This window comes from Myotis nattereri, assembly GCF_964212035.1.
Source record: "Myotis nattereri genome assembly, chromosome: 4".
NCBI lineage: Eukaryota > Metazoa > Chordata > Mammalia > Chiroptera > Vespertilionidae > Myotis > Myotis nattereri.
Window position 1 is genome coordinate 98,817,783 of NC_138079.1, and position 244,252 is coordinate 99,062,034.

The 244,252-nt window shown below is 49.0% G+C and overlaps 6 protein-coding genes and 2 pseudogenes across 11 annotated transcripts; 5 read left to right on the forward strand and 3 right to left on the reverse strand.

Moving 5' to 3' along the window:
- Positions 1-9,671: 9,671 nt before the first annotated feature.
- SEC14L5 (SEC14 like lipid binding 5) lies at positions 9,672-51,027 on the reverse strand (the record flags this gene model as incomplete). Its single annotated transcript, XM_081090441.1, has 16 exons — positions 50,808-51,027; positions 50,030-50,144; positions 32,733-32,882; positions 32,276-32,407; positions 30,567-30,695; positions 29,731-29,923; positions 24,358-24,470; positions 22,337-22,526; positions 19,744-19,832; positions 19,581-19,651; positions 18,058-18,229; positions 15,394-15,522; positions 14,395-14,529; positions 13,803-14,030; positions 12,555-12,715; positions 9,672-9,783 (listed from the first exon to the last, which is right to left on the reverse strand). The coding sequence occupies exons 2-16, from the start codon at positions 50,090-50,092 to the stop codon at positions 9,672-9,674; spliced, it is 2,067 nt and encodes a 688-aa protein (XP_080946567.1). The 5' UTR covers positions 50,093-50,144; positions 50,808-51,027.
- A 6,168-nt stretch (positions 51,028-57,195) lies between these two features.
- Positions 57,196-68,346, reverse strand: LOC308518554 (phosducin-like protein 3; annotated as a pseudogene). The gene is made up of 2 exons: positions 68,211-68,346; positions 57,196-57,746 (listed from the first exon to the last, which is right to left on the reverse strand). The product of its transcript is annotated as a phosducin-like protein 3 (transcript).
- PPL (periplakin) lies at positions 68,339-115,506 on the forward strand. The gene is made up of 22 exons (XM_081090443.1): positions 68,339-68,406; positions 91,853-91,952; positions 97,001-97,155; positions 97,825-97,945; positions 98,482-98,607; positions 98,694-98,735; positions 99,831-99,992; positions 100,086-100,193; positions 101,087-101,182; positions 102,404-102,526; positions 102,671-102,817; positions 103,386-103,537; positions 104,390-104,487; positions 104,696-104,853; positions 105,611-105,789; positions 105,874-106,012; positions 106,745-106,938; positions 108,587-108,737; positions 109,495-109,578; positions 110,258-110,374; positions 110,856-110,948; positions 111,985-115,506. The coding sequence occupies exons 1-22, from the start codon at positions 68,345-68,347 to the stop codon at positions 114,646-114,648; spliced, it is 5,271 nt and encodes a 1,756-aa protein (XP_080946569.1). The 5' UTR covers positions 68,339-68,344; the 3' UTR covers positions 114,649-115,506.
- Positions 115,507-115,686: 180 nt separating this feature from the next.
- On the reverse strand, positions 115,687-155,286 carry UBN1 (ubinuclein 1). Its single transcript, XM_081090442.1, has 19 exons — positions 154,620-155,286; positions 153,373-153,475; positions 150,432-150,719; positions 147,009-147,095; positions 146,376-146,471; positions 145,908-146,042; positions 144,886-144,989; positions 143,752-144,190; positions 137,264-137,334; positions 135,875-136,004; positions 135,581-135,699; positions 135,301-135,429; positions 134,970-135,116; positions 124,156-124,206; positions 124,017-124,059; positions 121,385-122,602; positions 120,127-120,370; positions 119,757-119,846; positions 115,687-117,816 (listed from the first exon to the last, which is right to left on the reverse strand). The coding sequence occupies exons 3-19, from the start codon at positions 150,678-150,680 to the stop codon at positions 117,767-117,769; spliced, it is 3,402 nt and encodes a 1,133-aa protein (XP_080946568.1). The 5' UTR covers positions 150,681-150,719; positions 153,373-153,475; positions 154,620-155,286; the 3' UTR covers positions 115,687-117,766.
- Positions 125,920-126,860, forward strand: LOC308518699 (Y-box-binding protein 1-like; annotated as a pseudogene). Its single transcript has one exon. The product of its transcript is annotated as a Y-box-binding protein 1-like (transcript).
- A 216-nt stretch (positions 155,287-155,502) lies between the features above and the next one.
- GLYR1 (glyoxylate reductase 1 homolog) lies at positions 155,503-204,950 on the forward strand. 2 transcript variants are annotated; one of them, XM_081089786.1, is made up of 16 exons: positions 155,503-155,558; positions 156,570-156,606; positions 157,518-157,597; positions 167,007-167,145; positions 167,695-167,937; positions 178,124-178,210; positions 179,133-179,189; positions 180,844-180,894; positions 180,986-181,059; positions 186,929-187,028; positions 192,907-193,017; positions 193,688-193,789; positions 194,730-194,892; positions 195,182-195,361; positions 195,671-195,795; positions 202,815-204,950. In XM_081089786.1, exons 1-16 carry the CDS (start codon positions 155,521-155,523, stop codon positions 202,887-202,889), a joined length of 1,662 nt encoding a protein of 553 aa, XP_080945912.1. In that variant the 5' UTR covers positions 155,503-155,520; the 3' UTR covers positions 202,890-204,950. The 2 variants fall into 2 exon arrangements, with proteins under 2 accessions (XP_080945912.1, XP_080945913.1); XM_081089787.1 differs by having other exon boundaries at positions 155,507-155,558; positions 192,925-193,017.
- A 275-nt stretch (positions 204,951-205,225) lies between these two features.
- Positions 205,226-211,834, forward strand: ROGDI (rogdi atypical leucine zipper). Of its 3 annotated transcripts, none has more exons than XM_081089205.1 (11): positions 205,226-205,550; positions 205,628-205,699; positions 206,477-206,559; positions 206,721-206,775; positions 207,475-207,555; positions 208,709-208,804; positions 210,022-210,120; positions 210,471-210,584; positions 210,689-210,738; positions 210,826-210,952; positions 211,271-211,834. In XM_081089205.1, exons 1-11 carry the CDS (start codon positions 205,506-205,508, stop codon positions 211,310-211,312), a joined length of 864 nt encoding a protein of 287 aa, XP_080945331.1. In that variant the 5' UTR covers positions 205,226-205,505; the 3' UTR covers positions 211,313-211,834. The 3 variants fall into 3 exon arrangements, with proteins under 3 accessions (XP_080945331.1, XP_080945330.1, XP_080945332.1); XM_081089206.1 differs by having other exon boundaries at positions 205,438-205,550; positions 205,628-205,910; XM_081089204.1 differs by lacking the exon at positions 210,826-210,952 and having other exon boundaries at positions 205,414-205,550; positions 211,271-211,827.
- A 6,976-nt stretch (positions 211,835-218,810) lies between these two features.
- On the forward strand, positions 218,811-230,750 carry SEPTIN12 (septin 12; the record flags this gene model as incomplete). Its single annotated transcript, XM_081090281.1, has 9 exons — positions 218,811-218,958; positions 222,882-223,010; positions 223,093-223,174; positions 224,901-225,038; positions 225,184-225,301; positions 225,390-225,485; positions 228,817-228,913; positions 230,415-230,466; positions 230,549-230,750. 9 exons carry the CDS (start codon positions 218,811-218,813, stop codon positions 230,748-230,750), a joined length of 1,062 nt encoding a protein of 353 aa, XP_080946407.1.
- Between the last annotated feature and the right edge of the window lie 13,502 nt (positions 230,751-244,252).

The following is a 244,252-nucleotide window of genomic DNA, read 5'->3' on the forward strand; positions in this document are numbered from 1 at the left end:
CCATGCACGTGATAGACTGCGTGTTTGTGTCATCATCCCCCAATTTCTATGTTGAAGGCCTAACCCCAGTGTGGTGGCATCAGGAGGTGGGGCCTTTGGTTTAGGTGGGCTGGTGAGGGTGGTGCCCTCCTGATGGTGAAATGGGAAAATTGAACTGGAACTCATGGTGTTCCTCTGGGCAAGATGGTTCCTGGAATCTTGTCCGGTCCATGGACGAAAGGTGGTATAGTAAAAGGTGGAAATTTATTGAGAAACAAGCACAGACTTCTACGTGGAGAGAGGGAAAGAGTACAACTAATTGCCTTTCTTTCCAACGCTTTATAAAGGCTGCAGTTTTTTTGTGCCTTAATATCCCTTCTGATTAGGTCCCTATAGCAACTTCAGAGCTCAAACCTCATGTGAGGTACCCGAGGTTCCCTCCTCCTCCTTTATTGTTTTCCTGTTCCCTTTGGGCTTTCCTCTTCCCTCTCTGAATGAGGGGCTTCCTTCCCTTTATTCTGTAAATGTACACTTTCTGCAGCTCCCAGCTCCCCTATTCTATGGAAATGTACACTTTGCAGCTCTGTAGCCCTGTGCTTTTTTCATGGACCCTTAATTCCTAGAATTTTCTAAACCTGCCTATTTCACCCCTAAAACCTCTTTTCAATGGGAGTGGCACCCATGACAAAAGGAAGAGACCAGAGAGCACCCTCCCCACCTGCTCACACAAGTGAGATGGCAGCGTCTACAAGCCAGCCTGCCAGGAACCAAATGTGCCAGCACCTTGATCCTGGACTGCCAGCCTCAGAACTGTGAGAAATAAGTGTCTGTGCTTTGTAAGCCACCCAGTCTGTGGTACTTATCCTAGCAGCCCTGAGACATGGTGTAACTAGTAGTTCTCTAGTGCAGCCTAACCAGTCCAACAACCAGTTACTGCTTATCGTGAAAAATAATCATCTCTCATGATCCTGGGTCAACTGGGTGCTTCTGTTGATCTGGGCCAGGGGCAGTGACTTACCCAGGGCTCACCTGTGAGAGCGGGGGCTGGGCTGGGAGGCCGGAGCTGAGGGAGTCATGTTCCAGGTGGCGTCTCGCCCTCCAGGAGGCTGGCCTCGGCTGGGGAATGTGGAGGGTGACAGGGATTGCAGAAGAGAAGCATGGGAGGCCTTTTGAAACCTCGGCTCAGAAGTGGTGTGGCCTCGTTTCCACCAAATTCTATCAGATAAAGTCCCCAGGCCTGGATTTCAGGGGAAAGAAGACGGACTCCACCCCTTAATGAGAGGAGCTGCTAAGAGATGGGAAAGGAGCCCATTACTGTGATCCAGTTACTATAAAGCGGGTCTGTTTCACTTTCAAAAGGAGGAATTCAGAATGGCTGGTGTGGCTCAGTGGTTGAGCTACCACCATGAACCCAGGAGATCACAGTTGATTCCTAGTCAGGGCGCATGCCCGGGCTGTGGGCTCAATCCCCAGTAGGGGGAGTGCAGCCTATCAATGATTATCTCTCATCATTGATGTTTCTCTCTCCCTCTCCCTCTCCTTTCCTCTCTCTGAAATCAATAAAAGCATTTAAAAAGAGAGAGAGAGAGAACTGTCATAGGCCAGTTCTCAGCCTCTGAGTCCCTGGAAGGATGTCTGTGGGTCAGTGGGTCTGTCTGGCCCCTAAAGATGGGGCTAGATGAGTGGGAGCCACTGTGCCAGCCTGGGACGTTCCCCTCGGTGCTGCTGCGTTTGGTCCTCTGGCCAGAGCCACAGAACCATTGACCTTCGGCATGTCAGTCAGGCACCCAGTGGACCTGCAGCCCACAGCTCTCCAAGCCACTGGAGTGCCACCTCCTCACGGCCCCTCGCCCAGTCTGTGCCCCAGGTTGGAGTGAAGAAAGGGAAGGCGGCAGGGCGTTCTCAGCATGTCCGGGAACTTAGGGACAGCCACTTGTTCAAGGAACCAGGTGATGCTGGTTTTCATTCCTCCTGGGAATGTAAGCAAAGCTGCATTCCTCCAGGGAGCTTGTGTTCCAACACCTGGAAGGTTCATTTTGTATTTTGCTTTCTTTATGGACGAAGCAGCCCTGCGCTGCTTTGATGATCAAGAGTAGGACACAGTGGCACGACCTCAAGCCAGTTTCCGGGCACCTTAGGATCATTTCGGCATATTCCTCAGGCCAGTTCCCAAGCCTGGCTGCAGTCAGAATGTATCCCCAGGAATGTTCTAGGATTGCAGACTTCTGGGCCCCACCCCAGACCCCTGAGTCAGGAGCAGAGGGCTCCGGGAATCTACAGGGAGCACCGCCAAGGCTCTGAGGCAACGGGCTGTGCAAGGCCTTGTCCTCCAAGCGCCAGCCTCTGCAGGGGCTTCTCTGCCTGTCCTTGGCTGAGTTGGCAATGCCAGTTCTGTGCACGGGCTTGCTGGGCTTTGGGCTTGAGGCAGAACCTGAAGAGGGCTTGTGGCGTGCCAGAAGGGTCCCTTGTTCAGTACCTGGCCCCAAGGATTTTTTTTTTTAGTGTGTCATGGGGGTATCTGTTATCTTTGCCCGACATCCAGCCCCTCTTTTAATATCTGCCCCATCTGAGGCTGGGTCCTCCCAGCAGCAGAACCTGAGACAAGGATGTGTGGGCTAGTAGAGTATTTGGGAGGTGACCCCAGGAATCCCTGGATGAGGGGAGAAGGGAAGGCAGCCTGTACGTGGTACGTTAGTGAGCAGTTCCCTACCTTGGACAGCCAGGCTCACGGCTGGGGCCTCTAGGAAAGGGGAAGCTGGTGTGTTTACGAGCCAATACTAATTTATCATGGGTTGAAGGCTGCTCCTGGGGGTTAACTGGAATTTCCTTCCTGCTCTACGAGGGCCACAAGCCTCCAAGTTGCTTTGGGGCACTACCTCTTCCCCATTTTCCATCCTTGTGGCTTGGCTGGCACCCCCCCACCCCCCCACCCCGCCAAGTCCAGGTGGCATCAGCGAATGGTTCAGAGACAGGTCTATGTCCCAGTTGACCAGAGCTCAGAGCTCACCCTGGAACTTCTGCAGGGACCTGGGGGGAAAAATCTCCATTGGGATTATCCAGCTTCCAGGGCATGGGCCACATGGAGGAGGAGAGTGAAGCCAACATGGAGAATCGAACCAAGAGAGAAGGGGGATATTTGAGCCCCTAGATCCAGCTATACCTGAAGCCAGTGTCATTCTTGGAGTTCCCGATTATCTGGACCAATAAATCCCCATTTTTGCCTGAAGCAGATTGTGTTAGATTTTGGGGTCTCTGGCAACCCAAAGAATCTGACAGTCATAATGTGCCATTCCAGGAGAGGCACGTTTTGGCTGGGGCATTTGTAGAGCTTACATATGACATGGAGCAAGAGGCAGAAAAGTGTCTGAGATTCCAATACCTACCTTTGGTGGTGCAGGGACATGTGTGACATAAACATACAAAGAGCTGAAGTCATGAAGCTCCAGGATTGTGAGCTGGGGATTAACATGGTCTAGTTAGGGCAGTGCAAGGCTCCTCCCCACCTCATGGTGGTGGTGGTCCAACTTGGAACGCTGGGAGTCCTGTGCTGGGCAGTTAGTTACCAAGGTGGCACATAGCTCAGCTGCTGGAATTCTCTTTATAAAACTCCAGCATCAGGAAAGACTCCAGAAAAAATTTCAATTCCAGAACCAAAGGGTGGGCAATGGAAACAGAATTCAAGTGCAATGCCACAGCTTTGAACAGATTCTCAAAGGGGTCTGTCTCAGAAAAATCTGGGCTCCAGAAAACTCTTAAGTCAGAGGTTTCAAATTGTGCCTTCTGGGGACCCCCATTCCTCAGAAATGCCTTGTGTGTGAGGAGACACTGAAGGGAGGGGAGGGAAAGGGTCTGGGAGAACTGCCTCTGCCATCCATGAGGACCACCCAGCACCTTTCCTTCTGGCTCTTTCCAGCTCCTTCCAGGCCCTGCCCAATCTCCCACACCAGTGCCCTGAGACCCCTCCACAGAGGCCCCGGAGGTCTGGCCTCGGAGGAAGATTTGGCCCCAGAGGCTGTCTCTGGGCCACAGGAAGCAGTCCTTGGCTTCCTGCTCTGTTCTCTCCACACCCAAAGCCCAGGGGGGCTTCTGGAGGCGATCCTGTTGTGGACAAAAGGGGCCACATGTGAACCTGACAAGCTCAGGGAAGGCCTGCTAGACTCAGACCTAAAGTAACCACAAAGGATGGTCTGAAATAAAACTTGAACTAAAAGCAGTTATGGTGGGTAGTTACATCCTAGGCCAGTATCTTCACTGACAAGGTCAACCTTTACCTTAACTGAGCCTATCTGTCTCTTTTCATCTATAATAACATACTCTTGAAATGTCTGGGTCACTTGTAACTTCCCTTTTTCTGGACCCCTTGGGGCACAACCTAATGTGCCAGGGCAGACACCACAAACTCCTTCATAATCATGTTAATTGTTCCTGCACCCACCTAAGTATGTGTCTATCCAATCCCAGGGATCCCCCCTCCCACCCCCACTTTGCTTTCTCCTGCATCTCTAGTCTATCACCAATGGATTTCATGTAACGCAGCTATTCCCCATTCCTTTGATTGCATTGTATAAATACAGATGTAACCTGCCATCTTCCGGAGCATTATCTCAATTTGTTGAGGTTCTGCTTCCCAGCATAAGTCAACAGTTTGGCTCAAATAAATTCACAAAAATTCTTTACAGGTTTCAAAGGTTTTTCACGTTAACACTGTGGAGACAGAGGTCAGGGGTGATGGGCTCCCCTGCTCCAGGGACCTCTGTCTTTCTCAACCCCGGCCACACCCGAGTCAGCTGGCTGTTCCTTTGAGAGTCCTCACACACAGCTCCAGCGAAACCAAGGAAAGGCCACAGGGAATGAGTGCATACACGGCACCAGGGCAGGCAAGGGCGGCTCCTCTCCCTCAGTCAGATGTGTTGGGCAGGGCTGGGTAACAAGCTGGTGGAGACAGGTCGCCCTCACGCTGTCACAAAGGAACCCCACCTCCTCTGCTCCCTAAGTGGCAGTGTTTGGCTTCCTGCTTCAAAGCAAGGAGCCTTTTCAGAATCCCATGGTGTGGCCGCCAGCACCCTGCTGACCCCAAGCGAGCTCCTGGGAAGGACGGGTGTTGCCCTGGAAGGACCCTCCCCCTCCTGGCATCAGGCCTGAGGCCCCTCGGTCAACCCCAGGGGGCAGGGCAGAGTGGCCCAGGAAGATGGATGGCAGGGTCTCATGTTCACCTGGCAAGTAGAATCCAGGAACCTACCCCCACGATTCCAAGTCAGCAGCACCGAGTGGGCCCCGGGGACCTGCATTTAATTCCAGGGATAACCGGCACTGTGTCTGTTCCTGTGCCGTACGCATATGCAGTGGGTTGACTAGTGTCCCCAGAATTCACATCCATCCAGAAGCTCCTAATGTGGCCTTATTTGGAAGTAGGATCTTTGCAGATGTGATGGATTGAGATGAGATCATACTGTATCAGTGTGGGCCCTACATTCAATGGCTGGTGTTCTAACAAAAAGGAGACGGGAGAGGGCCATGGGAAGGTGGAGGCAGTGATAGGAGTGGTGTGGCCACCAGCCCAGGAAGAATGGAGCCACTAGAAGCTGGAAGAGGCAGCGGGACCCTCCCCTAGAGCCTGCAGACATTTTGATCTCTGACATCTGGCCTCCAGAACTGGGAGAGAATCCACTTCTGTTTTTAAGTCACCTAGTTCATGATCATTTGTTATGGCATCCCCAGCAAACTAAGACATCCATGCTTTACATATAAAAACTGTTTCCCCTTCCCCAAGAACCAATTTGCAACCCCTGAGGCTGACACAGCCCCTGCTGGGAGGCTCTAGAGCAGCGGTTCTCAACCTTCCTAATGCCGAGACCCTTTAATACAGTTTCTCATGTCGTGGTGACCCCCAACCATAAAATTATTTTCATTGCTACTTCATAACGGTAATTTTGCTACTGTTATGAATTGTAATGTAAGTATCTGATATGCAGGATGTATTTTCATTGTTACAAATTGAACATAATGAAAGCATAGTGATTAATCACAAAAACAATATGTAATTATATATGTGTTTCCCGATGGTCTTAGGTGACCCCTGTGAAAGGGTCGTTCGACCCCCAAAGGGGTCGCGACCCACAGGTTGAGAACCGCTGCTCTAGAGTCTTAGGAACAACAGCTGGGTAATTCTTGAGCAAACCCAGGGAAACATCCAGTTAGGAAGTAGACAGCAGAGGTATTTCCAAATCTAAAACATTTAATGCTTCTGGTTGGAGCAAATATCAGGCCCACAAGAAACCCCTTGTTTCACTGGCTGAAACAGACTGTGAGGGAAAGAATTACACTACTCTCATTGAACATTCATATCACAGGGGGAGAAATCCCAGGGGGCCCCACACGACCCTTATATCAACCTGTGGAGAGAACAGTCTCCAGCTGGTTGCGGGAGACACCATTCCGAATGGTGCTGTTCTAGGTGAGTGGATTTGCCCCCCAACACACAAGCAATTTCTGAAAGGGAAAGAGGAAGGGAAATAATGTCCCGACACCTACTTTTCTCCGGATGTACCCGGTGCTGAGCCTTCTGTCCATGAAAAGCAGTGGCAGGCATCCTCAGGAAGGAGTCTGCAGTCTTTGGATGAGAAGCATTAAATAACCAGAATAACTGCTGACTTTTCTGTGAGCCGGGTGCTGGGCTGTGAACTTCAAAATGACCCAGTGAACGAGGTAGGCACTGCTGTCCCCATTTCACAGATGAGGGAACTGAGGCACAGAGAGGTTAAGTCACCTGCTGGAGGTCACACAGCTGGGTCTGAACCCCACCTTGTCTAAATTTTAAGACCCAGGCTCCTAAACCCAGGGCCTGGGCAGGTTCTGTTGTGAGTGGATTGTTTCTGTCCTGGTCACAACAGGTTAATGAACTAGCTGGAGAAAAAAGCCAAGCCAAGGAGCTTCCAGCCCTGGCGGCCGGGGATATTTAGAAGCCAAGAGCTTGGCAGCCCTTCCTTGGATTTTTAATTCCAAGCCTCTCAAGGTAAAAAGATGGCGTATTGATTGATGATGTTCCAGCGTGGGCCCCAGAGACCTTCAGCACAGAACCGTAGCAAACACCACTATGGCCATCTGTTGCTTCTCTGGCCCAGCTCCCTTTGTCCTTGGGTGACTGGTCCTCCCCCATCCCACTATTGCTTTTGGAGAGCCTGTCAATCACAGATTTCCCACCCCCTTGGTCAGGACATCCACAGGAGTGAGCATGCAACTCGTGCAGGGCCAATCTGAGCCCTCTGTGGCACTGAAATGATAAGTGTCCCTCCCCGCCTTAGAGACGGTGAGCCCTGTGGTTGTAGTCTAGGGGATGCTGGCAGCCAGCCACTTCGCATCAGAGAGAGGAGAGGACGAGGCTGGTTTGCAAAGAGATGCAGAGCCAAGAGGCCTGGGTGAAGCAGAGAGGGAGAGAGGGGGTAGCTCTGAAGGGGAGAACTGAGTGGGTCTGAGGCCCCTCGCTCTTCCTATGAAAGCTGGGCCCTGATGGCAGGCGCTCGTCTCTGGAATCAGCAGATCCAGGTTCCAGTTATCAAAATCCATTTCTAACCCCAAGCCAAGGAAAGGCCTCTCCCTCCTTCACTGGGTGCTAGTCTTACCCGATAGGTGTGCAGGGCGTGCTAGGGCAGCCTACCCCAAAATGCTTCCAGGATAACACGTAGACTTTAGGGGCAAGCTCAAAATTCATCTAAAGATAGTAAGACCGTTCGCAAATTGCTCTCAGCGATAAGTGCCTGGTCACAGGGCAGCGACTCGCTTTGAGAATGTCTCCAGTCTCCCTCCCTGCCCCTCTCCCTCACACATGGGCACACACGCCTTGATGCAGGATGCAGTTTTGGATTTTGTTCCTATACCTGAGAAGCAGACGGAAAACTACAGAGGTGGAGGAGCCCCCTTCGTGTAGAACAAAGTTTGTCTCCTCCCCTTGGCTCCAGGTTTGGGGTTGAGGTTGAGGTGGTATGGGAGTAAGCTTGCTCTTCTTGCCCCATCATGCCAAGTCTGCAGGAAGGCTACGATCCCCGAGGTTATAAATCCACCCCTTGGGCAAGGCCCAGTGACCCTGGGTGTTGGCCAGAGATCACCCCAACTGTAAGCAAGGTTACCAGAGAAAAGTAACGCTGGGCCTCTAGGCCCCAGGCTGGAGCCCAGCTGCCTGCCAAGCCATGTCAGTGAGGTCTCTCCCAGGCAGGCCAGGCAAGTGCGTGACGTGGGCTAGGGGAGGTGGGGATCGGTGTGGCCCAGCCAGGGTAACAACTGTGTTTGTGGCCTTTATGTGTCAATAGTGGGCCTGTTTTGCCAACACTCCCAAATGCCTAAGGGAAACCAGAAATCCTGATTTCTGGGTGAAATGCCCCAATTTTTTAAATCACTCTGTAGGCAAAAACCAAAAACACTAAAGGCAGGCCAGATCAGACTGCAGACTGCCGCCTGGTGGCCTCTGACCTGTGTCTTTTTGGAGGCCCAGAAAAGGAAAAGAGAAATGGCCTCAGGCCCCAAGGATATACAAAACTCTCCCACGCAGGAACTCGGGGAGTTTGCCAATATTGGGGCTGGTCCCAGGAGTCAGATCTGACCCAGGGCAGACACAACAGTCACAGCCTCCATCCCACAGGGGGCCTGGTGCCAGGTTGAGAACCTGGATCCAGCCATACGTGCAGCAAGCCCTCCTGATGGGCCCGTTGCATGTGCCCGTGAATGGTTCCCCTTTTCTGTGAGTCTCCATAACTTACAACCAAAGGAGTCCTAATTAAAGAGCTCCCAGGAGAGAATTCAACAGCCTGAAACTTAGCAGAAACCCCGCACCTTCCCATGCTCCTCAAGTTAGGGCTGGTCAGGGGGAGGCCCTCCCAGCCAAGTGCTAGGAAAATGGATTTCAAGTCCAGAGTGGGCTGCTCCCCACCGAAAGCAAAGCCTGTAACTCATATAACTGCCCTCTGTACCTGTCTTGGGACACAGGGCCTCGCTATGCAATCAGATGCTATGATGAACACACGTCATTTCTGCCTGCCCAGTATTTTTCCCCCCTTCTTCTTGGGGGACCCCAATATTCTTAGAGGCCCTTTGTGCTTTTTAGGCCGGGCGGTTGGCTCCAGGCACAAGCAGGTGGCCCAGATGGCCAATCACTGTACCCCCTCCCCACGCAGTGATTAGTCCAGAGTGGACATAGAACCCTGCTGGCCAATTAGGGTTCTCCATTTCCCTGGCAACAGTGATCGGTTCAGGGACCAGCAGGGCCCCCGGCAGGCTGATTAGAGGAACTTTGGGAGAAGGAAGTTCTCTTCTGGAGCTGAGCTGGGAGGAAAGAGGGAAGGAGCCTCATGGCCGTGGGGAAGGCACCTGAGAAGGAGGCCATCCCAGGGCAAGCAGAGGCAGAAGTAAAGGGCGGGCTGAGCCTCATGACATCCCTGAGCCGCCAGAACAGGCAGACTTAAGGTGTTCCCCCCACTCCTTGGCTTTTCGTTACACAAAGCGCAAAGGAGATGGTTCTGACTTAGAGGCTCCCACCACACTCAGGCCACAAGCTGAATCATTGCTGTCAGCTCGACATGCCAACTTTGGCAGCGTCCAGACCCGGGCTGCAGACCACGTGGTCCCAGGTCGCACGGCAAGCTGGCTTCTGGTGGTAGACACTTGAGGACGCGTGTGGGCTGGCCCGCGGGGCTCAGTCCTGGCTATCTGGAGACCAGGGAGCTGCTGTGAGACTGGCTGGAGGAGGAGGAGGAGGTGGTGGCGCTGAGCTGGGAGAAACGGCTGGTGCAGGATTCCAGGCTGGACATGGAGCCCCTGGGAGGAAAGGCATAGATAGCAAAGTATTACCTCCTGGTGGGGACACAGGCCTGGGGCTCACAGCGGAGGAAAAGCTGGTGATGCTGCAAATGAGGCCCCAGGCCTCTTCCCACAGGTGCAGAGGGAAAGCAAGTGAGGCCAAGATGAGAAATGAAGTTCCACCGGTACCCGCTGCAGAGCCCAACCTGCCACAAACCATTCGGGGGTTTCCCTGAACAGGGGACCTAGCATAGCCCAGAAGGCGTCCCACAGCCTGAGTACCCAGCCCATCTCCAGCCTCACCCCCCACCTCCTTTCATCTCCTCTGACACCCACCTCCCCTGACTTGGGACATTTGCATGTCTGTGCCTCCTGCCAAAAGCCTTTCTCTCCTGCCCACTTTGTCTAATTAACTCCCACTCCAAACTTCAGAGTAGAGTAGAACCGTCCAGAACTTTCTGTGGTGGTGGACATATATATACTCTGTTCATCACAGCAACCATTGGGCACTGAGGAACTGATTTTTTAAAAAGTATGTTTTTATTGCTTTGGCCGGTTTGGCTCAGTGGATAGAGCGTCTACCTGCAGACTGAAGGGTGCCGGGTTCGATTCCAGTCAAGGGCACATGCCCGGGTTGCAGGCTCAATCCCTAGTAGAGGGCATGCAAGAGGCAGCTGATCAATGATTCTCTCTCATCATTGATGTTTCTTTCTCTCTGAAATCAATAAAAATGTATATTAAAATATTACAATTGGTATTATATTAAAATAATAATAATAATAAATATATATGTTTTTATTGATTTTAGAGAGATAAAAAACATCATCAGCTGCCCCAGGCATGTCCCCTACTGGGGATCGAGCCTGCAGACCTGGCATGTGCCCTGACTGGGAATTGAACCAGTGACCTCTTGGTGCAGGGTCAATGCTCAATCACTGAGGAATACTGGCTGGGCCGGAATTTTTAATTTCATTCCATTCTAATTGCCAGGTTTAAAGTGCTACCTGTGGCTAGTAGCTATTTGGTTGGACAATGCAGTGTTAGGGCCTGGCTACTCAAAGTGTGGTCCAGGGACCAGCAGCACCACCATTTTCTGGAGCTTGTTCGAGCGTACACTCTTGGGCTGCATTTTGACAAGACCCACAGGTCATCTGCGGGCACACCACCTAGATCTCAACTCCAAGGTCACTGCCCAGACACCTCCCCCACACCCCGCCCACGCTGTGCCAGGCCCCTTGCTCTGTGCTCTGACGGCGTCCTGTGTTAGGACCTGGGGCACCTCTTGGTTGTGTGACCTCGGATAAGGACCCCAGGTTGGAATACCTTCGTGGCATCCATCGCCCCACATAATGACACACAGTTGTGATGATGTGGTCTCCTGCTCCATGACAGCAGACTCTATCTGTCCCCGATCCCTCAGGGCCCAACCTGGCACCTGCCCACTGAGGGTGGCCAGGAAACAGCCCTTGAAACTGGTTCTCTCATGAGGCTAATGAGGGGCAGGGCATCCTGATCCCCCATGTTGACCAGACAGGCTAGTGAACAGTGTCCAGCCCACTCCTCCTTCCCCACCTACCCTCCTAGAGGCAGCAGCCCCCAAATGCCTGTGTCTACATTTCTGAGCCCCTCTGGCTCCAGGAGGAGTGGCCTGGTGTGTGTGTGTGTGGCAGTGCCATGTGGATCTGGTTATGCACATGTGCCACACACAGCACCTTGTTGGTCCCACGGAGGGAGCTCCAGAGCAGGGTAGCGGGAAAGGCATGCCCTGGCCTTGCAGGTCGGCTGGAACTCCTGGAGAGAGCGCCCCCGGTGCCATCTAGTGGAGGGGGGTGTAAACAATGGCGCTCACCAGCACCTCCAGTCCGAAAGAGTTCCCTCAGATCTCGGAGAGCTCTTGGGGTTCCCCAGCCTCTATGCGTCTCTCGTCCTCTCTTTCATTGCCCAGAAGCTGCTCAATCAGCCCTCAGTGTCTCTCAGGAGGATTTGCTCTAAGTGTAGGTGACTTTCCAATGTGCTCCTAGGAGGTGGCGGAGGTGGCGGAGGTGGCGAGTCCTGCGTCCTCTACACCATCATCTCAGACCCGCCTCAAAAGCATTATTTTTAGACAGAAACTAACAGGCACTTCATGAAGCAGAATGCAAAATCACATGCATTTTTAAAAGATACAATGCAAGGCCTAAAGAAGCCATCTGCTGCACCTCCTCACCCTCTGCTTTTTTTTTTTTTTTCTGTTATCCAGTGCTTACTGAATGGCAGGCTCCCTCCACCATTTCATCTCATGACAACCCACAACGTTGGGGGTCCAGTTCGAGGCTGAGAGAGGTGAAGTGACTCCCCCAAGGTCACACAGCAACCAGGAAGTGCTGGGGGTCTTAGCCATTGTATTTCCCTGTCTCTTTGAGGAACCACTTGATAAGAGTTGTCTGTGAGGCACTGTTGCAGACTGTTCTAGAACAGTCCGAACGCTGTTTTAGGAAACTCTAGACGTGAGGGGAGGTCCAAATAGCAGGACCTCAGGCTCCCCCCACTAGTCCACTAGTCCACTAGTCAATCTGGTATGTTGGGCTTCTGTCCAGGGTTTCAAGGGGAAGGTTCTGCCGCTGAGGCAGTTTAGAAGTAGTGTCCGATTTCTCACACTAAGGTGCTGAACCACGGGAATGTTTAACAATACCATTGCCCCACCCTGGAGAGGCTGGGAGGCAAACAGGAGGTGAATGCAATGCCCCAGCCTGGCCTAGAGGGGAGTTGGGGCCCCTCCCGCCCAGGAGCTGAATCCCAGCCCCTCCTACCTGAAGTCCTCAGACGCCAGCACCTCATAGTAGTAGAGGAGTTTGCACCTGGGGCCAGGGCTGTGCAGGGCCGTCAGGACGTCCTCCTCCACACTGCCAGGGGGGCCATGCACTTGCCACAGGAGCAGATAGATGCCGGGCCACCGGGTCACGTGGGAGCCCTGAAACAGCAGCCACGCCTGAGGCTCTGGTCCTCCTGGGGACAGCCCCCTTCTCAACCTGCCCACCAGCACGTCCTTCCTCTAAGCGCTTCCTGGAGCCATCATTTCTCCCCTCCACTGTTACCCCAGATCCCTGGTACCTGAGAGTCTCCTCTGAATCTGGGGGAGGGGGCCCAGGACTGGGAGTGGGGCTGCAGGACAGCAGAGGTGTAGCCAGGTTAACTGCCTGGATTTTGTTGGGCTTTTGTTCTATTGAGTGAGCTTTGCACACTGAGGAGTTCTGGAGAGGGACTTGGGAGGGAGCTGCACAGGTGGTTAGAGCTTATTGAGAACCAAGAGAGGTCAAGAAAGAGAGGTGTTAGCTGTTACGAGAAGAGCAACTTCTTCAGGGAAGGGCATGGATGTTCAGTGGAACCCTGGGGGTGCTGGTGTGGTAGACTCCCCATGGAACCTTCAGAAGTTCTGCATTGGTCGAAGGTGCTTGTGTGTGTGTGTGTATGTGTGTGTGTGTGCATGTATGTGTGAGTGCTTATGTGAGCACTGTGTGAGAGCATGTGTGAGTGTGTGTATGTGTGTGTGAGTGCATGTGTATGTGAGTGAGTGCATGTATGTGTGGGTGGGTGAGTGTGTGTTTGGGGGCCTGTGATGTTCGACCTGCAAGCACTGGCCTCGTGGAGGATGTGAGGTCAGCAGGGTGGCTCATGTTTGGTGCCAGATCTGCGTTCTGTTTGCAGACCTCCAGCTTCTGTGCTGTGCCGGTTCTGGAACTGACTGTGAGTCAGCGATCACCCGGAGAGAAGGAGGAGTGCAGATCGCAAACCCCACACCCACAGGCTGTGAGTCACCCCACCCGGCTTGGAGCCTGGAGACCTGTATCTTTGGCACGAATGGTAGGGGATTCTGGGCTGGGGTCCTGAGGTCTGGGTCCTGGGTCTGCCAGGATCTGTCTTTCTCCCCCACTGTCCCTCAGGGTCCCTGAGGCCGAGGACCAGGTCCTGTTTGTCCACTGCTGTGCCCCCAAACCCTGACACACAGTGAACACTCTGTCCTGCGTAATGAATGAATAAATGAACCAAGGAATTCGAACCTGAATGCTCTCCCCTTCCCGGCAGATGAGGGGGGCCTCCACAGGGCTGTAATCTGCACCCAGGGTCCCCCCTTTGTCCAACAGCTGCCCACTGGCCCTGGCCCCAGGCTCCCGGGGGCCCGGCTGGGGGGCCTGCTTAGCGTAGCACAGGCTGAACACCACATCCCCTCGTAGGATGTCAAAGTCCCAGGTGATGACTGATTCCCCCTCCAGAATCTCCACCGCAACCTGCATGGGGACAGGCGAGGTCTGAGAATGGATCCCCCTCTAAATGCCTGGGAGGTCCACCCTGCCTTGGGTGCTGAGCCACAGCCACTGACTGACAGACAAGAGGGTACAGGTGGTTAGAGCTTACTGCCAGGCCCTGCACGTCCAGCCCTCCCCACAGGTCGGGCTGGGATAGACTGTGGCTGAAACAGGCTCTTACCTTCAATTCTTGCCCACATCCATCGTGCCCACACCTCTCCTTACAGGGTTCTCCTACGAGCTTGCCCTCAGCAAATCGCTAGCATGAGAACCCTCTACTCTGGGAGACCCTGACCTATATTGACACCCCAGCCCAGGGGGTCCTCCCGGGCCAGGGCCCCAGCACCTCATGGGGAGCCCCACGGAGCACACTGGCCGGCTGGTAGGTCTCTCGCCACTCGTGCAGCTGCTCTGCATGCTCCTGGTCCTCTTCCATCAGATAGAGGGACTTGGGGACCAGCCCTCCTTCGGGGACATTACACTGGGGTACAAAGACAAAGGTGGTAGGTTAGGGCCCAGTCAGGCTCTGTGTCCCCTGAAACCACACTTATAACAGGAATCTCTTCGTGAGCTGGGCACTGGGCTTCCTTGACCCCATTTACCGGTAACCACCTGACCCACAACAAAGCAGTAGGAACTATTATTCTTCCCATTTCACAGAGGAGGGAAACAGAGGCTCAGAGAAGTAAGGCAGCAGAAAGTGGCTGAGCCAGGGCACAAGGCCATATCAGGCTCCCAGGTGCGCGCTGCTTCCCACTCTGCTGGTCTTGCAGGCCCGTTCGCTAAATATAAGTCATGCAGACAGATCAGGACAAGTGGAGAAAACAGGCAAGTTTGGCAAAATTCCTAGGAAATCTGCTTTTGATCCCCAAATCATGCAAACGTGCTGCTTGGTATTTCTGTTAGAGAAGGGAGAGGGGCCTGCCCTCCCACAGCCAGATGAGATAAGACAGCGGTGAGCAGGGTCATGCCTAGTATCTCACCCCTGTGGTTGTGAGTTGGGGATAAATTCCTTTGGGTACACTGGCTGTGGGGTCCAGGCCTCTGGGCCATTTGAGTCACATCCCCCTATAGCAAACGGTAAGTCTGACTGCATCCTAGCAACCTAGCTTGGATGGGGAATGCAGGTGGGTAAGCCTTTGCCTGGCCTGGTCTCTGGACTTCTGGAAACTCCCTCACTGCGTTTGAAAGAAGCAAGGGAAGGCTGCCCTCCTCCAGGGAGGAGTCGCCTCTCTTTGGGGCAGCTTCTAGAACAAGCCCTGCCCCAGCACGCCCAGGTCCTCGAGGCCACACACTGCCCCTCCTCCAGTCCCGTCCCCCCCCCCCCCCCCCCCCGCAGCCTCACCAGGCACTCCCCCCCAAGGAAGTCGGGGATCACGTCTTTATCCAGGTAGTCGACAAGGCCTCCGGGGTAATTGCTGCCACTGTAGATGAGGAACTTCTGCCGGGTGTTCTCATTGATGAAGGGGCTGATCTGAAATGGGGGAGATGGAGCAAGATGAAAAGTTGTTTTTTAATTGAGAAGTAATTTGCACACCACAGAATTAAGCACATTAAAGGGAATGATTCAGTGGCTTTTAGCTCATTCAGTATGTCATGCACCTGTCACCTCTATCTAATTCCAAGACATTTTCTAATTCCCCGCAGAAGGACACTCCCACCCCCATGAGCAGTCACTCCCTGTCCTAACCCCCTACCCCCCAGCCCCTGGAAACCACTTTCTGCTTCCTGTCTCTGCAGTTTTGGCTGTTCTGGGCATTTTGTATAAACGGATACGGTATGAGGCCTTTTATGTCTGGCTTCTTTCATTTAGCATGATGTGTTCGTGGTGCCTCCATGAGTTATAAAAAGAAAGCATTATCTGTGCTTCCTTTTTATGGCTGAATACTATTCCACCGTATGGATGCCCATGTTTTGTTTATCCCAGATGGAATCTCAACACTGCACTCTAAGCTGCATGTCAATCAGGCTTTTCACGACATCCTCAGTGCTGGTGTGGTATCGGGTTCAGTAAATAGGTGGGGAAGGAGGGATGGAGGGAGGAAGGAGGAAGGAAGGAAGGAAAGAAGGAGATGGGGGGGTCTTCTTCTCCTACCCCTCCCCCACCTCAGGGCCCCTGGAAGCCACAGCTCCTCTGGAAGCCCCCAGCCTCACCCTGTTCCAGCTCTCAGGGGCTCTGATGACAAGGCTATCCCCTCCCCTTGTCCCTGCAGCCCTGGGTGGTCAGGGCTTGCTACAGCGGCTCCCTAGGGGCCTCTCCGTCTCACTCACACCACTGCAAGGGGCTCCTTCCTGTCCCCCCAACCCCTGCATTTGCGCCATCCATCGGGTGAATCTGCTTTTCAGCCAGGATGCCAACTGCTGGCTTCCACCCCCACCCACTATACATCCTCTTAGGAAATCTCCAACAGCAAAAAGAATGCAGTTTTTACAAAGATCAGGACATTTGGGGATAAAAAGCTTTAGTAGCAGGTCCTGCCTGTCCCTCCCACAGCTCCTGCTCCCCAGCCCAGCTTTGACTTAGTCCCAGAAGCCAGAGAAGTTTTTGCCCCAGAAGTCTGCTCATCCTCTCTGGCTGACAAGCCTCCAGGGCTCCCTACTGCCCCAGGACAAGGTCCCCTCGTCGCCACAGCCTGGACCCGGCAGCACTGGTCCCTGAGCATCTGTCTTCCCAGCTCCTCGGGGCAGCCGGCCTCTTTGCTCCGTTTGGCTCCAGCCCCCAGCACGGTTTTTCAGTTCTTCTAAAGCGCATCGGCCTTTGGGCCCTAGCCCATGCTGTGCAGGTCACCTGCCATGCCCTTCCCTCTGCCCTGCCCTCCCGGACTCCTGCTCCCTCCTCAGGTCTCAGCACAAGTTCCCTTCTCAGTGGGACCGTCCTCATTCCCCCAATCGAAACTATCCCCCTGAGCCAACCCCTGCCTGGCTTAGTCTCCCCAAGAACCCTGACTGTCCTCACGCCCATGTCACCGGGAGCCATGAAGCGTTACTTACTTGTGTGGGATTATCTGACTTAACTCTCCCCACCCCCACAATGTTGAGAGGGAAACACAGTGGCTCATACATTCAGAATCCTCAGGGCCTGGAGACGTGCCTGGCACATAGTAGGTGCTTAGTAAAACATTGAGTCTGTTTAACTTTAAACTCTTGAATCCCTATTCTGGTCAAACCTCTACTTACAGCAGTGCTTCTCAGGCTTTCGTGGGCACTGAATGTGGGGACGTGCGTGTGTGCGCACGCACACACACACACACACACACACTGGCACTGGGTAAGATGCTAACTCTGAGTCTGTAGGATCTGGAGGGACCTCAGGACAGTGGTTTTCAACTGCAAGTGACAACCTGTCAGTGATTGTGAAATCAATTTAGTACATGGTGACTAGACTGTGTGTGGTGTGTGTGTACACGCATGCATATGCAGGGTTGCAGCATAAAGTGTATTTCTTACTATGGGTCGTGGGCAAAACGTTTTAATATCCCTGTAGCATAGGATCCCCAGAACCTTTCCACAGGAGTCCCGGGAAACCTGTCCAATTCTGAGTGTCCACGAAGCAGGACAAAGGTTACACAAAATGTGCTCTATCCGTACAGAGGAATATTTCAAACATAAAAAGAAATGAAGTCCTGAGAAACACTGCCCCGTGGATGAGCCTGAAAACATTATGCCGAGTGAGGAATCAGGCGCAAATAACCTCATCCAGTTGGATTCCATTGATATGAAATATCTCGAATATGTAAACCCATAGAGACACAAAGTAGGTTCGTGGTTGTCAGGAGCCGGGGGAGGAGGGTGGCAGTGACCGCTGACGGTTTCCTTCAGGGGAGATGAAAACGGCCTAGAATTAGGTAGTGGTGCTGGCTGCACAGCTCTGTGAAGACACTAAAAATCACGGAATGGTGCACTTTGCAGTGGTGAACTTGATGGTGTCTGGGTTAGAAGAAAAGACACCGGACAAGCAGGCAGGGCCGCTCACAGAGGGACCCCTCCCATCTCCGGCCCCTGCTCTTACCAGCGTCCAGAGCACAGGGAAGACGCGGGGGGCGCGCACGATGAGCAGCCGGCCCAGCGTCTCGGGGTAGTGGTCCTCCACCACCTCAATCATCCGCAGGAGGGCCTTCACCCCCGGCCGCCACAGGTGCCGCATGTTGAGCCCTTCCAGGTCCACCAGGCAGGTCCAGGAGCTGCAAGACACGAGCCCTCACCTTGCCCTGCCACCTCTCAAGGTCCCCAGGCCCCCTGCAGGGACCCAGGGGCTGACAGGCTCAGTGAGGCAGGGCTGGGAACAGAAGGGGCGGGGCCCACAGGACACGCCTGGATCCTGCCGCCATGGTGAGGCCACGTGGCAAAGAGGCTCAGAGTGTGGGCTCGGAGGCTGAGCCCCCAAATTCCAGTGTCACCTTCACCCTTGAAAGCTGTGTGACCTGGGCAACTTCCTCCTCCTCGGGACAATGGCTATGACAGTAACAGTCTCCAGCTCAAGCAGCTGTTGTTAGGGCTAAATGAGACGCATATGTAAAGGGCAGGCACATAGCACCCACTCAGTGAAAGCTACTTATTACTACTGATTGCTGCAAAGATGCTGATAACAAAATAGAGCTCAAGCACTCCTGGGTTGCCACCTGCTGTGTGGCCTTGACAGGTTACCTAACCTCTCTGTGCCTCCATTGCATTAGTACTAATTCATCAGGAAAATGACAGTTTTACCGCTGCACTCGTCCCTGGAAGCCTCTCCACCCTAGCTTCGTTCCCTTCACCCTGCCAGACCACCGTCACACCCTGCGACCCTGTCATCTGAGCCACCCCAGATGAACTCTGCCTCGGCCAGGACCCTGAGTGATCCATTCCCCAGCCCACCCCAGGAGATGATCCCTTAGGAAAGCACCCAGTGGCAACGGAAGGTAATTTTCATCAAGGTCCGGACTTGGGATAAAGCTTCAGTCTGCCTGCTCAAGGAGGTCCTGCCTGCTCCTCCCTCCTGGGGCTGGGATAAGGATGCCAGGAATCAAGGTGCTGAGGAGGGCACCTGCTACACAGTAAGTTCTAGATGCATCTCCTAACAGTTACTGTTTCTGACACGCCATGAAGAAGCCCTAGAGCTGGTGATACTGGTCCCGCTCTACAGAGGGGAGAGGTCCAGTGCCTTTGGGGGCGACGGTGCTGTGAGTGCTGGTGTGGGAAGCTGGGCTCAGGCATGGAAGTTGGTGGGGGGGTGGGGGGGTGGCCAGAGGGGAACAGCTGCGAGTCTGCATGCCTGGGAGATAGAGTCAGGGTGGCACTTGGGGGAGGGGTGTGTCCCAAAAGGCAAAGGCCAGGAGGACGCATGGCATGAGCTCTGCCACTTACCCGCTTAGCAACCTGGGGAGGGCATCACTACTCTGAGCCTCAGTTTCCCCTATAAAGGACGGGACGGCACGGTCCCTGCCTCACAGGATCGCTGTGAGGATCAAGCGAGGACACTTCTGTGAAGGGCCATGCTTAGTGAGCCTGGGCTGTCTGTACTGTTCAGGGGAATGTTCCCTGGCGGGTCCTTGCCTGATGGGACGGCCAAACTGCCTGGTGTTCCCTTCACATCTCTTCTGTCCTTCCTCATTGACGGAGAGAACCTGGAGGGTAGACAAGGCGCTGGCGAGCCTGCACTGGGCTGCTCACCGCAGGCAGCCCCGGGGGCTCCAGGGAATGGGGGACCCCGACTCACGTGCTGCAGCAGCGCCTCCTCCCCGACGGCCTTCATCAGGCCCTTGGTGTCCATGTGGCCCAGGCGCAGGATGTACAGGGGGCGGCCGTCTGTGCAAAGAGGGGGGACGCAGTGTAGGGAATGCTGGGGAGAGGGCGGGTCAAAGCCGTGATGAGACCTCACCCTCCTCAGAGAAGCAGGGCCAGGCTGTGCCTCACCACGCCCATCCCTCCATCATTTACTAACAGCTTGCCTGGTCCTGCGAGGGGCTGACACTGGTCATGGGAAAGAAACAGCATGTGCTAGAAACTGAGTGAGGTGCATACGGCAACTCTCTGTATGTCCCTTGCTACTATTCTGAAAACCCCCAACTGTCCTAACATTAAAAGGTTAGCTTAAAAACTTTAAAAAGAGGAGATGAGCCATGTACAGTGGGGCCTTGACTTACGAGTGTCCCGACTAACGAGTTTTTCGAGATACGAGCCGTCTCTGGGCCGATTTTTTGCTTTGAGTTAAGAGCTAAAATTCGGGTTACGAGCCAGCTTCAGATACCCCACCGCTAGTTGGCGCAGCAAGTCACAGTGAACACCACAACATCAGCACAGCATCACGTGTCTCACTCGTTCACAATGGATTTGACATATGAGTAATTTGAGTTACGAGCTCCAGCACGGAACGAATTAAACTCGTAAGCCAAGGCCCCACAGTAATGAAGGAGCATGGCGAGAGTAGATAAAAGTCGGCTGTTAGCTTTCTGTCAGCCAAAGCAAAAAGGAAAAATAAGGAATTAGAGACCAATGCAGTCGATTCTTGTTATTCTCGTTAGCTGTTCTACAATCACCTTGAGCACTGACCTATCGAATACAGACCCACTGCTTGGAGGAAAAACACAGGGTTAGGTTCCTGCCAGCCTCTAGTCATAATGTTTTTGTCAACTGATCAATACATAACCTTGTTTTCTGTGTTTCTATGTAAGGACACCTTATTCAGTTATACTTTGTTGATTCAGTAACATTGAACTCACGGCCAGCAGCACTGTGATGCAGGTCTGATCTAACTCACACCTTTTCTCCGTAAGGCACATCAGAGCCATCGTGCACTTGGGAACACGAGACGGCACTTCTGCACTATGCTCGGAGGCCGTTGTCAACAGCAAAATCACAACCCAACGCACAAAAATAAAATAAAAATAAAGAAAGTGGCACTAAGTAGACTGCAAAAAGGATGCTGTTTCCAGTCTGAGCGCTGGCGCAGGAAGGCAGAAAGACGCCCAGTTCGACCTCCGCCGGGGGCGTGCAGCGCGGGCTCTCTGCACACGTCCGCGAGTGACCACCAGCGCTTCCTGAGTATTGATTTGGGGGCGATAAATGCAGTAGGTGGATAATGAGGACCGACTCCCTGAAGGACAATGTCTCAGCCCGTTCTTCAGGAGAGTCAAGCATTTGCTCTGTTCAACATACAGATGACCCTTAAACAACATGGGTTTGGCTCAATTTATATGCGGATTTTTTTTTTCAATAAATATGCTGTCAGCCCTCCAAATTCCTGGGTTTTACATCCAGGGATTCCACCACCAGCAGATCAATGCATTGTTCTACACCATTTTATATAAGGAACTTGAGCATCTGTGGACTTCGATATCCTCAAGGGGTCCTAGACCCAATCCCCTGCATAAACCAAAGGACGACTGTAGTTAAGTTTTGGGGAGTCAAAAATTATACATGGATTTTTCAGCTGCACAAGAGTGGGCCAGTGCCTATAATCCCCGCAATGTTCAAGGGTCAACTGTGTATGAATTTTTGTATAAAGGGCAGTGAAAATCATGCGAGGCACTGGCTTCAATGGCAGTTTAATTTTAAAAACCTCAAAAAATTTATAGTAGGTTGAATAATATCTCCCCAACATTCACGACCACCCATAAGTTCAGAATGTGGCCTTATTTGGAAGTAGGGTCTCAAGAGGAGATCACAGTGGATCGTTGTTGGCCTTACATCCAATGACTGGGGGTCTTTATAAGAAGAAGAGAGGCCTGGCCAGTGTGGCTCAGCGATTGAGTCAAGGGGTCGCTGGTTCGATTCCTGGTCAGGGCATATGCCTGGGTTGCGGGCTTGATCCCCAGTAAGGGGTGTGCAAGAGGCAGCCAATCGATGATGTTCCTCTCTCATCGATGTTTCTATCTCTTCCTCTCCCTTCCTCTCTCTCTAAAAATCAATAAAAACATATTTTGGAAAAGAAGAGAGGACACAGAGGATACACAGAGAGGAAAGCCATGTGAAGACAGACACAGAGACTGGAGTGAGGCTGGGCCACCAGAGTTCTGAGAGATAAGGAAGGATGCCACTCTAGGGCCTGCAGAGGGTCACGGCCTGCTGACATCTGGGTTTCAGACTTCTGCCTCCAGAACTGGGAGAGAATAAACTTCTGTTGTCTTAAGCCGCCCAGTTTGAGGTCGTTTGCTGTGGCAGCCCTAAGGCACTATTTGCCTCAAGCCCAGCTCTGTCATCTTTATGGCTGGGCAGTCATCTCCAGATGCCCAGAAGAGTCCAAGTGGTATTCACAGTGCATTCAGCAGTGACCAGGGATGCACTGATGTTAGATAGGTCAAGGAACGCACCTATGTCCTGGTAGTGCCAGCCCCCCGCATAGAACTCCTCCAGGAGGGCAGGGGGGTGCCAGGTCTGAAGGAGGAGGTCCACCTGGTGCTGCTTTCGCCAGCTCAGGGACTGGCACAGCATCTCTCGGGCCTTGTCCAGGTGGAAGTCACGAGCCCGCAGGAACCGAAGGATGTGCTGGTCTTTGGGAATCTGCGAGAAGAAGGAGGAGCGACCCAGGGAATGGTAGTCCCTAAGCCAGTAGATAGGATTATGGGAAATGAATCCCCTGTCTCCTCTGAAAATATTTAACTGGGGAAGGATCGTACGCATCCACAAGCCAAGGGGTGCTAGCAGCTCCCAGAAGCCAGGAGAGACACAGAGCAGGTTCTCCTCCAGGGCTCCTGAAGGAACCCACCCTGCCCTCACCTCGATCTCAGACGTGTGGCTGAGAACTGGGAGCGAATACATTCCTGTTGTTGTAAGCCACCCAACCTATGGCATTTTGTTTCAGCAGTCCCAGAAAATAAACACACTCCTCTTAACAGTGTGTTATATGAGCTTATAAATAATACCTCCCCCCCGCGCGCTTTTTTTTTTTTAATTTTTTTTGCCTTGTTCAGGCTGCATTCCTGCCACATATAACCCAAAGAGTCTAACGAATAGCTGAGAGGACATGTTAAGACCCCACCAGCTCTCCTTCCTTCCTTCCCTCTGACAAATATCAACCATCAAGGGGCGCCAACCAAAAGCACCCTTCAGCGGGTTCTCGTTCTGAACCAGACTTGGCTCTAAGCACTTTACGTGGATTCCCTTTCACTCACCATGGGAGGCGAATACTAACCTTACCCCAATGTTACCTATGAGGAGACGGGTAGACAGGTTACATCACAGCCCAGTGCTCACTCCCTTGTCTGCCTCCCAAAGTGGGGCGGAAAGGCCATCAACTTATGACTAAGCAGGAAGTTCCAGTTCAACAGAGTTGAAGGTCAGGTCCGTGCTTGGGACCCAAATGCATATTGGACCTTCTTGTGATGGGGCTTAGAGTCTACAGACAAAACCCGCATGCAGTCAAAAATCAACCCTCAAAGTCAGTAAGTCTCTTTTAAAAAGAATAGCGTGCTTGGTTTTGTGAACAGCAGTGGTTGTCAATTGGGGGTGACTGTGCCCTCAGGGGACATGGGTGATGTCTGGAGCCATTTTTGGTTGTGACAACGTGGGGAGAAGAGCTCATGGCATCTAATGGGTGGGGGTCAAGGGTGCTGCTCAAAACCCTGCCGTGCAGAGCACAGCCCCCACCATGGAGAATTGTCTGGTCTTGCCCTGGCCGGTTTGGCTCAGTGGATAGAGCGTCGGCCTGTGGACTGAAGGGTCCCGGGTTTGATTGCAGTCAAGGGCACATACCTTGGTTGCAGGCTCCTCCCCACCTAGGGCCCTGGTCGGGGGTACGTAGGAAGCAACCAATCGATGTGTTTCTCTCACATCGATATTTCTCTCTGTCTGTCCTTCTCACTTCCACTCTCTCTAAAATATCAATGGAAAATATCCTCGGGTGAGGATTAAAAAAAAAAAAAAAAAAAAAGGACTGTCTGGCCTTAATGTCAGCAGTGCCTAGGCCAGTGATGGCGAACCTTTTGAGCTCGGCGTGTCAGCATTTTGAAAAACCCTAACTTAACTCTGGTGCCGTGTCACATATAGAAATTTTTTGATATTTGCAACCATAGTAAAACAAAGACTTATATTTTTGATATTTATTTTATATATTTAAATGCCATTTAACAAAGAAAAATCAACCAAAAAAATGAGTTCGCGTGTCACCTCTGACACGCGTGTCATAGGTTCGCCATCACTGGCCTAGTCAGTGATAATGGGAGCATGTGTTACAGACACATGAAACCATATGTAATGAAAAGAAGGCAAAGTCTAAGTACCCAGCATTACCAATGACACAAACTGGTCTCCCTGGCCCTTGCTCCCCAGTGCCCAGGCTGGGCAGCTAATGCTGAACCTGCGTCTGCTCCAGCAGGCCCAGCCCCGCACTTGCCTTGCCTTTGTGTGTCTCCTGCAGCCAGTGCCGCAGCTGAATCAGGCAGCTCTCCTGCATGGGCGTGAGATGGCCCAGGCACCTCTCAATGTAGTCTGCGTCCAGCTTGTCCCCTGCCAGAGAAGAAGGGGCTTCAGGATGAGAGGGAGATGCTGTCTCTCTTCCCCACCCTGTCTGCCCTTTCTGGAGCCCATGCCTGACTGGCCACCTTGGATCTGAAATGTAGTTCCAAGCCTCACAGTAGCCCTTTCACCAGATGACAGCCACCTGAGCCCCAATCCTCTAGTCTTTCCAATCCATCTCCAGGGTGGTTCTGAAAACTCACGCTGGGCCAAGCCTGGATCTCACAGTCACAAGTGATATGTCCGCTTTGACCTTCAGAAGTGGAACGAATCCCTGTCTTCTAGAGCTGTCCCGCCCTCTGAATATTTTTTTCCATTGCCCCCCATCCCCTTCCCTTTGGCAAGCATCAGCTTGTTCTCTATATCTATGGGTCTGTTTATGTTTTATTCTCTCTCTTTTTTTTAGATTCCACATATAAGTGAAATCACATTTGTCTTTTTCTGTCGGACTTATTTCACTTGGTGGTAATACCCTCTACTTCTAGCCATGTTGTCACAATTGGCAAGATTTCATTCTTTTTTTTTTTTTTATTGCTGAATAATACTCCATTGTATACATGTACCAATCTTCTTTATCTACTTGTCTATGAATAGACACTTAGTTTGCTTCCATATCTTGGCTAGTCATGCTGCAAGGAACATGGGGGTGCATATATCTTTTAGGGTTAGTGGGGTTTTTTCCTTCAGATAAATACCCAGAAGTGGAATTGCTGGATCATACGGCTGCTCTATTTTTAACTTTTTCAGGAACCTCCATACTGCTTTCCACAGCGGCTGCAGCAATCTGCATTCCCACCAGCAGCGCACAAGGAAAGGTTCCCTTTTCTCCACATCCTCACCAACACTAGTTGTTTATTGACTGATTGATGATAGCCATTCTGACAGGTGTGAGGTGATATCTCATTGTGGTTTTAATTTGCATTTCCCTCATGATTAGTGATGTTGAGCATCTTTTCATATGTCTATTGGCCATCTGTATGTCTTCTTTGGAGAATTATCTATTCAGGTCCTCGGTCAATTTTGTAATTGGATTGTTTTGTTGTTGTTGTTAATTTGTATGAGTTCCTTATATATTTTGGATATTAACCCCTTATCGATGTATGATTTGTGAATATGTCCTCCCATTCCGTAGGTTGTTTTGCTGATGGTTTTGTTTTGTTGATGGTTTCCTTTGCTGTGCAAAAACTTTTTAGTCTGATGCAAGTCCTATTTGTTTATTTTTTTGTTGTTGTTGCCCTTGCCCAAGGAAATATATCCAAAAACAGATTATTAAGAGTGATGTCAAAGAGTTTCTTGCCTAGGTTTTCTTCTATTTTTATGGTTTCAAGTCTTACATTCAACGTATTTATATATTTTTAGTTTATTCTTGTAAATGGTATAAGAAAGTGGTCCAATTTCATTTTTTGCATATATCTGTACAGTTTTCTCAACACAACTTATTGAAGAGACTTTCTTTACCCCATTGTATATGTTTCCCTCCTTTGTTGTAGATTAATTGACCATCTCAGCGAGGATTTACTTCTGGGCTCTCTATTCTATTCCATTGATCTATGTGTCTGTTTTTATGAAAGTATCATACTGTTCTGATTATTGTAGCTTTATAGTATAGTTTGATATCAGGGAGCATGATACCTCCCACTTTGTTCATTCTCAAAATTTATTTGGCTATTTTTGGTCTTTTGTGGTTCAGTATACATGTTAGGATTAGTTGTTCTAATTCTGAGAAGAATGCCATTGATATTTTAATAGGGATTGCATTGGATCCGTATATTGCTTTAGATAGTAAGGACATTTTAACAATATTAATCCTTCCACCCCATGAGCAAGGTGTAGCCTTCATTTATCTGTATCTTCTTTCTTCAGTGTCTTATAGTTTTCTTAGAAATAACAGGTCTTTCACCTGTTTAAATTTATTCCTAGGTATTTCATGCTTTTTGATGCAATTGTGAATGGGATTGTTTTCTTAATTTCTCCTCTGACTGTCCGTTATTGGAGTAACAATTATTAGCAATATGCATCGCCTCTGTGAATTCTCCTTACACCCCTGTGGGGCAGGCATCACTATTTTCCCACTTCAGAGAAGACAAAACTGAGCCTGAGAGAGGCTCACTACACTCAAATGAGTGAATGCATGCAGAGTGGCCAGCATAACAGGCGGCTGATAAATGCCAGTTCCTTTGCTTCTCCACCGCCCCAGGCCCTGTGGGGTGCAAGGCTTTTCTTAAACTGATCTCAGAATACAGTCCATAACTGCACAGATCGTTTCCACTGTTCAGTCCCGTCTCACACAATTGGGCTGTTCAGGGTCAGCGTGTGCTGGCATCTAGAGGCCTGGCTATAAGCTGAGGTCCTATGGCCCACTCTCAACTGTTGAGGTGGCAGATGCCGGCATGGTGAGGCATCTCAGTGTGTGAGCCTCTCCGCAGTGGGTGAGACGCTCTGCAAAGAGCAGCCCCGTGGGCATAGCTCTTTTTGTGTGCAGATGGCACAGTGTCTGCACATCCAGCAGCAGGACCCAGCGGTTCCTTCCAAAACAAAGCCCAGGCCTGGGGGTCAGGCCATCTGCCCTAGGAGGCGTCTGGGTAACTAGAGGCAGGAGAGAAGCTGTGGGGGGTACTGTCCAGACCCACAGAGGGATCAGAGGCAGAGATGTTGGAGGCAGGTGGGGGGCTCTAAGCGGGGGGGTGGGGGGGGCAAGGAAGGGCTGAGGGAGAAAACACAAGAAGGCAGGAGATGCCAGCGCCCTTCCAGCCCCCGGCAGCTGTGGAGGCCCCTTTCCCCCAACACAAAGGCGCAGTGATCCAGAGCAGGGGGAAGGAGCACGCCGTGCCTTCCACCGCCATCCTGAGTGCCAGCCCCGCTGCGGACAGACCAGACGGAGAAGGAAGGAAAGGGCTGTGTGAAACAGGAGGGCACAGGGCACAGCCTGCACAGTGTCTGCACAGAAAGGGGAAGAAATGCAGCGTTGTAAAAAAAATTTTTTAATATTATTAAAATGTGTGTATGCCCTGGCCAGTTTCTCGGTGGTTGGAGTGGCAGCCCATGCATCAAAGGGTTGTGGGTTTGATCCCCAGACCCAGTCAGGGTGCATGCAGGAGGCAACCAGTCGATGTGTCTCTCTCACATCAATGTTTCTCTCTCTCTCTGTCTCCCAGTTCCACTCTCTAAAAATCAATGGAAAAAGTGTCCTCAGGTGAGGATTGACCAAAGAATATAAATACACACACACACACACACACACACACACACAATGGCATCCAGCTAGTACAGTTGGTGCAGAATAAATACTGTTAAATAGGTGAATTTTGTTCTTCCTGAACACAACCCCGGATGTGTTTTTGGTTACATAGAGTTTCTCTAAGTCAGGCAAGCTCTACCCTTCCATGTGCCTAGGAGACACTGACAGGTCGAGAGGACAAGTACACATGTTAAAACTGGATTCAGGGGGGATGTGCGGTTTTGTATCCTAGGTGTTCTTCCTTTAACATCATATTGTGAACATTTCCCATGTCAATACAAGTCTGAAATGTGACAAAAGGCTGATTGCCTTAACATGCAAAGAGCTCTCACAGAGTAGTAAGAAATTAATGGACAAATAGGAAAATGGACAAAGAACAAGAACAGGGATTCACAAAAAAAGTTAAATAGAGTCACTAAACATGAAAAAATAATACTTGGCCTCACTCATGGGGAAGAGGTGATCACTAATCAACTGGTGGTCACTTTTTGCCTTTAAATTTAAAATCTATCCTTTATATTAAAAGCCTAATATGCTAAGTGTCAGGTCGTCCGGTTGTTCGTTCAACCAATCAAAGCGTAATATGTTAATGATATGCTAAGGCCGCTCAACTGCTTGCTATGACGTGCACTGACCACCAGGGGGTAGATGCTCTTACCTTTAGGTTAGCTTGCTGCTGGGGTCTGACTGGGGCTGAGCGAGACAGGCCAGACACACACTGGAGTCCTCCTGCGGTCCCTCCCTGGCTGGCCAACCTCCTGTGTCCCTCTGCAGCCCCTATCGTGCACCAGTGGGGTCTCTTGGCCTGGCCTGCGCCCTTTCACAATCCAGGAGCCCTCCGGGGATGTCGGAGAGCCAATTTCTGCTCAATCCCACAGGTCAGGCTGAGGAACCACAGTGGTGCATGAATTCATGCACCGGGCCTCTACTATATATATAAAAACCTAAGTGACCAAATGACCGATTGGGGGGGGGGCCAGCCGGCCAACCTCCCATGGTCCTTCCCCCTGGCTGGCCGGCCCCCCGCCCCCAATCAACCTTGATCTCCAGCCAGGCCAAGGGACCCCACCTGTGCACAAATTCGTGCACCGGGCCTTTAATAATTGTCCTGTAGGGAGCCATAGTGAAGCCAGGAGTAAACACAGCTACACACTTTTGGTGGAACATTGCCTAATACCTCTTTGCAGGCCTAATTGGTAAATCAACGAAAATTTTAGTTGCACATAACCTCAACTCATCAATTCAACCTTTTGAATTATATGCTATGTAGATACTCATGCAAATATTTTAAAAACATTTTTGTAATTTGAAAAGAACCAGAAACAACCTAAATATCCATCAGTAGGCCACTAGCTAAATAAACTAAAAATAATCAATAAATGTTTATTTTTAAGTAAGTTGTGGTGTAACCACACCATGAAATACTGCAAAGTGCTAAGACACCTGCACTGATAAGGAAAGTTGTTCAAGAAACATTGGTAAGTGAAGAAAACAAAGTATCAAATGGAATGTATAATATGCTCTCCTCTGTTCAGCATAGGTTACATATGTATGTATATATGTATGTATGTACATATTATGCATGTATAGGTGCCTAGATAGTTTCACAAACACAAAACTATTGTTGCCTCCAAGGAGAGCAGAGGAGTCCTACGTCCTAGTTGGATTTTTTCCCGCCATGATTATGCATTACTCATATAATCTAAAATAGTAATCAAACCAGTCTACGGCCATACCACCCTGAACGCGCCCAATCTCGTCTAAAATAGTAATCAAACCAGAGAAAAGGGGAGCCCAAAGGCGCCAGATCAAGTCAACTCCTGATCTAGAAATAAACCAGTTCTGGCTCTTGGGCTGGAAGAGAGAGAGGGCAAAGCAGCCGTGAGAGGGAGGAGGCTGTCATTCCGGGACCCAGGCCCATCCCCAAGGGGACCCATGCAATTCTCCCCCCACAGAATGAGCAAACCCCACGCAGACGTCCTAGGACTTCGGGCCTCAGCCACAGTCACCTACCTTCCGTACCAACCATCTCTTCAGCGGGGTCCTGGGTGCTTCTGGGCCCATGGACCTCCAGCGAGCCCGGATCTCCCAGCCCAGCCTGGGAGCGGGTGTCCTCCTCTCGGACCGGGGCAGGTGTCCACCGGGGAATGTGAGAGATGCCCTGGGAGATGAGTTCGTTCAGGTAATGTTCAATCACCTCCTTCCCCTGCGAGCCAGAGAGAACCAAGGCACATCAGCGCTGGGGCAGGACAGCAGGGCAACCAACATCAGCCTGGGAGTCACCCCCACCTGGCTCTGGTCCCAGCCCTGACACGTGGCTATTAAGCAATTGGAATGTGGCCAAGCCAGATGGAAATGTTTTGTGAATGTTAAATACACACCGGATTTGCGAGATTTGGTACCAAAGAACGTAAAATAGCTCCCAAGTAAGTTTTATATTGATAACCCATTGGACAAAATATATTATTAAAATGGATGCATCTGTTTCATGACACTAAAGGCCTCTACTCAGTGATGTGTCTCAGATCTTTAAACCAAGCGGGGACAATTTTAACCAGGAAAAAGCATCATACAATGTCCCTTCTGGGTCCACAGAGTTTACACGCAAGCCTGGGAGCAATCAGGACAGTGGTTATGGTGTGCCCCCATTACGGGCTTGCTGTCCATCCATCATCTCCTGTAATATGGCCATTGTTAGAATACCCATTCTACAGATGAGGAAGGTTAAGGGTCTTGCGTGATGTCACAGGAGTTGTCAAGTAGCAGAGCGGGTTTTGAACCAGGACTGGCAGCCCCCAAGGTCTGTGCACGTTTCTCCCTGTGACGGACGGACGGAGCCTCTCTCTTACCCTCTTGACGTTGGCTGTGTACTGCTTCATGGCGATCTTCTCCAAGGCACTTTCAAAACCAAAAAAGGACCGGATATCGAGCGAGGCAGATTGCTCAAAGCAAGTCCACTCTTCATTCTCAGGGTGGACCTGAAAGCAAGGCAGGGGCGATGACAGTCTCAGGGAGGGGGACACCAGGGCTCTCTTGGGGGCCTGCGCCAGCCAGAGCATTCAGTGGACAGCACTGTCACAGCTTGCAACAGCCGAGGGGGCCAGCAGTCCCAAGAGCCTCTGCCCAGAACACAAGGTCTAAAGTGTTAGAGAATAGGCCCTGGCCAGGTAGCTCGACTGGTTAGGCATCATCCAGATACACCAAGGTTGTGGGTTCAATCCCCAGTCAGGGCACATACAAGAGTCAACCAATGGATGCATAAATAAGTGGAACAACAAATTGATGTTTTTCTCTCTCTCTTCCTCTCCCTTCCTCTCTCCCTTCCTCTCTCTCTCTAAAAATCAATAAAAAATCTTAAAAAACAAACAAACAAAAAAACACCTGTAAAATGCCATGGCTGCCACAGAAATGCCGTTTGGGATCTAGCACAGCTACATTATCTCATTTGCTCCTCTAGCACCGCTGAGGCAGGCTATGCCGAGGTCCCCTCTTACACACATGGAAGGGTGGCTCAGGAAAGGGAAAGCATCTTGCCCAATGTCACTCAGCAAGAAAGTGGCAGCGCTGGCTTTCAAATGCCCCCCAGAGGCCTCACTCCAGGCCTGAGGCCAGCAGGGACACCTCCCCCCACCCCCTCCTGCAGGTGCAGCCCTCATTCTGACCGCCCTCATCCACCAAAGGGTCACACCTGCTGTTCCCTCCCCCAGGACTCACTTCCCAGCCTTCTCACCCTTCAGATCCCAGCTTCAATGGCACCTCCTCAGGGAAGCCTCAGGGACAGTTACCAAGACAGCTCTTATTTTCCGTAATTCTAGCTGGTGGATCCCTTCTGAGTATGTGTAACAGTTGTAAGTCTATACTGATTTTTTTTGGGGGGGAGGGGGGGGTTCTGGTCTGTGTCTCCCACTGGAATGGAAGTTCCAAGAGGGCAATGGTCAGGCCCATTTGTCCACAGTGCCCAGCACCTTTCAGGGTGCCTGACATAGAAGGTGCTCAATCAGTATGCACTGGAGAATAATAAGTATCCTTAACTATATTAAAAGAGACCACATATGCAGGACTTAGTATATGCCAGGCACTGGTCTAAGGGGTTTGAATATTTTACTTCCTTTAATCCTCACCACAACCTATGTGGCAGGCACCATCATTAACCCCATTTTACAGGTAGAGAAATAAGGCGCAGTTTCATGAGGCAGGAGAGGAACGAGAAGAATGGAGGGCAGAGAAAAGTTGCCAGGTTTAGCCAATTAAAAGCGGGATGCCCAGTCACATCTGAATTTAAGATAAACAACAAGTACTATTTTAGTAAGTATGTCTCAAACAGTATTTTCAACTACTTAAACTTAAAAACAAAAACAAAAAAAAAGGTATGGGCTGTGTATCTGAACTGCAGACGTAGGGAGCGGCCTGCATCCTATCTGACAAGGCCCTGAGGGGGGTGGGGGGGGCCGGGAAGGAGGGAGGGAGGGAAGGAGGGAGAGAAGGAGGGAGAGGTTGGCGGGGAGGCGGGCGCCCCAGCCGGCGGGCGGGCGGGCGGGGTCGCCCTGCGCGCGCTCACCGTGTAGCTGCAGTTCTCGCGGACCACCACGCGGCTGGCGAAGGTCTCGTTGTGCGCGTCGATGCGGAGCGTCCTCTCCTTCCAGTTCAAGACGTTCCTCTGCACGAAGACCACGTGCTCCACCCCTGCGATCTGCCAGGGACCGGGCACCGGGCGCGCACGGGGTGAGGGATGGGGGCACGAACCCGAGGGCTGGCCCTGTCACCCCGAAACCCGCCATCCCCAGCCCCGCCCCACGCCTGCCCACCGCCTGGGTCGGGGTCCCCGCCTTCATCTCCCCAGCCCTCCATTCCCGGACCCTGCTCCCCGCCCAGTCCCAGCCCAGCCTCCGACCCAGACCCCACCGCGTAACCCCTCTTTGCGGCCCAACACTGGCCCCGCCGCGTGGCCCTGCCCCTGGGCCCCAGCTGACACCCACCACCCTGTCCGACCTCCTCCTCTGCCCCCGGGCTCCCACCTTCCGCAGCAGCCGCGGGGCCTCCACGCGCAGCCGGCAGCTCCGCTCCACCACGTGCACCGCGCCATCGGCGCTGCGGGACTCGAACACGACCTCGCTGCCCAGGAAGACAGGGATCTGCGGGCAGGTGGGGAAGCGCTTCTCGTAGGCCTGGGGGTAGAGGGCGGTGAGTGCGAGGGGGTGGCCCAGGTCCGCGGGGCACAGCCCTCCTCCTGCCCTGGCTGGAATGGCTCTCATTGCTCATTGAACAGAGGGCTCTGGGGAGTGAGAACATTCCTGGCCCCTGGGAAGCGTGGCCACTGCTGTTTTACCAACACCCCTGTCCACACAGCGACCTGGCAGATCACTCTTTGGATTTACAGTTGAGCTTTTGCCCTTAGAAGAAAGAGTGGACTTTAAAAGAAAGCATCTTTCAGAGGGGAAAATGCACCTACAGAAACCACCGCGGACCTCACACTCAATGGTGACAGACTGAACCCTTCCGCCTCGGGGCAGGAGCAAGGCAAGGCTGCCTGCTCCGGCTGCTTCTATTCAACCTCCTGGAGGTTGGAGCCAGAGCAGGTAGCTAGGCAACTAAAAGAAAGAAAAGGCATCCGGATTGGAAGGGGAGACTCTGCCAGTTTGGGAAGTTCCAGAGCCCGAGCCAGTCAGAGCCACTGGGGGGCGTGTGAGCACTCGTGGCTGGCGGCTTTCAAGCAGGGTCTGCTCCAGGCGCCTGTCACAGCCCACATGCCCTGGAATCAGAATCAAAGCGAGCTCCAAATATAGTGCCGGCATCTGAGGACACACTTCCACCCCCATCCCTCCCAGCGGAAAGGCGCACCCACACAGCTCAGATTGACAGAGACAGGAGGAGGGGGGATGGACGCGTGCCTGGTGCCCTTGGTGTTATCCCAGCCCCACAGCCCAGCCCAGCCCAGCCGTCCTCCGCCAGGGTCAGGAGGATGGGGCTGCCTCCTGCCATCTGTCAAGTCTGGTTGCTTTGTACAAACACACCAGCCACCAGCGTTAGAATAGGCATGCTGATGGGGGGGGGGGGAGGGGGGGAAGGGGCAGAGTGCACCATGGGGCTCCCAGACAGGGGTCCGGACTCTGAGGGCTGGCAAGGGAGGACCCTGAACGCTCTTGCAAAGGAAGGCATTTCCCCACTGAGGAGGGAGCCTTGCTCTCTCTAAGTCTGTGTTATCATCTGGAAAATGTGTACCAAGCTTGTCTCCCAGAAGACAAAACCAGGTTGATTAGCTCATGCGGAGCCTGGCACATCACAGGCACCCAGCGTTTTCCTTCTCCAGATAAGACTCGAATGGTGGCACGGTACAGGTTTGCCAGAACAGAGCACAGCTCCTTCCCAGCCCTTTCAGGGGGCTCTGCTGGCACAGATGCAGGAGGGAGGCAGGGCGGCCAGCCGCACCCCACCTCTGTAATGGGCAGACAGATGCTGGCATGTATTGGAAAGTATGAGGAGGAAAAGGGGTACATGTTTCAGAATTGGTCAGGCTCAGTTGAGTCTCTTCTACTTTCTCACTGGGTGACCTTGGACAAGTCACTTGCCCTCTCTGAGACTCTGTTTCCTCATCTGTAATGTGAGGATGTTACCAGATTGTGTCTCAGAGTCGTTGGCACTCATTGAGCCCTGACTCTGCTCTCCCAGCTGTGTGTATTCTTCCATTTAATCCTCTGCATGGCATCCTCATTTGACAATGAGGAAACTGGGGCCCAGAGAGGCTAAGTAACTTACCCAAGGTCACACAGTGCAAAATGGTGAACCCGGATTTGAATCCCAGGCTGGCTCGGCTTTCAATCCCTCAGGAGCCCCTTGCTCAGCAGCAGGGCGTGTTCTCCCAGGAAACTTGGAAACAGAGCCAGGCTTTGCCTGCGGGGCATATACTCCTTTCCCTCCTTATACTCCTAAAACATGCCAGCATCTGTCTACCCGTTATAGATGTGAGGCCTCGCCGGCTGCTCTGGCTCCCTCCTGCATTTGTGCCAGCAGAGCACTTCGAATGGGCTGGGAAGGAGCTGTGTTCTGGTCTCCCAAACCTGTACTGTGGTCATAATTTCTTTCTCCACTCTCAGTCATTCAACTCTCACCAGGCAGTGGCCACACTGCCCCTGAGCTTTTCCACTTCCACTGATGGCTCATCAGTCTCTCTCCTGTTCCCCAGATGAAAGGACATCCTTAGAACAGGCCTGGAAGCCCAGACCACATCCCACACTCCGTACTGTGGCCTGCCAGGCCCTGGGAGATCTGTCCCACCAGCCCACCTCCCGCCCCAGTCTCCTTCACTCTGCCCTAGTCACGCCAGCCAGCCTCGCTGTTTCTAGAACACACTGTTATGGGTTGAATTGTGCACCCACATCGAACAAAACTCATGTGTGGAAGTCCTAACCCCCAGGACCTCTGAATGTGACTTTATCTGGAAACAGCGTTGTTGCAGGTGTAATTGGATAAGATGAGGTCATACTGGAGTAGGGTGGGCGCTAATCCAATATGACTGGTGTCCTTATAAAAGGGGAATGTGAACACACACACACACACACACACACACACAGGGACGCCACGTGAAGATGAAGGCACTGATCGGGGTGATTCCTCTACAAGCCAGAAATACCAGGGATTACCAGCAACACGAGAAGCCAGGAGAGAGGCCTGGAACAGCCTGTCCTTCAGAGCCCTCTGAAGGAACCAACTCTGCCGACACCTTGATCCTAGACTTCTAGCCCCCCGACTGAGAGATAACAAGTTTCTGCTGTTTAAGCCCCCAGTTTGTGGAATTTCGCTGTGTCAGCCACAGGAAGCAGCTTGTTCCTGCCCAGGGCCTTTGCACTAGCTGTTTCCCCTGCTTGGAACACTGGTCAGTTCACTTGGCAGTGAACGTGGAGGGGGAGGAGCCACTGGGGCTCCCAGGTGGTAGGAGACCAGGATAAGGAGTGAGGAGATGCCAGGCTTCAGGACTTGTCTGTCTCTGCTGGTCCCTCTTCCTGGGACGTCCCCCCTCCATCCCCCTCCTCCCCCCACAAGGCTGCCTCCTTCCCTGTTCATTTACTGGATAGCCCTTATGGCACCTTTAACCACACATACTACTCACTTGCATATACATGACAAAGGCCTGGCTGCATGCTTTTCAGCACACGGACCTCACACCCGCATCATCTCAGTTCTTGGCACACACTAGGGGCTCAAAGAAATGCCAACGAGCAAAGAAAGAAATAACATAAACTTCTTACCGAAGTCCCCAATTGCCCGAGAGAGATGTTGGTGGGGAACGATAGGCCCCCAGCTCAGCGCAGGCAGCCAGCGTCACTGGCTAACTTCCTGTCCTAACAAGCCTCTTGTTAGAAGAGCCCCATCTGGAGCCCCAGATAACAGTGGGGAGGCATGGCGGCTGATCAGCAGTGGACAGGCGCTTGGGCACAGCTTACCCTGCCTGTGCAAGGGAAGGCGCTGCCTTCTTCAAATAAGCAGTGGCTGCTCCAACGACAGAGCCGCCGCCATAGGCCTTGGGGGCTCCCAGCGCTCAGGCTCCGTCTGGAAGGCAGGGACCCCGAAATAAGGAGTCAGTCCATCCTCGGGCCAGTGCTCCAGTATCAGAGGGCTGTCAGCTGGTCCAGTGTCTGACACTGTTGCGACTGACATTTACAAAATGCCAACTGCATCATTTCGTCCTCACAATGCCCTGATGAGATGGGAGCCCTTGTTTCCCCATTTTACAGCTGAGCAAGTTGAGGCTTGGGAGGACATTGCACTGTCGCTGGAAGTGGCAGGATTGGAGCCAGGGCCGGCTGACCCAGACCCCAGCCCTGAACCACCCTGCCCTGCCTCTAGGCCATCACAAGTGGGGGTGGTTTGGAGATGCTGAGTCCCACTGACCTAAACCCACAAATCAAGGGCCCTTTGCCTTGGGCACATCACAGGGTCGTAGAGAATCACAGGGTCTACAGAATCGAAGCGTTCACAGGCCCCAACCTGTGTTGGAAACCAGCTCACTCGGCGAGTGTTATCCCTGCCCAAGAGCCTCAGATGCTGACTGCTGTCCCCACAAATCAGGCCCGGGCTTCTCCCTGATGGACAAACACATGGTCTAGGCCCCTATGGGACACAAGGCAGCAGAGGATTGAGTTACAGCCCCTCTGCCAGGCGGTTGGGAAGGGACACCCACGCCTGCCAGCTGAGAAAGGAAGCTGATCCAAGGCCGAGAACCCACTCCTGGGGCCTCAGCTGGGCCAGGCAGAAACTGATGAAAACTTCCACTGAATGTCTCCCATATGCCCCCGCTCCACATGGACACACTTAGCATGTGGAGATGGGGGCTGAGTTAGACAGCCCTGGACTCCTAGCTGAGCTGGATGACCTGGAGCACAGCAGGTCCCTTCTCCCAGCGGGACCATCTGTAAAGCGGACCCTCCCATGAGCGCTCACCGTACCTGTTTCCTTCCTCTGAGAGTCACAGCTGCTGAAGTGAGAAGTATTCAGACCCCGGCAGTGGGCTTGCTCACCTCTGAATCCCTGGCGCTTTTTTTGTTTGTTGCTTGTTTTGTTTTTTGTTGTTAATCCTCACCCGAGGATATTTTTCCATTGATTTTTAGGGAGAGTGGAAAAGAGAGGAAAAGACAGAGAGAAACAGCTATGTGAGAGAAACACATCCATTGGTTGCCTCCTGCACACGCCTCAACCAGGGTCTTGGCTGGGGAGGAGCCTGCAAGCAAGGAACGTGCCCTTGACCAGAATTGAACCCAGGACCCTTTGGTCTGCAGGCCAATGCTCTATCCACTGAGCCAAACTGGCTCAGCTGCTAGGGCAATCCCTGGTGCTTTGAAAAACACCTAGCTCATAGTTGACACTCAATAGACATTTACATGATGAATGAGTGAATGAGTCGGTAAGGCCTTGGACTCTGGGGTTTGGGTTCAAATCTCTGCTCAGCCTCTGACCAGCTCTGTGGCCACACAAACAAGTCATCAAGCTCTCAGTTCCTCAGTTCCTCAGTTTGTTAAAAGGAGATTAAGAAAAGCGTCGACCTTGCTGAGCTGTCCAGGCAAATAAAGGAGTCCGTTTTGGTAAGGGGCTGAGAACAGAGTCTGGCACATGGTTCATTCTACATAAGCATTTGTTAAATAAATTTAAATTTTTAAAAAGAGCGAGAGTCTATAAAGTACAGGAAAGCTATTTCTGCTAATCACTTGACAGCTGCTCCCTCCCCCTCCCTCCTTCCTTCCTGCTCTTCCTCATGCAAATTCAAATGAAGCTGGAAGCAATAACCCAAACCTTTCACGGAAAATGTGGAAAAATACCCAAATTCTACCCAATACGCCACCTTCCTCTGGTGCTACAGGCTGGATTCGGGGCACTGACCACCCTGTGGCCACCTCGAGAGCCTTCCTTGTCCACCCGCCAGCTTTCCCTGCAAGCCTGGGAGGCCCCAGGGCAGAGAGGCATCAATCCTTTGGTGCCCCCAACTCTTCTTTTTTAATTGAGATGTGATTCTCATACCATAAAATGCCCCCTTTTAAAGTGTACAATACAGTGGGTTTTTTTAAATTTTTTTCTTTATTGATTAAGGTATTACATATGTGTCCTTATCGCCCCATTGTATTGTACAGTGAGTTTTAGTACATTCACAAAGTTATGCAACAATCACTACTGTCTAATTCCAGAACATTTGATCACCCTAAAAAGAAACTCCATACCCATGGGCGGTCACTCCCCAACCCCCTCACGCCAACCCTCAGCAACCACTAATCTACTTTCTATCTCTGCAGATTTACTTTCTCTAGACATTTCATATAATTGGAATCATACAACATGCGGTCTTCCGTGGCAGGCTTCTTTCACTGAGCTTATGTTTTTGAGGTTCGTCCATGCTATAGCAGGTTTGAGCGCTTCATTATTCTTCATGACTGAGTAATCTGCCATTGTCTGGATCCCCAGCTTTGGCCAAGTTGCTTAGTCAGGGCTTGGTGAATGAGCCATCAGCACCCACCCGGTGGCAGCAGTGTCATCCCAGCTGATGAAGGGAAGTAGGCCTTCATTATTCTGGAAGCCTTCTGCAATCACTGCCATATGCGTCTATACCAGCGGTTCTCAACCTGTGGGTCGCGACCCCTTTGGGGGTCGAACGACCCTTTCACAGGGGTCGCCTAAGACCATCCTGCATATCAGATATTTACATTACGATTCATAACAGTAGCAACATTACAGTTATGAAGTAGCAACGAAAATAATTTTATGGTTGAGTCACAACATGAGGAACTGTATTTAAAGGGCTAGAAGGTTGAGAACCACTGGTCTATATAAAAAGCTATACCCAGATGGCCCTGTAGCTGAAAAACCTGCTGCTGTCCTGGTCAAAGCCAGCTCAGGAGACAGAAAAGACCCAGACAGAGGGTCAGAAGGACCCTGTAGCCAGGGCATCCAGACACGGTGAGGGGGAACGTCTGGGGCGCGGTGGAGCGGCCAAGACAAAGCACAGGGCTCAGACGCCACCTCTGACACTTGCCAGCTGGGTGACCCCAACTGAACCCCTCTGAGACTCAGATTCCTCAGAAAAAGGGTATTGAGGATGATGACACTTCATAAGGGTTGCTCTAAAGATGAAAGGGAGATAATATGTGTAAGGCGTTTGGTACAGAGTAGATATTTTAGGGCTATCAATCAACAGGGACTTAAATAGGTATTTGTACACCCATGTGCATAGCAGCATTATCCACACTAGCCAAAAAGTAGAAACAAACCAAATGTCCATTGATGGATGAAGGGATAAACAAAAGGTGGCCTATCCATACAGTGGAATATTATGCAGCCATCAAATGAAATGTAGTTCTGTTCCATGCTGCAACATGGATGAACCTCAAACATGATGCTAAGTGAAAGAGCCCAGACACAAAAGGACAAATATTGTATAACTAGAGGCCCAGTGCACAAAATTTGTGCACGGGGAAGGGTATCCCTTAGCCCTGCCTGCACCCTCTCACAATCCAGGATCCCTCTCGCAATCTGGGACCACTGGCTCCTAACTGCTCGCCTTGCCTGCCTGCCTGACCACTCCTAACCACTCTGCCTGCCTGCCTCATTGACCCTAACCACTCGCCTGCCTGCCTGATCACCCCTAACTGCTCACCTACCTGCCTGATTGCCCCTAACTGCCTCTGCTTTGCCCCCGCCGCTGTGGCTTCATCCTGAAGGATATCTGGAATGACATCCAGAAGGTTGTTCGGCTGTCCGGTCTAATTAGCATATTATGCTTTTATTATTATAGATTCCACTTATATAAGGTACCTGGAGTAGTCAGGTTTACAGAGACAGAGAGCAGAATGGTGGTTACCAGGGGTTAGGGGGGAGGAACAGGGAAGTTAGTGGTTAGTGGGTACCGAATTTCATTATGGGAAGATGAAAAATTTGTGGAGATGGTTAGTGGTGATGGTCGCACAACATTGTGAATGTATTTAATGCCACTGAACTTTAAAATGGTTAAAATAGGAAGATGTTGGGTTATGTATATTTTGCCACAATTTTTTCAAAAAAAGAGTAAACCATCTCCTAGGTGGTTTACAGCCCTACTAGAAGCATTGTTCATGATGGGTTAGGATAGCATGCCTGTGTTTATTTGTTTATAGTCAACACCTCTGTCTCTATGTCTGTTTTCTACACCACCGGATTCCCCAGCGCCTCCTACAACCTGGGACACTGGAGACACCCAGCCAATATTTGTGGATCAATGCCAGGAAGGAAGGAAGAAAAGAAGGAAGGAAGGAAGGAAGGATGGGAGAGAGGGAGGGAAGGAGGGAGGGAGGGAGGGAGGGAGGGAGGGAGGGAGGAAGGAAGGAAAGAAAGAAAGAAAGAAAGAAAGAAAGAAAGAAAGAAAGAAAGAAAGGAAGGAAGGAAGGAAGGAAGAAGGAAGGAAAGAAGGGAGGGAGGGAGGGGGGAAGAAAGGAAAGAAGGAAAGAAAGAAAGAAAGAAAGAAAGAAAGAAAGAAAGAAAGAAAGAAAGAGAGAGAGGGAGGGAGGGAGGGAGGGAGGGAGGGAGGGAGGGAGGGAGGAAGGGGCAGGTGCTGGGTGGTGGTGGGGGGGCAGGAAGCTGGAACGCTCGTCACATGTATACCTAGAAGAGCAGATGGAGCAGAACAGGTCCCACATGTCAGCAGGCGTGGGCTTCTGTCTAACCCGCTGGCGCACTGCAGCCCAGAGGTAACCTGTGCCTTGTGTTCACTGCGCACCGTGGAGAGCTAAGTTCCGGAAGGTGCTTCATGCACAGGTGCATAATGGCTGATAGCTCCCCCCTGGTCACGATAGCAGTTTCTCTGCAGCGATTGGCCAGTGAATTTTCCTGAACAAGGTGCAGATGAACAGTTCTGCCTGTTTTTCGCAGGTTCCCGGTCCCAGGGCTGCAGCATGGGGCACAGTTAGCACACTCCTCCCTTTGCCTGGCTGGGGCCGTGCCCCCTCATGAGGTCATGCCATCAGAATGCCTGGCCTCTCGGGCACTGGGGGAGTACACAGCCTGGCTGCCCAGCCCAGCAACTCACACTATCCTGCTGTGGCTCTCACCCGGGGTGGGGGGCGGGGCAGGGGAGCCCTCCTCCTCTGAACACTCTCCCTGCCCACAGACTTCCAAGATCAGCTGGTACCCCGGAAGGTTCCTGGAGGGGTGAGGCAGCAGCAAGGCAAGCCCGGGGAGTCTTGACATTTAGCTGTATGTCAGGATCATAATGAGAGGGAAACGCTATTTTAGAACTTTCCAAGTGTCTCCGGAATGCACCCGACCTCCACCCACACTCTGGGATAGAAACCCCCACTGATCCACTTTTTGGCAGCCAGGGGATCCTCCTAAGCCCCAAATCTGATCATGTCACTCCCCTGCTTCAAACCTTCCAAACTCCCAAAGTCCTTGGAGAGATCAAATGACCCACCGGTCACTTTCTGACTCTCACTGGGGCCCAACCTCACCGCATCCATTTCTTCAGAGACAAGGTCTGTCCCTGTGCGTCTCCTCCCCTCAGCTAGGCTCTGCCCCGCTGCCTTCAAGACCCTCGGCTGGCGACTAGTTCTTCCCCCATTACAAAGCATCCTTCATGCCGCTTGCCTGGTCTCTCTCTCTCTCTCTCTCTCTCTCTCTCTCTCTCTCTCTCACACACACACACACACACACACACACACACACACACACACACCCTGCAGTGCCAGCTCTATGTGGACAAAAAGGATCATGTTAAGAAAATCAGGTCAAGACAGAACTGGAAGGTCTCCGCCTTCCTGAAACTTACTTTAATGAAAAAGACCCATTTAAAGGAGTAAACAAGCAAATTCCATATAAAACGAACAGAATAATGATGCATTCAAAAAAGTACTAGGAATCAGCTCTTTCATAGCCCCTGCACCTAGCCCCGTGCTTGGCACACAGTGGAAACTCAGTGTTTGTGGGAGGCACACGCACATGCGTGCATGAACCAATGCATGTGTAAACTAACGAAGGAGGACCTAGTTTGTTCATTTCAGGGCCCCCTGAAATCAGAAGACCACCTTTCTGGGCTGTGGATCGCCTCTGCTCTCCCAGCCCAAATCAGAGCGCCCCAGAGCCCTGTAAGCAATCCAGGGTGGAAAATATTGCTTCTCTTAATCTGTTAGCAACGGATCAGATGACAGGCCTCGGGGAACTAATTTAAACTCATTTAAATAAGGCCCCTGCTGCTTTATTAAAACTACACCCATAACAACAATTTCTACTGTGCCTGCCCTTGGCCTGGACTGCAAGGATTTACCTTCAGAGGCTGCGCTTTAGTAATCACCCATTTGCTAAATTACACGCTGCTCATCAATACAAAAGCCAGGGCTTTAAATATTTTAACACTTCATTGCTGACGGCAGCCCTCACCTCCCAGCCCTTCCCCCCGCACGGAGAGCGTATTGCTTAGGAAATTCTACTCCGCGCCATCGTCCTTTAGGTTTGCAGAATCTGAGATGACTTGACGCCATAGGGGTTTTGAGTCCCACAGGGACCCCGGGGCCGGAAAAAAGGCGGCCAGGTCATTCCTGAAGCCGCAGAGGTCACTGGTGCACAGATGTCCACTGAGCATCAAGCCAGAATCCAGCATGTCTGGCTGTGAGCTCAGTCTATGGGGTCAGATTCCCTAATCAGTGGTTCTCAGCCTTCCTAATGCCCCGACCCTTTAATACAGTTCCTCATGTTGTGGTGACCCCCAACCATAAAATTATTTTCGATGCTACTTCATAACTGTAATTTTGCTACTGTTATGAATCGTAATGTAAATATCTGATATGCACGATGTATTTAAGCGACCCCTGTGAAAGGGTCGTTCAATCCCCAAAGGGGTCGCGACCCACAGGTTGAGAACCGCTGCCCTAAGTTCAAATCTCTGCCATTTACTAAGCGTTATGGGCTGAATTGTGGCCCCCCCCCCCCAAAAGAAGTCCCCCCCCCCAAGTACCTCAGAATGTGACCTTATTTGGAAATAGAGTCTTTAAAAGAGGTAATCGAGTTAAAATGAGGTCTTTTCTTATAGATCCAATATGACTTATAAACGGGGAAATTTGGACACAGAGGTGCACACAACCACAGGGAATACGCCACGTGAAGATGGGAGTTATGCTGCCACGGCCAAGAAACTACCAGAAGCTAGGAGAGAAGCCTTCCTGGCACCTTCAGAGGGAGCATGGCCCTGCTGGCACCTCGAGCTTAGACTTCTGGCCTCTAGGACTATGAGACACTAACTTCCTGTTGTTCTGCGCTATCCAGTTGTAGCACTTTGCTACCCAGCTCTAGCAAAGGACACTGCCTAAGGGACAGGCTCCTTAGCCTCCCTAAGCCTCAGCCTCCTCTGCTGCTGCTGCCAAGGCTGCTGTATATTACCTGCCTCTCAGCTGCTTAAAGGGCTGGGGCCCAGAGGGCCCAGTAAACGCTCTCAGGCTATGTAGGCATCAGCTGCCCCCCAGAGGCCAGGGTCTACGGGAAGTGGGGTAGCTGTACTCCCCTTTGCAGGGTCCTGATAGGGTGCAGGCATTCTGGACACAGTCTTGATGGTAACTGCTCCCTCACAGAGGTGATCCAGAGAGTAAGAGAGAGAAACGTCGATGTGATATCAAAACATAACTTCAGATCCTCAGCTTTGAGAAATGGCAGAGCTCATGGTTAGGAATATAAATTTGTCTGGTCACTCGGATGTGGTAAAAACAGCTGAGTTCATCCAAAACTTTCCTGGTACCTGGCCCAAACTGAGGGCAAGTGTTTAAATCCCCTCATGTTTCCTTTGTGACTTTGGGTAATTCATTCATCCCTTCTGTGCCTCAGTTTCCTCATCTGTAGCATGGGCTACCCACCAAACCTATCTGATGGGGTGGTTATGAGAAGTACATGAAAAGTACATGAATTAATATGTGAAGGGGCTCAGAACAGTTCCTGGGACCTAGGAAGCACTGTGTACGGGTCTGTTAAAAAAAAAAATTTTAAGTTGAATCTTCCCAAACCCACCAAATCACCACCACCATTCACACCAGGTATTTCTTTGGGAGATTTATGTTCACACAAAAACTTGTACATAAATGTTCATAGCAATGTTATTCATAGTAGCCCCAAATTGGAAACAATCTAAAGTCCATCAAATGATAGCTCTGACTGGTTTGGCCCAGCGGATGCAGTGTTGTCCTGCAGACTGAAGGGTCCCAGGTTCAATTCCAGTCAAGGGCATGTATCTTGGTTGTGGGCACATGCCCAGTAGGGAGTGTGCAGGAAGCAGCTGAATCGATGTTTCTAACTCTCTCTCCCTCTCCCTTCCTCTCTGTAAAAAATCAATAAAATATATTTTAAAAAAAAAAGTTCATCAACTGATGAATGGATAAACAAATGTATCCATCCATACAATGGAATATTATTCAGCCATAAAAAGGAATAAAGTTCTCAGTCACACTGCAATACGGATGAACCTTGAAAATAGTGTGCCAGTCACAAAAGACCACATATTTTATTATTCCATTTATATGAAATGTCCAAAAAGGCAAATTTATAGAGACAGAAAGTGGATTAGTGGTTATCTAAGGCTAGGCAGAATGGAGGAGATTATGGGATGATGACTAAAGAGTACAGGTTTCCGCCCAACTGGTGTGGCTCAGTGGATTGAGCATTGTCCCATGCACCAAGAGGTCACCAGTTCAATTCCCAGTCAGGACACTTGTCCCAGTTGCAGTCTTAATCCCCAGTGGGGGGCATGCAAGAGGCAGCCAATCTCTCTTCAATGTTTCTATCTCTCTCTCTCCCTTCCTCTAAAATAAATGAAAACATTTTTAAAAAAAGAGTACAGGGGTGTTTTTTGGGGAGGGAGGGATGATGAAAATGTTCTAAAATTGACAGTGGTGCCCTAGCCGATTTGGCTCAGTGGATAGAGCATCAGCCTGAGGACTGAAGGGTCCCGAGTTCAATTTCAGTCAAGGGCACATACCTGGGTTGCAGGCTTGATCCCCAATAGGGGGTGTGAAGGAGGCAGCCAATCAATGATTCTTTCTCATCATTGATGTTTCTATCTCTCTCTCCCTGTCCCTTCCTCTTTGAAATCAATATAAATATGTTTAAAAAAATTGACAGTGGTGATGGTTGTACAACTCTATGAATACTAAAAACCACTAACTTTTTACCCTTTAAATCGGTGAATGGTACAATATGTGAGTTATAGCTTAATAAAGCTGTTGCAACAATAAATAATAATAATAAATCTGCCCTGCCAGTGTGGCTCAGTGTTTGAGCATCAACCTATGAACCAGGAGGTCACAGTTTGATTCCTGGCCAGGGCACATGCCTGGGTTGCAGGCTCAATCCCCAGGGGGAGAGGGTATGCTGGAGGCAGCTAATCAATGATTCTCATATTGCTGTTTCTCTCTCTCTCCCCCTCTCTCTTCCTCTCTGAAATGAATAAAAATATATTTTTAAAAAGTAATAAATCTAAATAATATTTCATAAGCATTAACAATGTACTAGGCCCTGTCCAGGCACCCACATTTCTTTATCTTTTTAAAAAATTGATTCTAGAGAGAAAGAGGAAGGGAGAGTAAGAGAGAGAAACATTGATGTGCTATCGAAACATCGATTGGCTACCTCCTACAGGCCCCCTGCTGGGGATCGAATGTGCCCCAACCTTTTGGTGCATGGGATGATGCTCAACCAACTGAGCCACACCAGCCACAGCCCACATTTCTTCATTGAATCGTCACTTCAACTCTCTGAAGAGCTAGGCCTTTAGTATCTCTATTTTCCAGGTGAGAAACTGGAGCGAGGACCCAACTGGCAGAGAGACGTTTGGGTAGAGAGCCCAGAAATCCAAATCCATCCACGACAGGCTGTGGGCTGACCAGAGTGGCCTTCAGGACTTAAGTGACCACTATCCACAGCCCAAGACAAGGCCTTCATGTTCTATGACAGGGATCTCCACAAAGACCCACAGGCACACACCTCCTGGTACCCACATTCAAAGGGAGCAAGGACCCTCTCCAACCTTGGATCAGGCAGCTGCCTCCATTGCCTTCATTACTTTCCTCTGCTTACCAATACAACCCAAGCTCATTTTTTTTTTTTTTTGCTGTTGTTGTTTTGTTTTTCAATATATTTTTATTGATTTCAGAGAGGATGAGAGAGATAGAAACATCACTGATGAGAGAGAATCATTGATTGGCTGCCTCCCACACACCCCACATTGGGAATCGAGCCATGCCCACAACCCGGGCTCATGCCCTTAGCCAGAATTGAACCCAGGACCCTTCAGTCTGCAGGCTGACGCTCTATCTGCTGAGCCAAACTGGCCAGGGCCAAGCTCATTGTTTTGAACCAAACAATAGAGAGAGCTATCAAGAAAGAAGAAAGGAAAGAAAGAGGAGGAGGAGGAGGAGGAGGAGGAGGAGGAGGAGGAGGAGGAGGAGAAGGAGGAGAAGGAGGAGAAGGAGGAGGAGGAGGAGAAGGAGGAGGAGGAGGAGGAGGAGGAGGAGGAGAAGGAGGAGGAGGAGGAGGAGGAGGAAGAGAAGGAGGAGGAGGAGGAGAAGGAGGAGGAGGAGGAGGAGGAGGAGGAGGAGGAGGAGAAGGAGGAGGAGGAGGAGGAGGAGGAAGAGAAGGAGGAGGAGGAGGAGGAGGAAGAGGAGGAGGAGGAGGAGGAGAAGGAGGAAGAGGAGGAGAAGGAGGAGGAGGAGGAGGAGGAGGAGGAGGAGGAGGAGAAGGAGGAAGAGGAGGAGAAGGAGGAGGAGGAGGAGGAGGAGGAGGAGGAGGAGGAGGAGGAGGAGAAGAAGGAGAATAAAGCAAAATTCCCCCCTGGAATCCCACCCATCAGAAACAGAATTGAGTTAAATTTTTGAAATCAAAGAAAAAAATTTTTTTAAAAAATAAAATTTTAATCTAGGGGTTGACAGGTTGCTTCAGTGCTATTTTTTAAATCCTCACCTAAGACATGCTAATTTATTTTAGAGAGATGGGAAAGGAAAGAGAAAGAGAGAGAAACATCAATCAGTTGCCTTCCCCAGCCAGGGACCAAACCCTCAACCTGGGTCGCTCCAACCCACTGAACCACACCGGCCAGGGCTGCCTCAATGCTATGTTGTAACCAGTTCCACAGGCCCAATTTTAGGTTTTTTTTGTGTGTCATCACTTGGAGACTTTGGAAGAAGTGAGGGAGGCTTTGATTCTCGAGTCAGTTTTGTTAAACAGAGAAACCAAAAGGCCAGTTGGTCTGGTCACTCGGATGTGGTGAAAACAGCTGAGTTCACCCAAAACTTCCCTGGCATCTGACCCAAACTGAGGGCAAGTGTTTAGCTGAGAAACAAAGACGGACATTAAGTGCAGAAAACCCCTTTTGTGCCTACACAGCGGACAAGTTATGTTGAGTTATGCAGCTATTTGGGGGACAATGATGTTTTGTAAACAGTTGGCAAAGTGGCTTTGTCAGGGATTTACAGCGGTTTGGAGTCTTTTCACTGACAAAAACTATATGGAAGATAAGGTGATGTGGCATTAGAAAAATATGTATAACTTAAATTAGAGCAATAGATAACAAATATCTGAAAACCTTTGTTTCCTACTGCGCCCACAAGCGTCTGTACATCAACACCTAGAGACTGTTGGACGCTAGGGAGTTAACTAAAACCTGTCTTCATCTATGGACCACAAAGCCTGCAAAATAGGCTTACTGTAGTCCAGAAGAGGTGCCATGGGTACATTACTTGTCTTGTTAATACGGTCTTAAGTGCTACAGACATGCTTTGTTTTAAAATGCCGTGATTGTAAATATTTTTGAGACTCCTAAACATGCTAAGTTAAATTTACAATTACTAAGCCCATGCAATAAAAAATTATTCGTTTCCCGTGCTATTGTGATTTGTCTCTGCTCTATGGCAGAGGACCACCGGCCACTGCATTGTCCCAGGAGGGTGGGGACAGTGTCTCTTTTCTATTGAGTAAATGAATGAATGAACAAATGAGTCCTAGAGTCTTAGAATATGTGAGCTGCCAGGCGCCTCAGAGGACAATTGTTTTCATTTAGCCGTCATTTATTGTCTGCTTAGTATGGGCCAGGCCCTGCACTGGGTCGGACACACACATTAATCATCTTTAATCCTCATGACAGTCTTATGAGGTCCATATAACCATTCCTGTTTCACAAATGAAGAAACCAAGGCTCAGAGAAATGCAGTGACTTCCTGAAGACACAGCCAGAGCACTGCGGAGCTGTGATAGGGACCAGGGCTTCTGACGGCATGTCCCCAAATCTCTCCATCACCCGCTGGTGTCCCACCCCCCCTTACAAATGAAGAAAAGTCACACAGCCATGGGCAACAAAAATAACTCTAACAAAAACAACAATAGCATTTGATCTGTGCCAGATCCTGCATGAAAAGCTTTACATCTATTGACTCATTTGCTCCTCAACAGGATGCCCAGATTTGGAAACTATGTAATTCTCATTTTAGTGATGGGGAGTGGAGGCTCAGAGAGGCTAAGTAACTTGCCCAAGGTCACCAGCTAGTCAGTATGCCCCCTGCTTCTTTCCTGACGTGGAACTATCTACACGTAACAGCACAACATGTATGGAAGATTTTTTTTACCCTTTATGCGACTATAAATACATCTGTAGGTAGGATCACAGACTAAGATCAGGCAGGACACATACAGAGGGTGTGCGAATGGAAGGAGGACCCTGGGGAGTGTTGTGGTTAAAATTATGGCTCTGGAGTCCTCCCTGCTCTACCTCTTCCTAGCCACAGAACTTGGGGCCGTCCTGTCACATGTCCAAGCTTCCGTTTAGTGGAGATTAAATGAGAATAATGTGAGCTATTGGGAATTAAATGTATGTTTTTACACATATTCTTTTTTAATGTTTTTTATTAATTTTTAGAGAGAGAGAGGAAGGGAGAGAGAGCGAGAAACATAAATGACAAAAAGCACCATCTATTAGCTACCTCCTACACCAGCCGTTCTCAACCTGTGGGTCGCGACCCCTTTGGGGGTCGAACCACCCTTTCACAGGGGTTGCCTAAGACCATCGGAAAACACATATATAATTACATATTGTTTTTGTGATTAATCACTATGCTTTCATTATGTTCAATTTGTAACCATGAAAATACATCCTGCATATCAGATATTTACATTACGATTCATAACAGTAGCAACATTACAGTTATGAAGTAGCAACGAAAATAATTTTATGGTTGGGGTTCACCACGACATGAGGAACTGTATTAAAGGGTCGCGGCATTAGGAAGGTTGAGAACCGCTGTCCTGCACACTCCCTACTGGGGACAGAGTCTGCAACCAGGGCAGGTGCCCTGACCAGGAATCAAACTGGCAACGGGTACTTGGGTTGACACTCAACCACTAAGCCACACCAGCTGATCTTAACATCTATTCTTTGTACTTACTGTACATACTGTACACCCTCAGGGAATGGCTGCCATCATCATCATCCTCATTAGTGCACTTATTATTATTACTATTATTATCATTACACAAAATGACAGCAGTGACTTAGCTGATTTCCTTGTTTTATGTCAGAGAATCTTAAGACAAGAGGACACGTAAGCTTCAACAAGGAAAAGAAAGAAAGACCTTGTGTTTTGTCAGTGGGCAAGGATTCCAGAAGTTGTAGGAAAGGTAGGATGGGCAGGCTGAGGGGTCACTGGTTAGAAACTGAACCAACCAGGTTAACCAATAATTCCCTCTGATCCAGGGACTGAGGGGTTTTCTTTCCTTCCATCATAGCTGAACTCCTGCACCCTCCAACCACCACACAGGACCCAGAGAATCAGGAGTCACTCACCGCCATGACCAGCTCGAACGGGTACTTGTAGATGCGGATAGGAGACTGGTACTTCTGCACCATGTTCACACGGAAGCGCCAACAGAAGCCACTCAGGTAGAAGTGAGCACCGAGCCTGGGAGACAGGTGACTGCTGAGCGGCAGCTCCCTCCACATGAAGCAAGAACCTACCCGCTGCTCCACCATGTAAGGAGTAGGGCCACCCCCTCTAGCCCCACCCCCAAATCTCCCAGCCCTCAAAGCAAAGGACGCAATGTAATCCCCAAGGTATCCTCAGCCAGGCCCCAGCACTCACCCTCCAAGAGCAATCAGTACCCCAAAACTTTCTTTGGTCTCTACCCCTTCGCGTGGAGGCCCCCAGAAGCACCCTCACTGGCACTCACATGGAAACACACACATTCGCCATTCTTACACTCCCAGAATTCACCGCACATACCCCATAGCTCGCCACAGACATCCTCCAAGAATCACTGTATCTTCCCTCCCATTTCCTCCAAGATACCTCGACACACACAATCGTTACCAAATTTCGCACACCCTGTCTCTGTCTCACACACATACACACACGTGCAGGACTCTCCTCCCACGTGGGATCACCCTTGCACATGCACGTAACTTTCACACGCACTCAGTTCCCTGGAGCATGCACCTACCCAACTCTACCCACACACACAATTCCTCTTCTGCACACAGACGTCCACACACACACACACTGGTGCGCACACGCAGGAGACAAACACAAGCATGCACACTCGCATGCACGCAAGGGCCGGCTCACCCTTGCTGTCAGTCTGTGGGGACACAGCCCGGGGCAGCGAGGAACTCAGCCCTCCAGGGACCCCGTAGCCGCCTGGCTCCGAGCGCAGTGCCTGGGGCGAGGCCGGACCACAGTCGCGGAGCCTGGAGAGTCCAGCCCTACGCACCCTGGGGCCGAGATGGCCCGACAGCGCCTGCGGGTCGGGAGTGAGACCTGCCAGGCGGGAGCGAGACCTGCCGCGGGGGGAGAGCTCCAGGACCCGGGACAGCAGAGATCCTGGCCCGGCCCCGCCTCTGGACTGGCCCCGCCCATTGGTGGTCCTGCCCACGTCCCCTCCCAGATTCACCCGGATCCCTGATTGGTCCAGCCGCTTCCTGGCCCCGCCCCCGTCTTAGCCCCTCCTTTCATTTATTTCTCTTGTTTGACCACGCCTCCAGTCCGGCTCTTCCTCCAGATTGGCCATACCTCGCTTGGGCCCCGCCCCCATACCGGTTTCTCCCTTAAAGCACACAACCTCGGGAAAGGCCCCACCCCAGGAAGAGCGCCCCAAGGCTCCACTCCCAGCCTAGCTTTGCCTCGAGGGACCCTTGCCCCGCCCAATGCCTCCCCTCCTAGTACAGTTTACACTTGGCCTCTTCTGTAACTCGATCAACCTGCTGCTTGGACTCTGAGCTCCACTCCTCCCACTGGTCTCCCCTCAGTGCCCTCATGGTCCTGCTCCCAAGTCCCACCCATGCATCATTCACTCACTCTGCAAACATTTACAGAGCACCTACTAAGTGTCAGGCACTTCCAGGCACCGGAGAGTCATCAGTGAACAAAATAGACAGAATCCTTGCCATCGGAGAGTTTACCTTCCGGGACTGGGGGTGCGGTGGGAGACAAATGTTAAATAAATAAGGCAAATACATAGTATGTGAGTTGGTGAAAAATGCCAAAGTGAAAAATATAAGCAAGGGAGGGGCTCAAGAAACAAGTGGAATGAGGGTACAATTTAAAACAGGGTGGACTGGCGTCTCCGTGGGAGGGTGACAGTTGTCCATCATCCTCACCCAAACCCTTACAGCCATCCCAGGACCCCCAGGGACCCAGCTTCTCTTCCATAAGCCCCTCTTTCTCTCCCCATCTGTTTGGCCTGAAGGAGCCAAGAAGCTGGCTGAGAACAGCGCTGCCATCGTGTATTTATTAGACATTTACTGAGCACCTACTATGTGCCAACACTGGGTGACTTTACCCATTCACAGTGGGGAGTCCGACAGATGCACATGCCCTTGTGTGGCTCACAGCTCTGGGCAGGGAGTGGGTGTGTAGGGAGGCAGACACTCGGTTTCACTCTGATACTCAGCCCCTGCTTTGTTCCTAGGTTGTATCACATTCTATAATATTTTTATTTATTAATTCACTTTACTTACTTGTGGATTATTGATTGTCTCTTCTAGGAGGCTGTGAGCTTCACAAGGTTGGGACCATGTCTGTCTTGTTATCTGCCCCCAGGCACATAGGATCTTCTTTTAATTACAGTTGACATTCAATATTGCTTTATATTAGTTTCAGGTGTACAGCATAGTGGTTAGACCAGTGGTTCTCAACCTTGGCTGCACATTAGAATCACCTGGGAATCTTTTTAAAATCCTGATTTCTGGCCGAAACCGGTTTGGCTCAGTGGATAGAGCGTCGGCTTGCGGACTGAAAGGTCCCAGGTTCGATTCTGGTCAAGGGCATGTACCTGGGTTGCGGGCACATCCCCCAGTGGGAGATGTGCAGGAGGCAGCTGATCGATGTTCCTCTCTCATCGATGTTTCTAACTCTCTATCTCTCTCCCTTCCTCTCTGTGAAAAATCAATAAAATATATTTTTTTAAAAAAATCCTGATTTCTGGGCCTCATCCTCCGGAAATTCTGTTTCTTTGTTACTAATGTTGTGGCCTCACCCCATAACAAAGAAACAGAATTTCCGGAGGATGAGGCCCAGAATCAGGATTTTAAAAAGATTCCCAGGTGATTCTAATGTGCAGCCAAGGTTGAGAACCACTGGGTTAGACAATTATGTAATTTAAGAAGTGATTCCCCGGATAATTCTAGTACCCACCTGACAATGCATAGTTATTACAATATTATTGACTATGTTCCCTAAGCTGTACTTTACATCCCGTGACTATTTTGTAACTACTAATTTGTACTTCTTATTCCTTTCACCTTTTTCACCCAACCCCCTGAGTCCCGCCCCCATCTGGCAGCCCTCAGTTTGTTCTCTGTATCTATGAGTCTGTGTCTGTTTCGTTCATTCATTTTTTTCTTTAGATTCCATACATGAGTGAAATCATATGGTATTTATCTTCCTCTGTCTGACTCAGGCACGCAGGATCTTACTGGTGACCTGTGGCCAGTACGTTTTTCTTGATTACGGCTACAAAGTGTTGAAATGGAGCGCAAAGTTCCCCTGCCTGTCACAAGATGGCAGCAAATGACAGTTCATGGCTCCTAGGTGACTTGGGGGAGCCGGGTCCTGGGATGTTTTGCTGTACCTGGACTCATCAAGGAAACTCGCATGCTTTTCCTGAGTGTCCATGCATGTACGTAGTGAGCATTAACACAAAGCTATAATGATGGCACGACAGGCGTTAAATTGCACAAAGTAACCACAGAACGGATGTTTGCACCTGGAAGGATGGGGCGGCAGTAGTCTGGCCCAAACTTTCCGGCTCCCTGCAGCAGGGTGCATGTTAATATAGATTCCCGGGGATCTGCTGGATGCCGGGGGTCTCAGGATGCTCGGAGTAAAAGCCGACCCTGGGGAAGAAGGTGGTGCGCTCCTACGTGAGGGCGGTCTGCTCATAAGAGCTCCTCCCAGATGTGGGCGTGTTGCCACGCCCATTCATTCTCTTTTCGCTCTGCCTGAATCTTCCCCGACGCCCCAACCCACACGTGTCTCCTTTGCCACAGAAGGTGACAGCTTGGGGGAGCAGCAGCGGAGGGGGCCAAGCAGAGCCAAAAGGCGCTGAGGAGGGGCCCTGAGACTGCGGAAGAGGGCCTGGGTTTCCTGGCTCCATCAGCCCAACCGGTGAGGGCATGACCCTGGATGGGGGGAGGGGTGCAACAGTGGGTGGGTATAGAGAACTCAAGGTGGAAAATGGGGCCCAGAGGCGAGAGAGAACCTAACTTCTTCCTTAATCCCACCACCCACCTCTGGTTACCTGTTATGACCACTGTTCTACTAATCATCCTGCCATTTATGGATCACTCATTGGCACTTGCTGTGCCAGGCATTATTCTAAGGCTGTAATGATGGGATTCTAAGGCTGCGATGATGAAAATGTTTTGGGACTCCATAGAGGTGCTGGTTGCACAGCATTGTGAATGCACTAAATGCCACCAAATTGTACACATCGAAATGGTTAATTTTACGTTATATGACTATCACCTAATTTAAAAAAAAAAACAAACAACTTTTTCAGGTCACAACTATTTTTAATCTTCATTTTAAAGAAAAGGAAACTAAGCACTGAGAGGCTGAGTAACTTCCTCAAAGTCACACAGCTAGTAAGGAACCCAAACCCAGGACTCTGGTTCTCCAAAGCCTTCCCTCAGGGCTGGAGCTGAAGTACCTAAGATCTGATTTCCCAGCCTGAGCTGAAAAGATAGCCAGGCATCCTTGGCCCTGAACGGAGGAGGTGCCAGAAGGATGGGGTGAGTTGAAGTCAGTCCCAGGGACAGGCCCTCCAAGCTCTTCCTACTTTCTGTTTACTACTTGTCCTGTGGGAATGACCAAGCCAAAGCTGCCTCATAGTGAGTTGTGTTTTGAAAACTCCAGAAACACCCCATGTCTTTGAATACCTCCCCTGCAGGAAATTTAACCATTGGTGATGCATTTATTTGACTAAAACTCTAGGCCCAATACTAACACAGCGGCTCCTGAAAGGTGTCCTGAAGGGAAATGGTCTCAGCTGATATCAAGAGCAGGTGGCATGGAGAAGGGGTGGAGTGAGAGGGTCCAGAGTCCAGACCAGTGATGGCGAACCTATGACACGCGTGTCAGAGGTGACACGCAAACTCATTTTTTTGGTTGATTTTTCTTTGTTAAATGGCATTTAAATATATAAAATAAATATCAAAAATATAAGTCTTTGTTTTACTATGGTTGCAAATATCAAAAAATTTCTATATGTGACACGGCACCAGAGTTAAGTTAGGGTTTTTCAAAATGCTGACACGCTGAGCTCAAAAGGTTCACCATCACTGGTCCAGACCCTTGTGGGACACAAGTGGTCCTAGATCTGGTTCCTGTAATACGGACAGGCCCTGGGATAGTGCTGAAGCTAAAGAAAGTTGGGTATTTTTTATTGTGTTAAAATACACATAACATAAAATTTACCATTTTTTAAGTATACAATTAGTGGCTTTTAATACATTCACAAGGTTGTGCAACCAGCACCACTATCTATTTCCAGAACATTTTCATCACCCCAAAAGGAAACACAGCCCCTTTATGCAGTCACGTCTTCTTCCACCAGCCCCTGGGACACCCCCTCTGCGCCTGCCCCCCAATCTGCTTTCTGCACCAATTTCATTTGTCCCAGGCTGCCTCTGCGTTCCTTCGCCAGACCCCTCCCCACACACACACATACCCATACACACACCCCCCTCCCCACCTCAGAGCAGAGCTCAGAGGCCTCTTGGATTTGGGAACCTGGGGGGTCTTAAGAGTCAATGGCAGGGCAGGCAGCTGTGTACAGGTGTGCAGGCTGTAGCTTGAACAACTCAATGCAGAGGTCCTCATCATTAGGTGGCTTAGCTTGAGCAAGAGGCAGAGTCTGGGGGAGCCTGACCAAGGGAGTTGCACAGCCAGGCCCCACCCACTTTGACCCCCAACCCACCTCCAAGTCAAGTCACTTCCACAAATGCTGCTTCGCTGCTCTGGACTCCACCTTGAGCTGCATGTGCGGTCAGCGTCCAAAGGTGAGCAAAAGTCTCTCTAAGCCCCTAGGTCAGTGGTTCTCAACCTTCTGGCCCTTTAAATACAGTTCCTCATGTTGTGACCCAACCATAAAATTATTTTCGTGGCTACTTCATAACTGTAATGTTGCTACTGTTATGAATCGTAATGTAAATATCTGATATGCAAGATGGTCTTAGGCGACCCCTGTGAAAGGGTCGTTCGACCGCCAAAGGGGCCGCGACCCACAGGTTGAGAACCGCTGCCCTAGGATCTCCCAATGAGGAGGGAGGGGGGCAGGAAGAAGAGTAAGGTGGTGCAGGGGAGTCCCGTGTGCTTGGGAAGGGGCTGGGTTGCAGAGTGGTGCGTGGTGGGTGCTGGAGTCAGGTGACCTGGGTGTGCATTCTGGCCCTGCCACGTCCAGTGTCTCTGCAGTGAAGGTGGCTATAGTGGCTTCTCCTTTAAAATTCGGGGAACATGGAAATTGTTCAGCCTTTAAAAGGAAGGACATCTGACAGATGCTACAACACAGATGAAGCGTGAAGACATGCTACGTGAAAGAAGCCAGGCACAAAAGCGCAATTATCATATGGCAATTTTGTCATTTACATGAGGCCCCTAGAGCTGTCGAATTCATAGAGACAGAAAGTAGAATGGTGGTTGCCAGGAGCAGGAAGAAGGGGGAGTGGGGAGTTAATATTTAACGGGTGTGGAGTTTCAGTTTTGCAAGATAAGAAAGTTGTGGAGATGGATGATGGTGATGGTTGCACAACAATGTGAAATACTAAATGCACTGAACTATGCACTTGAAATGGTAAGTTTTATGTTATGTATACTTTTCCACAATAATAAAAAAAATAGGGGTAAATAGTGCCAGCTTGGAAGGGGGGACCATCTCCCATGGGACTTTGTTGAGGGGCTGGCATTTGAGATGGTGCAGTGTAGGAAAGTGATAACTCTGTTTTATTGAAACATAATTCTCACACCATACAATCCATTCATTTATGGGCTACAAGTCCATGGTTTCTAGATAATCACAGGATGCTGCAGTCATTCCCTGGCAATGGCCTCCTGCATCCTGAATTCGCATCACTCCGAACTCTGCCTCAGTCAGTGCTCAGTGATTGCACAGCCTTGTTCGCTTCTCCATGTGTCTGTGTGTCTCAGATCTCACTCTGTCCCCCCCCCCCCCGCCCGCCTCTCGTCATGCCAACAGCTGGTTTTTATTTTTAAGAAAATGTTATTAATTTAAAAAGAGTTCTAAGAAATTCGAGAAGATTCCCAGCAGCGATTATTCCTGAGAACTATGAGATTTGAAACATGATTATAAAAACCAAAAGGATTCATTTCTACTTTTTCCTTAAAAAAAAAAAAATCCAGATGATCTGTCACATCAAGAAAGCTCAGCACGTTACCTGGGCACAGCCTAGGAATCGCCGCCCCTGCTCATGGGCACGGAGCTGCACCCCGAGGACAGTCAGGCGTTTTTAACTGGCTTCTTTGGGTTTTCCTCCAGGTCTGTCTTGATTGGTCCAGACTCAATGTCCACTCCAATTCATCTATTGTCAGGTTCATGTTGCCAAACACTAGAGATCCCATAAACTGAGCCTTGGTAGCACCTTCAACGTGACAAATACCGTGGACAGATTCCTGTCAGGATAATTGGGTGGGTGTGCAGGTTGTTGAAATGGCCATGATAAACTTGACATCAGGGAACTTCCTGAACATAATCCTCTCCTGGGATCTCCGAACCTTCTCCACATTTATTCCTCAGCTGGGTGGCTCTCCCGTCCGCCAGCCTCTGCTGCCTCTACATGTCAGTAGCTTGTCCATCTTCCTCGTTCAGTTCGTCATCATTATCCTCCAATGATTCCAGAGTCATATCTTCATATGTTTTCACAACTGACGGCTGAAGGACTCGCTGCTCCTCCTCTTCTGCCTCCTTTTCCAGTTCGTTCAAACCTTCCTTCGAGGGTAAGATGCCCTTTTCTCATGAGATGTCATTCCTCTCGGCGTCTGCATTGGGTCCTGCGTCTTGTCTCAGATACCTCAAGCCAGGCCGGGTCCCTCCGTTCCTTTCTGCTCTGTCTTTCTCTTATAAGGACACTTGTCATTAGATGCAGGGCCCACCCTAGATCCAGGACGATCTCATCTTGAGATCCTTAACTTAAGGATCCTTAAAGACCCTTTTTCCAAATAAGGGTACATTCCCAGCTTGCAGGGGGTTAGGACTTGCACTTACCTTTTGGGGGCCACCATCAGCCCACTGCAGGGCCCAGCTTGCCACTGAACCCTGGGTTGATTAGCCTCCTAACCTCTCACCGCCCCCCTCTATTTATGCCCCTCTCCCCCCCAGCTCTTCTTCATGCCCTGATCCTGTGCCCTGGGGTTACTTCAAAAGCAAAGTCTTTGTACCCAAGCTCATTAGGGGGAACTGGGCCAGGGCAGCTGTAGACTCTGAGTCCCCCTGGTTGGAAGGGGGATGTGTCACTGATGCCTTTTAGCAGATTAGATGTGACAACAACCCGCCATCCTGGGTCAAGCCCTCTGGAAGCTGCTTGGAGTGGGAACAGAGATGGGAACCAGCAGAGGAGGGGCAGGGCTGTGATGTAATAGTCAGAGGTCTGGGAGAGTGAAGGAGGTTGGACACAGTGCTGGAGCCGGGCTCTAACAGGAAGAGGTCAGCTCACATCACGACGCTGCCCATCCAGCCGGAGTCAGACCAAGGGTTAGGCAGGTGGAGGGGTGGCCACAGGCACCCAAAGCTATATTCAGCTCCATCAATAGAGCAGATCCCAAGGGACACCCCCAGTCAGTCCCTGAGGCCCCAGCTATCCAACCAGCCCCCCAGGCTGACTCTACCTGGGGCAGAGGCCAGGGTCCCAGGATGTCCACTTCTTCAGGCCTGGACCCAGGCTGACTCTCTGGATCCTCCCAGTGAAATAGCAACCAGTCACATGTGGCCATTTAAATTACTTAAATGAATATGAATGCATCATATATTTATATAAATAATAGCAAATACAACATAAACAGTAACATTAAAAATTTAGTTGCACCAGCCACACTTCAAGGGCTCAGTAGCCACAGGCAGCTAATGCCTCCCAGGTATGGGTGGAATATTCCGGTCACGGCAGGAAGTCCCAGGGGACAGGGCTGCTCAGGAGTCGCCCAGACCAGCAGAGGATGGGTCCTTCCTGGGGAACAGGATGGACTGGGCCGGGCGGGGGTGGAAGAGGGACCCCGGGCCAGGAAGAGGGGGTGTTTGTTCAGAGCTGGCTTGTGTTGACTCATCAGTCCTGGAGGTCTAGGCCCGGGCGAGGGATTAAGCCTTGAGCCAGTGACCTGCAAGTGGCCTGGGAAGGCAGCGCATGGAGGCTTGGCTCCCTGGGTCCTGGGCAGGAATGTTTCATCTCAGCAGATAGAGCGGACAAGGGGCCAGGCAGACCCAGACCGAGGCAGGCAGACGGGAGGGCAAAGTCATCGAGATATGGAGGCAGCTCTATTTTAATCACAGTTGGCAACAATACAACACCCAGTGGTGGCGACTTCCTTTTTTCACTTATATACCCAGGCTTCCTTCCTTGAGACGCCTATACACCCGTCACATTCCTGACCCCTGTCTACCCTTCCAGACTATGACAGGTGCATTATGTATCAGCCACTCCCCCATTGATGGACACGTAGGTTATGTCATTTGTGAAAAATGTGGTTGTCTGCTTGCATTTTTCTCCCTTTCCCTTCCCAGACTGGGCTGTATCTTGTTAGCGGCTGTATCCCCAGGGCTGGGCATACAGTAGGTGTTCCATAAATGGATAAGTAAATGTATAGAAGGCACTGTGAGGACACGAGGTGGAGATCCTGCCCTAATTCCCATGGAAATGTCAGTGATGTGCAGGAGGGAGGATGGTGAGGGAAGTGGGGGTCCCTCTTTCCTAACCAGGGCTCCAAACGCCCTCAGCCTGTAGTCTGGGGGCTTTCCTCACAGGGTCCCGGGGACCCTGCTCCATGACTTTGTCTGCCTGGGGTGCTCTGTAACTGGGGACCTGGCGACAGGTGTCATCTTCCACCCACAAGTGGCCTCAAACTTATACTGTCTCCCCATCCCTCCCCCAGGCCTGGTCCCCTGCGGCCAGCTCTCCGAGGGCAGGAGCCTGTGTCTGCTGTGCTGGACCTGTATCCTGAGTGCCTAGCACAGGACTTGTCACATAGCAGGTGCTCAATACATTTTTAATGAATGAACCCTTTCTCTTCTACCTTAGTTCTGACTCGGGATCTACTAACCCTTGGTTTGTTCTCCTCTGGGGACCGTCCCTGTAACCGCCCCTGTACACCGACCCTCTCGTTCATTTATTTAGCAATGACATTGAGTACCTACTCTGTGCCAAGCACCCTGCTGAATGGCGGTGAAGGTGGGGACAGGGTGCCGGCTCAGACTGTAGGGTTTAAATTCCAAGTCTCCTCGTGGCCACCTTGGGCAGGCAGGGAATGTCTTGGAGCGTCAGTTTCCATGTCTGAAAAATGGGAGAGGAAGAGGCCAGTTCATCATCTCCGTGGTGGTGATGGCTTCACTGTTGGGTGTTCATGTCAAACCTCATCAGTCGGCACACTTGACGTGCACTTTGTTGTATGTCCTTCATACCTCAGTACAGCTGGAAAACAATACCAACCCCCAGACCAGCACTTAGCACAGGGCCTGGCACATAGTAAACGTTCGACAAAAGTGGTTGAAGTCACTGAATCCTTTTAAGATCCCACGGAGCAGGCTCCACTGCCCCCATCTTACAGATGGAGAAACCGAGGTTCAGGGAGGTAAAGACATTTCCCCAGGGGGACACAGCTAGGAAATAGAGGGGCTGGGGCTTGACCTCTAAGCTCCTTGGTTCTTCTTCATGTGACAGAAGGAGAAACTGAATTTTTGAGCAGTTAAGCCAGCTGCCTAAGGTCACACAGTTGGATGCATGGCAGAGCCAGGATTCAAACCCAGGTTGGCTTAAAGTTAAAACCCGATTTTATTCTGTTTTGCCCCTTGGCACCTGGTCTGTCCATCACTCAGGCCCCCAGCCTCACAGAGGAATGGAACCCTAACCTCCTGACCTGGGATCCCCAGGGGCTGTCACGTCCAGGACACTGGCCCCAGAAATGCAGCCCTACCGGTCTGGCAGACGTGAGCCCTGGCAGGGCCCTGTGAGGCAAGCGGGTGGGAGGAAGTAGGCTTGGGAGGAAGTAGGCTTAGGCGTTGAGGGGAGGACGGGAGTTTTGGGGTTGGGCAGCCTGTCCTGCGGGGATCCCAGGCCTGGCAGAGCCAGTCTGGCCCCACCCAGCTCCATCCACTCTCTGCCCTGACTGCGTGACCTCTTTGCTGGGCGGCACTCCCAGCCTGGTCCGAGAGGCCCAGGGCCGGGCTGGAAACGAGGTGTCCGGAGATGTGGGACAGATTGTTCCGGAAAGCGGCCCAGGGTGCACACTGGGGCCCAGACCTGCGAGATGGCCGGGTGGGGTAGTATGGCTGGGTCTGAGTGGGTGCTGCCCTGTGGGTGAGGCCGGGCTGGAGAGGCCCCCTGCTGAGATGAGAGCTAATCGGGGGCTGGGTCCTGCGGGAAGGGCCAGGGTGGCCCGGAGCATCCGAGGCTCAAAGCAGTTGCTATTTAACCACCGGTGGGGAGCTGTTTCAATATTCTGATAACAGACGCAGCTGACAGGTGCACGTCTGCACCCAGGGAGGGCTGGCAGGAGGTCATTGAGCAGCGGCTCCCTGTGGGGGCAGCAGGGTGTGGCTGCCTGGCTGGGCCCCCCGCCGAGGGGGGCCATTCTTGGGGAATGACTCAGGGGCAGGCAGAGGGTGACTCATCGTGGACCCTCTCCTGCCCCGGTTGCCAGGGCCCAGCCTCCCTCTGGCCCAGCCTGGGCTGTGGGGAGCTCAATAGGCCCTCAGGACCGAGTGTGACTCAGCCCATCTTGCTGACGGGCCAGCATGATTTTCCATCCCTTGCATTGTTCTGCTGGAAAAGTAAATATGTGTTACAAAACAGGAGTGAAGCTAGGCCAGCCCCCTTCTGTCCCTTTGGTAGGTGGGGGAAGAGAGAGGAAGAGGGGGGCCTCAGTGCCAGGCGCACTGGCTCTTCCCCATTTTAGAGATAGGGACACCACGGCTCAGAGAGGTTCAGCCACCTACCCGAGGCCACACAGTTTGATGAGTGGAAGCCAGGATTCAAACCCAGGTTGGCTTCAAGCTGTAGCCTGTGAGCTCTTCTCAGGGGGTGTGCACCAGGCCTGAGCTTGTGCTGCCTCTCTTCCTGTTCACAGCTGTGCCTCTCAGGGCGGCCCAGAAACCGCCTGCGTGAGCGTGGGGGTGGGCGTAGGTGCTTGTTAATATGCAGATCCCTGGGACCTACCTAAACCCACCATAATCTCAGAGGGGGCCCTAGAATCTGCATCTGTAAATGCTCCTCAGTTGTGTGTTGGGGGTGGGGAGGGTGGGGGGGGCGGCCTGAACAGTTGGAGATGGGAGAATGACTATCCGCTGGAGGCTGGGCTGGGCCTCGCCCTGGGAGGAGAAGGCTCACAGGGTAAGGAACAGGCTGCTGGGTCCTACACACGCCCCTCTCTCTGGGGCCGGGGGAATGCTGCCCTTCTTGTTTCAAACTGGTTCATAGAAACACCCCAAGCCAGCAAGTGAACAAGCAGCTCTCCAGCTGCTGGGGAAGCAGCGACAGCAAACAATGAGAGTGTTTCCTGACCTTTCAGGAAAGTGTGGCCTCCTGGGAGCCACAGCCTGGCCCAGCTACAGAGAGGGGACGGGGTTAAGGGGCTGAGGGCGGCCTGGTTACCAGGGAAACCAATGGCCCTGCAGGTGCCACCTCTGTGGGGTTAACCATCAAGCAAATGCCAGGAAAGCAAACACCCTCCCTGAACCCCCATCCCACATGGCAGAGGGATGAGTCACTTGGCATAAGAGGAGAACCAAACAAATCCCATCTGCCCAGAGGAGGATGCACAGGGCCAGAACGCAACTCCCACCCCATCCTCCTGCCCGAGACCAGTGGTGTGCACACGTGTACACACATGTGCATGCACATGTAGCCACGCCAGCTCTCGGAGCCCAGCTTGTAGAGGATGAGGGAGGAGGGACCGTGAGGCACAACACAAATTCCTCCCTAAACCTGCTAACTCTCCTGAAGCTCCTGGGTGGGGACCCAGCTGCGTCAGCTGGGGCCTGGGAGGGTAGAGGGGGTGGGGGTCCAGGACTCCAGCAGGCTGACCTGGGAACCAGCCCATCGGGCACAGACCTCCCAGGACCTCAGTGCCTTTCCCTGGAACATAAGAGCTTCCTCCCAGCTGGCTGGTCTGCTTCACCACAGGGTATGGGGGTGGTCCTTGGGGACAATCAATCAGCTGAGGCATGTCAGGCACACACCCTATTGCTTGGCACAGAATCACCCTCAATCAATGAGAAGTGGCATTAACATCGTCAAGGCCATGGCTGTTACTCAGCAGCTGAGCTGCAAGCCTGCTCACCTGGAGGCTCCTAGCCTGGTTCCCTCCCCTAAGTGGACCTAGGGGGTGGGGGAAAGGAGATTTGGAAGCTGGGAGAAGTCCAGGGTTTGGAGACAGTTTAGAGTTCTTGCTTATACCCCTCAGTCCCATTAGCATTGAGCCTCCAGCTACAGATGTGCACACGCCGCTCCCCTCCATTTGTTGAGCCCTCCCTAACTGCCAGGGGGCAAGCGCTTAATACACGGGAGCTCACCCTCTGAGGGGGATGCTACAGTTGCGCCCATTTCCCAGATGAGGGAAACGGAGGCTCAAGAGGGAAAAGGATTTTCCCACGTTCACACAGCTGAAAGGGACTGAGCGAGGACTCCAACCCAGGTCTCCCCAGGCTGCTCCCCTCCTCCCCATCTCCGGACCCTGGCGCAGCTCTTCTTTCCAGACTCATCACGGTGGGCTTTGTACTTGTTTGTATCTTTACGGCTGTGAGACTCTCAGCAACTGAACGGTAGACTGGCTACCTTCGTCAGCATGGTTCTCTTCCCCCCAAATTTCACATCTTCCGTAATCCTTGTCCGCCAGAATCCCCCCGTCCTCTTCCAACGAGGAAGGAGGTTAGAACCATAGAGTGTGGTGGGGCAAGAAATTGGGGGTCAGGGAAGGCTCTGGAAGGGAATGACAGACTTTGGTCATTTTTTTTTTTAAAATATATTTTATTGATTTTTTACAGAGAGGAAGGTAGAGGGATAGAGAGCTAGAAACATCGATGAGAGAGAAACATCGATCAGCTGCCTCCTGCACATCCCCTACTGGGGATGTGCCCGCAACCCAGGTACATGCCCTTGACCGGAATCGAACCTGGGACCCTTCAGTCCACAGGCCGACGCTCTATCCACTGAGCCAAACCGGTTTTGGCGACTTTGGTCATTTTTAAATGAGTTATTAATAGTAACTGGGAAAAGACATTGAAAAAGCAATTCAAGGACATACAAAAAAAATATTTTTTAAGTCCAAATGCTAGATTTTTCTCTTGTCCCTCCTGAGGGGACGCATGGCTAAGTTTCTCGTGGATCCTTCCAGAAGTTTTCTGTGCACATACACATGCATGTTCATTCTCTCCCTCACCCTTGCACTCGGCACCTGACCCTATGTGTGTCTCAGCAGCACCCCGCATCCCTTCCCATTCTTCTCGGGGCGGGGCCTTTCCCGGTGTGGATTAACCCTGGGTTATTTAAACACCCCCTCCCAGTGGCCATCTGATGACTTCCTTCCCCACAACAGTGCCGCCCAGAACACCCCTGAGTCTGGCTCAGCCCCCACATAAGGGCCCCCTGCAGGGAAAGGTAATGAGGGGGTGAGTAAGGAAAGGATTTCCAGGTGGAGTTGTGAAGTGGGCAAAAAAGCAAGGGGACTAACAAGATCCCTCATGAGCCCCTGTCTATGGCCCACTTGGGGTGTGGGGAAGGGGTCCTAGGTGACAGCTCTGTGCTGAGCTGAGGCTTCTGCAGGTCCTGGGTGGGCCCCCACCTATATTCTTTTCTTAAAAGATATAATGTGTTCATTCTTTTCCTTTAAAAAATATATATACATTTTATTTCAGAGAGGAAGGGAGAGGGAGAGAGAGATAGAAACATCAATGATCAGAGAGAATCATTGATCGGCTGCCTTCTGCACGTGCCATACGTGGACTGAGCCCGCAACCCAGGCATGTGCCCAGACCAGGAATCAAACCGTGACCTCCTGGTTCATAGGTTGACGCTCAACCACTGAGCCATGCCAGCAGGTCCCACTTATGTTCTGTAGCTTTGACTCCTCCCTGACACCTGCTCCACACCATCACACCATCGGCTTGCTGGAGGCAAGTTCCTTGGTGCCCTCCAGGCCCTGTCCTATCCTCAGACCCTGGAAGGAATTCACTGCAGGGCCAAGGGAATTGCTCAAGCCCTTAGCTGCCCAGTGAGAAACTCCTTGCCTAAGGGGGGTTGGGGGGGCGGGGTTTGAGAGAGGAGCCAGGCAGAGCCAAGTTCACAGGGGCAATGACAGGGTTAGATTTGGCAAGATCTGTTAAAGGCTCCCCACCTGAGAAGATTGGGACAGGGGAGGAGCTTCAGGCAAGATCCCTGGCTCCTGGCTTCTCACAGAGGGACTTGCCAAAAGTTCAGATTCCTGGGCCCCTCCCCACACTCCCCTGTCAGGAGCTCAAAGCCCTGGAATCTGCATTTTTACAAACTGCCCTGAGGATCCTGATGCACACCTTCAGAGCCATTGCATCTTGCAGGGCCTTTATCCCTTTTAGGTTCTCAGACCTTTCTGAAAAGTTAACTTAAGGGTCGTCAATTAAAAAAAAAATTATTAGTATGTATCTTCTCCCCACCCCCAAGAGAAAGGCCCTTTGCTGTTTTTTGGTTTTTCCCTTTTCTCATCAATGCAGCAGAACCAGGCAGCCAAGGCTGGAGAGTGTTAGTCTGTTGAATGAGTGAATTAATGAACCTATTGAGAGTGATAGACTCTCCCCCAGGAAAATGCACATATGGACACACATTTTAAAATCAAGTGTAGGGGGACTCAGAGACCCCCTTAAGCCCACCCAGAGATGCCCCCTTAAGAATAAGGTTTTTGCCCCTGGCTGGGTAATTCAGTTGGTTAGAGTGCTATCTCCAACACCAAGGTTTCAGGTTCAATCCCAGGTCAGGGCACATACAACAATCAATCAATGAATGCGTAAATAAGTGGAACAATAAAATTGATGTTTCTCTCCTCCGTCCACTGTATATATAAAAGCCTAAGTGACTGAATGACCAAATGACCGGTTGCTATGACATGCACTGACCACCAGGGGGGGCAGACAACCAACACAGGAGCTGCCCCCTGGTGGTGAGTGCACTCCCACACCAGGAGCGCCGCTCAGGGAGCTTATGAGCAGCACAGGCTCCTCCCCAGCCGCCTGCTGCTTCTCTTACTACTACATCCCTCTTGTTGGACTGCCAGTTTCGTGGGGATCGGGCTGAAACCAGCAATTTGACATCCCCCAAAGGGTCCCAGATTATGAGAGGGCACAGGCCAGCCTGAGGGACCCCACATGCATCAGGCCTCTAGTCAAGAAATAACATAAAATAAAAAGAATAAGATTTCATAGATCTCTGTAACACTGAAAGCTCAGTTCTTCGGTGGCAGAAACAAGAGAAGGCCCAAAGGACAGTAAGTTTTCAAAAGCTGCTGGGTCTGGGCCAGGGTAAGCCCTTGGAATCCACTTTCCCACCAACCTCCTTATCTATATATATAAAAGCCTAAGCAACCAATCAACAGATCGCTATGATGTGCACTGACCACCAGGGGGAAGACGCTCAATGCAGGAGCTGCCCCCTGACGGTCAGTGTGCTCCCACAGCCAACCTCCCACAGCCCCTCCCCGCACCCAACTGGCTGGCCCAATGACCTCAATAAGGATGGCCAACCTCCTGTGGCCCCTCCTCCTGCTGGCCAACCTCCTGTGGCCCCAATCGCCCTGATCACTGTCCAGGCCGAGGGCCCCCCACTGGTGCACAAATCTGTGCACCGGGCTTCTAGTTTTATCAATAAAAACACATGGGGAGCCTGGCTGGTGTGGCTCAGTGCTTGAGTGTTGACCTATGATCCAGGAGGTCATGGTTCAATTCTGGTCAGGGCATATGCCTGGGTTTCGGGCTTGATCCCCAGTGTGGGGCATACAGTAGGCAGTCCATCAATGATTCTCTCTCATCATGGATGTTTCTGTGTGTCTCTCTCCCTTCCTCTCTGAAATATATATATATATATATATATATATATATATATATATATATATATATATATATATATATATATAAACAGGTGAGGAAGGGACTGGTCTGAGGACTCTGGATACCCAGTGTGGGTTCCTGCCTCTTTCCCCTGCAGACCTCTTTGCTCCATCTAAGCCCTAATGGCCCTTTGGCCAAAATTTATTTTGCTGCCTTTTGGAATCTCCCCTGGAGACTATGCGCTCCTCCTTCCCAGCTGGGGTCAGAGCCCCCCAGTGCCCTCTAGAGCGGCCCTGAACCCTCCCAGCTGTCCGGCTCCTTCGGGTTCATGGCTGAAATGGGTTTACTATCCGTCCAGTTGCCGCCTGCAGTGCACAGTGTAACCGGGCACTTGCTGCAGCATTGTGCAATGTGGCTATTCTGAACCAGAATCCAGCAGCTTTTATGACCAGCTATGAAGTAGTCTGTCCTGCCAGGGCCTGGAGTTATCAAGTTTCAAAGGATTTTTTGTCCGCCGGAGATGGCACGGTGATAATGACGGCAGCGCTTCCTGCCCGCTCGGGCCAGGCACTGTGCTAAGTGCTTTGTGTGAATTATCTACAAGAATCTCTTCAAAACCCGTTGGGAGGGGGTGGTTATCACTGTTCGACAAATGAGGAAACTGAGGCTGGGAGCGCTAAGAAGCCTCCCCGAGGAGTCAGCTGACCATCTGTGGCTGCAGGATCTGAACGCCGGCGGCGCACTTTAGAGCCCCTTTTTCTCAATTTCCACCGACACTGCTACCACCTGCGTGTAATTCACTAGCTATCGAGGGCACAGGGCCCAGACTGGTCTTCACCACACCTGCCTGGAGGACCCACCTAGGTGTTAGCCAACAAGAGAGGCAGCCGAGAGCCAGGTGAAGGCCCTCAGCCAGGGGCCACGCCAGGCCCGGGAGTGAGGGTGGGGCTGAGAATGTTTAGGAAAGCGGTCCGAGCGCCCCCGCCCGCCTGCTTAGCGTGGGGGGCAGGGGGGACGGTGTCCGGAAAAGACCCCGTGTCCCCACCCCCAGCCCAGGCCGGGAGCCCCACTCCCTCCTGCCCGGCCCAGAGCGCGCGCCCGGCGCGTCGGGAAGTCCCGCCCGTCCGATGGCCCCTCCTTCGGGAAGGTAAGCACCACCTTCCCGGGAGCGGCCGGGAGAGCCCTGGGTCTGCGGGCGCCCCGCCCCTCGCGAGTAGTGACCCGGCGCCCCAGCAGCGCCTCACTCGGGCTCCCGCGCAGTCGCCAGTTCACCTGCGCCCGCTGCCGCCCCTCGGTGCGCGCAGGGTCCCCCCGCCGCCCAGTACTCAGGCCCGCGCCGCCGCCCGCTGCCCGCCCGCCCGCGCACCCCAGCGCCACCATGCATTCGCTCTTCAAGAAGAGAAACAAAGGCAAATACAGCCCCAAGGTGCAGACCCGGAGGTGAGGAGGCGCCCGCACACCGCTCCCACACGCCCTCGCGGAGCCGCGCGCTGCGGGGCGGCGGGCTGAGGCTGCAGGGAGCCCAGGAAGCACGGTCCTGGGAGGCCGGAGGGCGGGGACTGAGCCCGGAGTGCGCGACTCTCTGGAACGTGCGGCCCGCGGGCCACCCTAGAGCTGGGAATTCCGGCGGCGGTGAGGGATGGGCTGCGCGTCCTGGGGAAAACACTGGAGCTGGCACCGGAGAGTTCCAGGAGCCCAGAGAACACTGACTTAGCGCCTGGAGGGCGGGAGCTGAGCCGGAGGTGTAGGCGACCTCCGTCTCCCAGGGTCGCCCTGGCGCCGGAAGCACCGCCCGGGTGCGGAGTGGTGTGTCCAGAGACGCTACACCCCAGGCCGGGTGGAGGGGACCTAGGAAACGCTGTCTAGGGGCGCACGGGGGCGGGTAAACTGAGCTAGGGTGTGGGAGGGGGCGTTCCCCTCCCTTGGACAGCGCGCAGGTGCTCCTGGCGTGGGGAAGCCTAGAGGTGGGGGTGCCACCCTGCGCTCGGTGTGTGTGGGGTCTATGGGGGGTGGGCACAGGCTGAAACACCTCCTGTTCCCGCTCCCCGGCGGCAGCCTAGCTGGGGTCTGCGCTGCGGCTGGGCGGTGTCCGGACCTCCTTCTGGCCGCACCCTCCCCCCCCCCCCCCCCCCACAGCCCCGAAACTGGCGGCGTCTCTGAGCCCCGGGTTCCCAGGGCGGGTTGGGAAGGGAATGACATGTCTTGATGTGTTTGCGTTGAGACGGCAGCCCACGTCCGTTTTGATAAGCCTAATGTATTCACTTAATAACCGGTTTAAGGGAGCCTCGTGGAGATGCTGAGATTGAGGGAGGGGGGCGGGACTTCGGTCTGTCTAGTCCCCGCTGAAGGGAAAATGGGGGTGGGGTTCCCATTTAGGAGAAATTACTAAATTTCTCCCACAAGGGGCTCCAGGCAGGTGGGGCACTCAGGATTGCACAGCCCACCTGCCTGGGTATCCTCCCCAAGGTGCACTCACCGTGAGCCCGGCACCCCTCCTTGACCCTGAGCTGCTCCTAACTCCCTCCCAGGCCCCAGATGAAGGCGAGAAAACGCTGGCCAGGGCCCCCACCCTGCCCCTGTGGTCCAGCCCAGGCAGACCTGTTTGACAAGTGCTATGGGGCCTGGGTGCTGGCGCAGGGCGTGTGGGCACAGCCCTTTCAGAAACTGCACTGCCCAGTGATCCCACCCACCCCCACCTCTCCCTTGGTCTGTTTCAAGCTCAGACGCATTTCTTTCCCTCCCCTCGGAGGCTCCCCCCAACCCGGCCCCTTGGTCTTTCACAATCCCAGAGATGGGGCAGGGCCCTGCACACTGTTCCTCTGTGCCTGGGTCCAGCTGGCTCTCCAACTCAGCTGGGGTCCTGTCCAGTCCCTGAGCTGTTCTCCCGAACATTGCACAATTGCATGCTCTGTGCCAGCCACAGAGGACTGTGCTGTTCTCCCTCCATGAAGACTCAGGCCCCTCCAGTCCTTCACACCAGGAGATGGGCCAGGCCTCGCCCGGCATCCAGTCCCCCGAGGCCTGGGCTTGGACCTAACAAACGGTTATAATAAATCCAGACAAACTGAGAGGGACATGACCTTTCCGGCAGACGTAGGAAGAAAGCATTCCCATCCTTTATAGCTGTGGGGACTCTGAGGGCCTGGGGTGGCAAGGACACTGGGTGCTGCCCCTCTCCAGACTCCTAGCCCAAGGCAGCCACCCTCTGCCCTTGGCTGACTGACCTGACTGATCTGAGATCTCAGCTTAGAGGTGTCTTTCTCCTCTTGGTTCTCTCCCCAGGAGGGAGTGAAAGACTTCTTTTGAGCTCCCATGGCCTTGCACAGTCGCAGCCCTGAGGAGGTGCCAGGTGCTTCTCCAAGTGGTCTCACCAGCCCAGTGCGCCCCTCTGCCCTTTCCTCTCCATGGGATCAAGTTCATGGGCTGGATTATGGGGTGGGGGGCAGCCTCTTGCCCCATTCTCTCAACAAGAATCTTTTGAGCATTAACCAGTGCTTAAGCCTGTACTTGTAGCTCTAAGATGTGGTCATAAGTCATGGGGCACAGGTCCCCAAGTTATTCTTTCACCCTGAGTTTCTGGGGGTCTTCTCCATTGCCAGTGAGATTCAGCATGGCATGGTGGGTAGGAGCTTTGGCCCTGGGCAGGATGTCTCGCTTCTGATTATGGCTTTGCCACTTCTGCTGTGGGCAAGTGAGGGAACCTCTCTGAGCCTCAAATGTCTCGTCTGCAAAGCAGGAATGGTGCTAATATCTCCTACATGGGGTTCCTGCGAGGAGCAAACGTGACAACAAAGAGAATGCCTCTAGCCAGTGGTCAGCAAACTCATTAGTCAACAGAGCCAAATATCAACAGTACAACGATTGAAATTTCTTTTGAGAGCCAAAGTTTTTAAACTTAAACTATATAGGTAGGTACATTGTTATTAACTTAATTAGGGTACTCCTAAGGCTTAGGAAGAGCCATACTCAAGGGGCCAAGGAGCTGCATGTGGCTCGCGAGCCGCAGTTTGCCGACCACGGCTCTAGCACATCAGAGATGCCCAGACAGTGGGTCAGCATCACTGCCCCAGCTGAGGGGACCCAGGAGCCGGGAGTTGTGACCTTCACATCCAGGCAGTCACAGCTTTGAGCTGCACAAGTGCGAACTAGCGAGCAGAGTGCCTCCACGGAGAAAACTGCACCTCCCTGTTTGTCAGCCTTTCAGCAGCTGAAACTGGGGAGGGCTGGGACAGGGTGTGAACAGCTCTGCTGCTCCTGTCACCCTGGTTCCTAATGACAGGTGTGGGACCTGATGTTCACACCTGAGCTAATGACAGGGTCAGGGCTGACGGTGCAGGTCACCAAGGACTAGGAGGGTCAGGAGGGGATCTGCTCTCATCTTCCTGCTCTGTGGCTGAGTTCAGCCCTGAGCAGCCCTTACTTCCTGGCTGTACAATCTGGGGCGAGCTGCTTGGCCTCTCTGTGTCGCTGTGTTCACCTACAGAATGGGCACAAGCAGAGTGCCTTCCTGGTGATACGGCTAGCACGAGGATCAAATGAAATGGTTTAGGAAAGAGTTAAGAATTATAGGAGGCCTCGATCCATGGCGGCTATAATGAGCATAATTATTGAACAAATGCACTTACTGTGTGCCTGAACTGGTCAGGATACGCACTGCACAGCTCCAGGGGTGCCGTTCCTGGGATGGGGCGTGGGGGGATGTGAAGGAAACATTCACAATCTCCCTGCACTTGATTGATGGAGCTATGCTAATTACAAGTATGGTTACAGGACTGGGTTTCAGTGGGAGGGGAGGGGGCAAGCAAGGGCTTTTGTCCCCAGCAGGACATAGAACTGGGCAGATGTTTTAGCCTAGTGGCTGTAGTGCTCCCTAACTGGTCTGAAGTGAGCACTGTTAGAGACCTCAGAGATCATGGAGGGCTTTCTGGGGAAGGTGTCTAACCTTTTGTGGGGAAGAGTGGAGGGGTGAAGATCCAGCTCCAGAGTTAGACTGAATTCTGCCTGTTTGATTTTGGCAAAGACATTTGACCTTGCTGAGCCTCCATTTTCCCATCTGTAAAATGGGACTAATCTTGCTCTTCCACCCAGACCTGGGTCCCAGCAAGCACCCTGCAGCCTGGCCTGATCTCCTGACATCACAGGTTGCTGCGAGAATGGCTCAGTCCTAATGCTAATGGCGGGAAGGGGGGCGGGGGGGGGGGGGCGGACCTGTGTGGGAGGCAGGGCCCAAGGCTTTGTAGGCTGGTGAAAAGGACATGTAACCTCCCAGAAGCCGGCTGGGGTATCCTGAGCCTCTTGGTGGTTAAGAGCAGATAATTTGATGGCCGGGTGTGAGTTCAAGCCGCTCCTGAGCTGTGTGAGCTTGGGCAGGACACTTAACATCTCTGAGTCTCAGTTTTCTCATCTGTGAAATGGGAGTGATGATAGCAACTCTTTAGCTGGTGAAGTCAAATGTGCGTGATAGGCCCAGCCCCAGGCCTGGCTCAGTGAATGCTCAGTAAACCATAGCAGCCGATGTTAGTAATCACACACGGCTGTTAAGAGTAAGGATCGGACCTAACCGGTTTGGCTCAGTGGATAGAGCGTCGGCCTGCGGACTGAAGGGTCCCGGGTTCGATTCCGGTCAAGGGCATGTACCTTGGTTGCAGGCACGTCCCCAGTGGGAAGTGTGCAGGAGGCAACTGATCGCTGTTTCTCTCTCATCGATGTTTCTGACTCTATTCATCTCCCTTCCTCTCTGTAAAAAATCAATAAAATAAAAACTAAAAAAAAGAGGGGTGGCCTTTGTGCCCAAATGAAATCTGCTAGTTTAAAAAAAAAAAAAAAAAAGGGGGTAAGGATCGGGCTAAGCCCACAGTTACAAGGCAGCTGGTCTCCTTCCAACTGTGGAGGCTGCAGCCTGGGTGGGGCACGGGGTCAGCTGACTCTCATCCCTCCACCCAAACATTCACATGGACCCTCACACCCCCCTTAAGCAGACACATGGAGAGACACACATGCACACACTTATTAGGAACAGCTGGAAAGCCTGAACAATTTGACAGGGAGGCTTTCCCTGTCAGTAAAGCCTGCCTCAGGCCATTTGGGTAATTGGACTGCAGTGATCCGACCAGCCATCTCTCAAGCGCCTACTGTGCGCCTGGCATGGCCGTGGATGTTATTGCATCCCGTCCTAACACTGTGCCTGCCATTAGTGCTGGTGTCCCATTTCACAGAGGGTGACACTGAGGCCAAGAGTAAAGGCATTCACCTTGGGTTCACAGCTGACAATCGCTGATGCTGGGGATTCAGGGGCCCCTGAGTAAGGAAACTAGGTCTCCCCACCAGGACCTGGGGCTGGTGGCAGCTGACCAGGCACTGCCCTGGGCCTGTCATTTGGCTTTTGTATTCGCTGACTCCGCCCAGCAATCTTTTCCTTCTCTGGTCTTTCTCTGGCTTTGCCCTCACTTGCCCAGTCCTTCTCTTGGCAGAGGGAATGAGACCTGATAAATTAGATTAAACCTATAAGGATGGCTGCTACTGATGGCATTTCAGGCATTGTCGGGGGCAATTATCTGGGGACAGGGAGTTTTGGGGGAGGGAGAGGCTTAGCTCAAGTCCTATCACTGAGGCCACGCCCTGAGGAGGGGGAGGGGCATCAGGAGGGCCCTGAGGGTTTGGGGAGAAGCTGCCTTAGAGCATTTCCAAGGTTCCTTGTCAAGAGAGGAGGATCCAGGATTCCCATCTTGCCACTGGCACCTGCATCCTCCCAACCTGCCTGCCCCGGCCTGTCCCAGAGATAGAGCTGGAAGAGGGAAATCGCCTCTGGGCTTTGCTCTCTGCTTTTGGTTGGTCTTCTGTGTGACGGCCTCTGGGCCTGGGCAGGGAGGCCCCTGGTGCTGCTCTCTGTCTGTGCAGCCTGGAGCTGTCTGCAGCGTGAGCCCTGACCTTTCCCCCCACTTCTCCCTGCCTCCAGCGGTAGCAGCCCAGGCTGGGTCACCAGCCCCTCTTGCCTGGGCACTGTAGTAGCCTTTTCATAGTTCCTGCTTCCATCCCAGCACCCTGTCCCTTCTCCCCCTGGCACCCAGGGAGCTCCAGGGAGCTCTTTGTGAGACGCAAGTCTGATCCTGTCCCCCTGTAGCTCTAACCCCTGCCCCAGGCTTCCCTTTGCCCTCAGGCCCTGGGAGCTGCCCTGCACAACATGAACGCGGACCATTTCACCCTCACCTTTCCACACTGTGTCCAGCCAGTGGGCCTTTGCCTTCGCTGTCCCCCTGCCCGGAATGCTCCTCCCACCCATCTTCACTGCCTTGCTTGTCTTCCTCTTCCATGGCTCTTCGCTGTTTCTCGGGAAAGCCCTGCCTAACCTCTCTGCGGGGGCAGACTCGCCTTCTCTATTGCCTCACCGTCTCCTGTGTGACTCTCATCTCAGCAGCCACTGGACTCTGTGGTAGCCAAATGGGGATGAATGTGTGTCTCCCCAGAGGCTGGCTGGTGCAGTCCCTGTGTTGAGCGAATGAATGAGGGTGAGCTAAGATTCTCTCCCGCCTAAAACATCTCACAGGAACAAACACACTGGTTCATGTACACACACACACACACACACACACACACACGAAGAAGATGGGGCTGGGTTTTATCTGTAGACAGAAATTTGAGGGCCAGAGCAGAGTGCCCACTGCCCCCTGCCCCCATCCAGTCACCTCTGTGAGTTTAGCAAACCGATGGCAGCAACAATACAGGGTGAGAAGTTAAGATAGTGGTGGCAAAAGGGCCCTGAGCCAGCTGGTGAGCTTCTGGAGGAGGGGGCATCTCGGAAGAGAAAGCACTGCCTAAACCTGCGATGGCAGTGTGTTGCAAAACTAAAGCAGGTGGTGGAGGCTGCAAAGAGTATGTTGTGTACATTTAAAAAATATATTTTTTTATTGATTTCAGAAAGGAAGTGAGAGATAGAAACATCAATGATGAGAGAGAATCATTGATTGGCTGCCTCCTGCACGCTCCCCACGGGGGATCGAGCCCACAACCCAGGCATATGCCCTTGACCAGAATTGTCCCAGGACCCTTAAGTCCGCAGGCCGACGCTCTATCCACTGAGCCAAACCAGCCAGGGCTGTTGTGTACATTTTAAAAAACATACATGCAGCACAATTCCATACAATGTTTCAAGATGCAGACATAGATATGTATTGAAAATGTGAAACAGGCTTAGGAAGAAAGCAGCAGCTCCAAAATTACCGCCACCCTCAAGGAGGGGCCTAAGGGAGCATGAACAATAGCATTTTCTTTCTTTTTAAACAAAATCTGAAGCACATCTGGAACATCAGCTACATTGTGGTAGGATTCTTTTCAGGACTTTCTGCATGTTCGAGTTAGGTCATGGGTTTTCAAGTTTTTTCAAGTAAGGGGTGGGACGGTCAGGGAGAGCTGGCAGAGGGCACAGCGTGGGCGAGAGCCAGGAGGGGAGCCCAGCATCCTGCATCTCAGTGTCCAGTCAATAGGAAGAGGAAGGATCTGGGGCAGGAGGAGGAAGTGGCCTCAGGATGGTAAGGCGCCCAGGCATGGGGAGCAAGAATGGAGGTCAAGCAGGGAGGTTCTGGATGCGGCGTCCGGGGATGGGGGGGTGAATTTGGAAAGGTGTGAACATACAAGAGTCTCTGAGGTTGAGTCCTAGCTTGGGACAACTGTCCTAACTTATAATTGTTGTCTTTCCTAGACAATGCTACCCTCATCTCTTTTCCAGGCGAGGCTCAGAGTTCCAGTATTCTGCCCAAGGACTCTCAGCTGCGCTGACCTGGGCATTCTGAGCTGGGAGCAGGCAAGCCAGCTGGCAGGGGCCACAGCTGGCCGCTGGTCCTGCCTTTCCTGGACGGAGGGATTTTGTCAGGTCTTGTGAGATAAACGCACACAGTGCAGTGGCTGACCCTGGAAGGCTGCAGAGCTGCAGGAAACAGTCGTGTGCAGAATTCTTTGTTGTCCCAGATGCCTGGGCTCAGATTTCAGACTCGTACCTTTTAAGGTTTTCTCTATCCAGGGTAGGGGGTCTTTGGTTCCAATTGAAGGTTGAGGAAGGATTCTGAGTCTGTGCCACCAAGAGCAGAGAGGGCTCCAGTCCTGTTGTTCCAGAAGAAGAGCTTGACTCTTCCCAACTATGAAATGGGCAACTAACTCCCCATGTTACTGAGGGGGAAGCTGAGGCTGATGGGCAGGGATGGGGGGCAAGGTGGGTAGAGTAGGAAAAACCTGGGTTTGGGAGCCAAGAACCCACCTTCCAGGTCCAGCTGTGTCACTTGTCAGCTGTGCCATGACCCTATTCCTACCCCTCTCTGGGCTTTGTTCTTTTTTTAAAAAAATCCTCATCTGAAGATATGTGTTTTTTAAAATATATATTTTTTATTGATTTCAGAGAGGAAGGGAGAGGGAGAGAGAGATAGAAACATCAATGATGAGAGAGAATCATTGATTGGCTGCCTTCTGCATGCGCCTACTGGGGATCGAGCCCGCAAGCTGGGCATGTGCCCTTGACAGGGAATCGAACCCAGGACCCTTCAGTCCAAAGGCCAACGCTCTTCCACTGAGCCAAACTGGCCAGGGCTGAAGATATGTTTTTATTGATTTTAGAGAGAGGAAAGGAAAGAGAGAAACATCAATAAGTTGCCTCCTGTACACACCCCAACAGGGGCTCAAACCCATGGGCTAGGTATGTGCCCTGATTGGGAATCAAACCCGCAACCTTTTGGTGTACAGGATGATGCCCCAACCCGCTGAGCCACTGGCCAGGGATGGCTTTTGTTCTTCATCACTGGAGTACATGCTTCATGAAGGCAGGGACTTTGCATGCTGTGTAGTACGTAGCACATGGTAGGTGCTCAGTGAACAGTGGTGGAAGGTCTGTTTTGAATTGGGGAATTGGTGGTATGTGGGATTGTGGGGAGGACTGGAGATGATGTGTGTAAAGCGTCAAGCACACAGTAGCTGCTTAATAAATGGAGACCCGTACTCCTTGTCCAGTGGTCTTAAATCAGGAATGCTATCCAGGGGGTGCCGAGATCAGCTTGAGCTCTATTTAAACCTTGCAAAAATCTTCAAGACGTGCCCTGGTGTTACAAAGAACAGCTTGAATTTCTGTGTGTGTCTGTAACAAGAGTCCAAAACATATGCCTGTCACAGCCAGAGGTGGTGAGGCCTTCCCTACGCAGAAGCAGACTAGGCCATGAAGCAGCCATAGTTACTACACCAACAACCCTCTCAACCTTACTTCCCCAGGACTAATAGCTGGGTGTGGAGAAATGGCTGCCTCATTACCATAGAAGTTTCTGGTATAAGGAGAGTATCAGTCAGTTGACCAATCAATCTGGTACAAGACTTTCTTCCTGTAGAGATCGAGGACTCTTCCTCAGTCTGCTCCCTCTAGTCCTGTAACACATTGCTGTGGGTTGTTTTCTCATTCCCACCCTGGTTGCACATTAGAATCATCTGAGGAGCTTTAAAAAGCAATGGCCAGGCCCTGTTGAAGACCAATTGAGTCAGAACCTCTATGGTCACACCCAGACTTCAGTCTTGAAAAAAAAAAAAAAAGATTACAGAGAGGAAGGAAGAGGTAGAGGGAGGTAGAAGCATCAATAATGAGAGAAAATGATTGAGCTGCTGCCTCCTGCACACTGCACACTGGGGATGGAGCCCAAAACCCAGGCATATGCCCTGGGAATTGAACTGTGACCTGTTGATTCACAGGTCGATGCTTAGCCACTGAGCCACACCAGCCAGGCAAGATTTCAGTCTTTTGATGTGCAGCCAGAGGTGTGAACCACATATTTACATTCATTGCCTTGCTCCATCTTGTATTAGAGTTATGTACACTTTGCTTTCTCCTTTCAGTAGCAGTTTCCCAGTCTGTCTCACACTGTTCTTGTATTCTCAATCATCCCGTAACATTTTGTTTCAGGTATATGTCATAAAATGGCCCAGAGCTGGCTTTTGTTTTATTTCTATATTCTCATCTGAGAGTCTTTATCTTTTAACTGACAAGTTTAACTCATTTATGTTTATTGTAATGACTGATGTGTTTGGAACTACTCCTGCCATATTGATTTGTATTCCTTCTTATTGTTTTCTCTGTGTTTTTCCCCTGTATTTTAGTGGATTGAGTTATATTTTCACAATTAAAATTAGGATATAAGGCCTGAATGGACAGAACAAATGAAAATACCCCGGCCCAGGGGATCTGAATCTTTGTAATTATAGTTATTGAGGTGCTTTTCTTAATCCTACCTATGAGCTATAAACCTTTGGACAATAAGGACTTACTCATTTTTTAGGGAGCCCTTCTGTAACCCTTAATTCCAGGCCTTGCCTATGCATGGGACTCGATAAAAAGGTGTTAAATTGAGCATTTTATAGCATGTCTTCAATAACTCCCGTCTGCAGGGGCTTGGTAATGCAGATGGGCCTGTCCCAGGGCCTGTAAGAAGGGCAGAGGTATGAGAGAGAGTTGGCAGGTGAGGGTGAAAATTTATTCAGCAAAAATTGAGTATTTAAAAATATTGTCTATGTAAAACCAGCTGGGGTGGCAGCAGTTACCAGCATAGAAACGAACTCTGTGGCCCCAGGCAAGCCGCCCCTCCTTCCTAAGCTCAGATTCTTCATCTGCAGTAAGAGCAATAACAGTACCGTTGGGCTGTTATGAGGATCAAAGCGTGAACCTGTGTCAAGCACCAGGTAGGGTGTGGCCCGGGGAGGTGTTCCTTTCGTGCTTTCCGCCCCCCTCCCCAGCCAAAAGGCCTGCTTGGAGGGACAGGCTGAGAGCCCCTCGTGGTGTCTTCTTAGGAAAGTGACTCATCTCCTAAAGTCATCCAACTACTGGTGTTAATTGTACTGATGAAGATGTCAACAAGATGGGAATCACCGTGTCTCCCCTGGGTGGTGAACACCTTGCTGCATCGTCCTATCGCCTCTCTCCCCGATGTCTCCCTCTTTGTTTGTGGATCTGTATTGATGTTCCCGTGTTCTGAGGAGGTGAATCTGGGGCTTGTAAAAATTCTGGCACCATTACTTCCCAGCTCTGTGACCTTGGGCAAGTTTCTTAACCCCTCCGAGCCTCAGTTATCTTCATCTGGGAAATGGGGAGACAGGAGTTGTTAACTGCTATAAAATGTCTGCTCAATTCAACACCTATTTATTGAGCCCCAAGCCTATTCAGGGCTTTGAATTAAGGGCTACAGAAGCCCCCCCAAAGATGAATAAGTCCTATTGTCCAGAAGTTATAGTCTAACTAGAGGCCAGGTGCACAACATTTGTGCACTGTGTGTGTGTGTGTGTGTGTGTGTGTATGTGTAGGTGGGGGGGGGGGGGGTCCCTTACACAACCGGCACCCTCTCACAGTCCAGGCCCCTGGTGGGGGATGCCCGCCTGCCAGCTTAGGCCCGCTTGGACATTACCATCCCTCCCACCCCCCAGGGGTCTGAGCCTCTCCCGCCACCGCTGCTGCACTTGCCAGCTGTGAGTAGGCTTTTGGCTGAGCTGTGCTCCCCCTGTGGGAGTGCACTGACCACCAGGGGGCAGCTCCTGCATCGAGCGTCTGCCCCCTGGTGGTCAGTGCACATCATAGCGACTGGTCATTCCACCATTCAGTTGATTTGCATATTACCCTTTTATTATATAGGCTAGGCAGGATTAAGAGGATTAAGAAAGTGCCTCAGTGACTATGAGGATGCCTACCTCCTCGGGCTGTAATTTCAATGGGCAATGCATGAAAGGGCTGAGCAGGCGATAGGCACCTAGTAGGTGCTCTTATTGTTTAGTTATTCATACTCACCAGTCGTTTCCTGAGTGCCTGCTGTGTGGGCCTTTGTGTCAGGGACAGGACAATGTCCAGGAGTGACAAGCCTTCGCTCTCTCAGCCAGGTAGTGTTTAAAGAAGGTGGAGACTGGGGCCACCCAGCACCCTAGGTGAGCTCCCACCAGTTCTGGAGGTTTCTAGGGAGGCGCTCAGGCCTTGACTGGCCCTGGGGGCAAGCAGGACCCACCCAGAAGAAGGTGACAGCAGCAGGAGGCCAGGACCCTTCTATGGCTCTGGGAGGAGCAAGGTTGGTTCCCGGGAGAGGTGTGCACCCCTTTACATTCCAGACATTCCATGGCGGGTGCCTCCTGCTCCTGCCTGCTCCTGCGCACACCCACTGAGGCACAATTAACCTGGACAGGGAGGAGCTGGAGACGTGTTCACGGGCTGGAACATGGGGACTGACTCAGGCCTGGAAGTTGAGGTGGCTTTGGCCAGGGAGGGAGAGCTGTCCCCCTGAAACATGCCCTTTCCCCTCCAGTGTCACCCCTACACACGGAAAGCTGAGTTGTGACCCGATGGGGTACAGAACATTCTGGGCAGGAAGGAACAGCTGGAGTGGTCACGGGGTGTGACCTGTTCCCTGGAGTGGCGGTTCAGGAAAGGGGCCGTTCTCCCAGCTGGAGGAGGGATGGCTGGGCAGCCAGCCAGGTGCCCCAGTTCTGCCCATGGCCTGTGGGTAAGGATACGACAGCTCTGGGGGCCTGGAAAAGGGTGTTGGGCTGCGTTCTGCATGCCCAGGCACACCACACCCAGGCACCATGCTCTGTTGGGCAAAGTGGGAGCCTTGCAGCTTGTTTTGAAGCCAGGCAGCCAGGGATACATGTCTGGCCCTGGGCAGGTGTCTGGCCAGCCTGTGTGGGTCTGGTGGGAGAGTGGCAGGGAGCAAAGGGAATGGCTATTTATTCTGCATCTCTAGGTACCAGGCACCAAGCGAGGCAGAGAGGTGCTCTGACCATCTGTCAGCCTCTTTAGGGCAAGACAGACAGTCGCTGTGGGCTTAGAGAAAAGTGGTCCAGAGGCCTCAGAATTACCCAAGCCGTGCCATCTGTACAGTATAACCGCTAGCCGCGTGAGATGTGCTTAGAACATAGTAGATGGGCTGCACATGGGAACTACATGCCAGGCTTGAAGGACTTAGTGTGAAAAGAGCAGTCTAAACTCTCTCAATAATAGTGTCCTATTGGCTACCCGTCAATATAATATTTAGATATGTTAGGTTGAATGAAATATCTTTACAAAAGGTAAGTGTCTCTGTTTCTTTTGACTTTTCCATGTGGCTGCTGGAAAGCTATGCTACAAATGTGGCTCATTCAGTTCCTTTGGACAGTGGTGGCCTTGAACTCAAAGTGACATAGTAACCCCCCCCCCCCCCCCCCATATGTTTCCCACCTATTGAATGTGTCTTCCTGTTTGCTACTTGGCCAGCTGATGCCATAATCCCATTGTATGGATGAGGAAACGAAGGCCAATGAAACCACACACATTGTTACTCCAAACGCCGGCAGAAGTTCATTTGACTGTTGCTGGGACAAGCTCTGTACTGGACCCTGTGGACATGGCAGTGAACAAAATAGACAAAAGCCCCAGCAACTAGCCTTTGTGATGTAGCAGCCATGTCCTCAGTGCTTTACACGGACCAGCTCCTTGAATTATCTCAACCCTCTGCAGTGGGATCGATTCTTTTTAAAAAACTTTTTTTAAAAACATATCTTATTGATTTTAGAGAGGAAAGGAATGAGGGAGAGAGAAACATCAATGATGAGAGAGAATCATTGATTGGCTGCCTCCTGCACGCCCCCCACTGGGGATCGAGCCCGCAACCCAGGCATGTGCCCTTGGCCGGAATCAAACCCGGGACCCCTCAGTCCACAGGCCGACAGTCTATCCATTGAGCCAAACCAGCTAGGGCATGGGATCGATTCTTATTCCTGGTTCACAGATGATTAAACTGAGGCACAGAGAGGCTAAGGAACCTGCTCGAGCCCACACCCCGGTTGGAGTGGCACCACAGTCTGCATTCCTTCCCCATGCCAGCTGACTCAGCCCTCCTCCCTGCAGGCAGGACAGAGAGAACGGGCCAGTTGGTTCAGCGAGAGCTGAAGGCAGCCAGCAAGGGGGGCTCTGCTGTGGATTGGAGGGTTGGCCATTCATGGTGTTCTTGGAGGGCCGGGGTCTCTCCTGGGGGCAGGTGACTGGAAAGCAGGTCCTTCTGGGAGCTGTAGGGTCCAGGGAGGAGGTGGAAAGACCAAGTGGGGCAGTTGGACTTGCGGTCAGGAGACTCTCGGCCGGGGTGGTCCTGGAGGTAACCCATGAACAGAGACCCACAGAGGGCATGGCAAGTGAGGCCAGGCACAGGGACAAGGGCCGGGGCAAGAGCGGCTGGTTCTGGGGCCTTGGGGGCCTGGGCAGGGGTGTAAGCTCTATTCTGAGAGCGCTGAGGAGCACTGGCCAGTCTGAAGCCGGACAGCGGTGCGTGCCTGGTTGCATTGTTGAAAGATCTCTCTGGCAAATGTGCTGAAGTTGGCTCCGGGAGGCAAGAGTCGGGGTGCAGGGAGGTGGTTGGGGTGGCCGTTGGGTCCAGCTGAGAGGCGGCGACCTTGATCAGGCGGAAGCCATGGGGCAGAGGGAGGACAGAAGCACTGAAGGCTGTTACCAGGTGGAGCCAGCGGAGGAAGAAATGGGGATCAGGGCGGTTCTTGGGGTTCTGCCTGAACAACTGGGTAGACGGGCCTTCCCCACCCTCCCTTCTGTGGTTCCCTCCTGCAGACAGGGGAGTGTTCTCAGAGCTGCAGAAACACCCTGCACCCCTCTAGTCTCCGAACCTGTAGAGGCGATCCTTAGCCCAAACTCAAGACGGGTCAGCCAGGCCAGGCCTGGGATCTGCGTCCTCCCAGCAGCCTCATCACCCACATTTGTGCACCAGCCTCTCCTTGCAGAGCTTGGAGGAGGAGACGTTTCCAAATGTTGAGGTTCCTTGTGAATTCTCCACGCCCGGGTGAGGCAGCATTGATGAGCCAGAACCAGAGCGTGTCTGGGCTTGCATGCACACCGGTGTGAATGGCGTGGGTAGCCTGGGGTCTTTCGCTCCTCGCTGCCAGTGGGTTCTGGGATTGGCCTCGACTGCTGGCTTTTATCAGCTCCTTAAAAGGAGCCCAAATCCCTGGTGGAAGCAGAGAGCCTGGGCTCCCTCCACGGTAGCACTTTATATCTATTCTCTCAATTAACCCCCACCCCAGCTCTGTGGTGTGCGTACTGCCATGAGCCCCATCGACAAATAGGGAACCTGAGGTTCAGAGAGGCCAGGTAATTTACAGCTTAAAAGGACTGAGCCAGGATGTAAATCCAGGATATCTGCCTTCACCCCCAGGTTGTAACTATCTACAGCTGTACTGCAGGAAAGGGTGAGGGCGTCGCACGGAACCAAGGCAAGGGGCGACTAGGGTCCCTCGAGACACCTCGGTTCTTTCTTTGCCCGTGTGAAGCATCCACAGCGACCTCGGGTGCCACCTCTTTCCCCGTATTCTTTTATTAAAATATATTTTTGTTGATTTCAGAGAGGAAGAGAGAGGGGGAGAGAGATAGAAACGTCAATGATGAGGGAGAATCATTGATCGGCTGCCTCCTGCACGCCCCCAACTGGGGATTGAGCCTGCAACCTGGGCATGTGCCCCTGACCGGAATCGAATCCGGGACTCTTCAGTCCGCAGGCCCGCACTCTATCCACTGAGCCACACCAGCCAGGGCCCCGTGTACTCGATGGCTCAATGACTGGACCATGGGCCATCCTGGGCCACAGCGGGTATCACATGGCCCTGGGTTCTAATCCCAGCTCCCCACTTTGCAACTGACCTCTTCGGCTGTGAGTGGCCACCTGCAAAGCAGGTCGGACTGTGGTTATTGAATTTCTAACTCGCAAGAACGGAGCCGGCGTACCTGATGCCTGTGAGGCTCCGGGCCCTCTCCCCACAGCCCCAGTACATCCTGGGACACAAAGAGGTACCTGTTCTGGGCTGATGCCTGTGGGCTCAGGCCCAACAACCTTGTTTGTGCCTGAGTGTGTCCTCAAACCCATCCCTGACCGGCCTGCACCCCGTTTCTCCCTTCTTGTGCCTGGAGTCTCATATGCAGACCAGGCCTAAGAAACAGGGCTGCTTGCCACACCTCGGACAAGACCTGGGCCTGGACTCACACCAGACTCCGGCTTCCTCAGCCTGGGAGAGGAGAACCAGGGCTGATTCCCTGGAGAAACGGCCCCAGTCTGCTCTGTGAGGACCTCACCTGGTTGTGAACCCACCTGCAGCCCTTGACCGCAGCCTGGGCCGGGCTGAGGGGGCCATTTCTGGCGACAACTGAGTTCTGGGTCCCATCAGATTTTATCAGGTGGCGTCTCAGGCCACAGCACCCCACTTCTTCCTGCCTGTCCACAGGTGGGCATCCCAGCTGCCTCATCACCCAGAAGCGTCTGCTCCTATGGGGTTTGCTGGGAAAGCCAGAAATCTAGAAGGAGCCTTTTTAAAAACACAGAAAACAACTAAAATATAAACTTTTTTCTAACCCCCCAGTCCCCCACCAGTGTCCCTTTTCTGTCCCAGGATCCCATGTCCCATTTAGTTGTCATGTCGCTTCGGCTGCCTCCTGTCTGACAGTTCCCCAGTCTTGTCTTTTGTGACCTGGACATTTCAGAGATGTGTTTTGTAGATCTGTCCTCAGTTTGGGTTTGTCTGCTGGCTACTGGCAATGAGATGGAGGCTGTGCCTGACTGTGGCAACGAGATGGAGGCTGTGTATAACTGTGGCAATGAGATGGAGGCTGTTCATGACTGTGCAATGAGGTGGAAGCTGTGTGTGACTGTGACAACGAGATGGAGGCTGTGTGTGATTGTGGCAATGAGATGGAGGCTGTGTGTGACTGTGCAACGAGATGGAGGCTGTGTATAACTGTGGCAATGAGATGGAGGCTGTGTGTGACTGTGCAGTGAGATGGAGGCTGTGTGTGACTGTGACAACGAGATGGAGGCTGTGTGTGATTGTGGCAATGAGATGGAGGCTGTGTGTGACTGTGCAACGAGATGGAGGCTGTGTATAACTGTGGCAATGAGATGGAGGCTGTGTGTGACTGTGCAGTGAGATGGAGGCTGTGTGTGACTGTGGCAGTGAGATGGAGGCTGTGTGTGACTGTGGCAGTGAGATGGAGGCTGTGTGTGACTGTGGCAGTGAGATGGAGGCTGTGTGTGACTGTGCAATGAGATGGAGGCTGTGTGTGACTGTGCAAAGAGATGGAGGTTGTGTGTGACTGTGCAAAGAGATGGAGGCTGTGTGTGACTGTGCAAAGAGATGGAGGCTGTGTGTGACTGTGCAAAGAGATGGAGGCTGTGTGTGACTGTGGCAATGAGGTGGAGGCTGTGTGTGACTGTGCAATGAGGTGGAGGCTGTGTGTGACTGTGCAATGAGGTGGAGGCTGTGTGTGACTGTGCAATGAGATGGAGACTGTGTGTGACTGTGCAATGAGATGGAGGCTGTGTGTGACTGTGCAAAGAGATGGAGGCTGTGTGTGACTGTGGCAATGAGATGGAAGCTGTGTGTGACTGTGCAAAGAGATGGAGGCTGTGTGTGACTGTGCAAAGAGATGGAGGCTGTGTGTGACTGTGCAAAGAGATGGAGGCTGTGTGTGACTGTGGCAATGAGGTGGAGGCTGTGTTTGACTGTGCAATGAGGTGGAGGCTGTGTGTGACTGTGCAATGAGGTGGAGGCTGTGTGTGACTGTGCAATGAGATGGAGGCTGTGTGTTATTGGGAATGAGATGGAGGCTGTGTGTGACTGTGCAGTGAGATGGAGGCTGTGTGTTATTGGGAATGAGATGGAGGCTGTGTGTTATTGGGAAGGATCCGCGGATGTGACCCTGCGTCGCCCTCAGTGCCTGGTGTCAGGAGTCCCACCCTGGTGATGCACCCTCTCCCTGGTGATCGTAACCTTGCTGGCTTCACTGTGAAGTTACTGTTTTCCAGAAAGAAGCAAGTGGGGATCCCCAGGAGAGAAACAGGCTCCCTGGGGAAGAACTCCATGCAGTTCAGGGAGCAATGGAAGGGCTTCCGTCTCTGGCGGATGCAACCCTGCGGGGAACGGAAGTGCAACCAATGTGTTGCATGCACAAATGCCATTGTCACCATTGTGGAGCCCCTACAATGTGCCAGGCGATTTGCATGCCTTCATTTGGCACCTTCTGTCTACCGGCCACTGCTTAGGTGCTGATGAAACAGCAGTGACACCTCACTTGTGAGTCTGAATCCCAAATCTGCCTTGGTACCCCTAGAACCTCCAGCTCGACCCTCGAACCCCAAAGTGATCTTTGAAACCCAATTCTCATGTTTCCAGAAGTGACCCTGACCCTCCCCACCCACCTCACTTAACTAGGTGGGACGTACCACCCCCATTTTACAGATGAAAATGAAACCGAGGCTCAGAAATATCAACAGCCCCTCCAAGGCCACACCCATGGTTGGTGCGGTCCGGATTTGCACCTGTCTGGTTCCAGATACCAACTGCCCTCTGTGTGACCTTGGGCAGGTGCCTTCGCTTGTGAGGGCCTCAGTTAGCTCATCTGTGTAATGAGCAGGTGGGGCTGGATGACTTCCGAGGCAGCTTCCAGTGCCCAGGGCACTGCCCGCAGCTCTGGCGTCCATGTAAAACTTTTAAGTGGAGGGAGGGCTAGGCATGCCGTCTCCCAGCATGTCACTCAGATCCGATTCCCTTCCCTTGCCAGGTGGGTGGAGGTGCCAGGTGAGTGTGTGGGTGGGACAGGACTGGGACAAGGATCACGGGAAGGGCTGTATCTTGGCCTCCATCAGCCCAGCTGATAGCCTCCAGGGTGCCACGTCTGGCTGCCCCTTGTGGCTTATTAACGAGATGAAAAGCTGGACCTGCCCAGCCAGTTCCCAGCCCTCCTGGGATCTGCGCCGCATTCCTGCGCTCCTGGCACGGGGCTGGAGCTGTCATGGGGACACGCTGGCTCCTGTGGCCACTGGGTGGCAGGAGGAATGAGGACCCTTCGGTCAGGACCCTAAACCCAAAGGGTGAAGGAGTTGGAGCCATGCTCGGCTCTGCCCTGCTTTCTGGCAGTGGGACTGTGGCCAAGTGACCTGATCGCTCTTGTGCCTCATTTTTCCTAAATGGGAGAACAGTGCTACTTCGGGGGGCGGGGGCGGGGGCGGGGGGCGGGGAGGATTAAATGAGCTCATCTATATGTGACTTGCTTAGCGCCAGCCAGGGACGTGGTCAAGCCCCTGTTGAATATTCACTAGCATCCTCCAGGCAGCCGGGCGTAACCTGGGGCAGGCCCGGCCTCCATGCAACGCAGGAGGAAGGACTGACTCGAGAGGCCGAGGGAAGAAGAAAGTAAAACCCTACCACAGCCTTATTGAAGTATAACTCATATACCATACCGTTCGCGCATTTAAAATAGGCAATTCCATGGTTTTTAGTGTATTCAGCAAATTATACAATCATCACCCTAATCAATTTTAGAACGTTTTCATCACCTCAGAGAGAAACCCTCCCCCTTAGCAGTCACTCCCCTCTCCTCAGCCCCTGCCAACCGCTCACCCATTTGTTTGCTTCTATGGATTTGCCTGGTCTGGATATTTCAGATAAATGGAATCATACAGTGTGTGACGCCCGGCAGGATGGTTTCGGGTTTCTCCGTGTTGTAGCGTGTATCTCCGTGTTGTAGCGTGTATCTCCGTGTTGTGGCGTGTATCTCCGTGTTGTAGCATGTATCTCCGTGTTGTAGCGTGTATCTCCGTGTTGTAGCGTGTATCGGCACGTCACTCCTCCTCTGGCTGGATTGTGTTCCCTGTGTGGTTAGACCACACTTAGTCACCCATCGGTTGCTGACCACTTGGGTTGTTGCCACTTGTTTGGCTGTTGTGATAGTGCTCTGTGATCTCTGAACGTTTGTGTACACGCTTTCCTCTGGACTGTGTCTTCATTTGTCTTGGGCGGATGGAATTGCTGGGTCATACGGCAACTTTATATTTCACTTTTTGAGGAACTTCCATGCTGTTTTCTAAAGTAGCTGCACCACTTTTCTCCCCACCGGCAGCGTGTGAGGGTTCTGATTTCTGCGCATCCTTGTCAACAATTGTTAGTGTCTGCCTTTTTTATTATTTCCATCCTCGTGGGTGAGTAGTGGTATCCCATTGTGGTCTGGGGCGCTTGGCATTTTGTTGTTGTTAATCCTTACCCGAGAATTTTTTTCCCCCATTCATTTTTAGAGAGCGTGGAAAGGAGGGAGATGGGGGGAGAGAGGGAGAGAGAAACATTGATGTGAGAGAGACACATCGATGGGTTGGCTCCTGCACATGCCCCAACCAGGGCTGGGGATCGAACCTACAACCCAGATACATGCCCTTGACCAGGAATCAAACCCACAGTGCCTGGCCAAAGCTCTTGACCACTGAGCAACACCAGCCAGGGCTGGGGCACTTGGCATTTTAAGTTAGTATGTTAAGTGCCTATTGTGTGCGGGAGCCCTTACAGGATAGTCACATGGGTTTGCTAATGGCCTGCACAAGGGACTTGCCTGGGTTGGGATTCTAGCTCTGGCATTTAATTATTGTGTGACTTTGGGAAAGCTACTGACCCTCTCTGGTCCTCAGTTTCCTCATCTGTAAAGTGGGGATGATGAATAGTGATTACCCACTGGGCCAACACCTACCTCACCGGGTTGTAATGAAGATTAAAGAAGTGGGTGGGAGCCTGATGTGTAGAAAGTAAATATGAGCTCCTATCAGAATGGTGGTGTTGCTAGATATGTTGGCTCATGTGATTTTTCCCATGAGTAGCTGTTGCCTAGTTTTGATCGTGTGGCCTCTAGAGCAGCGGTCGCCAACCTTTCGGACCTCACGGACCACCAGTGGTCCACCGGTTGGCCACTGCTGCTCTAGAGCAAGACTTCCCTAGGAGAGAATCCCGGCTCCACAATCACAAGCTGTGTGACCCTGGGCAAGTGCCTTGACATCTCTGAACCTTGGTTTCCTCATCTGTAAAGGGGCATACAAACCTCCCCAGGGAATTAGGGTGTGGGTGCTGTTGGGGTGGTGCCTTCTAACCTGTCTGATGTCTGTAAGTGTCAAATTACCATGATGCCTGTGTGGTTACCCCCGTCCACGGATAGAGGAACAGGCATGTTAGGGTAAGATGGTCCAAACAATAAACAGCCCAACAGGACCTGGAGCCCACGCCTCTGTGGCCCAAAGCTCCCGCTGAACCCTCCTTTGTTCTCCAGTGGGAGCCCAGGTCCCTGGGGCCGGCTGTCTCCATCCCCCTCTCTGCCCCATGTCCCCTTCCGGTTGGGCCTTAACTAGAATAATGGGCAGCCAGGGTGGGTCCTTTAACTAGAATAATGGGCAGCCAGGGTGGGTCCTTTCCTCACACCTGCCCCAACCAGTGGAGGGGCTGGATTGGGAACTGGCCCCACACCCAGAGGTGCAGCTGGGCTGGGCCCGAGAGAGATGAAGGCCCCACCTAACCCACACTGCAGGTTCCTGATGGTGGCCAGCACCGTCATGGGTTAAATATTTGGGTTGAAACTCCCCACGGTCTCACAGGCCAGGCTAAGGACCAGCAGCTAAGGTGGGGCTGAGGGACCCGGAAGTGCTCACATTCCCCAGGTGGTCTGCCCATCGGGGGGTGGGAGCATTGGGGCCCATGACCCAGCAGCCCCGCCCTTACCCCTCCTTACCCAGATCCTCCATCCACAGTCCCCTCTACTGAGCCTTCCCGGCCACTCCACTGAATACCAGCTTTCTGTTGCAGGACTTCTCAGAGCCTTTACTGAGCCATAAACTTATAGAGGGGTTGGTTTTTCCCAACTGCCTTGACTGGCAAAGACTTCATTCTGAGAGTGACTTAGAAGCCTGGGATTCCTGGGACCCCACTTTGGGAAAGGTTGCCTCCTTGGTTGACTTTGCAGAGGGTATGGCCTGGATCTTGTCATTCTCTCTGTCCCCCCTCCCACCCCACCCCAACCCCATCCCCCAGAGCAGGCCCTCAGGCAAGGTTTGGGACATGGATAGATAGGCTTCTGTTTGTTGCACCCACATCTGCTTCCCGACTTCTCCCCATACCAGCAGTTCCTGCAGTGTTGGACCTCAAACTCAAGAGGGTATTAGGGTCCCCTGGGGAACATGTAGAAACAACAGCAACAATAATACAGCTTTCTGGGCCCAGCTCTTCAGATCTGGGTTCAGAAAGTCTGGGTTGTGCCTGAGAATCTGAGGTTTTCATGCCACTGCAGATGGGTCCCAGGCCTTGATGTGAGGAATTCCACTCTGAAAGGGGGCAGCCCCCTTGGCTTGAGGGTCAAGAGCTCTGCCCTGGCCCAACCAAAGAGACACTCCCAGGACCTGTCTCTTTCATGGCCTTTCCTCATGGGAGCCCTCTGCCCATGAACCCACGTCTTCCTTGTCCTTTAGAACCCAGCTACCACCACCTCCTCCAGGAAGCCCTCCCTGATCACCCCTCTCCACCCAGCCTGTTAGGAGGCTCCTCTGGGCATCCCCAGCTGCCATGCCTGCCTCATTCTCGTGACTCTTTCTGTAAATGCTGATTTTCTTCCTGTCTAAGGGGTGAATTCTCAGAGGGCGAGGCTGTGTCTGCGTGTGGTGCTGGGCCTGGCACACAGTAGGTGCTAATGAGTGCAGGTGGAATGAAACTGCTGGCTGCTTGGCTGCTCAGGCCCCACCGTGGCGTGAGGGCTTTTTTTATGGAGATTGGGGTACATGGAGTCAGTATAAAAGGGTTTTTTTATGGAGATTGGGAGAACTAGCACTAATCTTGACCATCTGGCTGGCTGGGCGACATTGGCCCAGTTGCTTTTCCTTTCTAGTCTGTTTCTTCCTTTGTTTAAAGACAACAACAGCAAAAGTGGCGCTGAACAACGATCAGTAAAGCTCTTTAACAACAATCACAAACCTTTGTGAGACTTGCTGGAGGTCCAGCTCTTTGCCTGTATAACTCACTCCCACTCCTAACACCCCACCGTGAAAGGCGCCGTTATTCCATCTGACGCGGAAGCAGAGGCACAGAGGGGTACAGCAGCTTGGTCAAGCCACACAGCCAGAGCCCACGTTCGATTCCAGGGCTGAGGGCTTCCCTACCACAGTAGTGTTTGCCAGAGGGGTATGTGATGAGCTTTCGGGGTTCCTGTAACGGGAGAGAGCACCGAAGTGCAGCTTAGGAAAGCCGTTCTGATTTCAGAACAGCTCTGAGAACCCCCAAGAGAAAGTCTCCGCTCGGTGTAACACAGCTCTGGCTGGGCCGTGATGCATGCCAACCTCTGCTGTGAAGCCAGACGGGGCAGGGCTGGGGCTTGAGCAGGCCACCACACAGCCAGCCAGAACCTCATGCTGCCATTGTATCTCCATGGAATTCGTTCTGGCGGTTCCTTCCATTATGGCAAGGGCTTCTGGTTTTCTGTGTACAGTGGGGAGCTCAAGTTCACCTTTTAAGTAAATTTATTTAAATATAAAGACTATGTAGGTTAAAAGAAAAGTATCAGGTACTTACTAGTAACAATAAGGGTGCTTGCACAAAAACTAGCACCCGAATGGTTACAGTAGCATGGTTTATAATGCCCAAATGCCCATCGACAGATGAATGGATAAACATGTGGGCTGTCCATGCAGTGGAATATTATTCAGCCATAAAAAGGATACGGGGTTTCTTTTCTGGGTGATGAAAATGTTGTGGAATTAGATAGTGATGATGTTGTGTAACCTTGTGAGTATATGAGAAAGCACTGAGTTATACTTTAAAAGGGTGAATTTTATAGTGTGTGAATTACATCTCAATAAAAAATATGGAAAAACGAATAAGAGTGTTCTGCCAACATGGCAAATAGAAGCGGCCGAGTGAACGGCCAGCGTGGGGGCTGATTTCCCCGCCAGGTGCTGTCTTGTTTCCATGGCTTTAGTGACTTCACCCTGGGGACGGCCCCAAGTGGCAGGGCCCTGTGGGGACGTGGCCCCTGCCCCTTTCCCCTGCTCACCTCCTCCTCTCCTGCCCGCAGCATCTCCAACAAGGAGCTGTCAGAGCTGATCGATCAGCTGCAGAAGAATGCCGACCAGGTGGAGAAGAACATCGTGGACACGGAGGCCAAGATGCAAAGCGTGAGTGCCCGCACCTCCTCCCCGGTACCCCCTCAGCCTGTGCCCCCTGAGCCTCAGCCCCACTCCGGACCAGGGTCTTGTCTTACGCAGAGGTTCCCACCTAGGGTCATTCTGCCCCCTGGGGGACATGTGGCCACACTGGAGACATTTTAAGCTGTCACAACCTAGGGGGTGCAGCGGATGGGTAGCTAGTCAGATGCTATTAAACACCCTTTAGGGCACAGGACCACCGCCCCCCAAGGATTCAGCATTAGATGTCAGCAGTACCGAAGTGGAAAAACCAAGGAGGAACCTTGTTATGGCTGCTAACACCAGTCCCCCACCCCGGGAACTAAGTTCCTGCCGCTTATGGGCCCCTGGAAGAGAACCACAGGTTCAGGAGGATCCCATGGTTAGGACCCTCTTTGCCGCTTACTGTGTGACCTTGGGCAAGTCACCTTACCTCTCTGTGGCTGTGATTCCCTCTGAAGGGGTAAGAGTGATGGTCCCTATTGCCCAAGCTGCTGTAAAGAGTCGATGAGATTATTGAGTCAGTGAGATTATTATGCAGGTGCTCATACTAGTGTGTGAATTCCATCTCAATGAAAAATATGGAAAAACGAATAAGAGTGTTCTGCCAACATAGATCTATTAACTAGCAGGGCTCAATATTATCATCAGTATCATCACTCTTACTTCTCACGCAACCACTGCCATTACTCAGACGCACATGATCCTCCTCCTTTTTGAGAGAAGAGAGAGACGGTAGCTGGGGAAATCACTTCCCCTCTCTGTGCCTCAGTTTCCTTCTCCTCTCTGTCCACGGGGATAACTACAGTCCTGAGCTGTAGTTTCTCCTAAGGATGCTGTACCACGCAGGACACTGGAGCTGCCCTCGGACTGTGAGCTGCTAAGATGAAAACTCCACTGGCCCAGTGCAGTTGAGTTTATACCCATTTTGTAGCTGGAGAAACTGCGGTTCAGAGAAGGCCAGGGTAATTAGTCAGTGACAGAGCTGGCCCCAGAATCATCCCAGAGGTGGGGGAGTCAGATGTAGCAAATAGATTACAGGACACCAGTTAAATTTGCATTTCAGAACACAAATAACCATGTTTTCTATTATAAGTATGTCCCTTGTGCTATTTGGGAAGTACTTACAGTACGAAAGTAGCCATTGTTTATCTGAAATTATAACGTAACTGGACGATCTGTATTTCATCTGCCTTCCCACCCAGGGGGTGGCTAAGAGGAGTGGGGGACTGCAGGGAGACAGGTCACGGGGGAGTAGGTCTGGCTGGTCCCAGTGCGTCCCCAGGGCCAGCCGAGGGCCGGTCCCAGGCAGCCCAGAGACCTGAGGGACCAGGTGGGCTGGGGGTGGCACAGCCGTCAGTGAGAAACGGGGACAGGAAAGGCAAGTGGAGACTCTGCTCCCTGCCAGCTACCCTTCCCTGCCCTCCTTCCTTGCCCTCACCTGCCGGGCCACCTCCCGCTTCCTTGCCTCAGTGCCCACCCGCCAGCCCCTTTCCTTCCGCCGCACGCTCCTACCCGGCTCCCCCGTGACTCCTCACTCCGTCACACTCCGTCCTTTCTTAAGTGAAAACAGCTTTTGGGGTGTGGCCTTTCTTTCTCCTAATAAAAGTAATGTGTTCATCATGGCCGCTTCAGGACTGGTAAACACGTATACGGGAGCAAGTTAAAATCATGCGTAATTCCACCCCCAGCGAGATCTCTCCGCTATTAACATTTTGATGTATCTGACCTTTCCTTGCGTGCTGTGTGTGTGTGTGAATAGGGTCTCTGTTTATTTGCTTAGAGTAATGACTCAAAACTAACAAGGATGTATTTGGGAGATCATTTTGAACTTTTTTTTATAATATATTTTTATTGATTTCGGAGAGGAAGGTAGGGGGAAGAGAGAGAGAGAAACATCAGTGATGAGAGAGAATCATCGATCGCCTGCCTCCTGCACGTCCCACACTGGGAATCGAGCCCGCAAGCTAGGCATGTGCCCTGACTGAGAATCGAACCGTGACCTCCTGGTTCGTAGGTCAATGCTCAGCCACCGAGATACGCTGACCAGGCGGAACTGTTCTTTAACTTTGAATGAGCAAACTCAAAAAAAGAGACCACACTTTGAAGACTGTATGAACACTAGTCTTCTTTTTCTTTCTTTTCTCTTCCTGTTTTTTTTTTCCAGAAGAAAACATCATTATTGATTTAATTACCCCAAAGTTCTGTAGAATTTTCCTAATTTTTAAAAAGATTTTTTTAAAATTGCTTTTTAGAGAGAGAGGAGGGGAAAGGGAGAGAGAGAGAGAGAAACATTGATGTGAGAGAAACATCAATTGGCTGCCTCCTGCACGTCCCCTAACAGGATCGAGCCCACAGTCTGGACATGCGCCCTGACTAGGAATCGAACTGGGGACCTTTAAGTGCATGGATGGCACCCAACCAACTGAGCCACACTGGCCAGGGCAAATTTCCCTATTTTTTTAAATTGAAGCGAGATTAGCATTACATAAAATAATCCCTTAAAGTGAATAACTCAGTGGCATTTTGTACATTTGCAGTGTTGTGCAGCCACCACCTCTATCTAGCTCCAAGGCATTTTGTCACCCAAAGGGAAACCCCATATGCACTAGCAGTCACTCCTCCTCCCAGCCCCGCAGTCATTAATCTGCTGTACTCATTGTGGGTATTTCATCTAAACAGACTCATACAATATGTGAACTTTTGTGTTTGCCAAAATTTTAAACGTGCAAAGTTGGAAGATGGCATAGGGTACAGCCAGATCCCTGCCGCCCAGATCCCCCCAGTGACGCCTGCTGGCTACTGTCCGTCACTATACGTGTGATGCATTAGATATGTCGCTCCCTGTGATATTTTTAGTTTTAAAAACCCTTTTTATTGAGGTGTAACTTACATAGGAATGTAGAAAGCATCCAAATGTAAAGCGTTCAGCCGCATGAGTGTTTCTACCAGCAGGCGCCCGCGTCACCGCCGCTAGGTCCAGATAGAGAACATTTCCCAGAAGCTCCCATGACCGTCCCAGTCCATCTCCCCCGGGGAACCCCCGTGCCGACTCTCTCTGTGGTTGGGTCTGCCTGACTCGGGACTCGAACACCTCACCTTCAGGGCATTGAGCTAGATGTTCCTTTCCCGGCTTGGCTAGCATGCTTGGAAAGGCTTGCATGAATTAGGTAATGACTAATTTACTTCCTCCTTTTGCAGAATGAGTCTTTGACACTCTACCTGCCCAGGAGAGCTTCAGATCAGCTGATGATGAGGGAGATAAAATTCCACCCAAGCCAAGAACCATGATGTTTTGTTGTAGTTTTGTTTTGTTTTTTTAATATATTTTATTGATTTTTCACAGTGAGGAAGGGAGAGGGATACAGAGTTAGAAACATCGATGAGAGAGGAACAGCAATCAGCTGCCTCCTGCACACCCCGCACTGGGGATGTGCCCACAACCAAGGCACATGCCCTTGACTGGAATCGAACCCAGGATCCTTTGGTCCACAGGCTGATGCTCTATCCACTGAGCCAAACAGGTCAGGGCTGTTGTAGTTTTTTCACTGGCCAGACTCACCCCGGGGAGAGAGGCCAGCCCCTTGGCCTTCTGACACCTCCAAGCCCCGCCTGCCCTGGCCCGCTGGGGGTGGCCGGGAGAGGAAGTGATGTCTTGACTCTACTTCCACTCACTCCTTTTTTTCTTTAGTCATTTCTTCCTTCCTTTCTTGGCCTTTCTTGATAGCTTTATCGAGGCTTATTTTAGACACCAGAAAAGCTCCCACTCGGTGTACGATGCAACGACTGTGAGTAACTTCACTGAGGGGCACGGCCGTTCCCATCAATTGGTCCCTGACCGTTCTCGTCCCCCAGTAAGGTCTCCTGTGCCGGTTTGTTTACCACCGATTCCCATTTCCATGCAGCCCTGCAGCCGCTCACCGTGTTTCTGTCGCCACGGGTTTCACGTACACGGACTCCTACGTGACGTGGCCTTTTGTGTCTGGCTGTTCTCACTCCCTTCGTTTCTGAGGCCCTTCCACGTGCGACAGTGGCTCCCTCTGTCCACTGCGGTGGGCACCTCAGTGCCCCCTCTGAAGCAGCTGTTTCTTATTCCCACGGCAGAGGGAGACACCGAGACCCAGGCTGGGGAGGGCACTGGCCCCTCCAGGACCCCCTGTGACACCTGGTCTGTCCTCAGCCCAGTCACTGACTTATCACCACGTCCCCTGTCGGCCTGGTGTCCCCAGGGCCTGGCACAGTGCTCGGCCAGTCTTCACGAGTGTTAAGGGCTTAGAAACCTGCCACCCTGACCGTCTGTTCATTGTTCTTCCCTAAACAAGCAAGACCCCGGACTCAGTGACTTATTGCTGGTTCCCCCGAGATGTCCACCCACTGTGCTCATTCTCGCCACATCCCAGCTCGGGCCACCTCAGCGCTCACCTGGGCTGTCGCAGTGGCTGCCTGCCCTCTCAGCCTGTACCTCCTCCCTGCAGAGCCAGGAGGCATGGCTTTTAAAGATACGTGGGGCCATGTCACTTCCCTCCACAGAGCCACTCCGTGCTCTGGCCCCCGCCCCACCGCCCACAGGTCCCTTGTGCTCTGGCCTGGCCTGGCCTGCCCTCTTCTCAGCTTCAGCCATGGTGGCTTCATTCACAGCTTGCCTTTTCCTGCCTCAGGGCCTTTGCACAGGCGGTTCCCTCTGCCTTGACCCCTCTTCCCTTCCGGCCTTTATTCTTACCTGTGTCCCCCCCTCAGAGGGGCCCCACTGACCACCGGAGCTCACGCAGGTCCCCCTCACTCCACCTCTGTGCGCTTTCTGGGTAAACACTGACCTGCATGAGCTTGCCGCCACCTTGGTGAGGTTTACCTGTTGACATGCCTTCCTGGTGGCCTCCCCACTGGGCTGGGCTGCCTCCCAGAGCCCCACACAAGCCGGCATTTGGGCTCTGTTTGCTGAGGGGCTGGAGGAGAGGACAGGCCTGGCTGGGGAGCCCTCCCGTCCCTGCAGACCCACGGAGCCCCTGTCTAATGTCCCCCCTCTCTTGTGCCTCTCACAGGACCTGGCCCGGCTGCAGGAGGGCCGGCAGCCCGAGCACCGGGACGGGGCCCTGCAGAAGGTGTCGGACTCGGAGAAGCTGCTGTACATGCTGGAGGCGGACGCGGCCATCGCCAAGCACATGAAGCACCCCCAGGGCGACATGATCGCCGAGGAGTAGGTCCCTCCGCTTCGGCTCTGAGGGAGCCGCCTGGCCGGGCAGGAGGGCCGCAGCCCACCCACACTCAGGAGCCGCGTCAGGGCCTCTCGAGGGCTAGCTAGATGCCAGGCACATGCCACTCACTCTGTTATTCTCATGACAACCCACTTGCTGTCGGGGAGACGGCTCGGAGCACTGGTGTTCCCTGCTCTGCTCATAGTGTGACCCCAGCTTCCTGACCATGCAGTCCGACCTCCCGGCTTTTGAGCACGCTGTCCCACCCGGACGCCCACCCGGCCCCATGCTCATGGCTCTTGCCTTAGCTCCATGTGGCTAAATCGGCACCTACGACAGCAGGGGCCAGGGTCTCCCAGTGCCTCGCAACCCCCTGTGCTCGCCCCTGTCATGACCCACGCCCACTGTGGCCCTTGCTAGATGGTGGGCTCCAGCCTGTTTCTTCCAGAACCTTCTATGGCCCGGGGCACACAGTGGGTCCTGGGGAAGTATTAATGGAAGAAGGAAGGAAGAAGGAAAGTAGATAGGAGGAGAGCGCGAGTGTTTATCTGGAGCCCAAGGCCCTGGTACCCTGCCCTCCCAGGACGCTGGGCACGAAGTTGGGGGGCGGGGGGTTAAGGCAGTGCCCTGCCCACTAGCCCGCTAACCAGGGCGAACGCTCTCCCACTCAGCATCCGTCAGCTGAAGGAGCGTGTGACCAACCTCCGTGGGAAACACAAGCAGATCTACAACCTGGTGGTGAAGGAGGTGGAGCCACAGGTCAACTGGGCAGCGCTGGTGGAAGAGAAGCTGGTACGGCCCTGGCTGCAGCTGGGGAGGGGCCGGGTGTCAGGGGAGAACCCCACCATTTAATGTCACCACAGTCACGCGGAGGTAGTCGTGTTGGTGATGTTTTCTGATGTTTGTGTCAATGAGGAGAGCGAGGCTCAGAGAGGTGCAGTGCCTGACCCAGAGTCACACAGCAGAGGTGATGAAGATTAAGATCCTCCTGGGATCACCCTCCAATCCTGGCTCGGTGGGGTCCTGGCAGGCTGGCAGATGTCTGGCCAGCCACTGCTCTTCCCATGCCCTGGCCGGCCCATCTCCACGGTGGAGGGGTGTGCTCACGGGAGCCCAGAACCCTCGTTTAGTGGTGTGACGCTGGGCTCAGCCGTCTGTGAAAACGGGCAGGGTAACCGTGTGAGATTCAATGAGATGACGTACAGATAAAGGTGACAGCCTCTCCCTGCGTCCCTCACGGGGCCACTTGGCTCTCTCCCTGCCTGGTCCTGTGAGGAGGAGTCCCCGGCCCCACCCCTGTGTGCATTGTCTCCATCCTCCCCTCCCAGGACAAGCTGAGCAGCCAGAACTTCGGAACAGATCTGCCCCTGGTGGACTACCAGGTGGAGCAGCACAACATCTTCCACAACGAGGTCAAGGCCATCGGGCCCCACCTGGCCAAGGATGGGGGCAAGGTGGGCGCCCGGGGTCGGCGGGACCCGGGAAAGGAGGGCTCACACCTGCACCCCGCCCTAACCCCTGTCCTCGGCTCTGTCCTCAGGAGCAGAACAGCGAACTCCAGGCCAAGTACCAGAAACTGCTGGTGAGAACGGAGGGGGTGGGGGGTGGGCGGGGGCTGGAGCAGGAAGCGTGTGCAGTTCAAACAGAAAGGAGGGAGGGGAAGCGGGAAGAGATGGTACCCAGGGCCCCTGCCTGAGAGGCGCCCCAGCTTGCCCTGAGCTCATGGAAAACCCCAGTAGATCCCATTTACGTATTGGGGTACAGCCTGTCCTACCGTTTTGCTTCTTGTTTCTTTATTAAGCACCTTCTGTGTGCCAAGTTGGATGCCACATACTTTACAAGCAAAAGTTTCCTATTTTCAAAACCTCTAAGGAATGAGTTCCTTTAGAAATGCACAAGTGGTAAATGAATGCTTTCTTGTTGCGGACGTTTCAAACGCCCCGGCTGTGGGAGTGCGTGGAGGTAGAGCACAGCCGTTGGCAGGCTCTGGGGCAAGACTGCCTCCACCCTCAGTGGGAGGGGAGACCTTGAACGCGCTCCTTAGCCTGGGAGCCTCAGTTTCCTCATCTGTAAAGGGGAGTTACTGCGAGTCCCTGTCTCACTGGATTGCTTTGCAGATGGCATTAGTTAATGTTGGAGAAGATCTTAGCACAGTTTGGGCTCCTGGTGGCCCCATGTATGTGTTAGCTGCTGTTCTTATTTGCAGAGCAAAATGTAGCCGCCTCTCCTCCTTGCCCATCCTCCCCGCCTGCCCGGCCCTTTCTCAGATGTTAAGCCTTAGCAATTTCTACGGTTCTAGCCGTCTAAACAGTGACCTGACAGAGATAAAGCGGAAGCTGTAGCTGCTGATTTTTATTGAGCACCAACTCTATGCCGGACTTTGGGCCCTGCTTGGCTCTGTGACATGTCCCCTCTCTCAGTGCTGTCATCCTCATTGTGCAGATGAGTCCCTGGGGCTCCACACAGTGTCAGTGCCATGAGGGTTCTGTCTGCTTTGCTCACTGCTGTATCCCAGGGCCTGGAGCAATGCCCCGCACTTAGTAGGTGCTCAGTAAATCTTTGCCGAAAGAATGAATGCGCTTCAGAGGGTCAGTAACTTACCCACGGGGGTTCGGCCGGGCCAGAGCCGGCCGCTGCAGGTGTGGAGGGAAGTCTCAGCCCTGTCCCCACCCTGCAGGCGGCGTCGCAGGCGCGGCAGCAGCACCTGAGCTCGCTGCAGGACTACATGCAGCGCTGCACCAACGAGCTGTACTGGCTGGACCAGCAGGCCAAGGGCCGCATGCAGTACGACTGGAGTGACCGCAACCTCGACTACCCCAGCCGCAGGCGTCAGTACGAGGTGGGTGCTGGGGCCTGGGGGTGGGGGGCAGGGGCCAGAAGGGACCACGAGGCTGCCAGGCTGCGCACTGAGCCGCTCCTCCCCCCAATGCAGAATTTCATCAACCGGAACCTGGAGGCCAAAGAGGAGAGAATCAATAAGCTGCACAGTGAGGGAGACCAACTGCTAGCTGCTGAGCACCCTGGGAGGAACTCCATTGAGGTGTGTGCGCACTGAGAGGGGATGCCTCCTCCGAGGTGGCCTCACGGCAGCCTCTGCTGTGGGCGGGGCAGCCCCCAAGATGGGGGGGAGGTGTCCGTCTGTCTGCCTGTCTCATTATTCTGCCCTCTCATCTTGCTCTTGACCCTGCCTCCTCTCATTATTGTCACGTCCTGCTCTCGCGTCCCCCCTCCCCCCGACTTCTGAAGCCCATATGGCACCTGTGTCAGTGTCCTGGGGCTGCCCTAACAATGACCACAAAATGGGTGGCTTTAAACAACAGGATGTATTCTCTCGTAATTCTGGGACAGAAGGGTAACATCAAGGTGTTGGCAGGCTTGTTCCCTCTGGGGGAGGGTTCTTCCTTGCCCCCCTCCCTGCTTCCGGCTGCGGCAATCCTTCCCTGGCTTGGGCCTGCATCACTTCCATCTACACTACTGTGCACAGGGCCTCTCCCTTGTATTTCCTCTTCTTACAGCAACACCAGTCATTAATTTAGGGCCCATCCTAAATCCAGGTGATTTCATCCTGAGATCCTTTAACCAATTACATCTGCAAAGACCCCGATCCCAAATGAAGTCACGTTCTAAGTTTGGGGTGCGGACATACCATTCAGTTTCATGACATTTTTTAAAAGCACCACTTTGGGCAGATGCAACCCCTCCTGTGCCTTATGCACTCTGCAGCCCAGGCACCTGTGCAGGGCAGCCCGGGTCGGCTCTGTGACATGTCCCTTCTCTCTCCTCACCCCTGGGGAGCAGCTGGCTGCCCCTGTGGGAGCCACACCCATGCAGATGCCGGATGCCCTCTCCCCCACCCTCTGGTCCGGAATCCCACAGGCCTCTTCCAGTGCCCCAGGCACCCGCCCAGCAGTGACACCCCCCCTTCTCTGGCAGGCTCACATGGAGGCCGTGCATGCAGATTGGAAGGAGTATCTGAACCTGCTCATCTGTGAGGAGAGCCACCTGAAGTACATGGAAGACTACCACCAGGTACCCCGGCCTGGGCCCACTGGTGGGAGCACTCAGGGCCTACGTGCCCCACTTTTGGCCTCCATGCTGCTTCCTCGGGAGCCTTGCAGGGCTGCCTTCCTGGGCCTCCCGCTGCCCCGGCTGGACACGGGTGTGCCTCCAGCTTGCCCGGCCCTGGCCAGTCTCTTCCCTGGGGCCAAGGCTGGGGGGCGAATTTACCAGGTCAGTGTGAGGCTAGGAATGAATGTGTGGGTTTTCATTTTGGTAAAATATATATAATATGAAATTTGCTATTTTAGCCATTTTTAAGCATACAATCCAATGTGGTACAACCATCACCCGTCTTTCCAAACGTTTCGTCACCCCGAATGGGAGCTCTGAGCCCGCCAACAGTCACTCCCCATTCCTCCCTCCCCCGGCCGCGGGTAACCTCTGATCTGTTGTTCTTCGGGCTGCCTATTCTAGATATTGCATATAAGTGGAATCTCATGCTACATGGCCTTTGTGGCTTCTCTCACTGAGTATGTTTCCAAGTGTCATCCATGTTGTGGCATGAATCAGAATGTCATTCCCCTTTACGGCCATGTAGTATGCCCTTGCGTGGACAGACCACATTGTGTTTACCCATTCATCTGTTGATGGAGACCGGTTGTTTCATAGGAACGTGTTTTTTAGGAAGAGCGGCAGGTGACTAATGATTGTGCGGTCTGGGGATGCTTGAACTCAGATGACACTTCTGTAACTCCTGGTTCGGTGTCTGAGCCCTGCTGGGCTGTGAGATTCACAGGATCCCAAAGTGCCTTTCGTGGCTGCAGCCCAGGGGACAGCTGACAATGAGCGATTCCAGAGTTGATGAGCTAAAGAATGGGCAAGAGAATTTTCTAGAACAAAGTGGGGCAGCTTGTCTTCCATGTATCAACAATGAAAGCACAGCATTATCAGGGTGTCCCTGGCACAAAGAGGAGTGACATTTAAGAGCGCCGAAGGTCGTTGGTGTGCACTTGAAAGTTAACGGGTCGCAGAGGTGGTCACCTGGACTGGCGGGAAGGGACCTGGCTTCTTCCCATGAGGCCCTCTCGGGAGCCAGGACTGGGTGGGCTGGGTGTCCACGAGCAGCAGAGCCTGTGGACTCAGGGTGAGTGGGAGGCCCAGCCCGACTGGGATTGGACTTGCAGCCACAGCCAGGATTAGCCAGGTGTCCTAGTTGCTTCATGGTCATAATTGGGCCACCTGGTCTCCTAGTTCCACAAAGACGTGAAGGACGCTCAGGAGCTGCTACGAAAGGTGGATTCAGACCTGAACCAAAAATACAGCCCTGACTTCAAGGACCGATACCAGATTGAGTTGCTGCTGCGGGAGCTGGATGTGAGTGATGGTCCCATGAGTGACTCCGGGTGACCCCTCCCTGCCCTCAGCCCCACACCGGCCCCCCACAGCTCTCCCCTGCTGCCTGGCCCCCGCCCCCCAGGGGAGGCTGCACGATCTCACTGTGGCATTCCCCATGCCCAGGACCAGGAGAAGGCTCTGGACAAGTATGAGCACGTGGTGCAGGGCCTGCAGAAGCGAGGGCAGCAGGTGGTGCCCCTCAAGTACCGCCGGGAGACGCCGCTCAAGCCCATCCCCGTGGAGGCGCTCTGTGACTTTGAGGGTGACCAGGTGAGCTGTTGCCCAGGTGCCCCAGGCAGGCCAGGCCCAAATATGCCTCTTTTCATGTCACTGGAAGGTCTTAGGGGTGACATCGCTAAATGAGGGCCTCAAACGTTTTCAGGACCCCTGTCATTGGGGTCATTCTCTGCCAGGCCCCCCCCCCCCCCAATAGCTAGCTGCCTTGGTCTTGTGTGCAATCAGCTTAGCAACCCCAGTCATTCCAGCAGGAGTGCCAGGGAGGGTTCGCACTGGCCCAATTTGACTCATGTCAGCCTCAACCAGTCACTGGGGTGTGCCAGGGGATAATGCCATTCTCTCATTGGCGGGCCCGAGTCACATGTCCACCCTGAGTAGTAAAGGGCTGGGAATGGAGAAGGATAGGCCACATGGACTGGGAATGGGGGGAGTTCTAGTCCTTCCCAACTAGGGCACGATGTCTTGGAAAGGATCTGAGAGATGGGCTGACTCCCCACGTGCCAGAGTTGGTGGGCAGGACCAAGGTGGCCTCTGGGCTCCCAGGCTACCAGCCAAGGCAGGTCTCTCTGTGCCTTCTCACTGTTTGGCCTGCCCATGCCAGGGCCTGATCTCAAGGGGCTACAGCTACACCCTGCAGAGGAACAACGGAGAGAGCTGGGACCTCACCGACAGCGCAGGAAACACGCTGACCGCCCCAGCCGTCTGCTTCATGATCCCCCCCACCGACCCCGAGGCCCTGGCCCTGGCCGACAGGTACAGGCTAAGGAGGTAGCCAGCATGGACTGGCCCCACACCTTGGGTCCCTTCATTGCCCTGTTAACACCCCCACACCTGTACCCACTTGGAGGCTCAGTGGGACAGGGGCGGATCCTATTGGCCCGACTGACTTGCTGTGTGTGAATGTCCAGCTGTGGGCACAGTTCAGCGAGCACTTTCTCTGGAAGTGCCTCTGGGCCTTTGCACATACTGTTCCCTTTACCTGGACACCTACTCATTGCCTGGTCAGCTCAGGCCTCTCGGCTTGACTCGGCTCCAGGGTCACCTCTTCTGTGAAGCCTTCCCTGACTGCCCCTTGCCTAACACCTTGCTCCACCCACCTCCTCCCTCCCGCGCACGCCCTGCTCTTGATCAGGGTGCTTTGTGTCAGTGTCAGTCTCCTGGCAGGGGCTCCTTGAGGTCTACTGTCTCCAGGGCCTTGTTCAGGACCTGGGGCAAAGTGAAGACCCAAGAACTTTGTTGAGTGAGTGACTCTGGGAATGCTTCATTTACTCATTCAGCAAGTATTTACTGAGCACCAGTGTGCTGCTCCCTCAGGGGTAACATCTTAGGGAAGGCAAAGGAACAAACAAGATGATTTTAGGAAGTAAGACTTGCTACGAAGAAGAGAGAAAGGGGCGAAGGAAGGAAGGGGTCCATCTGAACCCACAAGCAAAGACAGGCCAGCATTTCAGCAAACCTTTGTGTGTGTTATGATTTAACTTTTCAAAGCATTTTGATGGCGCCTGACTCCTCTGGGCTGTTGGCCCAGCCGAAGTCCAGGGTCTTGCGCCTGAGGGTGGAGGGGCAGTAGGCTGCCCTGGATCCAGTCCATTTTTGCTCTCGCAGCCTGGGCAGCCAGTACCGGAGCGTGCGGCAGAAGGCAGTCGGGACCAGGAATGCACTCCAGCAGCGGCATGAGGTGCTCAAGGCAGAGAACCCTGGAGGTGGGTGCCAGGGCCACTGCCCAGCCTGTGGGGGGACAGGGAGGAGGCAATGGACCCACGGTCTGTGCTGCTGAAGGGACAGCATGGGTCAGGCCTGGCAGGGGTAGGGGAGGCTGAGCCAGCCCTGGACGTCCCAACTGGCCTCCTCGGCCCCTTCCCTGCAACTCATGCCCCCAACTGACACCTAACTCCGATTTCCGTCCGGCAGACGCCTCTGACCTGCAGGGACGGCAGCTGCTGGCAGGCTTGGACAAGGTGGCCAGTGACTTAGACCGGCAGGAGAAGGCCATCACAGGGATCCTTCGGCCACCGCTGGAACAAGGCCGGGCTGTGCAGGACAGCGCCCAGCGGGCCAAAGACCTCAAGGTACCACCAGGCTGGGGCCCCTGCTCAAGCTCCCATCTCCACCTGCCATGTGTCACAAGAATTCCTGAGTCATGGGGGGCAGGGGCAGGGGTGGTGCTAGGCCGGGGATCAGGAGGTGCCTGAGCCCTGGTGCCCTGCTTCAAACACGTCCGGGAGAGGCCTGGGGAGGCCCGTCTCTGCGTGTTTGATGGCCAGGTGGTCAGGGGGGAACAGCATCCATGCTCCTCTCTCACAGACGGTCTCCCTAGTCATCAGGCGCCCTCTGTGGCAGGGGTGACCGTGCTTGGTTTACAGAGGAACTGGGCTTGGAGAAGGGGCCTCACATCATGGCTGACAGAGGCTGTCAAGGCCGAGAGGATGCCCAGTAGAGGGTGGGAGCAGAGGCCAGGCCCCTCCACATCCCTTCCTAAGCTGCTTGGGTCCCCAGCTGTGAACAGGGAGAGAAAACGTGCCTCCCTCATGGGGTTGCCCCCAACAATGAATGAAATCACTAAATGTGGTGCTTGGAACAGTGAGTGCTGGGTAACTGCCTGTTCATTTCATTCCCTTGTGAGTCCCCTGCTTGGTGCAGAATGCCCGGGGTGCTCAGTACACGTGCAGACTCAGGCTCCCAGGCAGGGCCCAGGCCTCACATTTCGATCAGAGCTGCCCCCCGCCCGCCCCCCCCCAGCAGCTTCCCCTGCTCCCTGAGGCTGGCAGGCCACTGGGGGAGGAGGATGCCCAACTGTGGCCAACAGGAAGCCTTTGGTCCCCACAGAACATCACCAACGAGCTGCTGCAGATCGAGCCTGAGAAAGCTCACAGCACAGCCGAGTGCGAGGCCTTCGTGCAGGCCCTTCCGGGCAGTGGCAGCGCACCCTTGCTGAGGACCCGGGTGGAGGACACCAACCGCAGATACGAGCGCCTGGTGCAGCTGCTGGACTTGGCCCAGGAGAAGTGGGTGTCAGGCGGGCAGCAGGGGGGTCAGCTGGGGTCAGGGGGCCAGGCAGGCACCCCCTCACTCCTGACCTGTGTCCTCAGGGTTGCCATTGCCAACCGCCTGGAGAAGAGCCTGCAGCAGGGCTGGGAGGTGCTGGCCACATATGAGAACCAGCTGACCCAGGACGACACAGTGCCCGAGAGTGGCCGCGCCCTGGACAGCAAGAGGCAGGAGCTGGCGGTGAGTGTGGGGGCCCTGGGCCGTGGGAGCCTTTCTGTCCAGGCGCTGGCACCCATCAGCTCTGGACAGATGAGAGGCCCAAGACCCTGATGCCCAGGGCAGGAAGTCTCTGCAGGTTTGTATGCCCACAATGCCTACTGGAAGTTGTAAATGGAGGCACGTGGCACAAATCCCAGCTGCTCATGGCTTGTGGAAACGGGGTACTTGTATTCTTAAATCAGAGATGTGCATGCTCCCCTCCCCCCAAGATTTCCAGTATCTATGCAGCAGCTGCCAGCAAACCCTCAGCATTTACCTGCCTGACCGCTAGGGATATCCAAGTCTGTGAGCCCAAGGGAGGCCCTTATTCACACATCAATTCACAAAACCCTGGCTGTGTGCTATGACCCTCACCTCAGAGCCGAGGAAATGGGCCTGGAGGCTGGAGAGCAGCAGGCCATTCTAGTCCTGGGCGCAGCATCACAGGGCACATGCTGCCAACCATGAGGTTTTTAGTTTTTCCAGGTTTTGTTCATTGTAACAAAATGGAACTTTGTAGAAATGGCCACCAGATGTGAGGAGAAACTCAGAGGCAAGGCCCAGTCCCTTCCCACACCCAGGCATTAACACCGCGTCCCCCCCCCCCACACACACACACACAGCAGGTGTCCCCAAGCACCGGGGCAGTGCTGCTTTGGCCCCTGTGAGCTCTGACCACAGCGCCCACCCACTGTCTGCCTCTCCACCCCACAGGCCATGGCCTCCGAGCTGCAGGCCCAGAAGTCCCTCCTCAGTGAGGTGGAGCAGAACCTGCAGGCCGCCAAGCAGTGCTCCAGCTCCCTGGCCAGCCGCTTCCAGGAACACTGCCCTGACCTGGAGCGCCAGGAGGCCGAGGTGCACAAGCTGGGCCAGCGCTTCGACAACCTCCGCCAGCAGGCTGAGTTCAGGTGAGGGGCCCTGAGCTAGTCTGCCTTGAGGCCAAGATGCTCAACCGACACCACCAAAGGCTGTTTTCTAAATAATTTCTGCTTTCTGAAAAAGTGATATACATACAAAGTAAAACACTCAGTAATTATGACCCTATAGATGCCATAAGCGTCTATAGATGTAAGGATGGTTTCCGTTTTGGATGCGTGGCAGTTAACTGGTTAATGACCAGCCCCACTTTCCCAAGGTAAACACTACTACCAGTTTCCTATGAACCCTCCCAAAAGGTGTTCTGTACAAGCTGGGGTAAGGGGTAAACACATGAATGACAACGTATCATGTACACTGTAGCTTGCTGTTTTTCCCGTCATATATTTTATAAGCCTCATGAGTTAGTTAAGTATTCCCTTCTCCTCTTCTGTTTTCTGGAAGAGTTTGTATAGAACTGATATTACTTCCTTAAATGCTTGGTAGAATTCTCCAGTGAGGCTGTCTGGGCCTGCATTTTTTGTGAGAAGGATTTTAACTACAAATTCAACCTCTTTAAATATTTGGTAAGGAGAGGGAGAGAGAGAAAGAGAAACATCAATCAGCTGCCTCCTGCAGGCACCTTGAATGGGGATTGAACCTGAAACCTGGGTATGTGCCCTGACTGGGAAGCAAACCGGTGACCTTTCAGTACACAGGACGATGTTCAACCAACTGAGCCACACTGGCCAGGGCTCATCTCACTCTTGAGTAGTTTGTGTCTTTCAAGAAATTTATCCATTTCATCAAGTTGAACTTATTAGCATAAAATTGTTCATGATATTCTCTTATCACTGCCTGCAGGTTCTGAGGCTATATCCCCTCTCATTCCTGATGTTAAATCTTCATTGTATATATACATTCTCTTTTATCAATTTATTGACCATTTTAAAGAACTAGCTATGGTTTCAATGATTTTTCCTGTTTCTAGTTGCATTGATATCTGCTTTTTATTATTTCGTTATTGCTGCTTAATTTAATTTGCTCTTTTTATTTCTTAAGGTGGAAGCTTAGATTGTTGATTTGAGAGCATTCTTTTCTAATACAAACATTTAATCCCATACTTTTCCCTCTCAGCAGTTTTTGCTGTGTCCCACACATTTTGATATGTTTTTATTGAGGTCCTTCAGCACACAGTATCTCTGCATGTCAGTACATGTGGACCTACCTACCTGTTCTTCACAGAGGCCAGGGAGGACTCCAACTTAACATTCCATAATTTGCTTAACTATTCCCTTTCTAGTGAACATTAAATTACATTTGTATTCCAGTTCAATTACATTCGTCCCCCACCCCCCTAAACACACACATTTTAAAAAATGAAAACACACACAAAGAATACAGATTACTCCTTTAAAAGGGACAGGAGAAGCTTTTTTTTTTTTTTTAAAGAGGAAGGGAAAGTGAGGTAGAAACATCAATGAGAGAGAAACATTGATCAGCTGCCTCCTGTACACCCCTCACCAGGGGTCGAGCCCACAACCCCGGCTGTGCCCTGACCAGGAATCGAACCATAACCTCTTGGTGCATGGGCCACATAAGCTCAACCACTGAGCTACAGTGGCTGGGCAGGGACAGGGTAAGGTTTAAGTGAGACATCGTCTCGCTGTGCCAGAGGCCTGACCAGCTTTGCTCCTGCAGGGCCCAGAGCCTGCGGAGTGCCAAGGCTGCCTATGATGACTACCGCAGTTGCTGCGACCACATGCTCCAGTTCTTGTCCAACATCCCAAGCTATGAGCCCCAGGAGACAGACAGCCTCAACCAGATGGAGACCAAGCTGAAGAATCAGAAAGTAAGACAACTGCTTCTGCATTCACAGGCACAGTCACAAGGTGGGGTCAGAGGTCAGTCACTCCCCTTTGTGGAGAGCCAGGAGAGGGTGCTGTTTGCCCTGGCAGAGCTGTGATCTCACAGGACCTTGGCCCTGCCTGGCTCCCAGCACTTAACTCTGAGAACAAGGACAGTCTTGCTCACTTCCCCCTCCTCAGTTCCCAGCATGGGTCCTGGCCCAGAGTGGACACTGAGTGCAGGCCGGCTGAGTGAGTGAATGGCTACGAAAATACAAGAGGCCCCCACAAGGGGAAAAATCCCATTTTCAAAGTTCAGAGTCCTAGGTCCTCAGAAGGCAGCAATGACAATAGGGTGAGGGAGGAGGAACATGGGAACCCAAATGCCAGTTCCCTATCAGCTGTGCCCCTCAGGCAAGCCACTGTGCCTCACTGTGCCTCGATTTCCTCACTTATAAGCTGGGTAATGATGGTACTTACCTCACAGGATTGTTGGAAGATTAAATGAGGTCATCTAAGTTACATATTAGAACAGTGCCTGACATTTTGAAGCACACAGTAAACATTCTTTTCCTGGCAAAGATAATCTTGGCCCTTCTTCACCGGGCCTTAGAATTGCCTTTATAACCAACACATGCATACAAGGAAGCCATTCATTATACTCTGTACAACAGAAGAAGAATTTCAGATTTAAGGAATCTAGCTAATTTATCAAAGTTGTTCTTTTTTTGTTTTGTTTTGAAAGTCTCTGTTGTTTTACAGAACCTGCTGGATGAAATAGCAAGAAGGGAACAGGAAGTTCAGAAAGTCTGCGCTCATTCCCAGCAGTACCAGCAAGCTGTCAAGGTGAGAAGCGAAGTCCCGCCCAGAGTGTAAAACATCAAGGCCTCTGGGAAGAGGGGCACTGGGCCTGGCAGGGTCATCCGCAGGCCCCACTGGCAGCCATGCAAACTGGCACAGCCCTTTGGGAAAATACTATGATATTAGGCATCAAATACCAGAGAAGGGTTTTCTACTTTATGAAGCAGTAAACTGGGGGGAATTTATCCTAACTGGAAAAATACAGAATAACACCAATATAGGATAAATAAAATCACTGTAACAGCATTATATATAATAGCAAAATAGACAAACTAGAAATAACCTAAATGTCCAATAGCAGAGGAATGGCTAGGTAAATTATCATCCATCCACTTGATGGATTATAAAGTCGTCCAACTGACAAACCAGAGGATAAGAGGGGGCAACATGAGACAAATGGAGAAGCACAGCATCATCTCTAGCGTGAAGGGAAGGCCTGAAGGGAGCCCTTTGGGGAGGGGAACTGTGGGCATACTTTTTCTTGTTTCACATATTGTTGAGGGACATAGCTATGTACTGTTGATGTATTGAAGGTTCTCAAAAACTCCTGGCAGACGGTACCGAGTGCAGCTGAGCGGAAGACCTCTGCAGTCAGCTGGCAGGGCTGTAAGAATATTGCAGCCACAACTGACCTTGTTTGCCCTCTGCCATGTCTCTCCCCCAGGACTATGAATTAGAAGCAGAGAAACTAAGGTCCCTTCTTGACTTGGAGAATGGAAGGAGCAGCCATGTGAGCAAGAGAGCCAGGCTCCAGTCCCCTGCTGCCAAAGTGAGGGAAGAGGTGAGCTCTGTGGTAGGCGTACTGAGTTGCGCAGACTTCCAGGGAGCATGGAATGCAGGCCTCACATGAAAACTGGGCTGAGAGCTTTCCTGGGTGCAAACAGGTTTTGTAAGAGAAGATAATGAACTTTTTCTGGGACAGCGACATTGATATACCTAGAAAGACAGCCTGCTGGAGGTATCTGGGTCAGAGCCATGGATTAGAGAGGTTCCCACTCTGCTCCCCCCGCCCAATACATATACAGGAGGCCGTTATTATCTCCTCTATACACAAGAATATTAACGCTCCAACAGAGATCTGCTCAAGGCCACTGGGAATTAGACTTCTGACTCTAAACCCAGTTTTCTCTCCACCAGATGACTCCCAAGTAGGAAGGGGCAAGAAGCTACCCTCTATCCCCAAATGCCAGATTTTTCAAAACCCGTCCTAGCTCTTTCCTCCTCAGTCTATTGACTCCTATTTGCTGAATGCTCCCCTATAGGAAGCAACCCTTACTGCCAAGTTCACCGAAGTTAACGCCATCAACAGACAGAGGCTGCAGAACCTGGAGTTTGCTCTAAATCTACTGAGACAGGTAATGAATCTTAGTGTAACACATTCTACTCAAAACTGTTCCAGCAGGTGAGAAACAGGACTTGTTCAGCCTCAAAGAAACAGCCTATAAACTAGGGGGAGTGTCCCTTGCAAACATGGCTGGGCAGCACCACGGCAAATACTGGCCCAAGCCGGCGCCTCTGTTGACATGTGTGTAACTTATATATTCCCTCCAGCAGACGTTTGCTGAGTACCTAGTAGAGGTAACATGTTAAAAGTCCAGAATGTTTATGATAGCACTGTAATAACAAGAAACTGGAAGCAACTCAATACTCATCAGCAATGGGTAAATAATGGTCTGTCCACATGTAGCTGTTAAACAGTGAAGTAGAGCTCTCTGTGCTGCTGTGAAATTGCCTCTATCTAGATTAAGTGCAAAAAGGGTGCAGAACAGGGGACTTACCATTTGTGCAGAAAAATAAATATTTGGCACACACTAAAAATATACAGTAGGTCCTCGGGTTATGTTGGAGATCCGTTCCTAAGGCGCGAAGTAACGCGATTTTCGCCGTAAGTCGGAACCCACCTCCATAAGCACGTACATCACTCACATGGAGTACACAGCAGTAATGAAGCGAAACAGTAAAAAAAATTTAAAAGATAACAATTCCTGACCTTTACTTGTGGTAAATAAATAATAAAAAACATAAAGCACATATGTACATACGTCGAAATGACGGAACTTTTTTTTTTTATAAATAAATGGGAGATGGCGACGTAACCACGAAACGACGTATGTCGAGTCCAACGTAACCGGAGGACTGCCTGTACTTGTCATAAGATGACAGATACCTTTCTAGCAATAGGACAGGACCAGAGGTGGAAGACTGATTTCCTTTCACACTCTTCTATGGTTTTAAAATATTTTACCAGATGAATTTTAAGAAAACCTAAACCAGCTGTTTAAAAGTAACCCTAGAACTCCTGTGAACCCAGCACTTGGAGTTCCTTGGAGATCACAGAACCCCCCACTTCTGAACTGTTTACATAACCGTGCACTGTCTTCTCCCTCCCAGCAGCCAGAGGTAGGAGTGACCCACGAGAGTCAGCAAGGGAGCCAGCCGGGCTCCAGAGCAGAGGAGTCGTGGAAGATTCGGAAGGAGCTGGACGAGGAAACTGAGCGGAGGCAGCAGCTGGAGAAGGAAGTCAAGAGTGCCCAGGAGGAAATCCAGATTCTGCAGAATCAGAACCCCCAGGAAGCAGTGGTGAGGAAGGAGGTGCTGAAGAAGGTTCCGGACCCTGCACTTGAGGAGAGCTTCCAGCAGATGCAGCGGACGCTGACGGAGGAGCAGCACAAGAACCAGCTGCTTCAGGAGGAGTTGGAGGCGCTGCAGCTGCGGCTACGCGCCCTGGAGCAGGAGACCAGGAACGGCGGGCAGGAGTACGTAGTCAAGGAGGTCCTGCGCATCGAGCCAGACAGAGCCCAGGCCGATGAGGTCCTGAGGCTGAGGGAGGAGCTGGAGGAGCTAAGGCGGCAGAAGGGCACCCGGGAAGCAGAGGCGGTCCTCCTGCAGCAGCGCATCGCGGCCCTGGCTGAGGAGAAGAGCCGGGCGAGGGAGAAGGTCACTGAGAAGGAGGTGGTCAAACTGCAGAATGACCCCCAGCTGGAGGCAGAGTACCGGCAGCTGCAGGAGGACCAGCAGCGGGAGGGCAAGCACAGGGAGAAGCAGGAGGAGGAGCTGAGCTTTCTGCAGGACAAGCTAAAGAGACTGGAGAAGGAGAGGGCCATGGCTGAGGGGAAGGTCACCGTCAAGGAGGTGCTCAAGGTGGAAAAGGACATGGCAGTTGAGAGGGAGGTTGGCGACCTGAAACGCCAGTATGAGGACGAGTCTGCCAAGGCTCGTGCCCACCAGAGGGAGAAGAGCGAGCTGCTCCGAAAGATTTGGGCCTTGGAAGAGGAAAATGCCAAGGTGGTGGTGCAGGAGAAAGTGCGGGAGATCGTCCGGCCAGACCCCAAGGCAGAGAGCGAAGTGGCCAACCTCCGCCTGGAGCTTGTGGAGCAGGAGCGCAAGTACCGGGGTGCCGAGGAACAGCTGAAGAGCTACCAGGGCGAGCTGGAGGCGCTGCGGAGGCGGGGCCCGCAGGTGGAAGTCAGAGAGGTGACGAAGGAAGTCATTAAATACAAGACTGACCCTGAGATGGAGAAAGAGCTCCAGAGGCTCCGGGAGGAGATCGTGGACAAGACCAGACTCATCGAAAGGTGTGATTTAGAGATCTACCAGCTGAAGCAAGAGATCCAGGCTCTGAAAGACACTAAACCCCAGGTACAGACCAAGGAGGTAGTCCAGGAGATCCTTCAGTTTCAGGAAGACCCCCAAACCAAAGAGGAAGTAGAGTCTTTGAGGGCCAGACTATCAGAGGAACAGAAAAAGCAAGTGGACTTGGAAAGGGAGAGGGCTTCCCAAGAGGAGAAAATCAAACAGAAGGAGGAGGAGCTTTCCCAGGTGAAGGAAAAGGTGGTCCAACAGGAGGTAGTCAGGTACGAGGAGGAGCCGGGCTTGCGAGCTGAGGTGGATGCCTTCACCCAGAGCATTGATGTGGAGCTCCGGCAGATCGACCACCTGCGCGGGGAGCTGCGGCGGCTACAGCGCAGGCGGGCCGAGCTGGAGCGGCAGCTGGAGGAGCTGGAGCGTGAACGGCAGGCGCGCAGGGAGGCCGAGCTGGAGGTGCAGCGCCTGAAGCAACGGCTGGCCGACCTGGAAAAGGAGGAGGGGGAAGCCCAAGAGAAGGTGACCCACAAGCAGAAAGTGGTGCTACAGCAGGACCCCCAGCAGGCCCGGGAGCACTCCCTGCTCAAGCTCCAGCTGGAGGAGGAAAGGCACCGGCGGCAGGTCCTGGAGAGTGAACTAGAGACCCTAAAGAAGAAGCTCATCAACCTGGAGAAGATGGAGGTCAAGGAAAAGGTGGTCTTCTCCGAAAGCGTCCAGGTGGAGAAAGGTGACACTGAACAGGAAATTCAGAAGCTCAAGAGCAGCCTGGAGGAGGAGAGCCGGAGCAAGAGGGAACTGGACGCCGAGGTGGGCCGGCTGGAAGCCAAGCTGTCAGAACTGGAGTTCCACAACTCCAAGTCGTCCAAGGAGCTGGACTTTCTCAGGGAAGAAAACCACAAACTACAGCTGGAGCGGCAAAACCTGGAGCTGGAGACCCGGAGGCTCCAAACGGAAATTGAAATGGCGGCGACGGAAACACGGGACCTGAGAAACATGACCACAGTGGACTCTGGGACAAACCTCGACTCCAGACTATGGTCCCTGGAGAGAGAGCTGGATGACCTCAAAAGGCTCTCCAAAGACAAAGATCTTGAGATCGACGAGCTGCAGAAGCGCCTGGGCTCTGTGGCCGTCAAGAGGGAGCAGAGAGAAAACCATCTGCGGCGCTCCATTGTGGTCATCGACCCTGACACAGGCCGGGAGCTGTCCCCGGAGGAAGCCCATCGGGCTGGCCTCATCGACTGGAACATGTTTGTGAAACTCAGAAGTCAGGAGTGCGACTGGGAGGAAATATCAGTCAAGGGTCCCAATGGGGAGTCCTCTGTGATCCACGACAGGAAGTCTGGCAAGAAGTTCTCCATTGAAGAGGCCCTACAGAACGGGAGGCTGACCCCTGCTCAGTACGACCGATATGTCAACAAGGATATGTCCATCCAGGAGCTGGCTGTTCTGGTGTCTGGGCAGAAGTAGGCACAGCCCTGCCCCTCAGTCCCCTGGAAGCTGACGCTGGCTCTCTCCTACCCCATACCTTCTTCTCCCTGGCCCTGTGCAGGCTCCTAATCCGTGTGGAGCTGAGCATGCCACCCACGCCTTCTCGGCCAAGCTACTCAGAGTATAGCTCACGTACAAGCAGAATGGTCACTGGCTGCACCATCCGTTAACCCAGGTGAGAGACCTGCTTCATCCTCCAATGATTCAAAATCACAAAGCCCTTCTTTTCTCTCCCTTGTCCTACACACGTCCATCAACAGACTCCTTGTGGGAAACCTGGAAGCAATCTGAACACTAAAGCACAAGACCACTGAGGCAGACCAGCCACTCCATGCAGCAATGGCCTTCGCACACCAGATGGGGAAACTCTAGGGCAGAAAGGCCTCTCTTCTACACACCCTTCCATTCATCAAAGGACTGGGCCCCTTGGGGCTGCCGACCTGCATTCACACCCCTCTAGGAGTCTGGCTGAGAGCCAACTTTCCGTCAGACTTCTAATGGTGAGACAGATCTGGGATCTGTGCCAGAAAAGACGCAAAGAAACCAGCACAGGCCCCTCTGTCAGCCTGACTGTCCCCGGAGAACACACCATTCGAGACTTTTCTGGTTCTGAAATTAAAGTGTTTTCGTTGTGGACTGTGTTGCTGTTAGCCTTAGCTTCAGGGCCTTACAAGTCTTGTTTATTCTCTAATTGGTCCTTAGGTATACTACACAGTTGATTTTTCACCAAATTAATTTCAGGTTCTCTGTATCTCCTATATTACATAAGACAACGGAAAGAAATAGGGAACTCCACCTTATAGCGTAAAAAATAAACACCTGGTGGCTTGACTCTAATTTTATGCTAAGTGTGTTTTTTCCTCCTTTGTGTGTGTGATTTATTGCCTCTACTCCCTCTTGGTTTTCAGCCAGGATATCCCATATGGATATCCATTTACCAGTCCCAATCACTTACCAGTTCCTATGGGAGAAAGAATTATTAGCAAATATGGCAAAAAGAATGAGAAACAATGTATTGGAAACCTTGAAACAATTTATTAAGTTGCTTTATACAAGATTAACAATTTCCACACCACCCCCTAATACCAACCTAGTGGCTGCACCAAAGCCACAGCCCCTTTCACACTTAAGAAACGGCCGCACCAAGGAAAGCCCTGCAGCACCGCAGCCCCCAGGCCCGGAGCCCGCTCTGCCTGTAGATCTGCCTTGCCATGGCTGTTTAAGTCATTCACTCTTTCGTTACCACAAATAAAGCATAAACAAGAAAAAGAAATCTCCCCATCAAAGAAACGTTTCCCTGAGGCAAGAGGCATCACTAGATTCCTACAAATGAGGGTATTCTGCTCCAGCTGCACACTCAATGGTATGTGGGGAAGAGGGGGCACTGCAGGGGAACCGGATGTCTTGGGCAGAAAAGGAGCTCATAGGCAGTCTCTGCACGGCTCTGAGCTCAGCAATACAAATCTCTTCTTTGGCTCTTTTGCTACTTCCTAAGACTATTCTGTAAACAAACTGGAAATCCAAGTTGCAAAATATATATATAATAAAGAGATAAGAAATCCATGTAGCCCCATGTGAAACATGTGTTGGTTCCTATGTAAAAAGTCAGAGCAGAGGCCTTGCTCCTCCGACACTAGACAAACCTCAGCATAAAGCATGAGTTACTGAGCACTGGACCCTGGGTGCCAGGAACCAAAAGAGCTGCCTGTGTCTCCACATAGGTCTACACTCTGAGGAGGCTATTTACTCTCTAAATATTTGAAATCACTTAGCTGGAGCAGTCAGTTGAGACATGCCTGTGGCAGAGACTTCACAGGACAGGCAAGTGCCCTAAAACTCGTGAAGCAGCCAATGGTTAAATGGGAACAGCGTAATGACTTGGGAGCTCCAGGTTAATTGTCTTAAGTCTGTCTCTAATGCACTCTCCAAGCTCAGTGGTGCGTCACCCTTAAGTCAGGCATAGCCCCGCTGCCTGGAGAGCCCTAGGACTTCAAGGCCTGTCTATACAGCAGACACTTCACAAAGGCCCACACCTGCAGCTCTGCCTGAGAATGATTTCTAAATAAGCTGGAATGTCTATCTGTAACTTGGAACCTTTCATATCCTTGCCCTCAAAGGCCTTTGGGGCCCTGCAGTCCACCTGTATGAACTCTGGAAAAACAAAACAGAGGCCCTGGCTGAATGGGGACCTGGGATTTGAGGACCCAGATGACCTTTATGTCAGGACGGCAGAGATTATGATGTGCAATGATAAAAAACCTCAAATAAACTGGCTACGTCTTAAGTACAGACATCTTTTAAAAAGGTCTTCATCTGAGAGCCACACAGAGGGCCTAATGGGTGTGTGTCTAATTCTGCTCCACCATAAAGGCACTGGGATTATGTCTTCCATATGACGTGTGAAAATATGACATGTGAAGAACAGTCCCACTCTATCCAATGCATTGATGGTAATGATGAAAACAGCCAAAAATAAGTGTCTTTAAAAATCCTATCACAATTGTTGAATCTACAAAGATCTTTCTTTAAAAGAGCTTCATTGTCATGTTTGGAGAATAAACTGGCCCCATGATGAGCACACACTAGCTGTTCTGAGTATTTTTCAACGAGACAAGGTAAGTCCCCCAGCTATGGCATTAGCCTGGGTTTCTGTCCATTGAGCACACAGCCTGAGGATGGGATAGACACCATGACCATCCAGGGACCCTAGGGTGGCCAAAAGGAGCCCCTGCCAATGGGGTGCCATGAGTTACTCTGACCAAATGCCAGGGGATTGGGCAGACTTACAACACAGGTGTGCCAACGCTCAGTCCTGCCACCAGAGCTCCATACATGACCCAGTACACTTCCCAGCCTAGAGCTGCCCCTCCAACGATTGTCCGCGACAAAGCCACGAGGCCTGGATCACCAGGCCAGTCAGTACCTCTGGAGAAGCACGAGGCTGCTCCCAAGTGAAGGCACGTCACAAGTGCCAAGAGACGGTCCACTTAGCACTCACGCCTTCTCCAGAAGAAAACCGATCGGCAGAAAGAGCGTGTTGATTATCCGATTTTTCAGAGGCCGACTAGTTCAGCTTCCAGCATTTCCTCTGAAGAGGTCACAATTTCCGTGGAACACCAGCCCCTTTCCCATGAAGCTGAGAAGCATCTGGAAAAGAATAAGCAAAAACAATATAAATCTTTCAGGATCTCTGATTTTCTTAAGGCAGCAGTAACCAAACCTCAAGGAAGTCACTTCTGTATGTTGAGTATGCTGAGGCTCAAACGAGCCACAAACACTTGACAGAGGTGATTTCAGTGTGTTGTTACTTATAGCAGCCTGCAGCATGAAGGCAGCTGCTCATGGAGTGCTGTGTTCACAGCAATTCTACTATGCAATGTGGGCCACTTCTGTTCTTGGCTACAACTATGCAATGGCACATGGGTTCCATGACGGGGTTTGATAGTCACATTGAAGTCAAGGAGCAGTCAACATTCTCACCATCAACAGATCCTCAGGTTCTATAAACACAAGTTCAAAGGCACTAGCATTCTGAGTCCACATAGGAAAAAAAGCAAATCAGAAATAAGTTACACAATTAAAATGTCCAGACAGCTTCTCATTTACAACCACTCAATGGAATCCTATAACCTGAAGAAGGTCTAAAGGAGAGAAGAAAAGCCTACTCCGCCTGTTTTAGCACAGATGCTTTTCTGATAGCCTTTTAATACCCGGAGGAAAAACAGGGAAGAAATGGTACAAGAAAGCACTTTTCCCTTTTTTTGCTGAAAATACCACAGACCAATAGTCACATTCCAAAGGCTCTTCATTATTGTCTCTGTTTAAAAGGGTGACATTCCTAAAAGCAGCAGAAGCAGAGCAATCTCTCTTTGAAAAACCACAAGCTCTCAACCAGGTAGCTCTGCAACCCCTATATCATCATCTCAGCTACAGCGGCAGCCACCAGTTTGTGGAGCAAGTCCACACTACATTTTACTGCTTCTCCGGGGTAAAACGGAGTAACTGCTGATACAAGCTTAGCCCTAGGTTTTTATTTGAGAAGCAACAATTCCATCTTGGAGATTTACAATCCACTCCTGTACCCAGATGGCTGCTGGCATTCACTACAAATGCATCAGTTTAAGGACACAGGGGCCAGGGACCCACTGCAAAATCTGGGACAGACTTGAGCCATGTCGAGGCCAGTGCTCTCAGTATAGCAGGTGTCAGGCATGCCCAGCTGGATGAATTCCATCTCACTGCCACCGGGTATCAGTCTACCAGGGCAGCTCCAGGCTCGGCTTCCTGAAGCATGGCTCTCCCTGACCAATGAGGCCCCTGGTCGTTTCCAGAGAGTAGTAAGGGTAGTAGGCCCAAACCAAGATCCCTGAGGCTCTACAACAGCATTCCATTAGCTGCAGCTAAGAATCAGGTCCTAGACAGGGTAAGGCCAATTGCTGATGACAAAGGTGCCAGATTCTCACAGCTATAAACCTAGAGCTTGTACAGTGCCCCTTTCTGAAAGTCACTGCTCTCTGGAGAAGAAAATTGGCAGAAGGAAAGAGGGAACGCTGTCCCAATTCCTGTTGTGCTCCCAACTCCCTGCCTTTACATCTGAACTGAATTTACAGCTGCTCCTCTCTTGAATACATGCTGACATCAGAGGTAAAGGTCCCTCCTGAGGCCCTGCCACTGTGACCTCTTGCTACTACTTGGACTTCCCCTTTCACTTAAACTAAATTTACAGAGCCTTTTGTTAGCTGGTACTACCTGGAAGGTATAGCAGCTTGAATTTAAAGGCCTGTAGTGCCCCAACTAGCCAAGGGTTGGGGATTCCTCTGCCTCGCACACAGGTCACCCTGACTTCCTCTGTGATCACATGGGGTAAAGCTGACCCAGTGGCAGGGGACCAGGGGAAATCACAAAGTGGAGGAAACCTGTCCCATTCCAAGTACCCACAGAACAAGAGCCTCAAAGGACAAACCAAGACAGCACAGTGATAATATGGTGAAGATACTGAAATCTTTGGCAGCAGACGGCATCTACTGACTGGAGAGGGGAATGACACACAGTGCACATGGCACTCTGACCACCTGGCAATTAATTACCTGGGAGACTCTGCGGGACGTGGGTAGACACGGCAGCGTGTGGGAGAGGTGCTGCGTGGGGCGGGCTGGAGTGCAAGCCAGCCAGGAGACCTGAGAGAAAACAGGAGGGAAGAAAAGAACAAGACACGCACATTGAAGACAAGAACAGAAAAGCATCCTTGGTGATTCAGAGCCCCAGACAACCTACTGGCCAGTCCTGGTGAAAGACCCTGGGGAAGGGTTCAGCACGATCCCTGAAAATGTTGCCCACAGCCACACATCAGACACACACGGGAACCCCGTACATGACAACAGAACTCACTGATCACAGAAGTAGTCCCGGGCACCTTTTGTGCCCCCAAATGAGGAGAGGGAAGGGAGAAGCACTTACTGTGGCTGAGGCCATGGTGAAACGTCCCAGGGGCAGGGCCCGTGACGATGGCATCCTTGGAGACCCCTGCTTTGGCAGAGGAGTCGGCGCTAAAGGAGAGCACACGGAGAGGAAACGGAGAGATGATCCCCAGGGAGTTTGAGTTCACAGCCCCGGGCAGCTTTGGGCCGCCTGTCTTGTAGGATGAGGATAGCAGATTTAAGGGCGATGAGCTGGTCAGTAGCACAGCCCCACTCGTTCCTTTCTGGAGATGAAACACACAAAAGGATCAGAGCTCCAGCCTGTCCATGGCCTGCTCACAAACCAAACCTGTCAACACACAGGGTAGGGACATTGACTGCTCCTTATGCATGAACCCTAGTCTGCAGCCCCAAAGAGCAAGAACAGTCTCTAAACTGGCCTAACATGCCTCCTAGGACACAGCGTTCACTTTAAAAAGCAGGATGTTAAATATGCCTCCTTTGTGCAAGAAAGAAAGGGAAGAATATTATATATAGACATCCACAAATGTAGGTATATACAAATATATGTATTTTTATATACATAAGCCACACACACAAATTTGTATGTAGTAATCTTTTAGAAAGAAACGGGAAAATCCTGGAAACTAAGGGACATTGTTACCTTGTTGGGTGACAGAAATAGGGCAGAAGCCAGTGAGAACTCACTGACCATACCTTTCTGTAGTTTTTTCTTTGCAACCAAATAGTCGTTTTACATAGTGGGAAAAATAAAATACTCTCTCCCATTTCCCCAACCTGCACCCGACTTCTGTAATTCCTACAGGCAGGCCTCACCAGCCACTGCACTCTGTCAGATCACCTTTGACCTGCAGAGTCCTTCAAAACCCAACTGGGAGAATCACTTTTAGAAGTACTCATCTTCCTACTGTATGAGCATCTCTATGTAACTAACGATCTGATAGTATTAATTTCACTAACTCGTTTGGAGAGATGGGACAGCTAGGAAGCCATGAAAGGGAAGTTTGGTGACTCATTCCACACCTTCTAGATTCATAGCCTCCCTGCCAACACCGTGCTGACCAGTCCTTTCTCTCCACTCATCCTCCTCAGAAGTTTCAGGCTTTCTTGGGATTCATGCCAACAGAAAAGATAAGACAGGAAAACAGGAAGCCAGTCCTTATGATTTCTGGGTTTACTGTTCCAACCCAACCTCCAGTTTCAGTTGTCTGATCAGGGAAGGCAGGTGGCCTTGTCCACAAGACCCATAAGGGTGGCTGCTGTACCAGGATACTCACTGGCAAGGAGGTAGACGATGTCACGCTGCTAACTGCACTGGGCTTCAGGGAGGAGGTCAGTAACTTGGCCACTCCCTGGGTCCCACCACTAGAATCTCCACTTGGACCCCCGGGAGGGGCCACTAGGGTCAGCTTCTGGGAAACAGGCGGTTTTTTCACTGCAGAGCCTGGGACAGGTCGGCTGGCAGGCTGTCCTGTGGAGGCAGGCTGTGCACCGGGGAGCAGATTGCCAGAAGTGGAGCTCTGGACTGGTGTTCCTACAGAAGAGCTGCCAGAAGAAATCCCGTGTTTGGAGATAGAGCCGGCAAAGGGGCTATTCTTGTAAGATGGCCCTGAGGAGCTGGCTGAGTGCTGTTTTGCTGGATGGCTCAGGGCAGCGGAGGACAAGGCTGGGGTCTTATGAGAACTACTGCTGGAGGCTGGCGTGCCTCCTGAAGAGGCTGGTGTGGAGGAATGGAAGCTCTGGCCTTTGGCTGCCGTCTTCACAAGCTGGATGAGGGAACGATGACACTGTGGGGAAGAAGGCTTTGGGCCCTGGAGCTTACTGACAAATGGAGCTGGGGGGGTGAAACTCTTTTGTTGTTGAGTGCCTGCATGAAAGACTTTTACTTGGGGGCCAGGCACGGGAGCTGCTGTCTGGGGTGCATGAGACGTCCGTGGCAAACCATGGTGTTTTGCTTTGGACTGGTGCCCTTCTGGCAGGCCCTTGCTCAGGGAAACCTGACAGGACAGCTCTTTATAGCCAGAACTCTCTGGTTTCTTCTCCTGAGAGGACTGCCCCAGTGCCAGAGCCTGTTCAGCCAGAAAATTGAGGGGTGACTGCAGAGAGCTGGAGGGTGGTGGGGCAGAAGGGCTAGCCTTCGTAAAGTTCCTTTTTTCTTCCGTACTTAAAACACCTGCAACTTTCTCTGCAGGCACTTTCGAGGGTGCAGGCAATGTGAACTCGGAACTCCCACTTGCTCTGCTGTTCAGCGCAGCCAGTTCCTTGGACACAGCCTCCAATGAGGAAGCTGAATTATGGATCAAGTCTCCATCCAACGAGTTCTCCAGGCTGACAGGAACAGGGTTTGTTTGGTTGCCCAATGCCTGGGACGAAAGCTCCCTGTTTGCAGCTCCAGAGTTCAGGCCTCCTCCCGGGTATTCTGAAGGCAAAGCCAAAGGCCCGCCAATCTGGCCTGATGAGACGGAAACCTTTTTATCAGGCTTAATACATGATTCCTAAAGGAAAGTAGAAATGCTGATGTTAAGAAATGCCCAAAGACGCCAACACTGGTCCTGTTGTAAGAATGCATGTGTGAGCCCTGACCAGTTTGGCTCAGTGGATAGAGCGTCGGTCTGCGAACTGAAGGGTCCCAGGTTCGATTCTAGTCGGGGGCATGTGCCTTGGTTGCGGGCACATCCCCAGTGGGGGGTGTGCAGGAGGCAGCTGATTGATGTTTCTCTCTCATCAATGTTTCTAACTCTCTATCCCTCTCCCTTCCTCTCTGTAAAAAATCAATAAAATATATTAGGGGAAAAAAAGAAAAAAAGAATGCAGGTGTGAGAATACCACAAGGTCCCAAGAATCAGGCCTTCCTATGTAATCACAATATAAGGGAGACGAGCGCAGGTGACAAGCCTCTGTGGACTTGAACACGCCCATCTGGCTGGGCCTGGGCTTACCCAAGCATGTTCTGTTGCTAAGTACACATGAACCCACGGGGAAATGCTTCTTTTCTCTGATTTTGAAAAAATACAAGACTTGAGCAAAGACACTCTCCCTACTGGCTCACACACTATCTCAGAATGTTCCTAACTGTAATCAGAAAAGGATGCATGGCATGAAAACTGCCTTAAATTAGTTTTCTTTTCCTCCTTGATTTTTCCAAGCACCTGTCCCCTCAGGGGGTTCAAAAGAAAAGTCCTTTCATGGGATAACAATGGGAGCTATCTCATCACTCCTGCATCCTAAGTGTTAAATGCAGTGTGCCTGAGACACTGCAGGAGCTCAACAGATACTTAGATATAAACAACGTAAATAGCTTATTCTCCCACACTGTTCTGGTATGGTTAAGGGCACTATAAAGCGTCAGGAATTTATAAAATTTTAGTAAAATAGCAATTTCTACGACATTGAGAGGTTTCTGCAATATCTAAGCTCATTTTCAGTCTCTATTCTCTAATCACTGTACTTCCTTTCATTTCTGCTACTTAAACTCAACAAACCACCTTTCCTTTCCATTGTAGCTCTAGGCTAACCTACACTTGGCTAGGAGTGTGTTCTTCCATAAAAATATCTTTATCACAATATAATACTCTCATATACGCAGGGGCTTTTCATGCCTCAGACAGCTGTCAGGAAGACCTCATTTAATTCCACAACAACCTTGGGAACTGGCCAGGTGGGTACTGCTTCCTAGAACTGAGGATGGAGGGTACTAAGTGCCCCAGCTCAGGTCTCTGCCCTGCCAACAACCTAAGGCTCCTCTGGTGGATCTGGCCTGCCTCTTGGTACAACCTCAAGAATACCATCCTGAAGAGTTGTCCCCCAGAGCAGCAAAGCTCAATGAGCTGCCATCGTCATTCAAAAGGTTTCATGAGCATGGCTGGAGAGAGAGAACAGGTGGTACATGACCTGAGCAGGCTGACTCACCTTCACCTTGATTTTGGAAGGAGCCATTACTTTCTTCTTGGCCCTGAACAAAAGAATGAACACAGAAAAGGTTTAGAGGAGATCCACCAGAGATAAAAATGGCAGTTGTCTTGAGAAATGAAAACACTGAGACACTCACAGGATTGATGTCAGGTGCCCATGGCCTCGTCTGCTCTCCTTAAACAGAGTCCTGAAATAAACAGATAACAGGGTGGAGTTTACATAAGCCCCCTGAAAACAGAGACCTTGTTTCTAGAGCTCCCTACCATCCTTAGAACTCAGTACCTATTATTAATTAAATGTCAGAGCACTAGTGACTTCATTGCTGGTGAGAAGATCAAAAGGAGATGTGCTGGCCACCTGAAAGGCAAGAGTCTAAGATTTACCAAAAAAAGCTATGGCTCATCCGGCCAATGTGGCTCAGTTTGATTCCTGGTCAGAGCACATGCCCTGGTTGCAAGTTCAGTCTCCAATTGGGAGGCTTGCAGGAGGCAGCCGATCAATGTTGATGTTTCTCTCTCATTGGTGTTTCTTTCTCTCTCCCTCTCTAAAATAATAAAATCATATTAATAAAAAAAAGCTATGGTTCTACATCCAAACCTCTCTTAGTGATGTTTCCCCTAAAGGCAGGAGTGCTTTCCTTGATGACCATTCTCATCTTCTAAGAGTAAAGTGGAGATTGACCCACAGTATGTCTCTTTCCAGAGAAACTCAACAAAATGATCTTTATGCCCTTCCCTTCATACCTTCAAAAGTCCAATCTGTAAGGAGGGAAGAGCAATTCCATTTACAGATGGGATACTGAAACAAGAAAAGGTTCCATGATTTGTCCAACCCACAAAAAATCAGGTCCAGTCAAGAACATGAGCTCCAGGGGAGGATTCTGGGAAGTTGGCAGAGTAGAAAGCATCAGAATTAATCCTCTCCCCACCTGGACAACAATTGCCCTGGCAGAATCTCTCTGAAATAACTATTTTGAACCTCTAGAGACTGATCAAAGCTAGCACCTTCCAGGGGAAGACTTGGATGGGTAAACTGTGGGATTATTTCAGCTCTTAGCACAGTAGCAGCTACCCAATCCTTAACCCCATAGTAAGTAGCTATGCACCTCTTCCCGAAGTAGCTTGCAGGAACTAGGGTGGGCAAAAGGACCTTCTCCTACAACTATCAGGATCTGTGCTCTAATTATTTTTTTAAAATATATTTTATTGATTTTTTACAGAGAGGAGGGGAGAGGGATAGAGAGTTAGAAACATCGATGAGAGAGAAATATCGATCAGCTGCCTCTTGCACGCCCCCTACTGGGGATGTGCCCGCAACCAAGGTACATGCCCTTGACCGGAATCCAACCTGGGACCCTTGAGTCAGCAGGCCGACGCTCTATCTGCTGAGCCAAACTGGTTAGGATTGTGCTCTAATTATTGATTGTTCCTTCTGTTCAGAGAGAGCAGCCATTGTTATTTCTCTTCCCACCATTGTGAACCCCTGCACCTCTGGTTCAAGTGACTTCTAGGAGATTTAAAGGGCCAGTGCCTTTTTTAAACACTATTTTTCAATTTTCCCCTTTTAGAAGCCAAACCTTAAAGACTAGGACATTCAAAACTGCATACATGGGTAAAATTAGAAAGTGACTATGCATACCCAAGGAAAAGCTCAGAAAAGATTTAAGAAAACATTAAATCTACACTCAGGCTTCTCGTTGGCACACAGACAATCTACAGTGATAAAAAAAAAAAAAAGTAAATAGTAATAATTTTAACAAGAGAGTTCGAGTTCAAGTGGTAGTCGAAAGTGGACCCCAGAGAGCCCTGAGCAGCCCCACTGCCACCACAGAGCTAGTTATCATCACACCCTGGGAGAACCATAGCTGCCGCAGCCGGCCCCAATCACCATCACCATAACCATGAGCAGGGAGGCCAAGACCCAGCAGTATCCCCACTGCCCCCCTCCAGCACTGCCAACACCAAGCCCAGCACCACAGGCAGCGGCTGACAGCCAGGGCAGCCTCACATCACTGGGGGACAAGAAGGTTATTGCAACAAAGGTTTTGGAATCAGTAAAATGGTTCAATGTAAGAAACAGATATGGTTTCATCAACAGGAATGACACCAAGAAAGATGTATCTGTACACAAGGTTGACATAAAGAAGAATAACCTCAGGAAGGACCTTTGCAGTGTAGGAGATGGAGAGACTGTGGAGTTTGATGTTGAAGGAGAAAAGGTTGTGGAGGCAGCAAATGTTACAGGCCCTGGTCGAGTTCCAGTAAAGGCAGTAAATATGCAGCAGACCGTAACCATTGTAGACACTATCCACGTTGCAAGGGTCCTCCATGCAATTACCAGAATAGTGAAAGTGGGGAAAAGAATGAGAGATAGGAGAGGGCTCCTGAAGGCCAGGCCCAACAGCGCCGGCCCTATCCCACGCAGCCCTATCCTAGGCGATGGTTACCACTGTACTACACGCGGAGACCCTTTGGGCATCGCCCACAGTATTCCAACCTTCCTGTGCAGGGAGAAGTAATGGAGGGTGCTGCAAACCAGGGTGCAGGTGAATAAGGTAGACCAGTGAGACAAAATATGTATCGGGGCGATAGACCATGATTTCACAGGGACCCTCCTCACTAAAGAAAGCCTAGAGAGGACGGCAATGAAGAAGATAAGGAAAATCAAGGAGATGAGACCCAAGGTCAGCAGCCACCTCAAAGTTGGTACTGCCACAACTTCAATTACTGAAGCAGACGGCCAGAAAACCCTAAGCCACAACATGGCAAAGAGACAAAAGCAGTCGATCCACCAGCTGAGAATTTGTCTGCTCCCTAAGCTGAGCAGGGCAGGGTTGAGTAAATGCAGGTTTACCCTCTCTACCATCTGGTTTAGTCATCCAATAAGAAAAATGCATGAAATGAAATTCCAGCAATAAGGAATGAACAAAAGATTAAAGTTGAAGACCTTAAGTGCTTGCTTTTTGTCCACTGACCAGATAACTAGAACTATCCACATTTCTATGCAGCATGGGGTTTTAAAGATGTCTCTTTTTGGTAATGACAAACATACGGTTTTAAAAAAATTTTAAGTATTCAAATATTACCAGTTGCTTTCCTTTTTAAAAAAACATTTTTGTTTATTTCAGAGAGAAAGGGGGAGGGAAAGAGAGATAGAAACATGAATGATGAGAGAGAATCATTGATGAGGTGCCTCCTGTATGCCCCACACTAGGGATCGAGTCCGCAATCCGGGCTTATGCCCCGACTGGGAATTGAACTGAAACCTTCTGGTTCATAAGTCAACGCTCAACCACTGAGCCATGCTGGCTGGTGACAAACGTGTTTTTTTAAGAAAGTCTGCAAAAAAAGCAGCAGCTGGCATCAGCATGCCTTATACTTCTTGATAGTTGGCCCCAGGCCTAACACTAGCAGCAGCCTGCCTTGGTTCACAGCTTGGCGTCTTCTGGGAACCTCCAAGCCCATCACAAGTAGCAGCCATCTGCAGATTGCTCTGTAGCTCTTATCAGAGAGCAAGGCAGTAACTGACTTTGCACCTCCCGGGAGGCCCCTAGAGTCACAGCACTCAGTGGTCAGCTTCAGACCACACCAGATTACAACCCTACCACATCCACAAGTGACACACTTAAGGGGTGGACTCAGTGAGCACCAAAGTCACACTGAAGTTAAGTCCTGCTCCATAGGGGCATCTCCTGCATAGCAGCTCTTCCACTGGAGTCACAGATGGCCCTCACAGCCAATTGGATTGGAGGTCAATCCCTCCCAGTGACACCAATAGCAATCAAGGGTCAACTACAACAAGACTGTGCACACTGCCACAAGGTGCACCTACAGTGCCCAGCTCAGGTGACCGGAGAGGCTGAGCTCCTGGGCCCTATAGAACACCTACTACACAGGGCCACTCTACCAATTCCAGGAGACAAAACAGCTCTAATACATAGTAAAAAACACAGAAAAGCAGCAAAAATGCAGAGACAAAGAAACAAATGAAAGGACAGAAGAAATCTCCAGAAAAAGAATTAAATGAAATGGAAGCAAGCAAACTACCAGATAGAGTTTGAAACAATACTTCTAAGGATGGTCAAGAAACTCATGAGAACTTCAAGGAACTTAGAACATCAACAACATAAAAAAGGACCAGTAAGAAATGAAGGATAATTTACAGGGAATAACAGTAGAGTAAGAGGATACCGAAAATCAAATCAATGATTTGGAATATGATATGAGGAAGCAAAAAAAACACCCAATCAGAAGAGCAAAAAGAAAAGAATCCAAAATTATGAAGATAGTGTAAAGAGCCTCTGGAACAACTTCAAGGGTACCAACATTTACATCATAGGGTGCTGGAAGGAGAAGAGGGAGTAAGAAACTGAAAACCGCCCTGACTGGTTTGGCTCAGTGGTTAGAGTGTCAGCTCTTGGACCAAAGGGTTTCAGGTTCAATTCCAGGTCCAGAGCACATACCTTGATTGCAGGTCCCAGGGCATGTGCAGGAGGCAACCAATCAATGTTTCTCTCTCACACTGATGGTTCTTTCTTCTCCTCTCCCTCTCTCTACCTCCCCCCTCCACTATCTTTAGAAATCAATGGAAAAAATATCCTTGGCTGAGGATTAAAAAAACAAAAAAGACATTAAAAACCTATTTGAGAAAATAATGACAGAGCCCTACGCCAGCATGGTTCAGTGATAAGACCCACTGGCCTGCACACCAAAGGGTTGCAGGTTCAATTCCCAGTCAAGGGCACATATCTGGGTTGCAGGTCTGATATCTGCCTTTGGTTGGGGCGCGTGTGGGAGGCAACCAACAGATGTATCTCTGTCACATAGGTATTTCTCTCTCTCTCTTCCCTTTACCCCTCTCTTCCACTCTCTCTAAAAATCAATGGAGCCCAGCCAGCATGGCTCAGTGGTTGAGTGTCGACCTATGAACCAGAAGGTCAAAGTTCAATTCCCAGTCAGGTCATATGACCAGGTTATGGGCTCAAACCCCAGTGATAAGGCAACTTATCAACGATTCTATCTCATCACTGATGTCTCTCTCTCTCCTTTCCTCTCTGAAATCAATAAAAATATATTTTTAAAGATCAATGGAAAAAAATATCCTCATTCCTCGAGTGTTGGCAAAGGAGAAAATGGAACCCTCATTTAGCAATTAGCGAACTGAATTCAAGGATTCTAAATTGGTGCAGTCACTAGAAAACAGTATGAAGGTTCCTCAAAAAATTAAAAATAGAACTACCATATAACCCACCATTTTCACTTCTGGGTATTTACCCAAAGACAGCCAAACACTAAATCAAAAAGATGTATGCTCCTCTATGTTCATCGCAGCATTATTTACAACTAGGGGCCCGGTGCACGAAATTCGTGCACTGGGTGTGTGGGAGGGGGGGGGAGAGTGTCCCTCAGCCCAGCCTGCCCCCTCTCACATACTGGGAGCCCTCAGGCGTTGACCCCCATCACCCTCCGATCGCTTGATCGGCCCCTTGCCCAAGCCTGACGCCTCCACCAGAGGTGTCAGGCTTGGACAGGGGACCCCCATCTCCCCCCGATCACTGGCTCTGGCCCCGGCCCAGGCCTGAGGCCTCTGGCCCAGGAATCATGCCTGGGCAGGGGACCCCCATCTCCCTCTGATCGCTTGCTCCACCCCCCGCCCAAGCCTGATGCCTCTGACCCAGGCTTCAGGCCTGGGCAAGGGGACCATCATATCCCCCCAATCCCTGGCTCCGCCCCCCACCCAGGCCTGATGCCTCAGCCAGAGGAGTTGACCCTCATCACCCTCCGATCACCAATCACCGGATCGGCCCCTTGACCAGGCCTGAGGCCTCCGGCAGAGGTGTCAGGCCTGGGCAGGGGATCCCCAGCTCCCCGCGGTTGCAGGCTCCACCCCTGCCCAGGCCTGACACCTCTGGCCTAGGCGTCCGGCCCAGGCAGCGGGGACCTGCAGTGGCAGCGGGGGGCGCCGCGATCGTGGGCTTCGCTTTAGGCCCAGGCAAGGGACCCCTAGCTCCTGGGACTGCCAGCTTCGACCGTGCCCAGCTCCCATCGCTGGCTCCACCCCTACTTCCTGCTATCACTGGCCAGGGCGGAAAAGGCGCCTGATTCTCCGATCATGGCTGGGGGGCAGGGGCTGCCTTTGCCCTGCCCCCCAGCTCTTAGCTCCCCCCTGGGTTTCAGATCACTGTCAGTGGCAGGGGGCTTCTTCCTGCTTTCCCTTTCGCCTCCCTGCATTGTGCCTACATATGCAAATTAGCCGCCATCTTGTTGGCAGTTAACTGCCAATCTTAGTTGGCAGTTAATTTGCATATAGCCCTGATTAGCCAATGAAAAGGGTATCGCCGTACGCCAATTACCATTTTTCTCTTTTACTAGTGTAGATAGCCAAGATGTGAAAGTAATCCAAATATCCATCAACAGACAAATGGCTAAAGAAGATGTGGTACATACATAAAATGGAATATTACTCAGCCATAAAATTGAAAGAAATCTTGCCATTGTGACATGGATGGACCCAGATGGTATTGTGCTTAAGTGAAATAAATCAGAGAAAGACATATACTATATCATTTCACTTAAATGTGGAATCTAAAAAAAGGAAAAAAAAGAGAAATGAACAAATATAATAGAAACTAACAAATACAGAGAACAAATTGTTGGTCACCAGGCAGGAGGGGCATTGGTGGGAAATACGTGAAAGAGATTAAGAAGAACAAATTGCCAGTTATAAAAATAGTTACATGGGTGTAAAGCACATCATAGAGAAATAGTCAACAATATTGTAATAATCATGTATGGTGTCCAGATGGTACCAGACTTACTATGGTGATCACTTTGTAAGGTATTTAAATGTCTAATGACTATGTTTAACACCTGAAACTAATAATAATGTATGTCAAATGTAATTGAAAAATAAATTTTAAATGAAATTTGCTGGGCACCTCTGCCCTGCCAGGCACCAAGTCATCACAATGATAGCCTTCCTACTCCAGCAAGGACAAGTTGGAGCACTGAAGACTATGCTTCTACAAGACACTTGCTCCTACAGCTTATCTCTTTGTAGAATCCAGAGTGCCGAGGATCTCTGCCACCGAATCTCAAGAAGCAAAGTCCACCAAAAATGCCAGCATGAGCAGCTGCACCTTCTGAGTTGTTATACAACATCACCTACCAAGAATCTCCAGCATCATGACTACACCATGAACACCTTCTTGGACCTAAACCTGTACTTCTTGAAATTTTGGTTGCCTGAGCCCTCTTCCAGATGAGTGTCTCCTTGCTATTGAGAGCTCAGTTTAATGATTACCCTTCCGTCATCTGCGGCATTCTTGCCTGCAAAATAAAGTCCACTCAAGTCATGAAAAAAGAGACTCAAGCCCTGGCAGGATAGAGCGTCAACCTGCAGACTGAAGGGTGCCAGGTTCGATTCTGGTCAAGGGAACATGCCTAGGTTGCGGAATCGATCCCCAGTGGGGATCGTGTTGGAGGCAGCCAATCAATGATTCTCCCTCATCAATGATGTTTCCATCTCTCTCTCCCTCTCCCTTCCTCTCTGAAATCAACAGAAATATATTAAAAAAAAAAAAGACTCAAATAATCAAAATCAGAAAGTGGGGACATTAAAAAAGAAACGAATAGCCCTGGCTGGTGTGATCAATGGTTAGAACATCGGCCCACTCACTGAAGGGTACAAACCTGGGTTGCAGGTTCCACCCCTGGCCCAGTGGGGATGCATGCGAGAGGCAACCAATTGATGTGTCTCTCTCACATCAATGTTTCTGTTTCTCTCTCTCTGTCTCTCTCTCCCTCCTTCCCCCTTCCTCCCTTCCACTCTCTCTTAGAAAATCAATGGGAAAAATGTCCTCGGATGAGGATTGACAAAATAAATAAAAATATATATTTTTTAAAGTCAATACATATCAATCAGTTGTATTTCTACACATGAATAATTCTATTCACAATTGAAAGGGTTAACTGGAGAAAGCAAGGCTTGAGCCTTACAAAATCTAACAAATGTCAAAGGGAAAGCTCGTTCTGTTAGCCTAAGCCTTGCACAAACATGCTCCCCTTGAGTGGTTATTTTACAGAAATTCCTGAAGACCATCACCCCTGCACAGCCCTTCACTCCCCCCCCCTCCCAACCCCCTGCAGCTCTCCATGAGCTCATAAAAAGCCTGCTCCTTCCCCAATTCACCGCTGGCTCTTTCTTGAGTCAGACCATCTGCACCCAGGTGCCTCGAATAAACATCATTTTGATTACACTGAGCCTTGAAACCTTGGCCCTACCCCAAACCTTTCAACAATATTTTTTTAAAACTTAGAAATTAACTTCACCAAGGACATGAAAAACTTACAGAATGAAAACAAAACATGGCTGAAATAAATTAAAGTCAACATAAATAAATGGAAATACATGCCACATTCATAGATTAGAAGACTTAATATTATTACAATGTTAATATTACCCAAAGTATTCTACAGATTAAATGCAATCCCTTTCAAAATGTCAAAGACAATTTTTTACAGAAATAGAAAACCCATTCTAAAATTTACATGGAATCTTAGGAAACTGGAAGACTCACAACTCCTGGTTTCAAAACTACTGCAAAGCTACAGTAATCAAAATAGTGTGGTCTTGACATAAAGACAGACATGTAACCCAATGGAGTAACAGAGAGCCCAGAAATAAATCCTCACATATATGGTCAAATAATTTTGATAAGCATGCCAAAACCATTTAGTAGGGGAAAGAACATTTCTTTTAACAAATGGTGCTGGGAAAAGTGGATATCCACATGCAAAAGAAAGAAGTTGGCCCCTCACCTATATACAAAATATACAAAAATTAACTCAAAATGGATCAAGGAAATTAATGAAAGACCCAAAACAATAAAACTCTTTGAAGAAAACATAGGATAAAAGCTTCATGACATTGGATGTGGCCATCATTTCTTAGATATAACAACACAGGCACAGACAAGAGAAAATACAAATTGAACTTCATGAATACTTAAAAACTTGTGTATCAAAAGACACTATACGCAGAGTAAAAAGGCAACCCACAGAATGAAAGAAAATATTTCTAAATTATATATCTGATAAGGGATTAATAGCCAGAATATATAGATAACTCCTAAAATACAACAAAAAACAAGTAAATTTTAAAATGGGCAAAAGACTTATATAGACATTTCTCCAAAGACATACAAATGGCCAATAAGTATTTAATAAGTATTTAACAAGATACTCAACATCCTTAATCATAAGGGAAATGCAAATCAGAACTGCAATGAGATACCACTTCATACCTATTAGGATTAGGATGGCTACAATAAAATAAACCATAAACAAGTATTGGTGAGGATGTGGGGAAACTGGAATGCTGTGCACTGTTAGTGAAAATGTAGCCGAAACCGGTTTGGCTCAGTGGATAGAGCGTCGGCCTGCGGACTGAGGGGTCCCAGGTTCGATTCCGGTCAGGGGCATGTACCTGGGTTGTGGGCACATCCCCGGTGGGAGATGTGCGGGAGGCAGCTGATCGATGTTTCTCTCTCACGATGTTTCTAACTATCTCTCTCCCTTCCTCTCTGTAAAAAATCAATAAAATATATTTAAAAAAAAAAGAAAATGTAAAATAGCCACTGTGGAAATTCCTCAAGAAAGTAAACATAGAATTACCATATCATCCAGCAATTCCCCTTCCAGGAACATATAAACACCAAAGAATTGAAAGTAGGGTCTTAATATATTTGTACAACCATGTTAATAGGAGCATTATTCACAACAGCTAAAATATGGAAGCAACGTAACTATCCATTGACAAATGGATAAGCAAAATGCGATACATACATACAATGGAATGTCAGTCAGCCTTAAAAACGAAGGAAATTCTGTGCTATGCTACAACGGGGATAAACCCTGAGGACATTTTGCTAAGTGAAGTAAGCCAGTCACAAAAAGATAAATACTGAATGACTCCACTTATATGAGGTACTTAAGAGTAATCAAATTTAGAGAGACAGAAAGTAGGATGCAAGTGTCTATGGGGAGAGGGAAACATGAAATTATCATTTAATGGGTATAGTTTCAGTTTTATAAGATGAAAAGATTTATGAAGATAGATGGTGGTGATGGCTACAACGTCAATGTATGTAATACCACTGAACTGTGCACTTAAAAATGGTTGTGATGGGCCCTGGATGGTTTCGTGCTCAGTGGTTAGAGTGTTGGCATGCAGAATGAAGGGTCATGGGTTCAATTCCCAGGCCCGTACCTCAGTTGCAGGTTCCCCAGCCCCAGTAGCGGTGTGTGCAGGAGGCAGCCAATTGATGTCTCTCTCTTACATGGATGTTCTCTCTCCCTCACTCCATCCCTTCCCCTCTCCCTCCCTTCCTCTCTCCCTCCCTTCCTTCTTTCTCCCTCCCTTCCACTTTCTCTAGAAATCAATGGAAAAAATATCCTCAGATGAGGATTTAAAAAAAGGTTAAGATCATAAATTTTATGTTAAGTATCTTTTACCACAATAAAACATTTTTTTAAAAAAACCCTAGCTCCAGCCACCTTTGGGTATTGCAGATGTAGTCTATTCATGGGAAGCTACATAATACAAACCAGCCTATGAGAAAAGTCTAGCACTTAACTCCAATAATCAGTCAGCTCTGCTACTTGCAAATGAGACTTCTGTTCGGAACATTAAGATGTTTCCATCTCTCAGCTTCCAGTAGGAGCCATCATCTCAACACATGGAAGGGCAGACTGAGGTTGGAAGGGCATGGAGCCCCAATTCCTCATGCCCCCCAATTCCTCATGCAAAATTACAGTTGAGTCAACCAGACAGTGGGTCCCTGAGAGAAGGAACCCTATTGACCTGGCACAATAGAAGCACTCAAATATTTCTTTACTGCAAGAATATTCACCTCGTCACACTGACCACATGGCTGTTCATGGCACTCACCTGGCCTGCATCCAGCCTTTAGGCCAGAGAGGTCTGACCTCAGCATCCAGAAACACCTTCACATAATCCTCCCAGGAATGGACTTTGTTGTTCTTCTCCAGATCATAGCTCTCCAGTTTTATCCTCACCACATGGCAGAGCAGCTCCCTAAGGAGTAGGCAAAAGTCAGAAACTTCAAACCACCCCAAATGCTTCTTCAAGGTTTTAATCATGTGCTTTCACCAGCCCTGATTAAAGTAAATGATTCTAACCTTCATTAGAAATACGGGAACATGCTCAGACACTGGCCCCACAAACCCTCCAATGAGGCAAGGACCCAGTTTGGGCACACCTGATTTCATCATTCCACTGAAATTTCTTCCGGGGTCCCATTATCCTCCTGCCCCCCTTTTCTTCATCTTCTTCCTCATCAGAACAAATCCGTTCTCTCTGCTCCTTGTCTTTCTCTTCTTCCAGCATCCTACCGGGTGAACAGAATTAAACAGGACCCCAAAGTCACCACAGGAAAACTACTTTCTCCTGTGTCCACTGCCTCCCTTTTGTCCCCCATCCCCTGGGACCTCTAAGATAAGGAGGTGGGAATGCTGATGAGAGTGATGGCACATACTTACTTAGCAACCTTGGCTTGTGTGTGGGCCTGGCATTCATCCTGGTACTTGGCCATCTGCTCTGGCATTGCCCTGCCAATGGCTTCCTTAAGCTTCTGGAGAGGCTCCTTCAGACGCCCCCCCTGCAGAGAGCAGGACATATCATAAATCTGTTTTATGTACCTCTTCTTATACTGAGGACCCACTACAGAAATAATCGCACAGAGGCAGTGCAACAGCACCTGTGACATCTGTGAAGACTCAGTCACCCCTCCTCTGGGCCCCAAAGCCAACATGTTCCACTGCAGAGTCACCCACCTGTTCACAGAGGTGAAGTTTTCGAGCACGCTTGACGAGGGTGTCCTTGCTGCAGGGCAGGAATGAAGCAAGATAGGCATATACCCCAGAACGAACCTGGCTACTCAGCTCCCGAGTTTGCACCTCTATGCTGAAGAACAGAATAGTTATCAGTGGGCCACAGCCCAGGCATATTCTTTCATCATTACACATCATCCTACCATAGACAGGGAAGCTAGGAGCCAAGAGCAGGTAAAATCTTATCTCATCACACAACGCAACCAAGTGGCCGGTGCACTTGGTGATCTCCAACAGTCACCAAACAAAAATTCCCAAACCTGATGAACCTGGCTGAGTAAAGTGGGCTAAGGCTCTCAGGTCCAAGACAAGACCAAGTCAAACGTTATCAGAGCCCAAGAGAACAAGCTCTGCAGTACTAAATTTCATAAATGAAAAAGACAGAAAAGCTTACTGGAAGGTAACTGAGTTACTTGGGGTCAATATTTTCTGAAAGCACTTCCTTACTATTCCAGTTCCCAGTCCTATCCCTGATCAGGAAGTCAGGGAAATTCTCATCCCTCCAGTGTCCCCATCTAGATAAGCAAAACACTATTTCAAATAGTCTTGGATCCCTTGAGCTCTCCCTATTTGGCATACTCTAACAGGCACTGTGGACATAAAGCTCCTATCTCTGCTGATCCTCAGGTGCTCTCCATAGCCCAGGCTTCCTGACCTGGCCAGGCAAGGTACTTTGCTAGAATATCCCTAAGTCCTGACAACCTTTCTTACATGTGAAAAATCCTCTGCTTTTGAGCAGCAAGCTTCCTCTGCTACATAGTGCAAAATGTAACCAGGAGAGAAGCGGCAAAGCTGGAGAGCCACATACAAAGAATCTGGTTTGGATTTATGTGTGTAGGGTTGTTTTGTTGTTGCTTTGCTTTTTTAACCCAATTCATACAGTGTAGCATCTCAGAGGTTCAGGCATTTGGGAGAAGTATTACAGGATGGTGCACACTGGCCCTGGGAGGAGAAGTGACAGCAAGGAAAGAATGACCAGGTACACTGAGGAGCACCCAGGAGAGCAGGCCCCTGGCTGTACCAAATCATCTCTTACTTTTCCCAGAGACAGGCAGACAACACCTTCTTTTTCATCTCATGTTTGCCACAAAATCCACTTCCAACGGGCCATGACAGTGTCTAATAATGTCTGCTACCTAAGGTTAGTAAGGTCTATTATTTCCTAGAGACAAATATTTTGTGTGCCCTCCCTCTTTAAAAAGAACAATAAAACAAAAATAATTTTTTAAAAATCTCATCAGTGGTCAACTTTATGTAGTTCAATCACACTCCCAAACCCCTGGCCTGCTCAAACCCAGGCATGCTAACAGTAAAGAAACAAAAGATACTCACTCTAAGAGGATGCCATTAATATCCTGGGTGAAGAACTTCTGTCTGCTCTCTCCCTCAGCAGCTCTGGCAGCCTGGTTCATAGCAGACAGTAACATCCATTAGTGCACTTTCCCCACAGCACCCTCACATTCACCCACAGGCACAAGATCAGTCAGTCCCTACCGAACACCTATCGATAAAGTCCTCACCATGCCCACCTGTGGTCACTATATGCTCTAGAAATGGTATATCCAGCTCTTTTCAAAAGCTGCTGAAACATCTATGGACTGTCTATTCTGCCCGGGACTTGAAATAAAGTCACATAAAAGAAAATCAGAGTCAAAACAATCATTGTGCATTTGATTTTGCCAGCTAGCTAACTTTTGTTCCCAGCACTCTATCATCTAAATTACAAGTTGGAATTTGCCATACATCTGCAGTACAAAAACAATCAAGAACTGTTTTTAAACCTGCAATATTTGAAGACCTTTATCTACCAAAATAATAATAATGTGCTGCATTAGCATTTAAGAACATTATAATTCTCTGAAAATTCATAATTTACTTATAGTATATCACAAACTCCACTACCCAGACCATTGGAATTACTAACATACCTTACTACCCATTAACACAAGATATAACAGGTTACTATACAATGTTTTGCTTCCTATGAGAACACAGCTAACATCTGGATGGCAAGCTTGGAAACCCCTGAAGCAACCATAGCAAGCAGCCACAGCCCGGAAAGCACAAGTGAGGAAAGCTAACTGCCAAAGTCTTAACCAGTGGTTCTCATAGTTGGCTTCACACTGAAATCACCTGGCAGCTTTACCCACCCTGGACCAATCACATCAGAATCTCTAGGAACGAGGCTCATGAATTTGTATTCTTTAAAAAAAGACTAAGTATCAGTACTCTTTAAAAGTAACTCTTGTGGCCCTAACCGGTTTGGCTCAGTGGATAGAGCGTCAGCCTGCGGACTCAAGGGTCCCAGGTTCGATTCCAGTCAAGGGCATGTACCTTGGTTGCGGGCACAACCCCAGTAGGGAGTGTGCAGGAGGCAGCTGATTGATGTTTCTAACTCTCTATCCCTCTCCCGTCCTCTCTGTAAAAAATATCAATAAAATATATTAAAAAAAAAAAAAAAGTAACTCTTGTGACTCTAAAGTACAGAGAGGATTGAGAGTCACTGATCTAAACCCAAGAGTGGAACCCAAGAGTGGCTGGTCCAAAGGCTTTAGGCAAAGTAAAACTGCAGGCGTGGTATACAATATAATAGTGATGGCAAACAAAGGCAATAAGGTGACTACCGAAAATGAAATGATCAATCCTGATCAAGCCCTCTGAAACAGCAGGCACCAATAACTATCCTCCACTTTCATCTCATCCCACTTGCCTTCCTTACTAGGTCCTTGTCCTACCTCTGACTACTCCACCTGTCTCTTCCACTAGTTCGTTCATTACAGATGGACCCCCCAAAGTTCTACTTAGAACTCACTTCTCCCAGTAACACCTTCCCCTTCACAGCTTCAAAAACACCACAAATGCACGTAGGTCTTTGCAATCTAAATCTCTAGCAGTGGTTCTCAACCTTCTGGCCCTTTAAATACAGTTCCTCATCTTGCGACCCAACCATAAAATTATTTTTGTTGCTACTTCATAACTGTAATGTTGCTACTGTTATGAATTGTAATGTAAATATCTGATATGCAGGACGGTCTTAGGCGACCCTTGTGAAAGGGTCGCTCGACCGCCAAAGGGGTCGCGACCCACAGATTGAGAACCACTGCTCTAGAGTAAACCTTTTATTCTAAGCCCTAATCAGAATTTCCAACTACTTCTAAGAAATTTCCTATTATATCTATAAATGGATGACCCTCTGGTATACAAACCCAACTTATGCTCATAGAGAACAAGAACTGAATCTTATTTATCAATATATTTCCCATATCTACCTATCATATAATAGATGCATAGTAAATGCCAGCTGAGTGGATGGATGAACAAATGAACAGATAGCATTGAAAGAATGCAAATTAGAGGAAGGAAAACTCAGTATCAAACAACCAAACATAACTTGCAGCTTCTTCAAGATCCCTTGGCTATAGGATGGCACAGAAGCCTGAGATGAAAGGAGTCAAATGGATGGATGGAATGGTAGAAAGAAATGATGTGACTTTTAACCCATTCATCTGCCAATTCCTTATACTTTCAGAAGGATTTGAAATTCTAACTTGGCACTTTTAATGTACTGCAATTATGATTTTAGTTTAAGAGAAAATAAAACCAAGCCATTCTTTTGCTTAAGCTTATACACTACTAGTTGTAAGATCCAGAAGCATCTTCATAGTATTCAACCTAATTACTTCAACATGTACTTCAAATGCCCCACTGTTTATCAGACCCGTCATTAAATATTTTTTTTTTCCTGATGCCTTTTGGATTGTGTAGACAGTATCTCTGGGGGTCTGTTTTTATATTGAAGATAATTAGTCAAGTCCTACATTTTTATTTTGTAAAGATTTTTTTATTTTATTTTACTGATTTTGAGAGAGAGTGGAAGGGAGAGGGAAAGAAATATCAATGTGAGATCAAAACATTGATCAGCTGCCTCCTGAACGCCTCCTATGTGGGATCGAGCCTGCAACTCCAGCATGTGCCCTGACCGGGATTTGAACCAAATGGCAACCTTGGGTACATGGGACAATGCCCAACCAACTGAGTGAGCCACGCTGGCCAGGGAAAGTGCTGCATTTTAAAATACAACCTTAAGGGACATCCTTGCCCAAGGAGTTGAATGAACTGATCAATCCAAGATTAAACAGAAAGTAAGCCTGGCCAGCATGGCTCAGTGGTTGAGTGTTGACCTATGAACCAGGAGGTCATGGTTCGATTCCCGGTCAGGGCACATGCCTAGGTTGTGGGCTTGATCCCCAGTGTGAGACATGCAGGAGGCAGCGGGTCAGATTCTCTCTCATCACTGATGTTTCTATCTTTTTCTCCCTCTCCCTTCCTCTCTGAAATCAATAAAAAAAAATACATTTTTAAAAAAAATAGGAAGTAAAGTTAAGCCAGCCAGATCATGCTGAACTACAGTAGTTCCAATAGCCTTTTAATAAGCTGTTTTATTTATTGTAAGAAAAGCCACTTATAACCTTTCGGCACCTAGTTCAGAACCTTATATACCATACCTGTTTTTGCTGAACAGAATGAAATCTGTCATAATTTTTTTTAAAGAAGATCAAACAGGTTAGTTTTTTCCAACCTTATCCTTGGATCCATGTCTCCCTGGATTTGCAATGCAGGGGTTCTAACTCAGTAGGACAGTAAGCAGGTAAGAGCAGCAGGGTGGGTGACATGGGGTCTCTGTTTCTTTTCTAGTCTTAGTACTGTTCCCATATTATGCTTGACTAAAGAGGACCAAAACAGACCTGGGTCATCTGTATGAACCAGGTTGAGAGGCTGCCAAACTAAAGGTAATAACCTAAGGGGGCAACACACCTGAGCTTTCCAACAACCAAAACAAAAGACACATTGAATCAAATCACTGGATTCTCTGGGGCCCATAAAAATGTACAGTTCAAGGGAGAAAGAAATTAAAAATGGGTATGAGAAGAAAACAGTAAATAATATATGGGCAGCATTCACCAAGGTCACCCTCTTGGAGGGCCTCTTTAGCATACTTAAACTTTCAAATATATTTTTCAAAGTTTTAAGTATCACTTCTAGCTAGAAAATAAATCTAATTTGTTTCCCACAGAAAAAAATTTTCCATAAGGGATGACATCAGATTAGAATCTGCTTATGTTCTGTGGTAGACCTCAAACAGGACCACATTTTCCTCCCCTCCCAGAACATGCATTCCTGCCGCAGGAAGAGGTGGTCTCTAGTTCCCCAACCCTCCAATCCGGTGTGCACTTGTGACTCCCTTTACCAATACAGTGTGGCAAAAGTGATGTGGTACATACAACTTCTAAGGCTAGATCTTAAGGGCCTTATGACTTCTACAACGACCCTCTTGAAATATTACCCTGAAACTGCCATGCACTGAACAAAGACTAGGAAGACCAGAGGAGAGAGAGGCCCCACCGTCCCAGCACCCAGCCATCTTGCCAGCTGAGTGCAGGTACAAGAGAGCACCCAGATAGGACAAAGAAGAACCACCCAGCCAACCCACAGAATCAGGAGAAAGGAATTGCTATTTGAAGTCACTGTTTTGGGATAGTTTTTTAGTTAACAGTAGAAACTGATACATGTATCATCTAAGGCCAAGATTTAAAATCTAAACAAATTATTATTAAAATAAAAGCAAGAAGAAGAAAAAAAGAAAAATGAAGGGAGTGAAAAAGTGAGAAATATATAACATTGCTAATGTTATCGTTATATACATCAAGTTTAATTTAAGCTTTTAAAATGCAACATCCAGTTCAAGATCTAGGTTAGGGCTCCTTATTAAGGATCCAAATACCCATGTATGGCTTTTGAAATTCTATGCAATTCCTGTATACATAGGCATTTTTCCCTAGGAAGACTATCTTTCCCAGCATATTCTCAGGAGGGCCTGAGTCTAGAGCACTCATACACAGGTAGGAACAAAGCACCTGGGGATCCTTAGAAGTGGCATTAAGTAACTTTCTAAAATAAGCCTTCTTTTTCATGCAACCATTAAAAGTGATGAGGGCTTTATAATATTTATTAAGTGAAGAAAGCAGGAAACAATTATTCACAACTATAATTACAACTACATAAAAACATATACACAGAGGCTAGAAAAGAATATGTGAATTAAAAATAGTTTTCAGATTGTCAGGATGATGGGTAATTCCCACTTTCCACCTCATTTCCCAAAGTCTTTTTTTAATGCTGTTATAGAAGCGTCAGAAAATGACTAACGTATCAATTTCACATTTGAACATTATATTTTTCAAGCCAGTACATCAAACTCTCCTGGTCACCACTGCCCCACCAGAACCCAAGCCTACCTTACCTATGGAATCCTGAACTCTCTCTCCATTGTGCCCAAGAGATAACTGAGACTTGGCAGTCACTGAGGAAGGACAGCTTGCTCACAGTGTCCATCCAGAGCACTCTAGAAAGTGAGGCTTTCTTGAATCACAGCCCAATGCTGTTTCATGTTATGTTACTTTGTTTCCACTAAATTTGTCCATCTTTCCCAAGAAAGGGAAATAATGAGTATAAGTCATTAGACTAGAATACAACCTGTGGTGGGAGTCAGGACACATCCAAGAATTGCTTCGACTTTTCTCTAAAAAACGACTAGCTACTGCCACACATACCTTATTCAACTTACTTAACATGACTTTCAGATGCTACAAAACAATTTGATTACAAACCGAAGGATTGAAAAGAACAAGGAGTAATGGTTGACATAAATTCTGAGAGTAAATATAGGACAGTATGCTCAAACATGCCAAGTTCAGATTCAACTACTTCCAACTTAATGTCCTATTAAGATATACTCTGAGTGTGGTACAATTCATTTAAATCATTACATTCAAATAGAACACCTCACACAAACTAATGAAAATAAATGGTTTAGTTTACTTCGTATATTGTATTCAAATATTTTTTGGAAGTGAGAAAATCATTGGTAGCACTAGTTAACATTTACCCTGCCCTAAAACACAAGGGATATTATACCTATAGTGATTCTGGAACATTATGAGAATCACTGGTTTAAAACTTACAGCTATATAAAATAAAAATAAAACCTTACAGCTATGGAGTGTAAATGCCACAGGAGCTGGGTGACAAGCCATGATGCCCAAGGTGAAAGGTTACTTTAACTGAAGGATCAATGTCATCATGACTAACAACCCATGCTTGGTTTATAGGTTACTGAATTGACAGTTCTTAGAACTCTAGGGATCAATTCTGTTACCAGGGAAAAACAGCAATGGCTGCTCATTCTGATCGTTGTTGCTGTTTTTAATAGAGCATGAACAGCATTTCAGGTTCTGCTCCTTTTCATTTATCACCATTTAGGCATTCTGTAGTCAGTACCTAACATTGATGACATGCAAGTCTAGGGAGCAACTGAAACCCAGTGACAATTAAGTATATACTCTATGTGTAACATGTCTGCAAACTTTTGTGAATTTCCAAAACCTTCAACAGATTACTAATAAAAAGGTGGATCTCTGCCTTAGCTGCTTGCTACCAACATTAGTGTCAGTCTATCACACAAAAGGAAAAATACTCTGTGGGAAAGGAACCTACAGGCAGAAAATAGAGAGAAAAATCTCCCCAGAAGAAAGTATATTTTCTAAGAGTTAAAGAACCACAAAAGGTCTAAAAATGGTATCTGACAAGCAGAGCTTACACTGTTTCCTCACTTGGGATGAGAAGAGAGCCTGGAAAAGATTACAGTAAAATTGCCAATTCACTAAGAGTTGCTCTGGGCAGCAAGCTTCACGCGGTGCAGAACCAGTGTCAATCTGCCCAAACCGCTTCCAGGAAAGCCTGGCCACTCTGTGTCACCATACCTGAGCCAGCTCCTTAACGCGCTTCTCCAGGGGTGCAGGCAGGCCTTCAGGGAGGGAAGAGGGCTGCCTGAATTCCTGGTCCAGTCCCACCCCAAGGGAATCGCTTTCATCATCCATATCGCGGAAGGGGCTTCCTTCTGGAGACTCACTGAGCAGATGCTCCAAGTCCAAATCAGTCAGTGAGTCCATGGCAGTGGCTGCCTGAAGCAAGTCATTGTCAGAAGTGGAGCCGAAGAGCGACAGCAAGGGGTCAGAGGTGCCCTCCAATTCCCGTAGGCCCTGAGCTTCTGTTGACGAGACTGCTACAGACTTATGCTCTTCGTCCCTCTTTCTCTGAGACTCTTTCTCCTTTTGAAATTTCTTTAGCATCTCTTTGACACTCAAAGCCCCAGAATATTTCTTTTTTTTCTTCTCTTTACTGGCATTGAGGGCTGTAAAGCTGCAAGTAAGGGGGAAACTGGTTACTAAGGCTGCAGTACACCTCAAAAGGGAAATTCACAGAGGGGCTTCACCCCTGTTCCCAGCACAATGGTTTCCAGGAACCTCAGTCACAAGTCCACCCTCCTCCCTCCTCTTGGCACATGGAGCTCCTTCTTACTAGGACCAAAGCTTGAGATTTAATACAGGTTAGCAAAACTGTGTCACAAAGTGCTATATACCCAGTGGCTTTTAAAAACACTGCCAGGCTGAAATAAAAGGATGCAAAAAGGGGATGAGCAAGGAATATATTGAAAGGGAGAAAATAGGAGCAGCAGCAACTTGAAGGGCAGCTGGGGTGAGACTCAGTGAGGCAAAGAAAGCAGAACCAGGGAAGACAAAGGGAAACAGCAGAGACAGAAGGAAAACTGGGGCAGAGGACATGTGCCCAAGAGAACAAGAGACAGCAGCAATCATACAGTGACAGAAACCGCCGCCAATACTGACAGTGGGACAGAGAGAACTCTGGAAGTCTGACACAAAGAGATGTGAGAGCACTGACTATGCCCACATGGCACTGTGCGAGGCGTGAGAGGGAATGGAAGGCCAGGCCCAGCTGTCTCATCTGAAGCTGAGAGGAGGAGCACAAGTCAGCTCCTAGGTGTCCTGCCCTAACAGTTCAGATTTCATCCTAGCAAAGAAGCTGCTGCCTCTCACCCGGCTTTGGAAAACTTGGACTTTTTCGATTTCTTCTCCTTGTCATAAGTGTCATCTTTTTTCTTCTTCTTTATCTTCTCACCACCTTCCTTCAACTTCCGCTTCTGAGAATTAAAGACAAGGCACAGTTACACGGCTCCCTCACTCAGGAAGCAAGTACACGACGCAACACTGGCCTTGCTCTGTCCAGGGCATATCCTGATAACTGTCCTACTTTGTTCTTTCATGAACAAAAGCTTTCAGATCAGTTCCTGGACCACAGACCGGTGGCAGGTCAATACAGCCATTTCCACCAACAGTGTCTCCTAGAAGCATCTGGGGCTAAGACAACAGTGGCCATTGTAGAGCCAGAAACCTTTCTAGTTTGAAATGAGCTGTATGTGGGCGCTGCCTCTCATGTTAAACACACAGGCAGTGATAGATTTCAAAATAAACTTACCTTAAGGCTAACTTGTTTTCACTGGGTGACACCCCTAGGAACTGAAGACCTCTACATGTCCACGGAAGGGACAGGGCAATACTGATGCAAACTCCCCTCACTTCACACCCTTCACTGCCCTCATCCCCACCCTGAGATGACCTCAAGAAAGAAATCCCTGCCAAGCCTGCTGGGACTCACAGCACCTCGCTACAGCACAGGTGGGAAAGATGAACTGTCAACCTTGGCACAGCTCATGCCTTTCTGCCAATCTCCTAAGCCAGTGGTCAGCAAACTCATTAGTCAACAGAGCCAAATATCAACAGTACAACGATTGAAATTTCTTTTGAGAGCCTAATTTTTTAAACTTAAACTATATAGGTAGGTACATTGTTATTAACTTAATTAGGGTACTCCTAAGGCTTAGGAAGAGCCACACTCAAGGGGCCAAAGAGCCGCATGTGGCTCGCAAGCCACAGTTTGCCGACCACTGTCCTAAGCTATCCTAAAACGGCACCTATTCTAGCAAGTCACCCACTGACCTAACAAGGTTTGTTTTTTTAAAAAAGCACTTCTGAAATTCAAAAGCGAGCAATGTTCTAACCTTTGGAGATTTTTTCTTCTTTTCTTTAATAAAGTCATCCTCAGATTCTGATGCTTGTCGAAACTGCAGGGTTCCTGAGTTAATGTAAAATCCTCCATACTTTGTAGTCAAAGAAGCAGGAACAAGCTCATCATACTGAAAGGGGAAAAACAAATAGCTGCAATTGCTGCTACTACAGTCCAAAGATGCAGAGCAGATGTTTCCCTATCACATTTCAGACCAAATGCCTACACGTGCTTCTGGTCCATCATGACCATCTGAGCTAGATGGTGTTTTGGGCAGATCTCGTATCCTTTTCAGTGAAGAAACCAAGACCCAGATCAAGGGTATCTCTTCCTCCCTCGCCAGTGCAGCTCCTTCCTCATGCTAAAGGCAGGCCCACTTTGACCCATCCCCTAGCTTCTGGGCCATTACCAGGAGGAGCAAGGATGTGGTCATTCCTATGTGGCATTTTCATTAAGTACGTACCGCCTCAGAGTTATCGATGAAGGAATCGGATTCATCATAACCATACCCCATATCAATCAAGTCCTGTATTCGGTCTTTTCTACGTTTTTTTCCACCCTAAAATTTAAAATAGATTACATGCTTTTTTTTTTGTAATTGTAATAAGAACACATGAGATCTACCTTCTTAACAAATTTTTAAGTCTAAAGTCACATGCTTTTTTTTAATCCACAGAATTAACTGTTGCCTTATTCCATCAGCTAGTGACTAAAGGGTATAAAGCACTCAACAGTCACACTCCCCCTTCCCAAATCTCCTTCCATAAAGACCTTTTAAAATAAGACAGATTGCATAAAATGGCCTAAGACAGAAGACACCAAATGGCTTCATATGCCTTTTACCAAAATATTTATTTTAAGGATCAATTCTCAGGGTAAAATTTATTCTAAGGATAAATTCTAGGGGTTCATTCGTCCATTTAGCTGCATATACTAGTCCTACCACATGCATTTTCTGTATCTTCATGCATTTGTTTATAACTGCATTCTGTTCTCTCCAAGCTCTACACTTGTGTCCACATCAGTGTTGATTAAATGATACTCCACTAAAAGAATGTGGAAATGTCTAGAAACCTCTCACAAAGAGAAATCTTACATATTTTTCTTCAAATTTCCGGGCAAGGGCCTCCACTTTATGCCTTTCCTTTTCTTCATCGTTAAAAGGATCTGAGAGATCTTTCTTCTGTAAAGAGACCATTTCACAAAATAAAAATTACCAAAAATTCCCACCATGTATTCATAATATATTCACTGACTACTCAACACCTATAAAATGCATAATAGTAACAACTGTTTTTCAGAAAAGACAAGGTAGAATACATGCTACTTCCCATCAGTGTTTACCTTAGCAGTTTAAGAAAGAAAAACTTCCATTCATGTAATTCATCAAAACTAAATGCCTACAATTACCCATCACATCAATAGGTCCTACAGAGTTCCAAATATGGCAAAGGGCCGTTAGTCAGGGATGCTCAACCTATACAGACATGTTTTTCAATGTAGTCGGTTTTTGTCAACCTAAAAATTATTTTATGTACTTAAAAACATTACTGTAAGGAGAGATTCACTTCCAAAGCAGTCAGTGGCTCATAAAGGTTAAGAACTCACTGAATATAGCACAAGTTCTTAAGAGTTATTCTGCCTTTTGGTCAGAAGAATGGTATAAATTTGCTCTTCTCTCAGTTCTACTGAACATCAAACCTAGGTTCATGGCAGTCCCTTTCTTTGGACACCTATCTTGAAGAATCAGTAATCTCTTTCCTCCTAATATCAATACTCACTCCAAATATTCTAAGGATAAATTTTAAGGGTTCATTTGTCCATTTAGCACATATACTAGTCCTGCCACATGCATTTTCTATATCTTCATGCATTTGTTTATAACTGCATTCTGTTCTCTCCAAGCTCTACATTTGCTTCCACGTCAGTGATTAGATGATACTCCATTACAAGAATGTGGAAATGTCCAAAAACCTCTCCTCCTGCCTTCCCAAAATACTACCCCATCTTCAAGGGTAACGACTGCCTTGATTTCCAACAGCTTAGATTAGTTTTGCCTGTTTTTGTATTTTATAAAGATGGAATTATACAGTATGAGCAGGAGCAGAGTAAAGAGCAACTGTAAGCATCTACTGTATACCTGTGCTCTATGCAAGGTACTGAGGGTAGGTTGGTCGGGTCCCACACTGTAGCATTTCTCTAGTGTAGCTCTTAGTCAGATGGAAATGAGGCTAGTACCTGGCTCACAGAGTGTCTGAGATCATGTTGGGTTTCTGGTGTCCTAGAAAATGTTTTATTTTGTGATTGAGGCACAGGTTACATGGATGTGTTAAGTTTGTGGAAATCCATTAAGCTGTGCATTTATCAGGTACACTTTTCTTTTTAAAAAACAATGTTTTTATTGATTTTGAGAGAGAGAGAAAGGAAGAGGGAGGAGGGGGAGAGACAGAAACATCAATGAGAGAAAAACATCAATCAACTGACTCCTGCATGCTTCCCTCTTGGTGCTACCACACTGGCCTGGCATATGTGCATTTTTCTTAAGTGCATAAACTATATATATAAAAAAGCCTAACATGCAAATTGTCCCCACGGAGTTTGACTGGGAGACCAATTGCTTGCCATGATGTGCGCTGACCACCAGGGGGTGGTGCGGAACAAAGGAAGGCCTCGGCTGGCAGCCAGCAGCAGGGAAAGGAGGCCCCAGCCAGCAACTGGAAGGCCCCGATAAGCCCTGATCGCTGGCCAGGCCTAGGACCCTACCCGTGCATGAATTTCGTGCATCAGGCCTCTAGTTCAATTAATAAATTTATAAAAATTTTTTACAATGTTAATGAGTTACCAAAACATCAATAATAGTTGAAACTGGGTGATGGGTACATGGGCTTATTATATTATTCTCTCTAGTTTATGCATGTTTGAGAAGTTCCACACTAAAAAGTAAAAACAAATCCGCCAAGAAAACAAATACAGTAAAACCTCGATATAACAGACTAATTCAGGTGAGGGAGTGCCTGTTAAAGCCGAAAAGTCCATTATATAACAAATTGGGTTTTCTCAATGCATGTTAAAAAACTGAGAAATTAGTTAATTTACCTGTTTTACTTTTATAGACACGTTTGTGTAATTAAAATTATGTATGAAAAGTTTAATTTCACAGAAAGGTTTTCTATATATATCACAGTAATTTTACATTTATACCAAATAGGTCTAGTAAATGAGTGCATTCCCTAGTCACCAAGAGAAAACAAATGCACACGGCAGGGGTGTGGCTTATCCCACGTGGGAACATCAGCTGCCACGTGTCAAAACTGCTGCAGAAAGTCATGCCATGAGACAACACAGCCAATTACCAAAAGAGATGCGGTGTGATCATTTGCTAATCATTCACCGAGCACTGTTTAAGAGCAGTGACTCTTGGATTTAAATATGTAGACCACAGTTGTAGATATGTAATATTTATGTCAGCAAAATTACTAGTGTTTTTTTCAACAGACGACCTATTCGCTAAAATTTGTTAAAAATAACAGTGAATTGCCCGGCCAGCGTGGCTCAGTGATTGAGCATCAACCTATGAACCTGGAGGTCATGGTTCGATTCCCGGTCAGGGCACATGCCCAGGTTGTGGGCTCAATCTCCAGTGTGGGTCATGCAGGAGGCAACCAATCAACGATTCTCTCTCATCATTGATGTTTCTATTTCTCTCTCCCTCTCCTTTCCTCTCAAAAGCAATAAAAATATATTTTTTTAAAAAATAAAGTAACAGTGAATTAATAAAAAAACTAAACTGATAATTTAATTATAAGCAAATCTTGGTTAAAGCATTTTAAAATTAACAGGGTGTTAATTTTCATATATGACATAAGGAACAGAAACTTTTTCCATTAAATCCTAAATCCATTAAATCCAGGTTTGCAAAATTGAGGGTTTACTATAGATCATTTAAAAAACACTTGAAAATTCAAACTGATTCTCAAAAGCTCCCCCAGCAAATAAATAAAACAAGAAAGAAAATAAACACAGAAAAATAGGTTTCTATCCTTCTAAGTAACTATCCAGAATATTACTGTGTTGAGAAGAGATGAGCAGTGCATATCTTTTCTTGTCTACCTTCACACGAGGCAGAGTGAGAATCCCTTGGAATAGAAAAATGTCCAGCATGAAATCCAGCAATGGAACAGCCAGATACTGGTCACGTTTACATATACGTAATATTTAGAGCCTTGGCATGAAAAAATTTGTTGTTTCTTTTATTTATATTATTTAGCCATAATTAAAATTAGCTTTGGATGTGCCTTACATTTTCTCTAGCATAAATTAGGAGAATGGTTCTAGAAAGAATTCTATCCCTTCAGGCCTAGGGACAAAACCGGCAAACCTGGTGCTCGCTTTGGGATGGGTGCCATGATCTCGGGGCAGCCAAAGCCTCCCTAGTCTTGCTTTCACCTCTGGAAGTACTATTTACACATGCTGCTCTGAGCATCAGATCTGCAGTGAGCCTGGGGCCACTGGGGTATACCTTGTCTCCAGTTTGAAGGCCTTTCACTTTTCCTCGTATATTCTTCACAAGCTCTGGGTAGAAGAATTCCGGGCAGCGCTTGTGATCTGGCTCAAAGAGGGTGAGTGTAATCCGAACAGCTGCTGCAGCCGGCTCAGAGTCCTGATGCTGCTCTGCTCCCACAATCTCCTCCTTCCGGGACTTCTTCAAAAACACAGGATTCAGAGAACCTGGGAGAGAGGTGAACTGGACCCTGTGGGGCTCCGACATGGCTACCAAAAAGTCTTAGCGGATGTCACTGCATGGCTTCTGTTAACATTGAAAAGAAAGGCCAGGTCAAACCAAGATTTTTCCTGTTCAGTTATACAGATTTAAGTTTAAAAGAATTTCATTGTCAAGAAGAATCCATTGTTCAACTTATCTTAATTACCATTTATTGTTTTTTTTCTGTTTAAATACTATTCATCAAATATAAAAAATTTTCATACATATATCCTCATTATTTCTTTAGCATACTTTCTTCCAGTCTTTTTTTCTATGTATATTCACTAAATCCTTGACATCAGAGAGCCTTAAAGAATCCTCCTAATTGCACAGAACCCTAGAGATATTGTTTTTTTATTTACCCAACATTTTTTGTTGTTGTTGTTAATCCTCACCCCAGGATATTTTTCCATTGATATTTTTAGAGAGAGTGGAAGGGAGGGGGAAAGCCAGAAACATATCTCTCATACATTTCCTTCATTGTTATTTAATTTTGCTTAGAGTGAAGTATGATGAAGGAAATTTAAATTTTTTATGCAGTTAAAACTAGGCTCTTTTCCCTATGGCTTTCCCCATTTCTTTTGTCCCTAGAATGTCCTTCTTCAACCAGGCATTCTTTATTTTTTTTTAAATATATTTAATTGATTTTTCAGAGAGGAAAGGAGAAGGATAGAGAGTTAGAAACATCGATGAGAGAGAAACATCGATCAGCTGCCTCCTGCACACCTCCTACTGGGGATGTGCCCGCAACCAAGGTGCATGCCCCTGGCCGGAATCGAACCTGGGACCCTTCAGTCCGCAGGCCGATGCTCCATACCCTGACTGAGCCAAACCGGTTGGGCAACCAGGCATTCTTATATTAGACTTTACTTATCCAGTCTTTCACAGATACAATGCTCACAATGAACTCTAACCCAAGTTGAATTTACTATGCTATAAGGTGAAAGGTGAGGCTCTAACTAACCTTGGTTTCTTCCCAGCATCAATCACTAAATAATCCTCTTTTCCCTGCTGATCTGGTGTGTGTGTGTGTGTGTGTGTGTGTGTATGTTATATATATATATATATATATCTTATACAACAATTTGGATATCTTAAGGTCTATTTCTGAAATTCATCCTGTATTTCTATCTATTATCTAGAACCACTCTATTTTGTGAAATTTTATGGTATATTTTTACATCTTGAATTTTAAATTCATCTTTATTATTATTCTTTTAAAAGTAATACTTGGCTGCTCTAAGTGGATAGCTCAGTTGGTTGGAGCATCATTCTGATGCACCAAGGTTGTGAGTTTGATCCCTGGTCAGGGCACATAAAAGTCAACCAATAGATGCATAAATGGGTAGAACAATTCAATGTCTCTCTCTCTCTCTCCCCCACACACCCTTTTCCTCTGTCCTTCCCTTCCTCTCTCTAAAATCAATAATTAAAAATTATTTAAGAATATATAAAATTTAAATTAATACTTGGCTATTCCAGCCTGTTCATTACTTCAGATCAATTTTAGAATCATTTTGATACGTTTCCCCCCAAAAAAGCTCGCTGCATTTTGACTGTAAATGAATTATAAATATGAATTAATTCAGAAAGGTTTATATACAGTATATATATGCATATATCTATATCCATATATGTGTATGGATATTTATATAGTAAATGTAATATTCATTCTTTCTGTTATGACCATAAAATTGTGATCTATAAAAACCAGACAAGAAAGTAAAATATCTAAAAGAGTTCATATAATTCTAACTAGACAACAAAGTGATGAGCAGCAAAACAGGTTGGTGGTGCAAAAAGACCATCATGCACTAAGATTTTGAAATTCCTCTAAAAGAAACCAAGGCCCCCAGGACATTGTGATGCACTGGGTTGTGAAAATAAATTTCAGCTGAAGTTTGAAGGCTTAAAAGTCTCCTACTGACAAGAAAGTCCCCTACTGACAAGAGCAGGCAAGGCCTCATGATAGGAGAAACTGCATGGTAACTGATGGGATGCAGGAAGGTCATCCTAGAAGTGGCAACCAGGTCCTGTCCTACTGAGGCACTAATTTAAAAATGTAACCTTATCCTGGCCCAAATTTTAAACACTGTAACTTCAGTCCACCTAGGTGGTAAAACTGCTTCTCTTAAATTGTTTAAGTGACTTTGCAGGCCTGAGAAGTTATAGATATAATACAAGGGAATAAAGTAAATCAAACCTACAGCATATTAGCACTTAGATTTTACATTTTTATAATCATCATAACTGATACTACTTGTTACTAAGTCATGTGAAACATTTAAGAGAATCAGTCATTAGTGAATAATGTCAGACTTACAATTTTAATTTGAAATAAGTTTCAAAGTGTACATTTAAAAGAACCTGACTTCATTTACACACTTACTGGACTTACAAGACTTTAAGTTCTTGAAAAGATTTTACTATTAGGTTTATAAGTTCACTGTTCTAGAAATTTGAAGTATTGAAGAGACTAAGTATATAAAACTTTAAATGTGATTTAAAACATTTAAGGGAATTTATCTTTGTAAAAAGAGCTCATTGTTTAGGAGAATTTAATTTGTTAAACTGGTGCCTTAATTGAAGCTTCGCAGATGAAGAATGTTATATAAACATTCTTATATTTGTAAATAAAACCAGATTTATCAGTAAAACGTAGTCTTAAGAAAAGCTAAGTATTTAAATGCATGTATACCTCGGAGGTATTGCAGGTTCAGTTCCAGACTACCACAGTAAAGCGAGCTGTAATCTTTTTGCTGGTGGAGGGTCTTGCCTTCAATTTGTAAAAAACGCAACATCTGTGAAGGGCAATAAAGTGAAGTGCAATAAAACAAGGTATGTCTGTACTCACCTTAAATAGCTAAATCTTATTCTAAGTAAAAGCACAGTATTCTACAAAAAAAAAAAAAAAAAATCCCTCTTAAAAACCCTCAACTAATGTTATCCAAGAAATGTTAGCCTCCTTTTGTTATTTCAGGTTATTCCCAGGAATGATGTATTTTTTGCAGTACATTCTCTTAATCACTATATTTTCAAATTGGTCATTGGTGAAACACAGAAAAACTGAATTGTGTGTGCTGATTTTGTAATTAGTCTCTTTACTAAACTCTTATTTTAATGGTTTCCCTCTTCATTTAAAAATAGGCTATCCTGTCCTCCACAGAAATGAGAATGTTGTCTTCTTCTTTCTGAAAAAAATTACGTTTTTGTTTCATGTCTTATTGCATTGGCTAAAACTTCCAAGATAGTACTAGACAATACATTCTTTGCCCTGTTCCTGACTCTTAACAGAAATGCCTCTAATCCCAAAGTAATGTTAACTTAAAATTCATGTTGTTATCAAGTCATTAAAATATCCCTCCATTCCTCAAGAGTTTTAAAATCAGAAACTTGTGTTGAATCCTAGGGAATTATTTCCTGAAATCATCAATATAAATGATCAGGTTTGTCTTTAAAACAAAACAGTAAACGGCAGTTCCTATAACTGACAGTGCCTTAGGGAAACAGCTCCGCTGAAACGCCAGGCTGTGCACAGGCCAATTCGCTAACCCCGCACCTCTGACACCCAAGTCTCCACACGAAAATCGCCGCCGGGAGCCCTGGGCCCGCCACCTTTTCAGCAGGCGGCCACCCAAGAATCGTCTAGGACCTAGACTCTCTAGGTGCTAGGTGACGTCAACCCTTGACTTGAGAATCTTCGGCGTCTGCAACTGGAAGTGGGACCTTTCGAAAATGTATTCGTTTCTATCTGCAATTTGACGTTTGGGCTGTCGCTGTGCTGAACTGTTTCTGGTTCCCACTCAACAGCTTAAGTTTCCCCGAATTGACACTACGGCTGGCATCTGTCTTCCGGTTGTCACAACCACCGGCTCCCAACTTCTCCAAAAGTGTCAAACTACAGCTCGGCTTGTGCGAGAGCCCGGTCCCGACAAAGACACGCACCTTTGTCCCCGGCGCGACGCAGGCTACGGACCCACGGGCCGCGTTCGTCCCCCCGCGACCGTCCTCATGCCGGCCCGGGAGCCCCGACGGCGGCGCTGCTAGCGGCCGGCCCCCGAGCCATGCCTCCCGGCGGGCGACCGGCCTGCGCCGCGGCCCATGGCCGGGTCCCGGAGCGCCCGGGGGAGCCTCGCCGGCCGTGCCGCCTGCCGGCGCAGGAGGAAGTGGAGAGAGGCCGACTACAAGTCCAACAACTCGGGACCTCGGGGCGGGCTGCACTGATGCCCCGGGAGAACTTGCGGCGCGGACGAGGGCTCGGGATGGGGGCCGCTCCCCGAACGCAGCCGTTAGAAAGCGCGCTCCGAAGAACCGGGTCGTCCCCCAGGCGCGGCCACGTAGAGCTCCTTGGGCGCGGGGCCCCGGGAGCGGGCGGAGGCTGGCTTCCAGGCCGCGCCGAGGTCCGTCAGGGAAGCGGTCGGCGCGGCGATGCGGCCGGCCCCGGGGCCCGCGGGAGACTAACGGCCGTAACAGAAACGCCCAGGAGGAAGGGGCCGGAGGCCAGGGTCCGGGGGCGGGGCGGGTCGCGGGGCCGACTTCCTCGCGCGCGCTCGGTCAGCAGCTCAGTCCTCGCCGCCGCCTCAGACCGCGGGTGCTTCGTTGTCACGAGCCCGAGGGAGGGGGAAGGAGCCGGGAGTCTTGGGGCTCCGGCGCGCGGAGACAGCGGCGCCCTGGTCACGTGCCCCTCGCCCGACCAATAAGCCCCGGCGGGCGCGGTGACGTCAGAGAAGCGGCTAGGCCGATGACAGCCGTCCCCAGTCACGTGGCAGGGCGCACTCCAATGGGCGGTGCCAGGGCTACCTAAGGTTCCCGGCGACCCGTGCGTCGGTGGTGGTTGGGTGGTAAGATGGCGGCTGTGAGTCTGCGGCTCGGCGACTTGGTATGGTGAGTCCGGGCGGCCGGGGCCAAGCGAGGTGCGCCGGGGAGCTGCTCCCCTGGGCGCGCAGTTGGCGGCCAGCCCGGGAGCTGCTTTTCTGTGCGCTCCACGCCGCGGAGAGGCCGAGATGAGGTGCCGGCGCTGCGAATGACGCCGGGCGGAAGGGGCAGCCTGGCCCCCGGGGACCGAGTCCGAGGGTGGCCGTGATGGGCCCCTCTCTGAGCCGTGAGGGCGCCGGGTAGAGAGCTACGATCCAGACCGGACGCCGGCGGTTACTGTGAAGGGCGTCGGCCGCGATCGCCGGTTCCCTCTGGGTCTTGCTGGGGTTCGCGGGGACCCCGCGGGGCCATACCGTCCGGGCGAGCCCGTTAAAACCCATGATGCGATGGAACCGACCTGTGCGGGCGGCTCAGCCGGGGGGTGTCGAAACCGGACTGATGGCGCTGCCCCGTGAAGACATGGAGGGGACACTTCTCCTTTAGGCTTGGCAGTGACCAGTACCTTCTTGTGTGCCTCTCGCAGTCCGCTTCTGTGCCCCAGACAACCGCCCGAACCAGGACTGACCGTCGCCGCCTCTCTAGCTGCGTAGCTTGTTTCTTGACCCCAGAGGAAAGCTTCCATTAGCGTTTGGCAGGACGGACTGGGCTCGCGGTGAACTGAACCAGACTGCGAGGGGAAGTCTGTGTTTACAGAGCAAACTGTCCGCCACCCCCACCAAGGGGGTGGGGGGGGGGGCTCTAGACAAGTGACTCTCGGTGGTTTTGTTATACCCCTTGTTGCCGGAGGAATGCACACACCTTCTGCGCATATGTGTACAATTTTGCACTCCAGTTCTGAGGGGTTTGGACTTGTGGGGCCATCCATGGAAGCCAGGAGTTAAGAACTCCTGTTTGCCAGCTTTTGTTCTGGCGCTGGAGGATGCAAGTGGAGATTGAGGGCAGTAAATGGCATGTTGAGTGGGTTGCAGGAAGCGGACACGCTTTTCCAGGGCAAATGCTGACTGTCTGTGTTTTCTCTAGGGGGAAACTCGGCCGGTACCCTCCATGGCCGGGGAAGGTGAGTGTCTTGCCACCAAACTAAAGGAAGGCGTCTGAAGTTGGGTTTGAAGAGGTGACGAATGGCAGATGCATTCCCCTCGGTTTCCAACCTTGAATGAAACTGTGCCTATTTAAATGCCAGTCAGAATTATTTTTTCTCTAATATCAGTTCATTTAGAAAAGCCAATATGTAAATCAGGTCATTTAATCCGCAGTGATTGCTTATTTCTTGAATCAGAGATGGTTTTGATGGAGTCCTTTAACTCTGGAAATCAATTCTAGTTTGAATTTAGCTTTATACTTAAATCTCACAAAAGGAGAAGAAAATAAATTCTCCAGGAAGAGAGAAATCTAAATGTAGGTTAGTGAAAAAAGTCAAAGTATTTTTGTCCCAACTCAGTTTAAATCTTCTTTCCATGTTACCATATGTGGTGCTCCAGTGCATCTTTACAGAAGTTGGCATTTCAAATGTTGCATGAGGCGATCCATCATAGCTTTCCAAATGTTCTGTTTATATATTCTTGCTAGGAGCCCAAGAAATGTCTTTAGACTGTCTCTTTGCAGCATGGCATTTTCATTGCCTCAGTTGACTTTCATTGTCACTATTACCTGTCTCAACTCTTCCTACCTTGAAATATTTTCAAAAGTGTCCTTTACATTTCTTCAGTGATTATAGGGTCACTTTGAGGGGGGTGGGGGCTGTTGGTCTTCATTTTAATTGCTTTTAAAACAGGACCATTTCAAAAAGGAAATTGTATCTACTGAACACTGTGCTTGTTACATGTTTGATACAGGGAACTTCTGTAGAAAAGTGCCAAGCCTAAACATTCTAGGCCCTGGGTTTTTATTTTAAGACATTCCTTTTTTTTTTTTTTTTTTACCAACTTTGAGCTGTGGAAAAAATCTTTTCCCCCCCCTTTTATTCCCTAGATTGTTAATCCACCCAAGGATTTGAAGAAACCTCGTGGGAAGAAATGCTTCTTTGTAAAGTTTTTTGGAACAGAGGATCAGTGAGTAGCACTCACCAAGAGTTTCCCTTTGCCTTTTTTAAGCTTTTGCCCTGGGTCTGAGCTGCTTTGAGAATATTCTAGGAACCCTAGTTTAGCCTTACTATAGTCTGTAAGGATGCATATCATTCTGGCCTCATACCTAGATAAAAGACGGTATTCTTATCTTCCAGAAACTGTCCTGGGCTAATAATAATGTCAGTCAGGTGAGAACTAGGGCTCATCACCTTCTAAATATAATAATCACATTGAGATAGTTTCTCACATCTCTTTACCCATCCCATAGGCAGTTCCTTTTATAAAGCCCACATTTGGTTCTCTGTTAATGGCTGTTTATCATTTGGCTCATGCATGACATATACGGTGAAAATTAAAATATCTTAATAAAAGTAATTGTTTAATCTGCTTTCTTTAGTAAGACTGAATAGCTCACTCTAATGTTGTAAAAGTAATGCTTTTTAACCAGACCTGAGTTGAAATCAGAACCATTAATTTGAGATTCTTTGATAGGAAAGCACAATGAGGGGAAGAAGATGTATTTGCTGGAGTGATTTGCTTAACTTTCTTATCACTACATCAAGTTGATTACCTAGGTCTAACTAGTTGGTTTGATTTCTTTAAGTTATATTTCTGTCTATGATTCTTACAGGAAAATGTAATTTGGGGTTAGGAAAATGTGACTTTTCTGATAATTTAATACCAATGATTAAAATACACATTCCTAGAAAGCAAGATAAAATATTCCATAGGAAAATCTCTTATAAACAGTGTTCTTCATTTGCTCAGGAGTTTATGTGTCAGAGTGCTTACTCATTTTGATTTAGCATTTGCCTGGCATCATACAGATATACTGATATACCCAGCCCCAGTTCTCTGTTACAAACCAACTTAGCAGCCTTTTGATGGCAATATTTCAAAGGGGTCACTATCCTGGAGCTGTGAGAGCCAGAGACACTCTGGAAGAGAGAATGTTCTGGTATGCCATGGATTTCACAAGATTATCCTGATGCATAAAACAAGTGCTGATTGTACAACCACACTCCGAATTGCTTGACACCGAAGGGAACTTGGAAAGCGAATGTTGTGGTGCCCGCCTTCCAGGAACTCAGGTGACAAAGACATAAACATTTAAGATGGGGTTAAGTGCAGAATGAGTGATTCAGATAATTATTAAAGGGCTCTAGAATATATAGAGAGATCAGTGGAGAACGACCAGGTCAAAGGCTGATGTAAGAGATGGAATTTGAATCAAACTCGGGATGGATAGAATTGGTATAGGCAAGAACAGTAAGGGTATTCTAGGCATTGGATTATATAAATAACGTCTTTTAGTTGGATATGTGGTCAGAGAGAGGCTCCCCATCTAAGGTAAAGAACTTGTGCTTGGGACCTAGCTGGTTTGCCTCAGTGATTGGAGGGTTGGCCCATGGACTGAAGGGTCTTGGGTTCAATTCCGGTCAAGAGCATATGCCTCATTGCAGGCTCAATCCCCGGTCATGGTTGGGGTGCCTGTAGGAGGCAACCAAATGATGTGTCTCTTTCACATCAGTGTTTCTCCCTCTCTATATCTCCCCCTCCCTTCCACTCTTTCTAAAAATCAGTGGAAAGAATATCCTTAACAAAGAAAAGAACTTGTGCTTGGGAATGACAGAGGCAATAAGGTTGGCCTGACTTGTGTGCTTCTTCGTTTAGCTAACCAAGTATGAAAGAAAAATGAGAACTCATAGAAAGTGGGGACTTAATCAGATTACAGCAAGCCTGAATGTCATTGTGTTTTTATGATAATGTTTTTTAAAGTTCTGGGAGTTTAGAAAAATAAACTGTAGTCCTTATGTATAAGAAATAGTACAGATAAAACACAGAAAATTGGAGTTGAGTGAATTGCCATGCTCAACAGGCAACCAAGTGAAGCCAGTGAAAAGGATGCACTTACTGAATGCAAAAATAACCTAATGGTGTCGGTAGTGGTGATGATGTGATTTCTAATTGGCTGAAGTTTTTTGAGGGGATTCATAAGCAAGTGGATACAGGGAAACTGCTAGGTTTAATATCTTTAAGCTTTTTAAACTTCCTTGATAGAGTTCCATATAAAAAGCTATTTAAAAATTAAGACATTGTAGGACTAACCTGTTATCTTTATGTGGCTAGGCAGTTGACTCCGTAAAAGGAAACAAGGGTAAGGATCGACAGCACTTCTCAGAAGGGAGGAGGGTTCTTAGTGATCAGTTAAGGCAGATTTTATTTAGTATCTTGATATTATCTGAGGGTGAACTCTCCAGATTGTTGGGGAGCAGCGAATTACTTTGGGGAAAGAGCTCTAGATTTGTTACCAGCCTAACATGCATTCATATACCAGTTTCACCTACTCTGATTTGGGCAAGTTCATCTTTCTAGGACTGTGCATTCTTATCTACATGTAAGAAAAATACTCCCGACCTTGTACAAAGAAGTAGCGTCATTTACCATAGTGTGGTTTTGGTATATACAGCAGGTGTTCAGCAAACATCAGGTTAGGGTATAGATCTCTTGTTACAAAAGAAAAAGCTGGTAAGAAGCAGGTGGCTTTCAGTAGGGAAAATGTGAGAGACAGACAGACTGCCCAGAAGAGAGAGAATCTGTGTTTGAAAAGAAAGTCACCTGAAAGTTGGAGATTCCTAAGGACATCAGCAGGTCTGCTCTTCTGACCAAAAAGGCTTTGAACACAAAGCAATACATTGTTCCACCTTTTTTCTTTATTTCTTCTTATTTTCACATCCTCCCATCTTTATGTAAAAACTATACTGTGCATCTCCAGGAGTACAGTCCAGTCCATGCTCCCAAAGGGATTTGGAGGAGGAACTTGTCAAGATCTGGAAAGGGGACCAAATCAGACAAAAGAGTAGGACTCTAATGTGAAAAAGCAAATACTGAAAAAAGCACGATCCAAATTGATGAAATAATAAGTGACCAGAAGGAGGTAAACACTGACTTGTTCATAAACCTCCCAAATGTTTCAACAAGGGGCATCATGAGTATAATAAACATATAACTGTTTAGGACATGTATAAGGAGTACAATATGAAACAAACATTTAAGAGGTGGTTTAGAAAAGAAATGCAAGTGAACTTTTTAGGGATGAGAACTGCTTTGTGAAGGGCAAAGTCATAAGGGCTACAGAAGAAGCTGGTCTCTACCTCACCTTTAATACTTGATGTCAGGCACATTCTAGAATGGAGGCTCCTCTGGTGATTAGGCACTGACCACGGTGGACAGGGCCTGACCCAGTGGGGCTATTCCTGTACTCCTGAGGAATATAGGATTCAGTTACAGGTATTCAGTTTCAAAACTGACATACTACTTATGGAGAAAATATATAGAGATGGGATTTTTTATATTAGCAAGGACCTTTATTAAAGAGTAAAAAGAGCCCAGCCGGTGTGGCTCATGAACCCCAAGAGGTCACTGGTTTGATTCCTGGTTGGGGCAAATGCCCAGTTTTCAGGCCTGATCCCCAGTAGGAGGTGTGCAGGAGGCAGACAATGTTTCTATCTTTCTATCCTTCTCCCTCTCTCTCTAAAGTCAATAAAAACACATTTTTTCTAAAAAGAGTAACTCCTTTAGATAAACAATGATTTCAATCTTTTAGAAAGTTGATTTTTCTTTCTCCCTTCCTCTGCCAAAACTTCTAACCTATTTTGTTGACATCCCACTGTTAGGAAGAGAGAGCCAGATTTTCCTAACCAGCCTCCCCTGTGAAGTGAAGGACTTAGTAAGATGGCTGGATTTGACTCTACAAGGCTGGATGACCACAACGGGAATTGCCCACAGTTGTCTTCTGTTTCATGGAAATACAGAGGGGAAAAATAACTTTAACATAACTTTGTCAACTCTATCAGGTGGCCATAACCAAAGATTAAATCTCAGGCACATGAGGGCCCACCTTGGACAGGTGGCTGCCCATCAGAGGAGAAACTGAGCTCAGAGTCTACAAGTTTGGTCAGTGACTGTGGATGACAGAGTGAAGGGAGTTTATTTAGTTTGTAGGTGCTCAAAATCAACAGAAACAAAAATTACATTTTCAGAAACTTGCATCTATACTGGTAGATGTGGAAACTGAGAGGCAGGAGATTTGTGGATTTTAAGTCATAGATGTCAGCCTGAGGTACTTTTACATCAAGCCAGATAGAAGGTGGGACAGGCTGTGTGTGAAGTGTCTGAGTACTCAAATAATTCTTCTAGAAAAATCTGTGGCTCAGAGCATAACAGATTGGAACCATCGAAGCATCCCTTTTTCTTTTCACCTGGCAACTGATTGACCCACTTTTACTACATGTAACACTGTGTAATAGTTGAAGAATTGAGCCAAGTAGAGAGTGAGGGCCACTGCTCTTAATATTTTGACTGAGCCAGCAGTGTCCTTCTGCCAGGGCTAGACACTAGTGATCCTAGAGCACTAAGTAGATTCCCACCTAGCATCAGCACAGCTCCCATCCTGTAGGTGACTCCTTTGGTGGCTGAGGCAGGAGCATGTGTCATGCACTGGAATTATAGAAAATGGCACCAAAAAATGCAGCTGGCAGCGTTGATATAGACAGTGCAGCTTGAAAATCTCACCCAGCTTTTGGGAATGTTTTCAAGTTTGGGGAACAAAATCTTTATCTTATCTGCAAGACTCTGTTGATGCCTCTGTGATAATCATTGCTTGAAATGAACTGAGAAATTTTTAATTATCTTTTTGTGTGTAGTTCTTGGTTGTTTTGTTTTTTGAGTTGTTTATGGTTTTGGGGGGTATCTTGATTTCTGAATGGCTTGGATTTGAAGCTCTAATACCTCAGGATACTTAGACTTTTTCAATGGTTTGGAGTGGAGGGAGATTAGGAATTATTTATTTACAATGTGCTGCTCACCAATTCCAGATGGAGAAGTGAACCCACATCTTCTGACCCTCTTCTTATCCTCACCTTTGGACTATGCTTGCATGTGTTCTCTCTCCTTCCCCCACACCCACCCAGGTCATTTCATTGTGTCTGTGCAAAGTCTGAGACACATAGTGAGGGTGTTTGAGATTGTTCATGGACTGGCACCTTGAATATGGTAGCTTCATGGTATGATTTTAATTTAAGAGGAAAGCAGGTCAGAATTTTGGAAGTTTTTGAAAATGTAATTTGTTGTTTTTAATCCTCACCCAAGGATATTCTTTATTGATTTGAGAGAAACATCAATTGGTGTCCTCCCATACACTCCCTGACCCAGGATCGAACCCACAACCTGGGTATGTGTCCTGATGAGGAATTGAACCTGTGGCCCACACCAAGCAGGGCAAAAATGTGATGTTTTGTGTTTTTAAAAAAATATATATTTTATTGAAGTTTTACAGAGAGAAAGGGAGAAGGGAGAGTTAGAAACATCGATGAGAGAGAAACATTGATCAGCTGTCTCCTGCACACCCCCCACTGGGGATGTGCCCGCAACCAAGGCACATGCCCCTGACCGGAATCGAACCCGGGACCTCTCAGTCCGCAGGCCGACGTTTTATCCACTGAGCCAAACCGGTCAAGGCAAAAAAATGTGATGTTTTAAATTCATTTTGAGTGGAGTGTGTAATCTGATGGTGGCTAAGTGGAAGGTTTACATTCACAAACGAAAACGACTTTGTAGGAGGTATATCAGAATACCTGATATACCTCTTGACCGTACTACAGTTCATCTAACAGGCATCCAGGCAGTTACTACCCACCTGAGGAAACCTTACAAACAAGGAAATAATGGGGAAAACCCTCTGGGCAGTCAGAATAGCCCTTGTTCTACAGCAGAGGCCTTTATTGATTTGATGTTTTTTAAAGATAGTAAGCCTTTATAGTTACCAAAAAAAACTCAAGCTATAAACGATGAAAGGGTTCCATTCATCTCTGTCCCTCAGCCACCCAGTTCCCTGCCTATAGTCATCAGTGTTTTTTATGAGATAGCCCTCTAGAGATAGTGTTTGTATAATCAAGAAGCTACATATTCCTTTTTCCTCTTTTTTGTTTTTGTTTTTTTTGTTTCTGTTTGGTTAATCCCCACATTGCTTTTCAGAGAGAAAGAAAGGGGGAGAGAAGGGGAGAGAGAGAGACAAACATCGATGTAAGAGAGACACATCAACTGGTTGCCTCCTGCACACGCCTCGACCAGGGGTGGGGAGCAAACCTGCAACCCGGGTACGTGTCCTTGACCAGGAATTGAACCTGAAACCCTTCAGTGCGCAGGCCGACGCTCTGACCACTTTACAACACTGCCCTGGGCCTTTTTCCTCTTTTGCACAAGTGGTAGAATACTACACACTGCTCTACATCTTGCTTTTTCCACTTACCCAAATATCTTAAGGGACCTTCCATTTTGTACTTTGTAATGACCTTCCTGATTGCTAGCTACTTTGTTTTTAGGTGTTTACTTCTACAAACAATATGTAACTAACTTTCTTTTACATAAAAGGGAAGGCACATGCTTTAGATGCAATTTGACTAAGCTTGATTTTTATGACTTCCCAACCCACGACAACTTGGACAAAAAAGGTCCAGCTCCATCTAGGCATTGGGAGAATGACATAAGGAAAATCACAAGTTACAGCTTATATCAAGGAAACAAACAGCAGTCACTAAAAAAAAAAAATATATATATATATGCAACAACCACAAAAGGCCACTAATGCCTTACAGCATTTAACCCAGAGTCACCCTGAATGTGCCTGGAAGGCATCATTTACCCTGTGATTATTTATTGAGCACCAGTTGCATGCCAGCCCCGCTTGATGAGCCTCAGTGGATAAGAGAGTGGTGCATTATTGAAGCTCCTGCTGAAAAGCAAACCCTCTTTATGGATACAGAGAGGGTTTTGCAGTACTACAGCCTTTAGAGAAAATATTCTATTCAGACAGCCAAAGGGATTTCAGTTTGATTTGCTTTCATGAAGTAATCTTCCTGGGGCCCTGGCGGGCTGGCTTTTTATTTACTGTTTTACTAATGTGGCAGGATGCTTATCCAACAACTGATTGATTTAAGTAGATTAACTTTTTGCATTTATCTTTTTAAAGTCATATTTATGCTGTCAGTTCATTTAGCAAACCATTTTCACTTTTCAAAGATGATCATAGAGGAAAATTTCACTTTACTATCTCAAATGCCAGTCTTCAGGTTGAAAGGGATTTTTACTGTATTGTTCTCCTGGAAGAAATCAGTAAAAATGCTTCAATAAAAACATAGGCATGGATTTATTGGTGCTTCCTCCAGATAGCCTTACCCTTCCACTTACTCTGAATCAAAGGTTAATATGGGGAGGGAGGTTAGGAATTAGGATTATTGGAGTATGTTGTCCCATCTCAAGGGCTCCATCAAAACCACCCTATTGGTTTTTTTCTGGAACTTGTGCAGTTCTCAGCTTCTGACTGAAGCTCAGAAAAAGGAAGAGGCCTGTCTTGAGGTCTGTGGCTCTTTTAAGTTTCATTACTGATACTTGTGTCATGTTTGAGCCACCAGTTGGTATGACAGCTTAACTGGCTTTTCAGGGAGTGTCTGGCTTTGTATCTGATTGCTCTGATGGTCTGTCCTTCGAAACACTATACATGCGAGGAGAGGCAAGAAGGTCAGTTCAGTGGTATACTTGCCAGACACTATGGGTTTGAAATTTAATTCCATTTGTCTTCCTATAGATCGGACCCACTTAGCTCCATTGTGTCAGATTTCAAATTTTAAAATGAATTGGTCACGAGAAAGTTACCTGCTTACTCATCCAGTGGAAGCTCTATGCAGTTAGATCAGTGTTTGAGTCCCCTTTCTTTTTCTTTTTTTTAATAAACTTGTATTGATTTCAGAAAGGGTGGGGGGGGGAGAAACATCAATGATGACAGAGTCATTGATTGGCTGCCTCCTGCACGCCCCCTACTGGAGATCAAGCCCGCAACCTGGGCATGTGCCCTTGACCAGAATCGAACCAGGGCCCTTCAGTCCGCAGACCTAGGCTCTGTCCACTGAGCCAGACCAGCTAGGGCTGAGTCCCGTTTCATCATTCATTATGTCTAGTTTTGTTTACCTATAGGTAACATGCCTAGTCCTGGTTTGCTGTCCCACTTGCCAGTTGATGGTCCCAGGGCTGTTGTGTTTGTACAGACCCACTGTCACAATCATTATCACAACACCCAAAGCTGTTGGTGGGTTGGTAGCACTATTTTTATGTACAGAGGTTAGCACTTTTACTATCCTCCTATATAATAAAAAGCTAATATGCTAATTAGACCAAATAGCAGAAGGACCGTTCGGGCAACCATTTGGACAGCCTTCCGGACAAAACCAGGGCTGAGAGGGCCATCCGAGGCTGCGAGGGGCTGCGAGGGCTGAGCCCCTTGCATGATTTCGTGCGTCAGGCCTCTAGTTATTAATGAGAATTCTATAGCTTTCTCCAAGGGAAGGAACCTAAGTTAGTGTGGTAGCCCAGTTTCTAAGTCCTTACCCAGATCCACTTTTTCTGAAGGGGATACTATGAAACCTTTGAGTGTTACAAGGTACAACATATAAATTAACTATTACCTTGCCAAACCTATAAAATTCTCTCCTTTATACTGTGAAACTGAATATCATTTAGGGAAACCACAGAAAGTCAGCTGAGGCTGAATTGTTCAGATGGTAAGTGTGGTTGGTCAGATATTCCAGAATTGACAATTGAGGGCTTTTTCTACTTTCATATGTTATGCACGGATGGTAGTAATTAAAAATTAAATATTAGAAGAGTATGTTTTTCTACCTTTAATCGCAAATAGAATCTTGTTTTTGAAGGCCTCCCTTTGTGCTGCTGCCCTCATTCCAAGCCATGTGTCGCATGTTTTGTGTGATATAGTAGCCATGGATACAGTCATTTATGAACACATATGGGCTCCACAGCTACAAATATCTGTAAGAGCAGAAGATTTTAGATGTTGCATTTCCTAAGCCCTCATATCCCTGATTCTGAGTTGATTGACAGGTCATCAATCTGGTTTAGGTTGTTGCCAGTGGTGATGCTTCTAGGTGCCCTGATTTCCTGGGATCCATATGTGGCCATCTATACTGTGTGGTAAAAATAGGAGAGCAGCTCCAGGTTTCCTCTGTCCTGAGAGCAAGTGGCATGCATGGTGTGTGTGGTTCAGTGTAGAAGGAAGGTGAATAGGGGCGGAAATAACATATCACACAGTGATTTCATTTGGAGGATATTCTGATTTTTCTTGTTCTGCTTGGCTTGTTCCAAGAAAACATACTTTAAGGCTCAAGAGCTTGAAATGGTCAATAATATGTTTTGAAAAAATGGCAGGCCTGTTCAAAGCCCAATGAAAGCAAATGGATCATTGCATTCTGCTAGGGTGAGGTCTTTGATACTTTCTGGCATAGGCTGTGTGGATCATACCCTTTCTCTGTGTATTTTCTGCTAGTGCCTGGATCAAAGTGGAACAGCTAAAGCCATACCATGCGCATAAGGAGGAAATGATAAAGATTAACAAGGGAAAACGATTCCAGCAAGCTGTGGATGCTGTGGAAGAGTTCCTCAGGAGAGCCAAAGGGAAAGACCAGGTGAGAGACTTCATGATTCTTAATTTATGCTAATGCCCGACCGGTTATTTTTGCATACTAACTAATGGATTAAATGGCACCCTAAATCGAAACTCTATTCTTATGAAATGCCAGTAGAAAAAGAGCTACTTCAGTTCTGAGGTATCAGCATTTTGGTAATCAGCTTGAAGCTCCATGCATGCCGCTGACCTTTCTGGAATAGATTGTTGCTCTTAGGAAAGTCACTTGGACTCAGGAGAAGTATCTGAGTGCAGCAGAGGTCTTTTCTCCTTTTATAGCTCAGCGATTAGGAGCACAGCCTCTGGGATATATCCACTGCCTGGGTGTAAATTCTACTTCTTAGCTTTGGGACTGTGGGCAAGTGACTTGATTTTTTTTTTTTTTTTAAACTGCTCAAGTGTAAGTGGGGATGACAGCAGACCTGTTTCATAGGGTTGTTGTGCAGATAATGCATGTAAAGTGCTCATCATAGGGCATGGCTCGTGTAAATGGTGGTGGTGATGGCAGCGGCTATTGTGGTGGTTATCATTATTATTATTAAACTTTCAGACATCATCCCACAATTCTGCTGATGACAAGAATCGGCGTAATTCCAGTGAGGAAAGAAGTAGGCCAAACTCAGGTGATGAGAAGCGCAAGCTTAGCCTGTCTGAAGGGAAGGTGAAGAAGAACATGGGAGAAGGAAAGAAGAGGGTGTCATCAGGCTCTTCAGAGAGAGGCTCCAAGTCCCCTCTGAAAAGAGCCCAAGAGCAGAGTCCCCGGAAACGGGGTCGGCCCCCAAAGGATGAGAAGGTTTGTTTTATCTCTGCAGCTTCTGGGATTAGTAACTTTCTTTTGTATGCGGCAGAGTTGAGCTTTTCAATATGGTTCAGTTCATTGAGTGAACGTAGAGTCCTGTACTAAGAGTTGTCCTAAAGAATCCTGCAGATCAGGGGAGATATGCCGCCTAGATGCACAAGTGTGAAATAGGAACACAAGGCAGCAAAGAACCATGCATTCAACTAAATGCTCAAGTCAGAAGAATGGTCCACCTGAGCAGTGTGCAAGGGCTGGCACTGGAAAGGGCGTAGCAAGAAAGAAGAAAAGGCATTCCAGAGGTGGAGGGCATAGTTCACGTGGGGCTTAATGTCAGTGTGGTTATTCTCAGTACAGGGAGAGGACAGGAAGGAGAGCAGAGAGATAAAAGTAGGTTGTCACTGGATTGTGGAGAGCATTATGGTTTACTTGAGTGGTGGTGTATTGTCATGAAGTCAGTAGAGGGCCATAAAGTTGTTTGAGCTGGGTATTGAGGTGGCGGTGTGCTCCAAGCTGTGCATTAGTAATCATGGAGGGCAGAGAAGAAAGGCTCAAAGTAAATTAGAAGGCTAATCCAGGTGTGTGTTCACATAAGGAGCTATTCCAAGGGGGTGATGGCAGACATTGAAAGTAACTATGTGAGGCACTTCAGAGAAAGAGTTTATAAGATTGGCAACTGGTTATAAAGGGTATGAATGAGAAAAGGGAAAGAGAGATGATTTCAAGTTTGTGCCTGGGGAAATGGTGAGGCCTTTCTTAAGAGCAGAGGGGTCGAGAGGAGCTAGCTGATGCCTAGACCACCAGGACAGCTTGGAGTCGCAGGACAGAAATGTAGACGTGGGAAGCAAATGTGTAGGAAGAATGTTGGATCCGTGAGACGAGATGGGGCTTATGTTTGGGAAAGTAAAGGAGGGAGAAGATTCAAGGGCAGGAGTTAGCTTTGTAGTAAGAGTGCCTGTAGTTCAGGGTGGGAAGAAGTTAGCAAAATGAAATAATGGAGAAATAACATATCTCTCTCCTTCTTGTAATGATTTTTGTCGAGTCTTGGATGCCAAGGGAGGAGAATTTAACACATTGCGGACGAATTGTGAGAATCCTCGTGTTCTCTGTTCTAAGGCTTGTGACCAATCACGAGAATTCTCAGCTTTTCATTGTTGTCATTTATTTTTTTATACATATTTTTTTTATTGATTTCAGAGAGGAAGGAAAAGGGAGAGAGATAGAAACATCCATGATGAGAGAGAATCATTGATCAGCTGCCTCCTGCAAGTCCCCCACTGGGGATCAAGCCCACAACCCCGGGCATGTACCCTTGACCCAAATCAAACCTGGGATCTTTCAGTTAGCAGACCAACACTCTATCCACTGAGCCAAACTGGCTAGGGCCATTGTTGTCATTTAGAGAGACACATTTGCTGAAGATAAAAATTACAAAAGGAATTGAAAGTGATTAGTCTCTTGTCGTTAGTAATAAAAATAACTTTTTATATCAATTTGATATTTTTAAAGTGCTCAGTAACCATGGATAGTGACGAAGAACATGATAAAATTCTGGATATATTTGCTGACAATTTATCAGATATTCCAAGTGAAAGTGATAAAAGCTTTCACAGTGGCAGTGATATAGTTATTCCTTCAAAAAGGCGAAAAATAGTAATTTCAAGTGATTCCGAACCTGAAAATTGGAACAATTCCACACAGAATTTTGAGTGTAATTTGCGTCTTGGTTGCTGAGGTAACGATTGGTCAAAAGAGAACTTTCAACCTAATTTGGAAAAATTTGAAGGTAATCTGGGGTTACAGTTATACCATCTGATTCTAAGAACATCGTTGAAGTCACCAACTTGATTTTTGAGGACAATCTGTTTGAACTATTTTGTCATCAATCGAACATCCTATCTAATAATAGACAAACATGGTAATTAACCGTACCTTCGCTACCATCGCCATATGCAAATTAACTGCCAACAAAGATGGTGGCTAATTTGCATACTGCAGGCAGGGTGGGACACCGGGAGCTGCCATCCAGGCCCCCGTGTGCGACCCCAGAAGCTGCCGGAAAGCCAAGCTGCAGGGAAGGTGGCCCCCGGGGACCCAGGAGCCGCCTTGCCTGCTGCCTATGATCGTGATCGGAAAGGCGGCCCCCTGGGACCCAGGAGCCCGTCAGCGAGGTACGCAGGCGAAGCAGCGATCAAGCTATGAGGGGGAGGATGGGGGGCGGAAGGAGCTATAGGAGCAGCTCTGGCCGGAGACTGAAGACTCCGGCCGGAGCAAGGAGCAAAGACTGAAGGCTCCAGCCGCAGCAAAGACTGTGTCCAGAGCGAAGATGGAAGGCGGTGGCCAGAGTGAATGTCTGGGTCCCAGGTGCCAGAGGAAAACTGGTGCTGGCAGCCAGGGGAAAGAAGGCCTATTGCACGAATCTTCGTGCAATGGGCCTCTAGTATATTATAACCAAAATTTGGGAAAGCACAAAATTTCGAAAGCAATAAAGTGGTCTCCTGTTACTTCAAAAGATATAAAACCTTTTTTAGGACTTATCATGCTAATGGGGCGTACTCAAAAGGATACTTGGAAAGAATATTGGTCTACAGATCCAGTTCTAGCTGTTGCAATATTTCCTCAGACAATGAGTTGAAATCGTTTTGAACACATCTGGACTTATTGGCATTTCAGTGACAATGCAAACATGACTAAATCTTCATCCAGGCTATTTAAAATTCAATCTGTACTCAACCACTCTATTAGTAAATTTCAAACAATATATAAACCTATGCAAGAATTACCATTAGCCAAAGCCGGTTTGGCTCAGTGGATAGAGCGTCGGCCTGCGGACTGGGGGGTCCCGGGTTCGATTCCGGTCAAGGGCATGTACCTGGGTTGCGGGCATATCCCCAGTGGGAGATGTGCGGGGGGCAGCTGATCGATGTTTCTCTCTCATCGATGTTTCTGGCTCTCTGTCTCTCTCCCTTCCACTCTGTGAAAAATCAATAAAATATATTTAAAAAAAAGAGAAAAAAAAAAGAATTATCATTAGATGAAGGCATGATTCCCCAGAGGGGACGTCTTCTATTTCGAATTAAAACCCAGCTAAAATTATTAAATATGGTTTACTTGTAAGAATGGTATATGAGAGCAAGACTAAGTTATTTGCAATATGGAAATTTACACAAGTGAAGGAAAAAAATTAAATGACTCTTATTCTGTCACTAGTTCGGCCATATCTGGAATTGGGGAATCACATATACCAAGATAACTATTACAATAGCATTTCAATTGGAGAATCTTTATTACTACATAAAACAAGAGTTTGTGGAACAATTTGAACAAATAGAGGCTTGCCAAATGTTTGAAAGATGAAGCATCTACACTTCATATTACACAGTGTTTTACAAAGTATCATACTTTAAAAAAGATATTAGCTTGTAAAAACATGTAATAAATAACTTCAAAATGCAATGGGTATTTAATTTTAAAGCGTGCCTTTTAACATTCGTGTAAAACGTTTTTTGCACTTGTTCAATAGAAACTTACCTGGCCACTGGGTAAAGCTAGCAATAAAACTGGTCTGCACTGTGTTAAGATGAAGTAGGTAGTCTAACACAGGTAATTGTGAGAGCAGGATCAAAGGGGTAGAAGCCAGATGGCTGGCGGAAACAGTTGGGTGATGAGGCTGTGATGAAATGCTAGCCATCAGATCAAGACTTGCAAATTCAGACACCAGCAAGACCAGACAGGTAATTGGAGTGGAGCCCAGTGATGCAAGAAGAAATGGCTCAAGCAGGAGGTTCCACGGCCCTGCCCTGCATGGAGCATTAGGGGTGGCAGTGGCTGGTGGTCTGGGGAGGTTATGCTCTGCCCATTGAGTTTCAGCCAACTTTTGCCAGATTGGTTTTTCTCAAAGGAAGCTGGAAATACAAGTTTTATGTAAAATGTTCCAATTTTAAATGTTAGTAGCTAACTCACAATTTTAAAATACTTATTCCAAAGGAACATCTCTGGGCCAGATTCAGCCAGTGGGCTGCCAATGTGAACTCTGTGTTAGAGAAGGTCCTTCATGCTGTCAAATGACCTAAGACTGAGAGTAGATGAGAGTGACTGTAGTGGTGGGGACAGTCCCAGGTGACCATGAGCATAGGGAAATGCCAGCCAAAGTCAGAGAAGGTTTCAAAAATGCTGGCTTTTTTGCAGTATGTGAAAAACTTCTTAGGGGGTTTGATCTAATTTGATCTAGTTGAGTTTATTTCCAGGGACCCAGAGGAATCTGGGCCATCAGGTTTTATACTGTTCTCCACGTTCACACTATCTGGTGTCTTTAAGCTGTGGATCTCGCCAACTCCTCTGCTGGCTCTGGAAAGAAATTACTTCTTTTTGGATAAAAGGAAAGTATAAAGAAGTTAGGAGGAGGGCCTTGAGTTTGAATCATGACTCCATGACTTGCTATACCTATGTGACCTTGACCAGCTCCCTTTGCCTTGGTTTCCTCGTCTGATCATTGGGAATATTAAAGATACCTGCCCCTTACATTTGTTGTGAGAATTAAATGAATAACACAAGCAAAGCACCCAAGACAGTGCCTGCAACACATTATGCATGTGATAAATTCACTTTTATATATACACTAGAGGCCCGGTGCACGAGATTCATGCACTGGGGGGAGGAGATCCCTCAGCCTGGCCTGTGCCCTCTCTCAGTCCGGGACCCCTCGCTCCTTACCACCCGCCTGCAGCGGAGGCAGGAGAGGCTCCCGCCACCACTGCTGCACTCGCCAGCTGTGAGCAGGGCTTCTGGCTGAGCATTGTTCCCCCTGTGGGAGTGCACTGCCCACCAGGGGGAAGCTCCTTGTTGAGCGTCTGTCCCCTGATGGTCAGTGCATGTCATAGTGACCAGTCGTTCCTCCATTTGGTCAATTTGCATATTACACTTTTATTATATAGGATTTTTTTTTTTTATTGATTTCAGAGAGGAAGGAAGAGGGAGAGAGAGATAGAAACATCAATGATGAGAGTGAATCATTGATTGGCTGCCTCCTGCACACCCCACACTGGGGATTAAGCCCACAACCGGAGCATGTGCCCTCATCAGGAATTGAACCATGACCTCATGGTTCATAGGTCAACGCTCAACCACTTAGCCACGTCGGCTGGGCATAAATGTCACCTTTGATATTTTTCAGCAGTAGCCTGTTGTGCAGTGAAGGCACTGGTTTATTGCAACCCCAAGACCACTGCCAGACTTGCTGGGAGGAATTTCTCACAAGCTCCCAGTAAAAAGCAGTTTACCCTTTAGTCTGAATTATTAATTGAGGGGGAAGGAGGAGTAACATTTCTACCGCTGTTCTCAGAGCCAGGTCTCCATCCAGGAGTTCTACCTGCTGTTGATCTTTAGTTCTGTTTTTTTTTCTATAAGATCACCATGCTAGGCCTGGACTCTAATGAAAGATTTGTCAGGAAAGGAAAGAGCATGGGTAGTGGTGCTGGGGACACATGGCGATTTCAGTTCTCACATTGATCTTAAGTGTCTTCAAAGATATAGGAAATCTGCTTGGGTTTGGAATTTCAGTGTATCTTATGATCTGATACTAGTGGCCCGGTACACGAAATATGTGCATGGGGCGGGGGGGGGGGGTGTCCCTCAGCCTGTCCTGCCCCCTCTCCAATCTGGGACCTCCCTCTCACAGTTCGGGACCGCTGGCTCCTAACCGCTCACCTGCCTGCCTACTGGATCGCCCCTAACTACTCTGCCTGCCGGCCTGCTTGCCCACAACTTTCCCCCCACTGGCCTTCTCGCCCCCCCACCCACCACCAGCCTGATCGCCCCCAACTGCCCCCCCCCCCGTGCGCCAGCCTGATCACCCCCCAACTGCCTCCCCCTGCCAGCCTGATCACTCCCAACTGCCCCTTCCCCCCGCCAGCCTGCTCGCCCCCAACTGCCCTTCCCTGCCAGCCTGATCACCTCCAACTGCCCTCCCCTGCTGGCCTGATTGCCCCTAACCACCTCTGCCTCGGCCCCGCCACCATGGCTTTGTCCAAAACGTCTGGAAGGTCTCCCTGTCTAATTAGCATATTACCCTTATATTAGTATAGATACCCTGTGGTCTAAAAAGAGTATTGTGTTGCTATAGTAATTGTCATTTGGCTGGCTAGCTCCTCTGTGAAGCAGAGAGCAGTAGCGTAGGCAGATAACTGGGCAAAGCCCCAGATGATTGCCATTCTGGGCTATAATCTCCTATCCTGTAACGATTAACAGAAAAGGCTGATCTTGATAGTGGAGGTGTCAATTACATGCAGGCAAGCAGTGGCTGGGTTTGTGTCTAGAAATCCGTCCAAGTCTTTAGCTGAGAACTACGACTCTGGGCACAAAGAACCCTGACAGACTAAAACTGTCAGTCCTGTGGCTCTCCTAAAATCCCAGACTAGCCCTAACCGGTTTGGCTCAGTGGGTAGAGCATCAGCCTGCGGACTGAAAGGTCCCAGGTTTGATTCCGGCCAAGGGCATGTACCTTGGTTGCGGGCACATCCCCAGTAGGGGGTGTGCAGGAGGCAGCTGATGGATGTTCCTCTCTCATTAATGTTTCTAACTCTCTATCCCCCTCCCTTCCACTCTGTGAAAAATCAATAAAATATATTTAAAAATAAAATAAAATCCCAGACTAGTGCAGAGAGCACTGATTTAGGAGTCAAGGCCTTTGGTTAGTGCTAGGTGGAGATCTGTGTTCTCTGCCTTACTCTCATCTGTCGTTTTTTGGTCTTAGGCAGCGGTTCTCAACCTGTGGGTCGTGACCCCTTTGGCGGTCGAACGACCCTTTCACAGGGGTCGCCTAAGACAATCCTGCATATCATATTTACATTACGATTCATAACAGTGGCAACATTACAGTTTTGAAGTAGCAACGAAAATAATTTTATGGTTGGGTCACAACATGAGGAACTGTATTTAACCCTTTTCGGTCCAACCTCGAGGCTGACTCGACAGACCAGGCGCTAGGAGCAGGTCCAACATCGAGCAATAAGAACATTAAAAAGTTCAACATTCAATCCCGTCAGTTAATTTGGACCAGACTGTTTGAATTTCACAAATAACATTGGACCGCAAAGGGTTAAAGGGCCAGAAGGTTGAGAACCACTGGTCTTAGGCAAGTCATTAAAGCTGTACTGCCCCTAGTCACAGGTGACCGTTTACATGTAAATTAAATACAATTTAAAATTCAGTTTCTCAGTCACACTAGCCACGTATCAGGTGCTCCGTGGTGGACTTGTGACTGTTGGCTGTAGTATTAGTACAGGTATGGGGCATGTTCATCGTGGCAGAAAATTATTTTTGGCAGCACTGCACTAGGCCTCTCTTACTCAAACCTCTATATTCAACCAGTGTCTAGAGATAAAGCAGCATGAAAGACAAGGCCCCTATCGTGTCCATTTCTTCAATACTAGTAAATATTGAACACCGACTATGCGCCAGGAATGGTTCCCAGCATGGGATATATAAAGTAAACAAAATTGGTGACATTCTTACTTTCCTAGAACTTACTTATAATAACATAGATCCTGAAGCCGAATTCCCTGAGTTTAAATTTCATCTACCATACTCATTATTAGCTCTGTGACCTTAGGCAAGCATACTTCAGCTCTCTGTCTCAGTTTTCTCTTCCGTAAAATGGAGATGATAATAGTTCTATTTCATGAGGTTGTGACAATTATGTGAGAATATACATATAAATAGCACTCTAACGTCTGGCATATGGTAAGCCCTGTAAAAGCATCTGTTGTCATTATAGTAATCAGCATCACGTTCCAATGGAGGGAAATACAGAGAGATGAGGGAAAGCATTCTGAGAAGGTGACATTTCAATGGAGACCTAAAGTGAGCATATGAACCAAGTTGGAAGAGCATACCCAGCAGTGCAAAGGCACTAGAGCAGGGGTCCTCAAACTTTCTAAACAGGGGCCAGTTCACTGTCCCTCAGACCGTTGGAGGGCCGGACTATAGTTTAAAAAAAAAAAAGCTATGAACAAATTCCTATGCACACTGCACATATCTTATTTTGAAGTAAAAAAAGCAAAACGGGAACAAGTACAATATTTGTATTTGCATGTGGCCCGCGGGCCGTAGTTTGAGGACCCCTGCACTAGAGTATTTGCATGTGTGGTGTTTTGGGGAATGGAGATGGAGGGCCATGGGGGCACTGGTGGGCGGGAGAGAAAGTAATAGGACATTAGGTTGGAGATTAGCATGGAGTGGGGTTGCAGCACATCTAGGGCACCATAGGCCACAATAAAAGCCTCTAGCTTGACCATGTGAGACAGGATGTCAGATTTAGGCAGAGAAGTGTCATGCTTCACTCTGGCTGCTGTGTATAGACTAGACCAGGGGTGGGCAAACTTTTTGACTCGAGGGCCACAATGGGTTCTTAAACTGGACCGGAGGGCCGGAACAAAAGCATGGATGGAGTGTTTGTGTGAACTAATATAAATTCAAAGTAAACATCATTACATAAAAGGGTACGGTCTTTTTTTTTTTAGTTTTATTCATTTCAAACGGGCCGGATCCGGCCTGCGGGCCATAGTTTGCCCACGGCTGGACTAGACTGTACGGGTCCAGAGCAGAAGCAGAGAGATTCCTTTTGCTACAGTCCAAGTGATAGGCAATGGTAGCCTGATCCTTGGATGTTAGTACTAGGGGTACTCAAAAGAAGGGGTTGCACATTCCCATTTATAAAGCCATAATCATTGTTGATGGATTAGAGGAGAGAGGAGGGTAGAATCAAGAAGGACTCCAAGGACCCTGGCCTGGTAGTAAATGGAGTTGCTGTTTCAGAGATTGAGAAAACTATAGAAGAAGCCATTTGGGCAGGGAAATCAAGAGTTCAGTTGAGCATGTCAAGATTCCCATTTGATATCCAAGTAGAAATGTCGGGAGGGCCACTGTGGCTGGAAGATAGCAGATGGAGAAAGGGAGGAGGCGGTAAAGTCAGTGGTAGAGGGAAAGAGAACAGACCAGTTGTAAAGCTGGAACAAACAGTGCCTCTTTGCCTAGAATGGGTGTGGGCCAGGCCCTTAGTAAAGAGGAGCAGCAGCCTCACTCCGCTGGGTCGTTTCCTTGCATCATTCTGGGGAGAGTGGGGATCTTGGCTCCAGACCACCCTGAGTTCCAGTTCTGGCTTTGTCATTTAGTCCTGAAAAATGTTGGGCAGATTTCCTCATGAGCACCATGTGGCTTTTTTAGGTGGTGGTTTTGTTTTGTTTTGTTTTGTTTTGTTTTGTTTTGTTTTTTGAGATTAGTGGATTCCTTCTGAAGCCTGTACTATTTTCTTAATAATGTTTATTATTCGCCGTAAGGAATTTTCTCTAACAACACTGCAGACCATAGTTGGGCTTTTCTCCATCACACACCAGAATATGTTTTGTTATTTCAAGAACAGAGAAGAAAAGCTCACTCTGTGTTGATGAGAACTTTCCCTGGTTCTCCCAATGGACTGTCATCAGAACCTGGCTGGGGACATGGGCTTGAACTGATGCTGAGACCATGGAGCTGGCTCGGGGTTTTTTGTTATTTATTTATTTTTAAATGTATTTTTTATTTCAGAGAGGAAGGGAGAAGGAGAGATAGAAACATCAATGATGAGAGAGAATCATTGAGAGGCTGCCTCCTGCATGCCCCACACTAGAGATCGAGCCCGCAGCCCATGCAATGTGTCCTGATTGGGATTCGAACCATGACCTCCTGGTTCATAGGTTGATGCTCAACCAGTGAGCCATGCTGGCTGGGCTGGTTGTTTTTTTGTTTTGTTTTGTTTTTTTAATCCTCACCCAAGGATACTCCTTCCATTGATTTTTATTTTTTAGAAAGTGGAAGGGAGGGGGAAGTGGGGAGAGAGAGAGGAGAGAAACATCGATGTGAGAGAGACACATAGATAGGCTGCTCTCCACACACGCCCCAACCAAGGCAGGGATCAAACCTGCAACCCGGGTACATGCCCCTGACCAGGATTCGAACCCACAACCCTTGGGTGCACAGGCTGACACTCTAACCCCTGAGCAACACCGGCCAGGATGGGCTAGGTGTTTAGTGTGGATGGAATGTGACTGAAGGAAGCAGACCAATGAAAAGTTGCTTCCCAGTTTGGGGCAAGAACACATTTATCAAGGTCCCACAGTGTCTTGACAATTTGCCTTTCTCTCTGTAGGACCTCACCATTCCTGAGTCTAGTACCATTAAGGGGATGATGGCCGGACCCATGGCTGCATTTAAATGGCAGCCAACTGTGAATGAGGTAAGGATCTCTCCTGCGAGCCAGTTCAAAATTGGCCTCAGAGCTGATTTCCTGGCCTGGCTGCTATACACTTTTTTTCCTTTTCCTCCTTTTTGTGTATGTGAAGCTGCTTCTTTTTTTTCTTTTTTTTTAAATTATCAAACAGTACGGAGGAGTATGTGGTAAAGAATGCAAGTTTCCACTCTCAGGTGCTCACTGTTAAGTTTGATACAACTTATTTCAGCCCCTTTGATACACCCATTAGCTATCATTTATTAATTACATACCAATATATAGTTTGTGTTGTTGGGACTAGGGTTATTTTTCACAAAAGTGGGATCATCTGCAGATTTTTTTTTTCACTTGATATTTTATAAACACCCTTTACTGTCTGTATATAAAACTTTGATGGTTAGTAGCCATACGTTATTCTATCCTTGGTATAGTAGTACCCTTTCCCTGTTACTGAGCCTAATTATGAAAGGCCTGCAGTTGTTGTCCTTTTATTTCTATTAATATCAGCCCTCAGTGAGATGAAAACAATCAAAGGTCTAGTACCAGACACAAGTAGGCCAAAACCCTAAAATTGGAAAAGAGCCCTCAAAATTGATTTGCCTTTTTCAGCTGTGTTATCCAACATGACTAGAGAGAATGCTGGACTTTAAAAGTATTAGTATGCCTTTTAAATATTTTCCCATGCTGTTATTGGAATAATTTGTATACCAACCAGGCAGAAATATCTACTGAAGCCAGTTTTCCTTTAGCTGGAACAGACGTCGTTTACAAAAGGCTTAGATCAACAATGGGAAAAGTGTTTCCAGCCAGTTATAAAATTAGGGCCAGCTCCCTGGGGTGTTTAGCCAGAGGAAAGCAGTTACCAGGCAGAAGGAAGGGGTCTTTGGTGGAAGATAATTTGTTTTATTTAATAATTTTCTGTTTTCAGCCTGTTAAAGATGCAGACCCTCATTTCCATCACTTCCTGCTTAGCCAAACTGAGAAGGTGAGTTGTTCTTTGAAGTTCTTTTTTTTTAATATATATATATATTTTATTGATTTTTTTACAGAGAGGAAGGGAGAGGGATAGAGAGTCAGAAACATCGATGAGAGAGAAACATCGGTCAGCTGCCTCCTGCACACCCCCCACTGGAGATGTGCCGGCAACCAAGGCACATGCCCTTGACCGGAATCGAACCTGGGACCCTTCAGTCCGCAGGCCGACGCTCTATCCACTGAGCCAAATGGGTCAGGGCTGTTCTTTGAAGTTCTTGATCCTTGGTCAGGAGCTGGCCTAAAGGAGAGTGTTGTTCCATTGGAACCTCACCTTACTAGTCTGAAAAGTTAGGCTCTGCCTGTACCACTGCCCAAAGCAGCGAGTTACTAGTAAAAGTCACATAGGGGTTCACTCATGAATTGGATGTTGTTAATATTAAAAACTAGAGGCCCAATGCATGAAATTCATGCAAGAGTAGGCCTTCCTTCCACCCGCTGCCAGTACTGGCTTCCCTCTGGCACCCGGGACCCGGGCTTCCCTCCAGCTGCCTGCAGGGACCCAGGACCCAGACTTCCTTCGCAGCCCCAGCTTTGTCCGGAAAGACCTCCAGTCTAATTAGCATATTATGCTTTTATTTTTATAGGCCCTCCCACCCCCCCGGAAAACAAAAAGCTTTTCAAACTTGTCAGCTGTGTGATTGAGACATTTGTGATTGCCTTCAGAGTCTAGGGCAGAAACCAAAACTCGTGAGCTGTCAGCCACTTGTAAGGTAGCCCGTGCTGCTGGGTAGTAGCCTCCATAAGCCTCCAGGTGTGGAGGGAAAGTTTTCTGAAGTGACTGCAAGGTATGGGGTTAGGCCAGTGGTCGGCAAACTCATTAGTCAACAGAGCCAAATATCAACAGTACAACCATTGAAATTTCTTTTGAGAGCCAAATTTTTTAAACTTAAACTACATAGGTAGGTACATTGTTATTAACTTAATTAGGGTACTCCTAAGGCTTAGGAAGAGCCACACTCAAGGGGCCAAAGAGCCACATGTGGCTCACGAGCCGCAGTTTGTTAACCGCACTGGGTTAGGCCAAGCCTTGATAGGATCTGCTGATAGGATGTAGCTTTGAAGTTGGACAGAGCTGGGTTCCAAACACAGTTACACGGACCAACACTGTAATTCTGGGCACGTGACTAAATGCCCCTGATTCTTTTCTTTTCTTTTTTTTTAATATTTTATTGATTTTTTTACAGAGAGGAAGGGAGAGGGATAGAGAGTTAGAAACACCGAGAGAGAAACATTGATCAGCCTCCTGCACACCTCCTACTGGGGATGTGCCCACAACCAAGGTACATGCCCTTGACTGGAATCGAACCTGGGACCTTTCAGTCCACAGGCCGACGCTCTAGCCACTGAGCCAAACCGGTTAGGGCCGCCTCTACTCTAATTCTTAATGTCATTGTTAACAAAAGGATCTTGCAAAGTTGCGTGGAGAATTGAATGAGGTAATGTGTGTTAACTTTCTGTGTCATCTGGAATGTTCAATAAACTTGAACACCAAATAAGATTTTGATGTTAGCATCCCACATTAGGCCTAACTTTTTAGGTAAATTATAATGAAGAATGGTTAAGCATTCAGTTTAATAAATGGTGTTTTCCTCCCTCTTTATTAGCCAGCTGTCTGTTACCAGGCCATCACAAAGAAGTTGAAAATATGTGAAGAGGTACGTAGATTCCACGCCTCCTCGTTTTTACCTTCCACTGGGGCCTTGCCATGGGCAGCCTGACCTGATTCTTTGTGCTTCCTTTCCCTAGGAGACGGGGTCTACCTCCATCCAGGCAGCAGACAGTACGGCCGTGAATGGCAGCATCACACCCACAGACAAAAAGTAGGGCCTTTGGTGAAAAGATTTCTTTGGTTCTGCTGAGGGGTGAGGGATGACCCCAAGGGGACTCTTTAAAGGTTATGCTCCAGTCATTGCTAGAACTGAATGTAAAGAAAGGAAGAAAGTTGTAATCCTTACTGATGATGATTTGTCTAGGAGTAAATTGCCTTGCAGAAGACAGAAGTTGTCTTTAGATGTATGCCCTTAAATGTGAGTTTGTGAGCAGGGATTGCTCAGCTCTATGCTTCTCAGACTTTCCTATGCTTCAGAATCACCTGGAAGGCTGTTAGTAAAGCCCTGATTGTTGGACCGATCCCTGGGGTTTTCTGAGTGGGTCTGGGGTGGACCCTTAAAATTTGTATTTTGGACAAGTTCCCAGGTATTGCTACTGCTGCTAGTCAGGAGACCACATTTGTGAATCCCCTAGCTTAGTAGAACTGTGATGAAAATCCTGAATTTGACTGTGGGGGATGAGAGATGAAGATATTTAGAATATCCTGCCCTCCCTGGTTCTCCCTGCAGTCACCTTCCAGTCCTTCTCATATACCTGCCTGCTGCTCTCTGTCCTGCTCAGGCAGGTTGGTGAGCCTTGACTTTGGTCCCCAAACCTTAGCTTGCACCCATGCTCACCTTTGCCCTTACTCTGGCCAGTTGTGTTTTTAGAGTCGTGATGATGAAAAGGGTTTTTTGCTAAGAACAAACATTCTCCTGAGCAAGATAACCAAGTCTGAATTTCCTGTCTGTGTCTTCCAAAAGGTTCTTTTGCAGCCTAAAAACAGTGCATCTTTTACTTTAGTCCTAATTTTTTTGTTGTATTGAGATCACTTATTCTACCAGTTTTTTGGGGTGATTTCTCTTTGTAGAGTGGAGGACATAGAGGCATATTATATACTAACTAGAGGTCCGGTGCACGGATTCGTGCACCAGTGGGGTTCTTCAGCCTGGCCTGCGCCCTCTCAAAATTCAGGACCCTCAGGGGATGTAGTAGTGCACAAAGCAGCAGGTAGCTGTCGCACAGCTCCCACTCATCCTGGCCCCGCTGCGCCTGCCATTGCTGCTGCAGAGGCAGGAGAGGCTTGCGCCACCATGGCGGCGCTCGCCAGCCGTGTGTCTAGTGCCCATCGGTCAGCTGAGCAGCGCTTCCACTGTGGGAGTGCACTGACCACCAGGGGGCAGTTCCTGCATTGAGCACATGCCCCCTGGTGGTCAGTGCGTGTCATAGCTACCAGCCAGTCGATTGGTTGACCAGTCGCTTAGGTTTCTATATATATACTAGAGGCCCGGTGCATAAAAATTTGTGCACTCAGGGGGTCCCTCAGCCCGGCCTGTGCCCTCTCGCAGTCTGGGACTCCTCAGGGGATGACCACCTGCTGGCTTAGGCCCGCTCCCCAGGGGATTGGGCCTAAGATGGCAATCAGACATCCCTCTGGCAGCCTGGCAGCCCTCGGGGGATGTCCACTTGCCAGCTAGGAGCAGGCCTAAACTGCAGTCAGACATCCTTAGCGCTGCTGAGGAAGCAGGAGAGGCTCCCACCACCACCACTGTACTGGCAGCCATCAGCCTGGCTTGTGGCTGAGCAGAGCTCCTCCCATGTGATAGCGCCCTGACCACCAAAGGGCAGCTCCTGCATTGAGCGTCTGCCCCCTGGTGGTCAGTGTGTATCATAGTGATCAGTCATTCCCAGTCCTTCTGCTGTTAGGGTCAGTTTCCATATTACCCGTTTACTATATAGGATAGAGGCCTGGTGAAAAAGGTGGAGGCTGGCTGCTTTTCCCTGAAGGGTGTCCCAGATCAGGGTGGGGGTCCTGCTTGGGTGCCTGGCCAGCCTGGATGATGGGATGATGGCTGTTTGCAGCTGGTCACACACCCTTCAGGGTGGGGGTCCCCACTGGGGTGCCTGGCCAGCCTGGATGATGGGATGATGGCTGTTTGCAGCTGGTCACACACCCTTCAGGGTGGAGGTCCCCACTGGGGTGCCTGGCCAGTCTGGGTGAGGGGCTGAGGGCTGTTTTCAGGCTGGTGGGCGACTGAAGCTCCCAGCCTCTCCTTTTTTCTTTTTTTTTTATTCTGGGATTAATTTACCTCCTGTAGCTGTCACTGGAGCTGAGAGCAGGCTCCAGCTCTGAGGCCGTTGCGGGCTGAAAGCAGGTACCTGGGTTTGTTTAGATTCTATAATTGAAACTCTGTTGCCATCACTGGCCGCTCTAAGCTCTGAGGCCGCGCTGGCTGAAAGCAAGTTTCTGGGGTTTGTTTAGGTTCTATAATTGCAACATTGTTTCATCCGGAGCTCAGAGCTGAGCTGCGGCAGGCAGGGAACCTTGGCTTCCTCCATCACTGGAGCAAGCAAGCCTCATGTTCATGTTCGCTTCAGCTGCCTGGCTGCCGGCTGCCATCTTGGCTGGCAGTTAATTTGCATATCTCGCTGATTAGCCAATGGGAAGGGTAGCGAAGTTATGGTTAATTACCATGTTTCTCTATTATTAGATAGGACTAGAGGCCCAGTGCACAAAATTCATGCAGGGGTACTGTCCCTAGGTCTGGCTGGCGATCAGGGCTGATCAGGTTCCCTGCTTCCCCTCCTCTCCACCTCCTCTTTCCCTCGCTCCTTCAGCGCCCTGCTGCTGCTGCTGGTCGCCCACCATGTTCCACTCCGCCCCCTGGTGGTCAGCGCACATCATAGAGAGCGATCAAACTCCCGGTCTCCCAGTCAAAATCCCAATGGGACACTTTGCATATTAGCCTTTTATATAGAGAGAGACTAGAGGCCCGGTGCATAAAATTTGTGCACGGGTGGGGCCCCTAGGTCTGGCCAGCGATCAGGGCCTATCGGGGCCATCTCTCCCAGTCCTAATCGGGGCCAGGCCGGCTGCCGGATTCAACCTGCCAGATGGGGGGAGGGACCGCAGGAGGTTTGCCAGCTGGGGGGAGGGACGAGGAGGTTGGCTGGCCATGGGAGGTTGGCTGTGGGAGCATACTGACCACCAGGGGGTAGCTCCTGCATTGGGCGTCGTCCCCTGGTGGTCAGTGCATGTCATAGCAACTGGTTGACCAGTCGTAACGGTCGCTTGGGCTTTTATGTATATAGATATCTTCTATTAGAGAGAGAGAGAGAGAGAGTGTGTGTGTGTGTGTGTGTGTGTGTGGCTAATACACAAAGTGTCCCCTTGGGAGTTTGACCTGGAGACTGAGAGTTCAATCGCTCACTATGATGTGCGCTGACCACCAGGGCGCGGCGCGGAATGAAGGAAGGCCCCTACCAGCAACCAGGGAAAGAAGGCCCCTGCCAGCAGCCGGGGAAGGAAAACTCCGCCCAGCAGCCGGAAGGCCCCGATCAGCCCTGATTGCCGGCCAGGCCTAGGGACCCTACCTGTGCATGAATTTCGTGCACCGAGCCTCTAATATATAGATAAAAAGGGAGATGGGTGTCAACCATACATTTGATGAGGATTGTGTTGTTTTTAATTTTTAAAAACTAGGACAGGTTGAGTATAGTCCCAATGCTTTCACCCAAGGCCTGTATTGCCCATATAGCAAAATACTTTTTTAACCTGAGTATGAAGCCAACTAAAGCTAACCAGCTGTATATTGTTCTTAATCCACTTAGTCTACATTTTCCATCTTATCTCAAGGGCACCATGAAGGACTGTTAGTTGCCATGTTAAAAATCCAGAAGTTTCATCCCCAGGTCTGCTGGGTATCCTAGAACAAACACCAAGAAATGGGAAAAGAATTAGTCCTCATGATTTAGAATCATAGGGAAAACTTAACTACCCATATCACTGTGAATGACAAAAGATCTTGTTTTTATGCTTTGGCTTAAAATTTAGTGGACAGGGCACTATTTGGTAAGGAAGGTGATAGGTTCCCATTTTCTTTTCTTAAAATTTAAATATTTTATTGTTGAACTATTGCAGATGTCCCTCATTTCACCCCCTTTGCCCACCTCCACCCAGCCACTGTAGCCCCCCCCCCACCCCAGCCCTCACCAAAATATTATCCATGTCCATGGGCTATGCATATATGTTCTTTAGCTAATCCCTTCACCTTCATTTATCCAGTCACCCCACTCCCCTCCCCACTGACATTTATCAGTCTGTTCCATGTATCCATGCCTCTGGTTCTATTTTGTTCATCAGTTTATTTTGTGCATTAGATTCCACATATTAGTGAGATCATATAGTCTTGTCTTTCTCCGACTGGCTTATTTCACTTAGCATAGTAATCTCCAGGTCCATCCATGTTGTTGCAAAAAGTAAGAATTCCTTCTTTTTTATAGCCGCATAGTAAGTATTCCATTGTGTAAATGTACCACAACTTTTTTATCTACTCATCTACTGATGGGCACTTGGCCTGTTTCCAGATTTTGGCTATTGTAGATAAGGCTGCTATACTAAGGATTCTTAGGATATATATACCCAGAAGTGGGATTGCTGGGTCAAAAGGCAGTTCCATTTTTAATTTTTTGAGGAAACTGATACTGTTTTCCACAGTGGTTCCACCACTCTACATTCCCACCAACAGTGCACTGGGGTTCCCTTCTCCGCATCCTAGCCAGCACTTGTTGTTTGTTGATTTATTGATAATAGCCATCCTGACAAGTGTGAGGTGATACCTTGTTGGAGTTTTAATTTGCATCTTCCTGACGATTAGTGACCTTGAGCATTTTTTCATATGTCTATTGGACATATGTCTCTCCTCTTTAGAGAAGTGTATCTATTCAGATCCTGTTCCATTTTTTACACTTGATTCTGATAACTGCTGTCTGGGACAGAGAGTGTGAGAAGTGCATATTCCAGCAAGGATTAGGGGAAACTGAGTAGAAAAGCCAATTTGCAGAAGTGGCTGCAGATGTCTCACCAGAGATCAAAAATACTGAAAGGATAACACAGGTCAAAGTGGAGAAGCTGCAGAGTGTGTCCAGAGCTGAGAGAAAGCCCGAGGTGAAAACTACAACATAATGTAATAAGAAATGAAGAAAGAGGCATAGTTGAGCCAAGTCACATGCCAGGAGAGATAAAGAAATACAGGAACCAAGGAAAGACATTTGGGCAGGGTAAAATCATCTGTAAAAGCAGGAGTCCCCAAGTTCTTGGGGTTGCAGAAAGAAGCAGGCTATAGGAAGTGAAGGTACACAGAGCATGATAAAGGATCATAATGGGCCTGCAGTTAGAAGGGTGTGGTAGAGAGCAGAGAGGGGTGGGCCAGCAGACAGTGGTAATAGGGAAAGGTGCAGGAGAAGGCAGATTTGGGAAGAATTCGTGCACTGGGAAAGTTTGGCTCCAAAGCTCAGGCAAAGCTTTGAAGAAGAGAGACATGGCTTGTCTCTGCTAATAGAAAGAATTCAAAGGTAGCATAGGTTTGGAGCCTGGAGAGGAGAGGGAGGACTAGGTCCCAGATTTTTGCAGTTGAGGAAGGTGGCTGGCTCTGACACTTCAATTACTTGTCATGGATCCTGTTGTGCTTTCAAGAGGCATCTGAAGACCTAGAGCTGAAAACTCCTGCAAAGCCGAAGACAAATGTCTGCTTTCTCACTGTTACGGAATTATAAGCTCAGACTCTCTATCAAAGCATCAAGGAAATGATTTGGAACACCTAAGCCAAAAATGTCATCATTCTTTCTGTGGCAGTCGGGTTTAGAAATGCCCTTTTAAATCTAGGGACACTTGAGCGATGGCATAATAAGAAAAGGCACAATCTGCATGCGCCACATCTGGCTCAGTGCTCGTGGTGTCAGGACACCGCTGAGCGATGTTTCTGGTGGTCTGAGATCCCGCCCCAGGTTTATGAGGAGGCAGAGTCTGTGCTGCATTCAGGATACCTTACCCTGCCCCTTCCACTCCTCCCCAAACTGATCAGTCTCTCTCTTTTTTAGGATAGGATTTTTGGGCCTCGGCCTGATGGGAAGTGGCATCGTCTCCAACTTATTAAAAATGGGTCACACGGTGACTGTCTGGAACCGGACTGCAGAAAAAGTAAGCATTAATGAGTGGTGCTTGTCAGCAGGGAGGGAACAAGCCTTGACCCATGGAGTTGGGGTAACTAAAGATGGGAATGTCTTCCTGATGTCTTCACTCAGCATTCTGCATGTGGTAGAGTAGGAGGAGCCACACTATTATTCAAGCAGGTAGATATGTAGATAAATAAGCTTAGAGTATTAGTATAGAAACTAAATATTTAAAAGTACCCAGGGGTGCCATGGCCTGTGTTGCTCAGTTGGTTGAGCATCATCCCATGAACTGAAAGGTTGCTGGTTTGATTTCCACTCAGGGCACATACCCAGGTTCGGATTTGATCCCCAATCAGGGTGCTTGTGGGATACAACTAGTCAGTGTTTCTCTCTCTCATCAATGTTACTCTCCCTCTCCCTTCCTCTCTAAAGCGAGTAAAAAATGTGTGTGTGTGTGTGTGTGTGTGTGTGTTTATTTATTTAAAAAAATTAGAGGCATGAAATTTGTGCAAGAGTAGGCCTTCCTTCCCCTGGCTGCCGGCTGCTGGCACCGGCTTCCCTCGCAACTCCAGCTTCGTCTGGAAGGTCGTCCGGAAGGATGTCCGGTCTAATTAGCATACTATGCTTTTATTATTATAGAAGATAGATACCCAGGAATATAAAACAAAGTGAAAATTTGCACTGGCAGGTGTTGCCCAGTGGTTGGAGTATTGCCTTCCACACCAAAGTGTTGTAGGTTCGATCTCTCTCTCTCTCTCTCTCTCTCTCTCTCTCTCTCTCTTTCTTTCTTTCTCTTTCTCTTCTCTCTGTTTCTCTCTCCCTCTTTCCCTCCCTCCCTCCCTCTAAAAAGCAATGGAAAAAATATTGTTGGGTGAGTATTAACAAAAATAAAAAAGGAAAATTCTTCCCTCTCTGCTATTACCTGAGCTAGCCCATGTTAGGTGTTTGCTTCCTTTTTTCCATGTTCACAAAATATGAGTGTGTATTATGAAGTCATTGGTAAGGAATGTGTATAGATAGATCTACAGCATCCTTTTCAGTGACTGTACTGTATTCAGTTGGATTGTGTTAGCTGTGCATACAGCATTCTGCTGTGATGATGTTCTGTATCTGCACTATCTAGTTTGGTAGTCACTAACCACATGGGGCTCTTTTTTGGGGGAGGAGGGTCTTTGCATTTTTTAATTAACATTTTCCTCTCACGTGGTTTACATCAATTTATAATAATCTACATAAGTTGAAACAGAACATAGACAAAAAAATATATCCTTACCCACTTATTAAAGTCAAATATTAATGAAGGGTCCCATCCCACCTCTATCATAAAAACCAGCAGCCCATAGTAATTGTCAGCAAGGACAGGCCTTCTAGCATTCCTGTGGCCTGTGTGCTGAGCCTATGGGCACAGCCTGCCCTGATAGGCACAGTGGCTTACATGTGGCTCTTGAATACTTGAATCAAGGCTAGTACAACTAAATAATTGAATTTTTAATTTTATTTCACTTGAATTAAAAGAGTCCCCTTTGGCCCTAACCGGTTTGGCTCAGTGGATAGAGCATCGGCCTGCAGACTGAAGGGTCCCGGGTTCGATTCCAGTCAAGGGCATGTGCCTTGGTTGCGGGTACATCCCCAGTAGGAAGTGTGCAGGAGACGGCTGATCGATGTTTCTAACTCTCTATCCCTCTCCCTTCCTCTCTATAAAAAAATCAATAAAGTATATTTTTTTAAAAAAGTAGTCCCCTTTGGCCCTAGCCAGTTTTTCTCAGTGGTTAAGTCGTCGGCCTGTGGACTAAAGGGTCCCAGGTTTGATTCAGGTCAGGGGCATGTACTTAGGTTGCTGGCTCAATCCCTGGCCCCAGTCGGAACACGTGCAGGAGGCAGCCAATTGATGTGTCTCTCTCACATCAGTGTGTCTCTCTGTCTCTCCCCCTCCCTTCCACTCTCTCTAAAAATCAATGGAAAAAATGTCATTGGTAGTGAGGATTAACAAAAATAAGTACTCCTGTTTTGCTAGTGGCTACCATATTGGACAGAACACATTTAGAAGTTCTTAACCTAAGGTGGCAGCCCACAACTTCCACGGGTCTGTGTGGCCCTGCCTTGGAATTCCAAAGCTGTTAATGTGTACCTTTTGTAATGGAGGCCCTGGCTCCCATCAAGTTGTCATTCAAGAAAAGATGAAGAACTGTCATCTGAGTACCAGGAAATTAAACACTGTACTTGCCAGGAACAAAAGAAAGACTGAGAAAGGACCAGCTTCTTGAGAAACAAGGTGTGGCTGAGCATGTATTTGTGAAATGACTGGGTGCATGTCTCTTTATGTGCACAGGTTCAAGAGCTGAAATAAGGTGTGATTGCTGAAGGAGTTGGCAGAGCTGATGTATTTGGGTTAACAAAAATGTTCTAGCAAAGTGAGAAATTCACTTTGCTGAAACAAAGTCCTTTTCAAGAATAACAAAAATGGGTTGAAGAGTTGAAGAGGGCACTGAAGGCCGTGCTAAGGGATTGCTTCAGGTGCTGGGCACTGTGGGGACCTAAGTCAGGAGTGGATCTCAGAGGCTTCATCGACAGGGTAGTTTGTGATTCAAGGCTAGAGTAGTCAGGAAATCTAGAGGTACACAGTGGCAGAACATCAGGAGAACCAGGGGGTTTGCTTATAAGTACATTCCCCTTTGATAGAAGTGCCTCTGGTCTTCCTGTTTTCATGATTAAGATGCAGAAATGTTACAAACAAGGCCATTCCTTCCTGATTCATTTACAGGAAGGCAGGAGAGCAAGCAGGTAGAACTTGGGTTTGGAGTAGGGCCGACCTAGTCCAAGTCACACTCTGCTGCTTGCCCTAGGGCTTCAGTGAAATAGTTTACCTCCCTAGATCTGTAAAATGATGGACAGCAAAAGCCCCAGCGTCATGGGGGTGTGAAGGTTAAATGAGATGATGTAAAGTACTCAGCACAGTGCCTGGCACAAGTTATGTAGTAAATGTCATCTTTGAAAAGCCATTTAATCCTTAGGACAGTCCCCATGGAATTTTTATAAAAGGATCTTAATAAAAATGATTCTGCCCTAGCTGGTTTGGCTTAGTGGATAGAGCGTCGGCCTGTGGACTGAAGGGTCCCAGGTTCGATTCCAGCCAAGGGCACATGCCCTGGTTGCGGGCTCAATCCCCAGCTGGGTGCGTGCAGGAGGCAGCTGATCAATGATTCTCTCATCGATGTTTTTCTCTCTCCCTTTCCCTTCCTCTCTGAAATCAATAAAAATATTTTTTTAATAAATAAATAAATAATCCTGTGGTCCTTCTGGGAAAAAGATGGAACATTTTAAAATTTTCAGTAATGAGGAGGTCTTCTCCCAAGCAAATGTAAAAACATAATAATGTAAATTCACCAAGATAATGTGTGCTATAGTAAAGACACAGACCTATCAGGTAGCCCAGAAAGCCTAGGACTTCCTCTGATAGAGCCATCGCACTGTGAATCAGTGATGTTGAAGAAGGGTTGGTCAGTATGTTCAGAAAACTGGTTAGAAATTGGAGAAAATACTAATCTCACTTCTCACCACACAATAAAATATATTCCAGATAGATTACTACATTTTTTTTTCAAAGGAAAAACCAGAAGGAAATAAAACTAAATATCCCTGGCCGATGTGGCTCGATTGGAGCATCATCCCATACACTGAAAGTTTGAGCGTTTGATTCCTGATCAGAGCACATACCTGGTTGCAGGCTCCATCCCCATTAGGGAGTGTACAGAAGGCATCTGATTGATGTTTCTCTTTCTTGTCCATTCTCTCTCTCTCTCTCTCTTGTCCATGTTTCTCTCCCCCTCTCTCTCTCCCCGTCCCTCCCTCCCTCTAAAATCAATAAAAAAATATTTTTTTAAAAAGGAAAGACAACTAAATATTAACATAGATCTTTCTAAGCCTAAGACACAATCAGAATCACTAAAGAAAAAGATATGTAGTTTTTTTTCTTTTTCTCAATTATAATTTACATTCAGTATTATTTTAGTATTAGTTTGAGATATACAACATAGTGTTTAGACAATCATATGCTTTACAATGTTCCCCCCAATAACATTCCCTGTACCCACCTGGCACCATACAAAAGATGGACAGTTTTTAATAATACTCCCCACAACAAAAAATAAACAAAAGTGAAAGGTACACCAATTAAAAATGCTTTATAGCAAAGATGATAGAAAAGGGTAATATGTTGATTTTATGAAACACATAGTTTGATAACTCTTAAGATAAAAAGTAGCTCACATTCAGCAATATATAAAAGAAGTAGCTCACAGACCTTGTATGCATATATGCATAACCCATGGACACAGACAATAGGGTGCTGAAGGCCTGGGAGGGTGAGGGGGTCTGGAGGAGGTCAAGGGAGGAAAAAAGGGGACATATGTAATACTTTCAATAATAAAGAATTATTAAATAAAGAAGTAGCTTACAGAAGAGTAAACAATTTAAAAACAAAAGTATTGAAAAGGTTTAGTTATCAGGAGTACTCAAAATAGGTCAGATAAAAAGTTGCTATTTTTAGCTGGTTAAATCAAGTAGGATAAAATTTTAATGTATTTGTGTATGCTTGATTGATTGATTGTTTTCAAATGATGTACTCTGTGCTGGTGATTTGAGACCTTGTTGGTGATCATTATATATTCTCAGCCCTATTGAAAAACCATTTGTCTACATTTATTAAGAGCATGAAAACCATTTGAGCCTGTTTTATTCTTAGAAGTCTAAATTGAAAACATAAGGATATTTGTTGGAGTCATTTATAATTAAAAGCAGTCCAAATATCAAACTGCAGCAGAGCCATTAGGTAAATCTAGATATGTCTCTTGATGGAATATTTTACAGCCATTCATTGTAAGTGATAATAATGAGACAATATGGATAAATGTAAGCCTTACAAAATACTTTTTTAAATATATTTTATTGATTTTTTACAGAGAGGAAGGGGAAGGGATAGAGAGTTAGAAACATCGATGAGAGCCCTAACCGGTTTGGCTCAGTGGATAGAGCATTGGCCTGCGGACTGAAAGGCCCCAGGTTCGATTCCGGCCAAGGGCATGTACCTTAGTTGCGGGCGCATCCCCAGTAGGAGGTGTGCAGGAGGCAGCTGATCAATGTTTCTAACTCTATCCCTCTCCCTTCCTCTCTCTGGAAAATCAATAAAATATATTTTTTAAAAAAGAAGAAGAAGAAAGGAACATCGATGAGAGAGAGACATCGATTGCTGCCTCCTGCACACTCCCTACTGGGTATGTGCCCGCAACCAAGGTACATGCCCTTGACCGAACCTGGGACCCTTGAGTCCGCAGGGCGACGCTCTGTCCACTGAGCCAAACCGGTTAGGGCCTTACAAAATATTAAACGTTGGATACAAAATAGTAGGTTCAAGTTATCCTAATTACTTTTTAAATGCCTTTGAAAACGGGTATTGCACTAAATTAGTGTTTTCAGACCCCCAGAAACATCATAGTAAGGGATGGCAGCCTCCCGGCCCCAGCCCTGCTTCCCTAGCACAGTGCTGATAATGCAGGGCACTGCGTGGTTTTGCCGTAGCCAAGATAGCCACGAAGGGCTGCAAACAGGCACTGTTTACAGCCTGTCTTCAAACAGGAATCCTTCGGCAGACACTTGTTTTGTGCTTACTGTGAAGTAAAACATCATCTAGGCACCAAGTATGTGAAAACACAAGACAGTCCTGAAGAAGCCCCATCCACTTCCCCCAAGAAGTCAGACCACCAGCTCTGGTGTCTGGGGCTCCCATCCTCAGCCTGTCTCCTGCCTTGGGAGGCCAGCCAGGAGGACTGGGCACCGTATCTCTGGCCTGGCTGTCGTGTTTGTTGTGCAATGCTTGCAGCTCACGTTAGGATCTGTGACTTTTGCAGTGTGATTTGTTCATCCAGGAGGGGGCCCGCCTAGGAAGAACCCCCGCTGAAGTTGTTTCAACTTGTGACATCACCTTTGCCTGTGTGTCGGATCCAAAGGCGGCCAAGGATGTAAGGATCCCCTCCCTCCCCTCAGCGTCTCAGATTGTGGCCAGGAAAGCTGGCTGGCCTCCTCCCCTTCTCCCCTGCATACGGAGTGAGTGTCTGCATGTGGGGGGTTGAATTTCCCATCTGGGGGCCATCTCCCATTATGAAGGGTGTTTGCATAAATTGAATACAGACTTCCTTTAATTCAGAACAAAGAATGAAAATGGCTAGGATCCCTGAGGTCTTCTAAAATGGTCTGTGGTATATTCTTATTGAGCTGGAAGCTTTGGGGCTATGTGTGCTTTTGGTCTATGTGCCAAGTTCCTATGTTTGGCTATCACTGTATTTGTATGTTTTAAAAGTTCAAGTGCAGTAGTCACCTTGTTAAACTGGTGACTAAGTCTAATCCAAGTAGATCCAAAGAAGCCTCAAAATTGAAACAGTGAGATTCCATCTTTTAAATGGGAAGTTTTTAATAGAAATTTACTATTTTTAAAGATAAATGGGAACATACCAGAAATACTTTTCTTTCCCTTGCTTATTTACTTGCTTTTCCCTTTTCAGCCTTAATATTTATTAGCTCCTTATCAGGAAATGAACCAAAAAAGCAAATGAATTCTGACTTTGGGTCTAAGGGGTTCCTGGGTATCTGGCTGGGGGCCTGGGCTATTGCTTCTCCCTTGTGTCCCCACAGCTGGTGCTGGGCCCCAGTGGTGTACTGCAAGGGATCCGTCCCGGAAAGTGCTACGTGGACATGTCAACAGTGGATGCTGACACAGTCACCGAGCTGGCCCAGGTAGCAGCCTTGTTCAGGCTGGCCCTCCAGCATCCTTTTGGTTGGATCCCAAGACCTAAGCTGACCATGCCCAAGTGTGGACAACTTGGTTACTCTAGAGCAGCGGTTCTCAACCTGTGGGTCGTGACCCCTTTGGCAGTCGAATGACCCTTTCACAGGGGTCGCCTAAGACCATCCTGCATATCAGATATTTACATTACGATTCATAACAGTAGCAACATTACAGTTATGAAGTAGCAACGAAAATAATTTTATGATTGGGTCACAACATGAGGAACTGTATTTAAAGGGACAGAAGGTTGAGAACCACTGCTCTAGAGCCAAAGCCAGAGCGGAGAGAAGAAGTGAGGCCAATAGCCTTGAGACTAGCCTGTCTTCATTCTCTACCTTCAAAGTCACAGTTAATCTAAGTGGCCATGAGAGGAGTGATGCTGCCTAGCTGAGATGGGCATCAGATCCCATAGTTGCCAGCCTCACAGTGAGAAGCAGTCCAGGCTGTCGGCACAGCATTTTTGCTTTAAGCATCTATCTGCAAAGTATTCCTCCTGCCTGAGCTGCTGGGCCCAAGTGAGGGAGTGGTGACTTCTGGCTCGTGTGTGTTCAAAGAGTGAAGTCCGGGAAGGGCGGTGTTCATAGGAGGTGTAGACAACCAAGCAGTTGGCACAGCCATGTTTGGTTATAATCTCTGGTCTTTATAAGAAATTCAGAGTAAATGGGAACTTATGAGGAGCCTAGTCTCTCTTTACTACATGTGAGCCAGGCATCTGTTGGAGGATATCTGCTGACCCTCCCACAGCATTAGTCCAGCACCTTTGTACAGATGTCGGCTTTGGGGCTTCCATGTGGAGGGCCAAGTACTTCACCCAAGGACCCTCTTTGCTCCCTGCACGAGACCCATGAGAGAGGCAAGGACTCCAGAAGCTGTGACTTTCCTTTCCAGGTGATTGTGTCCAGGGGGGGCCGCTTTCTGGAAGCCCCAGTCTCAGGGAACCAGCAGCTGTCTAATGATGGGATGTTGGTGATCTTAGCAGCCGGAGACAGGGGCTTATATGAGGACTGCAGCAGCTGCTTCCAGGCAATGGGGAAGACCTCCTTCTTTCTAGGTAACATACCTGCCTACCTGTTGGGCCACATTCCCCCTAGACTGCGCTGATGACAACGTCAATTCCACATGGCCTTTCAGCCTGGGGCCCCTGTGGGAAGGTTTTCTTTGATTTGCACAGTCAGTGCCTGGAAGGAGGAAGAACCAGAGGGTCAGAGCCAGTTCTGTCAGGGGCAGGTGAATGGGGTCTTCCCTGGTTGTAGAGGTGGGTCTGAGCAGGGATGAGGGGGATAGAAAGTCCCTGCCTGTCGGATTCTTGGGAAATGACCATGATTCTTTGCCCTGGGCAGGTGAGGTTGGCAATGCAGCCAAAATGATGCTGATTGTGAACATGGTCCAGGGGAGCTTCATGGCAACTATCGCTGAGGGGTTGACCCTGGCCCAAGTGACAGGCCAGTCCCAGCAGACATTCTTGGACATTCTCAATCAAGGACAATTGGCCAGCATCTTTCTGGACCAGAAGTGCCAAAGTAAGTTGTCATAGGCCTCTCTTCTTGCTTCTTTTTTTTTATTATTAGAGCTGAGAAACTGGGTAAGGCCACTGTCACAACAGTCTCTTCAGGGGCTCATTAGGTATGAAAGATGCACCCTCTCCATAGCCCCAGGTAGTGAGGGTCCAGAGACATGGCAGATAGGATTTGGGGGTACAGGCTAGAAACTTGTATCTTGGGTGTCTGAGGGGAGGAGAAATGCTATGTGTTGAACCCTGGTGGTACTTGCAGGTAGTTTCTTACTTAGGGTCTTACTAATTGTTCTGATAAGTGGCTTTCTCTCCTCAGATATTCTGCAAGGAAACTTTAAACCTGATTTCTACCTGAAATACATTCAGAAGGATCTTCGCTTAGCCATTGCGCTGGGCGATGCCGTCAACCATCCAACTCCTATGGCAGCTGCAGCCAATGAGGTAACTAACTGCAAGAGCCAGTGGCACAAGTCCCAACACCCTTCCCTTTGTTTTTCTTGTTATTCCTCCCTTCTACTTACTTTTGCTTTTCTTTGCTATCTGGTCTAATCTCTCAGGGTGAAATGTTAGGTCATTGATTTTAGACCTGCCTTTTCTAAAAGGTCCATTAAAAACTAAACACTTCCTTCTGAGCCACACTTGCTTCTCTTTTGATTCCTTCTTTGACCTGTGGATTACTTTACATTTTATCAAATATTTAGGGTTTTCCTAATTGTCTAGTGGTTATTGATTTGTAATGGATCTCCTTTGCGGCCAAAGACTGCCCTATATGATTTTTAGCCCATTAAATTTATTCAGACTTGTTTTGTTTTGTAGCCCAATAGTTGTTGCTGGGTGTGCCATGTGCACTTAATAAGACTGTTCTGCAGTTGCTGGGTGCTGTGTTCCACAGATATCAGTTTGGTCAAGATGGTTGTTAGTGTTTTTTCTGATCATCTTTACTGATGTTTCTTCTGCTTCTTTCAGTCACTGAGAGAGAGATAGTAAAATCTCCCCACTATAATCATGGTATTATCTGTTTCTTTAATTCTGTCCATTTTGCTTAATGCCTTTGAAACTCTTGTTTATTATGTTTTCCTGATGAATTTGCCCTTTCATTATTATTATGAAACTAGAGGCCTGGTGCACAAAATTCGTGCACTCAGGGGGTGGTCCTCAGCCTGGCCTGCACCCTCTTCCAGTCTGGGAGCCCTTGGGGGATGTCCAACTGATGGCTTAGGCCCGCTCCCCATTGGGGAGCTGTCAGACATCCTTAGTGCTGCCATGGAGGTAGGAGATGCTCCCGCCACTGCCGCTGCACTCGCCAGCCATGAGCCTGGCTTCTGGCTGAGTGGCACTCCCACTCCCTTCTGCATTGAGCGTCTGCCCCCTGGTGGTCAGTGTGCATCATAGTGACCTGTCGTTCTGCCTTTTGGTCTATTATTTGCACATTAGCCTTTTATTATATAGGATGTCTCTCAGTCTTTGTCTTGAAATCTATTGTCTGATTTTAATATCACTACTACAGCCTTCTCATTCTTACTGTTTTCATGATATATCTTTTTCCATCCATTCACTTTCAGTCTGTGCCTTTAAATTGTATCTTTTGTAGACAGTCTATAATTGGGGCTTACATTTTTATCCATTCTGACAATATCTGCCTATTAATTAGAGTATTTAATCATTAACTTTTTTTTTTTAATATATTTTATTGATTTTTTACAGAGAGGAAAGGAGAGAGACAGAGAGTCAGAAACATCGATGAGAGAGAAACATCGATCAGCTGCCTCCTGCACATCTCCTACTGGAGATGTGCCCGCAACCCAGGTACATGCCCTTGACCGGAATCGAACCTGGGACCCTTCAGTCCGCAAGCCGACGCTCTATCCACTGAGCCAAACCGGTTTCAGCTAATCATTAACATTTTTTGAATGACATTTATTAAGCACCTACACATGCACTTATTGAAAACAGTTGTTTAGAAGTTCAGCTTTCTTATCTCAACCTGATAGAAACATAATCTTAAAAAACAGCTGGCCCTAGCCGGTTTGACTCAGTGGATAGAGCATTGGCCTGTGGACTGAAGAGTCCCGGGTTCAGTTCTGGTCAAGAGCACATGCCCGATTGCTGGCTCGATCCCCAGTAGGGGGCATGCAGAAGGCAGGCAATCAATGATTACTTCTCATCATTGATGTTTCTATCTCTCTCTCCCTCTCCCCTCCTATCTGAAATCAATAAAAATATATTTTTTAAAAAACAGCCGAAACCGGTTTGGCTCAGTGGATAGAGCGTCGGCCTGCGGACTGAAGGGTCCCGGGTTCGATTCCGGTCAAGGGCATGTACCTGGGTTGCAGGCATATCCCCAGTGGGAGATGTGCAGGAGGCAGCTGATCGATGTTTCTCTCTCATCGATGTTTCTAACTCTCTATCTCTCTCCCTTCCTCTCTGTAAAAAATCAATAAAATATATTAAAAAAAAAAAAAAAAAAAAAAAAAAAAAAAAAAACAGCTGAAAGGTGGTGGGTTCCATTTCCAGTCATTTATTATAGAAGCTGTAGCTTCAGATGTTATAAGCTGATACACATTTTCATTTGAGTTAAATACTTACAGGTCTCAAGTGGCTTATTCCAGTAAAAAAATAGCATACTGCTCTTTTCAGACCTGCCTTTTCATAGTTTATAGTCTTCTGTCCCTAAATTCTATATCTTCTGTTCTTACTTGCCTGAATTTCTCAAAGTACTTATTTCACTCTTTTTTGTTTGTTTTGTTAATCCTCACCTGAGGATATTTTTCCATGGGTTTTTAATGAGAGTGGAAGGGAGAGGGAGAGACAGAGACATCAATGTGAGAGAGACACATCAGTTAGTTGCCTCCTCACGTGCCTGACAGGCCGGGAATGCAACCAAGATACATATCCTTGACCAGAATCGAACTCACGACCCTTCAGTCTTCAGGCCAGCACTCTATCCACTGAGCCAAACTGGCTGGGGCTATTTCACTCTTTTAAGTTGCAGTACAATTTCATGTTTCTCCTGTTTGTTTCACCTGTGGGTTCTCTCTTGGCAGTAGATTCCGCATGTATTTTATCAATTTTTTATTGATAAGCTTATCTTTGACAAAGGGTTTTGTGTGTGGTTTGTGTTGGCAACACTTCTCTATGAGGTGATTTCTGACTTGCCTTCACCCTCCTTCATTAGCTTGGAAATAAACATATTAGTTAATTTCTCAATGGAGCATGGCACTTTCTGATCATTTGTTTGGATAGTGTGACTTTAAGCTCCCTGCTGATTGGATCTTAAAGTTAAATAGTCCTTTAACATTTAATCTGTCTTGAAGTCTGTTGTGTGGTTAAATTCAAAGCTACGAAACATTTGATTGCTGTTTCTCCCTTCTGGCTTTTGTTTGTTCCTCCTTTCTTGCCTTTTTTTGGGGAGGGGGGAAGAGAAAGAAAGAAAATCATCAATGTGATAGAGACACATCAATTGGTTCCCTCCCGCATGCACCTCGACCAGGGCTGGGCATCAAACCTATAACCCAGGTATATACTCTAACCACAAGCCACCCTGGCCAGGCCTGCCTTGCCTTCTTTTATGTTATTTGAATACATTTTTAGAATTTCATATTAGATATCGATTGGCTTTTTAATGAGGCATAATTTTTCTTCTATCTTTGCTCTAGGACTTGCAATATGCACTTACCTTCACAGCCTACTTAGAGTTAATATTTACCAAAAACAGATTGATTTACCACTCTGTCCCTAACCCTTTAAGGCAGGATTTCTCAATGTAGGTACTATTGATATTTTGTTGTAGGAACTGTCCTGTGCATTATAGGATGTTAACAGCATCTCTGTCCTCTACTCACTAGATACTATCAGCACCCCCATCCATAGAAAATATATCCAGGCATTACCAGAATCCCCAGGCTGGGAACACCTGCTTTAAGTTACAGATGTCCTATGTGTTATATCTGTCTTTCTTTTAATTGTGGTTTTTTTTTTCTGTATTTATTTATTTATTTATTTAAATCTTTATTGTTGAGAGTATTACAGATGTACCCCTTTATTGTTCCCTCCACCTGGTTCCTGCCTCTCCTAGGCCTTCACCACTCTATTGCCTGTGTCCATAGGAAATACATATATGCATATAAGTTCTTTGGTTAATCTCTTTCTGCACTCCCCACCCCTCTTCCCTCTGAGATTTTTCAGTCTGTTCCATGTTCCCATGCCTCTGTTTCTATTTTATTCATCAGTTTATTTTGTTAGATTCCTTGTTGGTTTATTTTGTTTTTTAGATTAAATTGTTGATAGATAATGTATTTATTGGCATTTTATTGTTAACATTTTTTATCCTTTTTTTTCTTCCTAAAGAAAACCCTTCAACATTTCATGTAATGCTGGTTTGGTGGTGATAAACTCCTTTTGCTTTTTCTTGTCTGTGAAGCTCTTTATTTGACTTTCAATTCTAAATGAGAGCTTTGTTGGGTAGAGTAATCTTAGTTGTAGGTCCTTGCTATTCATTACTCTATTTCTTGCCACTCCCTTCTGGCCTGCAAAATTTCTGTTGAGAAATCAACTGACAGTCATATGGGCATTCCCTTGTATGTAACTAACTGCTTTTCTCTTGCTGCTTTTAAGATTCTCTCTTTGTCTTTAATGTTTGGCATTTTAATTATGATGTGTCTTGGTGTGGGTCTCTTTGGGTTCCTCTTATTTAGGACTCTGTGCATCCTAGACGTATAAGTCTATTTCTTTCACCAGATAGGGGAAGTTTTCTGTCATTATTTCTTCAAATAGGTTTTCAATATCTTGCTCTCTCTCTCTCTTCTCCTTCTGGCACCTCCACAATGCGAATGTGGGTACGCTTGAAGTTGTCCCTGAGGCTCCTTACACTATCTTCACATTTTTGGATTCTTTTTTCTTTTTGCTCTTCTGATTGGGTGTTTTTTGCCTCCTCATATTCCAAATCATTGATTTGATTCTTGGAATACTCTACTATTGAATCCCTATAAATTATTCCTTATTTCAGTTAGTGTATGCTTAATTCCTGACTGGTCCTTTTTCATGTCTTTGAAATTCTAAGACCCTTGAAAGTCTCACTAAGTCCCTTGAAGCTCTCAGTAGATCCTTGAGCATCCTTATAATCATTGTTTTGAACTCTATATCTAGTAGTTAGTTTGCTTCCATTTCATTTAGTTCTTTTTCTGGAGATTTCTTCTGTACTTTCATTTGTGACATACTTCTTTGTGTCCACATTTTGGCTGCTTTCCTGTGTTTGTTTCTATATATTAGATAGAGCTGCTTTGTCTCTTGGAATTTGTAGTGGCCTTATGTAGTAGGTGTCCTGTAAGGTCCAGTGGCTCACCTCCCCAGTCACCTGAGCTGGGCACTCAAGGTGCACCCAGTGTAGGCTGTGTGCAAAGTCTTGTTGTGATTGAGCCTTGATTGTTGTTGGTGTCACTGGGAGAAATTGACCTTCAGGTCAATTGGCTGTAAGGACTAGCTGCAGCTACAATGGAAGAGCTGCTGTGCAAGAGACACCCCTATGGAGCAGGACTTGCTTCAGTGGGGCTTTGGCGCTCACTGAATCTGCTGCTTGAGTATGTCACTTGTAGATGTGTAGAGTTGTCATCTGGTATAGTCTGAAGCTGACCACTGGGTACACTGGCTCTGAGGTCTCCTGAAAGGTGCAAAGTCAGCCACTGCCTGAGATGACCTGGGAGGAGATACAGAGCAATCTGGAGATGGTGGCTACTTGTGCTGGACTTGGAAGTGCCTAGGCCACACCAAGCTGTGAAGCAAGGCAGGCTACTGCTAGTACCTAGTTTGGGGCCTCTTATTGATAGGTATAGAGCATTTTGATGCCAGCTGATGCTTATTTGAGAGATTTTACAAAAACCTGAAGCCTGAACCAAGACAGGCCAGTCATACAGGAAAAACTGCTACAAACACCTTGGGTGGGGCTGCAAATTGGATGGGGCAGGGTCTCAGGGAATCAGCACTGTGGAGCGAACAGTGTAAGCCTGGCTGATGGAATCTCCTATTTGGCTGCCAGTCAGCTCTGTGATAGAGGAGGTCTCAGCATAGGAAGGATGACCCCTGCGAGCACCCCTGTCTGGGAGAAAGCCGCCCCTGAGTACTTGCTCCAATGCCAGACCATCCAGTTCCTCCCCATATGTCCCTGGATTCCTGCATGCCGCTGCCCCAGTGCTGGAGCTCAGAGGAAGAAGGTCCTATGTGTTCTATCTGCCTTTGTTTTAAACCCATAAGATAATGTTTAATTAGTCATATGTATTTTAAAGAAATTAAGAGAAAAATAATTTTATAATATTTCTAATTACGATTTCCAGTGCTCTCCATTCTTTTCTGAAGAATTGAATTTCTCTCTGGTGTTATTTCCTTTTTGCTGGGAAAACTCGCTTTAGCATTTCCTGTAATGCAGGTCTGCTGGCAGCGAGTGGTTTCCTTTTATCTGAAAAGTCTTTAGCCTTCATTCTGAGTTGACAACTTCACCTGAGCTGTAATGGACAATTATGGTGGCTCCAAATGGATTTTGTTTGTTTGTTTGTTTAAATATATTTTTATTGATTTCTGGGAGGAAGAGATAGAAACATCAATAATAGAATCATTGATGTTTCTATCTCTCCCTCTCTTCTCTGAAATCAATAAAAATATTTTTTAAAAATAATAAAACAAGTAAAAAAATAAATTAAAAAAATCCACCCAGCCATGTAAGGGAGGAAGTTTGTGTCCAACTGCATTTCCTCAGCATGACTGTATGCAATACCACTGTTGTTGAACAATGGCTTTTTAATTATTTTCATACTTCTTTATATTCATCTAGTATCACCAAGGCAATTGTTAATTGCCAAGCACCATACTAGGCTCTGGGAACAGGTTGGTGTACATTTTAATAGAAGGAGGAACAAAATAAGTACATACATATTTAAACAAATGAGAATTTCAGATGGTCAGAAATATGAATAAAACAGATCAGAGTAAGGGGATAGAAGTGACCAGGGTAAAGTGGTGCAGCCACTGCTTTAGATGAGGTGGTTAGGGAAGGCCTTTGGGAAGGAGCCAGCCTTGCTGAGGGAAGGGCATCCTATGCAGAGGAAAGGGCAAGAATAGTAGCCCAGAGAGTAACATGGGAAGTCCTTGGAGGGTCATCAGCAGGAAGAGACATGGTTATAATTGTTAACAACACTGAGCCCTCCCTCTGTGCCCGCACTCTGAACATTATACATCCCTCACTCCATTTAATCCTCCCCGTAACCTTATTACCTCCATGATATCAGAAAGCGGTGGCTGTGGCACTTTATCCAAGGTCAGGCCAGTCATAAAAGGAGCCAGGATCACACCCAGACAGCCTGGACTCCAGAACATACCTACATAACCACATCTAGAACCACCTCCAGGAAGCAGATCCATGTCTTTAGGTCAGCTATATGGTCAGAGACTGAGCTCATCTCATTTTTTTCCAGGTGTACAAAAGAGCCAAGGCACTGGACCAGTCTGACAACGACATGTCTGCCGTGTACCGGGCCTACATACACTAAGCCCCTACTCCCTCCCTCCCTCTGACCCCCTCTTCCTCACATGGGGTTGGGGTCCTGGGACTTCACTCTGGACCAGTCCACCTGTCTCCATCTCCTTTTATACAGACTTTGAGACTTGCCATCAGCACAGCACTACTCCTCCCCTGAAAGTCCTGGGAACCGGGGAGGTGTCAGCAGGATTGGCCTGTAGCAAAGCTCTTGAGCTGGGCACTGGCCCCTGAACCAGGTGGCTGTGTGTTCACACATACACACACACACACACATATACACATATACACCCACACTGGCTCTTCCTCCAGGATAGAAGCTGCCCGGAAACTGCTGCCTGGCTTTTTTCCCCTTCTTCCACGCTTGTCTTATCTCATACCCCTTCCAGTCGAGGAACTAGAATCAGCAATGAGAATTGGAAGCCTTCCTGCTTCCCTCAGAGCGAAGAGGCTGTGGTCACATTCACATTCCCGACTGGATCCCTTGCAGAGAGGGGCTCTGGGCCAAGATGAACTAGTACAGACTAAACGGAGGATCCTGTGGACCATCCCAACCTCAGGTGACCAGCTGATGGGGATTGTCATGTTTAAGCTGCCATCGTGCAACCAACTCTCCAGAAATGCCTTTGTGAACTGAAAAGAGATTGGCAAAGTCAAGTGAAGACAAGGCTCTGGCTTTCCAGGGAGAGCAGCAGTCAGCCTGTAGGTTGAGGCTCATGGAAGCCTATCTCCTCACTGCTCTTCAGCACCCATCGTAGAAGTCGCCATCACTACGGAGTCCTGGGCTAGGATCAGACTTCTTGCTTTGGTGTAGGGGGCTCTCACTCCTCAACACGCTGTTTTAGTATTTAGATTTGCATTCCAGCCCTTGGGAAGGGGATCCTGAGGACCACCAGTGAAGAGTGAGGTGGGGTGGGCTTTCTGTTTCCTCTATGCCACAGACTTCATATGGTCCTGAAGAGCCAGTCTGACCCAGGTGCCCTCACAGTGGTCCCACTTTCTCCAGCCTGCCCCTGTGCAAGTCCTCTGCATGCCCACCTCTCTCCATTCTCCTCCCTCTCCCCTTTTCCTCCCATGGAAGCAGAATTTCTTCCTCTCTCTGTCCCTTTGGCCCCGACCCAGCCTGACAAACAATGACCATTTCTTAGGCTCAGCTCTTGAACAGAATGAGTGTCTTCACTTCAGCCAGCAACTTGGTGGTCTTCGGTACTTCCAGGGTCCTGAGGTCAGTCGGGAGGGAAAAGGAGAACTGGGCTTGACTGAACCTGAACTAACTGACCCTCAGAGGTGGATCCAAGACATCCTTGAGGACCTAGTATATCTCCTTGGATAGGGGACCAGAGGGTGTTGGAATGTGGCAAAAGAACAAGGAGAGTCATCTGAAGGTTGTCAATGTCTCCCTCTGCATGGGTTGGATTTTTCAAAGTCACACTTTGCAGAAGGTCAGCATTTATAGTGAATATATAATTATATATATAAAAATGAGGTGGCCACACTGGTGTGGGTCCCTTCCCCTCACAACCTTGGCTCTTTTCCACTGATCAGAACCCAAGTTATGGGATCTCAGAAGACAGGAGAGGGCAGGGAAGATGCCTGTGGGTTTTGACACAGTTGATTTCACTGGGATTTTGAATTATTTTCTCTCTGAACACAAAGCCTGTTATAGTCCTAGCTGGACACTGGGGGGTGGGGGGGCGGTTTGGGAGTAGGGGAAGATGCTGTAATGAAACTGTTAGTCAATGTTGTCTTAATATTGTTGACAATTCTGTAAAGTTCCTTTTTATGAATATTTCTGTTTAAGCTATTTCACCTTTGTTTTGAAATCCTTCCCTTTTAAGGAAAAAATGTGACACTTGTGGAAAAGCTTGTAAGAAAGCCCCTCCTCCGTCCCCCTCCTTTTTTTCTTTAAATGACAAATCTGGTAATTAAGGTTGTGAATTTTTATTTTTGCTTTGTTTTTCATGAACATGTTTTTCAGAATAGGATTGTGTGATAATGTTTAAATGGCAAAAACAAATGATTTTGTGCAATTAACAAAAGGCTACTGCAAGCAGAATAAAACGTTTCTTGGTAACCCAACTGGGACTGATTACCTCGCCTGCGCCTAACACTGTACCGCCCAGCCGTGGAGGGAGGAGGGCGGAGGCTAAGCCCTGGGCTTTTTCCTTAACCTGGACCCATGAACTAGGGTGGAAGGCAAGGCAGCTGGAGCCGGCTGCCGCATCGGCCAATCGCCAGGCGCGGCGAGAGCCAGCCATTCCGCTGGCCAATAGAGCGCAAGTGGGTAAGGGCACCCTATCAGAGCCCGGGAGAGGCGGGACGAGAGCGCTCCAGCCGAAGAGCTGGCTTGGATGCGGCGCCCGCGGCTTGCGCCGGCGGCGTCTCGGGCGAGCCGGAGCGGGCGGGTTCTTACTGCAGCCAGCCTAGTTCCATTCCGCCCTGTCGCGAGCCGGGGGCGGGGCGGGCGTCCTCTCGGCCAATCGGCGGAATGGGGCGGTGGTTCGGGGGCGGACTGGTTCCCACTTAGCCAATCGGCGGCGGGGGCTGGGCCCGGGCGCTGAGTACTGACCGAGCGGCGGCGGGCGCAGACCGCTGACCGGAGACAGTAGCTTCACAGAGAGCAGTGGCGATGGCGACCGCGATGGCACCGACGGCGGTGGAGCGGGCGGTGCTGGTGAGGCGCACGGGCGGTTGGGCGGGGCAGGGTGGGGGCGGCGGGCCCGGGCGGCTGACCGCGGCCTGTCCCGCCAGGAGGAGGAATTCCGCTGGCTGCTGCACGACGAAGTGCACGCCGTGCTGAGGCAGCTACAGGACATCCTAAAGGTAATGTCTCGCGGGCGGCCGTGGGCCTTTGCGTGCGTCCATCCTCCGCAGCCTTCCCTAGTGCGGCTCCTCCGCTGGCCGGCCGCGCCTGCCGCCCTAGCGCCTACGGGGTACGCGGAGCGCAGTGTTCTGACCGGGCTTTGTCGTCGGTGGACCTGGGAGCCCAGTCGGGGGCGCCAGCAGATAATCACCCCGTTCCACCAGCAGCTGTGTGAGTGCTGTGGGTCTGGGAGAGCCTCGGGGTCCGGACGGGGTAGGCCTTCTTTGAAGCGGTGACATTTAATCTGAGATCAAGGACCCCAACATTGTGACACTAGCTAAATACTCAATCTCCCTGGGCCTCCCTGTCGTCATTTGCAAAAAGGAAGTAACAGTACCTGCCTCAAGGTTGACCTGAAGATAAGCCGGTCAACTCACAAATGTTCAGGCATTGCCTGGTATGGTCAGAATTGCGGGTTGCCATGACTACCGGGGTTCCCTGACCCTCTACCTCACACCCGAGCACCTTAACCAAGCTGGGAGAGTATTCCTGTTTTATATCCCCATGTTGGGCACAGGCGCCCAGGGAACGTGGAAGGAGCGGGTATTGGCTTGGGTAGGACCTGAAACTCGGGCCCTGGGGGAGGAGCCAGAGCCCTGGGAAGGTGCCCTGGGGGCTTGGGTAGGACATCCCGTTCCCGTGAGGCCAACCCATCTTGTTCCTCCCCTTGCCCACCTGGGAGTGGGACTTATGGGCTGGATTGGGTGAACTTTTCCCCATTCCCCTTTGCCCCCCAGGAGGCCTCTCTCCGCTTCACTCTGCCAGGCTCAGGCATGGAGGGGCCTGCCAAGCAAGAGAACTTCATTCTGGGCAGCAGTGGGTAAGCCCTGGCTTGGTGGAAACCCCTGGGATGGGCTCCTTAGGGGGGGTGAGAACACCGGGGTTGGAACATCCTATGACAGAGCCACAAGGGCCCAATGGGAAGGCTGGGTAGTGGGAGGGATGGGCTGCAGGTTCTGCTCTGACCCCCATGTGTTGCAGCACAGACCAGGTGAAGGGCGTGCTGACTCTGCAAGGGGACGCGCTGAGCCAGGCGGTGAGTCCCCGGTCCCTCTCCCTTTCTGTGGAGAAGCCAGTGGGGAAGAGCATGGGGGCCTCTGCTCATCTCAGTTCTGCCCCTGGCTGGCTGTGTGACGCAAGGCAGAATCCTTGACCATCCTGGGCCTCAGTTCCTTCATCTGTAAATGACAACAACCCCCAATGTCCTCAAGAGATTAGTGAGAGGTTTCATTGAGCACAGGAGAGGGATGCTCTGCACATGGCCCAGCCCAGAGTCTGGGCCTGGTGAAACGTGGGCATTGGCAGGATTAGGCTGGCCCCAGATCAAAGTGGAATCACCAGCATCTGAGCTCCATCTGCACCCGGCCCTGTGCCAGGTGCCAAGGTATGGGAGAAGGTCCTCGTCCTTCATGAGTGGGTATTCAGTCCATGAGCCTGTGCAGATGTTCCCCGTCTGCCCTCCATCACATGCCTCCTCCCCGCTGAGGCCACCTTCCCCTTTCTTGGCTTCTTTTCCCTTTCATATCTTTGTGGTTCCTCTTGGGCCTGAGTTCCTGTTTCCTGACCGCATGTTCACCCCCCAAATGGCCATGGTATTGGGAGTCCTCCCCCCTCTCCTGCTTAGGACAGGCTGAGGCCTGAACCACCACTGTTTCCACCCTTGGCTCAAAGGCTCAGAATGGCCAAAAGCAGAAGGGCATCCCTCTGCCCAGCTTACCCCACTCTCACCCATCAGGATGTGAACCTGAAGATGCCCCGGAACAACCAGCTGCTGCATTTTGCCTTCCGGGAGGACAAGCAGTGGAAGCTGCAGCAGGTAACCAGGCCTTTCCTCAGCCAGGGCTCAGGCCACAGGACAGGCAGGGGCAGGCCTGCACAGTGGTGCTAAGGCCTCCAGGGACAGGACACTGGGGATTTTTTGCCACAGCAAGCCTGATAGGGTGTTTCCTAGCAGGGAAGCTGGGGTGGGAGGAGCCTGGGCTCCAGAATCTAGCCTTGTGGGAGGTGGAAAACCTGTCTGTATGTCCCCAGGCCTCAGCCAGAGCCACAGGGCTCCCCCTTGAACAAGTCATTCCCTGCCCAAAGTTTCCAGGGGATTCCCATGGCTCTCTTCTTTTTTAAAAAATTTTTGATTGATTTCCGAGAGGAAGAGAGATGGGGAGAGAGATAGAAACATCAATGATGAGAGAGAATCATTGATAGGCTGCCTCCTGCATGCCCCCTACTGGGGATCAAGCCCACAACCCCGGTTAGTGCCCCAACCAGAAATCGAACCGTGACCTCCTGGTTCATAGGTAGAAGCTCAACCATTGAGCCACCTGAGTCGGGCTCTCTTTTTTCTTTTTTTCCTCTATTATGAATGTCCCCCCCTCCCTCCCCTAGGGCTTCACCACATTATTGTCTGTGTCCATGGACTATGCATATATATTCTTTGGTTGCTCCATAGCTCCATGGACAACGTCCATGTTCCCTTTCCACTCCTATGTGACTGGGCCTCAACTTCTGCTCCCCCACACAACTGGCCACCAGCAGTCTCCATCTTTGGGCCTTTGCTCTTGCTTGTCCCTCTACCTGGAGTCTCTCCACAAGCTTTTCTCATCACAAGAGTGATGAATGTCAGCTCAAGAATCACCTCCCTGCGGCCTCCTCAGATCCCCATCTAAAGAGGCTCCCCTAACTCCCTCCATCACCCTGTTTATTTCCTTGTGTGAGTCACGCAGTTTGCTTCTTGTGCCTTTACTCTGTTACCATCTGTCCTCCTTTAGAAAGTGAGCTACGTGAGGCCAGGAACCAAGCCTGCCTCAGTCTGTGCCATGTGCATGCACCCAGCCAGGGCAGGAAGCCAACAGCTGTGGGGGAGGAGTCAGGCAAGCAGCACCCACCCACCCCTCCAAGGATGACAGCCCCTCGGAGTGGGGGCTCATTGGCTGGGGCCAGCCCACTAACCACTCCGTGGGCACTGTTTTCAGATCCAGGATGCCAGGAACCACGTGAGCCAAGCCATTTACCTCCTCAACAACCGGGATGAGAGCTACCAGTTCAGGACAGGAGCAGAGGTCCTTAAGGTGAGTTGCCTGCAGGCACAGGGGAGCCAGGTTTCCCACACCCACCCTGACCCCTGACCAGTTTCTTAGAGAACTCTGCCCCCATGTCCTCAAGTATAGCTGACAGCTAACCCTTCAGCTCTCCGTGTACACATGTCCATCCAGTCATAGTCAAATAGCTCTTAGCCCAAGCTTCAGAATCAGACCTGGGTTCTGCTCCTAGGGCCTCCACTATTAACTGTACAACTTCAAGTCACTTAATTAGCCACTCTGTGCCTCCATATCCTCCCCTGCAAAAGGGGGATAAGATATAGTGACTACCAATTGTTATAATGCAGGTAAAGTGGCCCCTAGTAAGTGCTCAGTAAATAGTAGCTGCTACTAGTAGTACCAGCAATAAGAAAAAAAACCTGGCAATGAACAAAGTCAATTCACAAAGCATGGAGGGGAGAACTGAGTCTGGATGCCCTGGACCAGTCCCCAGGTGGTTCACATACCCTCTCTGGACCTCTGATTCTTCATATGAAACTTGGAATTAGGTGGACTAAGGTCTCTCCCAGAACTGTGACTGCCCCGAGGAGGGGGGATATAAGCTGCAGCCCCATGCCTCCTCCCAGTAGTTTTGCCTTTCCTGGGAGCCAGGTCAGCCTAGCATCTACAGCAACAGCTGGAAACAGTGGAAGCTGGGGCTCTGAGGAGTCCAAGTAAGGGCACTGCTCTGTAGTAAAGGAAAGGAATTAGTTCTAGATGGTTCCACAGTTCACAAGCTTATGTGACTTTATCTCTTCAGAGCCTCTGTTTCTTCACCTGTGAAATGGGGTTGATGTCTGACTTAAGGCATCAACTCAACTGCCCCATTGTTTCTTCCAGGAAGCCCTCCCTTGCCTCTTACACCCTAGCCAGATTTGGGCCCCTTGTAAGCTCCTTCATTGCCTGTACCCCCATCCACCAAGCCCTCATGCCCCTGAGACTAACTCCTGGCATCTCATTCCCCATTGGACCAGTCCACAGGATCCCATTCAGTAGAACCTCCTGGATGGGTGGTACATAGTACAGACATGACCAGGCCCCAATTACCTGCATTTTTAACAAGCCCCCACTTTAGGGGGGTTCGGGCCCTGAGGCCAGGACCACCAGGGCAGGAGCTGGAGCCACCATAACTTTGTCGTTCCCTGATGCTGGGGTGCGGGGGATGGGATTAGCCCTTACAGCAGCTGTGACTAACCCCTTCCCTCCAGCTGATGGATGCCGTGATGCTGCAACTGACCAGAGCTCGCAACCGGCTGACCACCCCGGCCACCCTCACTCTGCCTGAGATTGCTGCCAGTGGCCTCACGGTCAGTGCCTCGGGCCAGGACAGCGGGTTCCTGGAAAGGGACACAGGGGTGCCAAGGGGTCAGAAGTTCCAAACTGTCATCAGCAGGAGTTCTATGTCTATGTCTCTGCAGTTTTCTGAGACAGGGTCCTCAGCTTCCCTCCTGTGTCCCCCCAGATACATCACCCTGTCGAATCAGTGGTTCCCAAACCAGCAGAGCAGGAAGTTACCCAAGGCACCTGGGAAGAGACTAGATGCCCCAGTCCATATGATGAGGGCTGAGATTCCCCCAGGTGGTTTTTGGGGGGCTTCTCCCTGCCCTGCCTTTATCTCACTTGCCTGCCTTCCCCCTACCCCCACCCCATCCTCCAGCGTATGTTCACTCCTGCCCTGCCCTCCGACTTGCTGGTCAACGTCTACATCAACCTCAACAAGCTCTGTCTCACTGTGTACCAGCTGCACACCCTGCAGCCAAATTCCACCAAGGTAAGCAGAACCCTACCAACCCCCAGCCCCTGACCTCTGCCCCCACTGACCCATGCCCTGCAACCCCAAAGGCCTGAGACTGGGTCTGATGCTCTTCTGCCTAGAACTTCCGACCAGCTGGAGGCTCCGTGCTCCACAGCCCTGGAGCCATGTTGTAAGTACACTGTTGGGAGGGGTGCCCTGGAGGGCCCTCTCCACCTCAGGGGCTGCGGGACTCAGGGACCCGACCCTCTGCCCACAGTGAGTGGGGCGCCCAGCGTCTGGAGGTGAGCCATGTGCACAAAGTGGAGTCGGTGATCCCGTGGCTAAATGATGCCCTGGTCTTCTTTACCGTCTCCCTGCAGCTCTGCCAGCAGCTCAAGGATAAGGTGGGAGCACAGGGGTGGTGGGGTCTGGGCTGAGCCACAGTCTCAAACAGATGAGGCCAGCCAGGCAATAGCCCCTTCATTTTGGGGGTATTCCACGGGCTCTTGTCTCAGGGCCAAAGCACCCCCAAATCTTAAGGTCTTTTGTACCCGCTGCACACACCAGGCTGATGGGCCATTGTGTGCTGGGCAACAGGACCCTCTCCCTGACACATTGCCCTTGGATAACCTTGAAATCTCACCTGAGTCACAGGGTGCAGCAGGGGCCAGGCCCCCCAGCACCACCGCTCACCATGCCCCCCCACCTCCCTCCCTCCCTAGGTCTCGGTGTTCTCCAGCTACTGGAGCTACAGGCCTTTCTAAGCAGAGCACCCAAGAGCCTGTCCCCCTGAGGAGTGGCCCCTACCCAGGGTGTCCCTGCCCCGACCACACACCCTGGAGTGTGGCCCAAGCCAAGCACTACAGGCGATTTACTGCCCTCCTTGCCTGTCCTGCCCGTCACATTTGCACAGATGGGAGTTGAACACTGGAACTTCTGGAATGAAGGGAAGCTGACTTGCTTTTTGTTTGGGGTGGGGATGGGTCAAGAAGGTGGGGTCAGGAGTTGGCCCACATTCCAAGCCCTGCCCTTTGGACTCAAGGTGGAGCCCAGCCCAGGGCTCTCCTTCCCCCCTGCTGAGCTGCCCCCAGGTGAGGGGCAGCTGCACTCCTCCCGCTGGAAGGTGAGGAGTGGGTGGTGACCCTAAGCTGTGAGTTGGGAGAGAAGGAAAAGAAAAGGGCAGACAGAAGCCACCTACCATGAGCTGGGGTCCCTTGACTGTTTACTCAGCAATCCTACCAGGGCCTCCAAGAAATAAAGATCATCCAACTTTGCCTGGACCCCTCTGTCTGGATGTCCGTCCGTCTGTCTGTCTGAGTAGGGACCAAGCTGAGGGTCCCTGGCTATAGGAGCCAAGTGGAGCACCCAGTGACTGAGCCCCTAGCCTACTCATGCCTCCTTTGAGAGGGCCCTCTGGCTGCTGAGGGGCTGAGTGGAATGGTGACAAGGGGTCTGCCTGGGCGTTTGGGCCCCGAGTTTGAGCCCAGCTCCCCCTCCCACGGATAGTTGCTGGATGACCCCCAGCAAGTTACTTAAGGTTTCCTGGTGTCAGTCATGCTGCTGAAGTCTGAGGGACCAAGTGGGCACCTAGAGGGAGCAGTGAGTACTTGCATTGCCCACCCTTGGTGGGAGGTTGGAACACACTTCAGACTCAGGCTCTGGATAGACAAGGCCTTGTTACTGTTGCCCAGCACGGCATGTGAGCAGAGGGACTGGGGGACTCGCCTCATTTTGGTTCCAGAGCCAAGTTACTCAGTCTCATGGAGTTCTCCTGTCAGAGAGGAGCAGAGGGAGCCCAGTGGGGTTCAGGCCTCAGTTCCCTGCTAACCCCCCATCTTGAGGAGCCCCAGCAGCCTCTTCTCCATCCCAGTGCAATTCCTGGCCTTCCAGGGCCAGTGGGACTCACCTGCTTGGCACTCATTGTCTGGGATCTGGAGGGGTGGTGGGGGCAGCAGCGGAGGCAGCAGGGGCAGCAGCGGAGGCAGCAGCGGAGGCAGCGGGGGCAGCAGTGGCAGCAGTGGCAGCAGCAGCGGAAGCAGCGGCAGCAGCAGCAGCAGGGGCTGCAGCAGCAGTTGAGGCAAATAAGCAGCAGCAGGAGCAATATAGTGCCTGGGGGTGGGACAGGTGTCCAGACATGGCCCTCCACCTGGGGCCTGGCCTGAGAGGCTGATGGGCCAGAGGCAGAGACCATACCCAGGGCAATGAGGAAGATAATGAAGTAAGCGGTGTCTGACTTGGACTTGAACAGTTGGTTGCTCTTCAGTCTCCCCAGCACTTCCTTTGCTGTGGTCTCCAGATCCTTCAGGTTGGCCATCCCAGCTAGAGGGTCCTGGATGCCACCTGCCCCAACCCCCCAGAGGGAAACCTTTAGAGCTCTGGGTTCCTCTGGGGCCAGGCCACATACAGGCCTCCCACCGTCCAGCCCCTGCCCCTTTCACACTGTCCCTCCAGGTCCCAGTTCCTGCCCCAACTTCACTTCCACTCCTCTCCTTGCCCTTACCTTGGTCCTGAAGCTGACCTGACCAGCCCCTTCTCTTCCCACTTCCCCCAGCAGCCCCACATCAAGACCTGACCTGCCTCCAAGCTCTCAAAGCCTTAACTCCTGGGAGCATAGACTTCCTGCTTCCGGATCCACACCACCCGAGGCCTTAGCAACCAGCCCCTCTCTCCCCATGGCCAGCCCGGGGCTGCCAGAACTCAGACGGCGGGACCCGTGCCTCAGCAGTGTGCTTCCTGCTTCCCAACAGCAGCTGGTACTGCTGGTCCCAGGAGGAGGTCACAGGCCTGTCAGTCCCTCACCCCAGGGCTTTTTCACTTTTTCTCAGTAGACCATACAAGCAGCCTGGGACAGTGGGCGCTCAGCTGCTGCTGACCATGAATAAAGGAAAGACAGAGAAAAAGAAGAGAGGGAGGGAGGGAGGGAGGAAGATTGAAAAGGAGAAGGGAGCCCTGGCTGGGTGGATCAGTTGGTTGAAGCATCGTCCCATATCCCAAAAGGTGATGGATTTGCCCTGGTCGGTGTGCTCAGTGGTTGGAGCATCAGCCCTTGCACCAAAGCATTGCGGGTTCACTCCTGGTCGGAACGTATAGAAGTGAACTGATGTTTCTCTCTCCCTTCCTCTCTCTCTCAAAAAAAAAAAAAAAAAATCAACAAGAACATATCCTCAGGTCAAGATTAAATTTTAAAAATTTTTAAGGAGAAAGGAGGGAAAGGGAGAGAGGAAGAAGTATCTTTTCCACCACCCTTCTTGGTCTGCTGGGATGTGCCTGGCACCATATTAGAAGTCTTAGATCCTTATTTTCTCTGTTCTATTCCTCACAATAGCCCTATGGTTATCTCTCAAAAGGGCTCTTTGCCCAGAAGTTGGGGCTTGGGGCCCCTAACCCTGCCATCCCTGACCATGTCAGTGAGGCAGCTCTCACTCCTGCCTTCTTGCAGAGCACAGACATTTCCAGGCCCACTAGGCGCCAGACACTACTCAGCACGTGAGGTTGGCTATGAAACAGGTAGACACAGTGTTTTGTTTTTATAGTGCTTATGATCTAGTAGGGAAGAACATATCAGCTAATGTTAGGCTATATGTACATTACCTAATGTATCCCTCATGGCAATGGTACCGTGGGTATTACTGCTAATCCCCACTGTATTATTACAATCGTACAGTGGGTATTATTACAGATATGAAAACAGGCCTTGAGAAGCTCAGCAACCAGCTCTCGAGTCACACATCTCAGGGATTCATTTCCTGTTGTTGTAACATACTACCACAAACAGTGGTTTAAAACAACACAAATTCATTACCTCCCAGCTCTGGAGGTTGGTGTCTAAATGGGTTGGCAGGGCTGTATTCCTTCTGGGGACTGTAAGGGAGAAACCATTCCTTGCCTTTCCAGTTTCTATAGGTCATATTCTTTGGTTCATGCCCCAGAACATCCCTTTAATTTCTGCTTCCATCTTCACATCCACATCTTCTCTGCCTGCCTTCTTGCTTTTCTCTTATAAGGAACCCTGTGATGACATTGGCCCCCATGGGTAATCTCCCCAGCAAAATTCTTAATCACATCTGCAAAGAACCCTTTTGCCACTTAAGGTGACATATTCGCAGGTTCCAGGGATTAGGATGGAAATATCTTTAGGGGCTATGATTCTAAGCCAACCACAACCAGTGAGCAGAGAAGCCAGAATTGGGACTCAGGCATTCAGATCCCAGAGTCCTTAACCATCATGTTATGGGGTTTCCTTTGCTGGGATCCCCGTCTTACACCCTCCATCCCAGTCTGAAATCTCAGATTCCTGTTGCAGAGGGAGGGAAGGTATTTTTAAACCAACTAGAATGTTCTCTTGTAAAAATGGGGAGAGAGTGGGGTGCAGCCACTTTGGAAAACAGTCTGGCAGTTTCTCAAAAAGTTACATACGGTGTTATCATATGACCTAACAATTCCACTCCTAGGCATACACATAAGAGAATTGGAAGCAAGTGCTCACAGGCTTGTGCACAACTGTTCACAGCAGCACTAACCACAATAGTCAAACGGTGGAAACAGCCCAGTGTCCATCAAGTGATGAATAGAGAAAACATGGTCTCTCCATACAATGGAATATTATTCATAAAAGGGAATGAAGCACCGACTTGCTACATGAGTGAACCTCAAAAACATGATGCCAAGTAAAAGAGGCTAGTCATAGAAGGCCACATATTGTATGATCCCATTTATATGAAACGTCCAGAACAGGCAAATCCATAGAGACAGAAAGCAGTGGTTGCCAGGAAAGGGGGATGGGCGACTGAGTGCTCAGTGGTTATAGGGTTTCCTTTTGGGGTGAGGAACATGTCTTGGAACTAGGTAGAGAGTGGTTTTGCAACCTTGTGAATGTACTACTAGTGAATGCTACTGATCTATTCACTTTCAAATGGCTGATGATTAATTTTATGTTATGTGAACTTTATCTCCGTTGGAAAAAAGTGGGGAGAGAGGCCAATAACTCAGCCCCTCCCCCCCCCTTGGCCTGGCTGGGTGATAAAAAGGCCCACGGGCCTCTTCCCTCCCCACTGGCCCTCAGTCGTACAGTCCAGACCCCTGGGTGCCTCGTTTCTTGTTTGTGATTATGAAAGTAAAACCACCTCATTAACATCTGGGAAACTCCAAGGTGTTAAAAGACAAAACCAACCAAAGAGGCCCCAGACCCAAACAGCAATGATGGGTAGAGGAGGGTTCAGGCAAGTCAGACCCCAGATTCGGGTCCTGGTCCCAGCTTTTAACACCCACCAATGTGTGTGTGACCTGAAACACGGCCCCTGACCCCTCTCTGCCTCAGTTTCCTCATCTGTGTGAGAGAACAGTGTCCCCTCTCTTCAGGTTGTTGTGAGGACTGATGGACACACTCGGCACAGAAGTGTCTCCAGCTCAGTGACGTTCACGAGAAACAGGCACTAAGTGGCCATGTGTGGCTCTCACTCATGTTGTGGCTGGGGTTCCCTCTAGTTCTTAGCTCTTGGTGTACATTTGGGTTCACCTGCCGTCCTCACTCTGCTCAGACCGCTTTAGCCTCCCCTCCACTCGCCCAGTCACCATAGCCAAGAGTGTCTTGCAAATGACTGCCGCTTTCTGACCCTCCAGTTCACAATCGCTGAGACTTTCTTCCCAACATTTTTCAGAATCCCATGTCACTCACATGTGATGGTTTTCCTGGAGAAAGTGATGGTCTTCCTGCAGAGAGGCTATTTCTGTAGGGGACATTCCCAGAAGCAGAATGTGCCCCGGCTCAAGGTCATACCACGGGTCACTGGCACTCCTTGGTCATCTGCGCCTAAAGTTCTCATTTGCTTTGATGAGGCCAGCCTTGCTGAATCCCTCAAGAGCCGTGGAGTTGTAACTTGAAAGATTTTTCTGCTGGGAATGGAACCATGTTCAGAGCAGACTCTTGTCCCTGTCCTGCCCTGGGCCCTGCCCAGCCCTACTTCCAGCCTCCAAGCCTTGACAATGAAGGTTAAGCCTCTTGTCAGATGTGTAGACAGTGGGGGAGTAGAAGAGTATGGGCAGAGAGGGACAGAAGGCTGGTTGGAGCACGGGACAGGTGTATTGGGCAGAGTTGAGTGGATGGACAGAACAACCCTAATCGTTTACTGGCACACAGTCACGCCCTCCCCTTCACTTTCTGCTTTCACAGCTGAAGAGTAGCTGCAAGAGAGATCTTATGATCTGCAAAACCTGAAAACTATCAACATCTGAGACCAAGGATTGCTTAGGGCTTGCAAACTCAGGTGCCAGAAAATAGGTGAGAAAAAAGTGAGATGGATTTGGTATAAGAAACATCAGGGAGCCCGGCTGGTGTGGCTCAGTAGTTGAACGTCGACCTATGAACCAGGAGGTCAAGGTTCGATTTCTGGTCAGGGCACATGCCCAGGTTGCAAGCTCAATTCCCAGGAGGGGACATGCAAGAGACAGCCAATCAAGGATTCCCTCTCATCATTGATGTTTCTATCCCTCTCCCTTCCTCTCTGAAATCAATAAATTTTTTTTTAAAGAAACATTAGGGAAGGCTGAGAACTGTAGAAAATTGAAGAGCATATGGCCCAGCTAGAGAGCAGCTTGAATCAGCGATGGGCTGGGCCCAGAGTTGCCAGGGCTTACAATCTCTAAAATAACATTGGAAATCTAGATCTTTGTGTGAATAAGAAAAGAGACCAGAGAAGATGAGCCCGTAGCCTCAGATTTCATCTCTGCCATTTCCTCATTGTGTGACCTTGAACAATCCTTGAACAATGCCCTTGACTCATGTATAAACGGGGTTATCTATAAACAGTATAGTAACAGCACATGTTTCATGGGCTATGATGATTATTAAATAAGTTCTCCTAGCCCTAACCGGTTTGGCTCAGTGGATAGAGCATTGGCCTGCGGACTGAAGGGTCCCAGGTTCGATTCCCGTCAAGGGCATGTACCTTGGCTGCGGGCACATCCCCAGTAGGGGGTGTGCAGGAGGCAGCTGATCGATGTTTCTCTCTCATCAATGTTTCTAACTCTCTATCCCTCTCCCTTCCTCTCTGTTAAAAATCAATAAAATATATTTTAAAAATAAATAAATAAATAAATAAATAAATAAATAAATAAATAAGTTCTCCTTCTATGGCCCCTAGAACAATGCCCGGTGATTAAGTATTTGCTAAATTGATGCTTTGATTTTTCAATGCCGCCAATTTAAAGCACTATGATACCAGCAATGGATAGACCAAAGGAAGCACATGGATGTTCTGCTTTAGGTCATAAGTTTGCATCCCCTGGCAGAGTGGCTAAGGGAGATGAACTTGGAAGCCAGAGAGACTGGCTGAATGAAGCCCAGATCTGCCACACATACCATCTAGGTGACCTTGGGCAAGGGACCTGCCCTGGGCACCTGGGTTCCTGTCTATAGTCCTAGGCCAGCGGTTCTCAACCTGTGGGTTGCGACCCCTTTGGCGGTCGAACGACCCTTTCACAGGGGTCACCTAAGACCATCCTGCATATCAGATATTTACATTACGATTCATAACAGTAGCAACATTACAGTTATGAAGTAGCCACGAAAATAATTTTATGGTTGGGTCACAACATGAGGAACTGTATTTAAAGGGCCAGAAGGTTGAGAACCACTGTCCTAGGCCAAGGTCGTTGTGAGGATTGCAGGGTAGTGTCTCGAACGGGCCTGGAGGAGCAGCTTACCTGTCCCTGCCCTCGGCTCCCTGCTGCAGAGGAGCCCCCAGGTGGTGTCACAGGGAGCAGTGGGGCTTTGATTCTTCAGTTAACTGTCACCCTCTCCCCTCCCCCTCACCACAAACACCAGGATCTTCCAGGACAGGGCAGCCCCTAAAACTCCCACAGGAGCCCAGGGCCTCAGGTGCCACACGAGGCTGCTTCTCTCTCTGTCTCTGACAGATCGGCCGCTGGGCTTTGCTGGGGTAGGGTCTGAGCAGAGAATCTTCCTGGGCATGGCTGGGTCTGGAGTGGGAGCTGGGGTACAGGAGGAACAAACCCTGGGAAGGTGCATATCGGATGGGAGTTCAGTCTCCCTCCAGAGGCAGCTCCCCTGGGCACCGCTCACCAAACCCCTTGGGCCATGGGCGCCTGGAGGATAGACGGACCAGGGGCATAATGTGTGGGAGTACCTGGAAGCAGAACTGAGTCAGGGTTCAAAATGAGAACTCAGATGTTCCTCCTGGGAGCCCCAGCAACCTCTTCTCCCCACCTCACCCAGATACCAGGCATCGTTGGGCCCTTGGCCCCATGGACCCCCTAAGGCGATCCCTCTCCCCCTGCTCATCAAGGCCCACCTCCTGCGAGATGCTTGGTTATGTGGGCATCGAGGCCGTGCTGGACCAACTGAAGATCAAGGCCATGAAGATGGGTTTTGAGTTCAACATCATGGTGGTGGGTGAGTGAGAGGCGGGGCTCACAGGAGGACCAATGGGCCAGGGCGTGTCTCCTCACCTCTTGAGGCCTTATAGTTGAAAATCTGGGAAACACTGAGTTGAAAGACAAAAATCACCCATAAAGCCGCAACCAAACCCAAACAGAGCAGTAAAATCTAGGCCGAGGCAGGAAGTGCTGAACACCCCACTCAGATCCTGGTCCCAGCCCTAAGCCCACCAACCAGCAGGGAGGGATCTTGTGCACAGCCTCTGACCTCTCTCTCTCCACCTCAGTTTCCTCATCTGGCTTAACACAGTGCCTGGCGTTTAGTAAGTTTTCCCCGGGTCAGTTTATGTGGAATTACTTCTTTTTTTTTTTAATTTATCTTTATTGTTGAAAGTATTACAGATGGCTCCTCTCCCCCTGCCCCCCTCCATTGACTCCCTCTACCCAGCACCTGCCCTGGAATTGCTTTCTTATATATTCACAATTGATTTTGTAGGTCAATGCTATACTTTTTAATTTTTTTAAAATTTATTGATTAATTTTAGAGAGACAGGAAGATAGGGAGAGAAAGAACATTGATTAGTTGTTCCACTTATTTATGCATTCATGGGTTGATTCTTATATGTACCCGAACCAGGAATAGAACCCAAAACCTTGGTGTATCAGGATAACACTCTAACCAACTGACTACCCGGCCAGGAAACTACTATACTTTTAACAAAACAAACTAGATACAACAGGACACAAAATATTGGAGTGTGTATCTCCAATTAAGGACACTATTCTAAGGCAGCACTGTATAATAGAAATGTAACATGAGCCATATGTGTAATTTTTTTTCAAATATGTAATTTTTAAATTTCCTAGTAGCCACTTTTTAAAAAGTAAAACAAAGTAAAATTTTGTTGTTGTTAATCTTCACCCGAGGATATTTTTCCACTGATTCTTCGAGAAAGTGGAAGGGAGGGGAGAGGGAGGGGCAGAGAGAGAGAAACATCGATGAGAGAGAGACATATTGATTGGTTGCCTCCCTCACGCGCCCAGACCAGGCGGAGGGGATTGAGCTTGCAACCGAAGTACGAGTCCTTGATCAGAATCGAACCCAGGACCCTTCAGTCCAAGGGCCGATGCTCTATCCAATGAGCCAAATTGGCTAGGGCAGAAGAAACTAATTTTATTCATATATATATATATATATATATATATATATATATATATATATGTTATTGATTTTTTACAGAGAGGAAGGGAGAGGGATAGAGAGTTAGAAACATCCATGAGAGAGAAACATCCATCAGCTGCCTCCTGCACACCCCCTACTGGGGATGTGCCCGCAACCAAGGTACATGCCCTTGACCAGAATCGAACCTGGGACCCTTGAATCTACAGGCTGACGCTCTAGCCACTGAGCCAAACTGGTCAGGGCAATCATCTATTTTATTTAACCCAATATGTGCCAAAATGCTATTATCTCAACATGTAATCCATCTAAAAATTCATGATATCTTTTACGTTCTTCTTATGAAATCTATAAAACCTGGTTTGTATTTTCCATTGAGAGTACATCTCAATTCAGATTTGCCATATTTCCATGTGGAATAGCTAAGTGTGGCTTCTGTGTTGGACAGAACAACCCTAAGGACAATTTGGTTACATACACAAAGGTGTGTCCTGGGTTTACAGTAGGATGTTTCCTAGTGGGAGATGTCGTCCACAGAGTTGGAGAGGCACCTCACAACCCACAGGCAGGATGCAAGAACCTCTCCAAGTAGCTAAAGAAGCCAGACACAGAAGAGCAGCTGCTGAGTGATCCCCTAGGTCAGTGGTCGGCAAACTGTGGCTCACTAGCCACATGCGGCTCTTTGGCCCCTTGAGTGTGGCTCTTCCACAAAATACCACGTCCGGGCATGCACATACAGTGCAATTGAAACTTCGTGGCCCATGGGCAGAAGTCGGTATTTTGTGGAAGAGCCACACTCAAGGGGCCAAAGAGCCACATGTGGCTCGCCAGTCGCAGTTTGCTGACCACTGCCCTTGGTCAAAGGAGGAAAGAGCTGCCTCTGCTGTTATAAGCTAGGAGAGTGGCAGTCCCTGGGGGACGGGGTTAATAGTTGCTGAGATGGGGCATGAGTGAGCTTGGGGGGAGCTGTGTGTTTTGTGATCTGGTGTTTCGTACACAGGTTGTTTCATTTGTGAAAACTTAAACTGCCCATCTTATATAATAAAAGGCTAATATGCAAATAGACCAAATGGCAGAACAACCAAACAACCAGTCGCTATGACATGCGCTGACCACCAGGGGGGAACATGGTGGGCGTTGGCTGAGGTGGGATGGGGAAGCAGGTGAGAGGGGGCACTAGACCAAGGTGGGCGCTGGTCGCGGTCATGGGGGCGAGCCTCTGGAGGTTACTGAAAATTCTTTGCTCCCGCGTACCGTGGTCCCGCCAGGCGCTCGCACCTGCTGCCAGCGCTGGCCCTGCTCACACCCGCTGCCGGCACAAGAGCCGCCATTTGCACCCACTGCTGGTGCCTGGTGCCAGTCCGGATCACTCAGCACCATCAGCGGCGCCTGTCGGTCCTGATCACCCCTGAGGACCTTCCACCTCCGCCCTGCTCCTGAGGGGTGATCGGGCAGCAGCCGCCACTCGCACCCGCTGCTGGCACCAGTCCCAATTGCTCCACACCGTCAGCAGGTTCAAGTGGGGCCGGTGCCAACAGCACGTGGGAGCAGCAGCAGCAGAGCGGGGCTGCCAGCAGAAGGGACTGGGGCCGTGGTGGGAGGGGCCAGACAGGGGCACGGAGGATGGGCCGAGACCCGCCTCTGTGCCTACCGCAGCCTCGTGGCCCACAGTTCCTTTCAAGGTGCACGGATTCGTGCACTGGGCCCTTAGTCAACACATAAATGGATAAACGCAATGTGGTCTGTCCATCCTGTGGAATATTACTCAGCTATGAAAAAGAATGAAACAGTGCCCTGGCCAGGTGGCTCATTTGGTTGGAGCATCGTCCCGTACACAAAAAGGTAGTGGATTCTATTCCCTGTCAGAGAACATACCTAAGTTTCTGGTTCAATCCCTGTTTGGGGCACATGGGGGAGGCAACCAATTGATGTTTCTCTCTCGCAAAGATATTTCTCTTTCTCCCTTTCTCTCTCTCTAAAATCAATAAAAACATATCCTTGGGTGAGGATTTTTTTTTACAAGAATGAAGTGGTAACATATACTACAACATGGATGGACTTTGCAAACATTAAACTGAGTGGGAGAAGCCAAATTCAAAAAGACAAATATTCATGAATCTATTTACATGAAATACCCAGAGTGGTAAATCCATAGAGACGGAAAGTAGATTGGTGGTTACTGGAGGCTGGCAGAGGGAAGTGGCTCCTTTAGTGAACAGAGTTTCTTTTGGGGAGGCGATAGAGGTGGTGCTCAATAGAGGTGGTGGTTGCACAACACTACTAATGCACTAAATGCTACTGAATTGTTCACTTTAAATGGTTACTGGTTGCCAGCTGATATGGCTCAGTGGTTGCCCATCAACCTATAAACCAAAAGGTCATGGTTTGATTCTTGATCAGGGCACATGCTCAGGTTGTGGGCTCGATCCCCAGTGTGGGGCCTGCGTGAGGCAGCCAATCAATGATTCTCTCTCACCATTGATGTTTCTATTTTTCTCTCCCTTGATCTCTGAAATCAATAAAAATATTTTTAAAGAACAATAAAATAAAAAAAAATGGTTACTGATTAATTCTTTTATTATATGAATTTTGCCTCCATAAGAAATGGGGTAAGCATTGAGGTGAACACTTAGGATAGTATGCACTTTTTTATATTTATGTTATACTTAGAAAACTGTTTACTTTCTAAAAAGATTTATGAGTTTGAGAAACACTGCCTAAAATATCCACCATTATTGCTGTCATCTGGTTACTCCCAGGGCAGAGTGGGCTGGGCAAGTCCACGATGGTGAACACACTGTTCAAGTCCAAAATATGGAAGTCCACCCCATCGGGCCTGGCGCTGGGGCCCATGCCCCAGACGCTGCAGCTGCACTCGATGACCCATGGTGAGTGAGGCCCCACCCTCACCCCTACCCCCACCTTGTCCCACCCAGTCCAATCCCTTCCTCCCTCCACTCTCCTCCACAGTCATCGAGGAGAAAGGCGTGAAGCTCAAGCTGACCGTGACCGACACGCCTGGCTTTGGGGACCAAATCAACAATGACAAGTGGTGGGTCCTCTGGAGTGGGCGGAGCCCTGGTTACCCCGCCCCTGCCCCTGCCCCTGGAACATTCCATCCCTGGAACAGCCTGACTGTGGTATCTTGGAGCCTCAGTTTATTCGTTTGTGTAATGAGTGCATACAACTCTCCCTCCAAGATTGAAGGGAGTCAGCGGGTAAAGGTTTTAGCTGCTGCCTGGCACCCAGTAAGCACTCAGGAAAGGCATAAGCAGGGGGTAGAAGCCCACACTCGGGACCCCTGGGTGAGACCACTTTCCAGCTGCACAACCTGGAACTAGTCACAGAAGCTCTCTGAGCCCCGGTTTCCGTTGTGACTTGGGAAGGATGACACCCACCTTGCAGAGCTGTTCAAGGCTCTAAATGAGACAGACACACAAAATCAGGACCGGCTGCATAATCTGTGGGACCCAGTTCAATGAAAATGTGGGCTCCCTTGTTCAAAAATGATCAAGAATTGTAAGAACAACCGCAGAACAGTCCACCAAGCCTGGGCCCTTCTCAGTACAGATCCCTAGGCTCCATGCACTCCACTGAAGCTGGCCCAGCACCACATGCTTTGTTGAGCATTTGCTACGTGCAAGCTCTGTTCTAGAGCAATAAACAAAACTGGTGAACATCCTTGCTTACATGGAATTTACCTTGTCACAGGGGTGAAGGACAGACAATGAACAAAATAATCAGTTAATCCGAGAGAGAGCTTGAACTCTATCATCCAAAGAGGACATTTCTGAGAGCGAAACGGGTGCAGAGCTGTAGGGGGTTGCAATTTTAAGCAGAGTGCTCAAGAAACACCTCCCAGAAAGGTGACATTTGGACACAGATTCCAGGAGATGAGAGCCACGTGGACATGGGGGAAGGAGTGTCTGAGGCTGAGGGTGGCATGTGCAAAGGCCCTGAGGTAGGCAGGCTGGTGTGGCTGGCAGGGCAGGAGGAATAGGGAGAGGAGGAGGAGACGGCAGGCAGGAAGCAGTGGTGAGATAGTATAGGGCAGTGGTCAGCAAACTCATTAGTCAACAGAGCCAAATATCAACAGTACAACGATTGAAATTTATTTTGAGAGCCAAATTTTTTAAACTTAAACTATATAGGTAGGTACATTCTTATTAAGTAGGATACTCCTACGGCTTAGGAAGAGCCACACTCAAGGGGCCAAAGAGCCGCATGTGGCACACGAGGCACAGTTTGCCGACCACTATACTATAGGGCCCTGTAGGGCAATGTAAGGACTGGCTTTTGTTCAGTCCCTAGAGGCTGAGCAGGAGAGGAACACGATCTAACTCCTGCTTTTGGAAGGATCTTCTTGGCTGCCATTGACAACAGCCCACAGAGAGAAGGGGCCCAGGGAGAGGAGTCAGGCAAGCCCTCTGCAGTCAGGCAAAAGTCCACCATGGTTTGAACCAGGCCAGCGGCAATTTCTCTTGTTTAACGCTCACTCTCCCCACCCCAAAGTAGGTATTCTTATTGTCCCCATTTTATAGACAGGAAAGATGAGGCCTCAGCTCAAGAATGGCAGAGGGACTCTCTGATGATGCAGGGAGTAAAGATGAGGAGTATACTCAGGTGCCCAAGCACCTCAAGTTGTGCGAGACCAAAGGTCCTGTGTCCTCGGCAAATGGGTTAATTGGTCATCTGCAGGGGCGACTACCCAAAGGACCCAGGGAGACAGGTGGGGCTCCTGGGCACAGCCCTGAGGTCGGGTCCATCCCCCACCCCAGCTGGGACCCCATCCTGGGCTACATCAATGGACAGTATGAGCAGTACCTGCAGGAGGAGATCCTCATCACCCGCCAGCGCCACATCCCTGACACCCGGGTGCACTGCTGTGTGTACTTCGTGCCGCCCACTGGGCACAGGTGAGGTGGCTGGGCCGACCACGGCAGAGAGGAGGAGCGGGGAGAGGAGAAGGAGGGGTTCCCAGCATGGGCTGTGGGCTGGCATCCCCTCACTCACACACTTGCTGCTGCCACTACCACCACCATCACTGTCCTGCCTGAGCAGCCTGCGGCCCCTGGACATTGAGTTTCTGCAGCGGCTGTGCCGGACTGTGAACGTGGTGCCCGTGATCGCTCGGGCGGACAGCCTGACCCTGGAGGAGCGAGAGAACTTCAGGCGCACGGTGATCTGGGTGCCTGAGGCGAGGATGGGGCTGGTGGGGGTGGGGAGGAGCCAAGTGCATAGGTTGACGGAGGTTCCCGGGCCCCCAGATCCAGCACAACCTGAGGACTCACAGCATCGATGTGTACCCACAGCAGTGCTTCGATGAGGACGTCAATGACAAGATCCTCAACTGCAAGATCCGGGTAGGAGGCTGTGGGGCAGGGAGGCTGGCGGGACAAAGGCAGAGTGATTTTCTTCCCTCTCATTCTTTCCATCTGAAGATTGTACTGGGAGAAATGTCATCTGTTTCTAGCAGATGTGACTCTCTAAGGTGAGCAAGAAGTAAGTCATAGCAACAACCCACAGAATAAGAGGAAATGTTTACAAATGCCATATCTGATAAGGGACTTATCTTCTGATTGTAAAAAGATCTCTTACAAATCAACAATAAAAGACAACCCAGTTTAAGAATGGGCAACGGCTCTTGAGTAGACATTTCCCCCAAATACTTTATAGGAATGGCCAATGAGCATATGAAAAGATGGTCGACATCATCAGCCATAAGGGAAATGCACATCACTTCACACCCCTAGGATGGCTATTAGCAAAATGAGAGATAATAACAAGTGTTGTGAGGACGTGGAGAAATGGAAACTTTCACACCTTGCCGGTAGGAAGGTCAAATGGGTACTGTAGCTTTGGGAAACAGTTGGACAATTCTTCAAAAGGCTAAACGCTGCCCTGGCTGGTGTGGCTCAATTGGTAGAGCACTATACCATGTACCAAGAGGTTGCTGGCTCCATACCCGGTCAGGGCACATGCATGGGTTCTGGGCTTGATTCCCAGTAGGGGGCATGCAGGAGGCAGCTGACTGATGTTTCTATTTCCCTCTCTCTAAAATCTCTCTCTAAAATCAATAAGAAGACTAAGAAAAAAGGTTATACACTGCTCAGCCAACTTGGCTAAGCGGTTGAGCGTTGACCTATGAACCAGGAGGTCACTGTTCGATTCCTGGTCAGAGCACATGCCCAGGTTGTGGGCTCGATCCCCAGTGGGAGTTGTGCAGGAAGCAGCTGATCAATGATTCTCTCTCATCATTGATGTTTCGATCTCTCTCTCCTTCCTCTCTGAAATAAATAAAAATATTTTTTAAAAATAGAATATCTCAAAAGGTTAAACACTAAGTACCCCGTGACCCAGTAATTTCTCTCCCAAAAGAAATTAAAACCTGTGTCCATGTAAAAAACGTATACACAAGTGTTTATAGTAGATTTATTCACAATAGCCAAAAAGTGGAAACAATCCAAATGTCCATTACCTTGTGAAAGCATAACCAAATGTGGTCCATCCACACAATGGAATCTTACGGCTGTAAAAAAGAATGAGGTTCTGAGAGGTGCTACGACCTGGATAACCCTTGAAAACATGATGCTCCGTGAAAGAAGCCAGGCACAAAAGGCCGCACGCTGTGTGAGTCCATTATCGGAAATGTCCAGAATAGGCAAATCTATAGAGACAGGAAGTAGATTAGTGTTTGCCAGGGGCTAGCAGGTTTCTTTTGGGGACCATGGAAATTCTCTGAAAGTAGATTGTGCTAATAGTTGCACAATCTTGTAAACATACTACAAACAACGGGGCTGCCCCTTCAAAAGGGTGCATTTTGTGGTATGTGATTTATATCTCAATAAAGCTGTTACACAAAAGAAAGAGGAAATAGCGCACATCTTCATTTTCTCTGAATTAACTGAATTCCAACTCCAAGCCCCATCCCGCCATCCTAATGTTGTAATGTACCCCGCGAATAACACACAGGACGCAAAATCAAATCAATGAGTCATGTAATCAATAAAGCCAGCAACTTCGAGGGAGATGCGGCTGCAAATCTCGCAGTGCCTGCGTGAGGGCAGGAGCCATCTTATAAAGGCAAAAACCACATCCTGCTAGACGTTGGAATGTGGAATTATCTTGCGAAAGCAGTTTTACAGAAGCAGAACTGAGCAAAGTTAATAATCTTTAAAGGTTATCTATAGTTTCAGTTCCTGGAGCCAGTGAGTCACCGGAAAGTATTCCCAGAGCCACTGAGTTAAGGAAAGCAATTTTGTGGTTCTGGTCCTCAGACACAGGAGAATAGCCTGTGTGATGTGGGCTGGCAACATAATGGGGTGATTTATGTGAGTTTCCAGGTCTCGGTCTGGAAACTGAGGTAACCACCTTATTGTTTAAGCAAGCAGGTGTAGAGAAGCCAGAGCAGCAGGGTTACAATTCAAACAGCAGTTCTTACCCGAGATGAACGTTGCTGTGCTTCATTGCTTCACTGAGGGTGCGGTCAGTGTCAGTCCCCTGGAACCTGGGAAGCACCTGCCTCATCCATGGACAGCAGACCTCAACTCCCGCCCTGGGGGCCCTGCCAGCGCTTTCGCTTGGACTAGAAAAAGGCAACAGCTGCCTTCCCAGTTGCGGGCCCACCCTGATGTCAGCCCTACACGCTCATGACCAGTTGCCTTTGTGCCCTGCACAAACTGCGCATCCATACACGGAGGACCTGCTTCCCACCTGGCACCCAATTTCTCTGCACATCCCCTCTCCCTCCCCACCGGAGCAAGGAACAGGATCCCCGTGAAAGATTCAAAGCGCCCGACCTTCACCAGCTCTGCATTCTGTCCTGAGGCAGGCAACGACGACAGCCTGGCCACAGCCTGAACAGAGATGGACGGAGCACAGGGAGCACCTTCTCAAATTAATGTCTCAGTAAATCATCCAACAGAACATTGATCCAGGGTTTAGTTGCTACCGGCAGGCGCATAAGAAGTGTACAACAAATGGTTACTATTATTAGCATCAAATTACAAATTAATTCTAGCGATAAAGACAAACCCATATACAGCACTTTGGAGTTTACAAGGTTGAATCTCCACTTCCAGTCAGGAGCAAGTAAACAACTAGAACTGAGTACAGGGTTTAGCACACATTTCTGTGACAGGCCAGATGATGGTGAGTACGGATCTTATGCTGTGTGGGCCAAGCTGGCTCTCGCAATGACTCAGCTCCGCTGTGGTAGCGTGAAAGCCACATAGACAACAGTAACTGAATGGACAGGGCTATGTGAAACTTCACAGAGGGAAACAGGAGGTGGGCCAGGTTGCCTGTGAGCCAGATGTGGCCAACCCTGGTTTACCAAGTTATCATGTTGAATGTGATCACTGTTCCTGTTTCATAGGTAAGAGACTGGCGTCAGCAAGATTTTAGTAACATGGCTATTAGTAACCACAGTTTCTAAGGGTTACTCTGCTAGCCCTTAATAATGCTAAGCACTTCCCAAACATTCACAAAGCTCTAAGTCAGTGCTATTAAGACTCTCACTCTGCAGATATGGAAACTTCGGCACTGATTCGACTTTGCATCTTCTAACTCATTAGTATCTTGTGCTCTTTCTACCACTTTCCCCACCAAAGACAGCCCCACCCCCCACCTCGGGATCTTTCCTCTCCACATGCCTGGCAAGGCCAACCTTCTGGTCTTGTCCCCTCCCCAAAGGACCGGATCCCCTTTGCTGTGGTCGGGGCTGACCGAGAGCACGTGGTGAACGGGAGGTGTGTGTTGGGCCGGAAGACAAAATGGGGCATCATTGAAGGTCAGTGCAGGTGCTTGGGGAGGACACCGGTGAGAATGGGTTGGAGACCAGGACACACCCTCTTGCCTTTGGGACCCTCAGCACCTCTCACAGGGCCCTAGTGATTAAACCCACAACCAGGGAAGAGACAGACCTGGGATCAAGCCCCTTCACAGCTGGGAGGCCTCAGGCAAATTACTGACACTCTGGACTTCAGTTTCCTTTTTTTAAAAAATCCTTGTTTATTTTTCCATTGATATTTAGAGAGAGTAAAAGGGAGGGAAGAGAGAGAGAGAGAGAAACATGGATGTGAGAGCGACACATGGATTGGTTGCCTCCCACACACACCTCGAACAAGGCCAGGGATTGAGCCTGCAACCAAGGCACATGCCCTTGACCAGGATCGAACCCGCGACCCTTCAGTCCGGAGATCAGCACTCTGTCCACTGAGCCAACCGGCTCGGGCTGGATCTCCGTTTCCTCACAGCAAAATGAGCACGATGGCCACATAAATGTCCTACGGTAGCTGGAGGGCGCAGAGCCGCCTCTTTGGACAGTGTTCGGCACCCAGGATTTATGGAAGGCCTACTATGTGCCAGGCATACTATGTGCTATTCCTAAGAGGGAGACAGGGAAAATAGGACCAACAGGGTTCCTGGCCCCATAGAGCTGGCAAGATGACGACAGGTGGGAGAAGCATGATGAAGGAAATACGTGGGGTGGGAGAGGTGGGCTACCTCAGGGAGCAGAGAAGGATAAAGATAAGACTGTCAGGTAAAGGAGCAGCAGTCAGAGCCTGAGTCCTGATGTAGCAATATAATTATTAAAAGTAAAATATAATATGTATTATTCTTATGTATATACTATATTATCTTATGTATATTATACTATATATAAAATCATGTACATACATTATATTAAATGTATATTTATATACAGTATATACAATATGTTAAATATATACTATATGTATACATTATATTATGCCATATATATACATAGTATACATTATATTGTATATACAATATAATATGTAAGATAAGCGATCAGTGGATTGACTGATCTAACAACTATTTGTAGGAGCCACTGGGGTCACAGAAATGAATGAATGAATCAATCAATCAATCAATCAATCAAGAATGGGAGGTGGGCCCTGGCTGGTGTACTCAGTGGTTAGAGCACCGTCCCACAAACTGAAGGGTCTCAGGTTCGATTTTCAGTCAAGGGCACATACCTGGATTGCTGGTTTGATCCCTGCCTTGGTCAGGGTGAGCACAGGAGGCAATCAATCGATGTGTGTCTCTCACATCGATGTTTCCTTCTTTCTCTCTCTCTGACTCCCTCCCTCCCTTCCTTCCACTCTCTAAAAATCAATGGAAAAAAAATATCCTCAGGTGAGGATTAACAACAAAAAAGGAATGGGAGGTGGGATAAGACAGTAAGAAACGTGGGGGAAAGATGGTGGTGGGTACAGGTGGCATACAGTAGGCGCTTACTTGGTGCTAAGTATCCTATCTTGCAGTGGAGAACATGGAGCACTGTGAGTTTCCCCTCCTGAGAGACCTGCTCATCCGGTGAGGGTGCAGGGGGCCCAGGGCAGTGGTGGGCAGGGGGTGGCAGTGGCCAGCTCAGGCTGACCTGCCGTCCCTCTCCCAGTTCCCACCTCCAAGACCTGAAGGACATCACCCACAATGTCTACTACGAGAACTACCGTGTCTGCAGACTCAACGAAAGCCACATGCTGCCCCGGGGGCCCGGCTGGGTGAACCTGGACCCGACCCCTGCCAATCCCCCGGCCATCCCTGGGCCCTCAAAGGGGTGCCGATGGGCCCAGGACAATCCCTCCGAGGAGTACTGAACACAGCACACCCAAGTGCTCAGCAGCCCCCACACACACCTGTATACTAGGACATGTATTAAAGGTGGACATTGCTTTTTATGACAAGCTGTGCTTTGAAAACAAAAGGAGTTTTGTAAATGACTTCTTTGAGCTACCCTCAAAAAAGATGGGTTCTTTTTTAAGTAACAGCATGACACCCAGGCCCTGGGGCGTCATGAAGCCCTGGTGGGGTGTGCCTTGATGATGGACTCCCTTCTGCCCCAGAACTAGAGTCGAGTTCCAAATCAGACTCTGCCCTCCATCCTGACCCTCCCTCCAGCCCAGGGCCGGGCCCAGGGTGTCATAACACTCCCATCTTTGACCATCTTCCCCCAACACTGTGCCCCTGCCCCTGCCTTCCTACCCTGCCGACCAGCACAGTGAGACACAGCTCCAACTCTGGAGTCTGGCAAAGCTGATGGACATCCCGGTGCCACGTGATCTTCAGCAAGTCACTTGCTCTTCCTGGGCCTCAGTTTAACCTATAAAACGGAATGGTAGCATCGCTCTCATAGTGTTGTGCGAACAAAAGTGAGTAATTTGTGAAATGTGCCTGCCAAGGCCTGCAGAAGGCTCTCAGACAGAGGTGAGGAGGACAGGAAAGAGCTTGGTTGGGGTGGAGGATGTGCCTGCAGAATGTGTGAGCACTTCCAGGACTTTCCAGAAACCTGGAAAATAAAGGGACTTCAGCCGGCTGGGCTGGGCTCAGCGGTTGAGCATTGACCTAGGAACCAGGAGGTCACAGTTCGATTCCTTGTCAGGGCACATGCCCGGGTTTCCGGCTCGATCCCCAGTGTGGAGCATGCAGGAGGCAGCTGATCAATGATTCTCTCTCATCATTGATGTTTCTCTCTCTCTCTCTCCCTCTCCCTTCCTCTCTGAAATCAATAAAAATGTATTTAATAAAATAAAATAAAGAGAAAATAAAAGGACTCCATAGAAGCCTACCTGGTTGGGGCCTGAAGCTCGGTTAGTTTGGTTAACCAAAGGATAAGTGACTCCTATAATCCAAAACCCAAGCGCCTGGAGGGAGAGAGCATGTGGTGAGCTCCCAGTGAGTGACAATGGGTATATTGGGTCCTTCAGAAAACAGATCCAATAGGACATGTACTAGTATATGGAGATATACATTATGGGAATTGGCTTACACAGTTACGGAGGTAAGAAGTCTTAACGATCTGCCATCTGAAGCAGGAGACCCAGAAAACCAGTGGTGTCATTCTGTTGGAGTGGGAAAGCTTAAGAATCAGGAACCAATGGTGTAGGTGCCAGCCAGAATCCAAACACCTGAGACCCAGGCTTTCTGATGTCCAAGGGCAGAAGATGGATGTCTCAGCTCTAGCAGAGAGAGCAAATTCCCTCTTCCTTCGCCTTTCTGTTCTAGTCAAGCTCTCCAAGGACTGACTGGATGATGCCCACCCACATTGGGAGGGTGATCACCTAGACACAGTCAACTAAATCAAATGCTAATCTCTTCCAGAAACACCCTCACAGACACACTCAGAAATAATGTTTACCAGCCATCCGGGCGTCCTTTAGCTCAGGCAAGTTAACACAAAATTAACCATCACACCAGCTAAAAGTTTTTTTTAAACTGAATTTATTGGGGTGACATTTGTTAATAAAATTATATAGGCTTCAAGTGACACCAGCTAAAAGTTACCTTCTCCATGAATCCCTCCTTGACTTCCCAGGTCAACGTACTGGCTGCCCGCTCCCTGCATACATCACAGGGTTTGTTTTCTGGTCAAACTCCCCGTTAGACTGGGAGCTCGGTGAGGGCAGGGATATGTCAGCTTCATTCTGCACCTGACAGGTGCTCAAGATCCAGCTGTTACATAAATGAACCCTTCAGTACCTGCCCCCATAACCATTTACCCGTCAGATTCACAATGCAGTTGACTCCAGGTTTGAGGGGACCCACACCATCCACGCCAACATCTCAGAGTTGGTGTGTTGCTACATAGGGACTGCACACGGTTCCAAAGTTAGTATTAGCCCTAGGCAACTTGGCAACGTCTACATTTTTTTTAAAATATATTTTATTGATTTTTTACAGAGAGGAAGGGAGAGAGATAGAGAGCCAGAAACATCGATGAGAGAGAAACATCGATCAGCTGCCTCCTGCACATCTCCCACTGGGAATGTGCCCGCAACCAAGGTACATGCCCTTGACCGGAATCGAACCTGGGACCCTTCAGTCCGCAGGCCGACGCTCTATCCACTGAGCCAAACCGGTTTTGGCAACAACATCTACATTTTTAAAGCAAATGCCCTTTGGCTCAGCAAATGTAATTCTAGGAACGGATCTTATAGACAGACCAGGGTTTCTCAACCTCACTATTGACATTTGGAGATGGATCATTCTTTGCTATCAGGGCTGTTCTATGTATTGTAGGATGTTTAGACTAGAGCATTTCTGGACCTCCATGCAGGAGATGCCCGTAGCACCACCCACCCAATTGTGACGATCAAAAATGTCTCTAGACATTGCCTGATGTCCCCTGAGGGATAAAATCTCCTCGGCTGAGAACCTCAGAGAGTGGTACCTAGGATAGTAAAGACGAGAAGTAGTCTACCTGTCCACCAGGAGTGGACTTGAAAGTAAGTCATAGGACATCCATACCCTGTGTATTATTTCCCTCTGGATGCTGTAACAAATTAGCACAAACAGGGAGGCTGAAATGACACAGTTAATTCTGTCATAGTTCTGGAGATCAGAAATCTGAAATTAGTATCACCGGGTCCAGATCAAGGTGTCAGCAGGGTGGTGCTGCCTCTGGAGGCTGTAGGGGAGAATCCATTGACCAGTGTTTGCCTTTACAAGCTTCCAGAAGCAGCCTGCATTCCTTGGCTCATGGCCCCTTCCTCCACCTTGCTTCAGTTGTCACATTGCCTTCTGCAGCCAGATGTCCCTCGGCCTTCCTCTTGTAAGGACCATTGTGATTACATTGGATACGCTGGGATTATCCAAGATAATCGAAATCCTCAATCACGTCTGCAAAGTCTCTTGTCATATAAGATAACATATTTATAGGTTCTGAAGCAGGAATTGGATGCTGTGGGGGGCTATTCTTCAGCCCACCACACCATGGGATATAACATGGTCCTTAAAAAGAATGAAGTAAGGCAAACACGGCATGACCTCACTTATATGAGGAATCAAAGAGTTGAGCTCATAGAAACAAGGTAGGGTGGTGGTTGCCAAGGGCTGGGGGGAGGGGTGGAAATGGGGAGACATAGGTCAAAGGGTACAAACTTTCAGTTTTTAGATTAATAAGTTCTGGAGCTCTAATATACAGCACGGTGATTATAGTTAACGATACTGTATTATATAACTGAAAGTTGCTAAGAGAGTAGGTCTTAAATATTCTCACCACACATACACAAAGATAACTATGTGTTAACTAACTTTATTGTGGTAATCATTTCACAATATATTCATATGTCACCTTAAACTTACACAATCTTACTTGTCAATTACATTTCAACAAACCTGAAGGAGAAAAAAATTGAGGCAGCTCTACAATCATCTATGCATCTTTCTACGAACAGATCTCCAGGGCCCACTATATGCTGCTACAGAGGCTGGGTTAAGCGAGGAACAAAACCAAGTCACTGCCCTCCGAAGCGTGCACTTGAGTGGGGCAAGATGAGAATAAACAAGACAAGTAAAACGCTGAGCATGTTGTACTGTGATGGACACTCTGGCACCAAGTAAGGCATTTACTGTCTAGGATTGAAGGGGTTTGTAATTGTAAGAAGAGCGTCAGGGAGGGCCAAACTGAGAAGGGAGCTTAGAGTAAAGATGTGAAGGAGTAAAGGAATAAACCTTGGGAATATGTGGGGGCAGAGCATTCCAGACAGAAGGAAAAGAGGGCACTGCAAGTGCAAGGGCCCTGGGGCAGGAGTGTACTAGATGTGTTCAAGGAATAGCAAAAAGGCCTGTGTGCCTGGAGCAACATGAACCCGGGGAGGGAGTGGGGAGACACGAGGGCAGAGAGGTAGGTGAAGGGCAGGCCCACAGGCTGTCAAATTAGAGTTCCTTCTATCATAACTCTATTTGTAGAGATATTGGGTACAAACTTTCAGTTATAAGATGAATAACTGATGGACCACCTATGGATATTGATGAAAGGAAAACAACAACTGAGTGCATAGCAGATGGCACATGGAGCCTAAATATCTCTGGAAAAACACTCAAGACACTGGGGCAAATAGTTGCTTCTGGGTGGAATAGGAATCAAGGGTGGGAAGTAGACTTAATTTTCACTCTACAGTATCTCCTTTTGCACTGTGTGACTGGCTTGTTAACCAGGCACATATATTATCTATTCAGAAAACTTTAGTGCATGTAAAATATTAGCCCTGTGCCTGATCGGCGTGACTCAGTGATTGAGGGTCAACCTACGAACCAGGAGGTCACGGTTTGATTCCAGTCAGGGCACATGCTTGGGTTGCAGGCTCAGTCCCCAGTGTGGGGTGTGCATGAGGCAGTTGATCAATGATTCTCTCTCATTATTGATGTTTCTATCTCTCTCCCTCTCACTTCCTCTTTGAAATCAACAAAAATAAATTTTAAAATAAATAAATAAAATACTAGCCCGTGGCCCCACTCTGGAAGTTAGGATCTCCTCTAACCAGAGTCACCGTAGGGTCTGATAGCCTAACTCCTCCACCCCACTTACTGGTCACCATGTTGTAGCCCTCCCCCAAATGGCATGTATTCCAGGCTCCAATATCCTCTCATTGCATTCTCACCTTGCTGCACTCGTGTTCACTGGGCTAATCTTTGGGGAGAGGGATGTATTCTGGGGAGTGTTGGTCCTGCTCTCTACTGATGACTTTACCTCCAGTTCTGGCAGCCCTTGCCACACCCGTGGCAACCCTGCAGCTCATGCTTGGCATAGATGCACAGTTGTGTACTGAATAGGGCCGGGCACAGATTTCTCCTGCAATTCCTGCTCTACCTGAGGACAAAGGCCTGGTCTGATACATTTTGGGATTCCCCAAGCCCAAGCCCAGCAAGTGTGGGTTCCAAGTCCAGCTCTGCCCCCCGCCCCGCCTTTTTTTTAAATCCTCACCTGAGGACATGTTGGGAGAGAGAGAAACATCGATCATACATGCCCCAGCCGACGATCGAACCCGAAACCCAGGCATGTACCTGATCAGGAATCAACCGGCAACCTTTCCCTGCACAGGACGACATTCAACCAACTGAGCCACTTGGGCGGGGCAAGCTTGGCCCCTTTTTAACTCCAAGACTTCAGAAGTGACCCTACACTCTGGAATCCATTTCCTCATGTGTGAAAGGGGATAGCAACACCAACCTCCTACCTCGGGGCTGTGTAATGAAAAGCCTGCTCACAGATGCCAAGATCCCATAAGGAACTGTTTTTCTGACTGTGTTGTTTTGTAGGTGTGGGGTGTTTTGTGTGGTGCGGTACACTAAGCAGGCTCATGTCATAATGATACAGTCTTCATATTAAATAACAATAAGGAGCATTTTTTTAAAGTAGAAAAGCACAAAATGAAGTCCCATGTGCCTGATATAATAAAACATCCACCAGATTACATAGATAAGAATGTCCATAGCAGCTTTATGCATGATAGCCCCAAACTGGAGACAGCACATGTTCAGAGAGAGGAGAGTGCCTGGCCCTAAAGCAAGCATGCCAAACTCCGGCCCTCGGGCCGCATGCGGCCCACAGTGAATATTTTTGTGGCCCAGCCAATATAACGGTATGTAAGAAACGTTTTAATAAAAATGTCTTAACTTAATTTTTACAATATCCTGTTATACATAATTATTAATAACGAACTACAACGTGCGCGAATGGCTGATTACTATAATCGTGTTGCATTCATTTCCCTTACGCGCCTTACGTGCAGGCACAACATTTCTCTCCACTAATACTAGCAGCGAATATTTTAGCAGCTGATTGCCACGTCATTAGTCTTGTACTGACTCGTTTGGTGTGCGCAATAGGAAATATTTCACTTTTGGAGAACAAGAAAAATAGGTTTATTTGTGTTATGCTTATTAATTTGTGCAGTTATTCCGTGTCTGGTAAGTTAATGTTCAAGAAAAAATATTAATTTTTATTAAAATGTTCTATTATTTTATGTTAACGATTACTCATTTATTTCAGTCCTTTGTATTCATGTCTCTATTAAAATAAACCTATGTTTCTATGAAAATTGAAGCTTTTGTTTTTTTGTGGCCCACAGAAACTTAAACCTTGTTTATTTGGCTCGTGTTAGCCTTTGAGTTTGACATGCTTGGCATAAAGGCTTTAGGCATACAATGAAATGCTCCTTGGCAATAAAAATGAACCAACTACTGATACAAGCGACAGCATGGATGAATCTCAGACACAATGAGTGAAAGATGCCAGACAGCAAAGGGAACATACTGTGTGGACGCTATTTATAGAGTTCAAAAACAGGAAAAATCAACCCAAGGTAATAGATATCAGATCAATGGTTTCAGCGAGGGGTGGGAAGCAGTGGTGGAGGCCAAGGGAGCCTTCTAAAGTATTGAAAATGACCTATATCTTGATCTGGGTGGAGGTTACACAGGTGTATCAACTCATAAAATTCTTTGAGACATACACTTAAGATTTGTACACTTTACTATAGATATACCTCTAGTAAAAAAATTTTATAGATAAATGTTTTTTTTTGTTTGTTTGTTTTTATATATATATTTTATTGATTTTTTACAGAGAGGAAGGGAGAGAGATAGAGAGCTAGAAACATCGATGAGAGAGAAACATCGATCAGCTGCCTCCTGCACATCTCCTACTGGGGATGTGCCCGCAACCCAGGTACATGCCCCTGGCCAGAATCGAACCCGGGACCTCTCAGTCCGCAGGCCGACGCTCTATCCATTGAGCCAAACCGGTTTCGGCTAAATGTTTAAAAATTAGAATAGAAACAGCAGGCATCCAATGGGTCTGCTCAAAAATGAGCACTTCATTTATTTAAAATTATTTATGAAAACATTTGCTAGGTTCCAATACTTTAGAATGCAAATTCTTGCCCAGGCAGCATAGCTCAGTGGTTGAGCATCAACCTATGAACTAAGAGGTCACGGTTCAATTCCTAGTCAGGGCACATGCCCAGGTTGCGGGCTCAATCTCCAGTGTGGGATGTGCAGGAGGCAGCCTATCAGTGATTCTCTCTCATCATTGACGTTTCTATCTCTCTCTCCCTCTTCCTTCCCCTCTGAAATCAATAAAAATGTATATTTTTTAAAAAGAATGCAAATTCTCAAGAATGGCTATTTTGTTGTTGTTTAAAAAGTACATTAAAACTTGCAGTTTTAGCTTCCTGCACCCTCCCCCCATCACAGCTTTCTCCAACTCCTGCCCCACCTTCATGAGAAATGATCATCCTGAATTGGGTATTTATCCAAGCCCCAAGTGTTTCTTTTTCCTTTTTTTTTATAATATATTTTATTGATATTTTACAGAGAGGAAGGGAGAGGGATAGAGAGCCAGAAGCATCGATGAGAGAGAAACACCGATCAACTGCCTCCTGCACACCTCCCACTGGGATGTGCCCGCAACCAAGGTACATGCCCTTGGCCGGAATCGAACCTGGGACCTTTCAGTCTGCAGGCCGATGTTCTATCCACTGAGCCAAACCGGTTAGGGCCCCCAGTATTTCTTTACATTTTTACTATGTATGTATATATTCCCTAACTCATATGTAATACTGTTTTGCATATTTTTATAATTTATGGAAATTATATACTGCCACTTGCTTTTTTGCTCAACATCATCCCTATGACATTTATCCATCAATTCTATTCTGTTGATTGACACCTAGGTCGTTTTTAGGTTTTTCCATTATAAACACCGCTCTGAACACAGAGGTAGTCTTTATTATTCACTAAATTAGCGTATATTGCTTCTATTATGCGCCAGGCCCTTGGTTTTGCCTCTTTTAATAACAATGACCTATCCCAGGTGTAATTATCCCCATTTTACTAATGAGTTATTCTTGCCTGCTCTACTCCTTCACCCCCACCCAGTCAACCACAGGGCACAGTGGATTCTGCTTCAGGAATCTGGCTCAGCGCCTTTCCTCACGACTGCCACCATCGCTAACTAGTAGCATTACCTCAACTCGGGAGCTTCCCGTTGGCCTCACTGCTTCCCTTCGGTCTCTGAGATATGTATTCCACAAAGCCTCCTAGCCTCTCGGGACACTATCCTATTTAAAACCCCACACTCCACTGGTTTCCCACCGCTCTTAGGATAGAATCATCATTCCCACCAGAGCCTCCAAGGCCCTCCTACATGGTCCCAGCTCTCTGATCGTCTCTCAATCTCACCCCTGCACCTGGGCTGCACTGGTTGCTTCTGTCCCTCAAACCATCCCGATCTCTCAGTCCTCAGGACTCTCACGCCTTCGGTTCCTTGTGTGGAACCCTCTTCCCCAGTTATTCCCCAGGTTAACTCTATGCTGCCTCCATCACTTCCCTCGAGGAGGAAAATCCCCTCTTCATACCTCTTGTGGCATTTACCAAAGAAGTAACCAAGCCCTGGCTGGTTTGGCTCAGTGGATAGAGCATCGACCTGCGGACTCAAGGGTCCCGGGTTCGATTCCGGTCAAAGGCATGTACCTTGGTTGCTGGCACACCCCCAGTGGGGGGGGGGGTGCAGGAGGCAGCTGATCGATGTTTCTCTCTCATCGATGTTTCTAACTCTCTATCCCTCTCCCTTCCTCTCTGTAAGAAAATCAATAAAATATTTTTTTTTAAAAGAAGTAACCAAATTATTTGTGCAGTTATCGTGTCCACTGTATGCCTCTCTTGGTAGAATGCAAATTCCATGAAAGCAAGCACCTGCTCACCACTGCGGTCACCCCACAGCCTAGCAGAGCCGGCATATGCGGCTTGTTTTGAACGAGTCAATGTCCCCGGTTCACAGGTGTGGAAACTGAAGCTCAGGCTGAGGCCCATTCCAACCAGTCCCTGCGGAGCCACCTCCCGGGAGCCCCTCAGGGCAGTGCTGAACCCGACCGCCCCCCCCCCCCCGAGGCAGCGCGGGGCACTCTGGGATATGTAGTCCGGCCACTCCCAGCTCCAACAGCCCGCGCTCGGCTTCCGGCAGAGCCTTTGGGCAAGACGCGGGAGGGCGGTGGCTAATGAGGAGGGCGTATCCGGGGTGCGTCTCCATGGCCCTAGTCCCCAAGGCTGACCTTTATTGTGCGCCTACTTTTTGTTTTTAGTCCTCACCCGAGGCTATGTTTTTTTTTTTAAAACATATTTTATTGATTTTTCACAGAGAGGAAGGGAGAGGGATAGAGAGTTAGAAACATCGATGAGACAGAAACATCGATCTGTGCCTGAAACCAAGGTACAGTACATGCCCTTAGCCGGAATCGAACCTGGGACCTTTCAGTCCGCAGGCCGACGCTCTATCCACTGAGCCAAACCGGTTAGGGCCCGAGGCTATGTTTTTCATTGATTGGGGAGGGGGGGAGGAGGAGGAGAAGGAAGAGAGAGAGAGAGAGAGAGAGAGAGAGAGAGAGAGAGAGAGATATCAATGGGTTCCCTCACTTATGCACCCCTGACCAGGAATCCCAGGAATCGAACCCACGAACCTTCGTGCGCCAGTGGTTCTCAACCTGTGGGTTGCGACCCCTTTGGTGGTCCAACGACCCTTTCACAGGGGTCGCCTAAGACCATCCTGCATATCAGATATTTACATTACGATTCATAACAGTAGCAACATTACAGTTATGAAGTAGCAACAAAAATAATTTTATGGTTGGGTCACAACATGAGGGACTGTAAAGGGCCAGAAGGTTGAGAACCACTGCCTAACCCAGGGGTGGGCAAACTTTTTGACTCGAGGGCCACAATGGGTTCTTAAACTGGACCGGAGGGCTGGAACAAAAGCATGGATGGAGTGTTTGTGTGAACTAATATAAATTCAAAGTAAACATCATTACATAAAAGGGTACGGTCTTTTTTTTTTTTTAGTTTTATTCATTTCAAACGGGCCGGATCCGGCCCGCGGGCCGTAGTTTGCCCACGGCTGGCCTAACCACTTGGCCACATGGGCAGGGCTGGTGCCGGCTTCCCGGTGGGGCTCTCTCCCCAGCTCGGGAGATTGAAGCTCCGGGAGGGAAGGTGACATCCAGGCAATGACTTTCCTGCAGTTGCAGCCACCAGAGCAGAGGTGGGACTCCAACCTGGGCTGCCACCCCGTCCTGGCTTCTGTTGGCAGGGGGTGCTGGGCGCACCCAGGCAGGGAAACTGGGCAGAGAGAGTTCGCCAGCAGACGGACGACAAGGGGAGAGACTCCAGAGTCGCTAACTGAGTCAGGCCGCAGGTCCCTGGCTGTTATCACCAGCTGAGGAGCATGCTGAGGAGCTGGGGTCCTGGAGCCAAAGGGTGGGTTCCAGTCTCATTTCTGTCACTTCCTAACCACGTGACCCTGCCTGGGTTCAACACTTAAACTCTGGAGCAGGGTTGGTTTCTTGTTTGTTTGAATAATTAAATAGGCAGTGTTTATTAGAATACATTTCATTTTCAAAATTGAGTTACCAGCTGTTAAAATGTGTATACATTTTGGGCACGCCGTAGGTACTGTGATTCTCTCTACAGGTCAAAGTGTGTATATTTTTTTGGGGACACCCTATATATTATTACTAAATTTGGAACAAACAGAATGCAAGTATGTACAGTATTTCCTGGTGCTAAGGGATTGGTGGCCATTATTATTGCTCAAAAAGAAATAGGGGTTGGAAGTTGTTGGGAGCTTGGGTAGGGAGGGCTACACCTTGAACCCGGAGATTTATCTCCCAGGCAGAGGGTGGGCAAAGGCACTTGGCCTCTCTTTAGAAGTCTTATCTTGAACAACTTCTGCTTTAGAAATGAGAACCCCAAAGGGCACTCCCAGCTTCTCCAGAGCAGTCTTCCTTCCTGTCAGGAATAGGGCGTCTTTTTACCCTGGAAGTGGTGGCAAAGATGATCTTGACTAAACTCTACTCAAACTCCCTTCTCTACTAGGCTCTGACTTCTGGGCTTACCTGTGTTCATCTTTGCATTGCCCAGTCTTAGCAAGAATCCTGCTAAGTCAGTGTAGCCAGAATGCCCTACCTTGGTATCTGATGGGGGTCCTCAACCTTCAGCTTCCCTCAGTTATGTCTAATCACCTTGGCCTGCCTTCCGTAAGAATCTTCTCTTACCACTGATGCTTATTTTAAAAAAAAAATGTATTTTTTTATTGATTGATTTTCAGAGAGAAAGGGAGAGGGAGGGGAGAGAGAAACATCAATGATGAGACTCATTGATCAGCTGCCTCCTGCACGCCCCCTACTGGGGATCGAGCCTGCAATCTGGGCATGAGTCCCTGACCGGAATCAAACCCAGCACCCTTCAATTCGCAGGCTGACGCTCCACCCACCGAACCAAACCAGCTAGGGAACCACTGATGCTTTTAATTCCACCCCTCCCCACTCTCTCTGTGTGTCTGTCTGTCTCAGTCTCACAGGCTGGCTCTCCTCTGCATGGTTGGCTTCAGCCTACAGATTTTTGGGGGGTAAGCCATACATTTTACCTCTGACTATCTTCCCTTAGCTCTGACCTCCTGTCATGTCTAAACAAGCCTTTGAAGAAAGTATTGAAGCCAAGGAGATGCTGGCTTCCCTCCTTGAGTAGAACCCAGGTGAGTGAATAGTCCTTTTGTTGCAATATTCTCTACCTGAAAGAGCAACCGCACCACTCTCTCCCTCGGGGTGCACTGCTTTTCTTCAGAGCATTGTCTCCACCTGCATCCCGCCTGCATCATCTTATTGGTCTGTGTGCGCCAGACACAGCCCAGACATGTGTTGTTGTGTTTTGTTTATTTGAAACAGGATTTAAAACCATTTTAAGTCTACATTTAAAATTGGGAGTTTTTTTTTTAATATATTTTTATTGATTTTTTACAGAGAGGAAGGGAGAGAGATAGAGAGTTAGAAACATCGATGAGAGAGAAACATCGATCAGCTGCCTCCTGCACATCTCCCACTGGGGATGTGCCCGCAACCAAGGTACATGCCCTTGACCGGAATCGAACCTGGGACCCCTCAGTCCGCAGGCCGATGCTCTATCCACTGAGCCAAACCGGTTTCGGCGCTTGTTTTATTTTTAAGTATGTTTTTATTGATTGAAGAGAGAGGGAGAGAAACATTGATGTGACTTGTTCAAATTATCCCTTTCCACACCCTCCTAGAGAAGAGAGAATGGCAGGCCTCCTGGTTGGACTTGGGCACCAGTTCTCTACACAGCTGCACGCCTTGGTAGTCCCAGCAACACACCCATAACCAGGGGTAGTTCATTCTAAGATCCCGACTTTCCTGAGAAGCGGCCTGGTGCTGTAAGGAGAAACTGAGGCACATATGGGCCTGCTTTCTCCAGGTCCCACAAGGCTGTGGGGCCGAGAGCAGTCCAGAAACCTGTCATCTGCCCTTAAAGATGCCTCCCACTCAGGGCGGTGGTGGTCTACAGAAATCAGTCATGGGCAACCCAGTGTCTGGTGCTGCCTGGTGCCCTCACAATAAAAACTGGGTATCGGATGTAGGGGGACAGGGGACAAAACATGAGAATGGAGAGTCTCTAAAATTAAGGGGGCTGACGCCCTGGCCAATGTGTCTCCGTTGTTAGAGCGTCCTCCCACCCACCGAAGGTTCAACGGTTCGATTATTGGTCAGGAAACATACCCAGGTTGTGGGTTCCATCTCTGGTTAGGGTGCCTATGGGAGGCAACCGATTGATGTTTCTCTCTCCCTCTCCTTCTTTCTCTCTCTCTCTCTCTCTCTCTCTCTCTCTCTCTTCTCTCTCTCTCTCTCTCTCTCTCTCATCAATGAAAACAACATATCCTTGAATGAGGATTTAAAAAAATCAAATTAAGGGGTTGAACTAGGATAGATGTCTGGCTTCCAACCTCACTGAACTTCTCTGTGCCTCCGATTTCTCATCTATGAAATAGGGGTAACCCTACCTACCTCCTAGGGTTGTTTCAAAGAGGAATCGGGTTAATAATAGGAAAGCCCTAGAACAGAGCCTGGTACGTACAAAGTACTATATAAGTAAAAAAGTCACTTCTCAAGCTCCCCTCCACAGCGGGAGGGTAGGTATGGAAGGGAGACGGGGAAATGGCCCAGGTGCGGAGCCTCGGAGCACCAGAATGTACTCACTGAAGGTGCGGGGTAGGGGGGCACTAATTACCCACAATGCTTACCGCGGGCTCACCTGTGCCTCGTCCCCACACTCACAGCGGTTCAGCCAGGGGTTCCAGAACTACATTATCCAAAATGCATCTCGCGCGCCCGCCTACGTGGCCTGCCAACGCCTGACAGTCTCTCCGCAAATGGTGCGAGGATGACGTAACCCACAACACCTCCCAAAGACCCGCCCATCCAAACTAATTACTGTTCTTGACAGCCAGCTCGGCCAATCGCGCGAGGACTACGTT

Coding starts and splice junctions, on each gene's coding strand:
- GLYR1 (XM_081089786.1), top strand. CDS start 155,521: ATGGCGGCTGTGAGTCTGCGGCTCGGCGACTTGGTATG. Junction 157,598..167,006: donor TTTTTTGGAACAGAGGATCA/GTGAGTAGCACT, acceptor ATTTTCTGCTAG/TGCCTGGATCAAAGTGGAAC. Junction 193,790..194,729: donor CAGTCACCGAGCTGGCCCAG/GTAGCAGCCTTG, acceptor TTTCCTTTCCAG/GTGATTGTGTCCAGGGGGGG.
- PPL (XM_081090443.1), top strand. CDS start 68,345: ATGCATTCGCTCTTCAAGAAGAGAAACAAAGGCAAATACAGCCCCAAG. Junction 68,407..91,852: donor CCCAAGGTGCAGACCCGGAG/GTGAGGAGGCGC, acceptor TCCTGCCCGCAG/CATCTCCAACAAGGAGCTGT. Junction 104,488..104,695: donor CAAGGCAGAGAACCCTGGAG/GTGGGTGCCAGG, acceptor TCCGTCCGGCAG/ACGCCTCTGACCTGCAGGGA.
- ROGDI (XM_081089204.1), top strand. CDS start 205,506: ATGGCGACCGCGATGGCACCGACGGCGGTGGAGCGGGCGGTGCTG. Junction 206,560..206,720: donor TTCATTCTGGGCAGCAGTGG/GTAAGCCCTGGC, acceptor CATGTGTTGCAG/CACAGACCAGGTGAAGGGCG. Junction 208,805..210,021: donor CAGGAGCAGAGGTCCTTAAG/GTGAGTTGCCTG, acceptor CCTTCCCTCCAG/CTGATGGATGCCGTGATGCT.
- UBN1 (XM_081090442.1), bottom strand. CDS start 150,680: ATGTCGGAGCCCCACAGGGTCCAGTTCACCTCTCTCCCAGGTTCTCTG. Junction 135,700..135,874: donor AACTTCACCTCTGTGAACAG/GTGGGTGACTCT, acceptor TGCTCTCTGCAG/GGGGGGCGTCTGAAGGAGCC. Junction 117,817..119,756: donor CGTCCCGCAGAGTCTCCCAG/GTAATTAATTGC, acceptor ATTCTTTTCCAG/ATGCTTCTCAGCTTCATGGG.